Source organism: Xiphophorus couchianus, chromosome 6, assembly GCF_001444195.1.
Source record: "Xiphophorus couchianus chromosome 6, X_couchianus-1.0, whole genome shotgun sequence".
Classification (NCBI taxonomy): Eukaryota; Metazoa; Chordata; class Actinopteri; order Cyprinodontiformes; family Poeciliidae; genus Xiphophorus; species Xiphophorus couchianus.
Genome location: NC_040233.1, coordinates 17,263,292 through 17,502,421, shown reverse-complemented (window position 1 = coordinate 17,502,421; position 239,130 = coordinate 17,263,292). Strand labels below are relative to the sequence as shown.

General features: G+C 37.6%; 4 protein-coding genes across 15 annotated transcripts; 3 read left to right on the top strand and 1 right to left on the bottom strand.

Moving 5' to 3' along the window:
* The first annotated feature begins 2,727 nt into the window (after positions 1-2,727).
* gbx1 (gastrulation brain homeobox 1) lies at positions 2,728-5,599 on the top strand. Its single transcript, XM_028021862.1, has 2 exons — positions 2,728-3,455; positions 4,544-5,599. The coding sequence occupies exons 1-2, from the start codon at positions 3,005-3,007 to the stop codon at positions 5,059-5,061; spliced, it is 969 nt and encodes a 322-aa protein (XP_027877663.1). The 5' UTR covers positions 2,728-3,004; the 3' UTR covers positions 5,062-5,599.
* A 6,178-nt stretch (positions 5,600-11,777) lies between these two features.
* Positions 11,778-155,367, bottom strand: agap3 (ArfGAP with GTPase domain, ankyrin repeat and PH domain 3). 5 transcript variants are annotated; one of them, XM_028021857.1, is made up of 18 exons: positions 154,534-155,367; positions 90,013-90,071; positions 84,826-84,913; positions 81,695-81,780; positions 78,381-78,522; positions 78,091-78,225; positions 75,726-75,853; positions 75,343-75,498; positions 70,456-70,539; positions 64,619-64,723; positions 62,308-62,479; positions 51,979-52,128; positions 43,063-43,212; positions 28,632-28,786; positions 28,110-28,200; positions 26,866-27,088; positions 16,859-17,114; positions 11,778-15,276 (listed from the first exon to the last, which is right to left on the bottom strand). In XM_028021857.1, exons 1-18 carry the CDS (start codon positions 154,901-154,903, stop codon positions 15,052-15,054), a joined length of 2,775 nt encoding a protein of 924 aa, XP_027877658.1. In that variant the 5' UTR covers positions 154,904-155,367; the 3' UTR covers positions 11,778-15,051. The 5 variants fall into 5 exon arrangements, with proteins under 5 accessions (XP_027877658.1, XP_027877657.1, XP_027877661.1 ...); XM_028021856.1 differs by lacking the exon at positions 154,534-155,367 and adding an exon at positions 97,100-99,141; XM_028021860.1 differs by lacking the exons at positions 11,778-15,276; positions 16,859-17,114; positions 26,866-27,088; ... (6 more) ...; positions 70,456-70,539; positions 154,534-155,367 and adding exons at positions 71,463-72,694; positions 97,100-99,144.
* A 7,979-nt stretch (positions 155,368-163,346) lies between these two features.
* On the top strand, positions 163,347-179,516 carry rb1cc1 (RB1-inducible coiled-coil 1). The gene is made up of 23 exons (XM_028020458.1): positions 163,347-163,681; positions 165,814-165,945; positions 166,033-166,159; positions 166,258-166,428; positions 167,862-168,064; positions 168,244-168,658; positions 168,745-168,915; positions 169,004-169,188; positions 169,957-170,143; positions 170,540-170,621; positions 170,707-170,771; positions 170,872-170,975; positions 171,094-171,220; positions 171,713-173,637; positions 174,237-174,423; positions 174,855-174,963; positions 175,262-175,550; positions 176,321-176,369; positions 176,463-176,510; positions 177,110-177,168; positions 177,379-177,506; positions 177,743-177,813; positions 178,600-179,516. Exons 2-23 carry the CDS (start codon positions 165,875-165,877, stop codon positions 178,675-178,677), a joined length of 4,851 nt encoding a protein of 1,616 aa, XP_027876259.1. The 5' UTR covers positions 163,347-163,681; positions 165,814-165,874; the 3' UTR covers positions 178,678-179,516.
* Positions 179,517-188,186: 8,670 nt separating this feature from the next.
* On the top strand, positions 188,187-235,829 carry st18 (ST18 C2H2C-type zinc finger transcription factor). Of its 8 annotated transcripts, none has more exons than XM_028019455.1 (23): positions 188,187-188,306; positions 189,332-189,506; positions 212,372-212,487; positions 215,073-215,124; positions 215,938-215,968; positions 216,128-216,315; positions 219,705-220,409; positions 221,101-221,235; positions 222,813-222,903; positions 223,001-223,093; positions 223,624-223,832; positions 223,973-224,172; positions 226,548-226,793; positions 228,370-228,479; positions 229,072-229,134; positions 229,398-229,466; positions 229,732-229,794; positions 230,119-230,199; positions 231,527-231,748; positions 233,115-233,203; positions 233,288-233,391; positions 233,492-233,638; positions 233,760-235,829. In XM_028019455.1, the coding sequence occupies exons 1-23, from the start codon at positions 188,253-188,255 to the stop codon at positions 233,898-233,900; spliced, it is 3,384 nt and encodes a 1,127-aa protein (XP_027875256.1). In that variant the 5' UTR covers positions 188,187-188,252; the 3' UTR covers positions 233,901-235,829. The 8 variants fall into 8 exon arrangements, 7 of the variants coding, with proteins under 7 accessions (XP_027875256.1, XP_027875255.1, XP_027875253.1 ...); XM_028019454.1 differs by having other exon boundaries at positions 188,191-188,342; positions 233,495-233,638; XM_028019452.1 differs by having other exon boundaries at positions 188,192-188,342.
* Positions 235,830-239,130: the final 3,301 nt, after the last annotated feature.

Sequence of the window (239,130 nt, the reverse complement as noted above, 5' to 3'; positions counted from 1 at the left end):
CAAGCATTGACTCTTTTGTCTTGAAGCCAATAGTTTGGCCATATGCTTAGGGTCACTGACCATTTGAAAGACTAACTCCTGACTGATGTTTTCTAATGATCCTAGCCAGCACTTCTGATAGCAAAACACAAACACACATGCACACACACACACATGTTCACAATTCCTTTGATTTTGTTCTGGGATTGATTCACTCATTTCATACAATTTTTATGCCTGCAATCAAACCTTAAAAATTCCTGTAGTATTTCTATTTTCATATAACTGTTTTATCAAGTAAATTTGACATTTTCAGGAATCTATCAATTGTTCCAGGAATGAACGGGACTAGTGGAGGTCTCCTGCTCTTGTCTGATTTATTTAGATTATTTTTTCCTGACGTTACAAAAACAAAGCAGTGTGTTTGAGGGGTTGTCTAAAATTACATTGACATGGCCTATATGTAAGGTATTGAGAATTAACCAAACAGAAGCTTACAAAGCCATGAGATTATGATGTGGGCTTTCACCATATTGATTAAAGGGATCTTAGTGTATGCATATTCTGATGTTAAAGGAAATAAAAAACTACCTACAACATAATTTATCTGATTATTCGGGAATTTAGCAAAACTAAATAACAAACCAACCTAAAAGTAGATAAATTTAAGCTCACTTTTAAAAGTTGTGTTTTGAAACTCTGATATAGATATGTTTATCTGAGTCGCATCGTTAGATAATTTAGACAACATTTTGGTCACTAGGAAGCAGGCAACGCATTAAAAGTAGGTGTTATGAGTACATTAGATATACTGTATTAAGAACTTTGATTAAAAATATGCAAACTTTACATATTAAATTTGGAGGTGTTTTTCAAATGTTGATGATAATCTGTCACAGAACCAGGTGAAAAATGTTTCTATCCTGAATGATGCATGAAGAGACCAGTGACAGGTTACTGCAACCTTAGTGCACAAAGGAGTATTTTAGGAGATTCTTCTTTCCAGCAGGTGTTAAACTTTATCTAACCACCATCAGTCCCAGCAAACTCAAAAATTGTTTACATCCCTACTATTTCCACTGCTCTTTTTTTTTTTTGCAGACTTTTCTCATTAAAAAAAAATATCCTAGACTTTTCACAGCCCTGTTATTTGCAGTTTTATTTTGTAAAAAGATTGTTGTCTTTTGACACATGCACGTTCTCTTACATTTTAAAAAATAACCTCAGCTGTACATTCATTGGATCAGAGTATGACATTTTTCACCAGTGCACAGTATTTTAAGCTGAACTTATGTCCTTACTGTGCAGCATATTATTCTTTATTTTATTTTTTACATATCCTTATATTTTCTTTGTGTGAATCTACATGCCTCGATTACGTGTCACTTTGCTGCTGTTACACCAGAATATTCACATTGGAAAATAAATTGCATTTCTATTTCTAATAACAACCAATCATTTTCCTTTCAGCTTTATAAACTGTGCTTAAATAAAATGTTATTATCAGGTCGTTATTGACCAGAAATAATAATTTAGAAATGTCCTTATTTGATAATAACCACTGAAAGTGGCTATTCAAGTAAAATAAAATAGAAACTCGCACATTTTTGTGCGTATTAGATTTTATTAGAACAATAACCAAAAAAAAAAACAAAAAAAAACAAAGGTGAGGTTCTTCTCAAATGGTTTCAATAGATCAAAGAGAGGTCCTGCTTAAGTCACTTGCAATTATAAGAATTAGCCTGGCCTGGCCCTCAGCAGCTAATCAGAGTCGGCGCTGATATGTTTATGTCCTTATGCAATCAGACGACCAGTTGGAGAGCCCGGGCACCCAGGACTCAATAGGGCTAATCATCATCAGCTTCCATTGCCATTTAAAGCGTGAGATGATCTGCGATTAAACCCGTGCTTAAACCAAAGAGAGGAGGGATTTTATTTCCCCCTTTTTTGTCATTCCGCCATGTGCATCTCTTTGGAGACAAATTACTCTCACCAGAGAAGCGGCAAAGGAAAATGTCTGCATTGTTTAGGCTTTGAAAAGAACATTAAAGTTCTCATCATATTCAGTTCAAATAACCCTGGTTTGACTTTGGCCGGTGTGCCCCCGCGTCCACGCCGTAGTTGACCTCGCATAAGTGTCTTTTACTTGGATCTAATTTCGCACAGAGCACCTCTCTCCGGGGAACAATTGTTGCAGGGCACTTCTTTTTCTCTTGAAGCCGAGCGCATTGTGTTTTTTAAGAGAAACATCTGCCTCTCCTCCCTCCAGCCTCTATGATGCCCCAATGCCCCCCCCCCCCCCCCTCCTCCCAAAAAACGAGAAAAAAACCGCGTTGTTTTTACGCTGTCCCTTGCATCTAGAGTAATTACTTATCATCAATCAAAATTAATAATAGCTGATTGGGTTGGTGTGGTCAACGATTATAGAAGGGGAAGGGCTGGAGCAGTCTCTCACACCGTTTCGCAGTCAATGGTGAACCTGGCAAATAAAGAAGAAAAAAGTGGTGGTGGTGGTTACGGGGGGTGCCGCTCTTCTATTTGGTCTCCACTGGGAAACTACCGCCTCTCAAGACGGCCAAAAAGTCAGAGGCTGAATAAGGAAATGAAGCGTAATTTGAGGAAGATGGATGAGTCCCCAGGGAAACACCCCCCTTTTCACTCCTCTTGTATTGCAGATGATAACCAATGCGCTCTCGTCCTCTCTTTCTGCGCGCACTCACACGGTGCGCATCGGAGAGGGCTTGGGGAAGGAGGAGTCGCAGAAAGGTGGGGGAGAGGGTAGATAGAAAGATAGAGAGAGCGTGTGTTTATGTCTCAGTGTGTAACGAATAAGAGAGGGGAAAGGTGTCGCCTCGGCCCCGGCTGACAGACGCGTAAAACGAGCGCAGATATCAGGAGAAACAGGGATGACAACACACCAGCAGAGGATCTACTTTCACTTCACTCTGTGGTTAGACTGAAAGTTTTGTCCGTCGCAGAGGAGAGGACATTTGTTGTGAAGTTTTCCCCCCTAACAAAGAAAAACATGCAGCGACCGGGCGGTCAAGGGACGGCGTTTTCCATCGACTCCTTGATTGGAACCCCTCAACCCAGACCGGGACACCTTCTCTACACCGGCTACCCTATGTTCATGCCCTACAGACCTCTGGTTATCCCGCAAGCTTTATCCCATTCCCCCCTCTCTTCTGGCATACCTCCCCTTGCGCCCTTGGCTTCCTTTGCGGGGCGACTCACCAACACTTTCTGCGCCAGCTTGGGACAGGGGGTTCCGTCAATGGTGGCTCTCACCACGACCATGCCGAGTTTCTCGGACCCTCCGGACAGCTTCTATCCACCGCAGGAGCTGCCCGGTGCTCGTTTGAGCGCAGCCGATCCCGGATCGAGGAGGCAGGAAAGTCCTCACTCTGACGAGCTGCACAGCCGGGACAAGGGTTCAGAGCTGCTGAACTTTTCTGAAACTTTTCAAACAATATCAGGTTAGCTGGAATCCTCTTCTCTATGACGCAAAATTGTATTTAAAACCAATCATATTCAGTCTTTGTAAAAGTTAAAGGCGACGAAGAAGCAATAGATTGGTCATATATCTAACGTTAATGAAGCAAATTGTGTGGACATATAAAACTTTTATATTTCTTATTAAAAAAAAGAAAAGAAAAATAGATGTAGGCCTGAGTTACCTTTCCAAGCTGCTCTTTGGAAGAATTCTAGACATTAAATGTCCAATAAAATTTGAAATATAAATATAAATAAAAATAATTATACATGTAATTCCATATTAATTAAGCACAGTATTAAAATATTATCAATAATTTTTGAAGTTGACGAAATGTTACTCATCTGATGAACTTTGCTCAGTGTATGCATATAAAACTATTTTCTTATTGCAAATGATTTGAACTAAAATGGCTAAGTATTGGATCTGATTCTGACCATATCATTTGAAAATATTTATTATTATTATTATTATTATTTTGTGTTTTATATGATTGGGTATGAATTAGATCAGTTTATCTTGCAGCATGATTTGAAATTTAATTTATTGTGAACTGGCTAAACACAACTTAAACTGAATTGAAATAAGCGTTAATACTTATGAAATATTGGTCTAATTCCCTTTTTTTTTTACTTTCCAGTTGCATAAAGTGATATTATTTACAATATAGAGCGAGAAGTAGAAAAAATATTAAACAATAACACAAAAAGAAGAAAAAGTTAAAAAAGACAAAAGAGAGAGGGAGAACATTCACACATGGGAAATAGGAATAAAGTTTTTTGTTCTGTCAGGGCTCCTCAATAGATGTGCAGATGGTGGCTATACATAAACATAAAGGACAACTGTAACATATGGTCTGGCCAAAAGGGTTGACGATAAAGAAGGACATAAGCAGAAACAGTAGAATAACAGGTGAACAATAGCAGACTTCTTTATAAAACCTTAACTTTGCAATTTTATGGCTTTATAATCGACCACATCAAAAAAAACAAAAAAAAAACAAGCGGACTGATTGAACATGTAGCGAAATAACTGTATAGGCTTTATTCATATATTTTGCTTCTTTTTCAGGTGAGACCAAACTGTACAGTTCAGACGAAGAGAAGCTGGACCTAAAGTCAGCGGACGCAGTTTGCAGCGACAGAGACGACAGCTCCGCGGACAGCGAGAACGAAAGTTTCTCGGACGGGAACAACTGCGGCGGCCTGTCCCAGAAGGGCAAGCTGAAAGGCGGCTCACAGGAGGCGTCCCTCCCGAGCGGCGGCTCGGCGGGGAAGAGCCGTAGGAGACGAACAGCTTTTACCAGCGAGCAGCTACTGGAACTGGAAAAGGAATTTCACTGTAAAAAGTACCTGTCCCTGACCGAGCGCTCGCAGATCGCACATGCGCTCAAGCTAAGCGAGGTGCAGGTGAAGATCTGGTTTCAGAACCGCAGGGCCAAGTGGAAACGGATCAAGGCCGGCAACGTCAACAACCGCTCGGGAGAGCCGGTGAGGAACCCCAAAATCGTCGTTCCAATCCCGGTGCACGTCAACAGGTTCGCCGTGAGGAGTCAGCATCAACAGATAGAGCAGGGGACCAGACCGTGAACTTTCATTGCCTCTCAGCATTCACATTCGATCAGAACAGACTCTTCGAGTGACTTTATGTTTGAACGCATGAAGAACAAGTAGGAGGATTCAGTTATTTTGTCTGAGAGGTGAGGCTGGGGAGGATCCGCCCTGAATCAGATAAATTATACCTTTTTATTTATTGTCCTGTGAATATGTAAATATAAAGGGTACAAACTGGCACTAAGAGATGTGACTGTAAATATTTTCTAAGTATTTATATGTAGGGCCCGAAACGTTCTGTTGATTATGTGCATGTCCTCATTTGATGGGAAAAAAAAGAGAAAATCCCTGATTTTTTTTTTGTTTTGTTTTGTTTTGTGTTTAGTACAATTTGTTGACCACATTTGCATGTTTAACTGGAGACGTTTCACATCTTTTTGGCAGGTGCAGGAAGCACCATGGAGATTTATTTGTGGGGGCAAAAAGAAAAGAAAGACACTGTAAGGAGGCGATATCGAGCAAAAAAAGGGACGACTGTAAAATATAATTGATCTAATAAATTGCTTTATACGAATTACTGGAATCCAGATTGAATCACTTTTTATAAAACAGATGTACGATCTGAGCTACTTACTTTATGATTGTGAAAAAAAAAAATCAAAAATTTTAAATGGGACCTGCAATGTATGGGTGAAAAAAAACGGCCATCAGAGTGTTATTCTTCTAATTTATTATTATTATTATTATACTTTGCTTATATTCAACTGGTCTAAAGGTCTACAATTATTATTTATACATATACAGACTTTTAAAGCGTGACAAGTTTAAGTGCTGATCACTAATTTCTCAGTGGCTGTTTTTATTTGATTACCAAAATCATAAAGGTAATTTTTAATCTTCTAAAGTTTCAAATGATTTTTTTTTTTTTTTACAGAGGCATATTTACCTGGAGCATAGATGAGTGTTTTTTAAGTAGCTGCAATGATTGATTTCTTTTTAGGAAGCCATGTTGGTGGACTGATGGATCCTCATTAGGGAAGAGCGCATCCAGCACACTGTGAACTTCTCCATCAGTTACATTTGCACCCACAGCAACACACCTTTTTACAGCAACATTTTTTTTTATAATTTCTCAAAAAGTGTATTTTAGCCACAAGAGCTTCAAATGGTCGTTAAAATCCCATTGTGAACATGAAACTGTTATTTTTTTTTTATGAAGATTATGCTTTATTTTATAATCCAGCTGTTTTATGAAGATTTGAAATGCACTGAAATGTTCAGAAATGTAGGCAATTATTAGAATACATATGTGTAAAAAAACTGCATGGAGTTTAAGTAACACAAGAAATATTGTATTGAATATAAATAAACAAGAAAAAAAATTATCACTTTACAAATAAGACCAATGCCTGTCATTATGGTGAAAAGTTACATTTTACCTCAACGTCTTTCTCCTTTAGAAGTAACAACAAAACATAGATATAAATATTCCAGAAAAATATGTAAATAAAGAATGTAATTATTCTACACAATGCAGCCATTGAGAAACAATTTGTTGCTAAAAGCATATGACCATACATTTTTACATAAAGCAGAAAAACAGCTATTTATGGAGACTTTTTGCGCCAGCGTCCAGCTTACCTGAAAAATGTCATTCTAGAAAGGCTGATGCCTTTAATAACACTTCACTGCACAGTTTTATAAGTATAATCATGAGGCAGGTAATATAAAAAAGTTTCATCATAGATATTTTCAAAGTGATTGTCTCTGTTTTAAATGAGTGAGGAAAGCGTGATTTTTTTTCCCTCTTTGAGCCTCGTTACGCTAGCCATCTTAAAATATAGTGTGACCTCAGAGCATAACAGGCCTTTGTTGACCTGGGTAAAGTTTATTTCACCGTCCACCTCATACATCAAGACTGTGACACTTGGATGGGGATACAAGGAGTGATGAGCAAGTGGGAAGTTTTATTATGGTACAAGAGCTGACTAATATAGCCGATCAATTCCACGATAGTGTGCCAGAGTGCAGCTGCTATTTCGAGGTGATGATGAGGAGCAGTGACAAAACTCACCCTTTGACTTCAAGTTGGTAATTTTCAAGGTGCTGTGAAGAAAAGAGGCTGCATTTATAAGTTGTTTTGTTCCTCCCCGTTAAATTAACTATGTTGATTCTTTCAGAGTTGTACCAAGCTCTTCTTCTAAAGCTGGAGAAATGGCTTCCAAATTGAATTATCAGCTCCTTCCACATGTAACTATTTCCTCATCCCCACCTGCAGCGAGAGGGAAAGGACAGCGAGGGACCTCATTATTGGCCGGCGGAGTTGGCGTTGAGTGCTTGATGCTGACTGGAGGCCTGACTTCTTAGGAGGGTCTGGGCGGTTGTGGATACAGTGATGTATGGGCAGATGCATCAAATCGCACAAGATAAACAAGCGATGAGTTTCATCAGGGCCATCATAGCTTTAATTTGGCTGCCTAATGAGTCAGATCTAGTGGCGGAGATAAGAGTTGTCAGAGGCCTGGCTCTAATGAATTTCTTGCCACTTGTAATCAAGGTTGCCTGTCTGAGGGGGGATGATTAATGGAACCCTGGAGGATTCCCTCGGCCCTCAGCCTTCATTACATCTAATGCATTCTCAGGCAAATTAACAGCAAAATGCAGGCAAAAGCCAACAGGGAAAGAGGGGGAAAGGGAAGAGAAGGAAGTTGGTGAAAACAGAGTGGGGATTTTTTTATACAAGACAAAAGATTTCAATGGGGATGTGATGAGGAAGATAGTGAGGTGAATGTTGGCAGAGATGGACTAAAATGTTCACATTAGTGAGATGGTATTCAGATTAGTGTGGAGGTGTGGGTTTAAATGAGTCAGAAAGGGCAGAGTTTAACATAAATTCAGTGGTCAAACTTGATAGAGCTGAAATTGATGGTTGCAAAACCAGATGAAGACGTAACAGGATGTGGAGCTGCTTATGAGGCTCTGCTAGCTTAGATGCCCAAAGACCACTTTAAATATCCCAGGAATGGTTGATAAATGAAAAAGATGCGAATGACAGTGCTGCAAGAAAGTATTTGACCGCATTTTGTTTTTTGTCATGTTCTAGAACAGGAATTTCTAATATCAGCCAAAAATAACCTGAGTAAACAGTATGGCTACTGCCAGACCTATAGAATCAAACAAGACCTCTGTGAAAAAACAAGGATTACACCCCGATTTAAAGAAGTTCAATGAGAAACCAATTATATATATATATATATATATATATATATATATATATATATATATATATATACTCTGTATAGCACTGTTTAATACTTAGTTCAGTCGTTTATTAGGTGGATATCTAGAACAAAATGATCATTATAAACCAGGAAAGACTAAAGTGTTTTTCTACAAACAAGAGATGTGATATTAATAGGTTCGCCATTTACCTATTCACTTTTGCATTACTGCAGAGCTTCATTCAGACGTGTCTGTGAAACTATAGTTTTAGATTGTAACATTTTATTTTAAAGTCAGAAAGAAAACTTTAACTTGTGGGAAACACAAATCAGCATATTTTCAATAGGTACACTCATTTATTCCAACTCAAACTTCATAAATTAAACTGATAGTTATGACTTATTTACATGATCATTATAAACCAGGAAAGACTAAAGTGTTTTTCCACAAACAAGAGATGTGATATATATTAGTATGAAAAATGTAACGAAGACATTTCAGAGGCTTTTGAGCTCCAGCAAACCACAACAAGAGCCACAAATAGTAAAACCACAGAACAGTGGGGAACCATCTGAGGGGCCAGTCTGCCAAAATTACTCTAAGAACTCACCTGAGAATTACTCACGAACAATACAAAGTCAGAACAATATCTAAAGTGCTGCAGGCCTCATCCTGCCTCAGTTAAGGTCAAGATTAAATAATAAGAAAGCAACTGGGATTAATAAAGGCATTATTGCATTGGTCGAGTTGAAAACCCCGTAACACTGTATACAACATCTTAATTAGTAACCATGTGAACAAAAATAACCACGACTATTTTCTTGTTCCTAATTAGTACATTCACCCAGGGGCTGCATTTCTTTCAGTAATGGTCAGTTTTGTGAACTTAACATTAAATCAAAATTCTAGATTATTCTGAACTGTATAGAAACTGGAGGTTAATGTGGCAAATATGAAATATTTTGGTAAGCAACAAACACCTATATTCACACCTTGACGCAACGTGGACTGAGCATGTCATTAACAGGCTGTTAAAGCGGTCTGGTGCAAAGCAGCTTGGAGGTGTTATGGAAATATGGATTTAATGTTTGCAAATATGGTCTCATCAGGTCTTTGTGTACCCATCCATCAGCCACAGACCCACCTCTGCAATCTCTGAGGCAATTTGTCTGAGGAGAGGTGGGCGGCAGAGAGCCCTCCTCACTGTTTAGCGGGGCCCTGATGAAATATCAAAACACACAGCAGCGCAAGCAAGCGAGTGCTCCAGTCTTGCCACAACAAACTGAAGTGGCCGGGGTCTGTCATAATGGGAAGCATGGTCATGAATTATATCACAAACATTTATATCAGGAAGTTTGAATCATTCAAGTAGTCAGTGTGAGCAAGACATTTAAATTTGGACCTTGTAAACCTATTTTTAACTCCTAAATTTGATGTAGTTACTAAACACTTGACTTTGTTTAATTTTGGCAAACATATGACAATTAAAGTGTTTCTTTTGTATGAATTAATGCATTTTTGCAGCAGGAAATTTGAGTGATCAGCTTGTGACTCTTCTGAGGTGTTAGGGAAGGTCAGCACATGTCTGCTTGTCTGTGTTGCGGGATCTGGTGTCTCATTTTTCTGTTGACAATATGAAGATTTTTTAAAATTTTTTTGGAGTCAAGTCGAATGTTGTGACACCCTGGACATTACTGGACTAGTAATGTCCAGGGTGAATTCTGCCTCACTCCAGGACCCTGCAAGGACAAGTTAGTATTCAGAATGGATAAACATAAGGATTTAGGTCTGACCAGTTTGATGGTCTGTTAAACACAATGATACAATGGTCATTAAAGTAGGTGTTTGTACTTTTGGGAATGTGAGAAGGTACCAAGTAAAATGAAACCGACTCCAGACACAGTCAATTTCCCCCGAACTCTTGAATAGTTTTTGTGTCGCAGCCATCTGAAAGCTGCACTTTTCTTTGTTGCATTTGAACGTTTTACCTAGACTTTTACCTTCCACTGAACTTTCCCTTAATATGCATGCGTCCAGGACTCTGTGAATATCAAGCTTCTTTAGCAACAAACTTTTGTAGCTCACGACCTTTGTGGTGGGTGTTAATGACTGGTTGTAGTCACATGTCAAGTCGGCAGTTTTCCCAATGATTGTGTAGGCCACAACTTTTAAAATTTGAAAATGGTTTTTATATGCGTCCTATAATCTTCTAATTTTCTGAGACACTACCCTAAACATCTGATGTGCATCAGTTATTGTGTTTGTTACAATACAACAAACACAATAATTGTGTTGTATGAACTTCCTTTCTTGTACGAGTTACTGAAATAATTCACTTTTTCTGAGACCCTAATTTATTGAGATGCACCTGTACAACTTGATGTGTAATTGAGCCTAATGATGCTGATATTGAGGAAATTCATTTTCTTGGCCTCAAATCAAGACTCCACAGCGTTAGGCTAGCACAGAGGCAGGAAGAAGCCAAACTGAGGCGATGAGCAGGTGATAAAAGACAAACAAAGCCGGCCAACAGAGTGGAAGAGGATAAAGATATGCTGAGACAAGATTAGCAGGAAATAAGAACTGGATTAGTGGGAGGTCGACTTCTCTGAACAGTAGGATCTTTGGGTTTTCCCTAAGGTGTTTTGGTGCCTGACACTAAGCTTGGCTCTTTATCTTAATCCTCTTTCAGCGACTCTCGGGGGTCCTGCAGTAAGGAAGTGAGGAGGTTACGTTATGTGACCGAAGACAAGGTTGAGTGAGCTGTTTCAGTGTGACGAAACAATATAGAAAAGAGAAAGACTTGAAATAGAACATACTAATAAAATAAAAAGTCTCACCTTATGTTTAACTCATCTGAATGTATAGTTCCATTTATACGTTTACATGGAGACAAATCTTGTACTAAATTAAAATATTTTATTTTGCCATTTGTTTTTAGTGTTCCAGATCTTCCAGTATAAGCTAAGTTTGACAATTGCTGGTCCTTGGGCCGTTCCTGGACTTAATAAAAAATGTTTTACTTAATTTATAATAAACAGCAAGGGTCTGGTTGGTGGTTCATACTTGAACAGAACTGGAAGTTCTAACAGGACAACGATTTTGAAGGCTAACTTCAAACTCCCTGAACTACTTCTCCAAAGTCCTAATCTTAAACAGTATGACAATTTCTAAACATTCCAGCCAGAAAAAAAAGCATGTAGTTGAGGTGAAACTTAATACAGGGAATACAAAAAATACAGGGACATTGCTGCTACATGCATATATTTGTGTATAATTATTATCCGTTGTAAACAGTGAAAAGTAATAAATTAAAATTGTAGAATCGAGTCTTAATTTTAAAAATTCCCCCAAATTGTTGGTTCTCTGGAAAAAACAAACAAAGAATATTTAATTCACATTCCTAAATTCGGTAATCAATACAAAGCTTATTTTGATGATGATGACAGGTAAACTGTTGTTTCTTTAAACTTTACAGGATCTAGAAGAGCCCAGCAGAGAATAAACGAACAACGCAAACACTACAAAAATGTGTCAGTTTCCCCAAATTTTGGGGAAGGCTACAATGTTTTATTTGAGTGTTTATTAATAGGGCAAGAGTCAGCCAAGCATACAACATGTTACTCTTTAGCTTTTACTTTGTTTCACGTTCTGAACGTAAAAGGAAATACAATAGATAAAACAAACAAAACAAAACAAATACACAAAAAGATATTTACATACTGCATTATAAATATGTCAAATGTACATCATTATACACAAGTACCAAAGATGGTTGGCTATGTTAAGACCCAAACAGAAGGACCTTAAAAAATATGTTCAAAGAGAAACAAAAACAACTTATGGATCAAGATGACCAAAATCAGTTTAGTTTGTCTCTCCAAGAGGAGCTTTCCTTTCGATAAAAGCACTAAGCTAATATATACATTTCATATTGTTTGTTTGGTTTCAAACAGGCGGGTAATTCTAGTGTTTTTTCTTTCTATCATCTACAGTATGTAAATAGGGTTTCAGGGTAATTGCTGTACATATGGAGCTCTTCTGTCATCCCACTGAACCATGAAAAAGTCTCAGTGAAATAAGGTGGTCAAGTAATGATCAGAAATAAGGCTTATATCACAGTACAGTACAAGTTGAAAATTTGAGCAAAACTCAGGTGGACTTATGAGGTCTTGAAGGAATTGTTTAACATTTTTGGCAGAAATGTGCTTTTTCACAAGATGTACCCAGTAGCATTAAAGCATCTAGTTAGTACCCAAATAGTACCCAAAAGCCAAAGAAGCCAAGCCAAATGTATCCACTTAGTCGTTAAACATGCATGTAAGAGGACAACCATCTCATCCAATGGGAAAGCTGACACAGATAGACTAACTTTGGCACTACAAAGTCAAGATTACACAATAAACTCTTGACTTATTGTCCTCAAGCTGTCAAAGAGCACACTGGAAAAAAATTCTTTTTTGGGTTAATTTTCAGGTTTTAGAACGTGGCAGGTGATATCAGCAATCACAGCATTTCTACCAGGTATGTGCTGGTTATCAGTGTCATGATATATTAAGGTGTCAAAAATCATCTAAATATTTGAAGTTATTCTGTTCTTAAGGTTTAAATGGCCTTTGTTGAGATGTCAGAGAAAAATGCCACACTGACCGGAGTTTTCCTGCTGTAAAAGAAGGCTGCTACAGCTTTCATCGGTTTGCAACTATGACACAATCGGCTGTTAAGAAATATTAATTTACTCAAGGTCAAGATAATATGAGGATCTCACATGGACCAGTATCCAAGTTCTAATTCACAAGTTCACATTTCTACTAATTCAAATGCTATTTATTTTAAAGGAAGACATTTCTGCTACAGACTATTTTCCATCAATTCTTTCAAAACATTGTACTAAAGTAGTGCAAGATTCAAGTGTCAGCAGGCTTCCTCCAGGGATAACGGTACCAGTTAAGGATTCTTTGCTGCCAACTTCATATTTGTATTAGACACTACACGGTACATAACACGGTTGTATTGGTGAATGAGCATGTTTTTTTGCATCTCAAAATGTAGCTTGATAATTTCTTAATTATTATATTTTTGTTTGCCTACATCAACTTTGAACAAAAAAAAATAGCACATTTACAAAAATGTCAAATAATTCCTTCCTAAGTCTTGCAAGTATCCTCTTCTGGCCATATAAAAAATTGGGAAAAGTTAAAATCCATAAAGCATCAACATGAGTATTGCAGATAAGGTATAATGTAGTTATTAGCCCTGTAAACAAATATTTTTGCCTTTGTAAACCAAAAAAATAAAAAATTAAATAAAATAAAATACTTACAAATTTGCAAACCAGATAAAACCAGGTGAAAAAAAATCTGTAGAATACTGCACAGTTGTATGAAAAAAACTTCCCTCTATTAACCTCTTTCTGATTGTAATCCCTTTTACCGCCTTTACTTCAGTCACATAAATACATTTTGTTGTCTCCCAGCTTTTACGCTCACATGATGTAAGGATAGGAAATGCTAAAGGAAAAGGACAGGGGTCATTTTTTTCATTTAGACTACAAGTCTGAGCTAGGTCAAACGGTTTGCGTAAGGAATAAGGCAAAGGAACATGAACTACTTTTTACAGATATCTGTACAATGAAACCCAGTTATGTTCCCAAATTTTTACTTAATGTTTATGACTTCTCCACAGAAATGCCCCTGAAGCAGATGTTCAGTCATACACACGCACACACACCCCACCACATATGTATTTCACAGCAATAATAGCGGATATGATCTCTAGAGTACCAGTTCTACATCTATCAGCCGATCTCCCAGAATTCTGTGCTGTTAAACTGACTGAATCTCTGAAGCAATTACCAACATAATCCACTCAATCTTAAAAGAAATAATAACTCTAACAAAGAGATCATAATGGTAGAAGTTCACAGTTTCAATCAAACCTTTGAATCTGAATGAATTTTGATTGAAGAGGCACACTCACAAAGCAGTGCAACTTAATGGTCCTAAAACATCATGGCCCTTAATTCCTTTATAGTCACGGACACGTTTACTGAAAGATTGTGCCATAGAAAATGACTCGCTCTCACCCAATAGGAATTCTGCAATCAGCTCTTTCTATGATGATCCAAATCCATTTCCCTGTGAATTAAGTGTCGAAATCATTTGGCCTCTTTAACCATAATTGCTTTGCTTTTGTATATGACAGAGTGTTGAAGACATACATCACTGTGAAAGCTGCAACAGTCACTGTTATGAGAGATTAAGTTTCTCCCTGCGTCAGTGTTTTCTCACTTGTAGAAACTACTTTTTTACTGTTCTGCGTGTTGATGCTTAAGCTTGAAAATTTGAAGCCGTTTTCTGACTCACACTCATTATATTTCTCTGTTCCCATTACAAAAGGGAAGAGGACGACATAGTAGGAAATGTTTTGGGTGTTAAGGATATGCTTTTTCTATATGGTATAAATGCAGAAGGAAGTAATCTGTTTGGTTGAGGCTTCAAAAACATAAATCTTAAAGCTGATCGTGATCATTTCAGACCAAGACTGAATAAAATTAGGAGGAAAAAAAGGAATAAAAAATAAAATATATTTAAAAATGTACAATGTCCAAGCTTGCAGCGCAGTGGAATATCTCCAGTAACTCGATACTTGATATCTCTCCATTGGTGCCGATTCTGGGTTACACAGTGTGAAACAGAGGAAGTACATGTACACACGGGCGGGTTTGGGTGCTTTTTTTCTTTTTTCTTGTTTGGGTGCTTTTTTCTTTTCTCTTGTTGTCTGCAGCTAGATTTTCTCTGGCTTCTACATGATGCTGATGCTGCGGTTGAGCTCACACTGGGCGTTGTTGTTGTTGATGTTGGGATTGCGGAGGCTCACACTGGACGTGGGGACGGGGCTTAAGCTGCTGGAATCGTTGGGGCAGCCGTGTTGCAGCAGGATGTCGGCACACTCCTGGCTCCCGGCTCGCCGGGCGTAGGACAGCGGCGTTTGGTTCCGAGCGTCTCGGCTTTTCACATCCACACCATACTGCGACAGAAAATGACAGGAAAGTTTGATTCTGATTGTACATCACCCTTTGATCTAACCTCAATATGTTTTCTCCAAATTCCTAAAAGGATTTTGTATTTCCCTACCTGGTCAACCTGAGTAAATTATTTTATTTAAACCAGTCCACAAGCGTCCCATAGGTCCAAATGGAGCCAGTGGAGTTCGGCTCAAATGTTATGATGCTGTTCTACCATTTTATACCATTATCCTATACCCCAAATCAATGTTTGACAGAAGAAAAAAAACTGCAAGCTGATAATATGCTCTTGTACACACAGATGATAAAAATGTTTTATCGACACTGGCAAGGAAAATTCCAACTCACTGCACCTGAAATATTACAGTCTACTAAATACTGCATCCAAGCAGGGTGCATTGCAACATGCACTGGAGATGTAATGACAATTATGATTTGATTTATTGTGCAACTCTTACCAGAATCTTACCAGGATGGTCAGAAATAAAGTTGTGGAGAAGTTTAATACAAGGCTAGGTTATGAAATAAATTCTCAAGCTCTAAAAATAAATCCATAGTTCAAAAACAAAGTACAACACATTAAAGGCAATTGATGTTGACAGCTCAGATGGGAGAATCTGGCAACAGGACAAAAGTTTTGTATTCCAAAAATCAGTGTCATTGTTAAATGAAAACAATAAGGATTTGGAGTTAGCCAGCAGCTTTTCCTACAACAAACATGTGGAAAAAGGTGATCTGGTCAAATGAAAATAAAACTTTTTGCATGCAAAATATTGTGTGTGGAAAAATAAGTAACAATGCAAGCTAGTGGCAGAGGGGAGACCTTCTTCAGCAAGTCAGAGTTAATATCAGGATAATTGGAGCTAATCCAGTCAGAGACTCCAAAAAGACCAGAGGCCGGACTGGATGATCTTGTTCTGGGGCAAAAACACCAATTGCCATTGCTAACCCTAGCCTTATCTTTCAGTCTGAGCTTGAGGTATTTTGAAGAAAACAAAAACAGGCAACAATTTCAGCTTCCAGATGTGCAAAGTTGGTATGAAAACCCTCAAAGACATGCAGCTCCAACTGCAGTAAAAAGTGCTTTGACAAAGTTAGAATTCAAGGGGGAACAGCAGAAAAACAAGCCACATCATAATTCATGTCTTTTTTGTTTCAATTCACAATTATGCACCGATGTGTGCTTGTCAGTAAAACCCCAATGAAATACATAAAAAATTCTTAAAGCAAGTCAAAATATTAAAACATTTAAAGGTTTCAACACTTTTTTATCTAAACTTGAACATTTATAGAAAAATAATTACGACAACAGTCAAATACTCCGTTTTTTTAAGCACACCAACTGCTTTTAGGTGAGAAAGGTGTATATTTTGGAGTAAACAAACAGTGTTCTTAGAACACAAAAACTTGTCCTTTGTTCCTTAGTGTTGGCCTGACCTGCTTTTATTCTAATTCAAACTGGTAACTTTAAAAAAATAAAGAACAATCACATCTTCAGAAGTAAACCAAAAGGTCAATCCAATGCCAACCAATGCTGGACGCCCTTCCCCCCACTCCTCACCAAGCTTAGTTGAGCCTACTCACCCAGATGAGCAGCTGCGTGATGACAACATTGGCCATGGCACACGAGAGGTGCAGCGCAGTGCGTCCATCTCCATCACCGTAAGTCTCATTGACCTCCTCCTTGGTGCCGTGTGCCAGCAACAGCACCACCAGCCTCAAGTCATCCTCCACCACTGCCCGGAGCAGCTGTTGCCCCAGAGGAACATCCGACTGAGGCAGCCCGACCAGGAACAGCTTCTGCTCGTACTTGGCTCTGATCCAGCGCTCCTTCTCCTCCCTGGAGAGGAAAGACAGCGGGGGTTTCAGGTCAGGCAGGGTGAGACATGCCAGACATGCAATCAGCAATTTCACACCTTGGGTAGAGAACTTTCAAAATAATTTAGAGCCTATGATTTAAAGGCAAAGTCATGTACAAATCGAAGTGCGGGGACACACAGGGGAAGCATTACAGTAATTGGCCTATGAGAGTCACTGAAGTATTGTGACATTTCTAAATTATTAGGGCACAGGAAAGTGATTTCACTATCACAGCATACCACACGGGGAAATAATACAGTGAGATCGGATGGAGAGATCAGAGAATGCCAAAGGGCGTGATGCTTTGGGCAGCATTCCAGCCTCCACTGATTACGGCCGTCAGCATAACGGCTCGAGCTCGGCCAGCTTTCTAAAGGTTACACATCTTGAACAGCATGTCTGCTGTAGACAATACAGGAAGGCGGGGGACATATTTTTATCAGCACTGTCGGCTGTCAGTCTGAACCTGTGGATCTCCTCCACAAAAGAGGCAGTGTGTCTCTGGGCCTCAGGCTCCCTTGGGGTAGCTGGGCTCTGAGTCAGATCGATGGGGCTGAATGGCAGCCAGAAAGAGACGGTTGGATGTGGGGCTCCTTCACTCCAGCCTGCAAAGGAGAATGGCGATGGAGAGAAGGCTTCGTCCTCTATCAGCAGGCAGAATTCTATCTTTTGCTTTCCATCTTGACCCCCAATATCATTCTTCGCCCACATACAAACTGTTCAAATCAGAAGAAGACGGAAAAAAAAATCAATATCAATAAGTGAATGACTGAGCATGCCCAGTGTGGTGCTAACCTGGTGACCCTGTCAGTCGGTCTGATAAGGGGAGCAGAAAGAGGCTGTTGTTTGGATTTGTGGGTGAGTGACAGAAAGGAGAAGGTTTGTGTGAATCAGTTAAAGCGGCGACGCTGGCTGGAGTGACAAGGCTCTCGTGGGACTCTTTATCAACGGGCCAAGGCTTAGCAGCATGTACAACCTGACAGTCTCACTCAATTCAATTGTATTTCATCATAATAAAAGGTGAAAATGTACTTGGCTTGAAATTGCTAAAACAACAGATTTGGACCTCCACATTCAAAATAATTTATTGTAACTTTATGTGATAAGCCAACACTCTGGATGGAAAGGAAAATGGTAACTGCTTTTCAATTTTATTTTTAAACTGCGGTGTGCTTTTGTTCTCAGCGTGCCTGAGCTCCTCTACTTTGCAGAATCACTTCAGAAACAGTCAAATTGAATCAAAAGGATCTGTTAACATCCAACAGATTCTCAGGTGAATTTAGGTCTATGCTTTTACTTGGGGGATTCTAATACATGAATATACTTTAATCAAAACCAGGTTGTCTAAAATGTGGCCTATGGTCAGATTATATTCCCCCAATTAGAAGTCAAGCACAGAATTACAGAATTAAGTTTTTTCTGACAACGATGTAAAATATCCACAGCAAAATTTTCAGAAACAACAAACAAACCCCCCAAAAAATGGAGATTAGTACCCATAAAAATGGTGCAAAGTGATGATAATTTAAGTAAACGTTATCCTAATTTCTGTTTTTTTGGGTTGTAAACCTTGTTTGGTCCATTTGACTCCAATGAAATATTATGATCTCTAAATGAATCAGAATACATTTAAATAACCTACTGTCGGTATTTATTTGTTGGAGGACAACATTTTTCAACAACTAAATTATTTAAATACTCAAAATCAGCATAGTAAAAGAAAATTAGTTACTGAAACATGCAGCTGGAATTTTGCATTTTTTTCCATTTTCATAAATGATTGTTTGTGGTCTCCTAAAATGCTGTGTCTGCTGAAACAACAAATAACCTTTGCAGGTGCACCAAATCTTGTCTCCATTTGGATGAAGCCTAAGATCAACACTTATCAGCACCAAGCCCAAATTGAGTAAGTACAAAAGCTGCAAGGGTCATGAAGCAATTTACACCCACTACAAAATAGTTTTAAACTTGTGGCACCTTTGAGAATTTTTGTTGCATTTTGTTTGGGCATGAATAGTAAATGTGGAAGTGAAAGTCTTTTCGCCCAGCACACTAAAAGCAAACCTTTTCTTCCAGAAGATAGCATTATTCGGAACTACAATACATCCCTAATAGTGGGCAATTGCAGTTGCTCAGAGTTTTATGGCGTAAGACCTCCATCAATTCCAACTCAGTCATTATGTGTGGACAAGCCTGTTAGCAAATCAATTGCCGTTAGAGCCAGTGGACTGCTCAGAACAGGAAGGGGCCGTCCTGCCCCTCCACTCTTATTTCTTTGTAAACATGTTTGTTTTACAAATTCAGGACAGTCTGAGAACTGTAGGTAGGTCTCAGGACGATATGTACAACTTTTTAAAAATCTAAGTACGGTGACAAATAAGTAGGGTTGATGTGTGCAGTTTGTTTCGGAAAAGTCGACCATGAATAACACGATGAATCTGTAGAGCCCAGTGAATTGATATGAGCTAAATGAGGCATAACGTTAGCACCAAGATGTGAAACAAAAAGGCAGAGAAAAGCCATTAAGAAGACGTCAACATCTCAGAAAGGAGCCCGGAGGACACTTTGTTAGCCTTCACAACAAAATCAGCCCTAAAGACCTGCAGGAAAGGTCTCATTCACAGCTGATCCTGAGCTTTAAATTCAACAAATTCACAGTCCTTTCTAGAAACTTAACCCAATAAAGGAGCATGAGGGATAAAAGCAAAAGTAAGTAAAAATTCCCTAGCTGCAGCCAAAGAAAGAACGTGAAAGGAAGTAAAATGGTAATCCCGCCTCTGTCTTTTGTTTGGAACAGAGCAACAATCCAAACAGAGGTAGGGTTTAAACAGTCAGGGGGTAACCGAGACTCTTGAATAGGACATTTCCTCACTACAGGAGGAAGAAAAATAAAATCAGCAGATTTAGCATGTCAAAGTGCCGGGACAAAGTAGGAGGGGAGGCGGAGAGGGGAAAGGAGAGTGAATTCACACAGCATGGGGGAACATTCAGGAAATTGAGCTGATGGCTAGTCCTACATATACAACACACACACAGGTTTTTTAAGCTAATAGGCACCAATTTCCCCACCCAGCCCTGAGCACATACTTGTTTTAAATTTCTCTGTTACTTGGGGGATAAAAAGGTGGTTTCAAGTTCCTAGTAAAGACGTGTGTTGCCCCTCTCTTTTAATTACAATCACACAACATTCACCGCAAACCTCAGCTGTCTTTCAGTCATCTTGCATCATAAACATAGATTAACTTTCACTCACTTTGATGTGTATGAAATTCTGGGCCAACATCAACAATGCTCCCTGAGTTTAAAGTGGAAATGAGGTTCCTGTCCTGAGCTGGTGTCCCTTTTCATTTGCCTATGCAGAGTCTGGTGAGTTAAAGGCAGCTTTAACAGTAGAGAAAAGGTTTCTATTATAATTCTATTAGAGCTCTGTCCCTCCAACTCTATGCTGAGCAATGCATTCTGACCCTGACTTAATTAAGTGGCAAATGGCAGAATGATTCTCCTAAACCCAGCCCATGGAGTCAAGAACACATGACTGAATTCAAATAAAGAGGAACAAACAAGGATAATTAGTCAAGCCTGAAAGACAAAGATGAACAGAAATTTATAGGAAGGGAATAGAAACTGAGACGGAGTAGGAGGAGCAAGAGATGCCACAAAATGACCAATCTAAGTGCCTGTAATAAAGGTGCATTGGTCCATATAGGAAGAGGAGGATGTCCGTCTCAGTACTCGCCCATCTTTCAAACTCACACTGAGTGCTTCACAACTATCAAAGCTTCTCTAGCTCCTCCTCCTTCTTCTTCACGAGCCTCCACATTCACTGTGGATACATCAAATAAATGCTTTGAAAGGGAAAGAAATGGCGTTGGTGGTGAAAGGGGCGATGGGAGTTGGTCCAGGGGTGGGGGAGAAGGCTGTGGTTGGACCAGCTTGAACAGACTTTGCAGTGGGGGTGGAGGACTTCTATAGAACTGGTTCCCATGCAGCCAGGAGCTCCACTTCCACAGACCACGGGGAGGGAAGAGCAGAGAGTGAGGAAGAGCAGTAGAAAGACAAGAAGGGAGGGTGAGAGGGGAATGACAGAGATTGAGAAAAAAAAAAAAACACAGACAACAGAAGGAAAAAGCTGGGGCCCCAAAGCATCAAAGGTTGCTAAGGGCGAGAAATGAAGGAGCAACACAGTAAACGCTCCACTAAGAGTGCTAAATAAGGCCTCCCATGGTCCAGTGGGTAACAGTGCAGACCAGCTTTGCGCTGCTCTGAGAATACCAGCTCCAAAAAGAATGAAGACAAATATTTTTACAAGTTCAGTCGATGCTCCTTGCCCGTCTCTCTTCCATGGTGCAGCCCGAACAGATGACCAGAACTCAAAAGGTTTGTTGAGCTCTATAGAATTGCCAGCGGGAGAGCATCTGGGTGCCAAAAGGCAGGCAGAGGGATGAGTTGAATATATTGTGACATTAATGAGGTTGTCAGACCCCTCATGATGGAGTGGCTCTGTTTTTGTGCCAGCAAGACTAACACTCTTAAACGCTCATGCTGTTAACCCCTGCTGAACCCTTGCCTCACATACAAAGCTGAGGGGACGATAACACATGGCCTGCTGAAGTGTGTGGACTGCTTCATGTAGTCCTGCACATATGAAGCGACAGATTTAAATCCTTTGTTTTTTTAAATATTTTTATTTATTTTAATTTCCAAACATTATTGAGACTACATACACCAACCACCTAATTAGGAACACCTTGCCATCAAGTTGAAGCCCTTTTGTTTTCAGATCTGCCCAAAATCCAGGAGGCACAGATTCAACAGAGCGTTAGAAATGTTTCTCAGTGGTTTTGGTTCATACTAACATAGTTGGTACAGCTTTGTTGGCTGCACATCCATGTCCATCTCCTGTTCCAACACATCCATGAGGTGATCAACTGGATTGAGATCTGGTGAGTGTATGGGCCATTGGAGAACATAGAACTCAATGTCATCTTCAGAAAAGCAGTTTGAGATCATCTGAGATTGTTTCTGGAATCATCCACCAGAAGATGGGTACACTGTAGTGATAAAGGCATAGATATGTTCAGCAAAATTACTTAGGAAGGCAATGGCATTCAATTGATAATCGTCTGGTTCTAAGGAGTCCAAGGTGTGCCAAGAAAACATCCCTAACTATTTTTCCAGTCAGTTACCATCCAATTTTATTGAACCAGAGTGAATTGTAGCCTCAGTTTCCTGTTTGTTGCTGAAAAGAGTGGCACCAAGTTTGGTCTCCTTCCATCTGCTTCAGTTATTCTGTACACACTGGCTGTAATAAGAAATTATCTGTGGTACTGTTGTCTTTCCATTTAACCAGTTTGACTATTCTCCTCTGACCTCTGACATCAAACAAGGCATTTTTGTCCACTCAGCAACCGCTCTCTAGATGTGCATAGAATGCTCTGTTTTTCAGAGCATTCTGAAAAACAGAGCATTCTATGTAAACCCAAGAGCCCTACCATGTAGGACAGTAGAAAGACAGTTTCTAAAACACTCAGACTAGCCTGTCTGGCACAAACAACCACAAGACATTCACTAAGTAATTTAATTGATTTACTTTTTTACCATTCTGATGCTAAGTTTAAATTCAACAACTCATTTAGGAGTTTTGGTGAGTATAAATTGCATGGCTCAGTATGTCTATGCTGTATAACAAAGCAGTCCCTTCTTTCCGTCCACCTGGCCCTGAAATCCAGTGGCATATTGGCAATTAGCAACCAAGGTGCTACTTCTCCCACACAGGGATAATTACTGACCTGTGGCTTTCATTTAGAAAGAGAAAGCGGACAGAGGACATAGGAAGACTCAGTCATTCATTTGTCTTAATTAATTAGTCTTCCTCCACCAGGGTTCCTGGTGAGGCCAACTACTCTAAAAAGTCCTGCCGCTTCAACGTTTCAACGGCTTCAACGGTACAACCGCTTCAACGGTTGTATCCTGTGAACAGCCTGGAAGCTCTGTCCGATGTTCAGGGGCAACCATGAACAGCAGAAGTTACTGTAGATAACTCTTGCAGATGCTTTTGTGTTGACAGGACTTCCTTTGCAAACAGCACAACTGGACAATGGGAGAGCTGGAGAAGAATGGGTTAAAGCAGACAGAGGGACCAGGTTTGGAGAGGTTAGTGGTGTGATTCATTTTTATTACCACGCAGCCCCTGCAGGCGGCAGGAGTGGCAAATTATTTCTGAAACAAAGTGGAGGGCTCTCATCAGAGCTATTACCCGCCTGTGGCCGAAGGCAGCGCAGAGCCCACAGAGGGTGACAGTGAGAGGTCTCCCATCAATGAGGGATAGCCGTCCACATCCGTCCACGCTCCAGGATACCCCCCTCCCCAAATGAGAACTGGTGTCTGTGCTTCTGTGCGTGTGTTTCATTTTGTGCAAGAGGAAGATAAAGGTAAAGCTAACTGTTGGACCACTCCCATAATATCCATCAAAATAATATCCAGTATTGTTTTTGTCACAAACCTGCCAAGCAATTAGAGGTGACGTGCAAAACACAATGACTTGCGGGTGCTAATTAAACGAACAGCTCCCATGTAATATGCTGACTGCAGAGATGAGCGATGACAAAGTACTAACAAGTTCATCATTCCAGATTCAGCTGAAACATAGCCAGATTAACCTTCTTCTGAAATGACCCTACCTTGCATTTCTCTAAAAATAAAACTAATCAGTAAGTAAATGTTCATTTATTAATTAAGGAAACTAAGAGGAACATTTTGCTTGTCTGGTTATACAAAACCCACTGTTAGTTTCTGGGTTTGAGTTACAATAAAAAAATAAAAAGTAAAGTAAAAATAAGAAAACAGCAATTTTTCTTACAAGTGAAGTAAGCAGTGTAAGTGTTTTCAGAATAATCTAATTGCTTTCAGCATGAGCGTTAATCTGGTGGAGTAAGTGTAAACTATCATCAGCTCAGAAAAATATGTTGAGTGTTTTAAAAAACTGATGCCCCGAATCCTATAAAGTTGACTCACAAAGAGATCTTATTTAACTAGCTTCAATATAACAAGAAGCCTCACCCACATTTAAGTACCTTTGGATGGCAGCATTTTTGGTATCCAGCTGAAAAAAAGTTAACAATGGACACTCATGGAGTTTATTAGTTAATTAAACCATGTAAACACAGTTTATTAAAACAGGTGGTCAGTTCACACATGCAAATATTTTTCAAACAACTTTCCCATCGTGAAGCATATAGTCATCCTAATGTTCAACTATAATTCAGCAGCTGTTCTGATCTGCGTATAACAAATTTACATACCGAGTTCCTAAGATCTTGAATATCATAAGCCAAATCAATCTTGTGGATGAGCGCCTTTAAGTTAAATCTCAAAAATGCAAGAGGTAAAACTAGTCTTGCAGGAGACATTCAATCAGACACCAAGTTGATATTCAGGTAGTTACTGAATCGTTTAGATTAGGTGTCACTAATGTTTAGTCAGAGTCAGTAGCCATACAAAGCCTGCCTATGTGTCAAGACAAAGCTGCTTTGTGTCACCAGTTTGACACAATTAAAATCCTCGCTTTTATGGTGAACTGCAGTTAAAAGAAAAAAAAAGCACAAGAAGAAAAAAAAAATCAATCAGCTGGAATTTATTCATCCTACTTGATATATACCTGATTTTATGAAGGACAAAACCATCAACATCTCACCAACCAGTGGCAAAGTAAGATATTTAAAGTGATATTCTTGGTCTAAAGATTAGTTATCCAGCAAATGAGATTTATTGTTTGACAGCAAAAGCTAATGGAGATGTTGCTGCGGGACAGGATCGGATTTTTTTTAGACAGTGAAGAACCTTCCTGCCTGCGGTGACGTGGGACTGACAGTGGTAGGGAGAGGAATCAACATCAATAATCTTTCATCAAGTCCACAGTGCAGCACTTCAACACAGAAAGGACTCAATAAACAACTGTAGGCCATCGTTCAGGTCTGAACTGACCAGAGAGTGGAGGATAAATTTGAGCAGTTTGCAAGCAGCGGATAAATAAAACATCACTTTAAGTGAAGCGTTTTTGTATCTACAAATGGTCGAGATGTCACCAGAAAAGTCTCATGATTGAAGATACAACACACTCCTTGATATTTCAGTCTTAAGCAGAACATTTCTGCAACAACGCATAAGCCTGTAACTTATGCGTTGTTCATCAAACTACGTGCTCTCAACTTATGCAGATATAGATAGAAAATTCTTGGTTTTGACGCATTTAATAAATACAGGGAAAAAAATTAAGGCTGCTATAGAGAAATTATGTGATTAGTGAAAACTGAGGTGATAACCTCAACCAAATTTTTCATGCTTTTTCCTTTCTTTTCCATTATTAAAATGACATTTTCTGTAGGTTTTAGCATCTTAGTCAGTACAAATGTACACATGAGATTATTAGAGACCATTCAACATGCCAAATATATTGTTGGCATTAAGACTCTGATTGCATAGAATTTGAAATATTTGAAATCTTGTCAAATTAAAATATTTTCTAAAAATAATAAAGCTGTAAATAAATTATGCTGATTATCTTGTGGTAGATCCTGATTTCTAGTCAACTGATTGGCACATCTCTAGAGTCAGCTAGAAACAAAAACAAAAATACAATAAAAGAGAAAAACAACTTGATTGATGCAACGTCAGTTAAATCCAAATATAATCCTGATAATCTTGCTCATACGCAAACCCAATGGTATATAAACAAATTAAATTGTAAAAAAAAAAAAAAAAAAACTCTTCCTGTAGCTGTACTTGCACAATTGCAAGCATTAGTATAAAAAACCCCAACCTTTTTCTGCTTTTTCTCTTCTCTTAGCAAAGTTACAAAGCTCAACTGCCATCAGCTAGACCCTGTAGACAATCTTTGTTGCGACAGACAGAGTGATGACCCAGGTCTGTGTGATGGATATATGACATTGTGGTTTGGGACCTGGGGGCCTGGCTGTTTGGGTGGGGTTTAGCCATCATGGTGTGCTTAATTACCTGCACCGCCACACAACAGACCATTAGTCAGACTGGGACGATGGGTCTCAACAGTCAACAAGAGATAACAATCCTCTTACCAGATTGTTATCTGGGTACCTTAGAGGAAGGGAAACTGTGGACAGAAATATATTCAGAAACAGAAAAACCTTTGGTTAAGATGCAAGAATTAAAGGAAATATTTTTGCCAATTATGATGAGAAATCTCAATGCTCTTATAAACAAACGTGTTGTTTGCTCATTAGTACGCATATTTTTAAAAACTTCCCATGGTAAGAACTCTTATGTTAAGCCACAACCCTGACTTTCATTAGGCAACTGCAAAACAGTGTCAGACATGCCACTGCATTTCATGGAGTTTTATTTTCAAGCTGCTAAAGTGAACAGAGAAAGAAGACTGTAGCAGAAACATTAGATTTATAAAAAGAGAGCAGTAGGTACGGTGAAGGATAAAATCTCTGACATAACAGACATTGTGATCAGTGTGTATGAGAAGAACTGAAGCTCAAGACATAAAATAATGTGTTTTTGACTCAGTGGGCTGACATTTATGGCCCCCTGGTGATTCTTATGGCGCATTTGGTGGTGTGAACTGCCTCCGCTGAAATGTGGGTAGCTAATAAATGGCGGCTAATGGAGAGAAGACTCTCATGCCTTCTCCTCCTATAATCTCTGCACGCTTCATTAAGCATCACCTTTATTTGCAGAATCGTGCTAACCTGGTGCTGTCGCTCCCTGGCTTTGTGTATCCCTCCAAACAGCCCTCCCATACGCTGTTGGCCATGGTGTTGCCGATTGCTGTCATCACCATGCTCAGCTCCACCGGCCAGTCGTCCAGGTCCAGAGAACGCACGCGGGACAGGTGGGTGCCCAGGTTCCTGTGAATGCCTGAGCACTCAATGCACATCAAGGCACCCAGGTTCAAACTGGCCCAATCTGGGTCTACAGGATAGAAAAATCAGAAATCCTTAGAACAGGTCAGAAAGAGTTAGAATTTTTAATTGAGAGTATCTATGATTTATTTTTTTTAGGTTTGCTCATACATTAGGTCATCAGTTGTGACCCTGTTTCTTAAGACTAGAAGGAGCTCCATCTCCTTCTGCACAGACAGTTGTTGTAAAACATACAACTTAATCAGACTTCACTGAAACTCCTCCATAGGATGGAATAAGAAATGATACCAATATTAACCTATGCTATATAATTATCCTAATGTCAGTAGGTTGTTAATGACTTTAGTTCATAGTATTAAGCCAAGATTGGGTTTGCAAAAGTAACCCAAGTTAGACTGTTTTATATCCAACAATTCTTTTCTATTGATTACTGCCTTCTTTCAGTTAAACTGTGAAATAAATAAATCTTGCAAAATGAAAATCCACCTTTGTTAATATGTAAGATAATGCCATTAATGGCACATTCCCTTTTAGGGGAAACTGTAAAGCATCTTCCTAGCAGCCAGCTTTGCACAGATAAAAGTCAGAACAGCAAAAATAAAAATATTTTTTAAAAATGACACATTTAAGCTAAAACAGCAGAAAAGACACATCCTCTAACTGAATCTTTTACAGCTATATTGTTGACCAATATGACTGGAAATTGCTGAGTTCGGCTTAAATTAAGCCAAGTGCGTAAAAATAAATTCTAATGATGGACTTAGCTTAATGTGTTAGATAAATTCTTTCCTTTTTAAAACCTCAGTTACAATATTTTTTGCATTTACTATTTACTTTACAATCAAAAAACTAAAGTGAAACAATTTTTTGTATTTTCTTTTTACGTTTTTACAGCACAACTTGATACAGATTTGTTACAGCTAAAGCAAAAGCCAAAGTTTCTAGGAAAAAGTAAGCAAACTGTTTTTATTCTTTATTTTGACTGTAGTTGTATTAGTCTAGAATGTTAATGTAATATTGAATCTTCTTTGTAATATCCATATTTTGTAGATATGCAGAGATATACTCACTGGGTGCATCACAGTCCACACAGAAGCTGTTCCCCCTCACGTTCCGTATGGACTGAATGGCCATTGCATCACTTTGGCTGCCTAACCGAGACTGTGAGAAATCAAGGAGAAAATAAGTCAACAGGAACTAATTGTTCCAGTGTGGGGGAACAGAAGGCAAACAATTACAGCTGGACAACTGACAAGGAGGTGATAGGAGCTTCAATGGCTCGGGCGAAATGTGAAACAGAGAGAATATGAATATGTTAATGAGGCTGTGTTTCCCCATGTAGGCCGACACTAGCTGTGTTATCCCTCTGATGTCTGTCAGTTTTAATAAGAGACTCCCCATACTGCGGCACACCTATTTGACTACCTCCCACATGCCATAGCTTCACGCTGGTGAGGTGGGGAAGGGGCACTGGGAGGTCGGAGGATGAAGAAAAAGAGGAATGTAAATGAAGCAGAAGAATAGTAGGATGACAGCAGTTAGATCTTATGCATGTCTTCTTATTGCTCCTTATGTTTCCTGACCTACTGTACCTTGTTCTTGATGCTCTCACAGGACTGTAGGCTGGCAAAGATCTGGCTCTCTATTGCTTGCACCCATAGCTCCCTCTCCTCATATGTAGATGCTTCGAAGTTCCACGTCTGGCCCGTCAATGACACAATGATGAACTCAAAGGAATCTTCTTGCTCTGAAAATAAAAAGTATGATAGCTTAACATAACAATGCAAAAAACTAAGTTAGTGTTGTTTATCTTTCATCTGAACATATTTCTGAAACAGTATACTTAGGCTCCTAAATAAACAATCACCACCTGGCGCCCCACTGATTGTTCACATTGGAAGACAGGAGAAATATGCATTTCATTCTATCATGAAACTGACACTCCAAATCACCACCAAATGTCAAGGGTTTAGAAACTTTAATGAATGTTTAAGACTAATACATTTTTCCACTGTCTATACCCGCCTGTCCTTTCAGGGCCACAAGAGGGGAGAGGTAACAAGTGTTGGTCTTTGTCTTCAGCAGTTATTGGATGAGAGGTTGGATACACCCTGGATGGGTTGCCAGTTCATCACACGGCAACACAGAGAAACAGTGATACCCAACGGCAATTTAGAGTCATCACTTATCCTAACAGTTATGTTTTTGGACTGTGGGATGATGCCAGAGAACCCGGACCTGGAAACTCCCAGGACCCTCATGCTGCCAGGCAACATTGCTACCAAAAAAATGCTTACCAAGCAGGGTTATTTATTGATGAAATGGACTGAGACATGTTGCTGTTGACTTGTGTAGCTTGGTAACTGAGCACAAGAATTAAAAAATCTCAAGTTTTCTGACTTTTTGCTAAAACACCCTCTAATGGTGACAGAGACAATTTCAAGATCTGAGCTCTGACATCTAAGACAAATCAGATGCAGCATTGATTCATCACCCAGTATTAGTTCTTGTTATCACTTCAGTCACTGCATTTATGGCACTATTTTACCAGATGTTTTAGTTCTTCCTGTTTTATCTAGAAGAAAAAGGGTTACTTATAATCTGTTTTGAATATACATAAAAACACTGGTGCTCAGCTGGACTTTAAACACATGAAAAATGTGTGAGATAAAAATTTTCCATTACTAGAGACAAATCATTTGACCACTGTCAAACAGATTGTGGTGAAGTACCAGGAAGTTTTGGCTTCCAACAACGTCAGAAAAATGTCCTGTTATGCTATAACATGTTTTGATGGGCTGTGAGAAAGTGTGCATGAATTAGTGAATGGGACAGGTTTGTAGAGAGTAAAAAACCGTGGTCCTCATTTATCAAACATGCACAAAATGGGACTATGTTAATTTTTAAACAAATCTGGGGAGTTATGTTTCCAAACCCAAAACAGTGTGGAATGGGGATGTGTCGATCTGAACATAAGCAATAATGCCTGAGAAAGTGGGTGACATTTTTTTGCACAGTATTGCACTGGATAGTGTGACTAAATTTGGTTCTCTGCCACCGGATTACTTGCTTGATGAACCTGATTGCTCATAGGCTCGGTTTGGTTCACTTAAACACAGTTTGCTTTTTCTGCAAAGATTTTTATGTCCAAACTGAGGTTCTAATTAACTAACTATAGGTGTCCCCAAATCCTTTGGACTTTACTTTTTCTTTTCTCATTGTATTCTTCAATTCATTCATTTAAATAGACTTCAACCCCTGGTTCCTTTCTGTGTGACTAAGATTTATGAAAATGTCACCTGATGTTTTCTGTGAGGAGTTGTGACACAACATATGTTCCAACACATGCTGTTTAGCAGCAATTCATTAACTCCGTACAGTACAATGTGACTTGTGTAACGTCTCTGGTCTCTGCACATGCTTGAGCTCATTGCCAAATGATTTGTAATTACCTAATTATGTCTATGCAAATAGTATTCTCATTTGCATAAACCACGTTTGGAGGACTGGAGGCAAACGCACACAAGAGGTACATGTTTTCCACGGAAGCTTTTATCCACTTTGTCAACATCACATTTCTGTTGATTTGCATCTTGAATGCTTCGTTTTTAACGGTCAAACTGTCGATTGAACTAATTATTAAAATTACATAAACACTTGCAGTACTGCATATCACTCTAAAATTTCTGACATTAAATTAGCAGTGCATGCCTAATAAAACATCTGCAATAACATGATGTTGTGGTGTTAGACAAATCATCCGACTGAAGATATTATATTTACAATCAATTTACACTCCTTGCTGTGTGACAGTCCTTTGCTGCTTAATGACAGATGTGCGATGGATGCCACTAATGTTGCAATCTCTGTGCTGCAGCAGAGGGGCCATTTCTTCAGGACTAAAGCAATAATGCAATTAGCTTGAAACCAACTTCAATTATCTGATTTAGTTTGTGGTATCGACTCCAGGTCACAGAGAATCAATAAAGACTTGAAGCCTCTTTATTTAGACTTACAGCACAAAAAGTGCGTGTGTGAATGTGTTGGGGGGTGTGTGCGTGTGTGTGATATTTTAAAATACTGATCATAGCAGAAGGATTCCAAAGAAAAAGGGGTTAACTTCAGGCACTTCAAAGGCAGAAAAAATAGAGCAGCAGAGAACAACACAAAGACAAAAAATAAAAAATAAAATAAAAAAAGATTAATTGTGATACAGATAATCGAATTTCATTTTTTCTTCTCTAATATACCTTCAGGTACAATAACTAATGCGTTTGATTAGAATTTGTGATTCCGAATGTTGTTGTACTTGTGCTCTCATTGCTGTGAAAACCTGAACAAAGCTAATTATTCTGTTGGCTGACCAGGCAATAAATTGGAGGCATTAACACACTTTCATTATGGAGATTAAAAAAGCGTCGGATGGCTGGTTTCTTAAACTGATGCGTACACAGAGGATTGCAAATCTAGTGCTCTATGTATAATGATGTACGTTAGAAACATGAAATATACAGAATCAGATGTGACTAAACATGGATGGGTGCCTAATATGAAGGTACATTTTGGTTTTAAAAACTCAATTTTCATATGGTTTTACTGTGTGAATTATTTTAAATCAAAAGTCAGTGAGAGCTCCCTCCAGAGCTATCTACCAGAACATAGTAACCCTGTCAAACTGTTGCTGGGTACTGTCCATCAGCTGGCTGAAAGAAAGGAATTCCTCAAAATGATTCTACTTGTTAAAAATAAAGACAAATTGTTGGTGAATACTTCCAGTCATGAAATATTCAACTTTCTATGACTGTAACTATGTATTTTACCAGGTCATGGTTAAGATGCAAAAAGGAGCAACACTCTATACTATTTTTAAGATGTGCAGTTCAGAATCATAATGTCCTATGTTTGTTTAAATTGTTTTAATAGGTATTTAGACCTGACACATAATCAGTCATCAAACACAAAGAATTAGCAAGACTGTAAAATTAACAACCAGGGTCCAACTAACTAAGCTCTGAAATCTCAAACTGAATGCTCTAGAAAATATGTACTACTAAATTTAACTGGTCGAAATTATATTTTCATTTTGATTTTCCACCACTGAATTTTTAAGCAACAATGTTACATCATTTTTCAGCACTGATAATTCACAGGTTGACACTGATTTTTTCAGCTCGTGCGTCTTTGATCACTTAGGGACATTCACAGTACATAGTGCATTCACCTTTCAGCTCAAGATGGTCATGGAAGTTTTATGTCTGAAGAAAGAAAACAAATTAAAAAAAGAAGCAACAGGGCTTATCATACATAATGCACGTCAGAGGCAACAGGACAGGATCTGAATGTCAAAGCTCTGAACCCTCTCACTCTTCATTTGAGTGTCAGTGTTTCAAAATCAATGTAGTTGTGGATGATAAATATCACCAGTGCTAATCTTAGTCATTTGTTTGCTTTAAATAAAATCAGTTATATCAAATTATGCATTTCTATATGTGTTATGCACTCCAATGTGTTTATTTAATTTCTTTTAAAGGCACAAAACAGAAAAATTGTGGTACGTTTGTTGAAGATAATTAGAATCCCATATGGATCAATGTGGATTGATTTTATCAGTCTATATAGCAATATATGTATTAAACACACAAACAAAACTACCTAATCCTAATCCACAGTTAATGTATATTTTTAGCAAACAATCCTTTTCCCAGCAAGAAGTCTTAGCACTAATAAGCTGCCAAAGTTACTGTGCTAGGAAAATTGTATGATGGTGCTTCTGCTATTACTGTTGTTGCAGCTAGCATGAGCATAGCCATTGAACAATCAACTGGTCACATTGACCTAAACATTAACCTGCTGACCACATCTACATCATACAGTGATCAACAAGTTCTTGCTAATTAGCAATAAATTAGCACTGTTCTATCAGTGGGAGGATGTGTAGGAACATGTTTTAAAGTCAGTAGAAGTTCAGGGTGAAGAATGAAAAGTGTAATTTTCCTCAATTAACCTGGCATTAAGATAAAATTACAGCATAATGGCCACATTGTTGCAAAGAGGAGAGGAGCGGGTTCTGATACACATTTCTGTCCAACCATCACATGGATCATAAATTTTTTCACCATCTCCTCTAAGTATATTGTTCATCTTCTCCTTTATTGCTTATTGGCATAAAACAACTGCATTGTAACAGGCAAATTATATTTTAAGACACAAAAGGGCTTTTGCTACCATTATATATTTGCAGTTGGATAAAGCGTGTCGAATTAAGTAGTTAAAAACAAACTTTGTCACACAATATGTATTTCTAGTGTATATTTATTTACCATTTTTATCTCTGACGAATTTCAAAGAAATAGGGATATTGCTACCCACTGTATTTATCTTAATTGCTTCTTTGGTATGCTTGTTGAAGATAATTAGAATCTTGACTAATTAAAACCTCATATATATATTCAATATAAACTGTTTACTTTACGAAATATTTTACTTCTACTCTTCTTGTCAGCAATGTCAAGATCAACCAATGAAATAATATTTAGTGGGCACTGAGGTGACAGTATTTTTACATTTGTACTTTAGGCTTTGTCTTACTAGCTATTTATGATGACATAGACATGACAGTTAACTTCATCAAGTAATGTCAACCTTTTAAAAACATATGTAAGAATTCCTTTATTCTTAATTTTATTTGAATAAAATAAATTTGATAACTCTGCCTCTTGCCGCTTTGGATAGGTGGATGACTGGCTTACAAAGTCTGCTACACATTTTACTCGGTTACAGAAAAGACAATTTCAACTATTTAAAGTTTGCAAAAACATGGATAGTCATTAAGTAAAACAAAAGGAGCACCTATTGCTCTCATTAAGACAGTATTGACTGCAGTTTTGGCTACTTGAGCAGATAGGTCAGGAAACCACAAGTTCAAGTATCAAAATCAGATTATCAATAAATAAATGTAACATATATCATCAGATATAATGAAAAAAGGGGCAATGAAAATAATCAAATGATTTTTTTTTTTTTTTAAATAAAAGCTGTCTAATTTGCGCCTACATACAGGAAACTTGTATCTCTCCAATCACTTAATGGCTGTCGGTAAATGTGATGTGTTTGTTTGACCCACAAAACTGACCGGAACATGAAAGAGCAGCAGCTGACCTGAGGATGTTGATTCCTCTTTTACGTTGCAAGTGCAGCAGATGCACCACAGAGGGCTTGTGGACCAGATTAGCACCTCAGGGCTGTGGTGCTGAGCCCAGCTGTGTTGTCTATAAGGCAAACTCCATCAGGCATCTACTCTGTCTAAGCCTCTCAAAGCCCTCTGGAGATCAGTGTGACAAACCCTCAGAAAGGACTCAGCTGACAGCTCGTCACCTTGAGGACTCTGTGTTTGATTAATTTGTGCGAATGTTCAGTCGGAAACGGCAACAAGGTGCGGAGAAACACAAGGTGAGTTATAGTTTTTTTTTTGTTTCAGTGCATTGTGTTGCACCGTATGCATGCGTCAGGCAGTCACTTAAAGAAGTGCTCGCCGTTCCCCGTGAATTAACGAGCAGTTGGGAAGAACAGGCCAAGGCGGTGCCATCTGTAAATGTCACAGGCACTGCTTGCTCATTTTACACATCATTAAAGCCAATATTCCTAACCTGTATCAGAGCAATCAGGAGCAGGCCATTACTGCGACAGGGCCCCCGAGGGAACCACGACCAAACTCAGAGAGAAAAGAGCAGCGAAAAAAGAAAGATACTGAGCACGCTTTCTATCTGCTTGACACACATGTACACGCACCCTTGCACACTTGCATATGCATGCTCAAACAAGCAAAGAACTAACTTCCAACAATGAACAAACACATGAAATCAGCACCAGTATTGCTGCGCTAATAGCTACTGCATTAGCAACTGCGACAAATGAAAACAGGGCCAATTATACAAGTATCTGTGGGCAGTGTGCATAGACCCCAAATGAGAATCTTGTTATTCCTTTCTCTTCATACTGTGGTGCTCAGAAAGCTAAGCCATTACAAGAGTGGAAGCTCCAGGGACAGCTTTGGGAAATGAGAGTGAGTCTGGGAGTGACAAAACAAAGTATTGAGATAAACACCCACCATTAGCACAGGCAGTTAAACCTCCATTTCCTAATCCTCAGCTGGACTCCAGAGGATATTAACCCTCAGTTTACTAAGGTGCAGGACAATCGGATGCTCAATGTAAACTAAACACCTCAACTAATAGCCCCATGTTATTTTTCTACTGACTTAAAACCCACACTACTTATGAAATTCATTTAAAGTAAAAATGGTACACATTTTGATCTGTGAACAAACTCTGTCCATTAGGAATTTCACAAATGAATTTTCAATCTCGGTGCAGAACAAACCCAGTGTTTTTCCAATTAGTGATCATACCGTATAGTAAGGCTTAACATGCTGGGCTGAGAACAACATGTATTGGCTATCAATGAATGAAGAAAACTCCAAAACAGCTATACTGCATCAGTAAGGTGTTTAAAATAAAGTTACTAAAAGCACAGATGTAACATCTTGAGACATCTCTATGGTTCATTCAGATCATGAGAGAGAGAAAGATTTTCAGCAGAAAACAGGAAGGCTGAACACAAAACAGCAAAGTTTTTTCTTTTTTGTCCATTTGAGATTTCAACCTTTGTCTGCTTTGGAACATATGAATTGGCAAATGTTGGCAGCCTTTTGGAAATATCATCATTCAGGTTAGGATCTGCATTTTATAGAATGTACAGATAGAGCCAGTTGTGTTTGGAGTAATAGCTACAATAACCATGCTAATTACCAAGATGAGATGCTAAAAAGAGTTTAGATTTATAGCCCGAGTCCTTATTTGCATGGTGGTCGGGTCGGATCGAGCTCAGGCTTCTGTGGCTCGTTTAATAAGCCCACAACACATAAAGGACATAAAACACTAATCGGGAATGCACAAACGGAAGTTGTGTTAATCTACTTGTAATCTAAATAGAAGAAATGACAGATTACCCGGATGAGGAAAGAAAGTAACGTCCAAAAGTCAAGTAGACTTTAAAAACTGCAGCACACTGGACAACTAATGCTTACATGAACTCGCCCCATTCTGTTCGTCTGATTTGCACTTGACTCACCCTGTGATTACAAAAAGCAACAAAATGGAGCTGGAAGATCGTAAACAAAATCTTAAAGAAGTTGAACGTAGTACTTAAATGGTGGTCTAAAACTTAGATCAGTAAAGTCTTAATAAAAAAAAAAAAAATTAAATTTACTTTGGGTTTGGGCCTATAATTAAAGGTAATCAGTCAGGTTTTATTGGGCTCAGACACAAAGTCTATGCCAGGTTGGAATTTTAATTTATGTCTGGTCTAAACTCTATCCTAAAGCCAATTTAAAATGTTAATTCATCTTAGCATTTTTATCCTTTTTAAAGGAGTGTTAGTAAAGCCCTGTTTCACATAGACTCATCGTTCACATAGTTGCATGACATAACATCTACTGATAAAAGCTTTACAAAAACTGAGGATAGAAAATCTGCCAGACATTTCTTATTGGTACATTGCTATTCTAAATACTACAAAAGGATAAAAAGTCTGCACTTTGGGCAGGCCAAAAGACAGTCATTATGTTGATACTAAAATAGGCCTGTATTAAATAATAATGCATTGCAACTCTAGGGTTAGATTCTGAAAAAGCACCTTGGAATGTATAAACATACATTAATAAAGCCTTGCGGGGCACAACCATTCATTCTCTATAATTAGTCACAGGAAACACCAACAAAGCTCATTATTCCATTGTACTTTGACTGCAGTGCATACAACTTGTCTTGACCTTGATGAATAACAATGTGCAGAAGGCTTATTCTGAATGTAAGATAAAATTACGATAAACTGAGAGAGGTCAAAAGATGTCAAAAAAGCTGAGCAGCTTAGTCACAAACAAGATAAGCCTTGTAGGTTGTAATCAAATTTAATAGAAGAAATTTATTCATCACTACCTGTTGCTGACCTTTGGCTTTATATACAGAACACATTTAGACTTTTGAACATGAAGTCTAAGAACTTTCTTCATGCAGTAGTTTTTACAACAAAATTATGTCTGCTTCTATTTACAACTGCTTAAAGATTCTCAGCTTTAAGCAATATTTTTAGTGAAATATGTTTTTTATTTGGTTGGGGCAAGCAGATAAAATGTACAACATTTTGGAAATTGCCTAGTGTTGTCTCTTATTCCCAAATTATTTATCAATTTCTTATAATTTTTGGCAATATGAGTAACATTTGTTACCAACTAAATTACTTTGAGAGAAAAAAAAGTTTCACAATAGTTCAGGCTTGAATATTTTTATTTTGCTGTTATTGTATTACTTAAAGTTATTGTTTATGATTTGTAAGTCACTATACACTGTTTACAACTAAACATTTACCATTGTTTAAAACTGGGATTGTGCACCTTCAAAGAACATGAAACTTCAAAAACACCAAACAGACCTCAATCTCAGAGATCCCTATCCAAACTTGAAGTAGATTGAAATTCAACACTCAGGAAATGTTCTTCAGTCACATAACAATGAAAGCTTAAAAATTTATAATGCAGCCCCCAGCAATACTTTGCAAGCACAATATTTTGTAATAATTGTGACAAAAAGTAAACAGTACTATAGATGCATTTACATAATTAAAAAAGGCAAAGGTCTTAGAATGGAGTTAAGTCGATTGGATTCATCTAACTCCATTGGATAAAAATACCCTTATATTCTAAGTAGGTTTGCTTATTAAATGCTAATCTAATCTCGAAACTAATGTACACACATGCCAATGAGAAAGGGTGAAGATGTTCACCTTACTGCAAAGTCAGTGACTCAAACCTTTTAAAATATTAAAAAGGTATTTCATTTGATATTTTTTGATATTTTAATATCATAACTATGATGATTGAACTGAATTGACTATATTTTTCTGTGCATAAATTTGATATATTTTAGTAAAGTGGCTTGAAACAATGTTGGTGGTGAATCTGCACCTTATAAATAAATTGAACTTAATGGAACCAATTTGTATTTTACAAAAATGGTAATATTTAATAACTATTAAACCTAATTGTTGAACACCATTGCCTAAACTAAGCAATTTGCTTCAAGGCGGAATAGAGATGCATCAATATGAAAGTTTGGGCCAACATCAACATCTGAAATTAATATAGCTGTTATTGCTGATTACTGATATTTACAAATATTTGTATTTCTCTAGCCTTTTGACACCATGAAAAATTACCTCACCGACATTGCCTAGCTGCTTCAGTCACTATCACATGACTAAACAAATACCACATGACTAACCTCCTTCCATCCCTCTTCAGAAATACAAATGGCAACAAGATGGAAATAAATATCGGTTGTTAATATTGGTCCAGTTATATTTGTCGGACTGATATCAAACTGTTAAAAGAATGACTAACATACGCTAATATGAGATGAAAATGCCAAGCTCTGATGCAGCTGTTGTCCCCAAATAGTTTTTAGACATAGAGTTAAGATTGTTTATACGCTTTTTACTTCATGTACTCATAATATTTTCGTGTATCCCCGCTAAAATGTTGACTTGAATCTGATAGAAAATACGTGAACTGGGGTAAAGATTAAGGTGATGCCAAAGGCCTTAAAATATCAAAAATGTGCAACTCATTATAGAAGATGAAAGGTGAAAAATACCAGTCGAAACATAAGAAGGCTTTTGCTACTGTAGTTCCACAAAATAACAGAAATAATTTTCTTTTTAAATTATACTCATAGTGCATTGTATTAATGGAGTCTGCGTATTTTTCCAATCACTAACATATGAACGTCAACAATTCTTTTAGAAATTTCTACTCTAAGACTTTTAATTGTTAAGGATATGTACAACTTCCTGTTGCTGTAGTTCTACATTTATGTACCTGCACCTCAGATGACATCTCAAGAAATCCCTATATTCCTTGTAGAAACTGCATTACAAAAAGTACAACTTCAAATAAAAATCAACAAACCTGAAAATAATTTAGAGCTCTAATTTAAAAATAGAAAATTATAATTTTGAAAAAAACCCAACATATACTCAACTGTGTTTTTTGCTATAGTAAAATCTGCTCCGTTTAAACCCAGTGCCGAGTTGTATTTTTAAGAAAATGCCAAAAAATTTAACTAATGTGAGTTAAATGTGATCTCTCAGGACCTGAACACCTTTGGACATAAAGGCATTCAGGGCCACCATTAGCTCTTGTTTTCTCCCTAATTTCTGTGACCTTAGCAAGAATAAATAACATCCTTCATAAAAACTTGAAACATCAGGAGCCTTTCATCACAATTTGCTTCCATCAATTCAATTCCATATTCGATTCACACTAAACCCAACAATGAGCATTTGATGGTTTTTTGGATTCTTTTTCGAAAAAAGAGAAATACATTAATGATGCTCTCTGACAGTCTGCATTAATCAGAAGGGCTCCCCTTGAACACAAGTCTTTATCGGCCATCGATTTTCCAGTGGGTTTATGGCGAGCGACACACGGAGAGAGCTCGTCGCCAGGCGGCTGCTGGGAAACACATTACGGGGCTGTCAGTTGTCTCGCCATGCATCCTGCATCATTCTTTAAGCACATGAGAAGTTCATTACAGCACACAGCTCTGACAGTGCATAGGATATTAGGGACTGTGTCCCTTGCACACAATCTTAAAGGAACCTTAGTACACTGTCCAGAGGAGACTTTATGTTTATGTGCCTTGACTTACATACATCAAATCATGACTATATGAAGAATTGGTTTTTCATTCTATAATTTACTTAATAAACATCAGGCTGCAGGGATATAAGAACAGCATTTTTGTGGTATTAAAGACCTTAAAAAGCTTTGTCAAGGACAAGTCTACCTCACAAAGCTCTGTGTAGCTGCTGTCAGCATGAGACCTCATCTGATAAAGTAACTAAATATTTAAGGGCTTTAAGCTTGATGCTCTGCACCATTGTTTGAGACTCTTATTTTGAAGTAAGACAGGAAGCAGTCCTGAAATTCCTGCCTTAATATGTTTTGAGTTTGTTGATGTCACTTGATGAGGATTGAAAAAGCCTCCACCATTTGACAATACCACCAATGGCTAATTGCCAATAACTAACTGCTTGCAGCTGACATTGCTAAACTAAAGGGATCTAGAGTGCATCTTATCAGCACTAGTTTAGAACTGAAAATACATTGATTGGTCAAACTGTAACTACATATTTTTGCGCTGCATAGAGATTATGCAGCGCAAAGTTGTAGAACTTTTGCAAATCCTGAATTTTATTTGTGAAAAACTGACAAACACCACTTTATAAAGAAATTTCAAAAATGGATAATAGATGAAAAAAAGTCATTTTAAAAACAACAATAAATATAGCAGGTGGTAATTTCATTTTTGATTAAGCATATCAAAACTAAAATAAAATTACAGTTTTAATAATTACAGTATTAATAAGTACATTATTAAAACAGTCATAATGGCATATTATTTTAGCAGTTGCAATTATTCTTGCTTTTCTATATTGAATAAAAGCAGTTAAATAATGCATTTTGTTTTAATACCTGTGTCACTACTGCAATTCTGTTATACTGTGATGTTTTTCTAAAAAAAAAAAAAAAAAAAAACTGTAAGAATCTCAAACCAGCCCATTCCTATTGGTGAATATAACTAGATAATAGCACTTTTGCCATCCTGGAGTAGACTTCTTCTAAGTACTGGCAGTGGTGGTACATTTGAAAATGATGCAGTGACAGCTTCTCCAGGCTCCAAAGAACATCCCACACGTCCCATGCTGACCAAAATGATATCTCACCTTAAAACGCTCGTGCTGTTTTGATTTATGATGCTTCACAACTACTAAAATTCAATTTCAGCCCGCAGTGCATGCCTCTGATTGCCCTGTAAATGAGATAAACTGATAGCAATTTATTCAAGGATCCCACCTCTCCTCTTTTTTTTATTTCTTGCCTTCTCTCTCTCTCTCTCTCTCCTATTCTTCTAACAGGACATGCAGCTCATATCCTTAGAATTGGGTGAATCCAATATTTAAGCGATATGTCTGTATTGTGGAGCGTTCAGCTGAACAGACATGCTGATGCTAATAGAAAACCTTGCAGAGAAGAATGAGATAGATAGAAAACAATGTGCATGTTTGATGATGTGAGAAACATTCAGAATCTGCCTCCTCCAGTCTGATTGCTCTTAAACTTCTTTCTCAAGAAGTCCAGGAGTAAACAGACAAATGGATGAGGTTTGAAGATGTTTGACAAAGCCAGCTGTCACTCGGCTAAGAACTTTCATGTGCCAGGAGATACACATTAAGAGCTAAGTAATGTCAAATAAAACTCAAGTAAGGATGCTGTGAGATGCAGGCTGATTATGTACATACATAGAGCTGCAGCTCCTGACATACTGTCAAAACATAAATCATGATGCCAAATCCAGAATATTAAAATATTTGGCCCAGTATGACTACTGAAACAGAGGTTGATATTGCCACATAAGACTCTATAGTACCACTTATGTCACAGCACTTATCACTGTGATGCTGATGATGTTCCCTCTGTACAACAATGTGGTCAACAGACCCATTCAGACTTTAAAGAGGCTGTCAGAAACTGGGATAAAAAAGTATAATGATTATAAATGCTAAGCCCCATTTAGGAGGCGTCAATGCCATTGTTGTTGTTATCCAGCATATCAATCTTGTTGATTGATCATCCCGTTTGGGTGACATCAGTTTTATGGCCTCTGAAATGCGTCTCAGTGTTTTCACAATACCATCCAATTAGGGCTCTCCATTCATCATTGGGCTGAGGAATCATTATTAATTGGGTGGAGAGCTGACTGCCACTCCCCTGCTGAGGACGGCCACATTCACTATTCATGCAACGGTAAAATAAATTGGGGCTGAACAGGGGGTCGCATAGAGACAGAAAACTACACACCTTTATATTCATCATATACACATAAACTCTGAATCGAGATTACTATGTAGTGTTTTTTATTTTTTCATCATGACAGTTTGTGTTCTTGTAATCTAGAAATGCAGTAATGATAACATCTCTGAAACATTCTATCCAGTGGTGTGTTGTTCTTCAATAACAGATATACATTAACGATATTAACACAGCTGGGTAATGAAGTACGTGTTTCTAATGCGTATATTTCAGAAAATACAAAACACACCAACAAAAATCGCTTCAAATTCTGCTTAACATGTATGCGGGTTCATGACATCACAATAGGAGCATGAACAAGCCAATCAGCTGTTGCTAACAAACACAACATGTTTGATGTATTTCTGCAGATTTGTAAGTATTTGTTTCTTGTTCCAGTCTCCTATGATCCTCTTTCAAAACCGTTACCTTGTGTTTTATCGTCATCAGATGTTTTGAAAATTCTCACACACCACAAAATATGGAATGCTGGCAAGATGGAACACAACTAAACACATCTTAAGGAGGAGGCTGGTTAAAAACACACAAATAAAGAGTAAAAAAAAGAAAACGCTAATAAATGAAAGTCAAGACAATTTTGCTCAGCTGCCTTAAGGCTTGATTAAAGTCAGAGATGTGGATGCTTGATTTTGGGATTTTAAATATTTAACAAAATAGAATGACAATTAGAAAAACTGGCCATGACATGTCCTGTAGGTGACATGCTGTACTAAAAGTGATGCTGACACAATTTACAGAAAAGTCTTGGTAGTAGTTTTATGTGGAACAAGAACATTTACACAAAGTCTAGTTACAGAAGTTGTGAGGTGAATGACAAAGGGTACTTGCTCAGATCTGACTTATCTATAAGAACAACCAGTAACAGCAAATGGGACCTTCTTAAAAAAAAATATATCCAATGAAGCAACAATTTAAATCTATGTTCCTATTTTGTGTTGGTGGATTTGCACGTTAAAACTGTCTTTGTTTTTTTGTTGCTCTAAGAAAATGACCCACAGTTCAGAAAAATAGTAAAGTTATGTCCTTTGTCATACCATCATTGCCCGCTGATAGGCCATCCGGCTTTGTGATGCCCGTGCTCTTTTTCCGCCTGTGTTTCTTGCGGTTGGCGTGCGGCGAGGGAGGAGGCTCAAGTTTAGGACTCGTGGCACTGCTGGAAGTAGCAGGATCAGTCATCCCATTGGCTGAATGAACACAAAGCAACACTTGATAAGAAAGAAATAATGCATGCTTTTTATTTATTATTCAGAAATACTTAAGGCTATGGAATAATTTTTTTTTAAACAAAAAGAACATGAAAATGTGAAATAACAATAAGAATATAACGTCAAAAAAGAAGACAAAAAGTTTTCTTTTTGACTATGTATGACTATGTACACTCCATCATGCTCAACATTAAATACGCTATCTTTCATTAAAATTGTTTTTAAATCTAGTTAGAATGTTCAGTATGATTAATCATGAAATTAAAATAATGACATTTTACTTTTTATTTATTTTGTGTTGAGGGCAACAAACACCCCTGTTGAAAATGTGAAGTAAAAGTGTAAATTTAGGCAAAGTATTAAAGAAATGTAAACTATTTAAGCTCCATTTAACAATAATGTTAATGTTAATAATAAAATGGTAAAAATGCATCAGTTCAGCTTTAAAATTAAATCAGAATTCAGTGAAACGTTTTATAATTGATTTTTAGCACCATCTCTGCTCTGAGACGACTGGTAGTCTGCATAAATGGACAAGTCGCTTTAATTTCCAAATACTGGGTTTCTGAGGGATCGTAAAATGTCATGATGAGTCCCAAATGTACACAATAATTTTTTTGCATTTATACATTTTAAGCCTTAAAAATATAACATATAATCTGATTTTTCATCTTACAAGTTTACATGCCATTTGCCTCTTAAACTTATTCTTTTTTTGAATTATTATTATTTTTTTCATGTTGTAATTTTGACAAAGAAATTAGGGTGTGATTGTGTTGTGGCAAAGCTTTAAAATTCATGATGTAGGGCGACAAATACCCCTGTCGGAAGGTGTTTAACACCCAGCATTGAAATTTTTCCACAAACCAGTAGATATAACCCCCCAAAAACATGGGAAATTGGCTTATTAATAGGAATCCAAATGTTCTTGTTACCTTATCAATTACTAGCTTCCTTTAGGATGAGTATATGTTTAATAAGCTTAAAAAAGTTTTTAATAGTTGATTTAAATCTTTTGTCTGCATAATAAATGCCTTGCTGCTGAAATGTGCTATACAAATAAAATTTGATTGATTGAATAATATTACATAATGTTATGATGCTTAATGTACAAGGTTCTTTGTAAAAGATGCTTAAGTTAGGTAATATACTGTATGTGGAAAAGCAACTGACTGAGAGAGGTAAAATAGTTTAAGGAAATTTGGCATGGTAAATGTATAGTACTTTGTTGCTTAATTACTAATTAAGTTTAGAAACCAAATGAGTAAAGTTATGATAACTTTAAATGATTGTAATTTATGTAGGCTGTAATTTTAAATCAAAATGGCCTTAAACACATTTAACAATTGTAGCTACAGAAGCAGAAAACCAACAGATAATGTTTTGCAGATACAGACCTTGTGTTAACATGAGAAAATGGCATTGGCTCAATGAGGAAAGTACATACATCCCTACATTTTTGGCATTTATTGCTCCCTACCAGTCTGCAAAAGGAGAGACCATTGTAGAAATGCACCTGATATGAATTTTGAAGCTGAAATTAAATTTTTGACATTTATAAGGCTTTAATGATACTGTGATGTCCCCCAAGAACTATGATATTTAGCCTGTTTAGCCTTTCTATCTTGAATTGTTTAAATGAGGATGAGCTCCCAAGAGGGAGCTCATCCAAGAGGGTGGGCTCCCAAGAGTGAGTGGGCTCTTGGGATGAGCTCTTGGGATGAACTCATCCCAAGAGCTCATCCCATCTCACTCTTGGGATGAGCTCTTTGGAGCTCATCCCAAGAGTGAGAGAGACTAGTGTCTCTAAAATAGGGTGTTACCATCCATCCACCCATACATAACAGATCCAGGTGAAAAACCCAAATGTTTCTCTAAAAAGTAAGGTGCACAGGGCTCCCCGAGCCATCAAAATTGACTCCTTTTGATGTGGAGAAGAAGCTGCTCCATGTTGAGTTTCCCCTGGATGACAGAGCTCCCCACCCTTGTTTTAAATACCATCAAAAACTTACATCTCTGTGCATTCTCTGAAACCTCATTAATATTGGAAATGGCCAACTTTGAGTCTTCTTCAATCAGTAACAGCATTCACACTTAAGAGTATACTTGTAATGCTTCATAGCATTAAATGGTCAGAAAACTGTCAAATTTTTTTCTTCATGTATAAGGATCCTAGTAACACTGAGGATTACAAAAATTAAAACATCCTGAACTTTAAATTTAAATGTATAACATACAAATAATGTCAATACACTGGGAAGCAGCTCAGAAAGAAACTTCAGTTTTAGATGTTTTGAAGGACATGCATGGGTCTGTGAACAAATGGTTACCTGAATTAGCCTTTGGCAAAGCTCACTATATGACTGTCTGACAGTGACAGGGGGCTAAGAACTAGCTTTGTTTCTTGTAAGTGATTTTATAAATGTGATATTAACCTGTGCTACCGTCGGGCAAAGGGACAGGAGGGATGGGAAGATAGCAGGGGTTTGTCAGCTTGCCATCTTTCTGATTTCCTGACATTTGACATCACTTTCCCTTCTTTCCCCCTCCGGATGCCATTAAGAATTTGAGAGAGCAGGGGCCAGAGGCCTGGGGGAAGTGGGAAGGGAGGGCCGGTAGATGGGCCCCATATTGCTCTCTTCTTACCACCCTGTGTGGTGCTGGCAGCATCCTCCATTGTCTCCCATCAAAAGCTCATTGTAGTGTAGCAAACTCCATTCATTTCCCTGCGCACCGTCCCAGCCTCCAGGGGTGGAGTGCAGGAGGACAAGGGACTCAGGGATTATTGCTGTTTTTGTTGCCAGTTGCACATGCTGTAATGTGCGCCACTGTGCCATTAGCCAGTGTACAACATTAGGCCTAATTCGGTCATTACCTTTAGGGAGATGGGGCTGTCTTGGAGGAGTAAGTTGAGCACAGCAGGGGGCTGAAGATGCTTACAGGGCGGGGAGCTCAGAAGGCTGGGGGACACACACTGTTTGAGGCTCAAATATAGAGGATAATACCTGAGACACACATCATTATGTTTGTCCTCAACTTAGAAATTAAGCTTGATGAGCTGACATAAAGAAAAAAATAAATAAATTGTAAGTATTTATTTCTACTTTTATGAAGTCATATTTTACCATAAATAATATTGTTTTTTGGTAAGCAACTACACTGATTATGTGCTTTCACACACACACACAAAAAATGCTGCTTTCGCTGGAGCACATATATTAAGCTCTCTGGTGCTTTGAATGGCAGCGAGCAGCCACACATGTAGCAGCCCTTCGTCGAGGCGTCTGTTTCAATTTTCCTGCTCCCTTACAACAGCCCCCCTGAGACAAGTCATTAGCTGGCTCAGACAGCTGGGGGCACAGGGGTCCTCCGTGTGCACCCTCCCTCCCTTCCTCGCTCTCTTTCCTCCTCCCTTTCCATACCGACTTTTGTCCCGCCAGCACAGCTCCGTATGGCGGGTGGAAGACATGAGCTCCAACCTGCCTCTGAAGTGACACCCAGCATTTGTTTAATGTCGCTTGAGGTTAAAGGGGAGGGCTGTCCCTCGAGGAGCCCCAACCGTGTCATAAACACCTCTAATTATCAATTTCTGGGCCCTAATGTTGTGGAAAATGACCCGTGGTTCTTTTCATTCTGCACCTGAAACGCTCCAGAATCTGTAACACAAAGGTAGAGCTGCAGAGGAAACAACACGAAACTGAGCAGTTTTGTGTTGTGGAATAACTAAGCATCTGAAACCCAATGGATGCATATCAACAATTTTCTGTAAGAGGTTTTAAGCTCTAAACTACACCTAGCTGTTAAATAACATTTGTTAAGATGAGGATTATGAAGTTGAAAGTAATCTGATTGAGAAAGCCCAGAAATCACAGTGGCATTATTAACCGGCTGTTAGTGTGCATGAGGGCCATCAGGACCAAGCTGGGTAATGAGTTGCACTGGGGATCAGGAGACTCTTTACCACTCAGCCACGATCACCTGGGCAGCAGAATAGGTACGAGGCTAACATGTGATTACAGTGTATTACACTCCCACCACGTAGATGACAGCTTAAACGTGCTTCAGGATGAAGGCTGAGGGTGAGACAAAGAGAGCGCTGCAAGCAGACTCTTGTCTTTATCAGAGCCACACTGAGAGAGAGAAAGAAAGAGCTAGAGTGAGAGAGAAAGAGAGAGCAATGGTTGGGGGGAGGAGCTGGGGGGTGAAGGAAGGAGGGAGTTATTTCATTTTTATTCAAGAGGCTCAAGGTAAGGAGTGCCATGATTCCCCCAGTCCCCTTGACACGGCAGCCCTGCCTGTCCTCAATCAAAGCCAACGGCTGCAATTAATGGCAAAAATTAGAAACAATCACCGCCTCCCCCTTATTATCCTCAATTAGAGCGTACTAATCAAGGCCTGATCGCGCTCTGCTGCTCTCTCCAAACTAAATGTCAAACTTCATTACAACCTGGCTTAGAAATCAAACGCCCCACACGCTATCACCCTCGCATCGGGAGGCCGACGTATAAAATAAAGCGCAGAGGAAAGAGGCGATCCGTGTGATAAGGAGCTGGATTGGAAAGTTGTTATGCTGTTCATCAACTGCAAAGGAATTTCAGAAGAGCAGATGGTTCGGACACTATCCAAGTCCAAGAAAATACTTTTCTTGGTTTGCTAAGTGATGATAAGAAGGAACTGTCTGTATAAGACAGAAAGAGTATTAGGTAAAGCAAAAACATTCTGTGGCACAATTCACTCCATGTTCTTTACTGCTTAACCATATCTGCATACGCAGTATTTGGAGCAATACTTACAAATGCTGATTATCGTCATTATCTATTTTGCGAAAGAAAGCACCAAGGATAATCTATTTTATAGAGAGAACATAGACGTCTAAAAGAAGAATATTAAAATAAAATAATCCAATTCTCTCGTACTGCACAAATCACATCAAAACAATTTCCAGACAAATTTAAGGACACAAATAAGGCTATAATATCCTGCAGTCCATGCACCATTAAAGACCACTCAGCCTATGAGACATCAACTTTGAGGCTATTCTTTAGGTTTTAAAAAATCTTGTGCAATTACTCTCTAATTTCTGCGTTTTTTCAGATTTTTTTGATGAACTTAACTTTACTCACTCCTTGACCCTGACTTCAGTAACCGCCATCAGCAATCCTATGACAATGCTCAGATGACTGAACTGCGAGAGTTTAATCCAGGTTCGAAAGATTGAGGCACATGACAGAGAGCAGCATCTAAACAAGCTCTCAGCACATTAAGAATGAGCATCCTTATGAGTAGAAGCAATAAAAAAAATTGGGTCGGGATTTAATCAAAAAAGCAGTGCTCAATATTCAAGAGATGCTCCTAACCCTGCCTCTGCCTTTGCATCAGTACGTTTACAAATGAGAGCCCTCTTTAAGTAATATGGAAATGGTTACCTGGCTAAAATGCATTCATTCTCCTGTGAATCATCAATCTGCTGTTTTTGCATCACATTTTAGGTTATAACCTGCAACCTTCGCCAAGGATAATGGAGTGATTGGGCTTGGTTCAAGTCAATTCTAATGGCAAAACACGAGTACCCTCTTCACAGTGGAACACCCTCTATTGATTATTGAAGACACCTTAGGATGAAAGATAAGCAAGCTGCATTTCAATCAAGTTTATGTTTTCTGATAGGCCAGTCACATTTTACACCACAGGTTCTGCAAGCTGCCTTAATTCAGACTGTGGAGATGAAAGGAGGAATATAAGTTTTTAAGCCCCAAAGACTTTCATCTTAGTGTAAAAGTCTTTAACTGTCTGCACTGACTTTGCACTGATTACAGCAACACTTTTTCTCCTATATACCATATTCTGTCATTTGGCACATTTCTGCTATTGTTTTCAGCTCATTTGCCTCATTCAAGATCATTTGTGGTTACCTTAAAAGTAGCATGGAAATAATTGAAGAAAAATAAAATAATGGAGCAAATTGTGAATCTGATTTAGTTGAAGTCTGGCTGCTGGTTAATGAGCTATGTTAATAGTTAGGGGCTTTTCAGTTTAACAAATATGAAAAAGGAAAAATTCCACTCTTCCTAATTTCCACAGCGCAATGTTTAGGAAGTCCTACTTGTACTGTGCAGCTTGGCTTCTTTATTCGCAAACATTAAACTATAAAACTGTTTTTATTTCTGTCACAGACACAAGCATGCTTTGTGGGAAAAAAAAGCGCACGTACTAACAGCCAACACACACTCGTGTTCATTTATTTGAGGACCCCACGAATCTAAGTAATTCTGCTTTGGGCATGGTGCTGATGGGAGTCGCGGGGGAGAGGAGGAAGGGGGGTGTGATGGAAGTGCCTGCGTCCAGGCAGAATTGATCGTTCGGCAGCTCCAAATGATAGTCAGGCTTGTCTGCGGAACCACGAGGGCCGTGCAGTTGGACTCCAGCAGCGCTCGTAAAGTGCGCTCTTTAAACTGCCGGGGCCCCTGGGAGCCCATGGGGAGGAGGGGAGCCGCCGCCGCGCTAATGAGAACTACCAGAGTGCAAACATGCATGGAAATGACTGTTATTCTGTTGATGTGCATTTAAGTGCTTTTTTACTGCCAACCACAAAGAGAGGGAAATAACTGGTGATGAATGGTACTCCCAAAAAGCATTCATTTTCCTCTTCGGAAGAAAGGAGACGAAAACAGACGAGGTTGGAGGGGGTGGGGGGTGGAGACAGAGAGTAAGATGGAAGGTAAAGACAGGATGGTTTCGGTTGGGGGGGTGTCAGATTTGGTGAATATATTATCTTACTATACGCAAGTACACTGACAAGGCGGCAGTAAGTGGGGATGCATCGATGGCAGAAAGTTAACCTTCACTGTTCCCCTCCTCCAAACAAGCTGCTTCTGTCAAAGAGCAGCAGCCAAAAAGGTCACAGCGATCACAGCCCTGATCACACAATCATGAAAATTAGGCTTGTTTCATCTACATAAAAAAAAGGTCGAAAAAAGCTCAATTACACTGCTGCACTCTAGATCCTTTCTGTTTGTTTTCATCTTGGCATGTGTAACAGAGATTGCACAGGACTTGAATCTGCGACTTAAATTCAAGTCGCTCTTAAATTGCAAAAGCAAAGACTTCAGACCTGAATTAGACCTCTGCTATAAAGACTCAACTCGGGCTCGAGGACCGAGATTCAAGCATTGTAAGGAAATCATTAACATTGTCTCCTCTGATTTACTGCAGTGTATGCAATAAGGTTGTCACAAAACTAAAATTTCAAACTTGATGCCGGTAAAAAGAGAAACACTTCCTACTTGATACTATTGATACTACGAGATAGACAACACAGGTTTCGTTTTAATAAAGGTCAAAACATCATTATCACAAACAGTATGACAATTAGGAAGGTCCTAATTTGTAAAAGATATCAATAAATAACAAGCAGGTCAGCAGTAATCTATATATAATATAACAATATAACAGTAGATGATGCATTATGTACCTTGTACTTAATTAAACATGTCTGAAACCAGGTACCCCAATATTGTACACCGGGATATGGTTCATATAATTGTATGAATCAACTTCCTCCTCCTCTGTCTGCTCTTTGGTTCCATTCTACATCCATAAAACCTCCATTTCAACTTTTTTGGGGATTTGCTTCAGATAGTAAAAATAATGAGAAAAAAAAGGGAAAACACCTTGTTGCCATGGCTTCACATCATAGCAACTGCCCAAAAATAAAAAAGAGCAAAAATTCCTCTGGCTCTAGAGCATCCAAAGATCTGAGGGAATAATTGTCCGAAAACGTAATGCTTCAACTAAAAAAATGATAAACAAAAGTCTACAAAAAGAGCAAATTGGAACTAACCAAGCTGGACTACCGATATTAATTTGATTTTAATTGAGCTACTCCAGCATGCCACAAACATTACTGATGCAATTATAGAATCATGCTGCAATGTAAACCTTTGTGGAAATTAAAAAGGCTGTTTTTTATTCATTTTGATGCAAATGTGCATCTTAAAAATTTGTTTGTTTTACTTTAGTTCAACATCAAAATTTAGGTTTTTACAATCCCAGAATACAAATTAATGATTGCTAACATTTCACAAAAAGCAGTGGTTGATGTTTCTTAACGGCAGCTTCCAAGTTTGTGAGTTTTTATTGAATGCCACCATCGAGAAAGCATTTAGAACAAGGAAGACACCACAACTCTGACAGAGAGGAACACATTCTGTTAAAATGTGTGCTTGATTTGTTTGGGATGTTCGTGGACCTCGAAATGTTATCTGTTTATGATAGCTGTGGAACATAATAAGGACCACACAGATAACTCAAACAGATCAGTGTTACATGAATGTGGGCGGTATCAAAACTAGAAAAACTGAATTTGCTTCCAAGATATCACTTTTAACATAAATGGACTTCTGGTTTACTAAAATAAAAGATTATTTCTATGGCTTTTTTCTCTTAACATAAGTGTACACTTCCATTTATAATATTTAAAAAAGAACATTTTTTTTTTACATTTTTTTAGAAGTTGAATTAAAAGCTTAAAGATGTGCAGTGTTGATGTTTTAAATAAGGCATATGGAAAAAGGTTTTAATCAATATCCTTCAGTCATTTTGAGCTTTAGGCAGACTAAATGTCATTTATCTAATGTGAAAATACTATTCATTAGAGACTTGACCTAAGTCTTGGAATAACTCACTAGTAAACATCTATACTTTGCGGGACATTTATCAATTTTCAAGGTAGTATGGGGTGCTTACGGGCTCCACTGCTTGTACTGGTATTGATGGCTTCATTCCATTGGTCAGCACTGGACACGGAGAAGGAGCGTTGGTGCATGCCGTCTTTACTGCCGCCAAACGACGACCCACCCGCTTGCAGAGAAATGCTGCTGTTGGAGTGAGTTGCACCTGTAGAGAAAGTGACACAGGCAAGAAAATTAGTCAGATTTTGTTCATACTGCTCCAACTTTGTTTTGGTAGTACAGTAAATGAACAAAGAACAGAACAAATTTTCTTCTTAATACTTTGCCCACTCATAACTAATTAAAATCTTATATGTATGTATTTTCTATGTTATTTCTAATTTATTTCAGTTTTGTACAGAAAAATATGTGGGAGAACATTATTGTTGCGGTGCAAAGAAACAGCAGTATCTACTCTGTGTATTTCTCAGTAATTGTCTTGTGTCATCAAAAACCAGTCAAAAAATTGGCTTGGTGTGTTTCTGATATTCTGATACCCTTGAGATTTTATGGTAAAGATGAGTGTTTAAATATATGTGTGATATGTTAAAAATGGACACATTTTCTTTACTTTTTTCTTTTAGGTGAAACAGAACTGTAAATAAGAAACAGCGCCTTCTACAGTCACAGTGGCCCGTGCCTTTCATGAAAATTTGAATATCTCTTAGACAGTGATTTTACTTACATTTAATTGCTTTTAATAAAAAAAGAAAACTCAAATTTCTCCTCATTCAATTTATTTCAGCTTTTATTTGAATAGTGCCTATTCACAACAAATGTCATCTCCCGGCATTTTACAAAAATTGTCTCATCTTGACCACTCACAAGGAAAAACCCCCCACTAATGTTCCTATGTCATATTTTGCATTTTAACACAAAAATCCAATAACATTGTTTGTTGTTTTTCATTACGAGTTTCCCAGGAGAATACCCAATCACCAAAACATACATAGAGTGGTCCTGTTGGTTTTGGTTCTGGTTTGAGGAAAACAATTTAGCCAAAGTAATTGAAACATCCAAACAGCTTGTAATGAAGTGATATTATGCAGTTGTTAACTGCCTTTTGTAGTTTAAGCTGCACCTTACCAGCACAGTCACCTTATTTCTACACATATTTCCATCAACCGACCGCCCCCTCCCCTTGCACAGGCACAAACACATGGAACTCTTTTCCCTCCGCCTCTGCCTCTAATTAGCCCTTAATTAACAAGATACACTCTGAACGCTAATTATCTCGCTTCATCCCTCTGACTGCCACATCGATCTCCACTGGCGTCAGCAGGCGTTCTCTCCCTAACTTCCAATCAGGCGAGCCATGGACGCCTGGCTCTCTTTACTAATTCATGGGCAAGGCTGTGCGGTGTGGGGTCCTTTCCCTCTTATGTGAACAGTTGCTGCCGTACACCCCAACTACACTGAGAAATTCATTGACGTGCATCAAGGCAGAGAGTGCATTCGGACCGATGGTGGCATTTTGGCATTTCGTAATATTACGCATTTATTTGATAACTAAAATAATAGTTCCTTAAATATTTTTCTTTATCCTCAAAAGTCATGACTGTAGTTCATGCATGCTTGCATCAAAGCAGCACTGCAAAAACAAATCAATCTTGTGAAGCTGATCGAAAATAAAAAAAGGTTAAAATTTCTGCTATTTTATTACGGGAAACAACACATTTCCCAAATTTTCTTCACATTGCTTTATCTTACAGGTAACACAAATCAAGCCCCTTTTATCTACTAATTACAAGACAATATCAGTTTTTGATTGAGGTGATGATAACAGAAAATATACTCTGTGGCTCGTGTGTAAAGTAAACTAAGCGGCACGGGTGCTTGTTAGGGTAATATGTCCTACTCATTATCTAGAGTAATAAGTGTATCAAATTCACATAATCATGTCTAATTAGTATCAGTAATTATCTTGTTGGGCCCAGGAATATTAATCTTCAGGTCCCAGAGGGGAGGGAGCAGAATCGCAGCAAGAACGGGAGACAGAGCGAGGGAATCATGCTGAGGAGCACCGAGTAAATTAGCATGCTGAAATCAGAGCAGAGGAAGAGGAAAGGGGGTCAGAGGGGGACTTAGTAAGGAAGAATAAAAAGGAAATCTAAAACTTTGTTTTTAAGAACTATGAATGAATAACAAATAAAACGAGTCTTCTTTTGTCTGCTTGTATCCTTTTTTTTTGGAGAAAAAAAAACATAATAGAGATTTTTAAACCTCAGTAACATAATTTTCTTTCCAGATTTGCTAAATAAATATATGACGTTTTGGCTATAAACTAAATAATTTGCCCACTATTAAAATTTGACATGTTTTAATTAAACAAAAAGAAAGTAAAGTTAGATTCTTTTTAAAAACCATTAGATAACTACCGAGCAACTTTGACTGATACTTAAAATTCAACAATCATGTCTAATTGTCAAATTGGATGCTAATGATTAATGAATTATACATGGCTGTATCCATTAGTCCCCAGAGACCACTCCTGCATAAAGGGGAGGATAATGTAATTACAGCACAGAAATAATCAGCTTGGGGCATTAAAGGAGAACTACATGCACACACAGATCCATCCAGGTCTGAGTGAAGTACACTTTACACCAACAACAATGACCATGATCAAACTGAAGTCCAAGGGAAATTACTTCATACCAGCACGATCATGTCAGTTGTTGTAACAGTTATCCCCGTGATAAATGTAAATGCATAACTACATAAAGCCTTTAGTCAGATTAATTTCACAAATGAACTAAGTTAATTGGTAGCTGTGCCTTGTCAAAGATTATGTTATTCCAGTCATTGATGGTTCAAATTTGGTAATGTAACACTTAATAATAATAACAGTAGTAATTCTTCATGTGGACTTCATTCTGTTTTTTTAAATACACTGCCATTGATTCTGATAAAACATAAAGGCAAAATGCAAAAGTTGTCTGTCTAAAATGAAGAATACATTTGATGTATTCTTCTAAAATACCGCTTACGCAAATGCACTTTTGGGACAGAAGATGACTTACTAACCTATTAGTTATAGAACCTAAAATGCAAGTTAATGTTCTGCTCTGTTAATATATCTAAATACAAAAAATAAACAAAGAATACAAAATTCTGGCAGGATTTTTTATGTACTAACCTTATGATTTTAACAACAGAAAATAAAATCATAGCATAAAACTACATGGCAGTTTCTGACAGAAATAATGAGAATTACAACTTTACAGTTTATATAATTTGCTTTTACTGTCATGTAGGGTTTCCTGGAAATAAATTGGTATATTACTAATTAATTAATCATAAAAATGATTGCAGAGAAATAATTTTACTACAAATCTGATTATTTTGCTTTGAAATTAGTCAACGTTACTTTTACTTTTTAAAATTCCAAACACTTTTAAGATTTAAGTTGAAAATACTGCAACAAACTTCTTTTATACGAATGATACATACTTTTAAGTCATTTTCTGCAAACACTAATGAACTCTTCAAAGTACAAAATCCCACTGTGGACTGTATTGTCATGCATATAAAGAGATAACAAAAGCCATATAATGTCTACTGCAGGCTATCCGGGGCTGGGGTGTTAAGTAGAGGCGATGGATTAGCGGGGAGCAGCTCTGCCTTGCTTCTCATTTCTCTTTAGGCCGGGCCGTCAGTGGGCTGATGAGCCATGACGAGGCCTGACCCCTCTGTGGAGTTGTTGCCATTATGTACAAGAAGTGAGATAATGAAGCATTCATGCTAATGTGGGCTGGGCAACACATCATCTGCAGCGGTGTAATCCACCGCCATCATCACGACCAGTGCCCGCATTCCCGCCCCCCTCCATTTCCCATTCTGCTGCAGCAGCTAGTCCCACCACAAGCCACTTAAAACATTTGTGTTCACAGTTGTGCATCCAACACTAAAAACATGGCCCAAAAAACAACTTTAACCCTTCTTTGTGTTGATAGTACTTATAGTAAGAAAACATATCTTAATGTTTTCTTACTATAAGTAAGAACAACTGCTTTGTTCACACCTAGTAGTGCTTCTTACTGGTTTAATAAAATTTCCTTAGCTATTATTACCAGCATAATGCATAGTTAGAGACTTTAATTGCTTAGCAGTTGCCACTCAAACAAACTAGTTTTCCGACTTGCAACTAGAAAATTATCAACTTGGGTATGATATGGATCCCACATAGGAGCTCTGATTATGAACGGAAAACAAAGTAGCTCTTTTGTTAACAGAGTTGGCCAATAAACATTTTTCATTACATCAGGTTGCGACTTGATTAAATAACGACATTGCTCAAAATTATTAATGTTCAAAGGCTTATTAATGGGATAATAAGCCTAAAAGCTTATTAGCTCATTACCCCATTACTTAAAAGTAGGGATGCTCCGATCAGGTTTTTTGCTGCCGATACCGATCACCAATGAGACCAATCTCTGCCGATCACCAATCTTTGCAGATCACCTCAATTAACTGTTAATTTTTTGCTTTAGGTAGAAATGATACTAAGTGATCATTTAGTTGTAAATGATCCTTTCCATCGTCTGAACTTGCACTAATGGCACTGAACTGAATCAAATTTAGTTGAATTGAAACATATTGAATCAAATTGAATTGTAGAGAAGTGTGCTGAAACAAATCGCGTCAAATGAATTTTTGATCATTTTATTGTATCAGTGCCAGATAATTTAATAGGCAGGTACCTGAGCCTACTGATTACAGACATGTAACAACACAGGTTCTGAAAACAACAAAAAGAAATTCGCTGTTTTTCCCCAGATATTGCTCAAAATTGTTAATGTGAATTTAATATAGCATATCATTCTGTCCTGGAGCTAGGTGTATCATCGCAATTCTAGCCAAAATTCCTATACTAGAAAAAAAAAATTGGTTTATTAGAACAATAGGGAAAATACAACATAAAACCATAAATTAAACTGATGACAGCAGGTATTAATAAAACTGACACTTCAACTAATTAACAGTAAAATAATTAATTTTATCTAAAAATAGTACCACCTCCAAGAGGCCAGATTTTGGCAAAAATATGCAGTTGTAATCTGCTCAGCAGCATTCTGTTTAAGCACTTTATGAAGTGGATATAGACGGTGAATCAGAGTCAGGAGACGTTAAAACAGGAGGTGAGCATCTCTCTTTCTCCCACAGGACTGATTAGAACTGACTGGGCCCATTAATACTTTGATACAGTATATCCGTCGCCGATGACACGACAGCACGCATGTTAACAGCGAGGATCATATTTAAGACGGTTCCGCTCAGCACCCAGCAGAGGAATTAAACCTGGCCGCTCCAGCAAACTTGCGGGTGCATGCGTTCTCACATTTACTCGGTGTCTTCTCAACCTTTCCTCTTCATCTTCCCATCTCCACCATCCACTCCGCCCCTCCTGCTCTCTGTCGCTATCCCTCTTCTCCCAGTGATTATAAAGGTCTTTAGATCTAAGGAATGAATGAATTACCAAAGGCAAAGACAAGGCATGTGATTTAGACGCTGTGAATGAAAAATTACCCCTTTGTTCCCTTCATCAATTGCATGTCTAATGAAATCAAAATCCCAATCGCATAATCAGAAGAGGGTCCTCCACCCAGAGACAGACCTGATGTGATTTGTAACCTTTCTTTTCCTAAGTGGAGATTAAGGCAAATCTCCCTCACATTGTTTCCTGCTGCAGAAATTGATAGTCTTTCCAAGGAAATTAACATAGTTGGGTTGAAAAAAAAAAAGAACATAAAAAGTGAGAAGACAAATCCTAGTTGATACTGTTTCTCCTTGCCTGTCCTGTTTTCCATGACTCTCCTCAATCTACAGCTCAAGGTTAGCAGGTTGTGGGACTAAACAACCTTTGGTTAAAGTCCTGAGCTCTGTAAACTCCTAAATCTTCTGCTTTTGATTGATTAACCCAATAAGGGAAGACAGCATTTGGTCATGTTTAACTGTAACCTGTCTGGTAAGATCTTGCCCAGTGACCTGTCTTTGGCTCTGCATCAAACCTCAGCAGGTTAGCTTTAGCCTGACTGATGGAAACACTGCCTATTTCACAGCTGATGAGGGAGCTCGCCTCCCTCTGGGGCTCCCTTCGCTAATTAGTATTAATTACTCTTAATTCTAGCCCTTCACCCAATCTCTGCTTTCACTTCTATATGCCTGCCAGAATCCTTGGAGACACTGGTGTTTCATCTCTCTGGAAGCAAAGTCCAGGGTGACATGTAACCAGGTCAGTGTCACATTAACTCACAAAGATGCTTTTTTGTTATTTCGTTCCTTAAATATGAGCATAGCATTTAATATGCTTTAATTCCCTTCTCGGTAATCAAGAGAATTAATAGATATGTCATATGTGGTCATTAAGTCATCACTGAGAATAGTAGTATTATTACTAATTTGCATCAATGTAACCTACACAATGCAGATAATTAACCTGTTGGGAGCAATTTCTATGATTTATCACAGAATAAAGTAAGTTCAGTAATAAAAGACTAATTGGATTACCATTAGTGATTGAACATGTGATTTCTTTGAGGCAGTGACTGAAAGAGATCATAGGTCCACCATAATACACCATGCTGTTTCAATTTTATAAGAACAACTGAACACTACTGCCACATGTAATTTAAAGTTGCAGTGTGTTGTAATGGAGACACCTATCAGCAGAAGGAGTGTGATTATTTAGGGAAAGGTTCTAGGTAAAAGAGTTGGTACTTTATCAATTTCATATCAATTAGAAAGCACAGGACAGACCCTTTCACACATATCCAACATGTTAAATGGCTAAATACGTAGACCACAGAAACGCTTACCAAGAACAGTAGTGAACAGTACTAAACAGATTAATAATGGTAATCATATAACATCCAGAAGTCAGTTTTTAAATAGGGTTTAAAGATAAGAAAAATTACCAGTCAAATAACCACTCATACTCACTGACATCTGGAAACAGATTCAGTATAGTCACCAATAGCCACTTAACGTGAGAGGGTAGTGGGACAGCTTCAATATTTCTCACAATGAAAAATGGTAAATGGGCTGCACTCTGTAGCACACATTCACTCATCCACCCTCCTAAATGTCGATAAATTCATACACCAATGTGGAAGTCAGCAGAAAAAGACGGAAATATAATTTGAGTCTTGTTTTATTCTCAATATCTTCTAATCCAAACCAAAAATAGAATGAAGTACAACCGTTGGTGTCTTCTAACCTCACCTTCTCCCTTTCACAATAAAAGCATGGTCGGTAGGAAACTCGAGGTTTAGTATGGCAAGGAGCTGGATTCAAACTCACAACCTCCTGACTGCAAGACAGCTATTCCTCAAGCTTAGCAGCCACTTTACCAGCATTTCTAATCCACTTTATTCCTAGCCCCCATGAGACTTTGCATGATTTATGGACGCGACTTCAGCAACCGGAAGCGCCATTTGTTTACATGTTAGCAACTCGCTAACCGACTTTCGCCAGAGGTTTTAGGCTATAAAATACGTGGGAACACCAGCTATCTCAGCTTAAATGTGGCGGTATTGTTTTACCGCAACCTACAGCTTTTGCGGGGAGTGATGGCGACTTGAAGAAATGGCCGCAAATAACCCGCACTAGCATATGTAGCTTCTTCACTGAATCAGTTGTTTAGGATGCAGATGCGGGTTTTCTTCCATTGGCTTTTTGTCCACACAATGAAACGAGCACACATAAAGCATTTTGGGTTCTCTCTTCACGTTTAGAATTTTTAGCCAAATTCTTTTTGTTTCTTTATCTGTCGGCAGGCGATGAAAACTACCGCTTATCACAAACTCTGCCTTTTTGTTTTGAAGTACAACCGTTGGTGTCAAACACACCTGTTGCTGCCACAAATTAAACTTGGTCTGATTATTAGAGTACAGCTACGAACAGCAGAACAGTTACCCGAGCTCCAAAAGCGCATCTTACGACACTTTTTTAAATTCAAACGAAAATAAAATTCACATCACACCAACCTAATATGTAGTTCTGCTGTTACACTGTTGGCGCAAAACGGCAGCTTAAAACTCTGACCAGCTTCACTCTTTTCTCTTCTTTATTACTGTCAGTTCTTCAGAGAAACGAGCTGCTAGCAGCGCTCCTAATTCACGGTCATTCCGTTACAAAACTTAACGTGATTAAACTCATAATTGCGGTCCTCTGTACTGAACAGCTCTCTGATAGCAGGTGGCGTGTCCGTAAACAAGTTTTACTAAATATTGTACAATAACCAAATAGAGAAATGTAACTTCTATCATGAATATAGATTAGCAAAAAACCCGACAAGTTTCAGTGAAATACCACTACTTCCGGTGGGCGCCGGAAGTAAGACCCATATTCGTTTCCAGGAACGATTATGACAACAGATCGTTCCTGGTCAGCAGGACTGACCTCCTGGTCTCCCAGGAATAAGGTGGATAGGAATGGGCACTGATTTAAAAAATAAAACAAATAATAAAAAAAAAACCCACAAGTTTGAATAGTTTTGTGCAATCATCATGTACAGAAAGAAGAAATCAAATCACTGAAAGCAAATTTCAATGGTATTTTAGGGTATTTAAAGACTGATCCATATTTTTTAAGGATAAAAAGTGTAAATGATGGCGTATGAAAGGTTTGTATGTTTGGACTTTCAGGAAAGTCCTGAAAGGCCTCCCCTGTCATCATGGAAAAATAATATACAACGATAAAATAATTTATCTCTCTATTTTCACCCAGTGGTTTGTACTATAAAGTACCTATTTTTCATGTAGCTTAACCAATTCTGATTATTATTTCTTCAAAATCGCTGAATTTTCGCATTTTCCCATTCAAATGCTCGGAAGCGCAGCCGGTGAGGCAGCAGCGAGTTGAGCCTCACCTGGGATTGCGCAACCTCTCGCTAACTGCACTGGCTGCCACCCTATGGGAGAATGTTCCTCCTGTCTGTACGTCGCCAATAAAATGGCTAAAAAACATTTAATATATGAACTGATTTTCCATAATTTAGCTTATGGATATAGTGTACAGTGTTTTTTGTCACCAACTGTGTGTGTAACGTGTTTCGTGTGCTAAGGAGCGATCATAAACGTCAGAGAACAGATTCGAGGTGAGGCAGGCAGTTCTCTTGCCTCATGGCAGGGGGCGCTCATGATCCCAGACATTGTGACTCCACAAATGCAGAGAGAGACAGTAATATCGAGCTAGCCATGGAGCTAGCCATATAGTCAAGTGCAGCGATATATTTATAGTTTTCTCCTCTTACCACAGCAATCACTTATTAATAATCGCAAAATGAGCATCAAACCCAAAACCATACTACTGCAACAGACTGAATGTTCTACTCTTTGTGTGGGAAATATTTGAATGTTTTTTTTTTTTGTGGCGTTGTTGTCAGTTGCTATGGCAACGAGCCTGCACGTAGCTGCGCTGATACAGAGAGCGAGAAAGAAGTGGTTTTGAGTTGTACTTTAACGGCTTCTCCATTTGTTGTGGAGCACAGCACAAAATTAATAATATCTACATGTCCAAGTTTGATTGAGTTTACGGAATTATTCTACCGCAGCAGCATGCATGCTTTTACGTATGCATGACGTAAAAGATTTGTCTTTTTGCCCTCCAGCGTTGTCCGCATGCGCGAAATTTCCCTATGTAAACAAGAACATGCAGGGGGTCTATATTTGTAAATATGATTATGATTAAGCCAGTGCTTCACCAGCTATGAACCTCACTGCATGTCACTGATTTTTGTCTTGTCCCCAAATTCTGGAAGGACTGAGTTCAAATTTGCCATGTCACACTTTTTGTGAGACCTTAAATTCTGTTGTCAAAACATTTGGTTTTAAACATGCTGTTATCATTGCAGCCACATTTACTTTAAAACAGAGTAACATACCAAACCATGATTTTCACAGACTGTTGAGCCCTGCTTTTTTTTTTTATCATTGACTTGCACCTAAAGTTAATGATGACCTGGCTAAGATATGAGTTGGATAAAGACGCCTGTTTAGTGTTTCAATACTGCAGGTAAGGAGAAGACCATTAATAATGCCTGCCGATTTGTGTCTTGAATGTATTATCTATGAGACATTTGTAGAAACCATTATCTATTTTATTTAATTATTTATCAACAGAAAATATTTCTCCTGATGTCACAGAAATAATTTTGTTAAATTTTAAATTAAATTATAAATGTTTAAATTATAATTTGTAAGGGTTTTAGGCAGTTTTACCAGTTAACTAATTCCAGTTGGCAGATATCCTGGACATAGTGCCTCTGATATCAACTGCTAAATAAACAAAGTTGTATGAAATAGTCTGCCATTTAGATTTCTAATTCAGCAGGGACTCTGACCTATGTTTCCAATACCAAGTTGCAGGGCGCTGCGATCCTTCGTTAGTCCGTTGGTTTTAGGACTCGCGCTTGGTGCCACAGTGGCCACTGCTCTGGGCGGTCGCTTCCCTGGTACCTTCACTGTTGTCCTCAGCAAATCAATCTCCTTTCCATGCACATTCTGCATGTAGTCCTACGGACATTAAAAAAAACAACAGGAATAAGATGACATTCTTCGATGAGACACCTGACTAACTACACACAGTGGGCCACTGAGAAGAATCCAAGAATTACGGAAGAAAAACAACTTAAAAGACTATTCACTTTCCATCTCCATTACTCACAACCCACCTTAGACCCTCCACTAAGGTTGTGTGATGGTGGAAAAATGATTGTAAAGCCATTATACATCACCTGTGCCCACGCTGTTCCTCTAAATAGCAAGATGTTGGGCTTAATGAATGCAGACTGTCTCGGTCTTTTTTTTTTTTTCAATTTGCCCATTTGATTTGTTTTAAAGTGACTACTTCCCAAATGTGGGAAGCCAAGGTGAAAATCATCAGGCTCAGCAGAAAAAAAAAACAGATAGAGGCGAGCTCGGCCTTTGCCGTCCCCCCAACGGCTCCTCTGCTTTATTACCGTGTCATAAAGCACTCATTTCTTTCCCAAGCCTCCTCGCTAATTACCCAGTGAGCGCTCTCATTTCATTTTATTGCTGGAATTAACAGCCAGATCGAAGCGTGCAAAGCTATTAAGATGTGTGATTAAGCCACATTCAATTAGTTTCTACAAACAATTTAATTGATGTAGCAGATAGAATTAACAGAAGGTGATTGTGTAGATGGCTTGGCTGACTGCGAAATTAAAGGTTCCCCTCTTCCACTCTCTGGCTGCCTCCCTCCTTTTTTCCTTTTCCCACTCCTTCTCTGCTCCGCTGCTCAGAATGAGTTGGAGCCGTTACCCTGTTAATGTAACTGTCTGCCTTATTTCACCTTCTCCTGTAAGTCAACAGATTCATAGATTCATAGATTGCCCCGGTGACCTGTAATAGCTGTAATGATCAAGAGATAGCCTGTTCAGTCAATTACATACATCAGCATAGCCCCGCACTGCTCCGCTTTAACTGCCTGTAAATTAAACCACTAACATACTGTCAGAGGAACAAGGCCACACACACGGTTCACGTCTAACTGCTGGACTGGTTTTGGAAGTTTGGGCTGTCTCATTAGACACAAAATGCTGCCTGTATTTTTCATTTGATGGGGCCAAATGATCTAAACACTTCAATCGCAGGACTGGAGGAATCACAGGTTGATGGGAGGGGAATTTGGAGGGGGGCATCTCTAAACGCAGCACAGGTCTCCTAAGCTGTCTGCTGCCAGCCAGCCAAGTGTTTAAGAGGTATTAGCGGCCCAGCGGGATTCTGACAAAGATGGATGTAGGAGGCTGGTCAGGCTCCGCTGCCATGCAGTGAGAACCATTATAAATAAAAGCCAGCGTGGAGTCCGGGCGAGGCATGTCTCCATTAGCCAGTAACATGGATGGGCAGCGCAGGAAAAGCTAAGATGACTGTAAAACACGCCCTGTTTTTATGCTAACTTTAGAGTCAAAAGGTTATCAAACGTACCTACTTTATACAATGTCTTGCCTAAACTGTTCTGGCCCTTTGAACTTCTCCACATTTTCCTACTATAACACACACATCTTGTATTAGTATTTTTGTGATCAACAAGAAGTCATGCAAAGTTGTAAAACTGAGAAAAATTTTATTGTTTTATAAACATCATGACAGAAAATCTGAAAACTTTAGCATGCATCTGTATTCCCTCTGAACAAATATTCAACAGAACCACTTTTTGCTGCAACGACTGCTGGAAGTCTTGGAAGGTAACTCTAGCAACTTTATGCAAAGGTATCTGCAGGCATTTTTTTTTTTTTTTGCATTTGATTTTATTTTGGGAGTATTGTAGGAAAGAGAGTTGAAAACACTGACAAGTCAGACTTACAGAAAATATCAAAATAAAGGGTCATTTTCAGTCCACTTCATAACTATGTATCTAAGTTATGTTACTCTGTCACATGAAATTCCAATAAAATACATTGAAGTTTGCAGATGTATGACAAAATGTGAAAAGTTTTAAGGGAGCTGAATACTATTGTAAGCCACTTTGAATTTTGCATATGGCTGTAATCCATATACTATAGTAATATAGTATACTATATTAAAGTTGATAAAGTCACTTGAGGATAACATACAGCAGAGTAATACAACCATAATATACAAAGGAAACAGAAATGCAGAAGGGAAGGAGGGGAGGAGTTTGTAACTCACATGTAAACTGGGGTGGTAAGTGAGGACGCCATTATCGCACAGTGTGACATATTTCTTTTTCCACTCCTTGTTGAGGGATTTGCCACTTCGCTTCAGAAGGATTCCCTGTAAGAGAGAGCGCACCACGGTGAGCATATGCTCTTCCAAAAGCAGCATGGTTGATGATATCAGCCATTATGGATGTTAAATACCATAAAGCTGTTTTATTATTGTGGTTACAGATTTGCTATGGTGCTTATCTGAAGAATTATCTTTGTTGGCAAAGGGAAAAAAAGTGAAATGGCAACTTAATAGGCTAATTGGAAGCAATTGTACATCAAAACATACAAAATTATAGAAAATAATCACCTTTTTGTTCCTGTTCTGATACAGTCTGACTGGTGATAGGTACACATATTTTGACCTTGCAAAGTTTTATTGGTTCAAAGATTAGATCAAAAAGAGACAATTCAATTTGCTAAGCCTCCTCCTCTCATTCATACACATAGTAAGTTGAACTCTTGAAGACCCCAAAATCCTGGGATTAAAGAGTGTGATCTTTCCTCTTCAAAGGCCACTCACCCCTTATTCTTTTCTAATTTATCTTTCGGGGGCATTTTAGGGCCTTGGATGGTTTCCTTATCTGCAGAGCAAATCCACCGGTAAACAATGCAGTTCCTCTGCAGGAGGTGACCAAACGCTGCTGAGTGCAAGGGCCGGGAGGCTCTCCGGGGTTAAATACTGAGGAGGGGCCCGCTTAATTAGAGGATTAAGCAGGGCCGTGTTTGTGCTTTTACAGCCCTCATCCATGTGAGTGTGTGTGTGAGAGGTAAGGAGGGGGAGGAAGGATGTAGTGTTTTTGCAAGTCAGTTCCATTCTGTGGCCTTTAATCCTGATTAACACATCAGGAAGAGGTGACCTTCGATGACCTGGGCACCAGGCTGTTTGCCGACAATCATCCTAATCCGAACCCTGACTCATCTGAGAGGGGGAGGCTAGTTCTGATGACTGTCATGAGTGCTGGGACCAAAGTGTGAAAACTTTGGGTTCAATCAGTGTTTCTGTTAATTTTCAATCAATATTTCTATTTTCCAACCGGAATACTGCTGAAAAGCTACAAAGCAAACAAATTTGTGACTACTGTTCTGGAGCGATTAGACTTTGAAGCCTTTGTAAAATAATAATATTTTAATGGGGAAAAAGAAAAGTAAACATCCAGTCACCAGAGGATTTATGGATGGGGGTCAGGAGGGTTGTTCCATCTTTCAGAGGGGCTAAAAAAATATTATAAAAACACTATTTTATGTATATAGGCCATGTCACTAATTTGGAAGCAGAAGCAGCTGGATACATATTTCTACAATTTTATTTTTATTTTTCAATAAAAGCTTCTCGCAAAGCCTAAACCCTTCGAATGAACTAATAATAATAAAAAAACACACACAATTGCATAAATCTCCTTGTGTAATTAAAAGTGATGATTTTACGGGGGGGGGGGGGGGGGGGGGGGTTTATGTTTAAAAAAAATTCAGATATAACTTTCAAAGATATGCTAAGCAAACCTTGATGGAAACATGAGCAATAAAGCAGTACTTGAAATCCAAATGTAAAATATTCAAATAAAACAATACAGACACATTTCTATCAGTTATGATAAAACATTTGCAGCAATAGTATTATATTGTGGCATATTAATATGGGTAATTAGTGAACATACGAGCACAGTTAGTCATACAAATGTATTATCCTTGTTAAGAAAAACTGATCCATTTACAATTCAAAAAGCTCCAAATGAAGAAAAAAACACTATTGTAATTATGTCAAATATAATGCATAATTCTTCAGTGTCTGTGGCTCTCCGTTTCATAAAAACCGATACTTTAGGGATTTTTTTTAGGAAGAAATATTGTGTCCTTTGATCAATAAGTTGCTGACTGCTGAAGCTCTTCTCCATTCAATCAATAAAAGAACAGTAAACACTTTTTAAATGGCTCTCTAATCATACAGGGTAAATGATCCAGTCAAATGGCCTCCAGCAACTTCATAATGCATGTTTTACAAGCAAATATGTTGCTCATCTTGTGGCCTTACTGAGGCATACACAAATCTATACATCCAATCAGACCAAAGCTTGATATTATTTGTCAAAGCTGTGATGTGGATCGATAGAGGCGAGAGAATTGTGTGAATATCAGTTTTTCTAAAAGAAATACAGGTGTAGTTAAACAAATGAAGCTATCATTCAAAAGTATTTCAGTTTTTCAGTTCAACGACTGAAAATCGCATAGATTAATGTCACAGTGAAATGCTTCAAGTGTAACAATTGCTTACTTGAAAAATCTACATTTTGAAGCTCAGAAAATTGGATTACAAAAGAATACAAAAATGCTATACTATCATCAATTTATAAATTAGAAAATTATTGGGAATATTGTCGACTAAATTGCTGACCTGTCCAAATTAATTGAAAATTGAGTGGAAGGAAAAATGCAAAAGCAACTGAGGTAACAGCAGCTTTGATGGGCTTAAAATCATAGCCCTTTGAGGAGTTTCTGCTGGACTTGAGAAAATGTCAGCATCTTAAATGACCTGGAGCAGACAACGCAGATAAGATGAAGGCTGCTGTTAGAGCAACCAGGGCTTTCACTACACCGCAGTCAAGTCGCAGGCTGATTGCCAAACTGGACAGATTTAAGCACCGGCCCAACATTTCTTTCTTAAATATGTTGTTCTTTATTGGTCTTATGTAATATTCTAATTGTATTTTCTCAATAACTGCTTTACGTATATCACTTTGTGTGATAATCTGTTCTAGGTTGCATATTTTAATTGAATAACTGAAAGAAATTCTTAATTACTGAGATGTACTTAAGATAAAATTAATCTATGATTTGGTGGTTATTGGCAATAGATAAAACTAAAGTCCAGAGGCCATTTGGGGGAAAATGTATTAGTTCAATTTTAAATAGCTTTATGTGCGTCTAGAGTATTTCTTCTTCAAATTTATACAAATGCAAAACACGAGTGTGTACACAAGTGTGTAGGACATTTCCAAAACAACATCAAATGTGCTGCCTGTTTCCACACAGTTGTCAGCTCAACACATAAGAGACAGCCTGATTCTCTCCTTTAGTGGAACGAGCAGGAGAAAAGCTTCATCCTGCCAACGTGGCTAACTGATAGGTTGGCTCTTTGTGACACACCAGGAGAGAAGGGGGTGAAATAAGTGTGTGTTGGGCAGGGAAGGAGGGTGCAGAGGGGGTCCTGTGAGCAAGAATGCCACTGATAGACGCTCCTCAGCAGTGACTACATTGTTATCTATGCTCACTTTTTATACACTGGGAGGAGGAGCAGAGGGCTGTGCTGTAATTTGGTCTGATGGGGTGAGGGGGCACTGGCAATTAAGCTCACGTTGATGCTTTGATCTTCCTGATTGTGCATTCGACCGGTCTGGTGATCAGAATGGAGCCAAACTGTTCCCATCACCAAAAGGCAGAAACAGAAAAAGAAACACTTTCTAGATAAAGAAGTTGAGTGTGAGGTTGTCATGCCAAAACTTGCCATATCAAGGAAACTAGTTGTGGAATACGTGTTAAATATAATTGACAACATTTATAGTAGATCATACAAAGAAGAGTAATCAATTCAACTTGAAAACTAAATTCAAATGTAAATTCAACTGATCTATCAAAAGGTGAGTTTTACCAATACCAGATGGAAATGTAATGCCTCAAAGGTGTTCACCAGTAAAAGATTCCATCTTTTCTCCTTTGTGATATAATTTTCTCATTTTTAAGCCTGAACAAGTGTAAAAATGATTTAAATCACCACTTTAATATAAAATAAGTGTAACACTTTCTCTGCATTTTTAAGATGTTTTATCCATGATGAGAACAATTTACCATCACCACCACAGATTTGACATCGAAGAGATTTGGTATCTGTAATAAATACAAAAGGATGTTTCTGATTGAGTGCGGCGGCTTTCAAAACCTCAACCTGCTATTATTTCTCCTGGAAAGAAGCCTTGGCAATTTTCTTCCAAAGGGAATGAGGAGGTCTGGCTCAAAAGGAGAAGGACATTATCCTCTATCATCTGCAGGTAAAGAGGATAATACAGGGCTACTGACCCGCTTTGAAAGGCCCTCATATAATCACGAGTGATTACTAATCAAAGTGTCCTTTACTTCTGCTCAGGTTACTGTTGTATACCTTCACAAATGATTTGGACCCTGTTCACTACTTCAAAATTGCAACATGTATTCCCATTAAAAAAATATAATAAGGGAATTAATAAGACAAACAAACTAATGAAATGAAATTATTAAAATTGAAGGAAACAAAAAATCCAGTTATGTTAAAGTTTAAAAAAAATAAAAAGTGTTTTTGTAGAAAATATTTATATTTGCCACTTCACTTTGCTTCATTTGCATGTCATGTTGCATGGCTTAATCGGCAAATTTTTAGAGCAAGTATAGAAATAACACAAATATTGTGTTTGTGTACTCTTTATTATTTAATTAAATTCATATTCAATTACAAATGTCCAGCCTGACTATGTGTCAATTATGATCTATATTGTAATATTACATTAGAAGTGACCAAAACAATGATGTTCATTTGAATTATTATCTTTTGTTATTATTGCAATTTGTTAAATTGAAGTTGCAATAACTGAAATCAAACCTTAGTCACAAGATTTAGAGAATCAAAAATGCAGTTAAAAATGAAAAGAATTTATGCCACATTTATTGCTTTCATGGCTATAACAATGATAATTTAGTAACAGTAGTTCTGAACAGAAACAAAATTGCTTACAGTTGTTAAATATAAAAAAGTCTCAACCTGAAGTTGCATGTTTATGAAAGTCACAACAGTCCAACGGGAAATAAATATAAATAAGTTAAGTGGGGTTTTTCAGCGAATAAATCCGATAAGCATCTTTTTACCCTAAACTGCATAATTTATACAAATAGAAGATCCTGTATCACTTTTTGTTATTCTGTGTCGCCATCTAGTGGCTTAATAAACACTTCAGAATCATTACAAAAGCTTTTCCACTGTGTCATATATAAATATACATGATAACAGAAATATAGACAAAGAAAGTTTTTTAACTATAAAGAGGGCAAAATTATTAAAATTCAATTAAGAAACCTGAATTTAGCCAAATGTTATATTGTATACATTTCTGTTGGATTTCTAGATAATAGATGAATATTTATTTTGCCTATTTTTAAACATTTTGATTATTTTTAGTGGTTTTAATGTTGGTTTGTTTTAACTTAAAATGTGCTCAACAATCAAAGATTGATTTATAGGTTGACTGAGTGTGTGACACAAAGAAATATATATATATAAAAAAAAACAAAATATTTACAGATTTTTGTGGCTGAAAGTTAAATTAATAAGTAGTGGTTTTGAACACAAAGCAAACTTTTGTCATTAACTTTGGCTAGAAACAAGTTTTCTAATTTGCTCTAAAAATTAGAGCAAATGTTTGCTCTATGTGCAAAAATTTGCTCTTATGTGAGAAATATGCGAGTTGTACTTAAGTCATAAATATTTATAATAAATGAAGTCATTGTGGTATCAGGAAAGTAATTTTGCAACATGTCAAAAAAATTTAAACTAATGGGACTAATCTAGCAGCAGAAACTTGTGTTGTAAACAGAAGTACGTCACAATATTTTTGGTTTTGTGTGGCCATCTAGTGGTGACAGCCTGACATCATGTCTGGATGTTATATTACAATCATCACATCACTTAAAATAAACAGCTTCTGTTGAGACAATCAAGGATTCATACTTACCTAGGGAATTATGGGAAATGAAGTCAAAAACCAGTAAACTGCTCACCTGTTTGATAGGTATGGCCCTTCCACTGCCTATGCTGTCTGTTTTACTGTCAATGTTCTTTGCTTGCTCACTGCCTTTCCGTGACTGCAAGAGAACAAGAGAGTCAGTCAGTAAGTGAAGAGACACAGACAAAGGCAAACTGGGAGCCGTGGGGAAGTGGATGAAGTGTTTCTTGTATGTTGGGAGTGCGTGTGGGTGACACAGTTAGGCTGTGGGTCAGAGGGCGGGAAGGGTGAGGTGAGGGAGCATGTTTCTTTTGTTTGTATTTTTTTTTTTTTTTTTTTGAATTTCTGCAGCTTTTGTGGGGAAACTCAGCGTTGCAAAAATAAAAAGTCTCAAAAAGAAGCTCCAAAAGAACACACAAGCAGACCAGCAGAACATATAGCAGGAACATCAACGTGCAAGATAAAAAAAAGAAAAAAGAATATATAATAATAAGAGACCAAAACAAGACCACACTTGACACATCTCAACACAGAGGAGACAACCAAACATTGAGTCATGACTCAGCCCTGAAACCCTTCGCGGATCCTTTCCTTTGATTCACACCATGAGTGGGTCCTTAGTGGACCTGCCGACCCACTGTGGTGCTACCCAGAGAAGATTCATTCATAAGGGCTTTCACAATGAATATGTTTTTATATACCAAGGAGAGAAGGGAAAAATGTTATTATAAAGTAAGGCTTTGGTGCAAAAAGTTCCTCCAACCTGTAAAATCTATTAGAACAGAAGTAATTTTGCATATTCAAACAACTGAGTTCAGAGTTCATCAGTATAAAAAGAGTACGGTAGATCCTGTTGAAGGGAAAAGGGTGATTAGAAAAAGGTTATCACATGAGAAAATCAACAACCTCATAATTCCCCTCCCATCCCAACACAAATAAAGAGATGAGGTACACATAAGGACAAACAGAATGAGTGTGTATGGTCTCACTCAAAACATGAGAGATGTCCAGTCACCAATGGAGAAGAGGTAGAATTTGAGTTCAAGTAAACCAACTCTGAGGTTCCGATTTTTTTTTTTCCAACATTTTATTTTTTTTGTTCATGATGACTTGTTTTTAGCTTCTATACAGACACCATACAAAGCAAGTCACAAATTCACTTCAAAATATTCAACAGATTGAGCCAAACATTGCAGTTCCCACAAAATATAGGATGGACAATAAAAGGCATTGTTTCATATATTCCTTATATGTATGTACCTTTTTATAGAGTAGCATTGTAAATAAAATACAATACAAGATATACAGCAGTCTATATTTTTCGTCAAATCCCTTCTTTATGGTAGAAAAGTGATTATGCGAAAGTTCATAATCTCTGTACCAAACCAAAACCGAGATAAGGAAAAAAAACAGGTACTTAAAGATGAAAAAAAATAGATCTTCGAATAAATAAAGGGAAAAACAACATGATGTTTAACTACATTCATACAAGTCGGTGCAACCCAGTTTCATTTGTTAGCAACTCTCAGTATAATTTCTCTGTAATATACCTCCCAACCCTGACAACCTGTGCTAACCTTTATGAAGGCCTTCATAAAATGTTCACCCAAGCTTCTCTAATCTAAACAAAACACCTCTGCATGATACATTTACACCACATTTTTCCATTGATTTCAATACTTGAATATGCCCTGGAAAAAACATGAACAAATGAAATAGAAATAGAACAAACAAAAGAAGAACAAAAGAGAAAGAAAAGAATTAAAAAAACAACAACTTGGCACCTCTAGTTCTTGAGTCCGCATTTCTGGAAAAAAGGCCGTGTGATGTCATGTAAGGAAAAGCTCGTGTCCTTTTGGTGGCTGGATAACAGTTCCAAGAGTGACTTGACTGTACAGTGTGTTTATTGTATGGCATATGTCTGAATGAGAGCAAAAAGGCGGAACGGAGCAAAAAAGTTGGACGGGGCATTTCCAGAAGAGTCCCTACAGTCTGTCTCACTCGGTGATATTTGAGAGTCTACTTTTAAAGCGCACTCAGAAACTCCACTGGACTCAATTTCTAGGTGGCTTTTTGACTCAAAGTCCTATGGATTTCCACGTGCATTACCCTAAATGTGTTAAAGCACTTAGGGTAAAGCAGCAACAAGCTGTAAGTCCTCACCCAATAATCTCCTCTCTATCAGGTTTGGCAAAGCAGGGGGACTCTTTATTTTTACCCATCATGCTCTTCTAATTCGGAAGGAGTTGGAAAGCCCTTTTTGTTGAAGAAAGGTTGGAAACAGAAGCACAAATCTGCAAATATTAAAAAACAGTGTCAAATGGTTATTTGTTGGGTTTTTTTTGTTATTTTTGTTTATGTTTGGTCTCATATGTGAAGATCCAGCAAGAAATTAAAGAACAAAAATATGAAATGGAGCAACACTGAGGGGCAAACATTAATAGATTAATGCAAATGAATGGTGCAGCAATGAAGTATAAAAAAATGGCATTATATTTGTTTAGATTTCTAACAGTGTGCTTTTCAACACAAATAGGGACGGACAATCTGAAGACCACAGCAGAACCACAGACAAGTTGACAAAAAACAGATAGTTTGGAGTTATTGACCATGGAAGCACTAGGAAGGAATAATGTTTGCTGTACTGACACCTAGTGGCCGAGGGCAGTTATGGTCAAAAGATTGGCTTGAAATGGTTTATGGCTTGTGAAATTGATTTGTGAGGGCGGTGGTGAGAAGACAAAGTGAAAAGATCTTCTGATGGAATGGTTTGAGTCTTGATTACCTACTTTTAACACTCAAACAGCTATAGAATTGAGAAAGAGGGCCTTTTTTATGAATGGGAGCCAAATTCAGGTGCATGTATTGTTGTCTCACATATAATTAAGGTTAGAAAAATGCACACCATCACATTTGGGTTTTTACATTTCAAGAGTCCCAATGCCAGTGCCATGAAAGTGTCATTCTTCATGTCTGGGTAGTAAAAGGACTGGACTTTCCATTTAATGGCTGTATGAGTTTATCTACCAATGACATTAAGGCATACTTTGTATCTTCAATTGCTTATACATGAAACCTCTAAAATCGCCATAAATTAAAGCATGACTGTTATTCTTCAGTCTCTCTGTCACTTGGTAAACTGGTGTAGTACTTGTAGCATATGGAGATATTTTTTTTAAATGTTTTTGATAGGGCAAAGCTAAGAAAGTAAGATCCTTAACACGTGTGTTGATGAAACATTTTCTCTGTGTTATTTTGCAAAATGCCAAAATGTTTTCACACTTCAAATCTTCCGTCTAGTGAGCCCATCTCAATCTTCCAGCTTCAATGAAGAAATGTAGACAATGCCCTCGTAACGTTGCGTCCTCCTCCTTTTCCCCACCCTCCCTCCTCCCACCCTTGGCTCGCAGCTCCTCAGAAGGTCATGAGCTGAAACTCCCGCTCGGCCTGCCACTCGGGCACCCACACTGGGTAGGTGGCGTGCTTCGGCATCTCCATGACGCGGACGGGGAGAGGCTCATTTCTCTGGTGGACATGGTTAGTCACTACCTAGCAGGGGGGGAAGGGAGACAACAAGGGGAGCTAGCACCAGCCTGTACTGCTCGGAGGCCGCATAAACCTGCGGCTCCCAAAGCAGCTGGGGTGAGAGGATCAAGATAGAAGGAAAGATACAGACGGAAGGGGTGGGATAGATAGGGAGGTTAGAGAAGGAGTTAGCTACAAAGAGAAAAGAAAGAGCGTGAGAGCCAGAAGGCAGAGGTGAAGGAAAAGTGTTGATGTGCAAGAAGAAGTTGCGGAAGGCAAATCTCGCTTAGCCTGATCTTTTTCTCATAATGCTGGCAAAGTTCTGCAGAAGAAAACAAATTAACATTATAAAACCTAAGGTAAATGTTAGACGGCACTTTGGGCACTAAAAAAATTCTCTGCACAGTTGTTTTGCATTGATTGAAGGATTTTTGTCTTCTGCAGACCTTCTTGAGCCAGCAGAAACAAAGATCCGACTATGCAAGATTGGAAAAGTTAGCAGCAAAAAGGAGGGAGGGCAACAGGAAACAGGACGAAAGACAGAAAGAAAGGAAGATAGAAAGAGAGAAGAAAGAAAGAACAAAATAAAGAAGCATAGAGTGGAAGGAAGAAAGAAAGAATGAAAAGTAGTACGAAGAAAAGGTAGGATGAAGGAAAGGAAGAAAAATGAAAAAAGGGAAGGAGGCTAAAGCCAAGGAAACAGTAGTGGTTAGTGCACACAAATGCTACAGGTTAGAGCAAAGGGCAAATATGACAGGACATGGGATAAATAGCAAGCAGACAGGGATCGGGAGACTGGTGTCGTATTTCTTGGCGATCATAATCAATTGGGGTCAGTATTCACGAGCCATCCAAATTGTGCAAGAGCTTTTCTCTCTGAAGGTGGGCAGTTGGAGGTCGTAGATTTGCCTCATTAGCAATGTGTAAAATAGGTTGACTTGAATTTTTCATTTTGCTTCATGCAATAGGATATGTGCTGAAGAAAATAGTAAAGCAAAAATTAACAAATTAACAAGGCCAGTTCAAAAATTTTGACGATGTAAAGAGCCCAGTTTCCTATTGGTGAGATGAGAAACTTAATCCACTCACTACATCCAATTAGAAAAGAAAAAAGAAAGGTACATGAATTGATCTTTATTTCCACAGTGCTTATCTTTGATATTTGCTTCAAAGCTGAGTTTTTGGCCCATTTTGGGGGTCTAATATGAAATCTTCAAAGTCTTTTACTCCTTAGCCCATTGTGCAGTTTGAACAAGATGCTGTCTTTGCCTGACTCGTAGGCAGCAGTGCTGGCTTTGAATGCATTTTGAGCAACCTGTCTCCCTCTGGTGGAATAAAAGAAAAAAATGTGTGCTTGGCGCCGTGCCCTCTAGTAGTGTGAGTGGGTGTTGCTTTGCATCAGCTGTCGCATACTTACTGTGAAAATATTGGAGCGCCGCTTCGACTGCTTGCGGATGGGCGTGGGCGTGTTGGAGGCAGCAATGGTCTCAATGCGCATCTCCCGCTGACTTATGCTGGGGGTGGAGGGAACAGAGGAGGAGTAGTCGCTGAACGCACCCCCACCATTGGCTGCCTATTGGGAGTGAGAGAGATTAAGAGGAACCAGCAGCATCAGAGAAGATCAGGGTGGAAAAGAGAGAGGGATCGCAAAGAAAAAGGAATAGAAGGTCAGTTTGGGAGGATGTGATAAGAACATCAGTTCAGACACCTAAAAACAAGCAGTCATGAGTAGGAGGTTAAATGTTCTTAATATTATCACATATTGAACATCAGATGTACGTCAGGCTGCTGTGGGTTTACCTGGTTAAGGTGAACAGAGGGGATGGATGCAGCTGGCACTGAAGAGTGACTCGGAGAGTTAGGGAGAGATTTGCATGGACCAATAGACAGCTGCTGCTTTTTCCTCATGGCCACAACCTTCTGGGCAACTAGTGAGGGAAAGAACAGCTCTGCTGACTGGTGGCACAAGCATGAAAACGTGTGTGTTCTGATATATTGTCACAATTTCATGGAAAAATACACAGATGAGATTTATCATATATTGCTTAGAGGTACAACTTCCCTTATATTCAATTGTTATTCATAATATATATATATATATATATATATATATATATATATATATATATATATATATATATATATATAATCCCAGACATTGTGACTCCACAACTGCAGAGTAAGAGACAGTAACAGCGAACTGGCCATACAGTAAAGTCAACTGTAGTGATATATTTATTCTTACCACAGCAATCACTTATTAATAATCGCAAAATAAACATTAAGCCTAAAACCATACTACTGCAACAGACTGAATGTTCTGCTCTTTGTGTAGGAAATATTTGAGTGGGGTTTTTTTGTGGCGTTGTTGTCAGTTGCTATGGCAACGAGTCTGCGCGTAGCTGCTCTGATACAGAGAGCGAGAAAGAAGTGATTTTGAGTTGCACTTTAACAGTTTTTCCCTTTGCTGCGGAGCACAGCATGAAAATAATATCTACATGTCCAAGTTTCATTGAGTTAACAGAATTATTATGGCAGCGAGCTATGCATGACATGTAGCCATGTATAGCTGTCTTTGCCCTCCAGCGTTGTCCACATGCACGAAATTTCCTTATGTAAACATTAACATGCAGGGGGTCTATATTTGTAAATATGATTATGATTAAGCCAGTGCCTCACCAGCTATGAACCTCACCGCACGTCACTGATATTATAAAACAATTTTAATTAACTTCTCTATAAGGTAAAGGGGAAATTAAAGCAATAATGAAATACACAGAAAATATTTGGAAAAAAAAAAAAGATTTTAAAACACAAAATGCTAAAGGGATGCATCACAATGTGATAACTATAAACCTGTTCTTTCATTCTCTTTGACCCAAATGTCTAGTTATCCAAATTTTCTTGTATGTTTCAGAAATATTAAGAATTTGTAAAAACTATCTCAGGTAAGGACTTAAGGCTTGTGACAATTGTTTTTTTCTTTAAAAGCTGATAATTCCAATAACCCACGTTTCCTATCCCTCTTGTATAATTTTTGGTCAGGTATGTCTGTAAACAAAAGTAACTACTTTCAGGAAAAGTAACCTAATGTTGGCCAAATGAGACAATGGTAACCATGTGAACAACTCAACTTGCTCTGTAGCATGTGAAAGCCATTATTTAATTCACAGCACACGTGACCGGGTGGGTTGGGGAGAAGGAGGAGGAGAAAAGGCAATGCTCACGGCTGCGTGACATGAATTAGCATTGAGGGAAGGAAAGAGATGATCTGAAGCTGCATCGACAGCTGGGACCACAACGCCTGACTGCCTGCTGTAGCTTCGCAAATGCGCAGAGAAGGCAACAGTTATTCAGAGTGACTTCTCCAGTCACCAGGCACTTGTTTAATTACTTCAAATTGGACTTCAGGAGGCAATTAAGGCAGAGAGAGAAGACAGCATGACTATGCAATGCAAAAATGCATCAATTGACACTGAAAAGTGCAGTGAAAGGCAAGCTACCCTCTCAGATGTTTCCTGAAAGGATGGCAGACCTTCAAACGAGCTCTAGGTTTAGAAAGAAAAAAAAAGTTCCACAGCCAAGGCAGCCAGGTTTCCAAATGGAAGTCTTATTAATTTGAAACTCAATTCTGGGAGACATCAGAGTTTCAAGATTCTTCATGAGACACTTCTAAATAATTCATAATTACCTATTTTTAATGTTACAGTCCCACATTGCTTTGAGTATTTTGATTCCATAATTAATAATCACAGTCCTGGCAATAATTTATAACTAAGCAGCATGTAATTCTTACCAAAATATTTGTTAACCTGTTTGCAACCCCATCTTGAATAAAATATAATACTCTGATATATTGCTACACATATTAAATAAACATAAAAGATAACAATCAAAATTATTTATTTTTTTAAATCTATTTTAGGAGCTCAGGTTGCTCGATAGACCTAATGCAGTAAAAGTGAAAAATACCCCAACATTTCTATTACACTTTTATAAAAGAGGCTATTTCGTAAAATATAGGTAAACAAGATGAAAATAAATTAAGGGGCCACACTGCATAAAATATACATAAAAACCTTTAGTGCAAAAACCTCAACACAAATCTTTTATTGTAAATAAAACATTTTTAAAAAGCATATGGTCTTTAAATATTCCCTCTTACCATCTTGGAAGACTCTCTCCACATTCAGACCATAGGTGGAGCAAGTCTCGTAGTATGTGCAGCGTTTCAGATCGTTAGACAGCTTTCTGGCCCGAGAGTCATCAATCACTCTGGGATTGGCTGCACTGATTGCATCTAACAAAAAAAAAAAAAAAACATCCAAAGAAAGACATCAAGGTAAGTGTTTGTAACTAGACTAGAAAGATACAGTATTTTCTGGAAAGCAATTTATTTATATTAGAATGTTATGTAAAATGTGTGTGTATTCAAGATAGATATACGACAAACACCTTGTGTTCCAACGAGGACCATTGGCACCTCAGCTGTGTTTCTGTAGCTGGATAGGCGCAAGAAGTAATTGTAGACTGTCTGAAAGCTGATCTCATCCTCCAGGCTAAAGACGAAAACCACTGCATCCACCCAGGCAGCAAACTGAGAACAAGGCAGAGACCAAGCACTGTGTGTGTTATGAGACACCCATTAAAGGTTTTCACATTATCAGCACAAAATTGACTTATGGAACAAGTGTGTTTTAATGCAACTGTGGTTTCTTGTAGTTGTGACACAATCAAAATCTTACATTTATGGCGCATTAAAAAGACTGAGAACTGACTTATTCAAAGATTAAAAACATGATACAAGTTTTAAAAATATATTTTTTAGAAGATTTTTCTGTGTTTGCTTTTTACGCCATGAGATTATCAAATCATTAAAGGCCACCATAAACATAACCATTCTGACAACACGAAGTAGGCAAAAAAATCTCACAAAGCAATGCATCGTGTGTTGATCTAAAGAAATTCAAAAACAGATGAGAAACTAAGTCCCTGACATATATCTATCTGGAAACAGTTACAACGCCCTTTCTAACGCTTTTCGAGTCTAGTTAACCACAGAGAGAGCAAATATCCACAAATGGAGACAACATGAAATAGTGGAAAATATTTCCAGGACTAGCCAGCCTACCAAAATTACTCTAGCAGTGATTTAGCCATCTGACCATAAAAACCAGAAACATATCTAAAGGACTGAGGGTCTCACTTGTCACAATTAACCAGTTTTTGTGATTCAACAATAAGAAAGGAACTGGGGGAAAAAAGTCATCCATCAGAGAGTTCCATATAAAAAAAAAACCCTACAAAGAACATACTAATTTAGTTTTGTAATGGTCTACTCAAAGTTCACACCTGAATCCTTGAAAACCCTCCAAAGAGCCCAAATTAAAACAAAGAGTGAGCCTACACAGCGCTGGAAGCCCCCCCCAAAAAACAACCTGTACGACAAACGGTTGGTAGCAACTGTCATCACCATGGGCGGTACACCCAGGTATTAGATTTAAGAGACAACTACTTTTTCACATAGGATTAGGTTGATTTGGACAATTTGTTTCCCTCAATAAATGAACTCGTTATTTAAAAACTGCATTTTGTACTTATGTACTTAATCAGGTTATCTTTAAAATTTGTTAAATGATCCAAAACACAAAAGTGTGCCAATAAGCACACTTACAAAAAGAACTGTCAGGAGCCAATTGCCTATTCCCAACATTTGCAGTTTGGATGTTACATTTTATCTTATTAGTGCAGTTCATAAACTCCAACAGAAGGGGGTAGTATTGTAACAGACATTAATAAATTCAATGGCACGATGATAATAAGTCACTACAAAAGCTGAATGGTTTTTATATTCGCACTATAACTCATGTAGCAAAGATTTTATATTTATTCATATTATCTGCATAGTTTATGACTGAATAGTAAAGAAATCCTCTTGTAAATATGAGAATAATCTACTCATCTACAAACAGCATTACTGTATCCAATATTATTCAGCAGAGTATGAGAAACAGTAACAATCCAATAACACACCCTCTCCCTGAATTTATTTCATTTGGCCTTCACATTTGCAAGGATTTCTCCGGTGGCACATCAAGCCTTTGAGTCACAACTCAGAGTGGGAACATGATGGAGGCCTTTAATTATACGACTAATTATACAGGCAGCTAAAAACTGAGCTAAACTCATATCTATTCCTTTATCTTACGGTGCAGTGCACAAGTAGAAATCAGAACTTTTTCTGATTAGGTGTCAATTGCTGCTTAAAAACAGAAATAAAACATAGTTTATGGTGTTTTCCAGATTGGAGGTTTGACACAGTGGTATGTATGACTCAATTAAGTTTGATGTTGATCTGTGAATTTTTTTGTGATTTCAAAGCAAATCATTTGAAAATTCTTGTTCACTTTAGCCTCAGAAAATCTAAAGAAACCATTTGTTAAGGCACATGTGAGATATTTCCAACATAGCAGTTTATTACATAGCACAAAGGGAAAATACAATGTAAAAAAAAAAACACAACTCACCTTAAAACATCAACTATTAAATTCATATGAGGACATGATTTCAATACTTCACAAGCAGATGACTGGTTTTTATTTGCTCCTGTAATGCTTGTCACTACCAACATAAATCTTAGCTCGTTCAGCCACCTCAAGCCCAGCATTCGGTCTGTTAATCCACCTTCTATCTATAACTACTCTTCCTCCTGCCTTGTAAACTCTTTCTGTTGCCGCTCTGTCACAAATCTCTCCAACCTGCGTGCACTCTCTTTTTCGCTTCACCTTCACAGATGCCTGTTCATTACATCTAAAAACTCATCCCACATCTCCATCGCTTCGTTGAATATTCCTGTCTTTCTTCTAACAACTTTCATTGACAAACTCATACTGTGTACTTCTCCTAGTAAGGTATTCCTCATTCCTCTATTTAGATGTCATTTGTTTCATTTCTGCTTCCTCAATAATACAGTTTGGTCAGAAAGAAATATTCAAGATGGACATCTTTTCTGCAATTGTGGTTCAATCATTCACAAGAAAATAAGACTGATCTCTCCTTGACTGTAAAACATCATCAGGGTTCCTAATGTCTAATGGGATAATACCAATACAGATAATGGGCCATTGTTATGAACACAGGACTTCTAGACATGACATTATCCTAATAAGGCTTTATAAAAAGAATTGATCTTTTTCCCCAATTAGTTTTATAGTCATTCCATTTCTATTCAAATTCAATTAAAATAAAAAAAACCTAATTGATTCCAAAGGGAAGTTAATTAAATTAGTGTCTGCAGTTTCATAAATAAGATTAGAATCCTTTCTGATGCAACTTTGAAACAACATGATAGAAATGGCAAAAACCAGACCATTAAAACTGTAAATAATGGTTCAATTTCAAAGTAGGTGCCATCACAATGGATACACAATGTGAAGTCAAACATTATTACATTAATTTGAGACAGTTGAGCTGTATCACTACATTTTTAATGATATGAATAACTTTTTTAACATACATACATCTAGGAAGACTGAAACTGTTCCTTGGAACAAAATGATTTGCATGTGGCTGCTTGGTGTATTTTATCTTTCTCTATAGCAACCTCAGGGTGTTGCCACTCTGCTCCAAAATATCCTTTAAAGTTTAAAGGATATATCATGGTCTGTCTCAAACAGTTTGTGTCTGCATGGCAGCTCTCAGACTGCCTCTGTTCAGAAAGCGTTGCAGCTTTAGAGCAATAAGATATTTTCAAGGATCAGCTCCTCTACCTGCAGTTCCGGAGGCCCTCCTTCATCTCTGATGAGAAGCAGGTAGCTCTGTCCGTCCACCACAATTTCTTTCTTGAAGCGTCCACCTGAGGAAGAAGTATTACTGAGATTATATTTGAAATGAATAATAACCACTCAATTACAAAAAAAAAACAATAGAGCTGATGTATTGCACACGATAACTACAGATGTACTGTAAAATAACATTTTTTATAGTGTTTCTAGAAATTAACATTTAATGAAAAATCCAAAGGAAACATAGAAAGAAAGACAAAAAAAATCACAAATTCAATATTAAAACACAGGTTGATATGATTCATGAAGGAGTGCTGCCCTTTCTTGCTTTAAGCCCTCAGTATTCTGTGTTGTCTGGATCATATGCCGACAGGAAACCGGGTCCCTCTGGAGCCAATTATGTGGGGGAGAAATTGCCATTAAGCATGTCTAATGCATAGCTGCTGCAGAAGCCGGCTCTTTGCCACTATTACTGCACAGCTACAAGTCAAAGAAAGGCCAAACTTTCACTTCAAAAGCCTCATCAGACTGCTTATTCTGTCTGCACAGCTTCACTGGATGAGCCAGAATTTAATCAAGAAACTTTCTGCTCTGCAATGAAAATTCAGAAATGAAATATTTTGAGATAAAAACCATACTGAGACATGCATTACATTGAACTGCTGCTCATGTCAGAAAATGTCTCCAGTATTATAGAGTAGATATAACATTTGAGTAGGTCTCCTCCTTCTCCCCCCACCCAATTCTTTTTCTGATATGAATATGTTTTTCCTTGCCACTAGCAAACCCGGCTGAAGATAAAGAAGAGACCAATGGGAGATGCACGAAGAAAATTAGATTTTGCATATCATTTGACTGGTTCAAGATCCTGCGGAGATTAAAAACATTCAAATGAGAAAGTTGGCCGACTAGAGATGTCCCAAGGTGTGAAAATGGTGCCTTATGAATATCAAAAACGCATGAAAACAAAAAACGCTGAGAGCAATTTGACAGGATTGAATAATGCAAAGCTTTGAAAAAGCTCTTGTAATAGTCATGACAAAACGCCATAAAAACATAATGCAGAAGACAGCAGAAACACACACATTTTATCTTTAAAACAATCTGCGAACAGTGTTGGGAGGGTTGTTCCATTCAACCAACTTATTAAGAACTAAAAGGTCACAGTGGGAAAGGGTCATAAAATAGCCAGGGGCTATAATTTTACAAAAGGTGGACAGTATTTCCTGTTTCAGCAAGCAACAGATATACACTTGAGTCTCACTTCCATCCTGTTAAGTCCACTTTAGCCTGTCGGGCAAACAGAGGATTCTCCCAGCCACTTGGAACGACTCTCAAGACGTGCTTGGATGCTGGTTGTGTAATAAAGGGAGAGAGAGAGATTGATGGCATCGCAGCAAGCTTTTCCCCTTCTTGTTCTTTATTTATTTCCCTGAAGTCGCACAGCTTCGAAGCTGCACTCACAAAGGAACTCAAAGACGATTGATATGCATGTTTGAGTCCTGTTTGAAGAGATGAGGCGGATCTCATTACAAAGTGGGATGCAGAGAGCCGAAGACTTGGTGTAGCACAGAGTTTTTATGGACTTTGGCAGCATTTATCTGCATACGCCAGATAAGATTATGGGAATCTCAGAAACGAGTTATCTGATGAAAACATACGGCACCAGTGAAAAGAGGGAGGAAATTTGGATGTGAACCGTCTCGTTGCATAATCATCCAGAATTATTCCCTATTTAGAGATGAGCGAATAAATGGCATCCAAGGAAAAAAGCCTCAGTAACCCTAATTCTTTCTGTGGTCACGAAAAGTAAATCCGAGTGCACAAATTTGCATCTGACTACAGCAATCACATTAAAACAGGTAACTACTGAGAGAAAGAGCCCTGTTAGTGAGCATGGTTAACACGCAGCAAGCATACTCTGCTTTACACAGAGGCTCAGACCTTGACACTCAGCCACAATCCGACGGAGCGCCATCCGGTGTTGCCATGGCAACACACCCCGGTACCTTTTTTCAGATATCATAGCAAAAGCCCTGGAACAAAACAGTGAAGAAACGGCTACAGCGAAGCCTCTTCCTCTTCGCCTGTGATAATATTTCAACGTGAATACTATGAACTGGAGAAAAGCCGGCACAAGGAGCACATGTGAGACAGCTGCTGCTAATGAAACAGATATGTTGCATCAGTAAGATTAAAAAAAAGAAAAAAAAAGAACAAGGACACGAAGACAGGAACTGACATTTTACCCTGATTACAGCAACAACCCTTGCCTTGTTTTTGCAGCATTTCCGCCATTGATTTCTCAAGGACTAATTAAGTTATGCATTTTTTCCCCCTTCTTTTCTCCCTTGGTACAGAGAAATGCCAGAAACTAATTATGTGCCTCAAGTTTCATCCACACTATAATTACACTAAGATAAAACACTGTAAAAACAAACAAAAAAAACTCTTAAAGATCATAAGATAACTCTGTGCCAGCACCTTCGTGGATTTATGAAGGATGGACCTTGCAGGACATCAGTGGGTATTCTGGTCATGATTTGTCCTTGTAGACAGACTTTAGATAATCTGGTATACAGTTTATTATCACAATGAAAATGATCATTAACGGGCTAAATAAAACAATAAAACATTTATTTGACCTTCCCTCTTTTAACAAGAAATGGAAATGAGCTTTGTCTTTATCTCTCCATTTGGAAAAATAAAAAGCTACATTTTCTAACTGAACCTCAACTGTTAAATCCAAAACCAAGCATTCTTGTAGAAAGTAAACAGCAAACAGAAGAACCCAACTTGATGTAAGTTACATAATTTACTCCCAGTGTGGTTATCCTTTCATATAGTGATACTGAGTATCAGTATTGTTTGTTTTATTCCTCTGGGGGGAAAAAGGACACAAAATGTTCCTGTGAACATCCATTTCAGTGGAGTTTAATCTCAGAATGCTATGGGATTAATAACAAGGGCTCTGTGTACTATTAAATGCCAACTATATCACATTACAGCTATAAAAAAAACACACAGTGGTGCTTTTAAGTTTACAACTGCCTTAATTTTGAATAAATACAATCCAAAGCATGACAGTATTTTGCTCATGTCCAGAAGACTCTTACCTTCAGGAGACTCTTCCTGCACATATGTGCCTGTCAAGTATCGGTGCACCAGGGCAGACTTCCCACTGGACAGATTCCCAACAATACCCTGAAAGGACAAAAGCAAAAACACCATGATCATTATCAACGTGGCACATTGCAAGAAGAGAAAATAACACTAACCAACTGAAAATAAATTCAGCAAATCTTAATTTTACTATTAAAGCTGTTAACATTTCTCTAAAATGCATAGGTTTTAGCTGAACTGACGAGCAAAAGATTATTTGTTCAGATTTTCACTAAAAGCTGTGGCATTTAAAATTTCTAACATGATTTTTGTTGACAGTGGCGTCACCACGACATTGCATCTGATGAAAAAACACTGCGACATTCTGGATTTAACAAATACAATTAGTGTCGTGTGTTGGAGAGGCACATTTTCTCTTTACATTCAGTGTAGAGACAAATAGTATTAAAAAGAAAAAAAGCTGAGAAAGTTGTACATTGTATTTGATATTTTTATAATAAAATAAATGTTAAAGTAAAAAAAATATATACAAAATATCTTAGCTGTGTACTGTGAGAAAAATGCCTCTGTATAAAATGTGTTGCAGTTCTTATGCCGTTGTAACAATGAAATATATTTCAGCAGCTAATTTGTATGCAATATAAACTGAATGTTTAATCTTCTCGCTAATGGCGAAATACCAACATGATTTGTCACATCTCTAGCTGCACAATGTATTGAATCAGATCATCTCATTTTCACTGCAATATCAACGTATATAATTCTGCAATCACAGAACTGCTGGGATTAAATATTTAGCAGTCTCTTGTATGTCAGGTCCTATGAATCAAATGCCTTGCTTGCACATTATTTATTTGGCCAATTTGATACATTTTCACACATGTTCATATGTTGTAGAACTTGGTCATCAAGATCATGACATTCAGGGAATTTCTTGGAGATAATCTAGTTATAGTATAGGGAAAAAACAAAAAGGAAAACATAAATCATAATTTCTGCAAAATTCAACAATCACGTCTGTGCAATTTTAAGTTTGATTGGCACTGACCAATGATCTTTTAGTAGAAAACTCAAAAAATCTGATATTCAGTTTGCATCATAGTAAGTGCCATCAGGTCCAACTGACAACACTTTTTGGTGTAGACAGTAACACTGAGAGAAGAAGCCTCAGAGTTAGCTATTTTCTCTCAGTGAGACGTTTAAATGCACCTCAGGATATGCAGAGAGATTTCTCAAGATATTCAAATAGGCAGAAAATAAAGTGCAAATTTTCTGCAAAATTTAAACCACATGTGAGATGAGCTTGAGAGAGATAAACTCACAGCAGATAACATAAATGATCAACAAAGCACAGCAAAATTGTCTTTTTTTCAGAATTTGTTATTTTATAAATCTCAATGGTTAGAATCTATTCTACTATAGGAAGCAAACACGGGGAGTGCTTTTTTATTATTGCTAAATGCTCTAACCATGCTCATTAATAATGTATGGCGCAGAAAAACTCTGACCAGTGCATCCATAAGCAACTAAATTCTAACCTCATTTGATTTTCATCCCATTATTGTTCTTACGTCAACATCTGCATGAAGCCGAATAAACTCACAAGCAGGCTTGAAAGCCCACTTAAAATTTCATTTTGTTTTTAGAACAGCAGTAAAGGCAAAATACATTAACAGAAACAAAAGTAAAAGTAACACAGTTTGGTTCTTTATTAAGGCCAGGAGAGGTCCTGTAATATCCAGCAGCTCAGCTGCAATCACTCCTCTGCTTTCCCTCGCTGGTTTCTACACCAGACTTCAATGTAATGCCTCCAGGGTGAAACGTGGTGCAGGGTGGGCTGATGATGCCTGCATGTCTGGGAAGAACAAAGGATGTATCACACCTTGTCTCCTCCCTCTTCTCTGCTCGCCATCTCCTTCTTCTTCTTCATCAGGTCATTAATGGGAGTTAAAGTCAGGTATGGCTCTAATTATAAGCAAGTTTGATAAAAAAGAAAAGAAAATCTGGATTCAATCCAAGATGTGGATCATTAAAATATAAGCATTAAAGATATCTGGAGTTACTCTAAGTAGAAACAATGAATATGCGATCAGTTTGAGGCTATGTACACTAAAAACCATGAGTCAACAACAACCAAAAAAAAAAAAAAGGCTGAATGTGCCAGAGATCCAACGATCCTGCTGTTTTAACTGTTCAGCTTTGTGACCTGCTGGTATATGGGTTTTTATTTTAAAAAAACGCCACATCAGCGGTACTCCATAACCAGCTTTTACTCTTTAGAAGTGTTTCATTCCTATCTGGGAACAATTTCAAGTGTAGAATGGATCAAAAGCTGGAAAGTTGGGTTTTACCAATGCAGCAGATGTATCAGGTGTTTTTTCTTACTTAGTAATGGTCTGTTCAGTTATTTCTCCAGGAAATGTGCTTTTTTTCTGTGTAATTAGAAATGTCCTGAAAAATTGGCTGGTGACTAAAATCTGTTCAACCTTGACATGACTTAAAAAAAAATAATTACCAATCAGTGAACGAAACATAATTCAACACTACTGTGTTGTAGTAATAAACACACTGTTGTTGACACCTATTACTGGCAGAAGAAATGGATTAATATCACTATCTGAGTTTATGAAAGGCATCAGTGAAAGAACAAAGACGTAAGCCATTTAAAAGGAAATTTTATTGTGACATGTTGAGACATGTCTGAGGCAATTTAGGCAGTCAGAAAATGAAAGTGCAAGACTTTGAGCAGATCACAGAAAGGCAGAACATGCTATAAAAAAGCTGCAGTTTTATCCTTTTGAGATTTTATCTTCTGTCTCTCACAGAACATGTGAAATCTAGAGCTGTAGACAACGTTTTGAAAATCCTTGGGAGATTTTCCACAAAATTTGTTTCCACACAAAACTAGTGCTGGCGTACCACATTTTTGTGTTTCTACTGGTGAAAACCGACTTTGATGAATTGGATTCTTCTTTGAGCCATTTAAGTGTTGGGCCATAGGAAAGAACTGACTTCATCTGAACCTATTGAGGGACAAGATGACCAACTACCACTCTAAGAGTTGCGAGTGCCATGTTTTATATTGTGGGATTAATTTTGTTTTTGATCAGCTTAATTACAGACCAAAACAATAAAAAATAAATCTGAACGTTATCACCAATAGCATGTGGAATAAGCATTGGAATTAACACAAGCTCAATGCTCCTGATTTATTTCCACCAGTTGTTAGCAGTAAATTATTGTCTAAATGTTGTATTTTTATACAGTTTTCTAGCACTGAGAGTAGATAAGTCGATTAGAACTGTGATGCATTAAAAATGATTGTTGTTTCAGCACAAATAATATGAAGGAATACAATAAAAGCTGGCAACATTAGGATATACATTTTCATAAATAGTGAAAACCAATGTGGTTTATGTAGTGAACTGTCTTGCTCGAATTTGATCCTCAACAAAATCACTGAATAAAACAACATGAATCAAACATTTAGTTCATAAAATCAGATAGGGATGTAATGACATAGCTTAGCTCCCAGGTTGTGGAAAATCAAACAGTTTCTTTTATAGAAACAGTTCAAAAATGTCTCAAGTACTAGCTTTGGCTGTATCAGAAGCCCAGTTCAGAAAACTTACAGATGGTCTATATGCCCTTCTACCTGGGCATCTGAAGCAAAATCTGTGTAGTAATGATGATGAACATCTTAAATATCCTTTGATAACTAATAGAACAAAACCAAAAAGGCTCCACTGATGTCTTTACTGTTTAGCAGTTTCCTGACACGTATGTAATGTGTATTGCTCCATTTCGCCCCTGTACGGATACTATTCCCGCCTTCTTTGTTTCTCTAATGCAATCCTGATTTTTGAAAGCTTAACTACATGTTTAATAAAATGTATTATTGCGTGGAGCAGGAGGGCTTGATAAAGCTTCCTGAATGATGTTCCTGTGTTTTCTTATATTATGGCTCTCAAAGAAAAACTGGAGTTGGCTAAAATGTATATGTGCAGGTCAAAGCTTTATCAACACTGTTGTTTGGAGATCAGAAAATTCCGTTTACTGCAACTGTGGGATCTGATCATAAACTTTTTCTTTAACTGTTTAGAAATGATTGGCAAACCTCTTTCCAACAACCTGACCTTGTTGCTGACCACTGCTTTTTTGGAACACTTCATTTTAACTTTCACAAGCAGTTTAACAAAGTTCCAATTAACACCTCAGATTCATCGAGAAAAGCAGTTACATTTGAAACATTTGAGGTCACCACAGCAAGTTTGACTTTTAAGTCCATCCATCCATCCATCCATTTTCTGTTCACCCTTGTCCCTAATGGGGTCGGGAGGGTTGCTGGTGCCTATCTCCAGCCACGTTCCAGGCGAGAGGCGGGGTACACCCCGGACAGGTCGCCAGTCTGTCGCAGGGCAACACAGAGACATACAGGACAAACAACCATTCACACACACACACACACCTAGGGAGAATTTAGAGAAACCAATTGACCTGACAGTCATGTTTTTGGACTGTGGGAGGAAGCCGGAGTACCCGGAGAGAACCCACGCATGCACAGGGAGAACATGCAAACTCCATGCAGAAAGACCCCGGCCGGGAATCGAACCCAGGACCTTCTTGCTGCAAGGCAACAGTGCTACCAACTGCGCCACTGTGCAGCCCCGACTTTTAAGTCACTGGTGTGAATTGCTATTCAGTTGGAAGATTTTGTTGTTTTCAAAGAGACAACAAAAACGGCAGCAATTTAGCCACAAAGAGAACTACTGGTACAATACAGGAGTGCAGCTTTAGAGGGCATTAGACCATAAGAGGATGTTAGTTGTGCATTTGGCAGTTGCTGTGCCTATGTGCTCCACTGGCGAGTGGGATCAGACCCAGGATGTGTCACCAGTCTAGCCCAAAACTGTCACTCATCTCACTTCCTGCAGCAAGCCACCTTACATCTCCATGCCAACACATCTCATTAAAGAAAAAAAGAAAAAAGTCACCAACTATGTGCCAGCAGAAAAGTCCGGCCAATTTTCTCAAATGTGCCTTCGCGTGTGAAATGCAAAACCTGTGCTACATGGACATGGAATGCTTTTTCAATGACATTTTCAATCTGTCAGTATGATGAAACCACTGAAGGCGTATCAACAGCTGGACTGCAAGAAGCAAAATAAAATGTTACTCACCACTTTCAGCTCTGGAACTGATCGACTCAATGTCCATTCCTGACTATTGACGAATGAGTCTGCAAACAAGACAACAAACAAATAAATTATTAACGCACAATAACTGTAGTTTACACCCAAATGGTTGAGTCTACATGAAGTTTTATGATTGACACGTCAGCCGCCATACCCTGTTGATAAAACAAAGCTTATCAGCTCAGGACATTTTGTCCAACACAATAATGGATTATGTACATTTTATTCTAACTGTACCATCACGTTATTTTCACTTGCAAAAAAATCTATTAAACAATTTAATCTAAATGAAAAGTAGTGACTAATCAGCAGTCATGATAAATCCAGCTTACTGTTGTAAAACGGTTTGAAATATTGTCTCAGAATATATATATTTTTAAATTTCTCTTTCAATTCTTTTTGCCAAAATCTGCATCTATGGTAAACTACAAAAGCATGTACCAATTGATAAAGATGGGCCTCCCATTAGGTGCATATATCACTGCAGCACCACAATAATGATTTTGGTAGCTGGGTCCAAAGGCTTTATTTTTGGAAAAACCAACACAATCCCTTTTCATGTCTTTGATATTGCAACGTTAGTATTGTGGAATCACATTTTTTAATTATCTTCTCCATATAAAAGCCAGAGTGTTAAAGATCCCTTTTTAAACACTGGTTTGAGATTTGTAATAATCTTACATATAGCAAGGAAATATAAGATTTAGACTGTGGTGCTGAAGTGTGTCTATAAGCTCCGGCCCTTCGAACACAAATTTTCAATGATCGAGTTCCTGCTATTTCCAGGTAGCTTCATGGTCCTGCACATGTGAATAAAATTGCATCTTTAGACTACAGTGCTGCTCTAACTATCTGAGTCAGTTGTGTGGAAAAAGGATCCTGGTCGGCGAGAACTTGAGTTTAAGACCCCTGTGTTTGCTTTATTATGAAATCTACTACTTGTTGATCACAGATAGAAGCCTAGCTGACTGGGATTTCTGTTAATTACATGGAATGTAAATAATGAATTGACATGCTGATATCTCTTGCTTCATTATACATTTTCAATATTTATCTTGGTAGAAATAACGTTGCCCTGATCTGAGATTGTTTTGCTGTTGAAATGAAAAATCTTTCAGACTGATTATCAATGTCTGCTTTTTATTATGTTATTTTAAAAGCAGCAGAAACATACATAGCATCAATACCAATTCAAGATACCGAGACACTAATATAGTTATCACTGTTTTTGACAGAGTACAAAGGATCCAACCCTGTTTTAAAGCCACAACCTAGTAATTTAAGGTACTTTCTGAAAATATCTTTAAGTCTTAATCTTAGATCCAAAACGCATTGCAATTTTGACAAAAGTGATGAGGCTTCATGATAAAAAGTACAGCAACTCATGGCATGCTCAGACCACACTTCTTATTCAGGCCGATTCATGTATTTAAACAAAAAAGTAACCTGGCAAAACAGAAAACATGGTTTGCGCAATACACAAACTAAGGCTAAATGCCCTTTTTCATAAGGATTAAATGTGCCAATTATCAGGCTTGACCGAACCTGTTTGGTTTAACAGCGACATTTGGAAACTAGATGATAGATTTTTGAAAATGGACAGAAGGGAGGATTACCATAAAGAACAATGGAAACTAACAGCACTAAACACAAATGACAACTCCACAAGCTGAGCCTGTTTCCCACAGAGAGGAACTATGTGTCATAATAACAGATAGAACAAAGGCCCTCCTAGTTTGGATCATGGTGTTCTCACAATCTGGACCAACCCAGGGAAGCTGCAGTCTCCAATACAGGAACCCAGACACTACGTCTCCAAGGCAACAGAATTTGACCACCTCTTGTCTTTTACACATGTCTCAACCATAACAATTAAAGTACTCTTCCACCATCATTACTGTAATACTTTGTTGCAGCAACAGTGATTTCCTTGTGTGCCTCAGGTGAGAATGACTTTAGACTGAGGACTGATGAAATAAACTATATGCTAGGCCCTGCTGTTAAAAGGTACCTCTTAATTTTCTTTGCACAATGCATGACATACTGTATGTGTGAATGATTCATAAGCCAAACAGACCGGAGCCAACAACTGTTTTACCTACTACAATTATCCCCTGCTAAAATGTTTACTGATTCCTGACCTCCGTTTAGCCTCACACTGCTTTAAGATGTCTCACTTGTTATGGGAGAGGGCTTTTCACTAACCATTGTGCAAGACAGGCTAGTCTTTAAACAGCACACCTCCTGCTAATCCCTCACAGTGTGGGTTTGACATGTCGTAACATGAACGAAGTCTGCTGAGGAGCAGACAGCTCAAAGTAGGTTACAGCAGACTGATCAGATAAAGCTATCCCCTTGTTTTCTTACATTTCCTGTTGTTTCCTATTTCCTTTGAGTTAAACAAGCAGCGACTGGACACATTGTAGTGTGCTCAGTTTTTTTGGGACAGCATTTCAGCATTTGAACATTTTCCCATTTCTTCAACCAACAATGTGTTTTACTGACCAATACAGAGTTTGCAAAATTGTGAAGTGGTTTTCAAAACATTTTCTCAAATAGAACCATGAAAAGAGTGACATGCATATGTATTCAGTTCCATTTACCATAATAACTAAAGAGAGACCAGTACAAGCAATTGCTTTTAGAGGACACTTAATTAATAAAAATATAATTAATATTTTTCTATACATGTGTATAATGTCACTATACTTTGAGCTGAATGCTCAACTATGTGTGTTTGCCAGAGAATATTAGTGAACAAGCAGTGTGAAGACCAAGAAACAAACCACAAAGGTCAGGGAAAAAGTTGTGTTTAAAGGGACCCTAGCAGATAGAGATGTGCCTAAAATCTCCTGCAGCTATATTTGTAGTTAATGTCCATCACATATACATCTGTATTTTGCTCTGGTCTACATAAAAACCCAATGAAAACACTGAAAAACAACATATCTTTACCAAGTGAAAAACAGTAGATTAGACAACAACGTATTTTTTCTCTACCTCACAAATCTCTCAAGAATTCACAAGATACTCTTCCTCAGCAGACAGCTCTATCATTGAGGAGAGATACAGTACAATTACTACGGTCCACCACTAAAAGAAAGAGCCCTAATTGAATCCTTGTGCTCTTTGTTACATCATCCTTTAAATATGATCATCCCCACATTGCTGTGTCCCAGAATGCCAAGGGAAACAGAGAGCCCCATAATTTCTGATGCCAACAGAGGACACCGGTTCCTTTGTCTTTCTCAGGAAAACTATGTTGCCGACTAACATGAGATGTCCTCCAAGTCTTAGGACTCTGAACCACAGCTGCCCTAATTTTTTTTTCACTTTCACAAGGGTAGATAATTTAGCAGCAAATTTGTGTAAATGCTTGTTAGGCGTGTGCATGTGTGAGTGTATATTTATACTGTGGGAAATAAGTGGGTTTTGGAATGAGAGAGAACAGCTCTGAGGTCTACACTTACACACTGACTTTCCAACCAGGCCATTCCACCATCAGAAATTACAGGCTGAGAATTCATCATGCAAACTACTTCAATCGCTTGCGAACCTCACAACCAAGTTTCTCCGTCTGGCTTCTTTTATCATAGTGTCCTGTCCAAAATTGGCCTATAGCATCTTTCTTCTCCGTGCTGTTTTTCAAAAATACACATCCACTAACAAAATAACCTAGGAATGCTCTCATCTCCTGGGCTGTATTCCCAAAACTCAACCTGTAATTTCTCTCAAAGGGGACAGATAAGTAGCAAACACAATTATGCACGGCCAGTCTTGAGGAGTCTGTAGAACCTACTTTACTTAAAGCTCCATCAAGCACTTTGCAGACACAGATCAGTCAGTTCTCTGAAAATACGCAGACTATTCCATTTCAGATAACATTAACATAACATTAGCAAAAGTTGCATTTTTAGCCATAATTTTAATAGCTTTCTCAGGTTTTATTGTTAATAAGAAAATCCATCAGATGCTACAAGCAGCAATCAGTGCAAGAAAGCCAACTATTATTAATCCAAAATGAATATGAAATTATTCAAACCTTACTCATATACAGTACCTCACAAAAGTCTTCATACTCAGATTTATTTTCATCGTGTAACCACAAACTGCAATGTATTTCATTTTGATTTTATTTGGCTGGCAAGAGTAGTCAATACCAGTACACAAAAGAGTGTGTTATTTATATTTTAAATGCAGAACAAGTGAGTCAGTGGCTCACTGACTCACTCCCCAAACAGATCAAGAAGAAAGTTTAAGAAGCTATGATGTGTTTAAAAACAATATCCTCAGCTTTCAACATCTCGCACAACTATGTTCAATCTAACATCTATTCAGTTGAGTTCAGTTTATTTATATTACACCAATTCACAATAAAGGAAATGCAACATAACTGCAAACTATTCAAAACATGGACAGGCTGGAGTGAGAACCATGCAACTTGCCTCAAGGGGACACAGCAAACACATAGAAGAAGGTGTTTGGGTCAGAGGAGACATACATTTAACATTTTGGCCTCTATGCAAAACAATATCTGTTTCCTACTGAAAATGCCATCCTCAGGGTAAGATATGGTGAACGGAGTATTAAGCTGTGGGGATGTTTTTGTCCAGCAGGTGAGGAAGATTTATTGAGAGAAAATATTGCAAGAAACCCTGTTGAAGGCTGTAAAATACCTGAATTGAGGTACAGGCTTGCAACAACCCTGAAGTTGCAGCCAAATCAACAATAGAATGGTTTAGATAAACATAGTAGTCAGTCTATGTTCAGGCCCAAATTTAATTTAAAATACATATGACTACTTGAGATGGAGTTCATAAAAGGTCTGTAATCTGAGTGAGTTTGAGCTATAGTTTGAAAAAAAGAAAGGGAAAACAAAAACCACATATTGCGCCAAAGCAAAGCTGGTAGAGACATACCCCAGAAACATTGTAGCCCTAAATGCTGTAAAAGATGGTTCTACAAAGTACTGGCTCAGGCTGGCAGAATACTCCCCCCAGTAATTTTGAATTATTTTTTTTAAAATATCAAAATTGCATTCTTTTGATCCCACTTTACAATGATCCACTACTTTAATAGTCCATAAAAGCACAAAATAATAGATTGAGGTTTATGTTTATAACATGACAAAATATGAAAACATTGAAGAAGACTTTTGAATGAAAATGGAAACCTAAGTGTTAAATAGATCTCAAACTTCTTCCTGAAACTATTTCAGAACAGAAGGATCCAGGTATACTAGCAAACAAAAGTTACAAAGAACAAAATGTACTCCAGCTGAGATTTGCAGGGACAGACGCTGAAAGACAAGTTTTAGCCACTTGGCAGATTTCTTTGCTTTGCATATATTACATGTGATATTTCAACATTTCACTTACTCTATAGCCCCTACAGCAGTGCAGCACTTTCACTGTGTTAGAGTTTATGTTCACAACATAACTACCCACTGTGGAATTATTTCTTCTTTTTTTAATTTGTAGACTTGGGAGCAGGCAGACAGAATCAAAAAGCAAGATGAAGTTAAAACAGGAATTACTGTTGGCAGAAATTTGCAGGGAGTGATATCAAATGAGACAGCAGAGGGAATTCCATCCTCATGAATAACTTTTATGTCAGATTCAAGAAAAGCATACATGGATCTATACAAAGTCAAGGGGAATTTTTTTTCAGTGTTCAAAAGTCAGCATGCGTTTGAACAAATCTCTATCACAACTCCTGGTAGCGTGTTGCTTTATATATTCCAACCTTAAATAGATATGTGCACTGCAGACTGTGTCAGCTACTCGAAGACCCCTGTGGAGCCCCTTGACTCAATGCATGGTCCACTGATCACTGCTCGGTACGCAGGTACGACAGAGTTGCTTTGTTCATCCACAATTGGGGGGGGTGGAGACAGCTCCACACTCACCTAAAGTACCTTCCCCCCAAACCTCTATGTGTTCAGTTTTAGACAAACTGGGCTTCAGCTTTCTGGATTTAATTTAAGAACAAGCACTTAGGCAGGTAGCGACAGGCGCCGAGTCCCGCCCCGGGCATTGAACACTCAACTTTGCTCAGGTTGATCGGCACACCTACATTCCTGATGCCTGACTGAAGCTGTGGTGGAATAAATGGTCAAACACTGACTGTCAATCCACCACAAATGTGTAGGTAACCATGGTAACATTTCATGGGAAAAAACAAACATAGGAGTTCAACAGGGCACTTTAAGTACTTTGTATAACCTAAATATATAGCTTCAGTTTTGGCATAATGAGTGGGTTAACATCGGATATATGATACCTCACGTCAAGGAAGTTCATTGGTCATCACAGTCTAATTTTGTCTCTAGAGAAAGGTTGAAAGAAGGAGTTCATGTACAGAAAGCAACAAATCTTAAACTGGAGCCATTAATACAGAAAGTTACAAACATTTGCCTCTTTTCTGGCTGCTCTTTCAGACCACTGGACAAACACACTCCACTGTCAGTGTTAACCTTTAAACACTGTGCTTAAGTCGTTTTCTCCACTCCCCATCATTATTGCATGTAAGCCCTCCTAATATAGCTCTGCTAGACTGCCAAATGCATCCTTATTACTCCTACTGACTGCTTTAATGTGACTGTTTTAAGTTGCATTTCCGACAGAGTGTCATCAAGAGATAGTGTGGTACACCATCTCTTGTGTACCACACAAGAGTTGTTTAATACAACTCTTAAACAAGCTAGGTTGTACTCTGGTATGATTTTATTTTACTTTTCTACCCATTTACTCAAGAATAAAAAAACCTTCTATAAGCAATATGTAATAGCTATGAAACAGTGTATAAAGAGGAGGGCTACCCATGAAAAACAATGGAAAGATGAAGCACCCAAAATAGAATTTTAAGAGGACTCTCTGGCAGACATTTTTGAACCCCATCCAAACTTACAATTCCCCACATGTTTCTCATTTGCTTGTCCACATTGGGGGAAAATGGAGAGGGGAAGTACCCTTCTGCAATTCTGCAAGCTGTAACTTTCTTTGGAGTGAATGATAGTCTATGAATGGAGTGTAGAGCAATAAAAGAATGTCCACACTCTTGCAGGACTTACCTTGACCTTTGTGGTAGTCTGTGTCTGCCAGAGTCTCTATGGTGATTGGCTGTGCCTTATTATTCCCAGGGTGGGTATACTGGCCATTGTCTTTGTTATGGGGCTGCTGGGATTCACATTTCGGCTGCTCTTTCCTCCTGAAATGTCTGGCTATGAGCTGCCATAAGCTTTGTTCTTCCTGCACTGGTTTGGAAGATAATTTTGTAGGACACAGGGGTACCTCCATTACCTTGGTTTTCCCCCTGCTGTGATACTGAATGTACTGCATGCCCCCATCGTCTGTGGGTTCACATGAAGCTGGGAGCGTTTTTCCTGTGAGATACGAGAATGGCCGTGGATGCGTTGTTGTCTCCTCTCCAGAACTATTAATTTGAGAGTACTCCCTTGACTCCCCCTCAAATCCCAGATTGACTTTCTCACGTGGCCGATTCCTCCTGATTCGCAAACTGAAGCTCCGTTTTAGAGAGGTCAGTGTAGTTTTGGAAGCATCAGATTTGTTGGATTTTATGAAAGATGCCGTATCCTTGTCCGTGTCTTTATTCCTATCTTGAGATGTTTTCCCAAACAGTTTCCAACGAAAGCCACCTTTAAAAAATCCTCCTCCATCATTGCCTGTGCGGTTACAGTTCATTTGGCTGTCAATATAATCATCAGACCCTTTCTTTCGTAGTTCCAATACCGTCATGCTAACAGGCCTGGGTTTCCAGGTCCTTTGTCGGGACCGGAGAGGTGCATCTGCAGATCCTGATGACCTTTGAGCCAACACAGAGTTGAGGCCATCTACTACCCACAGTTCAGACTTCCTGCTCCTGTGCTGCTCGTTATTTTGCAAAACTCCTTCCCCTTTGCAGAGGTCATGGGCCTGTTGTTCTGACAGAACTGGGCCCTGGCCTGCCAAAATGCAAACACTACTTGGCCTCCCAAGCAGCTTTCCTTGATCCAGGTGAGAATCTCTTTGCTGGTCAACTGGGTTGCCATACATACTCATCGTTCTCCTGCTGAGCAAGGCTTCATTCTGTTTTGGCCTCCGTAACACGGCCCGTGGTAAAGATCTGTGCTCTTCAATGGTGGCATGACCCCCGTGGACCAGCCTTTCAACACGTACGGTGACAGAGCATGACGGTGAACTCTGAATATGTTGCTTCTGGGTATCCGCCTGAGCTGTTAACTCTACCATGTCTCTATTGCATTTTGACTTCTTGGAGGGTTGTTTCAAAAACTTGTCTGTCTTCATTTTTCTCTCCAACTCCTCCTCCACAATTACCTCCTCTTTGGAACTTCCATGTCTGCTCGTGCCACTCAGGGAGGGCCAGGTGCTGAGTTTCTGTCGTGCTCTGCCCGGTCTCGGGCTGTTCTCCATTGGCACAAGATTCATTAGCTCTCCCTTTAGGTGGGTATCCTCCACCAAGTTGTTAGTGACCCACCCCATGTTGGGCTCAGACAATACTGCATCTCTCTGTGGTTTTTTCAGGGTAATTGAGAGATGGTAAAAAGCTATCCCTTCCTGCTGTTGACTCTCAGTGGCACTCCTTGGGGTCACATCCACGGTTCCACTACTAAGGAGTAGCATCACCCTTGAATCAAACAGATCCAGCCATATTTCTTCATTCACACACTAAAACAAGCATGAAAGACTGGCCACTGCCTGGGAGCTGAAAGTCGGTTCATAAAGTCTTTCATTGAAACCTAAATTCCTATGCCAGGCATAATCCTTCATCTCTGACGTGGAAAAAAAAAACTTCAAACAAGTAAGTGCAATGCCTCACTGCCACCTGCATCCTCTGGCTCCTTTACTAAGCAGACTCCCAAAGGATTTTTCACTCTCCAGCGCCGATACCTGTCCAGCGTAAAGGATTGCCCAAAAGAAAAATAAGTTCTTTAAGCAAGACATATTTGGAGCAGATAAAAAAGAAACTTGAATCATCCCCCTGTGTTCTTCATCCGTCTTTGTTTGGCAAGTTTACGAACCGCGAGCACTGCTTGCAGTTGGTGCAGACAAACCCCTTAATCTCTGAGTTCTTGCCATGTAGAGCATGAGGGAGTGTGTCTGTGTTTGAACTTTCAGCTGCCTTCCAACCCCTGGGACACACGGAAAACAAGGAGTGGATCCCAGGAGCATTGAACACACCCTCCTTCTTTCTCCAGAGCTGGCAGAAACCCTGGAGATAAAACTAAGCATGAGAGCAAGCGACGCATGAGCTGGTGTAATCAGACAATATGCAACAATAAACATACATGGATAGACACTTTGTGTTCTACTGGTCACTGGCAAAACACAACAAAGAGGGATTCATGTTCATGTTTAGTGGAAAAATAGAGAATAAAGTATAACAAACCGTGATACACTTTGCACATTTCTGTGTGTGTGTTTTACCAACTATACATGATCTATATAAATAAATACTAATATACACATACTGCTTAGGGTTTGCACACCAAATTGCAATCATCTTAACAGGATTTACTTCTGCATCTTTGAAAACCTGCGTTGGTAACATGGACTAACCATAAGCCACAGAGCAGGCTGCAGGTGTCTCTGACTGCAGCCTACACTCAGTGGGAGAGCTTAAGCTTAATTCCAAGATTGGATGACAGCTATTTATGGTGAGGAAATTATTCTTTTTAAAGCACTGACAGTAACTGTGCAGGAAATGCTGCTGTGGGCATCTTATAAATTATGCTCTGTGCATTGCAACATGACAACATGATTTTAATTCACCATATTTAATTAAAAAGTTTGAAGACAGAGCAACCTAAATAGCTCTGTCTTGAATTGGAATTATCCAACATTGTAATTTCTTACCTTAATTTCATAATAGTGTGTTGCTTCATTTAGTATGCACAAAGCTGTGTGTTACAAAGATAATTGCAGAATGATAAAGCCAAATTCATCACAAAGGCAACTGCTGTAATTACTGCATGGACAGAGCTGGAATACTGCCCCTCTGTGGTCAATTACGAAACGGATTTAATAATACAGGGGGATAAGAAATCTATTTACGTAAGAGTTATCAATTAGGTACAAGTTTACTAGGAAAACCCTACGATTCCACCAAAATACTCACACAATCCTCCATAATATAAAAATGTTTCTATATCTAATTTAAAATAACTACTTATCTAGTTCATTATTGTGGTACTGCCTTTTATAGTTTTTTTTTTTACAGTGCAGTAATACCACAACATATGGACTTTTCAGTGTATGTGTTATGTATATAACTCTACCCTGGCAATTGACTGGAATATAGGTGGCTTAATATAGTCTTAATATCTATTGATACTGCATACATTAGTGAAGAATTGTGTTCATTTATTCCATTTTTACTTAGATAAAATTAGCAAATTTCAAGCAAAAAAACCATCTTCCTTCAGAAATCTGAACTGAAGTGGGAGGTTGCTACTATTTTGTCTTTTTTATTAACTTAGACTATTGTTGCCTTGAGGTTTAAGTCCAAAAATGATTTTGGCCTCTGATGTCTCAGAAAACTTTAACTTGATACATTTTTAAAAGGTTTTACATTTCTTGGGAGAAACACAAGAAAGCGAAAGAATAAAAGTCAAACAAAAAGTAAAACATTACGAAATAATAATAAAAATAGACAGCACATAATTTGATAGAAATAAGAGGCTTTATTCTCCCACATTTGGCAGACCAAAACCAACGAGTTTACCCAGTTTATTTCAGTATAAATCAAAGGATCTTTTATCTACTGAAGTTCTCCAGCCAGCAATTTTCTGAACTCCCTTTTGCTACAGTAAGGCAATTATGATACATTTTTGGTCTTGTGCTACAAGGTGGGCTAAACAGAAAGGTTTTAACACCTGCAAATCAAATGTTAAACATCTGCATTATGTATTGCTACTTTACAGATTAGACTGCTTCTTATTAGTATTGTTAGCTATTGCAAATGGAAGTTAGCAAGTCACTGAACATAACAATTAGCAAATCCTACAGTTTCATCACACAGTTTTTTTACTGAAAAATCTAAATATTAATTTTAGCATTAATGGAGTACATAAGAAGCCACCAGCACTTGTTCTCATTCAGTGTTCCTTACTACAGCATAGTTAGTATGTTTGTATTTACCTTAAAACATATACAGTATATCACAATTGTTGTATTACTACAGGTAGCCCAAAGAAGCAGTGGTACTTTTAACATAGTAGGAAAACCATGGCTTTAAGTAAAAGTTGCAGCTCAATAGCTGCAAGTATGTTTTTAAGCAAAGCTGCTTAATAAAGCTACCTGAAAGATCCTTTTAGGCAGCTGAACAAGGTTCTCTTCAGTAAAGTCAGAATGAAAACAAAACCATTTCAGGAATTCTCCAGTAATTGTTTACAAACATGCCAAACCACCGAACATTCTTCTTGAGCAGGATATTTTCAGCATTAAGTTAGCTCCTGTTCTCATCTGACAGCTCGCTCGTGCAGATTTTACCTGAGACTAGAAAGTAGAGGTAGTGAATAAATTGGGTGTCATCATGGAGCAAAACGTCCTTTCTAGACACTAGACTGAGAGATGTCAAGTTCGCCTCTGACTTCTAATGTAGAGCAGCATAATCAATTTATGACCTTCAAAAACTAATCATAATTTAGCAATTCTACAGATTCTTCCCAACTGGGATTTGACATTTTTGCCACTGACTGCTACTGTCGATATAATTTCCTGCAAATCAGTTGTCTCCAGCATGTTTGTCCTTTGTTGATTTTGTCCAGATGCTAGACAAAAAAACACCCAAAACTTTTTTTGATATATTTGCATTATACTGTGGTAGCAGTTTCCAGCAGAAGCTAGAGCAGTTACTAGAGTGTCTATAACAAAGTGAACCAAGGAGGTCATGTGCTGTGGCTCACTTTAAGTCGCTTCGCTCTTGTAATTTGTAATGCAGGTGTTAGTTAGCAGCAAGAATCACAGAGAGGATTAAAGTTAATCCACAATTATGGAGTTTTTGTTGCTGTGGTCCTGTTGTGTCCAGAGATAGTCTGGATTGAGTATGTCCAGTGTTTTCTAACAGCTTCACCTGTCCATTCTGCACTCTGTTTTCCTTTGCTCGAGAGCATAAAGCATCTTTTTTGTAAGCCAATCCTGAAGACTGCCGGGAAAAATCTTTAGGAAAAACTGGTTTGTCACTTTTCTGATTTATACAAATCTGTCAACATGTCGGCCTTGATTATATTATGCTTATAGTCTGAGATAAATGTCATTGCAAAAAAAAAATTTTTTAGCAGCACAGGTTTTTTTATGACCTTTCCCCATTCTTTCCAACAAAATAGTCAAAAAAGCGACATTATTTTATCCTCTTTGTGATATTGCAAACAAACAAAATGATAAATTTTTGTTACTAAAACACCACCATGTTTTCCGCATAGACATAGAGCCAAATTCGTAAATGTAAGGTTAAATTTGTAAAGAGTATTGGAAAATACAATTGATTTATATACAGGCTGTTAAGGTGATTGATTTACCTCTTAACTGAATTGATCTATTTTTCATCCATTTCTAGTTTTTAGCCTTTTAAATGATATCATTGTCAGCTATATGAAGCTCCCGAAAAATTTACTAGCATCCCTTAAGAATTACTCTGATTAGATTACATTAAAGGTTTGACTAAAATCTTCTTAAATCTTCAAATCTTTCTATTTTTATGATAAACTTTAAAATACCATTAATATAATTTCAGAACATAATATTCAAAGTACTTTTTTCAGAATTCCAGATTTTTTTCACTTTTAGGTAGTTTGTCTTATGCTGACTTTTTTAAAGCGTCTTAGCAGAGCAAGTAAAGTAATGCAATCTATTCACAAAATCTATTTGTCTCATTCCAAACTGAAATTGCACATTGGAATAGACCCAGGGTTACTCAGAAGCTGAAAGGGAAAAGTTTCAGCACTACATCAATTACCTTCAGCGCTTAGGAAATTTCTAGTGGTGTGATATTTCCAGAATAATTATTAGGACAAAGCAGGGAACAGATATGTCTGAACAGCAGACGTAACAGAATGACAGCCAGGCTGCACTACAGTGTTTATATGGGGACACAGACACTATGAGCGACAAACGATGGTGTTGTCTGGCAGATTGCATGATGGGTCCCAGCCACATGAGTAAAGCCTGCTAACCCCCTGTCAGAATCAGAACATGAGTCGGTCTGAGGAACACAGTCATGCACATATGTGCACTCGTTCACAAAAATGGTCACGTCGGAAGCTGACACGAGAATCGAGGTGGCCCCGTGTGTTGCACAATGCTGTCTAGCTTCCTGCTAAAATAATGTTGTAAAACCTGCTCTGTTTTGTTTTGAAGGTGATGGTGACTTCATTCCCACATAAACAACTGCACCGTGATGTGTAAATGTGTTATCTGCTTACAGGAAAACGTATATAGTGCATGCCTTCCACATTATTCAGTGTTCAGTGATGGATACGCAAGACAAATGAGTGCCAAGGCTTGTGACAGTGACTCACTTGATTTAATGAGAACAAAGCTGTTCATGGCTTTTCAGAGGTACTGGTATCAAGCTTTAAATACAGCGCTGTGTGAACATGTGAATGTGAAAAATTCAAATCGGAAGCCGAAATGGAGAGACAAGAGGACCTCATTCACAGAAATACACCTTTGGTGACTAGGCGTCTGGTTTCGCTGAACAGATTCATAAACTGTGATTAGCGTCATTTGACACCAGATTCATTAACTTAAATGCTAATCAGCCATTTTGTTTGTGAGTCTTTTAATTTTTTTATTTAATTTGCCAATATGAAAGTTTTGCTTTAGTCAGAGACAGTTACCGGTACATGCTTGGGTAAACAAAATCTCTTATGAGGAGATGAATTTGTCAAAAATGTCCGAACTTTGATCCAGAAATGAAGCCACATCCGCAATGAATTAATTCTGGTAAAAACCCTGAAGAGATCCAAGCGGTTAGTGAGAAAGCTAACTACAATTGGTAGCCCAATACAACCAGTTAACCTATTTCTATTCATTTAATCCATTTGAAATATGTGTTCAAAACTTGTACAGCAAGAGTACCACAGTATTAATTTGATACAAACCATCAGAAGTCCAATTAAAGATTTGATACCTGGAACTTTGATTATGTTTTAAATCTGCGGCAGCTATAGTGGATTCGTCAGGGTGGATTGGGGTCCTTAATACTTTCAAAAGTCAAAATCTGTCTTTAAACTCAAGTAGAAAAAATGTGCTCCTATTATCTTTTTTTTAATGAAATGAAGATGTGATTAAATTTATTCAAGCTTCATATGTTCCAAAACATATGATGTCACTGAAAAATTACATCATATGTTTTTAAAAGTTTAATATGGTGACTTCTGGAGTAGAATTATAAACTCTGAACTGTTCATGCACTGTTTGCATCTTTTTTGAGTAAAATTAAGAACAAATAGCAAGATATGGAAAATGTAAAATACCTAAACTAAAGGTAGGGTAGTTTATTTAACATCTTGGCCAAAATAAATGCCACTTAATGGATTGAAGGATCAGCAGAGTATTTTATAAATACAGTTATTTATTCAATAAAATAAAATAAAATAAATAAAGTCATTGCAATGTTAAATGTTTTGCCAATACCTAATCTCTAGTACCATCAACATTTAAGCAATTATTTCCTTTGTAGAATGGAACACCCAACAACATTGTAAAGGAAGACACTCAAATGTATTCATAGTAAAAAATATTTTATAAAATTTACCTTTATTTACTCTTAAAGGTACAACAAACATTAGCTGATGCCATCTAGTGTTAAAGATTGAATAATGCAGCAAAGTAAAAATAGTCAGCTCCACATATTTTGGTTGTTTCATATCTTTGTAATGTAAAAAAAAAAAAAAAAAAAAAAAGAAACACAAATAAATAAATACATCTATCTACTCATATGTATGTAATAACGTATAAAAAAAGGGGTGGGGATCTGAAGAGTGTAGGCGGTGTGGGTTATGAGGTTTTGTATAAGCAAACAATTAGGATGCACTGAACAGTCATCCTAATTGAAGACTTTTTTCATTTTCACTCCCCTGTGGACGACCTGGAAACCCACAAAAGCAAAACACCTTGAATCGTGTTTCAGTTGTAAAATGTGTGGAGGAGAAAGTGTGACCTTTCTACATCTGTGAGAATGACATGTAAAGCAATAACATTACAATGTAGCACAGTGCAAAACAAATATGTGAGCCGTTTCAAGAATTGTAATACAAATCTGACAAGGAGATGAGGTTTGCAAAATGTAGCAATATTCTGCAGCCACACCTTTGCATTGGCACGTGTTCCCCAAAGACAAGTAAACAGACAGGTGTTTAACATGATGCCAACATTGTCTCATGCCTCATAACTCGACCACAACTGTAATGTTTCTCCCTCAATTCATTCATTCACTTCAGATCTAGGAAAAACTAAGAAAAATGGAAAAAAACAAGGATGTAAACACGGAGGAATGTGAGATAGAGTAGGACACCTTCCACCCACATAAGTGGGAAAGAGCTAGCGATAGCATCTATTTCAAGGGTGGAAAGCCTGCAAATCATGTAAAGCCAATGTACTACCTAATTTTCTGAAAATACATAAAACAGATTAACTGATAATAGAAACATTTATTTGGACAATATTTAAATAACATAAAAGTATCTCTTTAAATCCACAATTTTTAGCTGTTGTACACTCACCAACCACTTTATTAGGTACACTACAGTGTATTGTATTTCAGAAACGTCTTATCTACATAGATTCTTCTGCACAACCATCTCTTAGGTTTACATAAAATGGTTAAAAACATATAAACGATCCAGTGAGAGGCAACTGGGTGAAAAAAAATGCCTGGTTGACCCAGGAGGTCAGTGATGAATGACTAGACTGGTTTGAGAGAAAGGCAATGGTAGCTCTAATAACTTGTTCTAGTAAAGTTAGTTAAAATATGATCTCAGAATTTGACATAAAAACCATAAAAAATATGGATTCATCCTGCTACAGTATATAGGGAAAATAATGTTAATTATCAGGCAGCCAAAAATCTGTATCAGCCCTGTAAAGCCGGATTGATGCATCTCTAATTTATATGATGGTAAACCATAATAGGTGCATCTGCGATGAATTAACCTATGTACGGGAACACACAAAATCACACAGTGAAGATTTACCCCCTTCATAGAACTGATTACACGAAATTACCAATCCTACTTACACCCTCCCCCTTTGTTCATTGATGCTGAATTAATATCGACAAATGAATAAGCCAGAAGCCTCACACGTAGATGCCAAGTGGCTACAGACTGCAAGGAAAGTTTATGATAATTATGCTTGCAGTAGTGGTACCGAGCGTGGGTGTAGAGCTTTTTAAAATTCAGCTGCACTAGCGATGAGCATACGTCACCATTGCTCCACTGCAGAGAAAATGATAGGTTCCAGGACGTCTGTGGGAGGCTGTGAAAAAAATTCCAGACACTTCTGTCTCTGAAATTCAAGTTTTCAGGGGAGATCTTGCACATTTGTACAGTGTGTGTAAAAGAAATATAGAGATGGAGAATGGAGGATACTGAATGAAACAAGGGGTGTGTACAGAAACTGAGGAACCTCCACTTCTATCAACATGAAGAAATCTGAAAACAGAATGTTTGGCTTTCAGGAATCCACATAAAAACATAACACTGCAGGATTTTCTGTTACTTATGTTCAACAAATGTATTTTGCACTTGTTTATATTATAGTTACCCTGCTGGTCGATGTATTAGAATCCCCTAATGCATCATCCAAAAATATTCAAGGTGCAGAAAGCTTGTGAAGGTTGGGTTTCATACTTGGCTTGGGTGAATGGAACAAACTGGGGGAGAGAAAGGAAAGATGAAGGCAACCAAATGGTTGGTAAAAAATGACAAAATGACCACAAAGAGAATGTAGGAGGAAGCTGAAGAGAGGCACAGAATTTGCAGGCAGGTTTGTGTGGGTTGGTGGCTCCCAGTCCTCCGCCTCCTCCTCTCCATTTTAGCTTGCAAACCCCCGCTCACTTCTGTTGTCATCTGTGAAATCTCGCCTTTCCTTTCATGCAAATATTTTATTTTGCAACTAAATCAAACCGATTAGTAGTAGTAGAAATGTTAAAATGGAGTTAGATACAGTGCCTTGCCAAACTATTCATCCCTTTTTAACATATTTCCATTTTATCACATAACAAACCTCAGTATATAATAATTTCTTTTAAAAAAAAGTTCTCAAAAGCTTGCTGTGAATTTGCATTAAGCACCTCTGAGTCTGTGCTTCGTAAAATATTATTATGCTACCCTTGGGTGTTTGTCTTTACCATCTTTGAACACAGAGAAACTGAAACTTTTATCAACTCTTCTTCACAAGGTACCTCAAGCTCAGTAACATGTGTGAACATAAAACTTTAATCCTTGCCACAGACTAAAAAGGGTATTCAAGTCTGGACTTTGACTGGGTCATTCTTACTGTTGCTTTGATCTAAACCAGTAGTGTTCAAAATCAGTCTTCAAGAACTGTGACCTGTTTTAGATGTTTTCCTATTAGCACACCGGAATGAAAAGAATGGGTAGTGAGCATGTCCCTGAAGAACTTCCTAGCATGTTGTAGTGGAGCCATTTTAAAAGGCCACTAGTGTTGGAGCAGGAATACATCTCAGACATGAAGGACACCACCCTAAAGGAATGACTTTAGACATCGATGATAACCTTAGGTGACCAATTAAAAAAAGCAGGGGATCAGAAGAGATCCCCCCTGATCTCTTCAGATCCACCAATGGACTATCAAGCAATGGATTGTTTGGACTGTCCATTGCTGTCCAAACAGCAATTTACAGTCCAAACAGTCCATTGCTGTTTGAACTGAATGTATATGTCCACATTTCATAGTAATAACTGGAGAGCATTGCAGGCACCTGTAGTTGTAAAGTGACAAAATGTGAAAATGTTCAGGCAGTAGAAATATATTTCAAGGCATTGTACAACATCTCATCTGTCAGCCACTACTTGACTTTCAGCTGCCTTATTGTTTTCTTCTGCAGTTGTTAAAATAAATAGAAGTGTCAATCACAGCATCAACAGACCCCAAAATGAAGACACGTTGTTGTGTCACAGCACAGTAGGTCAACCTGCGTTCTATTCTATTACCCATCTTTCCTTCCTGCCGAGGCCTTTGAGAGGTTATTTACAAACACAAACCACTTAGGAGTTAATTCTCATGTTTGTTGCTCAAAACCACAAATGTGCCATAATTATTTTTCACATCTACAGATAAATTGACCATTTATTGTCCAATTCTGTTCTGTGTGTTGCTCATTTTCTTTCCACTGAAAATAAAAAGAGGGTCATAAATAGCAATAGTCAGAGCACAGACTTTTCTATAAATTTCTACACCTTTTATTTTCATTCCTGCAAGGCCAAACATACATTTGAGGCAAGGATCTCTGAGCTTATGACACAACTGTTTAAGAAAAAAAGTCAGAACACCATTCTTCCCATGACTGCGCTCCAATCGTTGCTATGAGCATAAAAATTTGGGACAGCTGTTGCCTGCACTAGCACCAATATTTGCTTCTATTAGGCAGATGCAGTTCATGAACCTCAGGTTTACAAAATAAAAACTCTAAGCGGCCCCTTTATTTAGCAGCGCTCGCTTGCTTCCTGAAAGTAATTATGCAATCAGTTTTCAGCAGATAATAGCTCCCGGGCAGTGATGCTCCATTGTTTCAGTGTTCAGCGTGGGATTTATTGTTGCTACGTTTATTAAACTAACATATCTGTGACTGATGACTATCTGAAAAAAAAATCTCTGAGATTTAGAAATGGACTGTTAGTCCACATGTCCAGAAGCTGAAGTTAAAGGGTCCTTAGCAGAACCATGGTAACAAACTTGTAGCTGAGATGAGAGTAAGGAAAAAAATAAGATGAAAAATCAAAACCATTAAAGTGCAACACAGGCACTCTTTTACCTTGCTTTTAAAGTGGGTTTTGAGAGTGAAAGTGAATAATCTGAAAGTCATTAAAGGTAAACCCGTCACCACCTCTACAAGAAATGGCAGACCATCAATATTCTGCGTGAGTACATCAATTCAGTTAGACAGCCAGACACAAAGCATTAGATTCAGTACAGTCTCAATATCCAGCAGCAAAGTGATGCAGACACCAAGGCTGGAGAGGTCAAATCAAACATTTGTGCCCTAATTGCTTCTTGACAGATTTATCTGTCAGAGTCAATAAAATGCTGCCACATTACATGCTTCCTGTGGCATTTTTAGGTCACCTCATCACATCATTTGTCCCCGCCAGGTACATCGGAGGAGGAGAACAAGATATTCCATCTTACTATTTGCTTGCTTCAGAGCAATGTAAGCACGACTGGCAGGTCAGGATGAACCTTAACCAGATGCAAAAACGCTGAGTGATGGCGTCTGTCATGAATTTCCTGCAATTTAGCTTTTACATTATATCAAACACGCCAGAGTTTGGTAGCAGAATAATGGATGAGGTGAAACTTCAACAAATAAGACGGAAACTATTTCCAGATACACAAATATGCTCATCAATGTCTTTTTTTTTCTTTGTCAGATTTTATAAAAAAAAAAAAAATACGAGAAGATAAAACTGCTGATCAATGCTGCTTCAAATCTCTGCAGGGAACCAGAGCATGCTGAATACACAGTTTTTCCAAAGTCGTGTGTTGTTTGATTGCAGAGGCGTTGTCAGGTTTTGACACCTCCTTCAGGGAGTAGAAAATTTTAAAACATTTCCAGAAGACTAAAAGATACCAAACTCACTCTTGAGAAAAGAGAAGAAATTAATAACATAAAAACAATTCTAAAAAATGTTTGGCTGAATTGATTTAACACTACTTAATATATTATATATCAGGTGTTTGAGAAGAAACTGTTGTATATTCAACCCAAGGGAAAAATGGATCAATGCACCTGCATGTTATATTCTCTGACACCCATCAATTCATATCACTGTCTCTACAGAATCACCACAAAACTAAGCATCCTCAGACTTGCATCCAAACCAGAGGCCGCAGGACTTTCAAATGTTTACAAGACATCTTTATAAGACAAGTGAGAGCTCTCTCCTTTGAAAGTGTTGGAACCCAGTCAATCTGCTATACCTAGAAGCTTAATTTAATCACTTCTGCAGCTCTGCAGGGAGGGTCCATGTTGGCAGCTTCTGTGCAAGTAGTGTTAAAGGGATAGTTCAGGTATGAGCCCGGTGTAAGATTTCATTCATGCGTTAATGTCTTATAGAACAGAAATATCCTATATTGTCCCACAGTGCAATGGCAGCAAATTGACACGCATTTGAAGCATGTATATTCACACACAGATAAACATAAAAATGTATTCAAAAATATATAAGAACATAATTAAGAAGTAACTGGACATAGCCTTGTAGTAGATATAGGATAATGTTATGAAAAAACAATGAAAAAAATATCTTCAACAGTGTTTTTTGGAATCCATGACAAAATATTTAGGATTGGGATTGTGTTCTATGGACTTCATTTCTAATGTAGTAGTAAATATATGAAATAGTCAATATTTCTAGGGAAATATTTACTATTTGCAATTACTTCACACAACTCCACCTAAAATATCCCTTTAATATATTTTAAGTAAAAACATGAAAGAAGCAGTTAGAAAAAAAGTCAATTTTGCATGACATGCTGAGATGTCGATGGTTTGATGAAAGTGCGAGTGAGTGAAAGAGAACGATATTTTCTGCAGATAACAGAAAGACTGAACAAAATACATTACATGCTGGAGTTGGAAATGTTGGTAGCCTTTTGGAAGTTTGAGTTGAGGATAGATTATACATTCCTTAAAGGGAGTCATGATTAGTTGAACATGTTGGCCTAAATATCTTCTAATCTTCCTTAACTAAAAAATGTCTGGTTGTGATATGTCAAAAACTCAATTACTTCAAGAAATTTATGTCTTTCGTTATATTTTTCACCCAAGGAGGTCGGCATTTTTTCACCTACACAATGCATGCTGGGTTGGGTCTGTTCTATACCTACAGATTAAACACAGGATGGCTAACTTCACCCGAGTTGTTGTTTTGTGTTTGGTGTAAAAGTCAGTTCAGTCCATCTTGAGTCTAAGCTTTAAGAGGATGGTACATCATAAATCTAGAACATTTTTGATACCAAATCTGCACTAATTTCAGCAACAGAGATATTTTCAGCCATTCATATCTAAAAAAAAAAAGCTGCCACAAACAGGCATTCAGTGGGTAAAGTGAAAATGCTGCACTTCAAATGCTAACTCATTGTATGTGGATGCCACATTATTAGAAATGTCAGTATATTACATTTATTCTCTGCCTCTAAATTGCATTTAATGGAATCATTTTGTATGCAGAGCATGTCAAAGTACACACTATTATTAAATATTAAAGCCCCATTGATATTTGAAATGTTAGAATCTGCTGCACTTCCAGGCTCTGGTTTTGTTCCAGACTACTAAGGTTGTTCATCCACTTTCCTTTTGTGTTTCGCAAAAAGACATTAGCAGCCTAATGAGCTGAGAATTTCGTTTTGGGCGAGTGAAATCTAACCTGTAGCCACAGAAACCACATAATAATGTGATCCTCCCTCTGGTTCTTCCTCTTCCTCCTCCTTTGTCCTCTGCATCTCCTCTCCCTATCTCAGTTCTACCCACCCACACGGTCCTCTGCCCCCCCATACTGCTTGCTGAACACTGCATCAGCAGCCTCTCCAGAAGAAGGGAGACCTGTTCTTTAACTAGACTAAAACAAACTTCAACCCCTTCAAAGCTGCCACATCCGCCTCATCTGCACCCACACCTATTTTTCAGATATAGTCCCTTAATGTGATTCTCAGTTATGTAATCCTGCATGATAAAATACAGAGATTAATGAAATTCAGGGAAAGCCCCCCGACACATCCTGGTCTGCGGGTGAAGATGATGGCAATACTATTTTTACTCAGGCATCTCCACAGGTACTATTGTTTCTGAGGTCACATGGCTGCGCACCCCAATGAGAAGCACGCTGCTGCAGTGCACTATTTCTGGGTGCCTGGTAGGAGGAGACAGGTGTGTGTATCCTGTGGAGGTAGAAACCTGCTGAAAGGTGTTTCAGCATTTCACAGTTTCGTGTGGAAAGATACCATATGGCATAAAAAAAATTAACCTGGATTCCATGCTTCCCACAGTTAGTAAGACTCTAAATTTTAAAAAGTCAAGGTCAATGTTTGGGATCAAAGGTAAAGGCATATCTGGTCTGCTGTTTGTTTCTAAAAGATGCACCATTTGTCTGGATAAAGTCTGGATGCATGGCCGTCTGGCCAACAGGGTCACGGTCAACCACAGCATGACCCTTTTTGTCTGAAAATCAAACAGCACAACCCACAGTGTACTCTTTTATATTCCTTATCTTCTTCATTAAAATTATCAGCTCCTCTAGATATGCACAGTTGTTTTCCTGTAGTTGTGGCCTGTTTCTTAAGCATTTTAAGCGTCTTGTTTATGACCTTTCAACCCTTCACATTAAGCATGCAACCACTGACTGTGATTTTTGACCATGAAGGTGGAAATAAACGTCAGAGTCTGCAATATCCCACAAAACCTTGTGTGAATAAGTGATAAAAAAAAATCAAAGCATGTGGTTCTCAAAATTTGCAACAAAAAAATCTTATAGTACTGTTCAGTCTATCAACTAAAATTGGAATAAGGACATTCATTGTTGTTGCACAAATGAGTGTAGCACAAGATCTAAAAATGTACTTCCATTTTGGAGGTGCCTGAGTCACAGTAGATATGAACACTTATAGTTTGAGTTGTTTTGAATGGCAAAGTTCAGCTAAAACCTGCCAGTGTACATCTGACCAGCCACAGCTCTCAGGCACAAATAATTCCTTTATAGAAAAGTGACAAGAAGAAGGCCATTGTTGAAAGAACTGCTGGTCACGCACACAACAAATCTGGCCATTATGGAAAAGTTTCCATATTGTTGAAAAAACTTCCACAGAAGCCGTTTGTAATTCACTGCAAGCCATTTAGCAGACACAGACGACATGTGGAAGAAAGCCCAGCGGTCAGTCGAGATAGAAATTAAACCTTTGGCCAACTTTCCACATGTCGGAAAACTAACACAGCACTCCACTCTCAACACACCATCTTGTGGTGAAACACTGCACACACTGCCTAACATAATGATAGCAACACTATGATGACTTTCTTCAGTAATTATTCAGTAACCTACCAACTTCAGTAGAGTAGTTGGTAGGTTAAAGTTGATGATGGAAATGAAAAAAAGTGTAAGTAAATTTTTGTGGAGAAGCAAGTGACTTCAAGGCTGTGGTGGGTGTACAGCCAGAGTGGAATGGCTAACATTAAACCATGTTTAGGTGTTGAAGTGGCCCGGTCAAACTTCAGACCTAAATCCAGGTGAAAATTACATGCCAAGACCAGAAAATTAATGTTCTTAGATCATTGAAATAACTGGCAAAACCGCTAGACTAGAGATGTTCAAATACTCCAAAAGAATTAAAGCCGTAATTATAGCAAAGCTATTCTATATAGTACTGACTCAGGGGTTCTGAATACAATTGCCCATCATACTTTTCAGATCTTTATTCTAAGTAACCGATGCCAGATTACTGCTATAACCTCACATTACACCAGAAACTACAAAGAATGCAGTCATGGAATTTGGGACAGTCGAGGAAATTATGTAACCGGAGAGAAAACATGATCAAAATTGAATGAGCTCTAATGAAATTATTATAAGCAGCATTCGAGTGAAAGGGGCTTTCAAAAGGTTACATAACTAACAAATACTGTCCTTCTATGCAGTCAGAAGAAGAGCAGACCTAACCAACCACGTTTCACCACAAGCTGTTTATTTAATTCCCTAAAATGGGTAAAACAGACATTTTTTAGGTTCATGGCAAACAATCAATGTGTCAGGATAAATAGGTGTATTTTTAATGAAACATTTATTGTCAGTCAAATAATAGATGAATATGTAAGAGCTGTCGAGATCACAAACTTCATCTTTAATCAGGAGAAAAATTGTCATTTAAGCCAGCTTATGCTGAAATTAAATCCCAAATAATTGGAGAGGGGACTGGGGAAGATCAAAATTCTGTTAATTTTAATATGATACAAGGGACATGTGAAATATTAACATTGAAAAAGATTATTTGAAATGCAGTCTTCGCTGGATCGAGTCATAAATTCATCGTTGGATGGAGACTCACTGCAGTATATTGTCCCATCTGTGCATAAAATAAAGTGCATCATAGAGAGAAGCATCATAACGACGAATGAGAAGGAAACAATGGTGGAAACGGCATCTATCTAAACCGTTTTTGTTATTTACCAATACAATCCCAATTAGGTCACTTTTTATGCAGCTCTAATGCACTGAGTGCCTTTCGGAAGAAAACCACATGATTTTCTATAGGCTTCACAGATATGCACTATTTGCGTTTATCACATAAAATTTGTATTTGTGCCTAAAAAAAGTGTGCATACTTTTTTGAGGCTCTGAAAAAGTAGCAATGAGAGAGTTTAATTGGAAATTGTTAAAATAAAGGCATTGTTCAAATACAGGAATTTAAAGGAATTGGAAGAAAATACAACCATATTATGACTATTTACCTGAATGAAAATTTTTAAGAATCCACCAAATAGAGATTTTGAGGCAAGCAGCAGCATATGCTAATTTCCCAACAGGAAGAGGATCATCCTGCAACATCCTGATGGGGTAAATACGCATCAACCAGAGAAACACTCGACAGATAAGAAGCTCTCCTTAGGAATCTGCCATCTTTGTGCTGGCTTTCACTTTCCCTGTGCAGTAGAATTTGCTTTGAAAAAAAAATAAGCCATGACACATGCACATTTGGTATGAAACAAACACCGCCGAGGATGCATACTTTACACTTGCTATAGGATCCTGCAGGGCGCTGACCTTGAATCAACTATTCTGATGAGTTCCACGGCCTGCAAAATAAAAGATATGTGGGAGAAAGAGCTGCTAATTTTCTTCTTCATGTGTAAATAGCTGCTCGGTCTGCTGTAATCATGTTGGGGTCTCGATTTCTCCTGATAGTCCAGCAGTGACTCATGCTGCAACAGATCCATCTATAACTGTTTTCACAAGGCGAAGGTGTACTCACTCTCAGGCAATGTGACTGAGCATCTTAATGCTGATTTATCCCTTACCAACACATCAAACAGCCATATCATTGCTGGTTGTAAACAATTGGTTTTATTTACATTTGCCTTAGTGGTTTGTGCACCTGATCCTTTCTGAGACACACAAGAGTCACTGAAAGCAAAGACTTCTGACTGCCAAAGAGCGTGACTGAAATAAAACAACCGCAGAGAGAATATCCAGGGCTCTGGTGTAGGGAATGATCGATTTCACTGTGGCTACTCACTCAAGAGGAAAAAAAAGTGGAGATAAAGAATGACAAAACTTCAATTTTGAGGTAAGAAGCACAAAAATATACGCAAAGGTGACAACAGAACAGAACATACACCTTCTGTTCCGTCACGCATCGGTACTCTTTCAGTTTCATGGGGTACATCTGCTTTGTTTCAATCAGTTGAAATGCATAAACAGAGCCTCAGGGAAAGTAGAGCAGATGCATTATGTTGCAGTATATATGTGGTGGCCAACTACAGCCACAGGGGGTCGCTGTTGCTGCATAAAATTATAAAGCATGTGTAGAACTCATGTCTACTAAAAACATACAGGAATGGACTTCCTGTACAACCAGGACATGTAAAGAAAATTTTTAAGAATATCGATAAATGTGTGATTCACACCGTGTGATTATTTCAGTGCAAGGTTTTCAATCACCAGCAGCACACTGAGATCCAGTATGTCCACACATAAGGACAGCTTGCCAGGTCGTGCTCAGTGTGGACAACCATCTTTGCACGCCGAGAGGCTGGAAGACAGATATTACATAAGGAGCTCATCAGTGGGGTAGTGGCCCACGCACTCAGGCATCCTCAGAGGAATCTCATACTGTTGATCGGCCTCTCACTCAAAGTAGGAACAAAATGGCTGAGGTGACTGCCTGAGGAAGGAAACTGCAGCAGAGAAGCTGGAAATTTATGGGAATAATTAGCTGCTCCTTGCAAATGTGAGCTGGGCAGCAAAATGATTGAGGTGAGATGGCAGCAGACATCCTTGCTTGCTCAGGTTATTACCAGAAGATAAAGCTCAGCAGATCCTTATTAGGGGTTTTATCTATACACTAAAATGCTATATGTAAAGGAACATTAAAAAAAAGTAATATCTCATTTTCACATATTTTCCTAAAATAAATATGTATATGATACAGATTCATTATGCATAATGAAATACTCCAAATCCCTATTTCTTGTCATTTTTATTATTATGGTTTACAGATAATAAAAACTCAAAATTACTGCATTAATATATCATAGATGGAGGTGATCAGCCTACGGCACAGCCGCACTGCTGAGGAGTAATGCAAGCATAGATTGCTTTGATAGCAGAATTTAGGTCATCTGCATTGTTGGGTCTGCCGTCTTTTATCTTTATTTTGACAATACCACATAGATTCTCTTTGGGGTTCAGGTCAGGTGAGATGGCAAGCAAATTGAGCACAGTAACACAGTAGTCAGTGAACAAGCTTTCGGTTCCGTTGGCAGTGTGGGCAGGTGCCAAGTTCTGCTAGAAAATTAAATCAGCATCTCCAGAAAGCTTGTCAGCAGGATTGTCCTCATAAATTTCCTGGTAGTTTGCTGCACTGACTGTGGACTTCAGATAACCCGATGGACCAACACCAGAAGATGACTTCAAATAAAATCCAAACTTTATTTTAATCTGAGTGGTGTGACATGAGGAATGTTACATTTGTAACCCTTGCGTAGGATTGCCAGTGCATCGTGAATCTTAACATGCTGACTCGAGCCTCAGTCTTTGTGAGGATCTCCCAAATTCTTTAATGAATTTGGGTGGACAATCCTCCCAAGGCTACTATTATCCCTGTCACTGATGCATACTTTCCCACCACACTTTTTCCTTCCTCTCAACTTTCTATAAATATGCTTGGTTGTGAATAACCAGTTTCTTTAGCAATGACTTTTTGTATTTTACCACCTTGTGGAGGTAATTAAAGTGGTGTCTTTAGGACGTAGGACATAACACGACCCATATACATTAAAAAGGCTTTTTTTTAAATTGGTGGTGTGATTATCTGAGTCATTATCTAAGCCATATCCATCAAAACTACAAGAAATTAAGGCTTGAATTATTTCACTGAATGCATAATGATTCAACGTAAATGTTCTACTTATAAAATTACTTAAAATTTGACAATATTCTTATTTTTTTAGCTTTGTCTGTATGTAAATTATTACCATTTTTTTCTTGTTTAGTCCCTCAGGTGTTATTTTGCAGCACAACCTGCAAACAAATAGTGAAATTATTGGGACAGTGCTTCATCGCACTTACCGTCCATATTAATGTGAAAACCACAAGATCCTTGACCTTTAATTAGAGGTCGCCTTTTTACAAGTCAGCATGATTCCTTCCTCTTAGCACTTCACACCGTGTGACAGAGAACGTGTGAACAGAAGAAATGTAATGACAACTGTGTTTGCAAGCTTATACGAGCACACACTCAGAGTTAATGTTAAAGCATTTTGAGCTTTACCAGAAAACATTTCACAACTAAATGATTCACTCCTACAGTGAAGTCAATTTTTACATAAAATAAAATACCACTGATTTATTTGGTGTAATTTCTCCTATAGTGACCGTTTCTGTTCTTCTTGAGCTTACATAACAGGAAACCACAAACATAAACTGATAAACATGATATAAATTATTTCTGCTCTAAGTGTCATGTTTCAGGATATTGCAAATTTCTGAACACAAATATGCTGTCATATTTGAAACAATGGCACACATGCATCAAAAATATATTAAATCAAACACAGAGACAGTTTGTTTTCTTCGCTTCCATTTGGATTAGTGAACAAAGCACAATAAAAGTGTGCTCTCTCTTTATGGTGAATGTATGTTCTAAGTAACAAATATGGTTCAGTGTCATATATGGTTACTGCACATATAAAACGAGTTAGATGTTATTACAAACTATTGATTAGCACTTCTGACTTTAACAAATAGTATCAAACCAGTGACGCATAAATAAGCTAAAATTAACTTAACTTAGATGTCATGTTATTCTCATGTCCAAGTTCTGACTTCCATGACAAACCTGAAAAGTGTGACCTGATAAGCGCCATCAGGTCACACTCTTCGGTGAGGAGGTTTCGTCTGCATAACAAACAGTAGTAACTATTTTCAGAAATTGAGTTAGAGAGTCAACCAGTTGTTTCTAAAAAGGAGGTCACTAAGACAGAAATTAAATCCTTTCCTTCTGAAATTACACGTTATATATTAGGTTTAAAATTATCTTCTAACATGTGATTAGAAAGTGGCAACATAATTTTGATCAGAAAATCTCTATCGAAATATTCAACAAGACCTTAACAGTTTGGTACTTTTTGTGTTCAAAATTCGTCACTACTCCTTTTCACCAGGGCTGGCACATGCAACAATGATCTAAAAATACACAGCAGCTAAGGAGGATGTTCTCAGAGTGGGATGTTTTCACACTCCGTTGTCACTTCCAGCTGAGGGATACAACATAAACAAAGGCTGCACGGACTTCCAACATGAAGCATTGTCATGACCCCCCTCCTCCCTCTCCAGCAGGGTCAGTGCCGCTGTCAGATCATCAGCATCAAGCCCCCGTGCAGTAGGCGCTGTGTACCAATCGCCTGCCTCCGCTCTCACCGGCCCACAAACCCCTGTTGACTCCATGCCCACTTGCCCATCCACTGCAAAGGCAACCAGTTTCCTAGGCAACCTCCAGGCCCTCACTGTTTAAGTGTCAAGACAAATTCTGTTTTGCATTTTTCTTCCTCCTATCAAAAGTCGAACCCTCATTCATACATTCATTCATGACTTTATTTCCACACGTGTCCGTGTCTTTCAATGATCAAACCTGGTGCTAAAGTCATTTTAACCTCACAGAGCTGACATTTAATATTAGCTTTGTAGCAGTCTCAGCATGACAGAAAACAAAGAGAGAGAGAAAAACCTTAACACTGCAAGTAGTCTTTGCAAAGTAGGCCATGAAGAGAAATGAAAAAAAACAAAAAAAACATCTTCACTTAGCTGAGATACATGAGCATAATTTGTACTCCAATTGCTTTGTCCTATTTCCATCAAAGTGATAAAATGGAAGCTGAAGTCATGATGGAAATCACTTGAAAGAAAGAAATACAAATATCAGCAAAGTGTCTCATGCCATTAAGGGGAGAATGCAACAGTAAATGTAATTTTGTGGCGGAGGACGCAGAGGATGGGATATATAGGGAAGATTTGTAGCTGGTTTGTAAATCTCCTTGTCAAAAAAAACCCAAACTAATCCACAGCTAAGGTATTATGCTAATATGTTACAAGATCTCATCTTGGACCCACGGCTGCAAACAAGTCACCTGAAGCAGTTCAGGAAAAATGTCTTCAGTGAGAGTTAAGCAGGGGATGATAACCGATATGAAAACCACTAAAATGTTCTGCCATGCGATTCCTATAGCTTAAAGTTGTGTAAATAAGTTGCAAACATATTTTTACTCAAGATGCTAGCTTAGAAATTTCATAATGCATATGGGAGTGGATGTAGAAATAAATATATTCTACAAAAGATTCTATGATGCTTGATTCCAGACAGTTTACATCATTAAAACTATTAGTTTGCCTCATGTCTGATTACATTTACATCGGTATTACAGTAATTAGCAGATCCACATATCTTTTAAATTTGGGCCAGACAGACAATATCACAGACTGATGAAATCTAGCAAATTAAAATTCTCTTTAAAACATGCAAGTCTCCTTGCTGACCTTACAATGTATGAATCAATTTTGCTTTTATGCTCTTGACAGAAAGATCACAAACTGCAGGATTTCATCCCAGAGAATAAACTGCTTAAAGAAATCAGAGTTTTGCTAACTCCATGATAACACCCATGATAGTTTTCCTGATAGAAACGCTCTCCAACTGTAATAGTTTGGCTGAAGTGGCTCTCATAAGTCTCGACTGTAGCAGTAGAGCTGGAGTTCAGCCTCCTTTAGGATGAAATTAATGCTATCAGGATAATCTTCTATTCAGAGTCGAAACACAAATCCTAATAAAAATGTGTTATGATATAGACTCCTCTGATGTGCTTGATAAAGCGCAATTCAGCAGTAACATTAAATCAGATCATGAAATGAGTACAAGTAGAGGACTTGATACATCAGTACTGACGTGTTATTTTCAGATATTTCCTTAAAGAGCTTGTTTCTGTTGTAATTGGACGATTTGAGAAATGTCACCATTTTATATGCATACCGCTGTCTCTCAAATTTGAAATGTAAATATATAACAAGGTGACAACTCAAACTCATTTGACAATGACTTAGAACACGAGGTAATATATGCAAAAGGTCCTGTTTAGCTTTCATAGATAGAAAGCTGATGGTTATAGTTCAGTTCAAAGAAAGACATCAGAAAAGGTCCAATGAGAGGCAAACTATGGAGCAGGCATAACTAAAGTCAGCCTAAAAATTCTGAAAAAGGCTCACACGTTTTTCACTCTCCTACATAAAATTCTGGTCACAAAATAAGAACGGTTATGTGTAGAGATGAAAGACTCTACATAATGCTAATGTTAAGATAATGCTGTTGTGAAGTTATATTTGTTAGGTAAACAACAGACTCAAGTCAGCTAGCTGAGCTGTTAACCTGATGAATTAACCAATTAATAGCTTATTAGGTTGGAGTTACTATACAAATCTGCAGAGCAGTAGCCTGGCAAATGCTTCTTGTGCAATTCCGCTCAGAAAAATCTTGCTTACAGCATATTCTGGGCTTTCTCTCCTTCACTTGGATTCTCATCGGTAGATTTTCTACCAGGCCTATCAGTGAGCAGAAAAAAAAGTTGTGAAAGATGACATTGAATTTATTTCCACACGTGTCCACTGTTTTAGAATAGTAGTCCGCCTGTAGTAACAGGCGCCTCATTTGGATCAGCACTTCTCTCTTTACAGTGGAGGATAATTGTTTACAGCACAAGCAACTTCTGGTAAGCTTCATAGTGTGTAACTGCCGCATTGCATACGTCACAGGCAAATGTTATCGATTAGGTGAAATTTAAAACCTCAACACAGTCCACGCCTCCATGACGCAATCATTTCTCAATAGCCCAGAGCCCAGACCCTGTGTACGAAGCAAATAGCATAGCACAAACGGCTGGCAGAACAGCAAAGAGATGTGATATTCTGATTCAGAAATCTTGCTTTGATTCACTATTGCAGGATAGAAGTAAGTTTAGAAAGTATTTGTTGAATTAAAAACAGGTGTGAGCTTTTGTATGTTTTTCACCTCTTCAACTGTTTTTAGCTACATTTTTGATGCTCCAACCGTCTTTGTGAAAATATTGTTTGGCTCCATTCCCTCTCTCAATACTTCAATCAGTCACCAGTCAACATACCATCATCTCTGAATGGCCTACATTAAAAGGTTCTGTGGAGTATAAAATCTCACTCCTCTGTATTGGTAGATTAGAACCCTTTGCTAGGGTTAGGAAGTAAACACAGACTGACAACTCGGTGCTAGCATGTCCCCAGAACTTAAACACCAGGCTGATATCTGGCTGCCAAGAGCATCTGGAGCACTGGTTTGTTTTGCTTGTCATTTTGATTTGTAACACTGTATCAGCTCTGTTGGAACCTGTCAAGGAGGCTGGTCTTATTGGCAGTTCAGGACAGTCAATGAGCTCTGTGCATTAATGTGACATTAATTATGTTATTTTTTATTCATTAAATGGCAGTTGGACAGAATTAATGTAGCACTTTTCTTGTCATAGCCACCACTCTAAGTGTTTTACACTATAGTCATATATAACCAATCACACTCACAAATTAGTAGGCAACTTGGGATAAAGTGTCTTGCCATTGTGCCCCTTTGGGTAAAGGGGCATAGTTGTATGGTCCATGAGGAAACTGGAATCTATCTCACAAAACTTTCAATTGCAAATAAACTACTCTACCCACGGAACTACAGTCCCCCCCATTAGGTCTTGATTGCTGTTACAATTACCTCTGGTGAAAAATGATTTGTAAAACAGATCAACACCACTTAAGTTACTTGAATTTATAACAGAGGTCACAGCAGCAACAGAAACATGGAAATACACCATGGGCTTATTTATAGAAGCTATTTGATGTCATAGACCACATTAACCATTTTTGAAATTACAGGCTTAAGATATACTGTTATTTGACAAACAGAAAATATTTTGCAGTGCTTCATGCAAAATTTGAGTTCAGAGAGATTAGATCTCTTATGATCTTTAAATGACCTTAAGTTGTTGGAGTGAATATTTGATTACTCATTAGAATAATTGTTTTGAAAAAGAAAACATAATAAAATAAATGCTAATTAAATTTTATTTATTTTGTTCAACTTTGTCAGTTTGAAGCAATAAATGATACCCAAATGTTAGACAAAGAAAAAAAAATCATGACCTTCTCTTATAGGTACATACATTTATTTTCCTTATGAAACAACTTCTAAACTAGTACTTCCCACTGCACAGCAAAGTTTAGAAGCTTACACATTGTAGACTATTTTTGTTGTGCATAGTAGCACAACCTCAGGAGATTGCATAGTGAGGAAAAACTGCAGGGGGGGATTTTACTTGGTTCTGGCTCTTCATGTCAGTTTTGTGTATAGGAGTTCAAAAATAAGCGAGGGAAGAAAAGGACAGACTCCGAACTACATTGGAGAGACTTTCAGAAATATGAGCTCCATCTCTATATTGAGCTGTGTCTCAACTTCAATACATTTTATGCAAATCCATTCATTACATTTGAGTAATCCTACTAATAAGCAGACAAATAACACAGGGTGCCAGGTATAATCTCCTTGGCAAAGGTAATTATCCAGTGTGCACAGATTTTTGTTGGCGTCCACCTCTCAGCCGGTAATCAACTCTGACTCCAAACCTAGACTGATTGCCGTGCAGCCGTTTAAAGAAATCAGTCCCATTTCCTCCCACCATCAAAAAACAACACAGTTTAAGAAATTGAAAAAAAAAAACTGTTGTTTTGGTTTTTCTGTTGGAGAGCATCACAAGCTGCATTCAGCTCAGTTTGTCTGCAGATGCATTCATCAGCGCCACTACACTGTCAAGCGGGGGGCGTGACATGCACGAGCAAACTCACTGCGAAGCACATGCACAAACAGCCACAATATGCGACCACAGTCACATACACAGAGGCACAGCTGGAGACTGATGCTGTGCTCATCAGTGTCACTGCTGCAGCACATATCACAGCAGGAGGGAAGACAATGGAAGAAAAAGAAAGATGCTTACGTAGAGACGAAGATAGAAACAAAGGCATTATGGGATGCAAACATCCCCCGGCAGGAGCACAGACAAAACATACACTTTGACAGAGTGACTCATTAATGGTGTCAAACTGGAGATTAATGCACCAAAAAAAAAAAAAAAAACTGAATCAGTGAATAATGCTTCCAATTAAAAACTCAGAGACATCACAAAATGGTGGTGCAGTGATAAGCTCAACAACAAATCCACATCCCCCAAAGACAAACTTGGGCCATTATCAAGACTGCAAGTGTTTCCATGGGTGTTGCATTTCTTTATCCCTCGTTTTCTAGTCTGCATTCAACAGAGCTCTGCTGTCATGCTCTGTACAGCCGCCCACGTTCACCCTTGCGGAGTACAAGAGAAAGGAAGGAGAGAGGGAGAGTGGGAGGGAGGTGGAGGAGAAAACCTTGCTTTCACAGTAAGAGACCAATGATACATTATGGGAGGACAAACCATATTGCTCCATGCTGCTTCTCTTACAAATGACTACAAAACCAAACAATAAGTGAACATATTGCAAAAATCGAAGGAGGAATGCCAGGCCTGTAATCCTACACTTTGGGGAAAACTGCTGAACCTCTATGTGAGGGTTATGCTCTTTATGTAAAGAGACCCATATTTACCCATCCAAGGCTTCAGTAATTTTCTGGTTAATTAATTCAAATGCAAAACAGCTTCTTTTGTTGGACTAGTCCTACTGGATTCAGGTCCTGTTTACCCCTCAGGTTAGAAAAAACATTTAGTTTTTAATAACAACTCCAATTTCTGTGGTTCTGCAACACACCAATCCATAAAAAGGTGACTGGCCCTCTGATGTATAGACTAAATTGAAATTCAAACCCTCAATCACAAATATGAAAACTGCATTTATTTTATAATTAGAAAACAGCAATAAGAAAACACAAAATTAGAACAATAATATTACAAAACAGCGTCATAAAGAAAAGTAAGTAAGATACCAGATACTTCCATCTAACGCCTCCCTCTATTATAAACAGGCATAGAAAGGGCCATGAGCAGCCACATTGCATAGAAAAATCTGGTCTTCTGAACTCTGTAAACAGAGTGTTATTCCCAGGTAATTGGCCATCTTGGCTACTTTTATTAATATAATTTTTTTCACACAACATTCATGAAAACTGTTTTATATTTCTTTATAAAATATAAAACAGTTTTGCTGTGAGTCAAAGTACTTAATACTTTGACTCACAGAAAAGTATAAATTAAGAATTCCTCACCTTTTAATTAAAAGAGCATGATAACAAAAAATGCAGAAATAGATAAACAGATAAGCTATAGTTACCATGGCTAAGAAGAAGCTGGCTGTCTGCTGGAACAAATTTATTTTGAGTTGATTTTGTTTATGAAGTCTACTGTCTAGGTACCTTGCAACAATTTTATATCAGTCTGGTAAAAGTTAACCCCACTGGACTTGATTTATATATATATCATATCAAATAGGTATATACCCCAAACCTTTATCTGACTACTAATAAATACCAGACAGCAGATCAAAGTACATGAGTACATGTTGGTTTATTATTTATAGACTTAAAATGATTTGGAGTTCGAAGGTTTTATGAACAGCACCCAGCAACAGAGTTGGACAGAGCGGAAATCGAACTGGCAATCCACCGATTGAGGGACAAACTATCACCACCATTGTTCCACCAAAAAGGGAAACTGGTCAATTCCAGTATCTATGAATGCATCTACAGTCAACAGATTTGAACTGTAAACATGACGTTAATCTATATCGTTTTGTTTTGATCAGAATCGTGCTGCCACAGAGTGGCTGTAATGCACCAAGGCAGGTTTTCAAAACTGTCCGAAGTAAGTAAAGCTACCAGGCTCCAATAAATCCTCTAGTAAAACCTGCTTGCTTATCAACTCAGAAACCAATGTTTAATCAAAACAAGAAGTAAGAAGCAAGCAAAGCCACAGTCGACAACTGTCAAAAAGAAGAAGCAACGTTTTTGAATTTCAGCACTGAAAGTCGCTCACAGCGCGGAAGAGAAGAGAAGGCGGCTCATCTTCCGATAGTAAGGGTTCCAGTTTTGTCCTAGTCATTGATTACTCTTTGTGTTTCCTTTTATTAAAACATATTATATCAATCCAGCCTGATCATGACCTATTTAATTTCAGAGGGACTGATTTTGATCAGACACAGTTCAATAGGAGAATGAACAAGAATGTGCTCCCCTAATAACTCATATAAAAAAGACCAGTTTTTTCTGGATGCATTCAAATTCTTACAAGCTGCTTATTATAACTTACTGTCTTTATCTCCCCGCAGTCCACTGAGCTAAAGAGATAAGAGAGGTGAAAGCAAATAACTCAAGCTGATTAAAGCTAACTCAACTGGTAGTTACGAAGCAGAGGAGACATATGAATAAAAAAAATTTTAAAAACCAAGAGCGCCAACAAATGTTGGTCTGTGGAGCCTGGACTGGCTAACTACAGATAGACAAACAAAATGTCCCTTACTATAGCTGGGCTAAGCATAAAACTTGAGTAACCATGGAGAGGGAATTACTTCTCTCTCTCTCCCTCTCTGCTCACATAACCAATTAGCCAACCCACATTACTGAATCAAATGACTGGAGGGTTAAAGTTGACAGCATCTGATGCATGCTCCATTATACACAGCAAGAACAGCACTGTTTTCACAACCCACAACATGCACATGTGCTCTGTGAATCTCTGAAGTCATTATTTTTGCAGCAAAACATAATGCAGCCAACAGTTTTATTACGAGGACAATGACAGCTCTCTGCATTTCAGTGCTCTCCAGTGGATAGAGCTTAAAAAAAGACAGCTTTTATTTTTACCATCATTTTTAATCTGAACTGCACTGAATTTAAAAGGTGGGTAAAAAAAAAAAGAAAAAAAAGGGAAAATTTTAACAGCTTGCCGCAGAAATTTGAGTTGAATGGTTGCAATACACATTAACCAATGCCTCTGCATCAATAGACTGCTTTACACTCAGGGGTTTTGCTCTTACGAGCATTGTTTGGATGCCAGATGAGCTTGATGTTGTCTTGTTGAGAGGCAGGGCAGCTTACGTCAGCACTGCTGGCTGCCAGCCAGCACCACAGAGCAAGGACGCAGGACAGACAGGCGTGAACTGCAAAAAGGCCATTTTCCTCCAGGCTTTTCTTGGCTTTCTGAGCCCGTGAGCCTAATTCTGCTACAAGGCCAGTCCCTGGCATCCTCTCCAGATGGCAGTGAACAGGGGGGGTGACCAGGCAGATTAAGAAGAGAATGATGACTGGTTCCTGACTATGCATCCGGTGGCTCAGTCTCATTCTCTCTTTCTTCCAGTCACATGCCAGCCATGGCCCTGAAGACCGGAAGATGCCGTCTGTGTGCTTCAGAAAGGTGCTAAGCTCATTTATGACTGACTATGATGCTGAATGGCTGACAAAAAAACAGCACAATATGACGACTTACAGACGCAATGACAACACTGCTGTGTCGGTAACCGTAACAAGCCTTTTCTAAGGCATCAGAGGAACGGCTCTAGCCAAAACCAGACAAAGTGCTCCTTCAAAATAACCATTTACATACCATAAAGGCTAAAAACAGATTTTCTTTAAGCTTAATTTTAGATAATTGCTGTGAAAACAGAAGTGGAAACTGAACCTTTAAATTTTACTCTCAGTAGCAGTAAATCTGTGTCTTTGTGTGAGAAAGAACATGAAAACGACAGAGCGGATGGGGAACAGCGATGTAAATTATGCTCATAAATGAAGGCACAGTCAGTGAATCAGAGCAGATTTCTTGTTCAAAACAGGTCTTTATACTATTGTGAAAAAAAAGTTGAGACAGACTTTATTTTCCTCAAAATTTTGGAAGACTTCACTAGAACATGATGCCAAAATATGTGATATGATGCAGACAAATAGCGTGAAAACAGCAAGAGGAAGAGGAAGACGAACATTCCTCAGTGTTTATAGAATTCAACTTTATTGTCATTGCACTGTCACAAGTACAAGCAACGAGATATAGAAAAAAATTCATTAGACTAGGATATATATATATATATATATATATATATATATATATATATATATATAAGCATGTATGTATGTGTGTGTGTGTGTAATTTCGGAATTAGCACAGCAAGAGCTACGCGATTTGGAAAATAAGAAGAAGATGGAATTATAACACACTCCAAGATGAATGCTGGTGACTTACTTGCATTAACGCCCCCGTGCAGCAAGACCAGCTGCCACAACAGAGAGCAGAGCAGCTTAAATTACAGAACTCAGACTGAGCGAGCTACTTCTCTTTTATGTAAAAACACAGCCACACTGCTGTATATTCACAGGGGAAATACATACTGCTGTATCGAGATGGAAAATGAAGCATTGACCACACTGAGTTTTCTTTTAAATTGTAATGACTACTGCTATCAAGTGGGCCCACAGGACTCTGTCTGTGATCACATGCTTTTAAAACCCAGTGGGTGCCCTGTTCCCATCACACCCTGAATTATAGTTTTAATCATCTCTTCCTGTTTTCCAGAGTGAAGTAGCATTGCAGTGAGCCACTTTTTTTTTTAGTACATCATGTCATCCTGCCTCTTCTGCTTGGCAGCATCTATCCGTAATTGTTCGCATGCAACTTACATACATGCATGTCCACCACAAGTGTTCCCAGCATGGTTTCCAAATCGTATGAAAACTCTGTCTACAGTGGGATGAGAGTCCTTTACTGCAGCAAAGCCACAATGTACACAATAATTACACGGTCGACTTAGCAAGAGAAGTGGCACAGAAACATTGTACAAATTGCTATGTGTGATGAGTGGCAGGGAAGTAGGCCAGATGAAAGGATGGCATCCCCATCTGGGATTCTCTCTAGAGGTTACCTCTATGAGCAATCCCCGAGCCCGGAAGAAATCCGCAAGACCCAGACACTATTCTGCCTCAGACTTCTAAATATATTATCAGTACAAACCAGCTTGTAAACTACACCGGGCTTTATGCTTGTTTTGTCCTACAAAGGGATATTTTAGGACGCCAGATGAGCCAACCCAACATATTACGTGGATTATGGATGGATGAATTAGCTGGGCACATTTGAGTCTATAAAATGCCAACATTTTAGTAATACATGCCGAGTCCTTCCTTTGACTTATCGATTGACTGGATGTACATCTGCTTTAATCCACAATGCTCTGGTAAACAAAGAGCAAAACCCTAATGTTACAATCAGCTGAAGAGATTTACTTGCTAATATATATATATATATATATATATATATATATATACAATAAAATGATCAACAGATGGTGAATCTACTGAGAAAGCCAACATCTGAAGACTTCAAAGTCTCCAGTTGTCCATTATTGAATTCAGACTTTCCATCAATAAATGTTTTGTTGAGCATATTTTACAATATCCATCTTTAATATGGTCAGTGCTCTCAAGAATTTCTTCATCGCAGTGAGTGTCTGAGAGGCTTACCTTGAATACATTGTTTTAGGTGCATCACAGCAAGCCCAAGACAGGGAGACCAAGGAGGAAGGGAGAAAGAAAATCAGTGAGTTCAATGCATGGCAATTTGAAAGTAATCAATTTAAAACGTCAACATTTCTGCTGTTATTTGCACAAATTTTCACGTCTTGTGGATAGTTTGCTGTTTTTTATGCTTAAAGATACATGAACATCTTTTTCTTGAAGCTATCCAACTCCGTTCCAAATTTCTTTGAGTCTGAGTACACTATTTTTAACTGTTTAGCAAATGTTTTGCTTTTTGTCATACTGCATGTCTAAAATAGGAAGAAAATGCAGCTTTGGAAGCTGAAATACTTAAACCCATTGCTAGTTGTCACATGCCATTTATTTATCATGCCGCTGATTGGCTGAACCCCCAAGAGCAGAGATAGGGTAGACAGTGGATGTTATGCTCTACAGTGGTGCTAAGGTGCTTTTCACTGTGCACATAATTGCATAATAAGGTGTATTTGAACTGTAAAAATAGGCAATTAAAAGCATTTGTGCAGGTGTCTCAAGTATTTGGGGATTTTGGTTATTCGCAGGCAGCTGTGATCCCTAATCCCTGCAAATACTGGAGAGTCAACTGCATTACAGTTTAACAACAGATCTTAGGAAGCAGCCATTTTGTCATTTCAACTTCCGAGTTTTTCAGTCTGACAATGCAAAAAGATGATGTTTTGTAATTATTGACCAATCTCAGAACCTCATATGTCAAACACTTTATAGCATTTTATGAAAATATTATTTTTACGTTTCATGAATGAAGAGTGAGACCATGCTAGAATCCTAGCCTTTAAAGAATCAAAAACAGAAAAAACTAAACTTACATAAGTGAATATTTCAGGCATAAGTCATTTTAAACAGGTCAACATGTTTAAAGTGGAAAACGTTCTGTAATAGCCTTTCAGCTTTTTTAAAGAAAACATATTACAATGTTACAAATGCTTTAAATATCACCTAGAATGAGAAGGGAGACAAAAAAGAAGTCTCAAAATTCTTATTCTGGCATTTGTCAAAAATGAACAAATTTTGCTAATCCAAAATGACTTAAAACAGAAGTTTTACTCTGACATAATGTCAGCTAGTGAGGGGAAAATAGGGTTATATGTCTTTGCATACAGCAACATATCTTGTTTCAACTGTATTTGAATGCCGTGGTCACCATTCAAGTAAGATCTGACATGCTCCCATCATGTTTCATCATACATACTTGATGGTATTTTTGTGATGTCAACTTGTCTCTATCTCCCACACTCTACATTCCTACTTCACTGTTTGCCTTGGTAAGGTAATATTTTTGTTTCCAATCACAACACTGACGGTGTGCACTTGCAAACTCAGGCAGTTTCAACAACGGAGCTGTAAACTGAATACCAAAATATGGAAACAGATTATTCAATTCATACAACTTTCAAAATGCTAAAGCAAGCAAAAAACACCACAATAAAGCTTAAAGTTTGAACAGTTTCTATGAGGGCTATGAACTCATGCTCAAACACCTCTATTAAGAAATAAAACCCTTAATGATGTGCTAGCGTAATCTTTTACAGAAACTTCTTTTCAGCCTATGTTCCTGTTCACTGCCTTCATGTCGAAGCAATCACATTAGAGATGTTTTTTATGCTGAGCTCAGATAATCTTTGCTCATTCAATCTCTTGTGTTTGATTGGGGTAGTCGATTCTCCATTTGAGCCATTTATCTCTGTCCTCTTCTCTCCCTGGGCTTCTCTTGCCCTGACTGAAGCTGAGTGGTCTCTGAATGCCCCCATTTACCGTCACTTTTAGTCCATTTAAACACATAGGTATGGAAGACTAAATAACAAAAGCAGCAAAACGTTCATGTAAACTATTTTAGCATGAGCTTTATTGCATACTCAGACAGAAACTGTGCCTCCAAGCATGGACATGCAGAGAAATAATTGATTAGGAAGTGCAGGGCCTTTTCATTTTTCAGATAAAAATTTACAAAGACTTTCAAGTACAAGGACAACCAACCGCTTCTTCCTGAAAAAAAATAAAATAATAATAATTGTAATTGCATCTAGCTGGTTATACAGTGTGTAGTAAAGCGCGTCATCTGCAACCAGTCCATGTTTGGTTTTGCAGTAGCTATCCCTGTCCTTGAGTCACTGCAGACTGAGGTGTTTCATTGCTCAGCATTGGTCATATGCAGCAAAAAGAATTTGCAGTGACTCATCACCATGTCACTGGATTCACACAGTGCATCATTTTGTAGCTCTCTCGGTTCTTTTCCTGAAGTTACGCCTATGTGTTAACGAACACAGTGACCAAGAACAGAAATGGGCCTGGGAAAATTAAAATAGTCATGATGAGAGGTTAGACAAGCAAGTATGGAGTGTCAACTCTTTTGGTATTTTTATTTATTTATTTTCAAACTCTAAAGCACTGCTTGAAATGACTGGCTATAAACTTTTATTTGGACTTTTAGGATACAGGACAGGGTGATGAAAGATACCAAAACGTTATTTCAAGTGTTTATCTGGATTATATTCTTGATCAATCAGAGGCTATATTTTGGAGCATTTCAATGATCCTCACACAATGCATGATGGGATACAATACAACCCTCCCCAATCACCTACATGCACACACATTGCTGTGCAAAAGTATTGATATCTATTGAATATTTCCACAAATTTCAATACCTTTTAAAGTATTTTATGAACAGGATTTGCCTGCATTAGCTTCATCCCACCTCCAATCATTTGATTAGCAATCTGATTTCCAAATAAACCAAACCATGACCACTTGGTTAGACAACTGCTCGGTACCCCTATCTTGTCAGAGGCAAGGTTGAGAGCATGCTGGTCCAGCTGCTAACAAAGAAAATTGATGCAGTAGCCCCCGAGCTGTAAAGGTAATCACTGGTACCGATTTGAATGAGAACTTTCAGACATGAGTAAAAAAAAAAAAATGGGAGAAAGAGACTAGATTGTTCCAGACACATGCTTTTGAGATGACTCTTAAAAGGTAGGAAAAGCAGGGCTTTTAAATGTGTTGGGCGTGCTCTGCTGGGGAAGTGGATGGAGAGCTGAGTTCTTCAGGGGAAACGGGGGCGTGACACAAGGAAAAAAAATAAACCAGAAAAAGTAGCTCCACACATTTAGTCAACGTCACCAAGTATACGCATAACCCGTTCATTCATATGTGTAACCAGTTATAAACGGGAGTCGCTCTCGAAGCTAATGTCTACTCTAGTTTTACACCCTTGCTACTGGCTGTGCATGGGTGGAGTGGAGCGGTCTGCCTTTTACGTCCCAAAATTTGATAAAAACGTGATGTGGAGTTACCAAATTCAGCAGCCAGTTGTTCGAGATTTAGGTTGTTTGGATTATTTTGTCGAAGGTTGCTAATTTTACCATTAGGATCAATTTTCAGGTGCTCTCTATAGTGGAGTTTTGTTATTTTTCATCTCGTTGCAATAACTAATGTAATTATATGGTAGCATTATGTTGCAATACTATTTAAGATCTTGAAATAGGACTGATGATTACTATTGGTTAATGTTTTAAGAGTCCTTAATTATGGTGTTTTTGACATATTTTGAAATGCTAACACTTGTAGCATTGTTAGTGACATGCTTACAATGCATGGGCTTATTTTCAGTTTATGATATTAGAGCACTGAATGCATTTAATGAATGATGTTTGTTGCGCAACATATGATTAATGAATTATTTAACAAGCTAATTCAATGTAAAACTTTATGAATGTATGACAGGAATTTTGAATCGTTATTAGTAACTGTGATTTGTTAACTGCTGATTACTAATTGCACTTTTTGCTGACCTTTACAGGTCAAGATTTTTTATTAGGACCCTAGAGCCTCTGCTAAGAGTGGCAAGCTGGTAGGACAATTTACTTATTTATTTTTTCTCTTCTCTGTTTATCTCTGGACCTTGGATGCATTTAGTTCCGATATTGGATGAAAATGTTTGTTGTTTGTTTTTGCCAAAGACTTAACTACAGGGAAAAAGCCCTGAACTTTTGAACTACTCCCACAGTCAGCGGGGAATGACTAGGCCTTTTGAAAGACTTGGGGAAGAAGATTCAAACTGTAATTGTTTATTGTTTGTGTTATTGGTATAATTGTGTCTGGTATAAATGTGATGTCCATTTTTTAGTTTATTTCTTCAGTAAATTTTTGCAATTTAAAGGCAATGTTTTGCCTTGCTCATTCATCACAAGCTCACACAACATATACAGTTTTCTGTCCTCCATCATATACATCCCGTTGCAATAACTAATGTAATTATATGTTTGTGTTATGTTAGTGTTACACATACAGAGACAACATTGAAAGCTTTACCTGATGCTACAGTGAGTAAAGAGACAGGATCTTACCCAAGAAAAAATGATAGGAAAATAGGAACTTTAATTTTTACAAGATGTAATGGTCACAGTAGAAAGTAGTTTATACTGTAAGAACTGCAAATGACAAGTTAACTGAATCATCATGTCATGTTAGCGCTACACATAGCTAAAGCAAGTAAACCCCACAACATGAATGAAACATGTTTGAATGGTTCATCAAGTAGCAGCAGCAAACAGTTTACAGAAACAATAGCAATCATGTAAGGAGCAAAGGGGATTTGTCTATTTGCTCTCTGAGGGGTGTGGGAGGTTAGTAGAAGAAGGAGGGGGATTTGGCTCCAGCACACTTTGAATAAAGCATTTCACTGACTTCTAGTCACAATATGTGACACCTCTCCAAAACATCCCGTTGCTTCCATCTCCCCAGGCAACCATTTCAGTCAACAGACGCCCATTCTGATCAAGGGGGAAGGCAACTGTGTGTGGGGAAATTCACACATCCAGAAAACACGCACTCTCACACAGAGCTACTCCAGCCACCTACTTGAGTTATATAACACGTCGCTGCCTACCCGTCCACCAGCAGATCTGCACTGCACCCAGCCAAGAGCAGAGCTTCATTACCAAAGCTTGTACACAGCAGAGGAATTACAGCTAACTTCCTAATCTCACTCAGCCTAGAAGATTCATTTCAAACATGAGGGCAGGTCCTCTGGGCTGCTGATGCTAAGTGACCTATATAATATCCTGACAGTGAAAACTGAGATTTCAGTGAGATGGATTTTTTCCAAAAGCCACACCTGACTATCCACCAGGGTTGGTTTTGGCTAAAGATCAGTTTTCAATGTGGGCCAGTTAGCGTATCCCTCCCCAGCACATTTAAACATAGTCTCTCTTTTTTTTCCTCCTGCTCAAAGCCCCACTGGCATGAAAAGACCAAAGGAATATTTGTTTTATTGTGTAAACAGACAAAAATGGATCGTTGAATTAGTCCAGGCTGCGATGAGCTGCCAGCTCTTTTTTAGGCCAAATCTAGATTTTACGCCTGCTTCAGACACAACAAAGGATACTGTTTTGTAGCTGGTGGAGCTCTCTTGAAGCCAAATAGGTGAAAAGCCACCATTTAGTAGTTTTCATTTTCAAAGAAACCCTGCCAAAACACTAGAATAGTAAAAAAATAAATAAAAATCAATGGTTTACCAATCTATTTTATGAAACTGCAATGCTGATAAGTGTTTAGTTGGATTTTTCAGTGTTCCTGCTGCAACTGCAACATGAAGGCCAATATAACACCGCTACCTGGAGGTAATTATTGCAAACTATAAGTCAAGGATAGCTGTCAGAAGACATCAAAGAAACATAATTCAGTTAAATCCACCATTAAGACATAACAGGAGCAGACCACTTATCTAAATCTGTCTGGTTTTCATCTGCCTAACAAACTGAGTGACCTGGCAAGAAGAAGACTGGTGAGGAAATTCACCAAGAAAGTATGCAGAAGAACTTAAAACCTTAATATAAATCATCTGTACCCTGGGTTCTTCAGTAGATGGAGATATATATAGTGGCAAAGAGAAAGTCACTTTTGAAAAAAAAGCACATATAATATAACTATAACGGTCCAAATATATGCGACAGAAAATAGAAAAATCTTCTTTTGTCTGGTGAGCTTTTTTGGTCATCGGACTACATCCCATGTTTGGTGAACATCACACTCCACAGCTTACCACAAGCACACCATTTCCCTTGTAATGCATAGTGGTGACAACTATTATGGGATTCTCTTTCAAACCCTGGAAGATGATTAATGAAACCCATTGGCAAATCCTGGAGGAGAACCCGATTCGGTCCGCACAAGAATAAACACTTACCATAAGATTTTGTCTTATGTCCTCGGTCAGCCAACCCAATTATGAAGAAAATGTTACACAGAAATGCTTTATATAACAAAAACATCATACAGTCACCAATTCTGAAACCTTGATCAATGCTCCAGTTTAAAAGACAACAAGGTGAGTCTTCTGGAGTGGTCCAAGCAAAGCCCAGATCTTATTCCAGGTAAGAACCTTTGTTAAAAAGAAGTCAGCTTTTCCATTTAGTTTATTAAACATGATTTCAATTATAAAAGACTGAAATATCCACGAGAAGCAAATACATAAACATTGCACTTGCCAGACAAAGAAACCAGTGCAAATAGATGTTATTGGTTATGAAATAAATGTCTTGAATAGAAAAAAAATATTATGTTTAAAATCAGCTGCAATATGAATCTCTGAACACCATGATGATCCAGTTTCAGAATGGAATGGACTTAGGAGCATGAAGTGGGATGTGAGAGATATCCTGCGGCAATGCAAGTGCAATAATACGTTCCTTTTAACGTTCCAGTATTTTATTTAAGGCCTGCAGTTCGTTCCAGTACGCAAACACAGAATTGAGGGAGAGCTCATCTACTGAAAAACAGTGTCAGGCTGCTGAACAGTGCACTTTTCATGCCAGACTCCTTAAGAAGGAAAATCTCATCATCCAAAGCGAAGTTGCACTGACACAGCCCAAAGCAAGACTGTGAAAGGATTATTATAAATGGGCACCACAGAGAGTCTCTCTTCCCAGAGGACGATACAGTTGTGTCTCGGATCAGAAACACTACATTTCTTTTTTTCCAAATGGGACCAACTCACACTCAGCAAACACTATTGCACTGTGGTAACCTTCTTCCAAATTTTCCATAATAACATTGCTGCTGACTGGCAGAGTATAAAAAATGTGACTCATTTGACTGACTTGTTTGATTTTACATACTTTTTACCGATATGATAATAGATCATTAATGTTAAGATATTTTGGGACCTACATTGACTGTACTCTCAGGTAATGGTTCTCATTTTTGGTCAAAACAAGTACAATCTTAATAAATGCTACATTTCCCAGAACCACCATCCTTGCATACTTAACAAAAATGGTAGTGCAACAAGATAATGTTTTGTGCATTTGTTGTGTAATATTCATTTCACACTGATACAGCATATTTGGTCGAAGGATCAATTTTTATTATGCATACTACAGTATCTTTACATGTTAGAAAATTAACAGACCTGTTTCCCAGTGGTGAAAATTTTGAGTGGCAAAATTAGCTGATTTATTTATCACAAGCTCAAAATATAATATGGCTAGGTGGTATAAAAGTCAGAGTTAGCTCAAGTTACAAAAGAAATTCTGTATTTTTGAGTATTTGTATCTCACTAAATAACTCAACACCATAAAACATTTTATGAATATTTTTGCTACTTTGTGTAATAACACAAGATGCTGAAAAAATGCCCTTTTTTGCTCTTTATTAACTAGTTTTCAACCTTGGAACTGAAACATAGTTAGGTTTGGTTTGTTGTCATTCCCAAATCCCAGTTTGGACTTCAGATGTTAATAAAAACAGACATCATACAAAGTACAATTTGCAAATAAACAAATTTAACTAAATGTTATTAAAGACTGTTAAAGTATCCCCAATATTATTATGTCATCTTGTCATTAACTCCACTTCAATGTATTTTAATAACATAGAAAATAAAGGAACAGCCAGTTTTGACATGAACTATGTGCTTCACACTTACATTAAGCAGGAATATTTTTATATATTTATATTTAAAATTGCAGAATTCACCAGATGACCCATTACTGTTTAGTGACAATAAAGAAATGTTTGAAAATGAAATAAACCGGGACCACCTAGACTACTTTGAAGGAATGTTAGGAATTGTGTTATAAATCTGGTTAAAACAGGCAAAGATTCCTTTTCTAAAAAATGTGATTTACTGGTAGCGTCTGTTATTACTAAACCTCTATAGATCAGCGACAGCTTCACAGATGTGCCAGTTACCCATGCCATGTGAACTAAGTAAGCCCCCAAACCATCACAGATGGTGACTATTGAACTGTGTGATTACAAGTAGAAAAAAAGGTCCCTTTTCTCTCTGGATCTACATCATCCATGGCTTAAAAATGAATGATCAAAAAATTTCACCTCGTTCAATCTTAAACAAATCAGGCCCAGAAAATGTGCTTGCTTTATTTTTTAAAAATTTTATCATAAATGTGTATTTTTCCCTAGTTGAATTTGGAGTGGATTTATGACCTGGGACAAGGTTTGCAGAATGTATTGAATATTGTAATTTCAATGTATGTAATATTAAAATCACAAACATTGTCCACACTGCAATACATTTATATAATAGCAATATATTGATTATTGAAGGTATAATAATATACATAACATTTATTTATTAGTATTTTGATATTGATACAAAACCCAATGCAGAATTATATGATAAATATCAAATAAATTTTGTTTTAAGCTTTTTTTTTTTTACACCTTCAGTTCAAACAGGGGAACATTGCAAGCAAAACAAGCTGATATTAGCAAGTTAACTGGTCAGGTTATCTGCTTGAATAGAAAGCCTGCAGTCAGCTGCTTAAAGACTATCACACCATTGTTACACTTGAATTGTTAAAATTACAGCATAGTCGTCATTTGACTGTTCTCAGTCACAACCATGATTTTGACAAACCAAAGCCTTAGACTGTAGCCAGTATTTGTCTGCGTATGGCCATACGCAAAGTTAAGAATTGGGGCTATTAAGGAGGATTTGCATGCTGTCCTTTTCCAAACCAAAGCTGTATACGATTTAAAGTTAAAACAAGCCAAGAGTTGCAAATTTTTGTGAAAAGAGCAGAAAAAAGGCAGAAAAAAAAACTAACCGTGCAGGTGGGAAATCTTTATAATAACAGTTACTTTCAAATGAATCATAGAAGATATTTGTGATAAAGCAATCTATGAATTCTTCCTATACTTGTATGACTTGTCTATTTTTCCAAGGAACATCAAAGATACACCATTAAGTTGATTGAGAAGCTTATGCTAGATTGATTTCTTTATATTACTGACACTAGAAGCTTTCTATATAATGCACTGATTAGAATATGCATGTATGAGGCTTGTTTGTCAAATTTAAAGTACATTTTAAAATAAACTTCAACTAGGTATTAAAGAGTAATTGTTTGATTCTTTTTTTTGTATTGAACTTTATTTAACTTTAGTCTGATTTTAACATTCCACACATCTAACTTTTATAAACAGCATAGTTGTAAACCTCTGCAGTTTTGAGTTGTCTTTTCTCAAACAGAAGCCTTTCTGAAAAGCCCCTCTAAGTTTTTTTGGGTCCAAAATGGGAACTGTAATTGCGTTCCAAGAGGGGTTGTAATAGATGCAGTTCGCATACTGCACCACATGACACTAGTCCTGGGTCATGGCCAGAGGGAGTCAGCAGTGGAATGACTTTAGCCTATTCCAGTTGAGGGGAAAACAGGAAATGGGAGCATAAATAGCAAATGTGGGGGTCACACTACACTTCCTCTCCACGTATTCCCACAGAATCAAAACCATGTCCTCAAAACAAATCCCTCCTCAAAACTATACAACAAATAAATGTGGAAAAATACCTCAAAGTCAACTACTACAAAAAAAATTTGATTAAAGCAATATGTAGTTATCACAGCCTAGCTTGAACAATAAGCAGCAATATAAACTGTGAAAACAAACTTGGCATATTGCCTGACTTAGTTGTTTGAAGGCTGGGAACATGCGGCCAGTGGACATGTTGAAACACCATCAAAACAATGACATCTCCAAAAGGAATGTAGGACCTGGGTGATAACGCTCAGCTGGCACATGTTAAACAAGCTGCACTGACAAGAGGTCTAACCACACAACTGTTCTCAGTTCACTGAAAATAAACGGAGAGCAGATGATATATATATATATGGTTGGGATACTCTATTTACAGCCAAGTGTGAGCATTTAAGTCACACTGCTGCATTCACATCCAGCCTTTACTACCACACACACACATGTGACTCTCCTATTACATATGCTATACAATAAGAATAGTAAAACAAGTTTGAACTACACTCTCCATACAGCCATTAGCGACCCCCAGCAAATTTTTCATTCGAAACCTTTTCCAAACTTTTTAAAACATGTTTAGCAAAATTTATAACACTGTGGAGATTTGAGGAAAGACCAGCAGCTACAGTCAGCATCTTCACATCTTCTGTTATTCAGGGCACCTGAATAAACACTTCCCTCTCTGAGACTTGCCTTAAAATACGTCCCAAAGTGATTTCATTTACGTCAAATAATTTAACTTATCAGAGGCTTACAAAGTCATGACATCTTCTGGGCTTCCGAAATTGTAAAAACTTTTACCTTTGAAAATGGAAATCTTATTACTCTGGTATTCAAAAAATCCAAATAATTTTGGTACTTTTACTCAGTTAAAACAGAAAAAGTTCTGTCTGATTTAATGTTATATCTTTTAAACATGGCATAGAAAAAAACACTACAGCAAGTCGACCAAAACACACTGTTCTTGGAGAGTGACGGATAAAAAAGTGGCATATCCTTTAGGGAATTACACTGAATTTCCACAGCACTGCAGTCTTTAAATAGTCTCTGCGTGTTCTCAATTACGCGGCTAACTTTTTACACTCGCGCTGTCTGCTGTCAAACAGTGTGGCATCATGGGCTCGCAAACTATGTATGTCACATTTTCTTCATCGAGAATATTCTTACAAGAAAGAAAAGAGGCTCCCTGAGGGCCGCAAAAGTTTCTTTAAGAAGTTTGTGCTTTAAGAGAAAACGCTATTGAGTCTTGTTATTCTGGAAAAGTACAAGACGGCTCTCAGAGAAAAAAATTTTTTCTTTTGCTGATATTGTGTAACTTTCTTTTTTCATTTTCTCAGACAACATTTTACTAAACTATTTTGTGAATTACTAAATCAAATTCTTTGAAGCTATACCTTAATTGTATCAATGAGACTATTTTGTTAGACTGAAAGTGAATATGAGTTTGTGACTTAAATAAGATTTAATCTAATTGGTTTCGAGCTGGGCCTGTTTGTTTTATCTTAAATGCGCTGAGATTACTTTCAGTGACTCGATGCTATATAACCAACTGAAGTAAAATTGATCTTGGCTGGGTGACGATGTGGCAACCTGTCCAGGGTGTACCCCACCTCTACTGGAGAAGACACCAGTCCCCTCACAATCCCAAACAGGCTAAAGATAGAAAATGGATAGATGGATGGATAAAATGGAATCCTCAACTGAATGGGATCTGAATCCTTCCACGGAGGAAGTTTCCAGATACAAAGTGGACGTCTTTTCTATTCTGGGCACACTTCATTCTTCCCCAAGATTCTCTATCCATCCCCAACCTGGACCAGGCCAGTATCTTCCCACAGTTAGTCACGGGACTGCTGGCAAGCTGAGGGGACTTGGAGGCATATGCGCCTTTCCATCTGTTGCTCACTCACTGCTTCCCAAAACCCTTCCTCTGTCAGTGGCCATCTGCTTTTAGCCCTTCCCCACTGGCAGGAAACATGAGTACTTCCAACATAGGACATGGCTCATGCACAAACTGAAAAAAAGAGAGTAGCCTATAGCAAATTTAATCTGACACCAACGTAATCCCCCCAAACTAAATGTTGCATAGAAATAGAAAAATATGACCTTCTATATCTACAACATGAAAATGTGGTTGAAAAGTGTAAAGATCTTTACATAAAAATGCTGATGTGTAAATGTGTTATTAGGGTTTACTTAATTGGTGAACAAAGACATTTAACGTCTTTCTTTAGGCTAAATTTTAATTGAAGATATGGGCTAAAAAGGTCCAGTTCTCAACAAATCTTGGTGGCTAATAAAGTCCTCACCAGCCAAAGAGTTGTCGAAGGATATCCTATGTTTAGAGTAGCAACCGTACAAGTATACAGAAAAATTTTTATAATTTGACTTTAGCTGTATGATCCAGGAAATTTTGGCTAATTGCATTATTACAAATACCTTTAAATATTAGCAGTTGTGAAATACTGATTGTTATCTCCTTTTGTCAGAATGCACTGGTTTTAAACAGTAAACAAATACTGTATAAAAAATATAAAAAATGGCATCAGTATTCATATTAGTAACCATTAATCATTTGAATCAGACAAGATTCAGCTTGCTGTTTGCTGTACAAATAGCAGCAGCATAATCCCAGTTCAGTACATTTGAAATCAATATTACTTGATACTTTTATAAAAATATTTCGAATTATTTTCTTGTATTTTCTAATATAGTTAATGATGAGAAATCACAATCACCTTACATTTGTGTTGACAGGTCAAAACTTTACAACAAAAACGGGAAATCGGCCACAAGATTATGATTGGTGTATGTCCAAAAAATACATTTATCTATATCAACCAGACAACTAATCAATCCTAGTTACAATCTAAGTCTTTCTGATGGCTTCACAGTTTGGCAAAGATAATGTGATCTCTTCTTTTGCAGATCAAGGACTACTGGTCAACTAACCAACCAAATTACTCTCAACTATTTGATCAAATGGCGAGAGATGACCTCTAATTTTTCCAACACCCAGGAGAAAATTGTCATCTTAAGACCACAAGGAATACTGCTGGTGTCAATTTTCTTCTTTCCTTTAAATTGGATTAACTGTTTACATTTTCTTTAACAAAAGGGCATTAAAAAAAGCCCAACCAGCATTTCATTGGCAATTCCCTTCAACCCAAGTTTAGATCAGGACTTACAACCCTAACCGAAATATGACAAAAGAGTGAGAGAGAAAGTCCTCTACTTTATTCATATGAGAGATAAGAATGGGTATGCTCTAAATTTTCCCGACCGCCTTTTCCCTGCTCTTCTGCATTTAGAACATTAGAAAAAAATTAGACATCCATCAACAGGAGAGAGGGGGCCTTTGTTAAGTGGCACAATGGAGGACATTCTGCAGTGGAGGACAGCGTCACATTCAATGAGCCAATGTTGTGTTGTTGCAGTCGAGCGAAGACAGCGGGGCCGATGCAGAGACTGCACTCTGACCCTGAAGACCTGCCCGGGCCCTCAGATGGTGTCTCTGTTTACAGCTCAGCAGTTCAGCTCATCTCTGCTGACCTGTGGTCAGGAGTCAACATGCACTGGTAAAATGAATTTCAATAGAGCTGCAATGAGCAGTCTGAAGCTCTCTGGAAGAAAGTGCAAAAACAGAGGGAGGCATGCGTGAACAGTCATGTGTTATCTGATGAGGATCTGTCAGGGGAGACAGACTGTGGCTACTACATTATGGCAAAGAACATATGTGACGTAAACTTGAAGTGCAGCAAGATGAAATTATTGCTTCTGAGGTTTTGAATGAAACTTAGGCTAAAAAAAATGTTTGTCATGTACAATATCAAGGTGTTTCCTTATGTCAGCTGGAAATTAGATGAGTTTAATAATCTTGTAAATGTCTTGTGGGACTGAAAATAAAGCAGAAGAAATCTTTCAAACTACATATGCTGGACCATGTCAAATGGTTTAAGACACAAGATATCAACAGCAGGATAATTTACCCAAGTGTAATTTTTTTAGGTCAGAAAATTAAAAAAATCTAACCTTTTTCTGATCAGAATACATATATATGTACATATAAGTATTTCCAGTTCACACTGTCAACTTTGTGAAAGAAGAAGGTGCTAAGTTGACCATTTTCAGCATCAATTAGGTATTTAAAATTAAATCAAGGAAAGCACAGGGATTAAAGAAGCTATTTAAACGGTGAATTTGTCAAACCATGTCTGTATTTCATTCAGGCTGTGAGAGAGCAACAGAAAGTAACTTTCTGTAAGCAACAGGACAGGCTAAATGGGGGACAACAGGGTTGCTCATTTATTTTATTTAGTTATTTTCTTTCATACCCTGTCTGCCATAAAACAAAGTACATTTGGAAATGTTTGCAGTGTTTTAGAAATATGAGTCAAGGTAAGACTAAAATCATTTGCTATCTTTTACAAATTAACACACTCCAATATGCATCACCTCAGCTTTATGGGCACCCTAAGTAATTGTGAACTACTGTAGTTAGTACATTTTATAATAGCGAGAATGCAAATTTAACAAACCACTTATCAGAAGTTTATACAAGTGCCCTCTCTCTTTAACTTTACAAAAATAATTACTTCCCCTTGCTGTTGAACCTTATGATGCAATCTTATAAGCAAATCCTAGCCCGTCACAGTGCCCTATAATTTTTCAGAGCACCATTAGGAGACAAACAGTGAAAGCAATAGAAGAATGTCCAGATGTGTCCACATCTCTTTGATTTTGTAAACCCCTATAACTGCCAACATCTGTGTAAGATCTCATCATACCAAAAATCTATTTCTCAAAGTTTTCAGAGGTTAAATCATCTTATCTATCGATCTGTTTTATTTATGCTGCCAAGTTACATACAGTGTCTGTACACACAACCAAAAATCTACATTGAAAGTGCTGTGAAAACTACATATAAATATAAGAGATGGCAAGACTTTCAAAGACTTTCAACATAACCCTTTAAAGTGTCCATCATATGTCTAAAGTATACTATGTTTTGGCTCTTAAAACATTTTGTAGAAGGTTTTCATATAAATCATTGCACAAATAACTGTTCAAATAAGCCTGGGCATTCATAAGTGAAAGATCACTTATGTTGCAATTGATCTCACTAATCCTTAAGGATCTAAATTGTGAAATGTAGTGGAAGAACAAGAGAATAATTTATTGTGTTTATATGCAGTCTTGGTGTCAGTTGAGAGTTCATGTTAAATATTTACTCCCAATGAACTAAAACCCTCTCAGCTGAGGTGTTCTCATTTGAAACAGATGTTTAAAAATAAAAACACCTTGTTAACTGCAAATCCTCAAAGCGACCATTCATTAACTCAGAATATGACTTGTGTAAACTGTGTCATGTTAGATTCATATTTCAGTTGCTGTCACTTGCACTTTGTCCCCATCAAGTTAGAGCTGAAAACATGCATTTAATGAAAGTCTTGGACAAATATTCAGATCACTTGCTCTGACGCATTAAAATGGAGTTACTACATGTTATTCACCTGTTGCCATGGTGAATTATGATATCAGAGCTCAATTAATGGTAGCTTTTTCCCCATTACTCATGCATGCACCGATACAGTAGTGAGGGTTGATTGAACATGTGTAATCTTAGCCAAATTGGAGGGTTCTCATTTTAGGCCCCACAAATAACACTCATTCAATGGTTTATAGAAATGAATTAAAATTACATCATTGGTGGATTTTTTTTAGGATATGCTCTGTAGGCACCTTGAGTTATCAATAATTTATTAATGCCTTTCTTTTAAAGCCAAAGAGATTTGTTACAATTTAAGAAATTTGTTAAACAAGTCCTACAAACTATAGAATTTATTCTAGAACATTTGAAAACTGGCTATTTTTGTAAGTTCAAATGATTCTATGCACTTATTTTTAGAGGTAAGGGTTTTTCTTGTTTTTTTAGAACAATTGCATTTCTGTACATTTGAAGCAAATGAAAGGTCCCTAAACCGAACTTAATGAACCAGCATATTGAGTCAATACATGAATAATTTAGCAGATTAACATATTTTAAAAAGGAGATTTGGGTAGTTAGTTCCTCCCAAACTTGGTGTTGAACAAAATGTTTATATTACAGTTGATGCACAATCCAAAGGATCATTCATCTCAGATTTTATATTGGCTCTGTTCTTCCTCCGTCTATTTTTAGTTTATAAACAAATAATTGAGGTAAATAGTTGTAGAGGGATGTACTTACAAGTCCGGGAGGTTGCATGCAGTTAAAACAAGACAGCATTACTCAGGACTAGAAAACAATAAGACACCAAAAGCTAAAGACTGTGTATGACAAGAAAAGACGTACATTGTTGCATGCAATACAATAATTGCATGGGACTTATTGGACTGCGAAGGTTTGCAAAGTGTTTATGTACCATATGCTCAAGGTTCCCGTGCCTGTAAAATACTTGGCATCTTAAGTCTTTTAAAACACAGAAATGTTTTAAAAGACAAAGAGATGGCAAGGTGCTAAAGTAAATAAACTACAAATCCAAAACTGCAAATGCCTCCCAGAGAAATTTTTTTCAGTAATACCACATTGTCGCACTGCTTTACCCGTGCTCAGGATCTTCTTTTGAAAATGTATGTAATTGATGTTGATGTCATGATAACCTACTGGGAGCAGTATAAGTGTTACAATGTGTTTGAAATAAATCCAATGAAAACATAGATTTTTTTAAGCTGGGGAACAGAAAAATGTTTTTTTAAAACTAGTTCACATGTAACCGCATTTAAATCTACACTACATCTACAATGGAACAGCACTGAAATGACCAAAACAGGAGCTTGAGCCAAAAAAAAATCTGAGGAAAGTTAGAATAGAATAGGAAATTCAGTTTGCATCGCTGAAAACAAAATATATTGAAATTATGGATGAATTGACACTGTTCCATTGTATATAACTACGCTGGAAATTGACTGGAACATGTGAATAACTGGAACCCAAATATTCACCATTTATATTTATTCTATTATTAAAACTGAGAATGCAAAACGAAAGCTTTGCAACAGCAGGCTGATTTGCAAGGACTAAAGCTGACCTATGCATCACCAAGATTTATGGTTTCTTAGCAGACAAAAGATGATCAACATCTAATTAAGAAGAAAAATATATTTCCATTTAAAATAAAATGTCTGATTAGCAAAACGAGGCCCAAAGCTGTATTGTGGTTACAGTGTCAGGCATTAATAAAAACTATGCTAATTGCTAATTGGAATAACCATTTGACTGGATTGATTAACTAACATTACAAGAGGGATCAAAGTCCATGTTTGTGTGCCACACACATGGCTCTTGTGGCTTGGACATAAAAGATTTGTCATTTAAATGTCAATTAATTAAATCCCAAAGACAAATATTTATCTTCATGTACTGTTTGATTTGTGCTGTTTATGTGTCTTAAGGGGGGGAAGAGAGAGAGCGAGCGAGAGAGAAAAGATTATGCCTAGTTTGAGCCGTTTCCATACTTCACAGATGTATTTACATAAGGCTTTTTTTAGGCACCAGAGCTACAACAAGTAAATACTTACAGAGCTCCTCTATAAACACCAACATTCCACATTAACAGCAATTTACACCGACATGACTTGTAAAAGACACAGCTGGTGGTGTTGACTGACATTTCTAAATCTAGAAATGCTTCACAAACTCATATACAATTAAAAAATATATTGAGCCACTGCTCTTCAGACAGAGCAGTGGCCTTTCTCCTGACGTAGCCTACAGCTTGTTCATGAGATAAAATTCAAACCACACAACCACAGACAAGCCAAAATTTTACAACTGCAAAATCTGACTCACCTCAGTTTACATAGTTAATTAATGTTTGTGCTCCTAAGAAAATGAATATGTTATCAATAATTGCTATTTTTTTTTTCATTCTCTCTTTGTTATTAGCAAAAGAGTACAGATGGTCCTTCACTCAAACAAGATGCAGTTTGTACCATGGAGCTGCCTAGGTACCACACAACAGAGAGCTCAGAAGCTTCAGTCTTTAAGCTTCTTGTATCTCTTTGTGTCATCCATTTTGCCAGTCATACGCACAATGTCCTATTGTGCAAACCTATAAAATGCAGTTATACGATACAGAATAATATTACCACAATAAAACAATAAATCCCAAGAAATACCCACATGTCTGTGTCTTTAGATCACAACATGCAGCTAAGAATGCACAATATTACCTTTAGGCTAAAAAAGCGGGGAGGAATCAAAGCTTTACTCATCCAAGTCTTATCTGAACAACACCTGCCCTTCAACACACGCTGTGCAGACAGCAACTACATTAAATACTTTCCCAGATAAACACATCAGCTGATATCCAGAAGCTACAATGCCCTGGGAAGGAGAAATTACATGGTTTTGAAAATCTTTTCATAAATATCTGAAAAATGTTTATTTTTCAGATTTGTGTTCAGTCCACACTTTCTCTAATATCCTTAAAGCTGCAAGCAGGTAACTTTTATAAAAAAAAGTTTGAGTTTTTTTAGATATCTGTTAAAACTGTCACTATGTCCTACAGTATGAGACAGGTAATCTGTGAAATAAATTTGCTTCTCTGTCTTCTCCTTGCAGTCCTACTGCCATATGCAGATAAAATACTGTGGCCAGTCAGAAATAATCAGAGCCAGCAGGAAAGTCTTAGTGGTGTCAATCATGCAACTGTACATGTGGAAAAAAAGAGCCTCACAAAGAGCAACAAACTCATGAGACAGGTCAGGCATAAAGCTGTGTAGAAGTTCAAAACAAGGTTAGGTTTGTGTTTTGACCATCTCACAGAGCTCTGTTCAACCCATGAACTGAAAATAAAAATTAAGGCACAGACCTCCATGTAAACTGATAGGCCAGGCAAGGGGAGCATTAACCACCAAAGCAGCTAAGTGGCACTTGGTAACTCTTTGGAAGAAATTCACAGCACAGTTGGGAGAATCTGTTGGCAGGACAACAATTAGTCCTGCACTCCACAAATCTGACCTTTATGGAAGAGTGGCAGGAAGAAGGGCTTTGTTAAAAGAAAGACAAAATTGCCATTTGTAGTTGGTTACAAGCCATGTAGGGGACACAGACAGGGGGAAAGTGGTCTAGTCAGATGAAATATAGGCTGGACCTTTTGGTCTACAAACAAAACAGAGTGTGACAGAAACTGGACCATATGCATTACCCTCACTGTGAAACATGTTGATGACAGAGACATCAACATGTGGGGGAGTTTTTCTTTAGCAGACACAGGAAACGTGATCAGAGTCGAAGGGGAGAAAGATGGGACTCAATATAGGGCAGGAGGGTTGTACGTTTAATGTCCTTGTCCTCTTCCAGAACTATAAGGTCACTAAACATACATCCAGATCTCAAACATTATGGTTTAGATCAAATCATATTCAAGTGGTAGAATGTCACCAGATCCAGATCTAAAACCAAGTAAAAACATGTGGCCAGAATGTGTGTTTACAAATGCTCTCTCTTCATCCAGCCCGACCAAAATAGCTCGACCAAAGGTGAGCTATTTTGCAAACAAGAATGGGCAAAAAAATTACCAACCAAACCCGGTCGATATTCTCCTAAAGGCTTGCAGTTGGAATTTCTGCAAAATGTGATTATACAAAGGATGGCTGAACACAATTGTAAACTATATTTTAAGATTTTTTTTTTCCATATGGTCCATCATATAAAGTAGTAATAAAACACAATGAAATTTGCAGTTGTAACATGGTTATAATTCCTTGAGAACAGCACAAAGCACAATATTCCCAGAGTGCTGTCTTTTTTAATACCACTGTCTTCTATATTAACTTCAATATCTTTTATATATCCAAAATTATATTACAGATAACATCTGTGCAGCTGTCTCCATGCCTCAGTGATTTTGTCCCTCACACATTCATCCAATCTGCTTCTCGGCTCAAGGTAGAACAAAATTAAAGCCTGATAAGTTTAGAGTCAGTTTAGCTGGAGCTCTAAATAAAGAGATTGAGATTGAATTCTGGGACCTTTCCAAGTCATGAATTAATTAATGTTTGCAATTCTTCTGACATGACAAACAGACTTTTGGTAATACTGTTAAAAAAAACGGTTATACCTGATTTTAACAAATTTACTAATTGAGGACAAACTGATTTCTATATTAGCATATTTTGTAGCATTCTTAGAGTGATCCTTTCTAAATATGTAGGTCACAGAGCTTAATCTGCAAAATATTTCATATAAACACCTTTTAAAGTGTATTGTGGAGAAATCTTTGAGCTATGACCTAAAGATTTCAGCCATGTTTAGTCAAAGTCTACTGGAATAGATTTGTAACTTTTTTTTTAACCAATTCACTCCTACATTTTGACAAGGTGATTCTTACAGCTCAACAGGAATGTAATGCTTCTCCCGTCTCTCAGATTTAATCACCCTCATTTAAAAGAACACCACTTTTAATAAAAGCAGTGGAGCACTAAAAAATAAAAAAAAAATTAAAAAGCCACCTGTTCCTACATATCATTTGCTAACTGCGTATTGAAAAAGGTTCACAGAAACAAACAGCACCCCAAATGTCAGTCACTACAGACAAATGTTCATCACAAGGCAAAAAAGAACAGGGCCGTTGTGTCACCACCATATAAAAGCAAGGTTTTATTAATCAACAAAACAAGAGGGAGACCTTCGTAGCGATGGGAATTCATTTTGTAGGGGGCTGTAATTTCTATTCACTCTTTCTCCAGCTAAATGCATGAGCCACTGGTTTCTTAGCAACAGACTCGGCAATGATGCAAGATTGAGAAGCATAGATCTGCGGCTCTATACAGCGCAGGTGAAGACAAGTCAGTCAAAGTCGGTTCTTGCTGCTCTTCAAAGGATCTCAAAGTACGAATCAATAGGAGAACCTCATCTTGTTTCAAGTTATGAAAAGGCGCAGACTTTTTACCTCCAGCTACAGGTGTGTTTTATCAAAAGGATATAAAAATCCTGAATGTCTTACCATGCTTTATAAAAGCCTGTATATTTTTCTAGTACATTTGGACGAATGGACTGTTAAAATCAATTTGAACAATGCTGAGCATTTCTGGTAATATAAGTAAATAAATAAAACTAAAGAAAATATTTTAAATTTCTGTAAATTTTTTTTTTTTTTAAATTGCTAAAATTTCACATCAGGTGTACATGATGAGAATAGCATTACCCAGCATTTTGAAGACAGTTTTTCCTGTTTGGATCTCATATCTTACGTTTGGTGTGTAAGAGTGAACATCACAATAAGATTTTTTTAAAAATGCTGTCAGAGGCTTTCAGAAAGATGACTGTACCAGCTTATGAATCTGGTAGGTTTAAAGAAGTCTCATAAGAATTTCAAATCAGCCATAACACGATGCAGAAAAAAAAAGTCTAAAAATTTTTAATAACCTAGAACATGATTAGGTTTGGATGTCCAAGAATGTTCATTATAAGAGCAGACATCAATATGCAAAAAGAGTCTCCAAAACTGTAAAATGTCAAAATAGAACTGACAGTTCTTGCTACTTTTTATCTGAAACTCTGTACAATCAGAATGAGACTCCACAAGCTTAACCTTTTTAAGAGGTGTGCAAGAAAGAAAACTTTGCTCTCTAAGAAAATCAAAGGTCAGACTGAAGTTTGTCAGAGAGAAAACAGATTAAGTCCAGGACTTGGAGGAGAAGCAGAGCTTTTGGAATGATGTTCTTTGGACAGATACCCAGCAGCAAACACGTGGAGTGTTTTCTATGAGAACGAACAAATTCTCAACAGAAGAAAACACAAAAGCCTGAAGGAAAACAAATCAACAACAAAAGTTAAGTTCAGCCGCCTAAATTTATCCTGTGAAGGCATTCTAAGCACTTATAGAGAATCAATTTTACTGTTTGTTATTAGGCAGGGATTGTGCTCCTTTTCAAGGCAGTAAAGACAAGATAAAGAGAGGAAGAATAACATGACCTTTATGTTTAAAGCACATCAGGGAGATAAAAGGTTCCAGTGCTGTCCCATCAACACAAAGATTAAAGACATGCCTTTATTGTAAAGAAAAAAATGCAACCATTCAAAAAAAGCACATGAAAACCAAAAGAAAATGCTTTATTTTTTTAAAATTTTAACAAAATTCACATAACTCTCTTAATTAGATTTTCCTTCCATTACATAAAATATCCAGCTTTTTGTATGGCTGTGGTGACTATTATACTCTGTGGTCTATATAGGCTATATGTTTAAACAAGTCACTTTATAAAAGCACTCATTATGATGCATCATTTTTCCACATAAGACTGCATTTTTTTGCCTCAACTGTTATAACTTGTACAGTGCATTCACTTAGTCATACTGTCAAAATTAAATTGGATCATTGTGTAAATGTTAAATCTGTCAAACTGTGAGAGCCAGAGCATTTAAATACTAATCAATAAAGCCCCAAGGGTGGTGGTGAAGGGTGAATCCCATTTTCTATGGTTTACATCACAGAAACCACTGCTGACGAATTCATCCAGGCTCTCTCTTCATCTGTAACAAGCCCCTATAGCCTTCTCTCAGCAATTTAATGGATAATTTCGTTTTTAAATTAGATGTTGATATCAATGCTCCCATAGCAACAAAAGCATCTCTGGAAAATGTAAACCTCCTTAAAGAAACTTCGATCGATAATAAAAGGAAACAAAACAAAAAAAGTGCCAAAAAATTTTAACAAAATGAATCAATAAATGTAAAAAGTAAAAAATGTAAAAAAGGGGACAAGCTCTCCCACACTTTGAAAACCTCTGACACAGAAAATACATTATGCCGTCAACTCTGTCTTAGCTTCCGGAAATTAATAGCTCCTGTTTTCATCATGTATGGAAACTGTTGGTATTTTCAGATGTTGATTGGGGGAAACTTTCTATGTTTAAATGAGACTGTCAAGAGACCTTGAATCTGCTATAGTTGTCATGCCAGGGCATTATACGGCGCTGTGATTTTACCATCTTGTCTCTCAGCAACATTAAGAGACGAGATGCTAAAATCACGGCGCCGTATAATGCCCTGGCATGACAGGGCATTATACGGCGAAGCTATTTTTCAAATTTCTAAATGAAAACTTTTTCTAAATGAAAATATTTTCATTTTCTAAATAAAAACAGCAACACATCTCTGATGAACCAAGTGCTCATTTAACAAATATATTCTGTATTGGAAGTTCTGTTAAATTAAAGGCTGGTAGCACAACAGCACAATGCAATCCGCTGTCGTTTTTGTTGTTATCTGCCTGTGCCTGTGTAGAACAAACCCTGCAGCCATGCGTTCTGTGGATGTGCGCTTTTACACCTGCACAGTACGTCACCCCTCCAATGAGGGATGTTCCTGAAAAGTTCCACTCTGAGACCTGGTTTCAATAAGTGCAGTTTGCATGGATGGTTCGCAACAAAAAGTACAAACACAACATTGTGAAGCAGCCTTCTGTTTTTGTGCACCAAAATTTTGGAATAAGCTTCTGGTACACTGAAGGACTGCTCCTAAATGTTTCCTAAATGTCAGCATAATGAGAAAAAAAATTTTTTTTCACTTTCCTCAAATTCATGAGTTTACATGCAATTAGATTACAATGCACTTAAAGAATTTTGATAAACTCATATTAATCCCTTAGCTTTGTATGCTTTGGATAGAATAATTTACAAAATTTAAGTTAATTGGAAACACACATCCCAGTTCATTTCAAAGCAACACCTTAAAGCAAGGGCGTAGGTTTGGTCTAAGTTTTGGTGGGACCTTACAACTTACTGCGATGTAATGTCCAGATGCCGGAAAAAGTCATGTTCATCTGTTCAAACATTTGTATACAAGTATAAAGAGGATGGGAATATCCAGCCATATTCCCAAATGCACTCAGAGAAAAATACGTTCATTTTTAGAGCTGTTTCCAATGGTCTGATGAAACTAAAATAAAAGTGTTTGGCCACAACGAGCTTTTTAGCAAACAGAAATAACTTTGGTAAAGGTTATTTATCTTTTCACGCATACAGTATATATAAATATATGGTTTCAACATTTATTTCAGGTAGTGTTAAAATAGCACACTGAGAAATGGAGAACTTTTCTAGAAGCTAACACACCATCATCATCTTACTAACTCACCTTACTTAGATATGGAGATATGTGCATTCATTATTCTTAAGTATGGCTGTTGGAAGAACAAAAACTAAATGAAAAATGTACCTGCTGAAAAATGAAAAGATTTTATTGTGCTTAAAATGTATTCCAATGCCAATGAATTACAGACAAACAGATACTATGGTGTATTTTTGCTCACTTTTGATTTTAAATAAATATTTTGAGTGGCAACAGTACTCTTTAAAACCTATAGTTGCCCAATTCCAACTAACAATATACTCACAGGAAATGATTGGATAAAGAGCTGGATGACAGGCAGGGTGACAAAAAAGGACAACTGCTACTATAATTTAAGAAGCTTACAAGTGGCAGTGCATCAACTGCAGCTGACATATTGCTGTCACTCTCCAAAGTTGGATGGCCATCTTCTAAAAGTTATGCTTGCCAAGCAAAATAAGAGACTCTCTGAAAGTAGCACCAAATGGTGGTGGCAGCATCATGATAATGAGGTTAATTTTCTTAAGGTGTCAATGCAGGTGGAGTTATAAGTGTTCACAAATGCCAAGCAAATGCAAGTCAAAACTAGCGCTGCACAAGAAATCAAATCGCATTTGTCATCACACTTTTACAACTGCAAAAAATTGTTAGGATGCAAATTTTGGTGGAATTCAAGTGTCATGCATTCATGCTCTTCTATCTATGAAATCTTTGGTGATGAAGGGGCTCCAGCTTCCTTAAACATTCACACCGAGTGTTTTTCTTTAGTGGCTGAGATGCAAACAGTGAAGGAGAATGTAAAGGCATTGTGTAGTGGTAAAGGAAGAAAAATGTCAGTGAAATGAGGATTGATTGTAATCAATACCAGTATTGCAATTTATTGCCTTTAAGAAGTTCCTGAAATCATGCAGCCCCAGTCAAATCCTTCAATTGTCCACTAGAAAGATAAAGACGATGTGAGGTTTCATTTTCAGCATCACAGTGACAGAAGCATACTCCTCAATTAATAGAAAGGCGATTCAAATTAAAGTTTAGAAATTGTCAAGCGAGAGTTTAGACACAAACATGGCAAGGAAGCAAGGAAGGATGGATAGAATCCCTACTGTCAATCTTTCTTTACCCTTCTACTGTTTTGAAAGGGTTTTTCCTGTATGTCACTTTCAGGAAACACATGCTTTTATATTTGGCAGCATCTGCCTCTATTAGCCAAACTAGATCTCCCTCTCATTACAGGTCAGTGTCAGAACAAAAGAAAATCCCATTAGGCAGCAGAGCTCATTTTCAGAGGACTGATTGCACAGTGCCTCCTGTGAGGCAGCTGAGCTCTGTTATTGTTCACACTGCAGTGCATGGGTGCAGTTCGATCCGTGAACAAGGAGCATGAGATCGGCTACGCCCCCATCCTCCAAGTGCGATTGTTGACACTAGGGCTGTGCCTATGACATTGTTACCAAGTGGGAATAAAAGGCAGGAAATGCCCCCCCCCTTATCCCCATGCCTCAATTAAATAACATCCCCTCTTTTTAATGAATGAAACCACTAAATGGTTATGAAATTACTCACCTTCAATAGAGATGACATGCTCTCTGATCTGGTTCTGCAGAGCCAGGTCGTCGATGCGCTCGATCAGGTCGTAGATGGCGTAGATGTTCGGGTGGACGGACTCGAACCGGTGGATCTCCGCTCTGATGGCTGCTGAGTTGGACAAAACAAACTGCGAGCCGGCCGAGCCGGACTGTGCAGCCTGACCCGAAACAGTCCCCGAACCGAACTGACCGGCCCCTGAGCTCGCAGACGATCCGGATCCGAACTGGGACGGGATGGACTGGGGTACCGGGACGGGAACGGGCGCCGGGACCGTCCCTGGAGTGGGCATGGCTGGCTGAGATTGCTGCGAGATACCGGACACTGGGACGCTCGACTGGAAATTCATTATTGGTTGGTTTCTCTTTTTTTAAAACGGAGCGGCTAAGTCTTCTTCAGCGACAACACAAATGTGGAGGCAAGAAATTAGGACTCAGGCGATGCGAACAAAAGAAGTTCGCGCGATGCGGTGGTCTGGGAAGCGATCAACACCGAAGCATCAATAGTTGGTCGCCAACTGCAACAAAACGCGGTTCATATTATCACAACTTGACTGAGGTTCATTTTCCGTTATTGGCCAGATCTTGTCCAGGGCCCCCCCCTCTTTTTTTCTGTGTCTTTACAAACCCGCAGTGCCTACCACTCGGACACTCCTCCCACACCGCTGTTTTGGTCAAAGCCGTTTCCCGTAGTTGCCCTGTTTGAAGCAGACAATGGGCTTCTGCGCGGCGCCCTGGTCCACTCGCGTTGAACGCCGTTGTTTCTGCACTGAAATGAAACAGTGTTCAGTTCTCTTTGGTCCAAGTGGTCCCTGCCCAGGGCCCTCCTCCGCATGGTGAAACGTCACCCATCACGTAATCGTGCATGAGATGGGGGGGAGGGTGTGGAAGGGCAAAATCACAACGTGCAAATCATCACAATAACCTACCTGGCAATTATGCAACAGAGAAAGTGAACAACAAGATACACACGGAAAGGATAATATATATATATATATATATATATATATATATATATATATATATATATATATATATATATATATATATATATATATATATATATATATATAATGTCTGTCTCATTCCTAAGTATGTGCGAGTGCATTCGTTCAGAATATGGGGTTTGACAGATACATTCAGTTTTTGATTATTTTTTTTTTTGTTTCACATTTTCTAATTACTAAGTCATAATTTCCTATTTATGTTACTTGGATTTCATGTGATGGACCAATTAAAATGATTGTGGACTGAATGGTAAAGCATATGGCTTATACATTTTTCCACAAAAAAAAATCTGACAAGGGTAGCATGCATTTTTATTCAGCCCCCAAGTCCAGCCACCTTTCACTGTATTTAGAGTGGCAGGTATTCTCATATGTTTAAACGACGTGTGAATACAAATGAATGCCACACCTACTTTAGAGGATTAACAAAATAAAACAAGTTAGAATTTCCCCCTCTACTTAATTACACTCTAATTTATGTTTGGTCTATCATGCACATTCAAAATCAAATCTTTTGAAGTTTGTAGTTGTAAAGTGGCCAAATGTGAAAAAGTTTTAGACCTTTGAATACTTTCTCAAGGAACTGAAGCTACTCTGACAACGCCAACATGCAAAATGTTCTCAGTTTTAAGAGATTACTGTGAAGGCAGATTTCAAGCTCTCGTTTCACAGCAGCAGCCTTGAATAAAAGCCAGTTTAATTTTATGGAAGTTGGCACTGGGGTCGCATATTCAGCAAACAAGCATGCTCCCAGCTGCATTGGGGAGCAAGAAAGAACATGACAGCTGAAGACTCAAAGCCATGGGCACATATGATGTCAATGCATACTCCATCAAGCGTTCCTGTATGTTAGCTGCCAGTAAGGAGTTTGATTAGAATTGGCTCTTATCTGATTTTCTTTTCCAAAGAAGAACCAGACTGCCCTCATGGCTTGAATGCAGCAGCTGTTAAAGGCCAGAGGACTGTGACTGTCAGTCATGATCTGTTCCTGTTGCAGCAGTAAGTTCTAGATGGAATTAGTAAAAGCAACTCTTAAAGCAAAACAGAAATCATTACATCAATGATAATTTCACTGCATTGTTATTTTTTTTAAAAGAAGTCTACAAAACTCAAACTTAAGACAGCTTTAAAAAATTACAGTAATCCAAAGACAGTGTAATGAAAGAAATGTTTATGGCTCTCTCAGCTCTCAGACCACCTGCTGCTTTGAAACTCTGTTCACACGATATTAACAGGGTACTGCAAAAAAAAAAGTCAATGTTCTCAAAAGCCATACAGATTGAGTTTCCATTGAGATTATTCACTTTTGCTTTCAGTACTCAAGAACTTTCATGAAATGCATGAGATTAGAAAATATCAAATGTGGCACATTTTACAGCTTCAAAAACGTAGGCGTTGATAATTCCACATACAAAGCAAAATTAGTGCCTTTGAGATGCTGGAAGCTAAATGCTAATGCTCCTGTTTATGTAATTAAATCAATCTAATTTGTTATGTAACAAGACCTGTTGAGTGTGACTGCAGAGATGATAATGCACTTTACAGAGCAACTTTTCTTTCTTTCTTTGGTGCTGCAGCATCATTATCTTGTCTGAGCAATTATATATTCAGTCACAAGATGAATCCATTGCTTTGAAGATTAAGATCATTATTTATGATTTCCAAAATAAATGATGCAGCTCTCTTGCCGTTTCAAGTAAGAAGGCTGATTCACAGTGAGAAAGTCTTTACAAACATTCTCAGGGCATAATAAGTGCTTTAAAGAAACACTAAAACTAACATTAATAGAAATTTCTGGAAACTATGAACAGTGTAGATGACACAAATGTGAAATCCATACTCATTTCACTGCAAAGTGCTTCCTGTGTTTTCTTTATTCTCAGCCTTCTGCTACCATCTGTTGGTCAAACATGAAACTTTTTCATTCACCTCACCCTTTTGGTTAAATCAATATCTGCAGCAAAAATCATTAATATCCCTGCAGTATTTTTCTATGTTCCTGAGCATTTTATTTACACTGCTCCACTTGTGCTTAAGCTATACTATGAAGACGTGTTTTCTTCCAACAAATATATGTATTTGAAGAAAAATAAAATCCTCAGAGCTTTAAGTGACAGCCGGTGACCAACAAATGCAGAAATATTTTAACATAGGTTTAGATTTAAGTTGTTTGAAATGTGCATTTTTCCTCCCCATTCAGGTCAAGTGCTATTTGTTTAATGTGAAGAAGACTGAAGTGGAATCCTACTTCAATCTTCTTCATTCCCATCTGTCACTCATTACTCTACATACTCATCCCCATCCATTTCAACATACCTCCATTGTCTTCTTTAATTATTTAACTGTAAGTAATTCTTGGGGGGGTTGGGGGACATGTTTTCAAGTACCTGTGCTCAACCATCAAAAAGAGTAAAAAATAGAAACTTTTTCAATTTTTATTTATTCATTTTTGTTCTCAAAACGGCACAGGTTGAAGCAATGAGCAAATTTTTAAAATTTAATTTCTTTCTATAATTGAACCCAAGGCCTGTGAGATCTGCCCTAGTGCAAAAACAAGCTGCCATGACTACCAGAATGATTAAGCTGCATGAAACCTCCTAAATTATGGATTTTCATTTTGACTTTTGAAGATATGAATTAAATGCAAATCTTCCAGCTAAATTTGTTCACGTTAATAAGCCCTTGCGTCGAAAGCCTTCAAGTTTGAGACCTGTCTGAAAGCATTTCAATAAGAATGAACTAATATCCTATTCTTTACAAAGAGAAATAATGAAGCTACTTTACCATCATTACACAGCCACAGATAAGCCACATAAATATTGTACAGTAACTAATGCATAGAAATGGAAATTTATATGCAAGGTATAAATGTCTTCCTTTTAATACTTGAGCACTGAACTTTGTTCAAACATTAGAGCTATTATTATGCCAAATTAAGCCAAGATCAAGGGTAACTGGAGAATAATTTGAAACAATTTAAAGAATGTTTTTTGTCTAATTCACAAGTTGATGTACTAAAATCCCTTTTCCTTTCATCAGTTTGGGAAAGCCTAAATGCTGATGTATTGGCTTTGGAGGCTAAGTTAATTTATATTTGAGCTAATGGAGGCACAAGACAAGTGTTACGGCATTTCAAGACAGTTGCTCAAACATGCTGCTCTCATATGTGACATGTTGGAATTATCAAATTAAAACTGTCACCACGAAGGGGATTATGGAGTTACAAGTCTGCTTCATTTTTTAGATACAATTTCTAGATAGCTATCCGAAAGTTACATGCTCAATAGTTCAAATAGTCAGCACATCAGTAGCATAAGAAGTTCTAACTATTCATTGAATATTAGAGTATTTTAATAATTAGCATGTAGCCTTTTGTTCTGTGCTTCGCACAACTTCTCCTCAGTGGAGTGAGGTGGCTGCCTGTGAGGGGAAGATAATTATTACTCAGAACAAAGAAGGGCTAATGGTTAGTAAAACTTAAGCAAATGTTTGTGTAGAATCTGTTAAGTGTGGACGGAAAAGTTATGTGGAGGTGTTAAGATAGAATGACTCACCTGTCTTTTCTGTGTCCTCTCCAGGGTTTTTGGACAAATAGTTCTTCATGGGTCCAGACACCTTTTATAGGTTCTGGGAAAAACCATGGAAAAGTGGGGGAAATTGTTTGTGGTGTTCTTTTTGTAGTGAGTCATAATGCTGTTTATAGTGAAGGATAAAACACAAAAATATTCATAAAAAGTAAATAGGAATGTGTCTTATTTGGTAAAATGCATTTTATGTATATAGGTGGAAATTGTAAATTGGTGGCGTCCCCTGTGAATTAAAGATGGTTCGGTCCTTCACAGCTGAGACTATTTAAGCTTGCAGTTGTAGCTTTGGAAGAGTTTTTGATACTGTTCTAGAGATGAATAAAACTTGTCTGCACTATAAGTCCAGTTGCAAAAGGCCAGCACATTATTCTTTATACCGTATGTGTGGAGTGATTAGTAATGTTCAGTTTCAGTTACCATGGGTCACTGCTGATTCCTTAATTAATACTCTGCTTGTTGACCTGCCAATAAAGGACAATGGCCATGTCTCTGTAGTTTTGCAGTCATGCCAAATTTTTAAGTTTTTCAGATGTAGGAATGAAATCATAAGATGATATATATATATATATATATTTTTTTTTTTTTAATAAAAATATTGAATAGACTTCACAATCATGAAGAACTTTGAGTTTGTTGCAATGCACAGTACCTTCTTCTAGGTACCGAAATGTTTTTGATTAAAATATCAGGTCCTGAAAGTTATCTTTACAGGACAGATTAATTTAAGTGTAATTTTGTCTCCTCTTATCTCAATATTTGGCATTTATTTCATGGCCATCCTTATTCTGGAAATTTTTCAAGTACTGACTTGACTGTGAACTAAATACCAAAATACTGTAGAGTCAAACAATCTTAGGCACATGTATAACAGTGGAGATGCTCAAGATGTTTGGAACAATTGATTTGATGTCCAGACTTCATGCTGTGATAGAACCTTAAAAAGTTATAAGCAGGTGCAAACCATAATAAATATGACATAACATTTCTAAAAGTAGATGGAAGTGCTTCACACGTTACCATAAACTGATAAGGTCATACAGAAAAATATTTAATTGGATATTTGCTGTTAAAAGTTGTTGTAGGTCACCTAAAAACAGTGCACACATTGTAGAAACACACTGCTACTTTGGCTTAGTTGTTTTCTACATAGATAATCAAACTGTGCAATTTGTCGTGTGTTGTTGTCTTTCTGAAGATGTTATTTTAAAACATAGTAAGGAACAAGTTATTTTTATTATGCTGTGATATGAAAAACCAAATGAATATCATAGTTCTTGCCATATCATATTTTTCACCTTGGGTACAGAGTGACTTCAGCAGGCCTTATTGTTTCTGTTTTCCCTGTGGCACTCCAAGTGGTGTCAAGCATTCCAACAAACGGCTGAGGCGAGAACTGGAGAGACAAGAATAGAAGTGTTAATCCACTGAAACTGAGCCCTTGCTTCTGGAACCCTCTGGTTGACAAATTAAGTACCAGTTTTCATTTTCTGATGGAAAAAAATATATAGGGCACACTACAGCAGTGGTGACTAGCATTTATCTCCCTCGTTGGAGAGGCATAACAGATTTCTTTACATATGTAAAAGCAAAGTGGGAAGAGCTGCTGGCAAGCTGAAAAAAGTAAAGCCAGCTCTAATTTGCATCTTCAAAGTTCATCACATACAGATGGCCTAAATTATTGTTTCCATTAAAAACAAAACGTCCATAGCGTTTTATCAATGCTAAGTAAAAAAAAAAATAAAAAATAGCTGAACTTGTGAAAATGTTTCCATTTTAAAATTTAAAGATCCAATTCAGTGTGTCTTTTATTGTGTTTTCTGGCTCAACAAATCTAAATCAGACAGTTTATTGCCTGGCTTCAACTTGAAAACATACAAAGGAGACAATTAAATGTTGAAACTGGAAAATATTGTCTTTGTGAATTCAAAAATTCTGTCTGGGTCTCAAAACACAGATCTGTCTGAAGAAGCTCCTCTGAGAGATGAGTCATCAGCAAGGACTGATCAGCTAATCAGAAGCTAACTTACAACAAGATGAGAGCTTTGTCAACTTAAACAGCATAATTCCTTGAAAATCCTCGATTGAAGACCAGAGGTACCAGAGAATTCCATAAAGGTCAACAATATACTGTATCACTTCAGCCCTAGTATCACATGAATGAGGCTACTTTCATATTTAGCTGTTTGAATCAGAGAGATTTACATTCAAAGCTTGACACAATTACAATTAAAATTGACATTCATCCTTGATTATAGGTCATTTTAAAGTATGTTATCAACCTTAATATAATGTTTGATTTTTCATGTCTTTAGATTAACCTTACATGTCTGCTGGCAGCTTCCATGTAAACATGATAGCCAGCAAGGTTGGGAAAACACTCATTGCTTCAATGTATGTGACTCACTAACTGTGGGAATTAAACTGTGGACGAAATCCAAATGCTGCTGAAACCGTTCAAAGCAATGTGGAAAAGGAGAGGTCTATAAGATGAAAGGTCCAAACTAAAATGTGTATGCACTACATAGAGACTTTGATTCAGCACTTCTAACTTAGCTAAGATGCAACAAAGTATCACTGTTTGTTTACACCTTGACAAATAGCAACAAATATTAAACTAAAGCCACATGACAAAATCAGGACGGTATATACACATCTGTAGAAAACTTGACAAAGAGAACCAAGCCATGAGACTGAGAGCTTCATTAGCCAGGCACAGAAAGCCTGTGTAAAAAACGTTATGTGGCGGAAGACAAGAATAAATCTGCAGTAACTAAACTTTAAATCGCACCAGTTAACATAATCATGATGTAACATAAGTATGCCACATTCCTGTGGTACATCCACTTTAAATAAAAGTGGATGTACCTTAGGTGACAGTGAAGCAGTCAGGGTTTGGGAAAGATGGGTACAGGACAATGTGGAGATGTTCATTAACAATATAATGAAGCCCCCCACTTGCTGACTTGCCATTCTACAGATAAAGAAAGAGAGCAACAGAGATGGAGAGGGAGAAAAAGAAATGGTGGTAAGTCTGAATATTTTGGTTCAAAAAGGTCCTTATGAAACAGTGCCCTCTAGCGGATATTAGATTGTAAAACATTCCGCATACTGGAGATACATATTCTGCGAGGTACAAAAATTTTTCATTGTTCATAGTAAAAAACTGAACATTTCTTGATAAATATCCAGGTGTATTTTTTCTGTCTAAGTAATGTGGCTCACTGACAGGGCCACTATATACTGTATATATTATGTCAGACTGTTGCAGAACAGACTTCCTATGTTTTATTTGCATAGTCGGCACACTCGCGTATTGTGTACAGTGTAAGTATTGTAAAATATGATTGTGTACAACTGGCTAATCAAATTGAACATGAAATTTGATTCACAGTTAAAGGTAAAGCTCTAAATGGAAATTATTTTCAGATAACATTTTTATTTGATCACCATCATGCACTGAAAAAAGATTTATAAAAAATGTATATGATTTGAATTAATGTTATTCTTATAGAAACATTTATTAACAGATATGAACATTTTAAACAATCTTACTGCTTAACTGAGTTAAGCACCCAGGTAGAAATTCTGCAACATAGATTCCATCAGAACGTTTCCAAAATTCTTTGCTGCAAAACAGAGTAATCCACACCCTGCAGTTTACTTTGACTTCCCTCTCCCCTCCGTGATTTCTGTGTTGCAGCACAGAAATTACGGAAATAATTGTATTCTGGGCAATTAGTTACCCAGAATATGCCTGAAAAACAACATATTTTCCTTAAATAAACATGATTGTATCTTAAAAACCGAAGCATATAAAAATCAAAAAGACGAAAAACTGAAGTAGGGGAAAATGACATCAGATACAACTATAATAATAATAATAATAATAATAATAATAATAATAATAATAATAATAATAATAAATGCTATAGAATTTTAAGGTATTGTAAAAAAAAAACTGTATACATGTATAATGTATATTGTTTTTCAATAAGATTCAACCAGCAGCTTCAAACTAGCCTTGTTAGAAATCGCAGATCATTTGGATGGTAAGGCACAATAAAAGTTTCTTTTTTAAGTATACAAAATCTAAACAAAAATCTGTCTTTACTGTGTAAGACCATCGAACTAGTTGTCATAAAGTACATTTGAAGGGCTTCTTTAACAGTTTGGTGCCCAGTCAGTGCGTCTTTCCTAAGCGAATCATTCACGGACCGCACATCACCAGATGACAACAACAAAACAAGCCTACTGAGAAAGGGTGTTAGCGTAGTTAGCTAATTCAGATAAACAGCGACCGGTGGAGTTTAATCCATTAGAAAGCTACAAGAATATGCGTAATCTGTATAGCTAACTATGTTTGTCAGTCGGTGTCTTGGTTAGTCAAGCTGACATTACCTAAGTGGCTCACCAAGCTACCACTAAGTATGCTCAGTTTATACGGGTTAGCCAGCTAGCTCTGGTGCTAGCTATTTCGCTAGCCACCTCGCCTTGGCGAAGACCAACAGAGAGGAAGAGATGCGAGCAAAGTGAAGTAAGAAGCAATACATCGTTTTTCAAGTTGCTTTTGTGGTTGGCCTGACTTTTAAACATTAAAGTGACTTTAGTTGTTTATGAGATATGTTTGTTAGATTCGTCGGTATTAAGGCATTACTGCCACACAGTCCTGTTAGCTATTAGCTAGTTAGCAAAGACAGTAGGTTATTATTGACCGTGTAGCTGCTAACAGCAGCTGTTGGTGGCTACTTCTCTGGCACCATCTTTATGAGAAAGCAGAGGCCGTGAGGTTGATAAGAACAGCTGAGTTGATTATTCAGAAACATCTACACAAGTATAAGTTTAAACTGAAAGCGGCCCACAGAAACACAAAGCGTGAACGGAATCACCGAGAGAGGGGGAACTATCAAACCATCGTTTATAAACCGAAACCGTTTAAGCCAGTAACAACATTGTTATAACAGCATGTTTAGATTTATGTTTCATTAGCAACACACTCTTTGCCATTGCTGCCTAAATGTCAGCCAAAACTTTGTTTTTGGTTTAATCTTTTTTTTGAGAGATTGTCAGCTTGTCTCTAAGGAGATCAACATTTTGTAATCATTGGGGCTTGAGGCTTGACAGTAAACAGTAGTTTAACCGTGACTCAGCTCAGACTATTTTAAGAAAGCCAACAATTACAAAGACTTTGAAAGTTAAAAATGTGATTTTTATATTAAGGGAGGCTTAAAATAAAGCTTCCCTTTATTTTGAGGCATAGACATTTAATAAAGTACAGTAGCCTATAAAAGGTTACTGTGCTGTCTTGTTTATGAATGAATTATTGCGGAGTTGTTGCATCATTTTTACGTGAAGGTTCTTTGAACATTAAGTAAAATGTAACAGAAATAAACCAGCATCTGTCTTTAGACATTCTTAAATTTAAAAATACCTCACCTGTGTTTATAGTCTTAAACATATAAACACAAGCCTGGCTTGAATTACATGAAAGTTGTGCAGAAACTAAGTTAAAGAGGAATTATCCCCTTGTACTTATCACAGATGAATGCTGATCAAGAATCATTATTGACACATTTTTTTATATATAAAACTGTAGGTACTTTGCTTCTTTGCTACATACCACTTACTTCCATTCTGTACTTGTGAAAATATTTTTTGTGAGAGTGTCCTTAACCTCTGTGTATCAGATTTTTTTTTTGGTCGTTACTTACTTTGATAAATCGTGAAGACAAATGTTTTTAAGATGCTCAAATGTCACATCTACTGTCATTTTGTGACTTATTATTTTCTAATGTTTTATTTAATCCTCTGTCTTTTGTTCTGATGCCTTTTAGGGTCTGTTGACTCACTCTTAACAACATAACTTAAATAGTTGCTTTTTTTTTTGCTTTCTCTTGCTTGTAGTTTAATTTATTTCAAACATCTACTCACATTTAGATGTATCATAAACTACAAGTGGACGATTAAAAGATAGTTATAAATTCATCACTTGTATCAGGTCTTAGATCTTAAGTATTTTGTTTTACATTGGTTGAAGACAACGATGGATCAAATTCAGAAAAATGTTTTTTTATACATCTATTGGTTTTAAAGGGAATCTGGGGGAAATGTGCCATTCTCTTTATATTAAATATCAGCCTCCACCTGCATTCTGTTTGTTGTAAATACTGCTAATGTGGTGGTGTGACCTTTCCTCTTTTATCAACAGTTTTCACTCCCGCCATTGTATATTTTTAAGCAATTATGTACTCACGTTTTTGTATACTTCTTTAAAAATATCTAATCTTTAGCCAGTTTGCTAAAAATGTTGGAATTGACGCACATTATGATGTAATTGCTGGTGTAAGTAAAATCTTGGTTTAGAGTTGTTAACTCTGTAGTCTGCAGAATCATCTAGTTGATAGCTCTGCACACGCCTGTTAATGTTTTTGATCGATCATAGAGAAATTAATGGCTGAATGCTATTCTTGCAAAATCGGTAGATATTTAACCTAATTGATGAGGCAACTTCTGCTTTTTGCACAGAGCCTGTCCTGTGGCTCTTCACACCCAGATGTTCCCTTCTTTCAACCATTGGTAGATGGAAATTATGGGATGCAAAAAGATATTGGCAACTGAAAAAAAAAAAGTTTAATAGTTATTGTTTTCACGTTTATTTTTATTTTGCAGGGCGGTGGTGCATGACTAATGAACGAGAAAGGCGAGGTTGAAGAACCCTGGGAGATTCACCATGAAGCTGTATGTGTTCCAGGTCAACAATGGAAGCACATTGACTTTTGACACTGACCTTGCTGTCCAAACGTAAGAAGCTGGGATAGATGATGTTCAGAAACCGTGGCCAGTGCTCCCTGCTTCTTTTGACCCAAACGACTCCTTTCTCTGTTTCAGTGTATTAGAGCTTAAACATGCCATCCAAGCCAAATACAAAATCGCAGTCCAGCATCAGGTCCTCGTTGTCAATGGGGGGGAATGTATGGCTGCAGACAGACGGGTCTGCAGTTACAGTGCTGGCACTGTAAGTTTATGCTAACTGCAATTTACTTGTTTCCTTCAAATGTTTGAAGACTTTATGGCTAACATTTGATATTGCCTGTTTTTATTATGCTTTTCTAGGAAACCAACCCCATATTTCTGTTCAACAAAGAGATGATCTTATCCGACCGGGATCCAACCATCCCAAAAACCACCTTTTCCATTGAGAGTGAGATTCAGGTTAAGGTGGAAGAGTCGCTACTGATGCCAGCTGTCTTTCACACCGTTGCCTCACGAACACAACTTGCTCTGGTACTTTTTAAATGTATTTACACCTTTTTCTGTTTTTGTTTTTGAATTTTAGGAAAATATCTATTGATTTTGAAACAATATGCCAAGTTTTTCCAATTTCATAAAAAATCCTTGCAGGAAAAACAACTCTGGGACTTCTCATATGTGCTACTGCTACAAAATTTACATGACTGCCACCTATAGGTTCACCTCAATAAATTACGATATTCTTGAAAGATATTCTTGAAAAGTTTACTTATTTCAGCAACTCAGCTCACTAAGTGAAAGACATTTTATAGAGTAATAACGCACAGACTGATGTTTTCAAGCCTTTACTTTTGTTCATTCTGATGATCTTTGATTTACAGCTGATAAAAACAAATTATTAGTTTCTTAGATTAGAATACCACTTGACAAAAGTATGTTTACTACCCGCTTAAAAGTTATTTTCAAAAGGTATTTAATTTAATACCATGACTTTTTGGAAGGCATATTATAATTTAGAGCTAGTAAATATTGCAAAACATGCCCAGTAATAACATTACTTAATCCCATTCTATGTTACACAGATGGTTTTTCTGCACTTATAAAAGATTCATTAATGTTGACAAGGCAAGGGTTTGGACTTGCTACAGCTGATGGCAACCTGACCTACTTAGACTGACTTATGTCGATTAATGTTCATATAGTCCCTTTTCAACAAAGTAAATTAAATTACTTGATTAATTAAACAAATAATTACTTGGCTATTTGAGGGCACCTGTAAAGCCTTGACTTTTCTTTTACAAGATGGTCAGTGAAGCTGTAAATATTCCAAAAATACAAAGGTCTAAACCCTTTATTTCAGCGCATATGTACCACAAAGATACTACAAGGCAGTTTTTTTTATACACCAGCAATATTAAATAATTTTGCCAGTATATTTTGTGTACTTGAGCCTCTGTTTGACGTCAACCACAGAGTAACAAGCAAGTCAAAGGACAGTGAGTCCATACAAAAAAGTTTGATGTAATCGGTGTCTGCTACAAGATATTAGTATTCAGGCTCACTATATGGACAATATCGTATGTTTATGGAAAATGTTTAAACACTGTCTATTTTCAGCCTCAGTAGGGTTTACATGAAGCTCCGCAAGTAATTGTTATCAGCTGATGCTATCATTTGAGCCAGACAAATAGCGGTGGTCTCGGTGACCCTGCAGTGACAGACAGGTGTTCAGCAGCAGTCTGCACTGTGTAACACAAAACAGACCTGTACTGGTCTGATAAATGAAAAGGGACACGCTGCTTCTACTTCATTATCAGTTCAACCTATTGATGTAAAATAACTTCTAACATTATAAAAATCTGTTTAAATTAAGAATGATAAAAATTATGTGTCCTTAAGTTTAGTATGACATTATTTAATTGCACTCTCTTACCCTGATGTTGCCTAATTTTTAAAAATCTTTCTAGGAAATGTTCGAAGTTGCCAAAAAACTTTGCTCGTTCTGTGAACGTTTGGTTCACGATGAGCATCTCCAACATCAAGGCTGGGCAGCTATCATGGCTAATCTGGAGGACTGCACTTTGTCTTATCAGAAGTTACTCATGAAGTTCAACACCGCATACACAAATTATCAACAGGACTTGGAAGAAATTAAAATCAAACTTTCAAAGTAAGTATAAAAATTAGATATTCTCTACTTTAAAAAGAAAATTGACCTAAACTAAAATGTGTTTTAAACCTGTGAATAGATCACCTGCCAGGTTACTAACATTTTTAAATTATGCCTGACAGACATGAGTGTTTCATTGAAAACAAAGTTTCAGTTGACATTTGTTGTAATGCCTGCAGGTTAGGGACTTCAGTTTCTGTGATGGCCAGAATTCCTCTGCTCGAATGTTTGACAAGACACAGTTACAGAGAGAGCATCGAGAAGTCCAGTTCAACCCCGGAGAAGGATTCAGATGAGACAGAAGAAGAAAAATCCACCGACTCTGTGCTCTGCGCTACTCAAACCCAGGTGGCCTCTAAATCGTCAGCGTCCTTATCTGCTTCAGGGACAGCCACATGTGAGCCAGAGGGAGATCAGGAGACAAGCGAAATGACTGAGAGTGATGGTTTGAGAGCTGCACTTTTAGATGATGACACTCCAGAACTCTCCTGCCAGTCTTCTTTTAATGTAACACTATTGGACTGGATTAACGTGCAAGACAGGCCTAACGATGTGGAATCGGTTGTCAGGAAATGCTTTGACTCCATCAACAGGGTGAGTATTTGTGGTACAGACTGCTAAACACTAACTTGTAAGTTCAGTGGGGAGACCAGGATTTATGGGTGTGTTGTTTGTTTCAGCTTGACCCTCGGATCATCCAGCCTTTCCTGGCAGATTGTCGTGACACAATTGCAAAGCTAGATAATCAGAACATGAAATCCATCAAAGGGCTTGAAGACAGGCTGTACGCTCTAGACCAAATGATTGCAAGCTGTAAGAAGCTGGTGAATGAGCAGAAAGAACTTGCTCAGGTAGTAACAAAAAACTTCCTGTTAAGGATTTTCTTTTTACTTGTTAAGTCTGTTTTATTAATTGTACTTTACACTCTTTTGCTGCCAGGGGTTTTTGGCCAATCAGAAACGAGCTGAAAACCTAAAGGATACATCCGTCTTGCCTGATCTGTGTCTGAGTCACACCAACCAGCTGATGATCATGCTGAACAACCACAGGAAGCTGCTAGACATCAAAAAGAAGTGCACCACTGCCAAACAAGAGCTAGCAAACAACCTTCAAGTCAGACTCAAGTAAAAACGGAAATATTTTTTTCTCAATTATGTTTGTGATACAGTTCTGGTTGAAAAGTTTCTGCACACTCACTGTCACCATCCATTTGCAAATGTTGAGCTTGAAAATGTCTGGTCCTCATGCAGTTTCAAGTTCATGACTTTTTTTGAGATTTTTCCAAAACTTCACAACAATCTTTTTAATTTTAGTGTGGCAATTTAGGTTAGATAGGTTGTTCTAATAAGGCCTCCAAACACGTCAAAAGTAATTTTATAATGGCAAATTAGGGTTCTGGAAAGGTTTTCAAAGATACCATAGTAAGATCTGTGGATTTAAATATATTCCATCCCAGAGAATTAACCAATTTAATTACCAATTTTACCAAAAATAAGGTCCAGTTGCCAAACATAAACATATATGAAGCTTACTGATGGCTACAAAAAGAATACAGTGAAGGTTAAGCTCTTGAAATGATATTTTACAAAATTTACATGGGTTAATATGCATATTTGAACCTTTACCATTTCAACTTTTTCTTAATTTGAGAAAATCCACAATAAATACAAGAGATTGTTTTTATAATTCATTGAAATAATTAGTTGTATAATCTTTCCACCCTGTGAAATAATGGTTCAAATGTAACCTCAAAGGATTAATATGAAGAAACTGTGTGCAGCTTCCTTTTCCATGTCTTTAACTGTGATGCTTTTTGTTGAATGTGAAGTTAGTGGTTAAAAAAATGCTCAAGAGAGTCATTTCTGTAGCTTGAGTTTTGGTTGTGATTGTAGATGGTGCTGCTACGTGATGCTTCACGCAGATCAGGATGGGGAGAAGCTTCAGGCTCTTCTTCGGCTCCTGACAGAGCTAATAGAGAGAGTGAGGGTGGTGGACGCCCTCAGTACGGTGCCCCAGATGTACTGCTTGGCAGTGGTGGAAGTTGTGAGGAGAAAAATGTTTATGCGACACTACAGAGAGGTCAGTGCCTATTATTGTTATGGTAATATCAGCCACCGCTTGTTGACATTATTTGCCACTATCAGACACAGTCTTGTTTTTATATTCCCGTATTTTAATGCATTAAATTTTTGACATTTGTTGCATAAATATAAATTAACCCTGATGCAACAATTGCTATTGTATATGTTTTATTTGCAATTCATTAATTTTATGTGAGACTTTTAGCTTTAGCAAGTTTTATAGAATTAAGAGTGTTTTTATTGGAACCTGGTGTTTTGTGGTTCTCTTAACAAAAAAAAGGGTCAAAGATCAATTTATGTTTAAAAAAGGGTTTTCTTTAACATGTCTATACAACTATGTAGACCAGGCTGTGTGACTCATAAAAAAGCCTTTAATATTTCTTGATTTTGTCAGTGGGCCAATGCTCTTGTTAAGGACGGGAAGCGACTGTATGAGGCAGAAAAGTTCAAAAGGGAATCCTTTGGAAAACTCTTCAGTAAGTGCTTTTAAAGTCCTCCATTGATGAATACATGTTACCTCTGAAGTTGTGCTAACATGCTGATGTTCTTTTTGACTTTAAGGGAAGTCTTTTCTCCGAAATCGATTGTTTAGAGGACTTGAGTCTTGGCCTCCAACTTCATTTTGTGTAGGTTTCTTGTGCAGAATATTTTTTTTTCTCCAATAGTATTCACTGTATTTTCAGGGTGAGGTTTTTGGTTACCATTACTACCGTTTCATTGTTACAGACGCGGAAACCCAGAAAGTTTGATGATGAACTTCCAGATATCTCACTTGATGACCTGCAGTACTTGAAATCGTGTTGTCCTGTTGAGGTGCAGCCTTTCCTAATGTAAGTCACCGTCAGCAGACACTCAACCGTTCCTGCTGTAAACTAACCTGTCTCAGAAATCTTGTAGCGGAGCTGAAATGATGTTTTTGTTTGTTTGTTTGTTTGTTTTTTTCTGCAGGATTCCCGCCATGTGTGACTTTGAGCCCCTAAATCGCCATGTAGAGACACTTCATAAGCTGGTCCGAGCCGCACAGAGCGTGGACGAAATGTCTCAAACTATCACAGACCTGCTGAGTGAACAAAGAGTAATGTCTTTTTTTAAATCAGTTTTAGCCTTGGAACTAGAAATACATCTTTCAGAAATTAAAGCTGATTTCCTATTATGAATTCTGTTTTTTGTTTCCTTTTGCTATAATTTAAGAACAACAGTCATATTTTTCTCTTTCCTTCCTGCTTTGAGAACTCACTAATCACTTAAATGAGCAGAAGCCACTATGTGCTATATTTTTGAGAGATCAATCAATAAAACTAAATTTTGCTAATTTAAAACAAAGACAGAATGATTACCTTTCAGCTGTAAGGTATGACCCCTTCACTGACTGGGAAAAAAATACATTTTTAAATTTCCAATCTACCCATCTAAAAATTGTCCAGTTTCAATCAACAGCAATTTTTTCTGCATTTCTTTTCTTAATTGCTTTAAAGTTAAAGTGTGTTCGTCTTTTCTATTTGATTCATGTAAAGTAAATGTTGGCTCAACTCAGACTGCATCGTCTCCATCTGTTCTGTCTTTCCAGACATCCTATAGTCAGAGCGCCCAAAGATCAACGGCACAAACTCCGCAGTCTGAGGGCAAGAATGGGACCACCACGCCGGTGCTCTCCAAAATGCCTCTCTGTCTTAGCCTTCAGGGATCCAGCTGTCAGCCCCTGCTTGTACCCGTCCCAGCTCCTTTAGAGGATCTGTCCCCAGACAGCATCGATGCACAAACATTTGACTTCGAAACCATCGGCCACCCGAACATGGACCCTGTCCTGCAGCAGGGATCCCTGGACTTGGATTCTCTCGCCGAAAGCCCCGAATCTGACTTCATGTCTGCTGTCAACGAGTTTGTGATCGAGGAGAACCTGACCTCCCCGAACCCCATCAGTGACCCCACTAGCCCCGAAATGATGGTGGAGTCGCTCTACTCCTCAGTCATTAACGCCATCGACAACAAGCGGATGCAGGACACCACAACGCTGGAGAAGGAAAACTCAAGGATTGCCGACCTCAAGGAAGTTCTGGAGAAATACAGATGTGCTGCAGAAGAGTCCCACTCCAACCTAAGGAGAGTGAAGGCTGACCTCTATTACTTAAGAGGTTTTGTCTTGAAGGAACAGCAGGACTTTGGGTTAGCTCTGCGCAGCATAACCATGGAAGTGCGCAGTACTGTGAACAAAATCTACCAGTGTCACAAAATGGAGTTGAACGAGCAGCATGAAGGAGAGCTTCTCAGCGCTCGGCAGGAGCTGGAGAAGCAGGTTCAGGCGTTGACGGAAGAAAATCAAGTAAACCAGAATATTGTCAGAGATGTCCAACGAGCGATGCTAGAGCTGGAGGGGCTCATGGAGCGCAAAGAGAAAGAACTTACCCAGCTGGAGAATGAGAAAGAGCGATGGGTGGAAAAAGAGAGAAACTTTGCTGAAAAGATAAAAAATCTTGAGCAGATCAACTGTGATCAAACAGAAGAAATCAAGGCGCTCCAAACTTCAAAAGACTCTTTGAGCAGTCAGCTTGAAAACCTACATTTTGAGATCGAACGCAGTCAGCAGAAGATCCGACAGGAGCTCGAGGTGGTTTCTCAGTGCCATTTAAAGGAGTTGGAGGAAAAACTGAAGCAGGAACACCAAAAGGATCTGGATAGTCTGAATAAGAACAACAAGGAGGCTCTGGAACATCTTGCTGTTGAAAATAGTACAAAGCTAACCAAGGCAGCAGATCACCACGATACCGCTATTAAAGAGAAGGATGTTCACATTAAAGAAATGGAAGCTCGGCTTACGGAGCTCACAGAACTCCGCTGTAGACTAGAGGTAGACCTGGCCCTCAAAGAGTCCGAGATGGAGGAGGTGAGAATCTTATTTGAAGAAGCTAAGATGCAGCAGGCGGAAGCTGTAAAGACCCAAGTGGAGGCAGACACCAAAGTCCTTAAAGATGAGCTGATGGATCTCAAGAGGCAGCTTCAAGCTAAGAACGAGGAGTATGAAGTGGATCTGGCAGAGCTGAGGACTCTCATGAGGATCGAAAAGGACCACTGCATCTCGGAGCTGGTGGACCGGCAAGAGGAGCAGACGATCCTGTTGCACGGCAAAATCTCCGCCCTGCAGCAGCACTCCCAGGATGTGGAGAGAAACCACGCGGAGCAGCAGCAGAGGCTTAGAGAAGAGTTGGATCAGCAGCGGGCGGCTCTGGCTGAAGACGAAGAAAAGCAGTTTAGGAGTTTCCAGGATCGGGAGCAGCAGTTGAGGACAGTTATCAACAATTTGCAGGCAGAACATGATCTGCTCTCTAAAAACCTAGAGCAGGAAAGACGTGCAGCTCAGGAGCAGGAAGCCTCGAACGTCGTAGCAGCAAATGCTTTTAAGGAGTTAGAGCAGCAGAAGGAGGAGATGGAGAGAAGACTTTTAGAAAAGATTAGGCAACTTGAGAATGAGCTTCATGAGAAACAGTCAAGTAAAAGGTAAAAGCCGGATCTTAATGATCAAACACAATCGAACTTGTATAACAGACATGGGCCAATGTGAGTATAATCCTGAGTAAAAATACTACAGTGTGACTGTGCATAGAACATACCAGATTGCTAGTCAATTGTCAGATTACTTGAAAACTTGCTGAGGTTCCCCTTTCTTACATGCCATTCACAATTTGTGTATTTTTAGAATGTTGGGAGGGATGAGTGGCATCTCCTTTAGTTTTTGAAGAGCAGAAAGCTGAATTCACTTTTTTTTGTCGGAAAGTGAAAGGTGTAATAGCCTCTTTTCAGTCAGCTGATGGGCAGTGCCTAGTAATATGCGAAAACTGTCACAATGACACCCTGAAAGCTTACTAAAAGTTTTTTCTGCTGAAAAAGAACTTGTTTTACTGATATACCAGTGACTGACCTGACCCATGCCTATTATATAATAAAACTGCAGCTATTTACTTAAATGTAAAACTTGAGCATTTAAAGTAAATTAACTTTGCTGCAATTTTGAAAAAAAAAAGAAAGTCTTTTATGCATTTACCATTGTAGAAATGCAGGTTTTTTTTCAACAAGGAATGAATGTGCCTCTCTTTCAGCGATGAAGGCTTGTCGCTGCATGCTGAGGGCCATGCAGATGCTGGAGCACCTCTGTCCCTAGACTCAGCCTTACAGGAGCGCCTGCAGCAGGAGAGGGCCTCTCTGCAGGCCCAGATTGAGCTCTTGGAGAAGAAGAAGAATGAAGAGATACAGAACCTCAAAACATCACTGATTGCAGAGCAGCAGGTTTGTATGTAAACTGGAAATGGGCATTAAAAGCCTCGTGGTTGACATATTTTGAGCAGTTGTTAGAAACAGACCGGTTTGTGGCTGTCTTTCAATTTTCTGTTTCTTTTTTTTTTTTAAGCTTTAACTTCAATTTCTTTTCAAGAACCATGGGAAGAAAAGTAAACAATTTTAAAATAGTTTTCCTTTAGTTAGATTGGCGGCAGAGGCAACGTCACAACATGTGTGGGACAAACTATCCCCCCTTAATCTTTAAAGCAAAAGCAAAATTATGACAGTGGTTAGCATCTTACTAAAGCAGACCCATCAGAGGAGCAAGATGGTAGATAGCCTTAAACTCAGCAGCCAAATGTCATGATGCAAGCTCAAATGTATTCTATTTTTTAAATATTGTTTGAAAATTCAAAATGTTTGTTTCTTCTACATTCAAGACGAACTTCAACACTGTTCTAACAAGAGAGAAGTTGAAGAAAGAGCAGATTATCAACGACCTTTCGGAGAAGTTACAAAAAGTTACCCAGCAGCAGGAAAAAGACAAAGGTGAGTACTGTGCTTTACATATGGCTGGAATTGGGAAGTGTGTTATTTGTGTACTTCGGTAACTTAGTTTTAATAGCAGAAATAGTATTGAAACATTTAAGATTATTCTGCTACTCTAGTTTAGCCAAGCCAGCTTTATTTATAAGCACTTTTAAAACAGCAAAACTGAACAAACTGCTGAAAAAACCTCATATAAAGACAGCAAAATAAGTAAAACAATCACATAAAAGACACATCTTGACAAATAAAGTTTCAATTTATGGGGTTTCTTTTGTTTGTCTTTGTTTCTGTAATGCAGGTCTGATAGAAACGCTGTCTGAGGACCGAGCGAGTGTGATGCAGGAGAAAAAGCAATTGGAGGAAGAGCTGAACCGTCTGCGCAACTCTGCTCTGGTCTCCTCAGCCTTCTTCCCCTCGAACTCGGCTCAAGATCTCTCAGAAGCTGGAGCAGCAGCGAGGGCTCTGCCTGTTACGGGGGCTTGCTCTCCTGAGACCTCGGCTGAAACGGACCGACTGGCCTCCGTAACGGCCTTCAGAGATGACGAGCACGTCGAGTCAGCTGTGGAAGCCAGCATGGTGGCTTCTGAGTAAGCACTTATTCTTTAATAAAACTATTATTTAAAATATAAGACTGAAGACATTGCTAAAAGAACAGTTTGAGGTTTACTGCCTTGTTTTTGCAGGAAATCAAATTAAGGGTACACGTTGACATGCGTATATTATGATGCAAACCCCTTTAAACACATTTAATTATTTCTCAAGATATATGGGAAAGGTGTGGTGTATCTCTAAAACCATGGTTTAAATAAGACTACCAGAGAAAACTTTTGTATAAAAGTCAAGATTATTGTTCACTTTGGTGTTTACAGGCATGAATGTTCCGATGTAGAATCAAGTTATTTAGATTGTAGTTTCAGCTGAATTTGGGCTTTGGATGTGAAATATTTTCTTGTAGACATACACTCATAAGAAGTGTAAGATTTTGGAAGATTTTGATTTCACCTGCTTAGTGATTTTGTATTTCCTTTGACAGTCGTAAGCTCGAAAAAAAACAAACAACCTAGGTCCGACAAAAGTTTTGTTTACACCAAGCTTTAGTTTGGTTGGGATTTCAGCTAAATTAGCCACATCCTTAGAAAGCATTGCATTGCTGAAGGATTCCAAGAGTAAATGAACCAGACATGGATGGACAGAGACACATTTGAAAGCAGACAGAAGGTAGGGCAGGATGTGACAGTGCAAGTTTTTGTTTTGTTTTTATTAGCAATAACTAGGCACAAGATAAAAATATGATGCCAAATATCAGTTTTTCCTCCAATGTTATTCATACAATTACCATCTTACATTTTTCCCATAGTGACACCGTGATGTCAGAAGAGAAACAGCGGATAATGTTACTTGAGAGGGTAAATATGCATGTTTTTTCCTTCTTTTAAACATGTTGAAATCTGTTTTTTTATTTGTTTCAGTGTGTTTAATTAATTTCTTAAATGTTGCAGACTTTGCACATGAAGGAAGAAGAAAACAAGCGCCTCAGCCAGCGACTGGTTAGTCGAGTGTCTTGTAACATAATTATTTCTTTCACACAACTTGTGCAGGTCTGGAGAAGTATGTCAAATGAAAATAGAAAAATAGGACAAATAAGAATATGCTTTTTTTCTGACAAATATTTAAAAGTAAAAATATACTGCTTCAACTGGTGCAGATATTTTAGATTTTAAATAAAATTTGTCTAGAATTGTTGTATGTACATAGGAAAGACCCTTGGTTTAAGAAATATAATGTCCTTTCCACTAGGTGGCAGTAGCATCAAAGAATAAATCCAGGCAAAGGCTCAAAAGACATTTAGAATAGTGTCACACAATATAGTGCAAACTGACTTTATGTAATTTTAAATAAATAAATAGCATAAAGACTAAATATATATTTTGCTAATCTTAGATTTTATGTTAAAATACTTAGTGTATTTTCAAAAGTCATAAGCAAAAAGTAGCAGCCGAAAAGTAACGATGCTAATGATCAAGCTAATTTAATGCATTTTGTTTGAATAAAGGCGATCTCCTTTTCTGTCACGTCTAGTCCAAGTTGTCGCTGTCATTAAATTAATGCAATATGATAATTGTTGGTCTCATCTGTTTCTTTGCAGATGTCTCAAAGCATGTCCTCCGTGTCATCACGGCATTCAGACAAAATTGCCATCAGAGAGTAAGTGAACGCTAATAAAATACCACATGGCATTAGCATGTCCTTACCACTGTGACTTTTAACAGTTTTAATATTGGCTAAAACCGACCCTGATTACATTCAGGATAATTACACATATTATTGTATAATTACCATAACAGTGTTGTTTGCACTTTACTGAAGTCTGGGAGATCATCTCTTTGTCTCATGGTCCATCTTTTTGTGTTTCAGTTTCCAGGTCGGCGATTTGGTTCTAATCATCCTGGATGAAAGGCATGACAACTACGTGCTGTTCACAGTTGGTCCCACCCTCTACTTCCTGCACTCAGAGTCTCTCACTGCACTGGACCTTAAACCAGGTCAGCTCCTATTACAGCCTACTAAAATCACTGGTAAACCTGTAACTTTAGTATCGTGTTTTTAAATATAATTTACCATTATAGTAAGCCAAACACCCATAAACAGTAATTTCTATTTTAGAATTCATATGCCATCATAAGCGTCACTGGCCACAAATCATAACGTATTCTTACTGCTTACCCATGTGTAGCCAGTTTCCTACATGTTCATTGTTTAACTTTTTTTCTGTATTAAGCATCAGGGACCTCAAGACGGCCATGGGTGCTTGGAAAAGTGATGGAGAAGGAATATTGTCAGGCAAAGAAGGTGCTTTGAACTTTTAATATCTGTCTTGTTCTTGTATTAAGTGTAAGATATCCTGAATAGCTGATATTTCTGTAGAGACAATAAACAAGACTGAAATGCTTTTACTTTCTAACTAAATTAAAAGTTAGTTGTCAAAAAATATTTTGGGGAAAAGAAAACACTTGTTTATCAGCCAGCAATTAAAAAGCCTTTGTGCATAGTTAAAAGTTGACAAAATACAGAACCACATGTATGGGACATATACTTTTTAAATAAAACTTCACTAGAAATCTAGTTTGAAGATCTTTTTCACACTATAAGAAAATTTTCAAAACAAATAACAGCTGTGTCCAACTTAATATTTAATTAGAAGAAAATATGTGATTTACTGATTTGTGTTAGAATGTTAAAATGATTAATTAACTTGTTTCTTAAGAAGATCAGTCATTGATTATTTATCTCTGGGGTAGAGGCAATATCACATGGTGTGTGTGAGAGTGTCTTTTTCAGCATGTTTTTGTTTTTAGCAACTAGGTACATTATTGTCGTTAGCATAACAAACATTGTTCAGTTTTTCTGACAAGGTAGACCTTTGTCTTAGTTTTTCTTTTCTAACTGACTGATTTTCCATCAGTAGGGATCAAAGATTTCTAGCACAAAAATAACAGAAATTTGTCACCAAGTAAATCCTCTCTGATCTCTAATTTTAATAATATTTCTTTTAAATCTTGAGACATGTTTGTTATGCTGTTACAGCATTAAAAGAACTTTCTTTGTTTCTCACAAAACTGTGTTTTTCTCCTTCAGGCCCAGAACAGATTCAAAGTTCCTTTAGGAACCAAGTTCTACAGAGTGAAAGCTGTTCCATGGAATAGAAAAGTCTAATAGCCAAGTAACGAGCTAAAATGTATATTTATTTTAATTTTTGAACGAAAACATCATAATTGATAACATTAACAGCAAAAGACAAATTGAAGATCGTCTTGCAACATAATTTTTTGTGTTTCAGTTTAAATATCTGAAACATATGCTATCATGTTTTTTTTTTTTTTTTTTTCTTATTATTATTTTAAATCCAGATTTTATTTTATCGTGGACCAAATGCTATTAACCTAATTAGGGCATTGCCTTGTACACTGTGGCATTATGCCCTCTGACTTGTGTGTGAAATTGAACAAAATTTGGATGTTAAATATTAGTTCTCATTCTCTGCATTTGTCCGCTTGTGGAAAATACTGTCATTATCAACATAATTAAATAAAAAATATACATTTATAATTAATGTTAATGGAGGAATGTTCATAGCATGCATGTTGAAATATTTTCTTTGATTTACCTAACAGATAAATGTCGTAGTTGGAAATGTAGTTAATGCTGTATGTTACTCACAATCAGTATGGCGCTCTGTCATTACTGACATGTACATTATGACTGCGTGACTGACTGAAGGAAGCAGTCATCTTTGCAATCCTTGAAATGCACTTTGAAAAACAATGCTTTTGTTAATTTGAAAAGGGAAGTTAATTGAGCTGTCAGAACTAAGTAAATATATCAGCACAAACTTCTCATTATCATAGAATATGGATATGTAGAGAGGAAAACATTGTGACTGTGTTTCATTATCGGGAGACATTGTATATTACCCATAAAATCACATGTAACAATAACTGACTGTATTGTAAAGGATAGAGTTTTGAAACAATAAAGGATTGATCCCTAAAATATTCAATTGTTTCCTCTTTTTATTATTTCTTCATATTTTAAAAGCATTTTCCTGGCTATAACAAAGGAGAAGGGAAAAAAATATATATAAAAAAAAGTTTGGTAGGCAGACTGTTAGGTTTTTTTACTTGCCTGTAATCAAAATTGCTTTTATGTCTGGAAAATTAACATCTTATTTGACATGTGACATTCGAAACAAAAAAGAGCCTCTTTTTGTGTAATTAGTGCATAGCCTGTATAATAATGCCATTAGAATTTTCTGGGCATTCAGGAAATCAATGTAAAAAAAAAAAAAAAAAAAAGCACAATGTAGTGCGCTCACTTGATTTCACATTTTTTGATTTTGTGGAAACATAAATGTTGGCACGCTGCTGCAGGAAACAGACTTCAAAAAGGCTTCATATCGTGGCCCAAGAACGATGCGGCCCTCATGGAGAAGGAAGCCCACCAACATCACTTTCCCAGTTCACAGCGGGGAGCATAGCAGCTCGCCGTCGAGCGCTCTCTACCATGTGGGTCTAGGGGTGTTTTAACAATGTTTAGCTCTATTTTCTCCATTTAGCATAAGCCTGTTGTCACATTTGGATGGCTCCTTCATAAATTGATGGTGTGATTCCTACAATTTCGGGACAGGCCTGAACGACAAAATATGCAACACAACATTCGATACCGAGGTGGCTGGCAAGCAGCAACCATGTGCACTGGACAGGCTCTTAGTGTAAATGTTTACAACCCCCCACTGAGCTCAGTGCTGCTGGGAGTCAGCCTCCTCAGGCTGAATGAGATTTAACATTGCCATGTGTAGTCTGGAGCTATTTCCATTAGAACTGCCTGTGTGACTTCCTTTTCTAACAGCTGACCACTTATTTACATTACTGAAGCATTTAGTTTAAACGTGCACACAGGAAATTTATAACGTTTTTGTTTTTTTTTGCTTTTCAAATGGCGGCATTGGTGTTAAAATATTATTCTTGGGAAATTTTATTAAACTTTTTTATTTAAATAAATAGTCACATATTTTCAGAGTTTTCTGAAAGGAGGCAAAAATATAAAATAGTAAGAATAAAATAAGAATAAAAATTTTGTTGAGGTCTCACCCATAAACCTGCACTCATCTCTTGCACAGACATATTCGGTAAATTAAAATATTTTCCGATGAGGCACGTTTGTCCGATTGAAAGTACTGTTTGAAAATAACCTTTAAGCAGGTTCTTTTCATCAAGGCCAGATTTCCGGATTAAAAATGTTGTTTTGTTTATTGCTCAGATGTAATATTCCAATATTAAATGATTGTGTTTTATTAATACAGTAAGAGAAGAATCATAATAAAGGTTTGAAAAGTCTTTGCGTAAGTAATCTATATGTTTTATTTAGTGAAATAAATGAACTTTTCAAGATTATTCTAAATTATTGAATCTGACTGTATATGATGCATATGTGTCCACCAGCAGACAAGTTACAGAAAAAAGTTCCTAAAGATATCTGCTGACAAATTTTTAGCCTACTTATAAAGACCATCAATAAACCATTCATGTATTTTTATTGTTTAGGTATCCTGTTTTAGGATCTAATATATTTGATAAATAATTACATATTATCCACAATTATTATTATTATTATTATTATTATTATTATTATTCACGATTAACTTGAACAATGTGTCAATATTACTTTAGCATATACAGTAAGTATACAGAATGAAATTATGGAGATATAATATAATAAAAAAAATAATTGAAAATTTAAATTTATTTAATCATCATTTTCTAGTGTATTTACTTAGATATTATTTCTATCTGTATTATGAAAATGTATATATTTAAAAATCTTTTAATTGGACAGTTGGAATGAGAATTAATTAAATACCCCAAAAAATGGTTGTTAAATAAACTTAAATATGATCTCAAAACTGATTGTATGACCCTCTTATCAATATAATTCTATGCAAAAGCTGAATATTTTGTTAGCATAAAATAGATAGATCTATCTATAGCTTTTAAACAAAAGCAGATCTATCACAAATGTATGTGCAGTTCATAACTAGATTTTATAACTAAAATTGAGTTATAATACAATAAAAAACATAAACATAAAAAAACAACAGAATGTTGTCTTTACATGCAGTTTCAAATAAAATGTAAAATAAAAACTATTTTGCTGTTTTATCAGAAGGGAGATGGTCCAAATGTTCATGTACTTTCTCAGGATTCTTTAAATCACAGTTGTAGCAGAAAAGTATTTTATTGTGTAACACCTTTAGTTAAAAATGTTTTAACTGTAATCACCCAGAAAAACTATAAAAGAAGTGTAAGTCTTAATATTGCCCTTCTCTCAGTTCTTAAAATATAGTTTCCAAACCACTAGTGAGTAACATTAAACTGACTTCAAATAGTAAGTAACATTAAACATACCTGAATATGTATTTAAAAGTGACCAAATGCTGACAAATGCATGAAAATACAATTTTTTAAGAAGTTTTAAAAATAAAAATCTGATCTCAAAACACTTTCAAAAGAAACCCTAACAGTCTTGACAATTTATCATCAAGAAAATGTTTTGTCTCTGAAAGTAGTTTATAGTCTAATAGCTCTATTGCGATTTCTTGTTTTTTAACTTATCACCTATGACATCTACACACTCAGACAGGGACACATATAAATATATACTGTATATGTACTGTACAGTATTTAAATAATGAACTTTAAATATTGGTCAGATTTTGTGCTGTATTTGGAAAAAAAGGTTAGAAAACACACCAGGTATTGTCATAATCCCTAGGTTGAACTTCTAAACCCTGTTCTATAAAGTTAATAATTACTATCATTCTGAGCTATTATAGTTGTAGATTAATGCCAAAGCTAAATATCAGTTTCTTTTAATGCTAACTTTATAACCTGTCATTTGAAGTGTTTTTGTTTACATAAATAAATACTTGACTTCAATGCATGTTCAATAAAATGAAACAATTCTGCTATTTCATAATGAAGAGCATTTTCTGCTATCCATGTAGTTTTATATTCTTATCACAGTTGTAGGAGAAATGTCTCTTCCATACTTCTGAAAAACTACTAAATAACACAACACGGAGTTCCTATCAACATGATTTAATGTGAAATCCGAACATTAATTCCAAGAAGGAAGTCACCTGAAGTTTTCTCCTTTTTATTTTTATTTATTTATTTTGTTTGGAGATGAGCAGATCTATCACAAACATACTTTACAGTATTATGACAGGTATTCTCAGGCAGCTTTCAGACTCCTCCAGATGAAACACAAAGACACAATGAAAAGCCTTCTCTTTGCTTGTCAACGCCTCCTGAAGGCACTAAATTAAGATTTAGATGAGTAAATGCGAAATTCAAAAACGATGTCAGACTATTCGCAGAGATTCTCTTCCAGTCTGAGATGGTGGCCTTTGTCACTGATAAATTCTCTGTTTGAAGATAATGCACAAGTTGCATTCGATATTCCAATATCAGCGACCGTATTTGCAGATAGATGGCACTGCAAATAAACAAGCATTATTCGCGGTGTAAATATATGCATGAACTTCAAATGATGGATAAATGAAAAATAAATAGGAAAGCCTTAACATAACAGTTATATTTTTGAAATCTAAATGGAGCGAGTGTGTTGAAGAAGAGCCAGGAGGCATTAAGGCTGAAACTGCAAACCAAGGAGTAAATCGACTTAATGCCATCACATTTCCACCCCATTCATGCCTAAGAAAAGGGTTCGGGAAAGAGATTAGGTTATATATCTGCTGTCAGGGACTGAAGAGACCAAGTAGAGAACTTCACCTAAACAGAGCGATGATCAAACAGACATGCTTTAACAGACATGCTTCATAATCTCATCCGTTATTGTCCCCCCCCCCCCTCCTCGCTGCCTCGACTACAGGTTCAGTGGCAAATCTGAGACAGGGGCAGATTAAATGTGTGATGAAATGTCTGAGAAATATGTGAGAATGCGCAATGTAAGAACGGTTGATTTTCTACCCACATGACGAACATAATCACTATTAGTAACACATAAATATGATAATTCAAAATTTAGACACATTCATTGGGTTCAGATTGGAAATCAGAACCATCTGATGGCATAGTTTTATGGATAATTACTGCCACAGAGATAATGCAGCATGTGAAAGGAAAGCTTTGAGGTATCTCCATTCGCTGGGAAGAGAGAGTGCGTAGGTTTCAGTTGTGCATCTGAGCTGTACCCAAAAGGCAAATGTGTGGAAAGTTTGGTGACAAGCATCCAGGCGTGCGGTTAACAAGATTGCATCTGGTGAGTAGAAAGTGGAGGATATAGCCTTTACTGTGCGCTTAAAGAGCAAATTATTTTCACATTAAGTTCAATGGCGTCAGTAATCCACCCAAATATAGACAGAACTATTTCATTTCCAGTGGAAAAATAATTATTCAAATACCCTGTAGTGCAAATCCCCTTAATTTAGTGCATGACACAGTTTTTGATTCCCCACCACAGAACAAAACGGAAAAGAATCCCAGCAAACATTAAAATCTGTTGTTTTATTTGGTAATCTGGCTGCTTACTGACAAGAAAATAATCAATACAAATAGTTCTGAAGTGTCTGAAAATAGACAGGCGATTTAAACTGTAACTAACAGCCATGCATTTTCCAGCTGCATTGCAGTGTTGAGGAAATGACACCAGCTTTGATGGGCTGTATAGCTTTTGAGATGAGCCTCTTTATGCCGCTTGCAGTTCCATTATGGCTTTGTTCGAAAGCTTGTTTACCTGCTGATAACATACACTGGTGGATTCAGGAGCACCGATCCAAAATCTGCTGCCAAAGTCACTCAAGTCTCATTGTACTGCAGGAGGAGAAGAATGAAATGTTTATGCGGAGGGGAATGCAAATGCTAAATGTGAAATCAAACTATGGGACCAATAAGGGATCAGAACAACTTTGCCAGGTTTTATTTTTAGCCCGGTTGCAAGGCTCGCTTTGTGGAACACTCTTCACTTTAGCCTCTGTGCATCCGCGCGCTTTGGTTCTTCCCTCAAACGTAGAAACATTATTCGAGCAAAAGCTAAAACTGTGCGATTATTTCTAAAAACGGGTTCAGCACAACAATCTTCCATCGAGCTTTGGATTAGACAAAAAAGATCCAAAGTGACTGAAGGCAGCCTGAAAATGTACCTGTTTTTCTGTGATAACGCTTGATATCAAATCACCAGCAGATCAAAAACTGGTCATCCAGTCTCATTATTATACATCACTGAAATATTTTTGGATTTCGCTGTTAGGAAAAAAAAAAAAAATCTATGGTCTCAGGTCAGAGGAATCTCCCTTTAGTTTGCATATTAAAGGGGATTCGATAGACCCCTGTTAGCCACACATCCCCGTGCAGGCAGGTCTCCAGGGGGCCAGCACGGCCCCACAGACGGGAAACTAGGGGGCCAGGTGACCCTGTCTCTGAGGTTAGCAGGAAACACTAAAGAGGGATGGGCAGGGAGCTGAGGAGCCACTGAGTGCGACTGTGCAAGGCTGGTGATGGCAGCTGTCAATGGTTTGGAAGGAGAAGCAGACAGATTGTGCGTTCTGTTGGTGCAGCCAGTTCGCCACCTGGCAGGCTTTTCCTTGTTAGAACTTCTTGCTGTTTCTGTTCTCATCAGAGGAATGATTTTCCTCTTATCCTCTGTGTTCAGGGGAAGTTAAATTTGTTAAAATGTTTAATAATGTTTAGTTAAATTGTACATACAAAGAGCGTTCTGCGCGATGCATAAAACTGCTGCTACTTTTGCAATGGGTCCCAAAAGCTATAAGTAAGGTATGTAAGCGTACATTTTTTTCTTTTTGCCTAATTAACTACAGTGAATAATCAAATTAATTTAAACATGTTCATTTAAAGAATCCCTTTGTAATCTTGAGCCCTGCATTACATTAGTTATGAGTTCTATAAGAATAATAGTGTTTTTGAAGGGGTAGGATTTGCTTAAAAAAATAATCTGTAACTTTCCAATCCCATCATAGCCATAAATACTGCTCTATGTTGTTCAGTTGTTATGAAAAAGCGCAAGCAGAAAGCATGAACAGCTTAAAAGTACATTTCAAAAATCACATTTGGCAGTCAGTCCTTGTTCCAACAGGATTAAAAAAAAAAGTCTTTCATTTGATATAAATATATGCAAAGAGAGTGGTGTGGTGATCTGGGTGCCAGAGGTGGTGCTTTACTCTGGATATTCTGGCTTGGGCCTGTAAGGGACATAAATTAACATGAATTAACACATGCATGCAATAAGAAAATAATTAATTCAAGTTATCAGTCACCTTTTCCATTCCAGGAATCTGATTGACAAGATAAAGTAATGTGCAAACTGCTTTTCAAAGCTAACAGCCTGGAGCACCCCTCCTATTAGTTAGTCATTCCCTCAGTATCACACCCGGAATCTGTCATTTCACAATTTTCTCCTATAATGCATATGTGCCGCTCTCACCACTCCACTACAGCAACTGCCATCTAACAAGTTGACACAGAGAATGATACAATTCACGCCCAGTATTCAGTTCCATATACAGCAAGCATCTGAGGCAGACGGGTCAAGAATATGGTACATTCTGTTCCCTCTCAAAATTGCTTTTCAGGACTCTCGAGGAGATGGTTAAACATCCCATTTTATCCTCTAAATACAACTCAAAAGTCTAAAAGATTTAAAACTCTTGATTTTAGCTGGTTGTCCTGAAATTGTGCAACGCTATCCTTAATAAGATTTAAGTCTGTCTAGTTATTTGAAATATTTGTGCTATCTCTAAAAGTCACTCCAGCACCTTCTGCACCCCCACTAAAGATGTATAAACAACCTTTCAATACATACATTTTTATGTCAGTGGCACTTAAATATATAGAAAAATCCAAGATTAACTAGAACCGAACTGCATTTATTCTTTAGGGAAAATATTCACACATTAAGAAACAGTTTTTTTTTTTTTTTTTTATAAAATCACAGTTGCTACAAATATTACCACCCCTTAAAAATTGTGCTAAAATACAAACAACTAAGTATTTTTTATAATTTAGGTACTTGAAATAAGTATTCCACAACTTCCTGTTTCTTTGGGGAATAAACATGTAAAACCTTTCAAAACAGGAAATACTAAAGAACATTTACTGAGGCAGATAGGTGCTGATGATAATAAGGTATAAAATGTTTACAAGAAAATAGCTACTTGACTATACTTGCTCGTATTTACAGACTTAACAAACACATTAAAACAAGTGGAAGTGTGACAAACATCCTTTATAAGGAACTCAAGTTTATCTGACCACCCGTCTCAAGAAGAAACAGTAAAAAAAAAAAATCTCCAAACCTGCAGGAAAGAGTGACATCTTCAGGTCAGTTACTCAAAACTGTTCCCCTTAGAATATTTTACACATCTTTGCAAGTGGTACCAATAATTTTGAAGCATGCTAATAATGGAGTGTCTATTCTGAGTTTGGACACAAACCTTTTGTGGAAGCATTTGTTTTGTCAAGTTTCAGTGCTTCACAGAAATACAGCAGGTAGAAACAGAGGTGTGAGTATTGCTATCTTTTGGTTTATTTTCATGGTTTGGCATGATTTTATGTAAACATGATGCTTCTTTCTCCTTAGATATACCAAGCTGTTCTGTGTGTGCAGATACTTTGTTGTTAGATTGTTTCATGTTCTAGTGGTGTTACCTGCTTATTTACCTTGTAAGCACTTGGCTACAGGGAATTATGTTCAAAAGGTTAGATGCTATCAACAGTGTTGGAGTAACTAAAACCGAAACATACATGTATTAATTACTGGTAGTTCTATATATGAAGAGCTAATAAACTGAGCTTTCAGACTATGTGTGAGGTTGTGGATGGAGAGTCTGTAGCAACAGTCATGCGACAGCAAACAAAAGACTAATTACATTTAATGGACAGTGTAGGGGCAACCAGATAAACACAAATAAAATCCACATGGCACAATATGTCATCAGCAAAACATTAGCTGAATCAACTTATTTACAAAATTATCATCAGTGTATGGTGCACAGCATGTTTTATATCCTGGTTATTATTTTTCACCAATTTATGATAACAGTCCTCCTATAGCTAATATTCAATAACAGATAATAAAAAATGTAGTCGTCAGATCAAAATTAATGTTGAAGTTAGTTTTTAAGTTGGAGCATAATTTTCCCTGATGCAATTTGTCAGACTAGCTGGTTTGGCTTCTTCATGTGAACCAGTTAGCTTAGAAAATAGAAAGTAAGTTATTTTCTATTCAGCTGGAACAATAAAAAATAGGTTTCAGTTATTGTAAAGTACCTATATGTGTTTTTATGGTTCAACATTAAACCGATTGAGAAGACTGAGGTAGGAAAGGCTTTAATTCAGACAGCAGACATGTCTGATGTTGTGTATAAATGGGCTAAAAATGCTCTAGAAGAGGACAGAGTGCACAAAAGTTGTTCTGTTGCCTGAATGTGGTGTCAGCCGGTCCCAGTCCCTGCGGCTCTCACCGCGTACTGTTCAGGCCTGACGGGAAGCTGACTGCAGCTCAGGACATGGCCTCGTTTGTTCACGGCTCCCCCACCACTCCCCTTCACTCTCCAGCCCTACCCCTGTGAAAAGAGTTATGCTGTCTGTTTTGAATGGACAGCGTTTTTCTTTGTGTGGCCGATCAAAACAGAGGGCAAAGTTAGTCAGCAAGTTGCATAGCTTCTGCATTCTGGTTCTTCAAGCCTCTTTTGTATGAAGTTTAGCACAATGTTTTACACTGTGTTTGACCTGAATGGCATGTTGGAGGTAGGAGCTCTCTTCCAAACTACAAAACAGAAAGAGGTAGAAAGTGGTTTTCTTTTGTTATCTGATTAAACTAAGTCAGGCTTTTATGGTATGGGGAAATAAATGTAATGGTAAAATGTGGGGTGGGGGTAAAAAGTCTTGGCTATAATGCAGAAAATTACAAAGTGCAGGATTTCTGAAATATTTATATGCTTTTATCTGATCTATTTCCTAGCCACAAGGTATTTGCCTGAGAATTCCTGGCACTTTTCATATTACCTGAAGGCAAATGGTGTATAGATTTATACAAGTTATTTACAACAACAGCCAAGCCATTCCTCTGGAAACTAGGCTGCAGATCAAAGGATTGTTTTGATCTCTACTTAGCATATTTGTTTAACCTAGCCAGTGATTCTGAAAAGTGCACAAGCTTTTTGGTGATATGCAGAGCACCCTTTATCCGTCTTTTTCTTCTGTTAGCTGCGGATTTAAGTACTTTCTGTATTTAGGAGACAACTGGATTTGCCAGCTTTTGAAATTTAGTTGCCCACTGCTAGCAGTCTTGGCACTCAGAAATAGATAACTAGGTATGTTCCTCTGCTAATCCTGATCGGCCTTGTAATAGTATTTGTGGACTGTAGAGCACTCAATTAGGGCATAATGTGCTATTTTTATTTCCTTTAAGTTGGATTAAATGTGAAAACATGTTTGGGTTTTTTTTCTATTTCCATCTACTACGTACTGTGTTTTTGTACTTTGCAAAGTATTGTTTTATACAGTTTCAATCAGGACGAGTCTCTCAGCACTGAATTGAAAAATGTCAGGAGAGGAAAACAATGTCCAAGCGCTCTCTAACAAAAACATGCCAGGGCAATCAGGAAATTTTCTGGAATGCTTAAGAGAATGCATATGCACACAATGCCCTAATTCTCTTTTACTTTGGGTTTGGGAAAGATGAGCCCAGGTTTACTGAGAGCCAAAAAAGGGGGCAGATGGCTCACAAGAGGGATAAACCTGGGAAGTCATGCTGTAAATGTGTTTTACAGAAAACAATGAAAGGAGCGGACAAAGCGATTGTGGCAAAGTCCTTTGGAAAATGGAAAAGCAGCTCTCTAAGGTCCAGGACCATGGAGAAGCCGGATGAGCCTTCTGAGGAGAGTAAGAAGGCGAACCTTTCCAACTGCACCTGTGAAGACCCCCAACTCGCCAAGAAACCAGTTGGTAAAGAGTACCTTATTTCTTATTTCGAGTTTGGCCAAACTACCGAATCACCTGGCTATTTTTTTTTTTGTGACAATTTTAATTATTACTGTGTTGAGGTTTTATTTTTTATTTTTTATTTTTTTTTGCTTTGACTCTTTGGCCTGCCATATCCGGTGAACAAACAAACCACATTGTTGGGCAGGAGAATTCCTTTTGAGGGAAAGTGTGTCTCCGATGATACAGTGTTGCCAGAAAAAGACAAAGCGAAAAATAGCAAACACAAAAACAGTCACAGGTGCATGGGAAAAAGAGAGGAGCGAGTGAATGGTCACTGCGGTCCCCAGGAGGTCTTTCAGTGTTAGCCAGTGCGGTGGGTGGACTTCTGACAAGGACGCTGGTTTGCAGCCAGGTGGAGTGTGTAACTGAGAATGCTCCTGTTTATTCCTTTCACATGCTAATGTGGCTCCTGTGCGACTTAGAAGCGGCAAAAAAGTTTTTCTTGGAGCGAACATTTTTGTTGCTCTTGTATCACAGCAGTGGTCTGATTCAAAGACTCAGGACTCCTTTTTATATGAGTTTGGGATCATGCCAGGGAGAGAGATACACTATAACTGTGGTGTACAGAAAGGCATTGAAATGCATTGGTTGAATATTTGAAAAGTGCAAACAGGTGCAACCATTTAACCTTTCCAACAATATCATAGAATAATTAGTGTTAAAAGTATAATTAAAGGAGCTGGAGTTTATTGCAGAGGCATTTTACTGGCACACGATACAGAATAGATCTTATGTGCCCAAGAGAACAACAAAGCAAAACCAAAGAAAAAAAACAACTAAATATATGTGTGCAAATATACATACATATAATTTATATATATATATATATATAAATTATATGTATATATATATATATATATATATATATATATACAGAGAGAAAGAGAGAGGGAGAGAGAGAGAGAGAGAGAGAGATTTCTTTTCTTTTCATTTTTTTTATCCAATACTAACATTTGTGGAGCTGATCTCTAGTTCAAAAGACGCTTGACAAGGGGAGGGCAACATTTGTAGCCCATGTCTACTATCCACTTTTGTGTCTTCCTTCCACTCAATTTTCTATTAATATGTTTTTATACAGAACTTTTGAACAAACAGCTTCTTCAGCAATGACTCACCTTGTGAAGGGTGTCGGGGACATCTTCTGGACTTCTGTTAAGTCATCGGTTTTCCCCATGGCTGTGTAGCCTACTCACCCAGATTAACTTATTGTAAAATGGGCGTGAAGTGATTCAAGGGAAATTAAACAGGTGTAATGTGTCAACTCAGAGGGAGAGGTGAAAGTCACGCTGCTGAATTCTTAACAACTTGGAGTTGACTCAAAAATGACTTGTTGATTTAAAGAAGAGTTATTCTCAATACCCACCTTTGTTCTCCTGCTACAAAAAACCCCCATCCCCTCTAAAAAAACTGTTAGATCTTACACCTTTGTTTTAATTTTTGTATTAATACTGTCAATCTTTGGTTCAGATTTTCTTTGGTTAAAGTACTGCTCTGATGAATATGTAGATGACATAAACAGTACAGAACAAAAAATTAGCTCTGGTCTTGTCTATGTCTGGCATCATCCCTTTTCTTTTCTTTTACATTACATTTTTGTTTTGTTCTTTTCTCTTTTTTGAGGAATTCAATCTCCTGTGTTAAGGCAACATATGTATTTCAGAATGTTTAAATAACAAAAACGAACCTGTACCAAATTCTGCATGCAAACCCGATAAAACACACACCCCTGTGTGGCAAAATCAGCATAGTGGACTATTTGGGTGAAATAAAAATGCAATGTAATACTTAAAAGTTCAATGTGTTGCCACACAAATACACTAATAACCCTGTTTTCAGAATGTGGTATCAGTATTCCTGTATTCTTACAGTACGTGCTCTACATCGATTAACATACGGTATAATTGAGGAGCACACTAAAGTAATACGGCCTCTCACCAGGGGTCTTTCCATACCTTGTTGTGCACAATCTGTAAACAGCTTCAAAGGCATTGCATCTGCCATCTGCACTTCTAGGAACTCTTCTGCATAGCCATTAAAACAAGCTGTCTCAAAGGACATCATTCGTATTTCAGCCTCAACCCTGAATTACTGTGTGTTCATTATAATTATAAGGGAGGAGTGTTGCCAGGCTAGTCCACAGAATGCCAGGTGCACACTTCCATAATCTACCATTTTAAACAACTCTGAGCATCAACAACAGTATCTCCATGCTATTCAGCCATTAGTTCTCGCTGGCTTTCACGCTGAAACTCCATATCAGTCATTTGAGCACATTTTTTTGTGTGTGTGTGTGTGTGTGTGTGTGTGCAGTAAAAGACATGTGGGGAAGAAAGTGCAACACTTTGTTGTGTTCCATTTTCCTAAGCCTGCTTAGGTTATGTGACTGAGCCATGCTGCTGTGTGAAATTTTTATCCCGATACTGGCACTGTATCCTTGTGAGGGAGTCTTGTAAAATAGGTTTACTTAGCGCCTTTGCTGGCATTTTCCGAAGATAGCAAATGCACACACACTGTCCATGATCGGATTAACTGTTCTACAAAAATGATGTAACTCTTTGTCTTTCTTGTGTGGCATAGGTTTCCCTGCTTAAGTTTAGTGGTCATCCGCAGGAGAATAGACGCACTTGAAATCCAGTCACAGCATTATAATCCACATATTACAAATATAACAGTTGACAGGCTTGGTTAATCGCTCTTTGTCACACAAATTTGATGTGTGGCTGCCCAAAGTGAATCACTCTCCCCCCAAAAATTTGATTTTTTTATTTGTTTTCCCCAGATGTACTCCCTGGAAACAAAACCAACAACCCGTAATTAACACAAATTCTGATTTGTAAGGCATTTAATTTTGAACTTTGCCTGGTGTTTCTCTGTCATGTTGTGATGTAAATTGCATGTGATAAGTGTGAAATATTTTTTAAGCATCCAATATAGTATAAAACATGCAATGCCAAGTACACAGAGAGGAGGAATTTGCACCTGAGGACATATAAGCTTTTCATTCAGAGCCACAAGGTGTGTCAAGACTAAATGTAAATTGCACAAATTATGAGAGAAATCAGTTGAAAAATCTCAAAGAAATCTCACTTATTTACATTTTAATTACGACTATTACTTATTCTTATTTTTTTGGATGTGACCAAACGAGCCTGATTCCCCCCCTACACTAGAAAGAAGAAGCAAAATGACTGTTTTTCCACTGGAGGTTTAGATGCTTGTTTATCACTTTTAAATACCATCATCTTTGCTGAAATCCCCTCTCAAAAGAACCTTTCACTTGCTGGAATAAATTCAAATTAAAATTTAAATCCCTCTTTGCATTTCTTCAGCCTTTTTTAAAATAGCTGCCTCCTTTTAGAAAGCTGTTTATGTAGTGATCTGCTCATAATCCAGTTTGTTTCTCAACAGCGCAAAAAACACAGAAATCGTATTATCACTATCTTGGAGAGATGATGCGAGAAATCGGGAAGTATAAATGTCTGGATCTGTGGAAGTTTTCAAAGTTTTAAAGCTGGAGGAAAAAAAAAATCCTCTCAATAATCTGGTCTGTAACACCGTAATTTGACTTGCAAATACACAGAAAAATAAAGTGCATTGTGCTGCAGTATCCCAAAAACATTTTCCTCACCTTTTGCTTGTACAAAGATCACTCGGCGCTCACTCTATAAACACTTTTTGGCATGTTTCAGACAACATGAAGACAGCATTTGGCATCATGAAAGATGATGTATGACTGGGGGATTAACTCTTATCACAGACAAGTCACACAGCATCTCAGAAAACAAGTACTCTGATTCTTAAAAAGGGCCCCACCTTCTAATACACTGAGAAAAACAATATCTAATCAGAAAGGTAACAAATATAAACAGAAACAGCAGACAGCGCGCCGTGTTTTTTGATAACAACCAATTTCAGATGTAAAACAACACAGAAGAGGCCATACGGAAGTTTAACGCGCTCAAGCCAAATTAGATTTATTGTTTGGAAACAAATTATAATTGTGTATCTAGAAAGTTAACCAAGATCCTAAACAAAAGCAAATCAATGACCCGCCCCCATTAATCACTCAAAGGCGGCTACTTGTGCTGGAGAAACTTACTTCATAATCAATTTCTTTGTTTTGTTCAAAGGGCATTTGCATTTTGGTTTATGTCACAAAGCTTCCTGTATCTGGTGCAATCAGAAATGGCAAGCCATCCATGTTAATGGTGGTTTTTCTATTTATTCAAGAGCATATCTCCAAATACTCAAGATAATTTTAGCTTATTATACAAATATTTTGAGTGATAGGCTTAACTTTTTTTTTGAAGCCCCTTGTGCTTGTAGTGTCATAGAAAATCATATTTTCTTGAAGATGTCAAGCTAAGGCAGTTTTTTTATTATTTTATTTTACAGACTAATAATCTCCAATTCCCATATCTTATCTTTTTAGCAGTGAGGACCCCAGACAAAAATGCTTATTTTTAGTTGTGTCTAGACATACTATTATGGCCACCAAGGTCATTATCAAAGCACACATTACACACACCTGTTACCATTGTTTAGTTGCTCGTTTTTGGCCAAGCACCCAAGCTCCTATCTCCTCATTCATAGGCGTGTCTGCTGCATTGTGAGCCTGCCTGGGTAAAGGGGGAGGGTGCAGGGACCCCCAGAGACACCCAGATCTGCACCTCACCTCTCAATGACACAACAAAGTCAGCCTCTCGCTTATAAAAGAGAAGACACTGACTGACCAGCCAAGCATCGATTTGTTTAATGTAACCAATCAGATGCTCTTGGTTGAAGACGGTAATTGCAGGAAACCAGCTGTGACCCACTGCAGCTTGGATTCTTAAAATTAAGACCTGCAGTCAGAAGCCTTAGTTGGTATTCAAGTTCATAATGTCTTTCTCTGATTAGAAGGATCACAATTAAAGTCTCTCTTCTGTGAATTCTCTATATTGCTTTTAAGGTTTTTGAATCACCATCTTTAATCAAAAGCCTTTTCCATAGACTCACCCAAAAAAGGAAAAGAGAAGACACGATTACAAAGAACTATTGCCTTTTCATGGAAAAGGTAAATAAGTTAGACCCACATATAGGTGAACATATTCACATTTGCCTTGGTTTAAGATTCATAAGTTTAATTTTTACTTATACAGCACACTCTGAGTTAGATTTAAGAACATGTGGCCACTTGGCTAGAGCCATTTACCCTTCCTTATTTTCTTTGACACATACAAATTCAAATACATTGATAGGTTTGCATTGTCGTTCAATTCTCCTTAATAACGTTGGAGGTTTGTTCTTTGTCCCATATTTTATAAAATATAATCTGTGGCTTTTTGGTTGCAATGCAATGTTCTCACCTGAGAGCATTGAATAAATAATAGAAAACGTGACTCTTATCAAGGTAAAACAGTTTTAAACCTATAACTGGCAAGCAAAGGGAAGTTTTAGTTTAAGTAACTGATTGCAGTTAGGCTGTCTACCTGAGTAGATAGCCCTACTAACTAGGCAGCTCTTATTTGTTTGTTTTACATGTTAATTTTTAAAGAACGGAACAGCAAGAATGCACAATAAACATTTGAAAACTGCCAAATTTAGCAAGTGCGTCTTTGCTTATGTCTTTGTATTAATTAATAAATAACATAGATTACTTAATTCTTTTTATAGTAATGGGTCACTTTGTAGTTATTTTTTTTTATATAAAAAAAACAGAATTTAGATGAGACTATTTATCTTAATCTAAATACTGTGATGTAGTGAAACCATGGTATGTTTAGTAAAGTAAGACTCAAATGAGTGTGTCATAATGAAAGAGGACTCATACGTTATCATATTTCATGGGACAATCAAGGGAAATACAATGTGCCATAAAATTTAAAACAAAATAGGATACATTTAAACTAAATTATCCATTTTAGCAATTTTAATTGCCATAATTAATGAAAATACTTAACTTAGAAAATGTTTAAAAAATGAGTCGTAGTGTTTTAAATAAATGGGTTAGAGACATTTTATTATATGTATGAAGTGGAACTAGGAAGAGACCGAATGGCAACAGGTGGACCTGAAATAGAAGTGCAAATCAGCAAAGAAGCAACTTGACCCATAGCCTTTTTTTTAAACATAGCTGTAGGTTGTAGTTTTACTGTTGTTTTTATTTTGGGCTGCTAAATGTAAGGAGTATCTATAATTGAATAATGGGTACAGACCAAAATCATTTTATTGGGTTTTAATGATCAGGTTTAAACAATGGAGTAGAAAAAGTCCAAAATTGAATCAAAGCATCTTCATACAACATTAAATAAATGTGTAGCAAGTTTGCCTATGGTCACATGCAATTTTCTTCCCAAAGGGGATTCCTGTGAACTGATCTAATCACTTCTGGTTTTAAGATGAAACATACTGACAGATAATGATTCCCATGAAAAATGCACTGTATTTTCAAAAGAAAATTCCCCGTCTGTTGACATTAACATAAATGTACTTCTACATCCTGGAGCCATATCAACATCAACGTGTACTTATGTTGGGCTCATCATATTTGCATATGCAAATAGATATTCTTTTAAATGTAATTCAGCCCCTTTTATGCGACTTTGTGAGATGAACAAGCAGGCATCAAGTGGTTACACAATGAGGGTTCAGCAACACCAAGAAGAATCTGTCATTTTAGACCAAGGCTTGAAGCATCATAGCAGAAATTAACCACAGTTTCATAGAGATTTGTACACATCTGTCTCATTGAATGGCAGGGTGGATGTGCATTGTTATTTGGCTGCACGGGCTGCCATGCGAAATTAGTCATGTTTGCTTTGTCGAAATTACTGGGCGGCATGTTTTGAGTGAGAGGGTTCGCTGAAGTTGCGCCGCTGACATTTTGATCCCGTCGTGCATTAGAAGAATCGAGTTAAACATATTTGTGTAGGTTTCACAGGAGGAAGGTATAGTGCTCAAAAACAACAGGGTGCCATGACACTTCGCTCTGCTTACATAATTTGCAGCAGAATGCAAAAAGCTTTTAGACACAGATGTGACCCATTGTAATACCTTTCTAAATGCAATCAAACACTTTCTACAAATATGAGCAGGACTTTTTAAATGTGAACCCTTGTTTGACATGTAATTTTGTCCAACCCACTCCTCTTTCATTTCTCCATCAGCTCTCTCCAGTTATGCCCACATTTTCAGCGGATGAAATAGCTCGACAAAACACTAGTTTATGTTGTGAGTCGGCTCTGAATGAGTTTTCCCTCTCGCTCTCTTTTTAGATTCGAACAGATGTTGGGGCTAAAAGAAAATGTAACATTTTGTAATGGCGTTGTTGTGTAGCCCTCAATATGTTATTCTCTCGCAGTGTGTCATGATTGCTTAACATAAGTTGATTTCTTTTGCCTCAAACAGTCCGGAACATGAAATAATCATCCCTCGAACAAGCTGCTTGTGAGATTGTCTGCGTTCACGGACAAAAAACATGTTATTTAATAAGATTCTTAGATAGATTATTCCTCACTTTGATGTGTTTGTACAGTTACAAGACACAAATGGTGGGAAAGAGGGTAAACTGGTGCACGTCTGCTCTCTTTGCATGTCTTTTTCACAGCATAGCGTGGATTGGCTCTCAAAGACAGTTAAAAATTTGACTTTTAAATGAGGCATTAAACAAGGTGATGATCAACTGCCAAACCTTAAGTAATGATATTCTCTGTCCTCAAGTCCCTGGCCTTGCATAACCAAGTGCACAAATCACAGAGAAAAAAAAAAAAGAACTGAAAATTCATTATTATCACATATTGTGTTCTCACGTCAGTCCCCTGAGGACAAGGGGTGGCAACGGTGGTGACAAGGGGGAGGAGGGGCATATCCCCAATAGAAATTCATGTTTGGGTGGCCCCTCACCATCAGCTGGGAGGATCTTGAAGAGGGGAGCTATCACTTATTTAAAACCCTGTGCCTCCCCTCTTTTGCAACCCCCACCCGACCCCACCCGCCACCCCCAGGCTCCACCCAGAAGTGTGGTTGCCTTTGTCATTGTAATCTGGCCCTGTTTGCTAAACGCTTCCACTGTTTACTCTCCGCCGTGGGGGTTTGTATGAACAGGAGTCAGCAGGATGCAGGGTGACATCACTTTTGGGTGGGGAGGTGTTACAAAAAAAAAGAAGCTGCATTTGTGTTTTCTGCTTTTCCCCCTTGTTCTTTCTATTCCTCCCTGTCCCTGTCCAGGCTTGTCGAACGCATGAACTAACCTGGGAAGGGGGGCTCAAGTGGCCTACGGGGACGAATTACACCTAATTACTTGCATAACCGCTGTGCAGGAGGGTTTGTGCAGTCACCAAAGAACGAACTCTTGCTTTTCAGTGGAACTTATAAGGTAAATGATTTAAACCTACAGCACATGCTAATAGTATATCCACATCTATGCTCATAGTCAATAAATCAGATGTCTCGATGATTCTCGTTTGTCAGATTAAATGTAACTTCCAAAAATAACCTTCAAGCAGATGTTAAACATACTTTACAGACCATATTTTGTTTTTTAAAAATAGTATCTATTTTTTGTAATATTTTGATTTTAAATGACATGTTTTCAGTAGTTTTAAGTGGGAAAACATAATAACAGGAATATGATAATCCATCTGTGTGTAGCAGATATATATAATGTGTTTCACTTTGTGATAAAGTTCCAAAAATAAATGAGCCTTTCAATAATATTCTTGTTTATTGAATGGGTCTGTATGCATGTGTATATGTTGGTTCAGGAGTTAAAGTTTATTCCAAGACATGTAATGTTTGCGATCAGGGTCGGATTTAAGAGGATGTAGCCCCCTGGGCTGGAGCCAGTTTTGCTACCCTACTTGCCTTTCTTTTAGACATGCAAATGAAAATAGATTGCTAGTTTAAATGCACATAAACCCCAAGGTTTATATGCCTTTTTCAAATGAAAATATGTTTTCTGTATTTGTTTTTTTCTAAAAAGCTCTAAACATGTTTTAAAGTTGTTTATAAACACAATATTATGATTTTTTTTCTTAATACACTTTCTTTTTTACCTAAATATTGTGATAACTATACCAGGCCTACATGTGGTGATATGCCATAATCACTGACTGTGAGCTTACGCTTTGTCTTGTTATGTCGGATCTGCTTAGGTTCGAGAATGATGTTAGAGGTGGTGCTACGATGTCAGAATTTTTTAAATAGTTGCATTCTTTACATGACAATTTTTTAAATAAAGCTTTTCATGTCAGCAGCTTCCATTCCTTTGAAATCAACATGTTTACAAAACCTCCATTTATAAGAATTTATTTATTGTTTCACCTCCAGAACCCAGAGGCCCTAAAAGCCCTAAAAGTGTGGTGGTTATTTTTTCCCTTGATATTTTGTAGCTTTCCAGTTTTGATGCTTTGCGATTACCTTTACAGTTAACTATTAAAAGTTATTTTTTTCTATGTATTAATGTTCATCTACTATGAAAATGTAATCATATGACTCCAAAAAAATTATGTCAACAGTGTCTTTAATGGTTGTTCACATAGTAATTTTAATGTGACCACCATCAGATTCTAGTTCAAACAGTCTATGGCCCTGAAGTGTTCTGCATTAGTAGAAGAAAATGTGACATTACTATCAAAAAACATACTTATAGAAGTAAATATGAATGCTACATGTCAATACATGTGTCAGTTTTGAAATAACTGTGATATTTGTGCCAAAGAACTGTGGCTAGCTCCTTCAGTTGATGTCTGCTGTCATGTTCGTAATTACCTTTATTTTGAAGAAGACTGACTTTATAGCAAGTTGTAGCATTATAGACGAGACAGTTTTCAGTCAAATTTAAATGTTGCTCTGTGTAAATAAAGTTGCTCAATTCTAACCTTCAATCTAAATAAAGGTGTTAGCAAGCAATTATTAAGCAGAGAAACAGTCACAACAGTTGCTATGCTTGTTTCATCCAAAGTTTACGTCTGAGTTAGCCGTTTCCCACCTCCTTACACACCATAACATAAAACTAGACTGAAATGTGGCTCTTTAATGACATACAGCACCTTATATAAATGTGACTAGGATCTGATTTTAAAAATCACATTTCTGCTGTTCACACTGTTTTTAAAAAATTGACACGGTTTACATGTAGGTGAAAAAGTCGGATCTGGTTCAGTTTTGCCAGCAGTGTGGAAATAGCCTTAGAATTGTTATAGTTTCACCAGGCACAATAGTCTGTCATATTGTCTATGAGTCAAAATACTCAAACAGGAATCAGAACTGAAATAAACCAGAATAGAGTTCAATGTAAAGTCCTTAATCAATAGCATCCAACTGAATTAAGCTACATGTGAGTTTTAAGCATTTTGTGGTCATTTGGCTCTGGTTTATGAAAATACCAAACTACAATAAAAAATAACAGCATTAGGTAAAATACATGGGTACGAAAGGGTTTGTTTACCAATTTACAGGGGTAATGGAAATAGGAAGGATCAAAATGGCAATGAGTGGCTGCAAAATGGGGAGACCAGTTGGCAAAGGGGTGAATTGACCCAGACCCTGCTAAATTCTCACCCAGCAGGTAAAATCCCAGAAGGCTTATTGAAGTCACCAAAAATCCCTTGTGTCCCTTTATAAAAGCGTAGCATTCTTAAAAAAATTAAATCTTTGTGTTTAGCTGACAAAGAGAGTGAGAAAGTTACCAACATTAAAAAAGGAGAGAAATCTGACTTAACTCTAAAATCAACTTTTCATGTCATCTATTTTTGTTGTCGTAGCGATAAAGTCATAGACACTGAAACTGGTCTGTTGAGCCATTGTTATCGTCCCTGGCCATCTGCTGCTGAGGAGTGACATTCCCTCTCATTTGCATGATGAGTGATGTATGAGGAGCATGGGAGGGCATATGCCCCGGTCTTACCACAAAGCAAGTGAAAGTTTATTCTTTTTAAGCACACAATAAAAACTGATGTATATAAAGAAACCTGACAGAGTTGGAGGAAGAGAAAAAGATCACTTCGGTGTGTGACCCTGGGTGTGAGTTTCGTCCTCAGTGAGCTCACATAAGAAAAAAAAAAATCTGTGGTGTCTGTGGAAGCGTCCGCGCGCCTGAGTGGAGGCTAGTGCGCGCATCTGCCTCCTTGTGTGCCTGTTTGTGTGTTGTTTTTTTGCGGATGTGGGAGTAGAGCGAGGAGGGACGGGAGGGGAGGGTGTGGGGAGGGGGGTTTGGTGGCTGTTGATGTGCAAATGTGCATCATGTTGAAGGGCTGTGAATGGGGAGGTGTGACGTAAAAAGGGACCCGAACGCAGGTGCTTATCTCGAGGCTGTCAAAGGCACAGTATGTCATATTCCTGGGGACTACCTTTCAAAGCCGCAGCACCAGCTCAGCTATCAAGAGACTGGGAGAAAATCAAACTTTTTGGATCACAGCAATAGGTTGGTGTCAAAGTTCTTTTTATTTATTATACTGACTGTTTGGTTAGCATTTATTATCACTGATCCGCAGTATTGCGAGAGTATAATGACAGGGCTTTTAGCTGATGCTGTTGTAGATGCTGTCTGGTCAGGTCTAAAGCGATGAGCTGAAATATACAAGTGATGGAAACTTATTCAGATTCACAGTTAGATTTCACCCATCTGCTTAACTTGTGCTGTGAGAATTAAAAGAAGAAGAAAAAAAGAATGATGCTGGCAATTGTATTGTATCATGTCAAGGGGTATTTAAAGAAATCTTGCACTGATGGTGAACACTGCATGTCTGCTAAAACCGGCATTTTCAAAATCTTTGCTGGAAAGCAAGCGCAGCTTCTGTTCAGGTTTCAGACAGTTTGAGAGGAGATTAAATGGCTCAAACTGCTTTTTGAGAGGCATGACCTATTTTTGATCATCCAGATAGCATGAGATACTGTCTCCCCAGATTAGATCCGCTGCGTTTGTGCAGAGAATAAGCTTGTCTTAGAAGAACACATGTTCGCATTGTGTGTGGAGACAAAGCGTTGTCAGGTTGCCTGTGGCTTTGACAGTGACAGCTGTACATACAAGACCATTGAGCCTAATGCACTTAAACATTTACTTTCTGTTCCAATAACATGTTTGAGCAGTCAGGCAAGTGTTTTGTTGCCTCTTGTTCTGGCTTTCAAATAATTTGTATTGGAAGTTTGAAAACTATCCAAATTGTGACCATAAAGTAAATTGCAAATCAGTTTGTCTCACATGTTCCAAAGAGTATTCAGCTGGGGCGAAACAACACTGAATTTCTGCAATTATTTGCCTGGTAATCACGTTAAAGTTTGAAAAGATGTGCTAATCTTCAACCTGGAGTGATGATAATTCAGTCGAGAGGTTAACTTTTAGTGTCAGACGTGGACAACACTTAGGTTTAAACAAATTGTGAGGGGTCGAACCACTCAGCAGTCTCCAGAGTAACTATTGATTCAGGAGGCTGGATGCTAGCTAGAAAAGTTCATGATTTACCAGTAACTCGCAGCTCTCTAATGGCTCCTAATCTACCCCGTACGAACAGTCTTTAAGTTGACTCTTGTTTAGCAAAAGGAGGACTTTTTGAAAAAACAAAAGAGAAGAATGAGAAAAGTGTAAATATGTTACTGGATGACTTTAAAACTTCAGCAGATTGTCACCTCTATATCTAAGTTGGAAATAACATTTCACGTGCACAGTTTTCTGGGGGATCTGCATATTTCAACGTTCAATATATCTCAATTCTTTGGAAATAGAATAATTTTTTTAGCTTGTTTCCAAACACACACCTAAATTCACAAATACGCTTTAATCCGAGACATTACTGGAAAAAGTTCAGCCAGTCATTCATGAAACAGAAAGAAAGTGCTTTCAAAGTTACACCTCTACACTTTGTTTTAATTATAAAAGCAGCAAAGGGCTGTGGCAGGTCTGTGTGTTACAGCAGTGATAAGTAAAAGACATTACTCCTCTCTCATCCATACCCCTTCCTCTTCAAAGCCCAGGGATGTTAGTTGCTACACAACACATTAATGCAACCAGTGTTTGCCGTCAAGGAACTGTCCATGGTACCTGCTGTAAAAGGAAACCGATTTAGAAACTTACTAACTCCTCCACATTGTTGGACAACGCACAGCAACTGCATTGGAAATGTAGATCTTTCTTTACTCTGACTAAATAAAAAAAAGCTGTTTTAGGTATAATTGTCAAAAAATTTCTTATTGTTCTGGAAATTTTAGTCCACGTGTCTTCAGGGCAGTCTGACAGAATCACACAAATAAGAACCGCTTTAAAACACATCATGTTACCTGTTTCGCCCCCAACTCAAACTTCAGCCAGTTAATCCCGAAAAATGAATTATGTGGATATGATTCAACTAAGGTTTTCAGAAATGATCCATCTGCTGTTGAGCAGCTGGTGATTGGATAAATGTAATTAATTGCTTAACTTTCACAAAAGCACTGCAGTAAAAATTGTGCTGTTTGTGTATCCTAAATGGGGAAAATTGTAGAGCAATAGCGGGATTTATAACTCCTGGCTTTTTAGTCTAACCGTACTGTAGCATTGACATTTTAGGCAGTACTCCAAAGTAGTTGTGGGTTTGTTTAAAACTGGTTAGATGTAAAATTTATTGTATAATATTATGTTTTGCACGTTAAGAAATTACAGCTAAAAAGAAACAAACACGGTGAATATTGAGGTCTTAATTACATATTTTACACTGATACCAAATTTATTTAAAAGTTATCTCTTTCAGAGAAGATACGTTAAATTAAGTATTTTATTATAACTTTAAGATTTTGAAAATTGTGTTAATCTTTAGGTGGTGTAGACATAAAATACATTTCCAAACATTTTTGTGGTGAAAATGTTAGAATGATTAATCAGATGGGATTTTCCTAAAACACCATATAACAAAAAGAAAAATCCTTCCACTTAATTCGTAAATGTGCTTGACAGGGCAAGCCTGTAAAATCCTTCCAATTAATAATACACTGGATTTTTTTATCTGTATTTTTTTTTCTAAATATATTTCAGAATATACCTTGATTGTAATGTACCTCATTGGCTGCGGTTTTGTTTGTTGGCCTAACTATAAAGGATCTGCTTATACCCTCGTGGGTTGGGAAGAATTAGGATTTATGAATTTATTTCCTCTGTTGTATTGTTTAAACAGCTTTGGTTTAGTTTTGATCCCTTCCTCTTGCCTTTGAGGCTGTTCCACGGTGTCAGCTGTTGACTGATAGTAAGAGAACTGCCTCACAGTGTGAATGAAAGAAAACTAGCGGTTGGTAAACACTGATAAGGGATAAATAGAAAGCGGTCAGGCAGAGATAGTTCTGTGGGAGCCCAGATTGTGTGCGGTCTGTTAAAATGAGATTCTGAGCCTGTCCTTTTTATTCTTCCTCCCCTCCTCTCCTCTGTGCGGCGTTTGTCTGGAAAATCTCCAGTGACCCGGCTCGGCAGTCCCAGGCTGCAGTATTCTCTTTTTGTATTTGTTTTGTTTTCTAACAAGGGTCAAGTTGGCCAATAGACATGTCCCTTATGCTTATAGACAGCTGTCATGACTTCAAGTACTTACAATGGCTACATTTTCTAGGCGTTCTGCACCAACAGGCACAGCTAAAATAAACAAAAAAATAAATAATAATAAAATAAATTAAATAAATATTTGCACAAACTATAGGGACACTTTTTGTACTTATTTTCACATCATTTACTTCCAAATTCTGGGACCTGAGTTTAACATTTTCCAATTCTCTCTATTTCATGTAAGCATTATCAATTAAGACTGCATGAATATATAAATTATTTTATTAAAGTGATATACTTTCACTTATGAATTTTAATTGTGAAATTTCTCACCTAAAGGCAGTGATAATAACTGTTGCATTTAGTTCTTTTTTTTCCTGAAACGAGTCTTGTTCTTAATTCTGATGTGAATCTGTGATATATGTCATAAAAAAGACCTTTAGAGGTTTTACCTTGAGGATCACCAAGTGCTGTATTTGCACAGAAAATAATTCAGCCCACTGTAGCCCAGCAGCTAATGAGTTTGGTTGTTAAGTAAACCACACAAAGGCTACCCTGAAAAAAAAAAAGCATTTTGGGGGAATATCACAGTGTCTCTGCACACACACACACACGAACACCCCCACACGTACACGCGAGAACCAAACGCGCTCTCGCAGCAGCGACACCGTGGACTATCCCGTAACCCCACCTCGATATCCTTCTGCTCCGTCTCCTCTCTGATGTCCCGGAGAGATGAAAAACAAAGGCTAAAAGGGGCATGGTAAGTCAAGCTTGTGATTCTGCCCTGTCGGACATGTTAACACGAGAGCGTTCAGACGTAGGGGAGACAAGTGATTCTGTTTGTCTGCGTAAGGATGCGCTGTGCTGTGTAAGCCTCAGGCTCAGATAAGTGGGTTAATGACCGGGTCAATAACAGGGATGCTTTAGTCATTTTATTTTATTTCTTAAATAGGGACTCAGGGTAAGACTAGCACATTTTAGTTTGTAATTTTTTAACTTCTGAATTGCTGCTTAAACTTTCAGTTAGCTGCTAACTTTATTTTCTTGTCTACAAGACTTGTTTTGTATTTAATAAATAATGCTAGTTGATGCTAAAACTCTAAGATGTTTTAGTTTAGTTTTGTAGTTTAGTCTTTTTTTAAGGTTTACCCTAAAAGCAAATGTTTAACAGAAAAGAGGAGGGCTGCTCAAAAGATTGTTTTGTAAAAGCACTCAAGCTCAGTTTGAATCAATTACCGAACTGTTCAGTTGCACACTTAGCAATATAAGATGCCTATTCCCCATACACAGGCAAATTAGACTGTGTGGATCTTTTTTACCTACTGCCTGGCTCTGTTTTTCAAATCCCCAGAATAGTAGCACTAGACTAGAACATCAGTGTACAAAATTCAAGTGCTTTGGCATATCGTGCTCTTGTGTCAAGCTCGAAAGTGGGTTAAAGTCCATGGTGTATATTAAAGCCTGGACTTAAGTCAAATTTACATTTTGTCAAAGATTACTCCCTTTATTGATGCATATAATCATATTCATGGACCATCTGCTGATTTGGCAAGCACAGATCAAACTCACAAAACAGGCCTGCTAACCTTTTAAGTACAAAATAGTCTGGCTTAACTCAGAAGTGTGTGTCTGTGTCTGTGTGTGTGAGTGTTAGAGATTGGATAATACTTAATTTAGATCCTCCAGGCTGCTTTTGCCACATTTTATTTTATCACGATGGTTGCGGTTGCAGACGGATTTATGTTTCTAAAAGTAAATATAAATGTTAGGGGGCAGTTTACAAAGACAGAGTATTAAGGTCGGTTGATGAATAGCAAACAATAGCAACGTTTTTTTTTGTTGATGGTCTGTTTTGAGTTAAGAAATTGATCAAAACACCCATATTATAATTCTAAAAAAAGTCTAAATATTATTTGAAGAAATGTTGGAATGACAAGAAAAATGTCAAAATAATTTTTTAAGAAGTCAAACTGATTTCTCTAAGACAAGTCAAAATTACAAGGAAAAGAGTCAAAACACTTCCAAGAAAAGTAAATAATAGTGAGAAATGAAAGTTGACTCTTGTTGAAAAAGTTAAAAATAATTTTCAACCAGAAAGGTAAATGATAAAAATTACAAAATAAAAGTTCAAGAATTTTTCAAGAAGTTAGAATGTCATGGAAAACTTTATAAACTATTTCCAGAAAAAAGACTCAATTGCAAGATTAATTTAGTAGAATGGTGAAATAAAAAGTTATTATTTACAGAAAAAGTTAAAAATGTTAAAAAAAGTATTCACTAAATACTAAATATTGTGAATAAAGCTGGGATGAAGAGAAAAAGATTATGAAATTGCGATCAATAAATCGAGCAAAAAGACCAGCAGTAGCTACATCATGCATAATTTAAATGCTTTAATAGAACACAGGAGTTTCAGCATTTTGTTTACTTCAAACATGTTGACTTTACTAATGAAACAATACTTTAATTTTTGACTGTTTGTTTGTAAACATTTAGACTTTATTCTCAAAATAAAATTTTCAATTTATTGTTAACCTTTTATCTTCAGAGTGCAAGAAAAAAAGATCTTCTATAAGTGACCCAAATACTTATTTGTAGCTTAAGCTCTTGTTCACAGTGTACCCTTTCTGAGTTTATGTTGGTTGCCATGGTTACATGGCTTTCACAGAGCAGTGTTGCACACTTCCACCTGGATGTGAAGGGCCGCACCGGTGTCACATATCGACTGTAATAAAACTCTGCCTGAGTCCTCTCAAGTTGTTCTAATAACTAATTTAGTTCTGAACCATCTCCCTAGTGTGTGTTTCATCGAAAAGAAAGAAAAATTCACAACTGGGCATCCTTAACGGCACAAAATACTTATGTTCGACTCATTCCAAACAAAGCTTACGCAGATTGAGAATTCATATGGCAGAGGTAAATCCGAGTTAACACGGATTTATACTGGCATGAGTTAAAGGACTAGAGTTTGTAATCCAGGTGGCCAAGGGATTTTACCATACAGTGGCAAAATTCACTTAAAACTCCCCCAACATCCTGAGCTGCTGAGCTCAGCGAGCAGACAGATTGTTCAGAATTGATGACAGAACATCTATGTTTCGAGCTGGACTCTGCATGTGTTGGTAGTGTATGTGCGTATGCTAGTGTTTGCATGTGCACATATGTGAGCATGTGTGCTCCTTTATGTGTTCCATTAGTACGACGGGAACCGTTTACAATGAGACCTTGACAGACTGGTATTATTGTTCTGAATCAGTGTATATGGGAGGTGCACTGGGACCACTGCCTCCCATATGCATAAAAATCAGCGGCGCAAATCAAAATACACCAATCTGAAATTGCTCTCCAATGTCCACTAAGTGGTAAGGAAATCGATCAAAGACCTCACATTTCTCAAATAATTGATATTTGGAGCAGTCTTTGATCGCTATACCAAACGCGTTTAAAATAATGTCGGTTAGTGTGTGTTCACGTGTGCACATGTGTGAGGAGGACACGGGAGCAGAGATAGAGTGGAGTTGTTTAATGACAGGAACAGCTGACTCATTTAGAGAGAGCAGTGAAAGGTAATTAACCCTGGGAAAACTACAGCTGCCATGCGAGCTGTTCACTTCAGTGCAATCTGATTAGGAATCACCACTCGAGTCCCTGACTCCTTTCAGACCCTCTGTGAGCATTGTAAACTTTTCCCTTTTGCCCCCCAGAGAGCCTTCCAGAGCACTGGAGACCTGCCTTTTGTGACGGAAAGGGGGGGATTAGCCAGAGCGGTTACTACGTTTCTCCAAATTGCAGACCACCTGGTAGCTTTCATGCGACCTCCTCCATGAAAAGGGGCTCCTTGGACAGGGACAATGAGCGGGATTACTCTGCTCATTGTTGCACCAGAGCTGGAAGTTCTTTTTTTTCACCCAAACACCTGTCCCCAAATTAGACAGGTTTGAAAAAGCATGCTCATGATAGAATTCAAAGATTCGGCCCAACACAGGAGCTGTTTGACAAGCTGGACACTTGCCAGTGGATGAATTGCGCACCGCTCAATTTATTACGCTATTGATGAATGGCTTAGAGGAGGAGGATACAAATTTTACATGTTTCAATATTTTGGTGTCCCTAATTGGATTGAAATTCACAAATAAAATAGCATATCATCTAGGCCCTTTTTATAAGATAAGGGGACTAAAAGCAGCAGAAATGCGGTCAAAAACTGAAATTGGCTCTTTGATGTCAGAAGAAACAATCTGGACTCGGTGCCTCTGTGTGGTCCGGCTCCAGATGAACCCAATTTAGAAGGAAAGGCTTTGGGATGACTTTGGAACGCGATTACAAGATTCATAAATCACCTCGGCAAAGGTGTCACCATCTGACTCTTTCATGGGACTCCTGCTAACTCTGTCCAACAACAAGTTTCCCCTGTAGTTTTGCCATCATAGCAAATCATTGAAGCGATAGCTTCTAGCCAGCCTTCTAATTGTCTGTTAAGAATTCTGTGAGCTGTACTCCTTTATTGAAGCGTCTCTGTCTTGGAGAAGTGATAAGATGCCAACGCGCTTCTCTATAAAAGTACACTTTGGCAAAAGGCACAAACACTTTGCTTGGCCGTCAGGATAGCTGTGAGGCTGTTATATCTGAAATCGCAGTTGACTTTAGGATTTTGCCTGTGTCTGCATGAAACCACTAAACTCCTTTACACAGAGGAATGCTCATAAATTGTTGGCAGGGTTTTTTTTTAAGATGAAGCTTTTTTTTCTTTTCTCTGAAGCAAGCACATAAAGATCTTTACTTTCATTTTACCACTGAAACAAATCTCAAAAAGTTCAAGATTACTTAGCATCTTTTTTGTAAGATCTAATTGAAAAATGGGAAAATAAAATAAACTTGGCATCAGAGTTTTGTTTTAAGGAATTATCAGTTAATCTTTACTGGATATGAGCCAGTATGACATTATCATGGAATACCCGTTAGTAAAAATATCATTGTTTTACAATCTTGCATATTTAGACTGCAGGACACAGAACAATGTTATCAATTATAATTATTCAATGAAAATTAATTTCTATACATGGGCTCAAGCATAATTATAAACAACTTCTACATTTAATAGCATTTGCCAAAGCAGACATTAGTAGGATAATTACTCAGACTTCCTGCTCAGGTAGCCAGGTGGCAGTCATCTGCTTAACAGACACACAATGCCTGCCAAGTGTTGTTTTCAAACAAGATTACCTTAATAAGACCAATAGGTGGCCCTACTTTTAATCTCCATAACATAACTGAATTTGTCTTTCTTGTAAGAGAGGTATAAGTGCAGCAGCTGTCTTTCAGACAGTGGGCCAGTGGTGTGCAGGAAAAGTTAGGAGAGGACATGCAGAGAAAAAAAAAGTAGTTCCTATAAGAGGTACATGTGTAGTGGTCTTCTTTAAGTCAATTGATTGACAGTGTGTATAAGAACCATGTGGGTGAGGGGCAGGGCTACACACCTCAAACAGCCACAGAAAACTTTGTTTGTATTACTTTTAAGTGAGGGGTAAGTGTGGTAGCCTCCATTCATTGAATTGAATAGCTGTGTGCAGCAACAATTTGGGGAGGGGCAAAGCTGCACTATGCTTCATACAATAACAATAACTTCCGTTACTTCTGCTCTGATTCTGGCTGTTGCATAAAAGAACTATAAACCAGAGGAACAATGATGGGAAAAATGTGCAGTTTTAAATCCATAACTTTTAAAAATATGTGTATACCGTAATACAAGTAATCAGCCCACACCTGTACTATACATGTACTGATCAATCACCTGTTGTGAAATTCACGAGGAGGAAAAAGCGTAAAATTAAACACAGACATTTTGTGACCCATCTTCCCTCCTAATTTATTTTCCAGTTATTGGACTGTCCAGCTGGTATTTAGACACAGAATGTCTGATGGCTTCATGACCACCTCGCACAAAAGAAGAGAACAAAAATCCCCCCCACACACACATACACACACGCGCACGCAAACGTGCACGCCCGCCCGCCCGCCCGCCCGCCCGCCCGCCCGCACACACGCACGTGCACAACACAAAGTTGTTTATCTAAATACTCTCTGAACAGAAGTTGATTTCACTGTCTGACCAAGGCTTAATTTACTTTCCATGAATCTATTTGCATCTCAATGAAAAATGGCAAAAGCAATCACCAGCTTGCCCAGGAAGAGGTGTGAGCCTTATCCAAACAGGTATGTTGTGGCTATCGCACCTTGCTACTGGAGCTAAAACAGACTGAGCCCACTTTCTTTACACTAAAACCACCTATGGTTTAAGTATGAATTGCGATCAATTAACTATATCCCCCATAGACCTTCATTACAAGGAAATATGAAAGTAAAAGGTCCTATCTCCTGCCGTTTGCTCTTTATTATACATAAACAGAAAACACTTAGCATGTAAAATTAATGTGAAAATTATTCCCGGGGTAAACTATAAACACAAAAAGTTACCCCGCACATTTACCCTTTTTTCTCCTTCCCCTAGATCAGAGTGTAATTGCCAGTAATCAGGTCTGTTTGCTGCTGATAAAACCACTCTGAATGCGAGGAACCCTCTTTGTGTGATGACTCAATTATGCCAGAAGTGGCTCATCAAACCTGGCCCATCAGCTGCTTTAATAAATAAGGAGGAAAACTTGCTGCAGGCGCATTATAATTCCATTCATTCCATAATTAAATCCATTCCAGTTTTAACCCTTCGCTCAGTGCGCTTCTGGAAGAGGAAACAAAAACAAGACAGGAGCAAAAGAGGGGGTGGAGGGCTGGGAGTTGCGAGTGCACACCAGACAGTGACCTTGTGCAGAGCACCCATCCGTTCCCTATAATTCAAAATGATACTGTTGAAGAAAGGTTAAGAGAAAAAGACTCAGAGAGAAAAGGGACGGGGAGAGTGGGGGGATCAGTTAATACGCGGCTGCTGTTTTTTATGTATGCATTGTTTCCACACACACGGCCTTAGACAGTAATTATATTAAAAGAGTAATCTAATCATAACAGTTGGTTGGTTGGGAGTGCAGCACTGACATTTTGAAATCTTATTTTGTGTAATCTCATTTGCCTCCATCATATCGCCTGTACCCCCTTATCTAAAGGAAATGTAAATAATGTAATTAATTTTGTGCTCTCCAGAATCTTACTTTGCTACTGTGGCATGCTTTATTGTTTTCAAGATGAGGTATCAGCACAGAGTTGTTTTTTTTTTTTTTTTTACTCTGTCACAATAATGTTTGTGTTAATTACACGAGAGCATCCCAAGTGGACGGATAAGCTGGGAACTGAGGCAGGACACACACACGCACACACACCCCAACACTCAAGGTCAGTGATGAATATCCATGGCAGCTGGAGAGTATTAATAAAGCATAATATGAAAATAATAATAATAGCATCACTAACAACCAAAATGTGAGAGTAATGTCCAGATCGCCGCGCGCACGCGTTTGCTCTCTCTTACATCTCCAGCTCGGATCCAGGGTCCCCTGATAGTGGTGCAAGGCAATGGTTATTCATGATTGCTGGACTGGGAAGGTCTGCCCCCCCCCCCCAACACACACAATTGTAACCCATTCTCCTCCTCTGCAGTGGGAATGCTGGCAGATGGGGTTAGGGGGGGAAATGGGCTGGGCTCAAGGACAGTTAGCAGCCAGATTAACACACGGAAAGTCTCGTAGACCCTCAGCATCAGGCTGCTTCAGTTTTTGTCTCCCCCAGAGAAATCTGGCCTCTGAGAAACATTACTTATGTTGGGGCGTGACTGTGTGCCTGGGTGCAGGGGTGTGTGTGTGTGTGTGTGTGTGTGTGTTTTGGGGGTTTAAATATGATTCAGCAGATGACGAACCAGCCAGAATAGTAGTAGGCTAAGTCTTAATTCATATGCAAATCTAACTGTGTGAATAACCCCCCTAGCAACCCCCTCCTCCCCCCCACCCCAATTTTGTTTTTCTGGGGAAATGCTCTGTGAGCTATAATTAAGAAGATGTGTGCTTTTTCTCTCCTTTTTTCTTTCTCCAAAGCTAACAGAAATAAATAATTCTATAATAAGATCTGTGAAGTGAAGAGGCTTAATGTACTCATTGTGTTCATCCTTGTTTTCCCTCTTGGATATTTTGTATTAATTAGAAGCAAGCAATTTGATCTCTGTCAAGCAATCAATTTGCATTCTCTTCCTTATTCCTTTGGAGGTATGAAAGTGAACATTTCCACACTGTGAAACAACAGATGAATTCATAAAATCCTTCCAGATCTTGCACAGTTTTCCCTCTAAGACAAAGTTTCAGCCAATACCTCAAAAGTGTATATTCTTTTGTGTTTTCTGTCACAGATAATGAATTACACGATCACTTCCTGAGAGAAAACAAACTTGAAAACAACAGCCGGGGTGAACGGTGTGGATCTGGCATCTTATTCTTCAGTGCACCCGGAAAACCGCAAACAAAGGTGAATGGTCTGTCGCAGAGCAAAGTTTTGTATGTAGTTTAGTTAGATGATGGAAAAAGACACAAGGATTATGTAACTATTTGAATAGGGTTCAGTCTGTAAGTGGAGGAGAGTCAGTGCTCCTTCGACTGCACTGATCATAGTCTGAGATTGGCTTTTGCTTATCAAGAGAGCTGTGGGAGGCTGGCAGATAATAAACTCTTTAATATAGCTGAACTTGGTTTTTTGACGTAATGAAGGACTGTAGTTGCATTGTTGTCTCAGAGGAATTTTGTTTTATGGTGAAATAGCTAACTAAAGTTAGTATGTAGAGATAAATCGAACAAAAATTGGAAATTATCAATACTTTCTCAATTGGCAAGCCAAATTCTAGAAAACGATTTATTTTCCATTGCTAAATGTATCAAAATTAAGAACTACAACTACTTTTGGACTACAAACACATTACACACTTTGGATTCTCTTTTTTCTTTATATCAATTATAATAATTTTTTTGCTTGATTCAAAACTGCTTCAGGAGGAAGATTTCTTTTTTGGGGGAGATTATGGTCTTAAAACATATGTATTAAAATAGGTGAAAACATTGGAAATAGACTTAATTAATTTCACTATTGACACCAATTTTAAACCAAAAAAAATATATAAAAGCAGAATTAATCATAAAGATCAACTCCATTGACATGCTTGAAGTCAAGGCAGATAAGTAAATCCGGACATCCATAGGTTTTCTTGTAGAGTCGGTTTAAGCTAGTAAAAATGCACAATATCAAACAGACAAAGACAGGCATAGTAAAAATGAAATAAGCAAATAATAATTAATAGATAATTTAAAAGTAAAAAGGAAATAATATTGGAACATGTTTCACTTTTTTGTATCAAACGATAGCCTGGCGTCTCCTGATAGGTGCTTATCCATAAAGAGAGAGCTGTGCAAAACGTTGTATGTAAACCTTTTATTAAGTGTGCAACGTAAATAAAAGATAATTTACTTGTATTAAAAAAAGAAAACAATAAAACTGAAAAACTAATGGATAAACAAATAAATAAATAATAGCAAGTTTTAAATTTGTAAATATTAAAGTTATGCTTTGTTCTATAATTACATGTTTTTTGTATATTAACACAGGGGTCTGTGTAAAATATCATTCAAAGAAAGAGATAAAAATGTTGACAATAATCCAATGAGGATATTTACCTACACTGATAATATCAGTTGGACTCGGACCAAATTATATCCATGTTGAAATCACAGGTTGGGTGATGTGAAGAAAATATTTTGTATTTGGACCCAAAAAATGTATACAAAATATTGACGTGTGTCTGTTTGGGAAAGTGTTATAACCTAATGAGCTACACTCATTTTTACAGAACGTAATCTATAGTGTTTTGGAGTTGTTTGTCTCAATAGGCTGTAGTAATCAAAAGTAATGAACCTATTATGAGCAGGACCTTTGAGGGCCCGGCGTGGCATTAAGAGTGTGGCACATAAAAGGTTTATTAAAGGAAATTAAGGTCCATCACTGCCACACCTGCTCCCCTATTATAAATGTATGACAGGTCAGTGCCTTCAATCACAACAGCAAACGAGAGAGAGGAGTCATGTTTCCCATTACCAGAGAAAAGTAATAGCATATCCTATGACTCACAGATTTCACTGGCCTGTGACCACTATACACCACCACCATCCCGGAATAATTATGTTTAATAGGTTTTATTTGGGATCCATAAGCAACAGTCAGTGAGAGTAGATGGGTTTTAGCAACTATTTTTGTCTAAACACACACTGTGAGGTCCTTTCTGTACTTAAATGTCATTATGATTTTTTCACTCTTACAGAACTTTTTTTTCCCCCAAATGCTGGTTGGTTTGTTTACATGTTACCAATGTTTTAGAAGTTGTTTGTGGTACTGTGCACAAATATGGATTTTAAGGCTAAGTGGCCCTCGGGACTCCCAGTTTATCAGCTAAAACCCTAAAAAAGCAAAATATTAGTTTTCTAATTTTATTTAAGAAATGTTTGCCTTTTAACTTGAAGTAAAAAGCATTACAACATGACTTTGGTCCTAAAAGCTTAGAATTGGCTGCAGTCTCTGCCAATTTTACCATTTCTGTATGAATTCAATTTTTAAATATGACCTCATGTTATTTATGGGATAATTCACACACTTTGAAAAGCACTCGGGCCAATCAACAAGTTTCTCATGGACGCCCTGAGTTTCAAACTAAACTATAGATGTGACTGAGGTTTTGTTTATTGATAATGCAATTGCTTTTTTTTTAAAATACATGTCCATACTGTTCTGACCATATATACATTTAAACATCGGATTAAAATTCTTTTATCATTGCCTTTCGACTTGAGTTAATTCTGAGAACCTTGATAGTTTTAAAAGTGCTACTTTACTGATAATGTTATCCTCTCATTGTATTTTACTTATTTTATTCTGTATTTATTCCTGTATTTATTTCTATTTTTGTGTGAGTAAATTGTGGGACATTTTGTCATATTTAATTTTAACGCCAAAATTAGCAAATGAAGAAATAATTTGGAATATCACCTGCATATTTGATGATTTTCTTACAGATGGATACTGAAGGTGAGGAGCAAACCTTCAAAACATGCAACAGTAGCACAGGTAAGTTCAGCCTTTAGGTTTAAGGACTTACTAGCCCACAAATATTGAAACACACACACACACCACTTATGATCACAGGTTAGGGGTATCAGTTCAACAACCCAACTTTATAACTGTCAGTTTTATCTATTACCTTCACAGTCTGAAGAGCACTGCACCGCCATTTCATTATTCAGAGGGGAATAACTTCATTAAATTCAAACATGAGTTTCAAATTAGTGAAGGAGGGCATGCGTGTGTGTGTGTGTTTGTGTGTGTGTGTGTATTGCATTAATGAAAACCTCTAAACTGGATATGTCATCATGGAACTGTGCAAAGCTTGCAAAGCCTTCCTGAAAAAAAAAAAAAACTCATGAAAAGTGTTATTGTTGGTTGAGCTTCATGGGAGTGGCGGAGCAACTTGTGAATGAGATTTATACCGAACCCCCCTGGGGAAATAGGTTTAGCCTTTTAGATCATGTTGTCAATGCTGTCAAAGGATGAGGTACTTTCGCGTTTCCAGAGAGTGAGCAGGCTGAATGAGACGGTGTTTTTCAGATCAATGAGGAGTCCACTCCTACACCCGTCTGCTGATTATGCTGATACAGTGGCGTTGTAAAATCTATGGTGAAAAGGCCAGCGTCATACCATCCCTAAGACATTATCTGCAGAACAAATATTTACTGGACATCATAAAATTTCATTAACAAGAGTACAAAAGTTGTGAGTGGCCATGGAGCTTTGATGAAAAAATATGTTGACAGATGCTACGCCATTGTGGTGGAAACATAAACACGACTTTACCTCTAACACTTCTTGCTCTTTGCTTCACAGGCCTGGTGGACTGGGCCACTGAAAGCCACAGGTTAGGTTTTTACAATAAAAACATTTTTTTATATCTTTACACAGATCATAAGAAATTTTTACTTTTTAGCATATATATAAAAGTTGAGCATTTCCACAGTTTAAAATGGGCATCCTGACTCCTCTCTTGCCTCTGCTGTCCTCCCCTTTTTTTGTCCAGCCCATATGGGTCTGCGGCAAGGAAGAGGAGCGCCCAAGATGGGGTGCAGGGCGCCCCTGTCAATAAGCGAAAGTCCCTGCTGATGAAACCCCGCCACTACAGCCCCAGCGACGCATGTGAAGAGGAGAGCGAGGACCTGGCACCGCCACAGGACAAAGAAGAGCTGAGGAACATTGACACTCCAGCAGGTAAACAGATGTCCTGTTGTTTTGTCTGTTTTGATGAACAATTGACGCTGAATTTTAAAATCCCATCTGTTGCATTCATATTTCCCCTCCCTCTGCCATCAGCCAGCAGCCGCAGTCATTGTGCAGTGGAAGTGAAAGACTACACTGCTGGGCCCATATTAGTTGTGTCTCACGTCCACAAATTGAAGTTTTGACAGCTGATCTGCCATGATATTTTTGGCGTGGCTTTACCCCCTCTTGATGAGGCCAGATTTCAGACCCCTCATCTGTCCTTCTTTAATAGCTAAGCCAAACCCATTGATTCCATACAATAAAAACTGAATGGAGGCGTGCACCAGTTCACTTGATTTAAATTAAAACTTCCCTTTTCTTTGTTGGTATCACTTTTTTTTTGGCTTGTATTTTTTAACAGTTCAGATGCACCACTTATACTCCGGTCCATTGCAAAAGAAGAAGAAATTTTTTTTTTTCCGGATTAACTGAATTTTGTGCATTTTGGCAACAACGCTCATGGCGTACATGTGCATTCTCGCCCACTATAATCTGCACTGATTCGGTATATTTTTAACGATGTAACTAAGCAACAAACGTAATTGTCCCTTTCAAAAGCTTTTGTTAGGCCCTCTAACACAGTCTAATACATAATTAGGCATAATGTCTTCGGCTCATTATAGTACACATGTGTGTAGTTAAATGGACCTGGAGAGTAGCTCACCAAAATTGTGTGGATTTATTGGAAATGGAATTTATTTGTTTCCTGGGTTCATATTACACTACAGTGATTTAAGTAATTCACTGTTTATATTCAGGTTACTGCTGTTTATTTTTCCTCATATAAACTTATTATTCAGTGGAGTTAGTGTAAAACACACTAAGAAAATACCAAAAACTACAAAAAATAAATCTGAAATGTGTCAAAAACAACAACAACAAGAATATTGTTAAGCATATTCACGGCATATTTTGCTGTTATTGTCAGATTCGTGGGGCTATTTTCTGTGAAAAAAAAAAAAAGAAAAATTGGAAAAGTGGACTGGAAGCTGTAAGAAATTTTTTGTTGTTGTTTTTGCGGAGAGAAGCTGGTCATATCTGCATTTTAACAAAAAGGGAGGAAAAAATAAGCCTCTTGTTTTGTTGAGCCACGCTGCGTTCAGCTCCAGCCAACTGCAGCCCTGCTGCAGAGTGCTGGTAATGGCTATTCTGGAGTACAAACTGTTCACCTGTTCCAACACACAAACCAGTGGAGGGATCCAAGTTTTTTTCCTCCGTCTCTTTCCTTTTTTTCCACTACACTTCAAGGGGTGTGTGTGTATGTGTGTGTGCGTGTCTGACTGTATGCGGCTGTGTCAGGCCTGGGAATCCATCTGGATGAAAAACAAAAACCCTTGCCTCATAAATGTAAATACGTGTTGCTGACTTTAATTTTTCATTCAACAAGGTTTGCCTTCAGACATTCTTTTTTTCTGTTCTTGCTGTCAGTAGGAAATATTGACCCACTGAAATGTTGCCTGAGCCAGACAAGTAAAAGTCCCTCATACTCAACAAAGCCCCAAATCCTGTATTTTTACTGATAGGTAGTTTTGTTTTATGAGCGACACATAATGCCTGTGATTTTAAAGCTCTTTTGGTCAGGATTAAGAGTTTTTGTTATTAAGTCTCAGCTTTTTGCTAATGCCTGTTTCTATATCATTCTCTGCACCATGTGATCTGATTCTCACAATCCATCTCTATCAATCTTCTCAGTCCACTGAATCCCACTTTTAGTTTGGACTCTAATGTTCAGCTACTTATGTGGATACACAGACCTCCAGTTCAGCCTGCTGAAAGTAAAAAAAAAAAAAAACCTTCACCGTCTAAAGAGCTTTAATAACACATAAGTTTAAATGGTTTGGGGATCAGGAGAGATTTTGTTGAATCAATCCAGATGATAGCTTTCCTTTGTTAATCACTGACCATGACTTAACATGATCAGCAGTGTTAGCAAAGTGTTGTCTCGATTCATTTTCAGGGATAACCCTAACCCTCTTTGTCTCTTTACCAGATCGGCATTTCCTAAAATCTTCTGGCCCTCTGTACATGTGACTGGGATTTATTCTAAATGATAAAGGATCTGTGGGTTAATGCAAATGAAATGATAAAGACCTCTTTGCAAAATAACCCGCAGAAAACAGATTTATTTCTTTTTAATATGGTTGTAAAATTTAAGGACGTTGAGAAATATATCCAGAGTTTAATAATATCCAGTAAAGTCACAAAATATGCTATATATGGTATCATGTCAGAGCAGAGGAATTTAACTACATGCTGATTTTTATATAAACAAAACCAATGTAAAAAAAGTCTCATAACATCCATTCTGACATTTATTGGCATATAAAACAGAAATATAATTTATATAGAATGCTACCCAACACATATTCTACTCTATTATAATTTCAATATTATCACATAAAACACTTTGCTTAAGTTTGATTTTCAGTAATATTCACTCTTAGCAGTAGGAAGACTTGTATTTTTACATATTTCAGAATTTTGGAAGGCCCTTATTTTCTGTGTAAAAGTGCAAAAGGTCACCAGCTTTAAGAACAGTGGATGAGTTTTCAACGAAAAAATATAAATTAAACTAAGCCAAATTGATAAATTCTTCAGCAATTTAAGGTCATGTTTATTAAATTTGAGATTTCATGGAAATTAGACCAGAGCTGCTGACAATTTATTACAAATTTTTTTTTTACCAACACAAAAAATGCTTGTTTCTGTCCTGTTTAAGCATTCATGTTAATTAATATTTTAACTTTTCCAAATTTCTAAATTTGTGTTTTAATTAATCCCTCACTTTTCCTCTGATTTTACTCCTAGAAACAGCACTTTTTTGCTCCTTAAATCAGATTTGACAGACAACATGTTGCTCCTCGGCTTGCACTTTAAAATGCAGATCATGAATTGGAATAAAAAATTGTGTTCTGCCCATGTCCTGCAAATCCTCTCATAATCTTGTTTTAAATCTTTATTGAGTTGTTGCTCCAGATGGAGACAACAACAAAGTGAAAAGCAATTGTTTTCCTTATGTCATAGGTTTTTACGCTGAACTAGCAGAAGGAAGGTTTTACATATGTTTTGAAAAATATGTCAGAATTGCTTGGAAATTGTGCAACCTTATGACTGTTGATTATCCTTCCTCTGCAGCATGTATAAATGTTATAAATCCCTGTTGATGCTTATAAAAACATGTTTTTCTCTGAATATTATTAGAGAAGTAAGAGAAAACCTAAAACCTTTAAGGGATTTGCTAAAGATTACTAAAGAAATACAATTCTTATTATTCAAAGGGCAAAAGCAGTGCAAGTTCACTATCCAACGCAGTAATGAATGTTGTCCTGTTGTTTCAGATGGAAATTTTAAAGCAGTGAATGGAGCGGCTGACAAAAGCAGCTGCCTGGATTCTGCGTCAAACTCCGTTTTGCTCAGATGGCCTGAAGTTACATCTAACGGCTCACCCCAGTGTGAGCTGGACACCTCTGAGCATCTAATGGCGGAGGAGGATGAGGAGTTCCCTAACAATGAAGAAGAGGACCAAAGTCAAGACAGGATGAGCGGCACCTCATCGCCGCAGAGTCCATACGGAGACATGAGGGAAGCTGAGTGGGAGCCCCTGTCTCTGTCTGCCAAAGACCACAGCTCAAACTGCAGCCCTTCTCGAGCCTCCGAAGACCTTCCAGGCAGAAACAGCCACATGAAGGAAGAGTCTGAACTGGGCAGTCCGATAGGCAGAGCAAGCATTTTCCAAGCCGAAGCTTTAAGGTACAGGCTGCTCCCCGCTGAGGAGGACAGCGAGGGGGAGGCAGAGGCAGACAGGCTGCCCAGGCTTGACGGCTGGGCTCTGGGCCTCCACGACAGAGGCCTTGACATGAGCAGAGGAAGAGTGAACCTGAGCCTGCTGGAGCAGGCCATCGCCCTGCAGACGGAGCAGAGGCAGGCCCTACACCACGCCTACAGAGAAATGGATCGATTCCTGCTGGAGCAGATGACCAGCGAGAGAAGGCATCATAGGATGATGGACATAGAGAGCAGGCTCAACTACCATGGAGGCAAAGGTATTAACACTAAGAAAATGATCTGGAACATTCTAATATTGTTCAAGAATAAAAAAAAAAAACAGAATCCTCCATCTAGTGTAAATCAGATAAGATGACTTGTTATTTAGAAGATTGTGTGCGCCGAAAAACATTTGAAAGGAATAAAAGAAGCATATGCAGGGGAGTAGCGGGGGAATCAGAGGATGGAAATCCTCTTAAGGACTAAAAACATTTTGGCAACAAGTGAGGTAATAAATAAACAGACTAAAATATAAAGAAGAACATTTTTTTAATATGGAATTGGTGCTACTCAGAATATTGGATTTTGATAGGAATCAACTGGATATTTAACCATGACCATAAGTCTTAAATCCTGCTAAAGTACCTCATGTTTCCCTCGGATTCTTCAAATGACTGCAGATAAATGTGTAATCCTGGATGTAATCTTTCGATGGATGGGCATTAAGAAGTGAATGCCCTGTGTTAAACTGCAGCCTTAACTAAAACGACAGCTTAATAGATGCATGTAGTGCAAAACGGTTTTGCCGGTGCATGATATTTCAATTTTTTTTTTTAAATGCTTCAGACATATTGAACCTTGGAAAATCTTAACGTGTAGACTTAATTTTCTTTTTTGCTTTTTATGTTTGAAACAGAAACAATTCCGTTTTACTTGCTGTAAAAATGAGCTCTTTTCCTATGTCTGTAGACTCTCCCAGGACAGATAAAAAGGATATAAAGTGTCCAACCCCCGGCTGTGATGGCACTGGTCATGTGACAGGCTTGTACCCACATCATAGGAGTCTGTCTGGATGTCCTCACAAAGTCCGAGTTCCCCCTGAGAGTGAGTTACCGAAGCAACGTCGTTTAGTGGGATAATTTTTATTTAAGAAAAAAAAAAAAAACTCTGGTTTTACCATTTACAATCAGCCGCAGTAATTGAAAACCTCTTAGCAAAAGCAAAAGACACAAAAAGCCTGCTTATACATTTAGTTCAGTTCAAAGATGAGCAACAAAAAAACTTTACACATAAACTTAAAGGATTTTCTTTCTTTTACTCATAATGTTTGAATATTGAATTCTCCTTTTTCCCCCCACATTGGCGATTGTTAAGTCATTTCAATATAACTCAACAAACATTGAACATTAAACGGTAATGTTACAAAAGGGAACAGAAAAAGTAATTAAGTTTTTCAAAAACGCACATGCTTTTAGACTGCAGGCTGTATTTGCAAATCAAAGGGCTTCCAGCCGCAATAATTCAAAAATAAATAGACAACTCCAATAAACTAATTGGCGGATATGTACAGAGGAGAACTTTCTAAGGATACAGAGCGGACCTTTAACAATGCATTTGGTTTAAAGAATGTAATCTGTCTTATTTTCGCTCCTCTTTTTGCTAAGCTGTTTACATTTCAGCCACATAACAGCATTTTACTCAATAAGCAAACAGCTTTTTGCTTTTTCCTCCTTATTATGTCCCTGCAGGATCTTTCTTCTTGTTCTGTGAAACATCAGTTAATGCACAGAAATATATGATGTTATATGCAGCACGGTTTCTTTAAAAAGTATTAATAACTTAAATGTTTTCAAATCTTATATTTTTGTGTTTCAATGGGTTTTTATAAGAAAGAACAACCTAAGGCAGTGCATATTTAATCAAAGCAGAAGAAAAATGGTTAATGGCTTTCAAAAATGTTTACAAATAAAAATCTAAAGTGTAAAAACCTGCACCTACTGTGCTGCAAAAAAGAATTCCCACAGCATGATGTTACCACCATGTTTATGAAATAGTGGGGTGGCAGCATCATGCTGTGGGATTGCTTTTCTACCACAGAGGCAGGGAACCTGATCAGAGCTGATGGGAAGGGGGGTACATATGGTGCCTATCAGAACCAGTGAGACAATACAAAATTCTTGAGACTCAAAGGATACAGCCTGAGCTCCAACGGATTGGTAAAGATCAAAGTTGGAGCATTAAAGTGGCCCAGTCAAAATCTAAATCTAAATCTAGTTGAGAATTTGAGGGAAAATTGAAAACGTAAGTTTTCAGATCTGTCCAATCTGACTAAACTAGGGCTATTTTGCGAAGAAGAACGGGTCACATGATCTGTCTGTCTGCTGATGTGCAAATGAAGTACAACAATAGGACAAAAGACTTAGAATGAAAGACGCTTCTATAAGTTTGTTTATTATTTATACCGATTTTTTTTTTAAATTTAAAACTATTTATAATTTTCTTTTAACTTCAGTGTCGCTATCTGCTTTACATTGTTTTTTTTTTTTTTTTTTTACCTAAAATCATTCAACATATATTGAAGCTTTTGGTACTGTATTTGCACTGATTGTAATCTTAAAACATAACTTTTCCTTTCATGTTCAATTCTCGTGTCGTCTGTCTGTTTGTTTTTGTCTACGCAGTTCTGGCAATGCATGAAAACGTCCTCAAGTGCCCTACACCTGGGTGCACAGGAAGGGGCCATGTCAACAGCAACCGTAGCACCCACCGGAGGTACAACCACAGATAGAAGCCATTAGAAAATCTGCACCCTGTTTGGTGATGAGTTACAGAGCTCACCTAATGTGTTTAATCCCCTCTCCCCTACCAGTCTCTCAGGCTGCCCCATTGCTGCCGCAGTGAAAGTCTCCAAACCTCAAGATGAGAGCCTGAAGTGCAGACAAACACCTGACCGCTCGCCGAGGTATGGCGCCAGATCATGTTTTTGGACTTTCACTGCGCTCAGTGTGAGCACATGCGGACAAACAATGACATTTCAGCTCAGTGGTGGACTCAGTTCTTTACACACAGCTGAGATCATCTGAAAAAAACTGATAAAGACTATCATTATTGAGGAAAAGTGGAATATGTTCATTCCCTGATCCCAGCTGAACACACAGCCTAAATCTGAGCTTTCCAAGCAAACATAAGTGACGCTTGCTGCTCCTGTGAGTTCCTCTCTATTAGGAATGATAAAAGAGCAGAACTCTTTGTTCCCTGTGGATATATCATGGGCAGGATGCCCATTCCTTCTATATTAATTAGTCTGGCAACCTGACTGTGGATCTTCAACACACATTAGATTCCAGGCTCCATTTGTACAAAAGCACTGGCATCCCTCAATGAATAAACACAATGTCTACAGTTTTACTGCTTTTTATTAACTGTTCAGCCACCTTTGTTTGTAAATTCTTTTATACAATAAGGCACACTCTTCTGTTCTCCTACTTTTAGGGCAATCAGCTTAATAAAGAAGTTTGAAATGAACCAACTGAACTACAGGCTATCTCATCCAGTAGCAGCCTTGCAAACCAGTCTCACAAAAGAAATGGACAAGTACAGCCGAATTCGCTTCGATTATGCCAGCTTTGATGCACAGGTCTTCGGCAAACAGCCACTGCTCGGGACCAACCAAGACCAGGAAATGTTGCAATACCCTGACTGTAAGTTTCATACTTTTTGGGAATGAAAATTCAACTCTATGTATTACAAAGATTTCTTTTAAATATTTCTAAGGATTTTGATGTTTGAGTTTAACACATTGTGCCTTAGCAGCTAAATGGCCGGATTGTTTGTCTTTTAGCACCTCAGCAGTATTCTGGCATACTCGGAGCTTCGGGTGGCTGCGTGCCCAACTCTGGTCAACATAGTCCTCCGAGTCAATTCAAAAAAGAAGACTGTCTCCAGGCCACTGCAGCGACAGCCGCCATTCTTAACCTCTCCACTCGCTACCGGAAGAGCATGGAAACCATCAGCGGCCAGGCCTTGGCAACCTCAACCAAGGTAATAAAATTAGGCCATTGGAAAGGTCTTTGTTGTTGTTCTCTAAAAGAGCTCTGATTTGTGAGTGAAATGAAAGGGAAACAAAAGAGACTTTGGTGCAAAGAGTTCAAGCTCGACACCAAGGAAAAAAATCTGGGTTTTTTTACCTCTAGTGTTAACCTGCCATTTTGCTCTTGAATCTTTTGTAGGAGCAAAATGGCATTGTGCTAGATAGCAGTATGAGCTCTCCAAAATAAAACAAATAGGGAAAAAAAAATTGTTAGTTTCACAAAGCAAGTTTTTTGTATTGCTTACGTCCAGTTAAAGGGGATTAGGCAGACAACATAGTGGTGCACAATGTAAAAAATTTATGAAAATATGAGTACACAATGCAGCCAATGTTAAAGTTGGGATCTTATTCAAGAGACATAATAAATGCGACACAGAAGGCCGCTTTACAGTTTTATATAAGGGATTTAGTCTCAATTTATTCATCTTTAGTTTGCAAACTAAAATACAGTCTGGTTAAATGTGAGATTAATTATTCTAACCAGATGTGACTGTTTGTGAAATAATAATAATAAAAAATAATATATAGTTATATTTTTTGTTTTGCTCTTGATTGTGGAAGGAAGGTCTTTACCGGGCCGTCATTCATTCAAGAACCGCCAATAAATCACGTCTGAAGAAAAAATTAAATCTGCCGGCTTTTCCCTTTTAGACTGCTCATCTCTTTTTTTTTTTCTTGTTTTTTGGTGAAACATGTGGCATTGTATTTTGTTTTGACATCAGCTGGCATGTAAAACCCTTGAACTGATGTCTGAAGATGCATCTTGCCCAGTGCAGATGGCAGAGGATATTTTGCTTAGTTATATGATCCAGCATAGGCTGTGTGTCTACACCAGATCGTCTTTAGAAGCCTTCAAACGGATTAAGCCAATTAGCAAAAGGAGTTAACATATCAAAAGTTTAATTCACACCAAATCCAAACTCTTTGCAGGAAAATGTGTGCAGATCAAAATGTCTTCTGCTTGCGACGAATGCCCAACATGGCATTGTGTTCAACAACTTCCCAACTCACGTCATGATTAATATTGATCACATTCTGTGGGTTACATACGTGCACTGTGTACTGTAGATGATTCAAGGTTTCCACACCTACACAGCACAGATCCTTGTCTCCCAGCTTGTTGAGCTGAGAATGTGGCCCTGTACCAGGTACCAGCCCACTGAATGAATAAAACAGTGTTAGCAAGTTAATCATCTGTTCTCGTTTACAGCTTAGTTGTCTTGGACAGACACACAAAATGAAGAACAGCTTTCGCGTCTGAAAAAGAGGGGGCCATATTTAGAGTGTTATATGTCACTGGATGCTTTAACTTATATGCATATGTAAATATATTACACTTTGAAATATACCAGAAAGAAATCTATCCAGACGCTTAAAAAAAAAAAAACAAGGAAAAGTGTGAAACTGCTGTTATAGTTATTCAATGAAACAAAAGAGAGAGAAAAGCAAATGTTTTTGCTTTCGATTTCTGCTAACATTAAATCACAATAAATTAATAAAAGTTATTTAATTTCACACTAATGCCATTTTCAGTGCAGGATAATTAAACTAGACAGTCACATTTATGAAAATTACTCTTAATTAATCAAACTACCATTAATAATTGACCCTATAATCATAGATAGGGTTTAATGAAACATATGGATTGAGTAATTGGTTTCATTTATGGAAAAAAGGATTTTAGCCTCTAATGAGGTCCAACTTTTAATACCTTAACAGAGTCATAAGTCACAATGACAGTACGTTTCAGTACTAAAAACCAAATGCACAAACGACAAACACATCTGTCAGCAGGGGAAACTTATGCCACATTAAGCTTTTTAATTTTTGCTTTAATAATGATGACCTAGAACCAACAACCCAACCCCCCATCTAAAACACACACACACAAACACACGCCCACCCTGACTCCCAGCTGCCATCTTGGTTGTGTGTCCTAGAAAACAGATGATACAGCTGTCACCAAAAAAAAAAAACAACAAAAAAAAACTACACACCAGTGATTATTTTTTTTTGTGTTGAGCAGAATTAATGCTGGCTTAGTTTGGTATTTTGTCTGGTGTGAGATAACTGCTGTATGAATTATTTAAATACGTTGTTTGCTCTGCGTTTTTAAGTCATTTTATTCATGTTTACAGAGAAAGGGGTGAAAGTTTTTGCAGCATGACTGCTGGCTTATCGTAATTAGAAAAAACCTTTGATTTTTCTTTTTTCCCCCCCTACATTTTATCACTCGCAGCACTAAAATAATTATTTGTTTTATAACATGTTGTTACATGTGTCAACTGGATTCTGTAACTGTTTTTTGGGGATTTTTTTTCCTTAGGATATGCTAATTGAGGTGGATGAAAATGGGACATTGGACCTAAGCATGAAGAAGTGCAAAGAAAATGGAAAAGCCCGGGCCAAAACACCTTCGGACGAACAGCTGCTGCCTCCTGAGTCTGCCCTGGCGAAAGGCGGAAGTTTACTCATCGGCCCCGCCTTCTACCAGCCGCTGTGTGACAGAGAAACCTGGGAGAACTCCATCCCTGTCAACTTCAGCAAAGCACATGTTTTACAGGACAAAGAGGTAAAAAGCTGCTTGTGATGTAAAAACACAAATGAAACTGTTGAGGATAGAAGGGGAAAATGTGACGGAAAGGGATTGTAACATGTAGACAAGCATTCGTTTCAGCTTTATAGTAATTAATTTTTAATCAAAATTTATCTGTACCTGTTTTAAGTATTTTTTCAATTTTTGCTGTAGATTTTTAAAAATCCAAGAAATTTCCATTGAAAGCAAATGAAGACAGGAAAAACACTGACAAACAACCAAATAACCCTAACCCTAGGGTTAACAAAAGTAAAAGGAATCTAACTTTTAACATCTTTGCTTCAAATTCTCTAAACTTTGCCAAACTGTCTAACATTTATCAAAGAGTTTTAGAAAGATATTGTCAGATAAAGTGAGATTTGAACAGGTTAGCTTATTTTTTAGATTAATCTTTTAGATAAAAGCTAATATCTAAAACATCAGTTAGATTTAAGTATAAGCAGCAATATGTGAGTTTATTACCAAATTACATATTATATTTCATAGAATAAAAAAGCTATTTAAGGAGCTGACGTAACAAACAAATTACAGTTTTGTATGTAGTCAGATGAATTAAGAACAGTAAGACAAAAGGTATTCATTTATTGGTTCACCAGTTAGTCTAAACCTTTTAATTTTTTAGAGCCCAGACGGTTTTGTTTTGTATGGTCTGGACTTATGCTATATTTTTTAAAGACTTTCTGATACATAGTTTTTGAACTGCTTCACTTGTTCTTTAGTGAGATCTTTAAATGTAAAGCACATTTATGTTTGCGCAACATTTAAGTAAATATGCAGAGTGGTAAATAATAAAATTTAAATTTAAAGTTAAGTACAATACTTTTACAAATTAGGATACATACTTTGTTAATTTATAAATTACATTTAAACTTTAGTGATGTGGTAATACCTTAATCTATACTTTTTAAAGAATTTTATAAGGTAATAAAATGTGTGAAAAGCAGAAATGGTGAAAGGAGGAATGTTTGAACATATTTGCAACAAATAAATAATCAAAACATTTAAAGATTTAGTCTGAACTGAGAAGTATAAATGTGTGTATTTTTTAAGATGGCCCACAGAAATTAAGTCACCTTTCTCTTTAATTTTAGTGACATAATATTGTTTCTTATTGACACGTAGTGCCTTAAAACATATTTATAGTGACATTTTTAAAGACATAGTGACAGCATGTCTGAATAATATATCAAACTTAATTACACTGCTAAATCAGTGTTTCTGTGCTCCATGTTGTTGTGCAAGGGACTCTGAATGAACCATAATATGGCTTCTTATGTTTCAAAGACGGGACTTATGTGTTGTAGATATAAGTTGTTGAATTTAAATACAAACATCAGTACTTCATGGCTTTGCATCATAAACACTTTGTGGATTGCTTTAAATGGATATATGGTTTACCTCCAGAGTGTCCTCAGGTCTAATCTCTTTTCGCTGCACTCTAACCTTTAGCAAATGTTTTAAGAGTATTACAAAGGGGTTTTCTTAATTATTGACTTTTAGGTCAGTGAAGAGAGAGTTTCTAGCCATGTTGTTGTTTTGTTTTTTTCTTCAGGAGGATTACGATCAGGTGTCCTTGGAGGACCAGCACTATCCAGGGGACGGCAGTATGTTAAGCTCCAAAGCCAAGCTGCTGCTACGGGATTCAAAGAAGGAGCTTTTGAGGTAGGCTATCCAGGGTTAAATGCTGAAACATCTTGCAGCATCTTTATTCAGTCAGATATGTGTAAGCTGATCCTCCCTTTTAGTCGGCAGATGGTCAGTATTAATGATTTTTTTTTTTTAAAAGTGTAACTCCGAACCCAAGAGCAGATTGATTTAAGTGGGTCAAATGAAACTCCCTGTGTCACATTTGACTGTAACTGATATGTCTGCAGGTTCATGTGGAGAAGAATTGTGTCTGTTTAAAAGTGAGTTTTCTCCCTGTAAAAGCTTTGCACAACTCTTGACTCTTGTAGTTAGAGTGCATGCTCTACTCTACTGGGTCTTCCCACCAGAAAAGTAGGACCCTGTAGTTTTTTGCACAGCACAGCTTCCCCTGAGATCTCCCGAACGACGCTCAGAGACATTACCACACTGAATCCTAAGTACTGTGATCACAAACACTTACTAAACTTCTCGCTCTACTAACTCTTGTTTCTTTTTAACGTCAATGAGAGGGCTCTCAGTGTCAAATAAAAGATGTCAGTCGCAGCTTGGCAAAGTCTGTGGGAAGTGGAGTAATCTGTGTATTAAATGCTTTGTGTTCCCTGTGCAGCTGTCCGACCCCAGGCTGTGATGGCAGCGGCCATGTGACAGGGAATTATGCATCACATCGGAGGTAGCGCAATTAATTACAGTCTCATTAGCAGCAGCTCAAAGTTATGCAGCCAAGGCAAACAGTGCTTATTGCTTAAACTTGTCACAAACTGCAGGTTTCACAGTTCATAATATTAAATGACAATTTGATGAAAAAGGTTTTCTTTTCCTGAGGAGGAAGTTGTGTTTTTAAATAATATTGTATTATTTATGCATTGTGATGATTTAATCCAACAGTGATCAAAGCATGAATTAAAGTGACTCTTAGCTCTTTATCCTCTCCAGTGTGTCTGGATGTCCCCTGGCTGACAAAACTCTCAAATCACTGATGGCAGCCAACTCTCAGGAACTAAAGTATGTGCTTTAAAAATGGGTATTTTTGTTTCTTAACGCCTTTTTCACATAAAACTAGGCAGCTTGTTCTTGCTTCCATTGAATTCGCCTCTGCTTTCCCCCATATCAGATCTGTTTATCCCTTTCATTCCCATTACACACTATGCAAGATTTCCATGTCCTCAACATGAACTCGTTTAGCTATTTGTGCTGCTTTCCTGCATATTACCATTGATCCACTTTATGCTGTAAAAAGCACCTGGTGTCTGTGTCTCTCAACCTGCAGGTGCCCAACACCTGGCTGTGATGGATCTGGACATGTGACTGGGAACTATGCTTCGCACAGAAGGTAGAGAGCGAGAGAGAAAGATGGAGAAAAAAAGGCACCATCACCACTGAGCATGAAATATATTTGTCAGAATCGTGGCATTCAAGCAGATGGTGAAAGTCTCACTTTAAACAGCAAACATGCTGCACTTTTTGAATTCTTGTTTTTAAAAACTTAGCTGCTATCTATCTATCTATCTATCTATCTATCTATCTATCTATCTATCTATCTATCTATCTATCTATCTATCTATCTATCTATATTGTAGGCATTCTGTCCCTTTTTAGCCTTTAATGGAACTTCTCAGTAGGTTTGTGTTATTTCACCTTCTCCAAATGTTTTCAGTTTGTCAGGTTGTCCACGTGCCAGGAAAGGAGGTTTGAAGCTCACACCAAACAAGGATGACAAAGATGAGCAGGAGCTTAAGTAAGATTTTTTTTTTTTTTTACTGTCCTCATTCCGCCGTTATGTTAGTATGAAAATAAAACAAGGCAACAAACCAAAACCGGCATCGTGCTTTCGTGCGTTATATACCTGGAGGCCGTGAAGTTAAACAAAGAAAATAATACTTCTGTTGTCCACAACATTAGTGAATTATTTTGTGGAGGGATTAGCAGTGTGTTTTTGTAGGATTTTATTTTCCCTTGGGTTTTGTGCTGGTCCTAGTTTTTGAATGGAATATCTGGCTTACCACTTTACGCCAAGTGCTTTCTTTATAATTATATTACATTAAGAAAATGTCGAACTGATGATGGCACGGCACTCATTTGCTCTAATCACTGTTGCCTGTGAAAGTGTTATTGAGAAAAAAAAAGAATAATGTAATTGATTTGGAGTTTAAATCCAAAGTCAGATATATGAGCCCTTGTTTACTTCTACATCTGGACCCTGATTTTTTCTTTTTAATTACTAATGCAAGGCCATGAGCTTAGGAATTATAGAGGAGTAGATCTCATACACATTAAGAGAGAAACGGGGGATGGTAACAAATGTCCCTAGATTATTGTAAATAGTGAGCCATATGGCATGCCTCCATTGTCTGGGTGCCTTGCATCAAGCTACCTACCTGTGGTGGATGTAAGTAATGGGGACTGATGTTGTTTTGTCCTATAAGTGAGGCCATGCTGTGTAGTAACAAAATGCTGAAACAGGCTTTTTGCAGGCAGCACTCCACAGTGTGTGTGCCATTTGGATCATCTCAGGCGACCTTTCACCTTTATCAATAAGGGAATGGGTTAGCCACCTCCAAATTACATTCTTTCGCATGAGGGGGGAACATGACAATTATCTGTAATTCATGTCACTCCATTACTGACCTGCAGAAAACAGGCCTGGAAATGCAACTGACAAACTCTTAATGACATTCAGCATGAGTTGTGCTGATGTTTTTTTCCCCCCCAGAAACAAATATTGCTCACCGCAAAATGCACGCACTAAACCGAGCAGAGCGCTAATTCCAATCCAAGTTTTAGTGGATTAATAACTTACAGCTAATGTGATTATTTGAGTCTGTGGAGTTTTTTTACTTTGTTTTTAATCAGCATTTGCATGGATTAATCAAGGTAATGGTTAAAAAGTCTTCCGGTCTAGTTATTGAAAGTGATTTTTTTAATACTCTTTTTTGTGTAGTTTAACAATAGCGCTGTTTTGTACTGCAAGAAAGCAATAACATATAACTGTTGCTAAATGCAAGCCTGTTAGATTTTTTGGCAGTGTGCGCAGCATTTCAGCATACACATCTCTTGACCTGTAGGTGTCCCGTGATTGGATGTGACGGGCAGGGCCATATATCGGGGAAATACACATCCCATCGCAGTGCAGGCAGTTGTCCGCTAGCTGCTAAAAGACAGAAAGAGTCGTCCATCAATGGCCTGCCCTTTGCCTGGAAGGCTAACAAGCAAGAATTGCCCCATTGTCCCTTGCCTGGCTGCAATGGCCTCGGACATGCCAATAATGTATTTGCCACTCACCGAAGGTAAGGTCACTTGTTTACCATTTCCTCTCTCAGCATAACTGCTGGCTGTAATGTTGCATCTTTACTGTACATTGCCACATTTACTGGTGGTGCACTGATCCAAATTTTGTGACCAATTTCCGATCTCTGATTTTTGTAAAGCGTGGAGTGGTAAAACTTTTGATTTCTATTTACCAACTATAATTTATAGGCTTTTTCTAGCCTTGCTTCATGGCCATTACTTGATAATTTTAGCAAAATTTACACAGTCTTATGAAAACAACAGTCTTCACAACCTAGAGTGTTGATATTGGACCCTAAAGATCCATTCATGCTCCCTTTATGTGTGAAAATAGGTAAGCCTGTTTCTAACTTTGCTAAGCATCACAGCCCACAGTGGAAGCCATCTTGATAATGTGCAGTTTCAGAAAGAGACATAAAAAGAAAGACTGCAGTAAACAGAGGTGGTCGGTGCAGCATGATTATGAGGAAGCTCCACCATTTCTGTCATGGTGTTCATGGACTGAACGATGAATCTGGACAGAATACTCCATCTGTATTCTTCAGCACAAATGGGCCTTTATTTCATGTTTTCCCAAGGGCTGCCTGCATCTCCAAATCCAAGATGTTATATGACAGAAGCAAAATGTTTAAAAGAGTAAAAAAAAAAAAAAAAAAAAAAACTTTGTTGTACATAAATAAGCCATCCGGTTATCTGCTTGAAAACCTTGCGTCATCATTGCAAAAGCAATGTTACCAATATAGTAATTACAGAAGACTGCTTGGCTTCAACATGACACAAACATATGTACAATTTTAGTGAATGAGATTTTGAAGAAGACAGAAAATAGTGGGGAATTGTAATGATGTGATAAGAAAGAGTATAAAAGATTTTATTTTATTGTAATCAATATATTTCTTATGATAAGACATGCATCATACAATGTTGTATATACTTGTTTGTTGTATGTACTTGTATGTACAAAGAGTCTGTACTTGTATAGCATTTCATCTAGTCCAGAAGACTCCAAAGCACTTAACTGAGTCATAGATGTAACTGTACTTGTTACATCTGCATTATTGCAGTGAGATCCTTTCTAAAAAACAAAAATCAGTGATAATGATAATAGCTAATGTTAATAGTTGCTTTCTCAATAGAAATATCGACACCAAGGAGGGCTGCTGTTAGCACAACATGACAGTGCTTGCATTTGACCTACTCACTGTTCAGAAAAAAAGATTGGATTTTTACATTTCTGATTGGCCTGTCCTCAGTTAGGGCTCATCAAGCTAAAACAACAATTTATCTTTGCATCTCTATCCTTTACAAGTCTATGTAGATTTGGTGGTGTCCTACATCCTTAAACTGTTATTTGTGCTTGACTAGCTTGTCAGGGTGCCCGCTGAATGCACAGAGCATCAAGAAAAAACACTCAGAGGAGGAGATGATGACTATCAAACTGAAAACCAGCAGTGGTGAGTTAATTAAAAAAATTAAAGTTATTGTTTACATAAAAAAACAAACTTTCAACTATAATACCTGGGGTCTGTGTAATCCAGGCGTTGAAAACAAAGAGGACATTCACCATCTGGATCATGAAATCAAGGAATTGAACAACTCAAATATGAAAATTGAAGAAGACATGATGCACCTCCAAACACAGGTAAGTATTTACTGCCACAGATTGTGTTCAAAAGCAACAGTTCAGGGTGATCGCTGCTCGCTTAATCTGATGAGTCTCTCCTCGGTTTTGAACCCGAAAGCAGATCTCGTCGATGGAATGCAACCTGAAGACAATTGAGGAGGAAAACAAGATGATCGAACAGCACAATAACAGCCTTCTGAAGGAGCTTGCTCGCCTCAGCCAAGCTCTCATTAACAGCCTGACAGACATTCAGCTGCCTCAAATGGTACAGTAAGCTTTGACCACACACTGCATCTGTCGAACCTGTCAGTGGAAACTAGTTTCCTTCAAATTGTCATTTTCTGATGCACTGTTTCCACTAATGGTCAAACTTGTTTTTGTTGCAGGGACCCATCAGTGAGCATAATTTTGAAGCCTATGTGAACACATTAACTGATATGTACAACAACTCGGAGCATGAATACTCCCCGGAGTGCAAGGCCCTCTTGGATAATATCAAACAGGCTATTAAGGGCATCCATGTTTAAGCTGCAGAGCTACCAAGAGGTTCCTTTGACTTGGGATAATGGCACTAGATAGCTCTATTTCACTGAAGAGTGCTGGCTCGGCTGCATGTATAAGACAAGGCTTTTGGAAATGTGTTCGGCATTTCCCCGGTAAACACGCTGCACTGAGAAAATTACCAGCCAGATTTGTAATGCTTTTACTGTTTCTGCATTTATCCTGGTGAGATTTTTTATTACGATTATTTTATTTTTATCCCCTCTTGCACTTAATTATTTTGTATGATTTGCTTGATTTTAATCTGTATGTGTTTATGTCATTCTTATATTATTGGTATTTATTACTATATTTGTTCCTCAGTGTATTTATTTCCTCAGATTTTATTTATTTCTTGAACTGTAAATGCTTAATATTTGAGAAATCTGTTGGTTTTTCTGCACTTTGTAAATTACACAAAAGCACATTCCAGTTTTTAATGGCATACTTTCGCCATCTAGTGTCGAAAAAGCTAGTCTATTATTACTCTTCTTATTAGTTCATGAGTTTAACTTGCCTTCAAAGAAAAAAAAACCTACCAAAACTAAGTATCACCAGTTTTAGGCATTGCTTTCACTTTTGTTATTGGGAACTGAATGTATTAGACAAAGTGAGATTAAAAAAAATATATATGATAATAAAACAAAATGCAATGCAAGAGTACTGTACCTTTTTATACTCAAGGCGGGGTGAGAATGCAGCATCATTTAGGGAAGCGAATGTGAGTTTATGCCCAAACAGAGCGCATCTAAAAGAAAAAAAAAATCAAAAATTCACTTTGTCATGTTTTTTTTTGCTTTGTTTTTTTACAGAAATATAGATATTAAACTGCCTTCTGTGCACACACGCTGAAGTGTGCATATAGTATGTGCCTAAATGTATATGAATCCATGAAAATATACAAGTACTATGTTTTGTGGTAGGACAGTATTACGTGGATGGTGTCTAATTTATTCTACAGTACAATTATTTTCATAGGAGGACGAGTTCCTGATGACTGTTTGAAAACTGGTGTTTCAGTAGCTGTAATCTATGAGTCAGGTTCTTAAAGTATGACTGAGACTGAATTTTATTTTTCTTCTTCTTTGGCTTTTGTTTTACTCTTTTCTCCTCACAGGACTTAGCATTTCAACAGCTATCAGAGTTTAAATGTCCTATTGGCACATTTTAATAACTATTTTAAAACCGTGTCAAAAAAACTGGCAATTTGGTTTAAATTAATCATCACAGATAAACAGTCGTTACAGGCTGATCAGTTGTTATTTTGAGCAGCACTTTTGTACCAATATATTTTATGTCTCCATTAGATCAACAAATAGAAAAAAAGGGAACATTTTATTTACTTTAGATCTCCATATATTTTTAGTCTCTCAGTTTGAAATTAATCCAAGAGTTGGAAATGCATAATATTCATTTAAGCAATATGTATTTAATTTTTAGTCCAATGTAGCCTTGACGGTTTTAAAAACAAACATTGTAATAGCAAAGGAGCCAAATTGCAGAAAATTGAAACCATATTTTATCCAAACACAAGAATTTTAATCTTTTAAAAACCCAATTATGTTCTTTAAATTTAATCCTTTATACGTTTTTTTTTTTTTAATTATTATTATTATTCCTATACCACACGTTGTTTGCTCAGGAAGTTTTGTGAATAATATTTTTTTTTTTTCTTCTCCCTGTTAGTATTTGATGTTTTGTAATGTGAAAATGCTCTTTTTGTGGAACGATATTAGTATGAAATTGTACTGTATTTTCTTTTTTTTTTTTTTCTTTCACATTAAAATGTAATGGTTTTTTTCAGTTGGGGTAGTTTGTAAAATGGAAACTTCCTATTACTTTTACTATTTCATAATAAACAGATATGCGCTGTGTTGTACAGTTTGTGTATGGTAGAAATAAACTTTTCAAACGGTTGTGTGATTTTTTTTTAAAGGCTTTGGGTTCACCGGCAATCCAACAGTAACATTGATGCCCGATGGGCTAAAATTTTCATGGGACAACACTGGCACCTAGTGGTAAATCTGAAGTATTACATTAAGAGCAGGGTGTTGGCCCCGTTGAGTAAGTAAGCTCACGTTGAGAAGCTGTTGTAGTTAAATTTAAAAAGACCAAACAATCATGACATCCAAGGAGTGACTGAATGAATTGTACTTCTCCTAAATATTAATTAATCTACTGTTTATTATGTTTACTTAAAAGCATGTCAGCTACATTTCAGAAGTGGGGTATAATGTACAGTATGTCAGATCCTCTTCGTAGAAATGACCAAATTGGGTTTATATATATATATAAACATAGTTCATGTTTTATACATATATATTTCAGAATTGAGGTAGAATGTACCCAACTACCTATTGTCATCTATTGAAGATGAGAATAGGTAGAAGCAGCCATCTAAATTTGATACCTATTTTCCAACCTCTATGCACATATCCCATATTTTCTCTTTACTAAATGAAAAACAATGTGCATCAAACAACATGATGTATTTACAGCCCAGAAAAAGTGGGGGCTGTCATTTTTGAAGTATTTATGTTTCATAGTCTCACATGTCACAAAACTTTAACATATTTTATTGAGATTTTATGTAATACACCAACACAAATATTGCGTGTTTGTGAAGTAAAAGGAAAATGATGTACAACTCTCAACTTTTTCTTCCCAAAAGTGTGGTGTGAAACCAAACTATAGCTGGGTGTCTTTAAATATATGTCTCTGAGGTGTCTTCCTCAAGCTTAGAGAGGCTACATGTGCAATGTAGCCTCATATTGCCACAAATTCTGTTTCAGATCATGTTAGGACTTTGACTGAACAATTCTTGGATCTTAAGCCATAGCATTGTAGCTCTGGCTGTATGCCTGGGGTTGTCCTGCTGGAAGGTGAACCTTCATCTTAGTCTCAAATGTTTTACTGCTTCTAACATATTATTTTTCCAGATTACTCCGTTTAACATCATTTGGTTTTTCATTAACACTGTAAATTGCAAATGAGGCTTCTTTTTGCTTTCTTCTAACAATTGCTTATTTCTTGTTACCCTCCATAAATGCCAGTTTTGTGGAATGTTTGACTAACATTTGCCAACAGCTGTCAACAGATATTCCCACATGAACTTTGGATCTCTCCAGTGTTGCTATGGGCCTCTTGGCTTCCCTAAATTTCTCTAACAAATGTCTGAGAACACAGAACAGATGTATTTACACTAAGACATCCCATGCAGGTAGACTATGTTTAGACCAGTATATGATTATGGAAAGTAATTATTTGTATTTTATTTAGGGTTACCAGAGTAAACAAGGCTGCATACATACCCACTCCACACTTTTCTGATTTAAAAAAAAAAAAAATGTGTCTCATCAAATCCCATAAAGAACTACTTTTTGTGAATTTGGCAAAATTTAGTCAAAGATGACTTTTTTATCACTTCTTTTTCCTTATTTTTTATTTTATTTACATTTTTGAGTTTAAAAAAAAAAATCACCACTAAAATGTTGTGAAAATTGAACACAAAAAACTGAGCTCTGAGTGAAATCAAAGTTCAGTTACTAAGTGGGGTCAATAGTAATTGCCCAGTTTTTCTTTTTTTTTTTTTTAGAAAAGGCTAGACGGTGTTAAGCCACAACCCAATTACCAGCTTTCTGCCTCAAAAGCAGGTAAAATTAATAAGAAGATGGTAAAGCAAACAATGACTGCCAACATTTGTCCTTATATGTAACCTCACATGTTGATTTACATCACAGGAGGAAGCATAAAGTTTCCCTGTAGTCTGTATTCAATCTAGTCTGAGCATCAAAATAAGGAAAGGTGTATAAAGGGCACCTATTAGAAGTAATCTAATATTAGTGGCTTTTTAACATACCCAATCAGTTGGATCCTCTTTAAAATATGGTAGACGATGGTTCTTTAAGCACTGGATTGGCTGGATATATCAACTACAGTAATTTTGTATTTATCATGTGCTAGAGAAGACTAAATGCTGCGCCCCCATTTCCACATCATCTAGACTGTGGCAAAAAACATTTAAATAAGATATCTGACAAGAATAAACTTAAAAATCTACAGATAATGTAATCAGAGCTAAAGGGTGCAGTACATTATTGGACTGTTTGTTCATTCATTATTATCATATTATTCAGCACAACACTGCATATTGGTTAAAATTTTCCATGTTAGTGTGATGTAGAGAAGGTGTCAATGTGTGGAGCACAGTTTCGCTAACCTCCTCTCTCCATCCCTCACTTCAGATCTCATGAGACTCTAATTATAACGCAAAAAACAAACCCTTCTTGTATAGAGGTGTTGATTTTGTTTGATTCAGGGACTCTGAGAGTGGCAGTGAGTGACATTACTAATGATCCTGGATGAGCAGCTATTCAGTTATGAGAGACACTCAAATGTGCATCAGGATTTATTTTGAATTAATAGTTTTGGCTCATGCAAGTGGATCTCAGCACCTATGTTGTGCAACAACACCACTGGGGGAGGAAGTAAGCAAACTCTTCAGGTACAGGAAGAGTAACTACTCATAAAAAAATTTATTTGTGTAAATATTTTTTTATAAAATCTCTGAAAGAGAAGTAAAAAATAAGGTAGTTCAAAGTGTCTAATTTCCTCCCACACAAAAAGAAGCTTGAGATGCACTAATACATGCAAAAAGATCACGTGCTGCCTCACACATGAGAAAATTCAGAGGAAAAAGCCCATTAATGCAAGCTGGTCACTTCAGAGCCAAAGCGCATGTGATGACCGGAGCTTCTTCCACATTAAACCAGGTGATCATCCTTTCCCAATCCTCCACAGCTGAATTTAGGTCTCTCATTATAGGAACTGTGCGGGGTTAGAAGGTGCATGACGCTTTCTACAACCTTTCTATTTTTAAATTCTCCTGTTGAAGGGCAAAATAATGAGCAGGCCGATCACATGGTACAGATCTGCTTCCCTCTTCCTTGTTTCCTTTGCTAAATTGGTAGATATTATTAGATGATGATACAAAGACAGAAATAGTGATCTTTAAGTAGGGCTCTATAACATACTTATGCTAACAAAGAGAGTATTTTTTTACAGAAGAGCTTTTGCATCATGTCCTTCCCCTTGTCCCCTTGAAGAGACCCGTACAGCAGTATAACCAGATGTGAGAACATGTCTTCAGCAGGGAAGTTCCTGCTATATAGTGCTCATTGAAAAAAAGTATGGATGAAATTTTACAACCTACTGTGT

Coding starts and splice junctions, on each gene's coding strand:
- st18 (XM_028019452.1), top strand. CDS start 188,253: ATGAAGTTTAGCACAATGTTTTACACTGTGTTTGACCTGAATGGCATG. Junction 188,343..189,331: donor AAACTACAAAACAGAAAGAG/GTAGAAAGTGGT, acceptor TGTGTTTTACAG/AAAACAATGAAAGGAGCGGA. Junction 229,135..229,397: donor AATTATGCATCACATCGGAG/GTAGCGCAATTA, acceptor TATCCTCTCCAG/TGTGTCTGGATGTCCCCTGG.
- gbx1 (XM_028021862.1), top strand. CDS start 3,005: ATGCAGCGACCGGGCGGTCAAGGGACGGCGTTTTCCATCGACTCCTTG. Junction 3,456..4,543: donor AACTTTTCAAACAATATCAG/GTTAGCTGGAAT, acceptor CTTCTTTTTCAG/GTGAGACCAAACTGTACAGT.
- agap3 (XM_028021856.1), bottom strand. CDS start 98,669: ATGCTACTCCTTAGTAGTGGAACCGTGGATGTGACCCCAAGGAGTGCC. Junction 78,226..78,380: donor GGTCCTCGTTGGAACACAAG/GTGTTTGTCGTA, acceptor TTTTTTTGTTAG/ATGCAATCAGTGCAGCCAAT. Junction 62,480..64,618: donor CTTACCACCCCAGTTTACAT/GTGAGTTACAAA, acceptor TAATGTCCGTAG/GACTACATGCAGAATGTGCA.
- rb1cc1 (XM_028020458.1), top strand. CDS start 165,875: ATGAAGCTGTATGTGTTCCAGGTCAACAATGGAAGCACATTGACTTTT. Junction 168,065..168,243: donor ATTAAAATCAAACTTTCAAA/GTAAGTATAAAA, acceptor TAATGCCTGCAG/GTTAGGGACTTCAGTTTCTG. Junction 174,964..175,261: donor GCAGCAGGAAAAAGACAAAG/GTGAGTACTGTG, acceptor TCTGTAATGCAG/GTCTGATAGAAACGCTGTCT.